This window comes from Cheilinus undulatus, linkage group 18 (genome assembly GCF_018320785.1).
Source record: "Cheilinus undulatus linkage group 18, ASM1832078v1, whole genome shotgun sequence".
Classification (NCBI taxonomy): Eukaryota; Metazoa; Chordata; class Actinopteri; order Labriformes; family Labridae; genus Cheilinus; species Cheilinus undulatus.
This window is the reverse complement of record NC_054882.1, coordinates 20,185,353-20,473,710: the sequence shown is the minus strand read 5'-3', so window position 1 is coordinate 20,473,710 and position 288,358 is coordinate 20,185,353. Positions and strand designations below refer to the sequence as shown.

Below are 288,358 nucleotides of genomic sequence, written 5' to 3'. Positions count from 1 at the left end.
TATATCATATATATATATATATATATATATATATATAAATATATATATATATATTTCAAGTTATAAAGAAAATTCATTTAAAGCATTTCTGAGATGCAAGCGAGGGATGACCATGATGACTATTGACCTTGACCTTTGCATCTGATTCCAAAAAAGTTGGGGCACTCCTAAACCCATATTTTATTCACAATAGAACTTACACGTCAGACATTGAAACAAAGACATTTTACAATTTCATGAAGAATATTAACTTAATTTAAATAAGATGGCTAACTATGCTGTGATTAATCATGATTAATCACAGCATTTCTTTAGTTTTAGTATTTTTTGATTTCTAAATGTTCTTATTTTTAAGTGTTTATTTTCATTATTTTAAATTGGTGTACAGCACTTTGAAAGCACTTTTTACTTAAAAAAATTAGTGTTATTAATATTATTTTCTATAAATTAACATTTAAAATACTACCATTTACTTGTATTTGAGATACTGTAAATGAGTACAAGTATGGTGTTTAAATTAAAAAATATTAAACAAACTAGAGTTTTTAGATTTACTTGTGGTTTGTAAATCAAAGTGTCTTAATTCACCGAGCAACTTCTGCTGTAAAGTGAATGATCAGGTGTGCTGTTACGCCGAGGTAGCTGAAGTTGCTGACTGATGTCCACTGGTCTCTCGCCAGTGTAGTAAATGTAGCTCGTGCCAGCTGCTTCACTTTAGTTGCCTTTTTAGCTTTCATACGGATCACTGATTCTTGTGACGGTAGTTCTCGTAGTTGTTCTGTGCTCGACCCATTAGTGATTGCAATAGTTAGCTTAGATGTCATTTTGGAGACAAATCTGGGTCTGCTAGACTGCGCCGGTGTAGCTTGACATTATGGCTTGATCCCATGTCGTTGTAAGCGTCTTTGCTAACATTAGCAACATTAGCTATCATGGTCTGATTCTGTATCGCTGTAAGTGTCTTTGCTAACATTAGCAACATTAGCTATCATGACTTGAACCCTTGTTGTTGTTAGCGTCTTTGCTAACATTAGCAAGACTTCCATTAGGTAGCTTTTTAAGATTAAATTTACCGTGAAGCAGACCTGGGTCTGTCTCCACACTCACTGCTGGCTGCGTTTGACCCGCCTTTAACCTTTTCACCCCAGGGATGTAAACATCCACGCAGGAGGACTACGGGAGGAAGTTGTGGTCAACCTTGGTCATATGATTAAATTGTGTTATTTTTTTAATGCGTGAAGATTTCCGGATTAATCACGAGCATTAACGCTTTAATATTAACAGGCCTAATATATATATATATATATCTCCACAGCACACCGTCTTCTCTAGGCCAAAGCGCATTTAAAATGGACTGGATCAAAATGAAAACTGTTCTGTGGTCAGATGAAGTGCCCATGGCAGTGGTTTTCAATGGAACACAACATGATTGAACAAAGAGAGCAGAAGCACATGTATGCACACACTTTATTTCATTCCTTTTTTTCTCAGGACAGCATTAAAATTTGGGATTTCCTTAAGTAATTTCCTAGTAATCTTGGGAAAACCAGCTTTGTTAGTTAGGAAAAAGGATATAGATCAGTTGAAATCTTAAGAAGAACTTGAAATGTACTTGTCATCAAAGGAAAACCTTAAAAAACTTATGAATGTGCTGTTCACTTTGGGCTTTCGTACAGCAGTGACTTTTTGCCACTTCTTTTCCTGGCAAACATTCAAGACCCACAGGAAAGGGGTTTGTGACTCACTTTTGGGTCCCGACCCAATTGATGAGAACCACTGGCCTATGGCTTACACATCTGGAAAGGCAATGTCAATGCTGAAAAGTATTTAGAGGTTTAAAAGCAACATGTGACCCCATACAGACAATGTCTCTTTCAGGGAAGGCCTTGCATGTTTTAACAATACATCAGACAAGAATGGGACACATTTCTCTCCCAAAACTTCAACTTTTTAAAATGTGTTGCTGCCGTTAAATTCAAAATTACTGACTGTCTTAAATGGTTAGAGAAGGAGATGAAACATGTTTGAGCCTTTAGGTGGCACATAAGCAAGTTTCAAGAATCCTTGATCTGAAGGTTGCTAATGCAGAGATGAGAACAACAAACCTAGAAGGAGTTTGACTTCACTCACAGTTTAGGAAGTCCTTACTCCCCAACATATTTACAGTGTTAATTTAATTTATTCCTTATTAATATTCATAATTCCACACGTTTAGCCTTTAAACTTTGATGACATTCTGTTTAACCTTTTTATGTTTGGATTTCTCTGAGTTTTGACCCACATGGCCGCTTATTCAGGCTCGAGCCCACCATATGAAACTGTCTCCACATGAGCATTAGAGATGCATGTTGAAAAGAGGCAGTAACCAATATGGCTGCTTTTCATTTATCAGACTCTCTGTAGACACACTGAGTTGCAACAGATGGGACTTTACTCCACGGTTGAAAACATTAAATGTACCCTGTGGAGTTTTCTTTTTCACAAAATAAAGAGGTATGCTTTCTTTTGGAAATGCCTCTCCTTGATCCAAAACCAAATCTGTTGTGAAGGCCTTCATTTCAAAAGACCATCTTACATTTTAAGCAATAAAATAGATTTATTACATTTGCATTTTTGCTAGTTAGTGTGTAGCTTTCTTTTTTGCCTTTAGGAGAGGAACTAAATGACGAGCCCAGCTCTCAGAGGCCCCCTCTTGCAGATTACTACTATGAGACATCACTTCTGTCAGGACAGAAATATAGTACATGCTAAAACTGTCAGAATAAAATTGGATTAAACTTCTGGAAACCTTCAGGAAGGGTTAGGATACCAAAAGTTAAAGTCAACTCAATGTTGGATGCAGCTACATAAGCATTAGCTACCTTTTCTGAAGATTATGTAGCTACATTAGCTTCCGTAGTAATGTTAACTATGTAGTTAGTGGAGCTACATTATCTTTAGTTTAAGATAATGAAGTTAAAGTGAAAGCTAACAAGGTGTGTTAGCTACATAGCTATGTTGGCTAGTATAGCTACGCTAGCTTTAGTTTAAGGTAATGAAGCTAAAGTGAGCCACTGTTCATGTTAGTACTTCTAAAATTGGTCTATACATAATTTAAGATCAACAAAACTGTTGAAACTTAGGGGAGCTGCTGTAGATGTGCTGTGTTGTTGTGCTTCAGTTGTATTTTCATTGAACTTTGTGCCTGGCAGGTTATTTCAGCCTGTAATTTTGGTACCTCTTAGCTGTTTGCTGTAAAGGTGCTGCTGCCTAATCTCCTTCTCCAGTTGTGACTCACCATGCTGTGATTGTGTTGTACTGCAGTGTGATTCAAAGCTGACATTGATGTATGCTGACAAGCATATTTTACACCCCATCTTTAATGTATCTGGGTTGTTAAAGGACAAAAGTGGCTCTGGTTAGTCCATCATGTAGATACCATCCGCTGAAATTGTTTTGTCCCCACTTCCCATTATCCCAAACACAGACACAAACACACAGATCTGTCCTGCTGTTTTTTTATTACAGCCAAATACAAACACTCATTCATGCTAATCTTCTCCATATTTTCTCAAATGTTCTCACAGTTTCTTTAGAGAGCAGCGCTATGGGAATACAAAGTCTTTCTTTGCCGTCAGACTGTCCTGCTGCTGTTTGGAGACCAGAAAGACAGAGTGACGTGCCATGCAGAGGAGGCTTTAGAGAGCCTGCTTTGCATTTGATCGACCTCTCACGCTTTCATCAGCAGTGATGAGAACTTCTCCACAGCCACGATTAGAGGGGCATGTAGAGAGATGTAAATTTAGACAAGATCATAGAGAACGCTGCAAGGCTTAGCCAGCCAGAAGTTAGACGGATAAATCAGGTCAAACAGAACAGGGGACACAAGCCGCAGGACATATCTGTGCGGAGGCTCAAGTCAAAATAAAAAATTAATCCCTCTGAAAGAACTCACACAGCCAAACAGATCTTATTTGTTGATTGCAACCTGAATCTATCATTTTTAAGAGGCAGATTTTCCAGAAATGCATCCGTTTGAAATACAAATGATCAAAACATCAGTAATAAGGTTCGTTCAGAATCTGTAGGTGAGGAGCAGGCTTTGGTCGAAAACTGTATGGGGAGCACAAGAGGTGGAACTGCCATATTATAAGACAAGACAAACACATTAGCAAACAAGTTAGCAAGTGATCTCAGAATCAATCCAATTCAGAGGAGAATTAGACGGCAAATGTCCTTTAAATTACATTCAGTTGTTTTATGTGTCCTCAGTTTTGCCTGAAAGGCAGCGGCTGTCTGAATGGCACCATTGTTTCAAACAAGCTTGCCACTTTCCAAGACAACTAGGCTCCCTTGCTTGCTTGTTAACTTCTATCTAGGGTGTAAGTTTGTAATATTAGCTACCTTAAGTCAAATCTGACTAATGTCATAAATTAAAACAGTCAAACAAAATCAACCCCCTTGAATCTCCTTAGCAAATTAAGAGAGGCTTATTTATTTGGTAGGCATTAGAGGTGGACATTTTTTCAGTATTCCCATGGGTCACAGGATTCCCGTGGGATTGGAGTCATTCCACTGTTCAATCATGTGGTTGAGATGGGACAGGAAAAAGAGTAAAACTAGGCTGATAGTGCCTTCAGGCTCTGCTCTGTGTACTTCTAACCAGGTCCAGATAAACGTCAGGACACTTGATTTGTGCCCATATATCAATATAGACTAGGACACAGTTTGCATCTCTGTCTAGTCCAAAAATCCCAGATTTGTCTGTTTTTCTCTCGTTTTTGCTGGCTCCTCACGAAGCACACTTCTGTATTTTGCAGCCTGGAGCCAAGCAGTCATGTCGCGCACTGACATGACGTCATTGCAAACCCCTACAGAAGGGTGCCAAAAATGTGAGGCAGTACAGGTTGGTTTTTTGGGACCCTTTCCAACTTTCGCTCTATTTAAATGCAAAAAAATGCATGCAGTGCTGTACCCAACTGAACCGGACCACTCAATGGAAACAACCTATATCATTGCTGACAAGTAAATAGGTTTTAGAGCAACATATGTTCCTATTAACCCAGGGGTGTCCAAACTTTCTCCACTGAGGGCCACAGACAGAAATATATAAGAATGGTGGGGCCACTTTCATATTCATTGCCTTGAGGGTATGACGAATCCAGTGTAAGTTAATACATGCTTGGCAATTGAATACACCTAAATGGCTTGTTAATGGCTGACAAGGCAAAGAGACAGTCATTTTCAGGATTTGGGGGGCCTATCAGATTTCAGGGGGCCCTGTTTGGCTCTGCCCCTAAAATGCTATTGGTGCTGCTTTTTGCTGTGATATTCTATCAAGACATTATCAATCAATATCTCTTCTTGTCAAAATGTTTGTTAACAGAATCAACATGGTAGCACTGAAACTAAAAAGTACAATACAGTTGAAGACAAGCTTTATCATCCCAATGTGGGCCTTATTTCATTTTATTTCTAGAATTTGCTGCGGCCAAGCAAAAATGGATGGCGGGCTGCATTTGGCCCCCAGGCCATAGTTTGGACACCCCTGTATTAACCTAACATGCAAGATCTGGAAAACCTCCCATAGATGGCATTTGGGAAAGGGCAGAACCTTTGAAAAAAAACTTGGAGGGTGATTGGATGAACGTCCTGTCTCTCACATCTTTACGGGTCAATCAGAGCAACAAATTACGTGACGTTGTAGGTCAAAATATTTAAGTTTAGAAGTCTTTCATGAGTTACAAAGAGATTTTCACCAGTGTGTGAGATATCATATTACACTGACGGCAGTTTTTACGTACGTCATTGATGAAAGGGACACTCAGGGAGCAGCTGTTCACAGGAACATTGGTGTATTATTTAAGCAGACAAGTAGATATCATGTTCTAGTGGTTGCTTTTCTAACAAAGGTTAATTAGTATGTGTATGATGTAGAAATACTTACAAGATCCGAGCTTTTCTGACAATTTCCTATTACCATGGAAGTCTCTCGAGGGAAAAAACACGCCTTGGCATAAAACGCAGGCAGATAAGAGGCGGTGCTCAGTTGGATCATGGTCAAATGCACATGCAAAATGGAAGAAATTTTCTACAGGCAAGCTTACAAAGGGCTGATTAATAATTAATAAACATTTATTTGGGTTAAATGGAGCACTTGTTCCAAGGAAATTCCTCTGGATATGAACAACAGATCTTAACTTAAATGTTTGTGTCAGGCCTGCATTCATTTTGCTCATAATTAGTACCAATTTGCATATTTATTATTTAGAAAATATTCAAAAATGTAAAGTGAATTTCTTTTTCATATTTGTACCTGTTTTATCATACAGAAGGCATCTGAATCAGCAGTAAGCATCTGTAGAAAAAGCTGCATATATAATTAAACACTTCATAGCTTGATACAACTAAGGGCAGAGAGAAAACATGTACTTCGTGATTTAAACCCTTTAACTTACAATCTGCCTGAACACCCACCTGCAGCGTCCAAACAAACATCATGGTGAGTGCTGCTTGCCGTGCCGTGATGGGCAGCGCTGAGATTTGCACAAGTTCAGTTTTGTTTCGAGTAAATTGCTGCTTTTACAAACATTCACACCTGGGAGGAGAACCCCTGTCTGCTACTGTCGGCTGCTGAGCGGCTCCACTGGAGCATGTGAGTGCTAACTGTCTCTCTCATTCATTTTTCTAGTGCACACTTTCCATGAGCTGACCTGAGGCGCTGAACCAGGAGAGTCAGACTAGAGCTTTTCACAGCAGGGAAAATATTTGTGGAAATGGTGACATCCTGAGTCAAATAATGCTAGGTAATAATTCACTTTAAAGGGAAAATCTGCCCGTTTTCAACCAGCTGCATACCACTTATGTATGGATGCCATAAGTAAATGAGCATGTGTCACTCCACAATGTCTATTAAGAAAAGCCAGACAAAACCAGACAAAATTTTCCATATGTTTTTAACAACATGGACTTCCATAGTATTTTCTCTGCCTGCCCAGAGAGTCAACCCTAGTGAGGGGTGGAGCTAGAATAAAAAAAATAACATTCAAGATGAGCTGTTAGAGGATGGTGGAAAGCACTGATACTGTGGATATGGAAGAAACTGATTTTCAATGGTTAAAGAGGAACCCAGGCTGACGACTTGCAGTTGAATGCCTCTTTATTTAGTTTACTTAGCATAATGTCAAAAATATAGTTGTAACTATGACAACCACAGACCCATTCAGCTGCAAGTCGCCAATTAACTGGTCACTCTCTAATCTGTAACACCTGCAGGGAGAGAGGAGAGGAGCTGTGGAGAGTTGATGGTGCTGTCATAGTAACTGACCAGGTGTTTGAAAGGGGTCTGACTGCACGGGAGAACTCAGACTCAGTCTTATTAGACCACTACTGTGAGACGCAGGGTCTGTCAGGATGAAAGTGATGTAATTTGCCACTACAATGTATTTCCCAATTTAAATATTTTGTAAAAATTCTACTTTATTTTTTTAACAAGTCTTTCAGTAAAATTCATGATGCACACATTTCAAATATTACAGACTAAGCAACACTTCAAAAATAAAACAGAATAAAGTTCAAAGGTCTGATCCAGGATTAGATTACGTATAGAACCATTTCAGAAGTGGCTCGCTTAAGCTTCATTAGCTTTAGCTAAAGCTAACACAGCTACGCTGGCTATGTAGTCAACGCTACTACATTAGCAAACGTAGCTATGTTAGCTTTAGCTAACCAAGCTAATGCTTATATAGCTACATAGCTTAAGTGTGAGCAGATTAAAGGGTTAAGTAGTTCATAATTTCTTCATATCTTTTTGGTTAGAAAACGGTAGCTTCTTCACCCTTTAAAATGTTAGCCATTATGAAAGATGACTGGATTTGGTTTCTAGTTTAGCTGATTTACAAAAAAAAAAGTATGCAAATTACTGTTAGACTCTAGAGGAGGATCTGAGCATGTGTTTGGGTGATTTAACCAAAACCAACTGACTCCAATCACGGGGGAAACAGTAAACTTGAGAATTTTCCCTGAATCTCCCAATTTACTTCATTTTAGTCAAAACTGGTGCAAAAATACATCACAATACAGGAAATAAAGCTTTTGGAACTCCAAGTTTTCTTGAGGAGGACCCCAAATCACCCTAGTAAGCTCTGTTTTTGGATCACAATATTTCTAAAACCTTGTGCTCTGAAACTGGCCGTTTCAACTCATCCAGGTACTCTGCCCAAACGATGGCAGTCCCACTCCTTATGGGGTGAAAATGTTCCTTTAAAATGAATGGAGGCAAATTGGAAATTGTGGGGCATTTGTGGTTTAAAACCTCAGTACTAAAACCGTGTGCTTTAACATTTATTCAGGGTCAGGGAAGTGACATTGCACTGTTTCTATCAAAAGGGAACTGCCTGCAAGGCATTATGCCCAGTGCATTCTGGGTGTTGAAGTATTTAAACCCTTTAAGCAGATGGGAATGACACAGCCCTTTTTCAGGTATCTCTGGCTAGGTAGCATCTTTTTTTCCACCTTTCCTCTGCACAATCAGCCTAGTTTAATGTCAAGTCTATCATCCTATAGCAGTAAATTTCCGCTTTAAGGTGAATATACAGGTAATTTAAAGACACGATAAATATTGCTTTAATGAGCCGGTGATTGTGTGTGAGGTACAGTTGTGTAAACTGGCCGCCCACTTTCTCGAACAAAACGGACAAATTGACAGATTTGGGTTTCAACTCCAGAGCTTGAATGAACTGAATGTGGTGCAGAAAAATCCGACTTTAAAAAAAACAACCAAACAAACAGGATTAGCAGCAGCCAGAGTTAATCCCATTTTATTGCAGATACCTCTGTGTGTGTGATCCCTGCGTGTGTGTGTGTGAGAATATGTGAGTCTTTGTATGAAAGCATGTGTGTTTTTTCACGGGGACGTGTGTTTTTGAACATGTGGATTGGAACGCCGCTTCTGGGTGTTCGTGTGTTTTGCATCGCTCAGGTTTGTAGGTGTTGCGTTGATAAAAGGATTCAGCTGCTATTTCCTTTTTTTAGATTGAATAAATTATTGCATTGGCAAGCATCTGTGTCTGTATGCATCTGTCTTCTGCGTGCTGTGTGTGTTAGCAGGAAGCACTCCTGCACTGTAAATCAGCTCCCTGAGGTATCGCCAACCCTCGGCTCTCTTCACATGTAGTGTAGCCTCATTTTCAGCCAGAACATGCGAGTTAAGATGCAGGGAATCGGTGGGTGTGTGCATGCATGTTAGTATAAGATGTAGGTGTATGCACAAATATGAAGAGGAGGATAAATGAATAACAATACACAGAGATAAAGAATATGTTTGATGAGGGGAAATGTGTAAGTGTATGAATGCATTGCTTCCTGTTGTTATATGTGCTAATTGCCTGGATGTTTCTGAGCCATTAGACTGCGTGTTTCCATTGGCCGAGGGGCAATTAGCTTATCAGGCAAGAGCACACCCGCAGACGCACACACATACACACAAACATAGATACTTGACAGTTTGATCAATGGACGTCTTACTGACCATAATGACTTGGTTCGGCCCCCCTCTCCATGCAGCACAGCGTGAGTCTGAATACAATAACCCTTTATCACAATCTCACATGGACACTCAGGTTAAAAAAACACTAAATAAAAGGAACATCAATCATAATCATAGCCACCTTTAAAGACAATACGGCTGAGGAGAGAAGGGAAATGGCATCGCCCTAATTACCGTCTCAGTCCTGTTTACGCCCAGATATCATAAACACACATACAGTACATAGTCCTTATTTAGACACGTATAGACACACGTGCAGTGCCTCTAAAAAATATTAGCCCCTTTGACGTTGTACCCTTTTATTGATGTTATAAATCAATCATGGTCTTTATATAATTTGGCCTCTTTGACAAAAAAAAAAAAAAAAAAATCCGAAAACAAAACAAAACAAAAAACCAAAAAAATCCCTCTTTAATGTTAACATGATAACAGATTTCTCCCAAGTCGCAGTTCTCTTGCAGGCTGAATAAGATTGTCCTCCAGGATTTTGCTGCATTCATTTTACCCCATACTGTGACAAGCCTTCCAGGGTCACCTGCCTAGAGGCATCCCCACAGCATGATGCTACCACCACCATGCTTCACAGTGAGGATGGTGTGTTTGTGCCAAATACACTAGTAGTGTTCTTTCTTGTCTCATCAGACCAAAGAACTTTCTTCCATTTGATCATGGAGTCTCCTACATGCCTCATGGCAAACTCTAGTCAAGATTTAATAGGAATTTCTGCAACATACCACTCTCCCATGAAGCTTTTCACTGGTAAAGAACCCAGGCAAAATAAATTGTATGCAGAGTCTCCCCCATCTCGTCTGCTGAAGCTTGTAACTCCTTCAGAGTAGTCATAGGTGACCTCTGTCACTCGTCTCCTTCTTGCACGGTCACTCAGTTTGTGAGGATGGCCTGATCTAGGCACATTTACACATGTGCCATATTCCTTCCATTTTTCAATGATGCATTTAACTGAACTCTGGGGATGTTCAGTCCCTTGTTTCTTGTATCCGCCCCCAATTTAAACTCTCCAATAACCTTTTCTGGTTCTCTGAAGTGCTTGGCGTGTTCTCTTGTCTTTGTGGTGTAATGGCAGCCAGGAATACTGGTGAACCAGTGACTAGACCTCACAGACACAGGTGTCTTTATACTACAATCACGACTGACATTGCTTTGTAGAAATCTGTTTTCACTGTGACATATATAGCCAAATTATGTTGACCATGACTGATTTATAAAATCAATAAAATGGTAAAACATCTAAGGGGGTTAATTCTCTGTGCTTACTTTAATACTATATGCACTGTATAAGACACATATAAACACACATGCATGACGAAGTTTCTTCAGAGAATTGGGTCTTGTGGACCCAGAAGAGCTCCTCTCTTTTCTTCCACCTCTGCATACTGTTACTTTCCTTCCACTAATGCACACAAAAACATGGTAGATTCCTGCTCTTCTCTTTTCCCTCCGAGTGTATACGATCTATCGATCTAGTAGATCTCTCCCACTGACCCCCAACTGAGTTGGAAGAGCCAGCCATCCCTAGAGACTGGAGCAGCTGAACCGTCTCCCATTGATCAAAATGAGTCATCAACGCACCTTAAGATTGTATTTATTTCTCTGTAGCCTGTCGGTGTGTAGTTTGTGTGTATGTTTCCTCAGCAGGGGGTATGGTATTGATTGTGCAGTATTATTCTTTATGTTTGTGCATTGTTCTGTTAGACTTGAGAACGCTTAATTACACATGAAACCTGCTGGTCCTCACAGCTGTAAAAAACAATCTTCCCGGTTGATTTGATGTTTTGGGAAGTATTATTCTTATTCTGTTTCTTTCAGAGATAGATGAGATGATCAATACTGCTCTTACGTCTGTGTGTTAAGTACAGAGCTAGAGCCAGGCAGTGATTAGCCTTTAGCATAAAGTCTGAGTGCAGGGTGAAGCTTAACCCGCAGATACAACTCCCAAATTCTCCAAAGCCCTCTGTTCAGCATGTTTTATCTAAATAAAATGTTAACTGAAAAAAGAAATTGTTGTTTTGGATACAGTTTAGATGTTTTATATTCTTTGGCAATAGCTTAGAGTTTTGTTTGTCCATAGTGTATTGATTGAGCAACAAACAGAAGAAATGAAACAACAATCTTCGTAGCAAAACAATGCTGTTTATAAATATATTGAGAAACAATGTTTATCAGTGAGGCAGACCAATCCAGGGTGAACAGGCTTTCATCCTCACTCTGCCTCCTTTATCCTTTTTTCTCCTTACTTTTCATCTCTCTGTCCTCTTCAGTTCACTCAAAAGAATAAGAGACTAGTGGAAGGTAATGCAATCCAACTATACCACTGGGGGCCCAAACAGACTCCTAACCCTGTACCCTTTCTTGAAGTCTTTCTATACTCTCTAAACCTCCCTTTGTTGATTGAGTGGGGAGTGGGGAGTAAAGGGAGGTGGTGCAAATGGCCTAATCTAGGTAAGGACAAGCTCCTGCCTGAATAGGCTTCTCATCCTGGCATCATTTCTGTCCCTTCCCATATTCTTCTTTAGAGAGAGCCTGTGGCCTTATCCATAGCAAATTGGGCTCCAGCCCTAACAGACTTCTCACCCTGGCACCACCTTTTTGTCCCTCCACATACTCTTACATCCAGTTGAACTGAGTCCAAACAGGCAATAACCCTGATGGGATGGGAAGTAGTGCCTTAAACGGTGATTGTGAGCTCCAGCCCAAACAGGACATACACCCTGGCATTGCCTGTTCTGTTCCTGCTCACATTATGTCTCTACTCTTTTCTCCTTTCTTTGCCTATGAGAGTCGATCTTCATATTCTCTTAACCCTCTTCACTTTTAACTCATGATGAAAGGAGGCTCCAGCCCAAACAGGCTTCTCCTATCTCCTCCCTTATGGGAGTAGGGGGCTAGGGGGAGACAGTTGTACAGCATATTCCAGTTGGACTGGAAACAGGCTTCTAACCTGCCTCTCTTGGCCCTTGTCATATTCTTTCTTTACTCTCTGTGCCTCCCTTTGCTGACAGTGTGGCGGTGAAAGGGGAGGTAGAGCAAACAGCCTTATACAGTGGTTGTCAGCTCCAGCCCAAACAGGCTCCAAACCATGGCACTGCTGATACTATTCTTGCCAACATCCTTTCTATACTCTTTTCTCCTTTCTTTGCCTATGAAATAGATCTTCATCTTTCTTTTGCCCTCTTCCCACTAACCTCATGACAGTAATGGGTTAGAGGGAGGCAGTGCAAACAGCCTTCTTCAATGAACATTGAGCTTTGGCCCAAAGAAGCTGTCTTTTTGGCACCATATTTGGGTTTAAGTTTGTCTTTTATTCTTAGCCAGGCTAATTAGTACCTTTTTCTTGTTTAAGACACATTATGGTCAGTATCAATCTTCAATCTCAGGGAAAAAAGAAAAGATATTTCTCAAAATTTTAATCTTTTATCAAAAGCCATGCATCATTTCTTTTTGTCAAAATCAACACATTTGAATATTTAAAAAATGTGATCATGTTAGCAGTTTCCTTTTCACACTGCCAATGTTTTCCCTCGAAGGAAGCTGACCCTGGATTTGAACTCAACCTGGAACCTTTTGTGTGGAGTTTGCATGTTCTTTCATCTCTGTTATGTAAGTTTTTCCAGTTGCTCCAGGTCTTTTCCTCCCACTTAAAAATAACATGTATGTAAGCTATTAAGTAATACTTTGACCACATGCTTCCTTAAGCAGTAAAAATGGGTCAAATACAGAAGAGTAGTCTCCCAGAACATGTTACTTTTTAATTATGCAAGAGAAATCTGATTCCTACATGACTAATGTATTAAAAAACAACCCATGTGACTGCTTCAAAATTGTCTCATGTGAGCATTTGCTAATCTTAAATCTGTAGATTAGGATTCTGGTTGGCAACTATTTGATGTTGGGGAAGGGGCTTGGTATAGTTGGCAAAACTGAGTATACCATGTTGACTATTAGTGCAGTAGTGCAAAGCTACTTCTGCCTTACAGCCAAGACTTTGTGAAATGATTTGCTGGGAGTTGTGGCCCAAATATGCTTTCTATATCTTGTGACCATCAACGTATAAGCCACTGGTGGCTTGTATTTGGCATACCATTCCTTGCTGTTAGGCAGTTATGTGCAAGTAATCTTTATTTACTGATTTTAACCCTCAAAAAAGGAAAATCTGTACACTGGGGTCGAGATTTTTAGCGTGTTAAGAGTTCTGGTTTCCATTTGCAGCTTATTTGTAGTTGGAGATGCATTGACCAATCACATATCAGCAGGCTTTGATGGATAACAGTAAGGACTCCATGTAGAAAACAATAAACTGGCAGAACTTAATCTGTGCAACCAGCTCCCATTCTTAGGAAGATTTATTTGTCTCTGTAAACAGATATGTGCACAGCAATGCAGCCAACAATCCAATGAGTCAAAGATTTATACCTTAGCCACAAATCTGCTTGACACTGTGTGGGGAAAGCCAATCAGCATTTAGATTCCCTCACTACCTAAATTGGATGTGAAATGATTGAACCAAACTTCTTCTATCCACAAATCTGATCACAATGTTCTTAATTTTGACACATTTTATTCCCTTAATTGTTAGTAAATCACATCGAAATGAGAGTCTTTTTTCAGTGTATACAGATGGAATCAGTGTGACTAAAACGGTTGTATAATTTATATTTCTATGTTGAATTAAGACTAAAAATGGTGAATGGAAGTCTTCTCTGAAACTCATCTAATGCAAACTTCACCTTTACTGAATTTCTGAGAAATTCACATGCAAGTCTTAGTGGCATGGACAAAAGTATTTGGCCAAACCTGTTAATTATTGAATTTGGGTGTTTCAATCAGACCTGTTGCCACAGGTGTATGAAAAAATCCATTTGAAAACATTTGTGATACAAAACGGGTCATTCTGAAGAGCTTAGTGACTTTAAATGTGGTACTGTGATGGATTCCACCTTTGCAATGAGATGGTTTGTGAAATTCCACCCTTACTGGATATTCCACTGTCAACCATAGTATTATTAGAAAGTGGAAGTTTTTAGGAGCAACAGCAACTCAGCCACAAAGTGGAAAACACATAAAATCAAGCAGGGTCTACAGCTGCTAAGGTGCATGGTGTGCACAAGTTTCCAACGCTGAACATCCACTAGCATTAATATCAGCTCAAAAACTGTGCAGCGGGAGCGTCCTGGAATGGGCCTCCATGACCAAGCAGCTGCATGTGAGCTTCACATCACCAAGTCCAATGCCAAGCATCTGATGAAGTGGTGCAAAGCACACCAATGCTGGACTGTGGAGCAGTGGAAACGTGTTCTGTGGAGTGACAAATCATGCTTCTCGGTTTGGAAGCCAGACAACATTTCTATTACTTTAAATCATACCTCTCTGTTCGCGCCCAGTTCAACTCCAATAATTTGAATCCTTTTCCAGTCTCTGCTGGTGTTCCCTATGGTTCCCCTGGCCCCCTATTATTCATTATCTATCTACTTCCCATTGGTCACATTTGCCGTAAATTCCGACCAGTCTGAGGGTCCCCAGTTGAGGAAACCAACAGAACCACATCATCTGCAAACGGCAGAGATGGAATCAGGGCCAGTTCTAGCTATTCTGGCGCCCTAGTGCCCCCCCCCAAATATAATGGAATAATGTAGATTAACAACAAATTTGAAGCTGTTATTCAATCAAATCAATATGATATTAAACTGCTCATAGTTTACATTTAAGTCCAGTATTAGTTATTAGCAGGGCTAATCTGTTTATCATCATCCAAGATATTTCTTTTTACATGCATCAGTCATAACACTCAGCAATAACAAACTTTTGCCAAACTTAAAGATTCAGGGCTTTTGAGAAAAAATCATGGGCATATGCCCTGCAAACCACCCCATGGCTCCACCTCTGACTTTTAAACGTATCCACTACACTAGATTTACACATCATAATGCCCAAACTGTTCCACAAACATAGGTTTATAAACACATTGTGACATAATTAATTACAGACATATTTCAAGAGCACCTGCAGCAGTTTTTTTTAAAACCAGAATGATCATGTGAGAGCTACTAAAAGAACCAAGTTAAGGGGCTCGTTGGGATTAGGTCTGAATGTCAGTTTTGCTCGCATTAAAACTGTTTGTTAGTAAACAAGGAACAATCTAATTCCTTAAATGGGCAGTGAAGCTTTAACGCTCCTCATAGCGCTGCAGACCTATGAGTGTCTCCACTGCACTGATGCGCCTCATGACACACAGGAAGGGCAATGGCAGAGATACTGAGCCATCACACTGTTATTTGAGGGGAAATTCCTTCTTTCCCTAAAAGTTGGCCTCTTTTCATAAAGCGTCTAATTTACAGACAAGGACAGGGACAAGAATGACTACATAAAGAGTAAAAACGAACTATCTGTGGGAGCTGACTTAAGTATGCTGGGCTCTTAAAAACAAACAATGTGTACATAAAGTCTATAAACATGAACCTGTCGTTACTCTTATCAATATAACCAGGGGCTGAATTAGTCCAGGCTGTCAGCTGTTGTAACTGATGTTTTTGGAGCATATGCCTGATGAGGAAGTGAGTGTTTTCTTTCATGCTTCATTCAGAGTGCAAACTTTGATCACAATAATAAAAACCCTTATTTGTCAAGGGCAGTGCTTAGGTGAATGCAATATTATGATTTAGTAAACTGATTGCCGGGTCTGTCATTCCGTGCTTTACGAATTGGACGTGCATGTTGCGGGTACAGGTAGGAAGGGAAGGATGACACACACTGCACAAGCAGGTGTTTACGGTCAGGTTCAAGAGGCATAGGCAGGTAGGGTGTTAGCAGTCCCACACAGAGACCTATCTCAACGTCCTGTCCGTTCAGCGCTGTGTGAACGAGGAATAAGAAAACTTTTTTTAAGTCATTGCTTGCTGGGCTCCCAGTGTGCGTTGGCTGAGGGCGCATGTGGAGAGAGAGAGAGAGAGAGAGAGAGAGAGAGAGCGGTGAGGTTAGGCTGGACGATTTCATGAACGAGGGGAGCAGAGGTTAGAGAGGAGTGCAGGAATCCTGTGGTGTCCCGAACCGGAAACCCTCCTCCAGCCAGCAGGGCCTCGAGATCCTGTCCATGAAAGTCATAAACAGAATTGGAGATAAGGTACAATGTTTGCCCACCATTGGGCAAACATTGTAAAGTGCCCCCTAAGGTGCCCTTCCATTTGACAAAACACGGACCAGCATGCACCAGGAACATCTCTTGTGCTAAGAATGTGAACACAACTCTCACTTTGGTTATACCCTTGAGTTAACTTTACCTGGGAGGCTGAGTACTCTGATAACCTGATAAATCAAGCACACCCCCTTTCTAACCCTCCATGTCCTAAACTTGTAATATCTCTAATAAATCATTTTGGTCCAGAAGGTTAGAATAAGAGTAGAGGTGTTTCATTCAGACAACATTACACACAAGAAGTTGGTTTTAGATTTAACAGAAGACTTGTTTGTTCATGCTGGTTTAATATGATTTTATACCTGCAGATTGATCTGACACAGCTGTACTTCTGCAGGTTGAGTTAAAGTTTGACTAAGATTATTTAATAGACAGACATTAGATTAGATTTTCCAGTGCACTTACTCCTTCAGAATGTGAGTACAAAGCCAATACTGTCCTCACAGCACAGGTGCAGCAGATCCAACATGTGTGGTGTGAAAATGCTCATGCAGAGTTATCCTTTCTCTGTGGCCTGTGGGGACTTCGCCTACTGCCGGTATTGATTTTCTTCGAGGAAGTCAGCAGCTGTATGTGGAAGGTTTCTATTGAATTTATTTACCGTCCTTTCTTTTTTCTCATCTTTCACCTCATCTCTTTGTTATTTTTCCATCTGTTTCTTCCATCTTCCACTGAAAGCATCCTTCCTCATTCCCCCTTCTGCTGTCTTTGTCTCTTCTCCCTCACCTCTACTCCCTCCCTCCATTTGTTCTGCTCTCTTCTTTCTGTCTGTCTCATTTCCATTCTGTTGCTGTCTCTCTCTTTCTGTTTCTCTCTTCTGTGTCTCGTGTTTTTTTGTCCTCTGCAGCCGGCACCGCTGCGCAAACAGGACAGTAAATTTGCATTGCAACAGAGTTCGTCATCACACTCTGCACTGCGAGTAGACACTGCTGAAACAGGAGCGACCTGTTCCCCCCTCTTGCGCCGACGTTTCCCGCACTGCCTCTTCCTCCTTGTTTCACTCTTCATCTCGAGAGCTGCCGTCGACAGGCTGCAGGAGGATAATTGAGAGTTCTATAGATCGCATGGGGAACATCGATTCCCTCTACTGCTCTGTTCTCTTCTTACTTTCAACTACACCTCCTCCTCTTCCCTCCATCCTCACCTGTTTTTGCTTCTCTCTGTCTCTCTCTCTCTCAGCCTGTCAGTCTCCCTCTATCTCCGCAGCTCTCTCATTCCTTCTGTGATCACAAGTTGTAACTGCTGTGATTCACTGCATAGATAATTCCACCACCTCCTGATCTATCTGTCTGCTAATCTGTCTGCGTATCTCTCCTTCTGTCTATCTGCCTGCCTTATAGCACATTGTTCGTAATTGTGGCAGAGAAGAAGAGATAAATGGCGAAATGGCCTCTCAGGGTAGGAAAAAAACAGGAATGAAAGAAGGAAGAAGAAAGCAAAGGTGCAGTTTCATAAATAGTGAGTTGTACTTAACAGCCTTTAGGATTGAGACACTTCTTACACACGCCTCCTTCACCGTATTTCATCAGCTTGTAAAAAATGTGAGGTTGTTAAGGGTTTGTTGCTTTAACCCAGTGTTTTATAAAAAAGAAAGCAGTGCTGTCTCTGTGCGTTCAACAATAGTGCAATCATCATCACTCTATCCTTTAAGTCATGATGACTTTTAACCATGAGGAGCAACTAAACATCCATCAATAAAGAATCAATAAAACAGTATTTTTATGGAGTAAAGTAAATAATTCTCCATGGGCTAATGAAATTTATTCCATTTTTGAAGAGGTGGATATGTCTTATATCTACAGGAATAATTTATGATGCAATGTTAATTCACTGAAAGAGAAGCTCAAGATAAAGTTTGAAGAAAAATGGCGTGAACATGTTCTGTCCAAACCAAAACTAAGTACATATGTGCTGATTAAAAACACATTTATGCCTGAACTGTATGTTACATTTCAACTATCTAGAAGCCAAAGATCCCTGCTAGCACAGTTGAGGTCTGGTATCCTTCCTCTGGCTATTGAGATCGGTCGATTCAAAAATATCCCCAGAGAAAACAGACTCTGTGAGCTGTGTGATTTAGGAGAAATAGAAAGTGAGTCCCATTTTATTTTGCATTGTACCAAATATGACGATTTCAGAGAAGTATTGCTTCATGAAATGACTTGTCAAAATCCTGAAATTCAGCAGTTGACTGATAAGCAAAAATTGGAATGGCTTTTTAAGTTTGATGTGTTTAAGCTTGCTAATTTTGTCTCAAAAGCCTAGAAAAAAAGACAAGATACTTTAACTAATTAATTAATTTTTAGTTTGTCTTCATCTTCCTTTCTGTTCTATAATGATGAGAGAACTACCATGCACTCTGATCCTGATTTTGTTTGAATTCTTGGTGTCATGTAAGCCCATGTGGGCTGGGCATATGATTGTATGTATGACACAATAATAAATTCAAAACTTCAAACTTCCATTTTTTACACTTAAAGTGCCTTAAGGATGATTAAACCTAATGGCAAGCTCTGGTGTTAGTACAGTACCTATAAAAAGTATTCATATCCTTGGATGTTTTGCCCTTTTTTTTAATTTTATGAGTCAATCATGATCAATATAATTCGGCTTTTTTGACAAAAAACCGCTGTAATGTCAAATTAAAAACAGATTTCTACAAAATAATGCCACTATAATGTGGATAGGTCTCAATCAGGCTGCACATCTGGACTTGGATTTCCTACATTTGACTACATACATTCTACCTTCTACCTTTACAAGCTTTCCAGGGCTGGCTGCTGAGAATTATCCCCACAGCATGATGCTGCCACCACCATGCTTCAGAGTCTGCATGGTGTGTTTGTGGCAATATTTGTAGCCGCCAAATATAGTGTCTTGTCTGATGGCCAACCAACCATGGAGTCTCCCACATGCCTCATGGCAAACTCTAGTCGAGATTTTTCTGCAGCATGTGGCTCTCCCATTAAGCTTTGACCGATGAAGAACCTGGGCAACAGTTGTTGTATGCAGAGTCCCTCCCATCTCAACTGCCGAAGCTTGTAACTCCTTCAGAGTAGTCATAGGTGCCTTGGAGGTCTCTCACTAGTCTCCTTCTTGCACAGTCACTCAGTTTATGAGGACGGCCTGATCTTGGCAGATTTACACATTAATTTCAGGGGATGATCAGAGCCTTGTGGTATTTTTTGTATCCATCCCCTGACTTAAACTTTTCAAAAACCTTTTCTCTGAATTGCTTGGAGTGTTCTCTTGTCGTCATGGTGTAATGGTTCCCAGGAATTCTGATACAGGTGTCTTTATACCAAAATCCCTTGAGACGCATTCACTGGACTCAGGTGATCCCCATTTCACTAATTGTGAGACTACTAGCACCAACTGGCTAGACTTTTGTTAAATCAGGTCAGTCATTTTTAAGGCGGTGAATTTTTATGCAATCACGTAATTTACATCACATATCACAGATTTTTTAATTGGCATTGTCTTGTATAAAATCTATTTTCACTTTGACATTAAAGTGTTGGTTTTTTTGGATTGTTTTTTTTTTGGTCCAAAAAGCAAAATTATATTGACCATAATTGATTTACAAAATCATTACAAGGGAAAAACATCCAAGAGGTTAATATCTTTTAAAGGCACTGTAAATTAAACCAATGCTGAGCAAAATAAAAAAACACAGTCCCTCAAGGATCCACTTGAGGCTGTCTCCAAAAGCCCTGAAGTCTAATAAACACTTCTATTAAAATGGCCATTCTTGTGGATGGAGCCTAGTTGGTGGCAGAAAGTTAGCTATCAGTAGCTTATGGTCAGTTTACATCAGAAAGTTAAGGACATTCTGGAAGCCTTCTCCAATTATTTTAATTGTTTGTCAACTGGAGACAAGTTGTTTTTCCGTGACAGGCTAACCCTTAACAATGGGCTGTGGTTCCTTGAGCCATAATCACTGTCAGCTCAGTGGGTCAACCATCCAACTAAAACAGCCAGTTACAGCAGACAGACATCCCTGTGTAGTTAGTGGAGAAAACCACAAGTCTAGCTAGACTTTCCTAAACTTAAGGTCAGCCAGCTTTTATTAGGTTGCCAATTTGCAAAGGAAAATGCTCAGCAATGTCTAAATCAATTTTCTTACTCAAAACAGAACTGTTTTTTTTATTACTGTGAGGAGAGCTGGCACTCTCACTTCCATTCTTCTCTTGTCTTTATGCAGCGATCATCAAAACAATAATAATAACAACTTTATTTGTACGGCACTTTGAAAAGCAGGGATTTACAGGAACTAAGCAAAGTACTTTGCTTTTGTAGCAATGTAGCTTAGTTACCTCCAGCAAAGTGAGCTTTAGCAACGCAAGCTTAAGCAAATGTAGCTAGAGCTATAATAGCTACGTAGAGAAAGGTACCTACATTGCTTTGTGAGCTTAGCTCTAGCTACGTCAGCAATGTAGCAACATAGCTAACAAAGCCATGTAGCTATGTTACCTGAAAGCTATGTTGGCTACGTAGCTTACACATAGTGTATGCTCGCTGCATTCAAATTTTTTTTTTTTAGCTTTTTTCATTTAACTTTTTGTAATAAGTGTGTATTTCCATTCTGAAAGTCACAGCATCTCAGATGAACAGTCTGTGAGAGAGATGTATGCAAACAGAGCCCTCTCTAATTTTTTGGCAATGGGGCCACGTACAAATAGAAAGTAAATTCAGACTTACAGTTGAACCTTGGAGTACACCACAGGTGAAAGAAGCCAGCCAACCCAGTTTCTGAGACGCTAAATTAAATTACTGTGATCAACAGTATAAAAAACTGCACTGAGATGTAAAAGAATTAAAATGCCTTCCTCCCCCCATTGGTTACCTTGAGGAGGACGATCTCAGTGCTGTGACCAGCTCTAAAATCAGATGGATATTTCTCAGAGATGTTGTTATATAACATAAAAGTTAAACGCTCTGTTCTAAAAGTTTGAATAAAAATGGAAGCTTTGACATTGGATTAGAATTATTCAAATCTGAGGGGTTTCTGAAAAATAGGTTGGACATCAGTGTGTTTAGAAACAGAGGGAACTACACCATCTGTCAATGAACTGATTATAGATAAAATACTGCATCCAACTGTTTTCACACTTCTTTGAGAAATCTGGAGGGAATAACATCTTGACTGCACATTCTGCTGTTCTCATCTGGGGTAAAATTTTGAAAAAGAAGACAAGGACACAAGATCGACACTAAAAAGTTAAATCAAGGTCAAACATCAATGGTTTGTAACCAGCAAACATTTTTTACCGTTAAAAAAAAAAAAGAAAACAGTAAAGCTTCTCAGATCTCCTTACTTTGTATTCAGCGTAGAATCTCAGTCTGTCAGGATGCAAAGTTATCTCACTCACTCATAAATCTGGTGGGCAGAAGACCATCATTCAAACCCTAAGGATTGTTTCTTTGCAACCCTCATACCAGACAAAACTGCTTTCTTTTCTCTGGAGTGATTTCCATGACACTGAGTACATGTATCCGGTGGTTTTTGAGTGTAAGGGCAGACAAACTGCTGAACTAGCAGCACAAAATTTAAAACACAGCAACACAAGACATGCACTATCATAAAGGACTCAAGCAAATATTGACCATGAAATGCATTTGTATGGCCAGATAAGTGTTTACTGTTGTTGATAATGTATGTTAGAGATCATGGACCACTCAAACTACTACTGCTGCTACTTATTTACATCCATGTTTTGTACCGTTGTCTTGCTGTCTCATTTAGAGCTGCTGGGGCCCTGGGGTAACCAACCATGTCAATGAAAGAAAATGTGGGTAGTCTATAGCAGAAAGTATATGGGTAGTGATAGTGGTATTGTTTTAAATGTTTATTTGTGTGCACAAGTTTGGGGCATGTAAGAAACTGCAGATTCACTGCGGTGCTGGATGTGCCACAACCTGGGGCTAGTCATGCTTATTACATACTAACACAATGGCACTAAGGTCAAGCTCAATGGCACTGAGGTCAAGCTCAATGGCACTAAGGTCAAGCTCAATGGCACTAAGGTCAAGTTCAGTGGCACTGAGGTCAAGCTCAATGGCACTAAGGTCAAGCTCAATGGCACAAAGGTCTAGTTAAGTGGCACAGGTCAAGCTCAGTGGCACTAAGGTTGAGCTCAATGGTACTAAGGTCAAGCTCAATGGCCCTAAGGTCCAGCTCAATGGCACTAAGGTCGAGTTAAGTGGCACCAAGGTCAAGCTCTGTGGCACAGGTCAAGCTCAGTGGCACTAAGGTTGAGCTCAATGGTACTAAGGTCGAGTTCAGTGGCACTAAGGTCAAGCTCTGTGGCACAGGTCAAGCTCAATGGCATTAGGGTTGAGTTAAGTGGCAGTAAATTCAAGTTAAGTGGCACTAAGAATAAGAGATTATTTTCCCATGCCCCTGCAATATTCAAAGACATCCAGAGCACAACCTGGTTTGTGTCAATCATTTTTCCCGCCTGGTGGTGCCCTCATGCGGGACTTACTCTACATGCCACAACTACACCTTACTTAAATTTTTGGCTCGAACATGCCTGCTCATTTCTGTATATATCTGTTTCATTTGGCATAAGGCATAAAAGCTACACATGATTAGAGGCATGGATGTTGCTGATGTTTTTCAGGATGCTAAAGGCCTGCCCCAGCTCCATCTCATGTTGAAGTAACCAAAAGTTATCACTAAAACATTTCAAATATGGTGGCCGCCACTGTAGGGCTTCACTACTTAACTACAGAAACCACTGGGTGACGTCACTGCGACTATGCCCATGTTTTAGACAGTCTATTAAGCTTATGAAAGCCTTAAGAACTGCTGTTAATGCCCACTACAGCAGCAGATGAAAATAAATGAAATGAGTAACACCAAACACTGGTGACCAAAGCTAATAAGACAAACAAGAGAGTCTTGTAATGCTGCATAAAGTTTAGCAAATCAAATGAGAGATGCTTTTCTCCTTCATTAAATGTCAAATGTTCTCTGCACAGCAAATCTATTTAAAAAGCAGAGCAATGATGCACCACAGTTGGAAAAAACAGTAACAGGCTGTCACAGATAACCACTTTAGCATTTCAAGGCCAAAACATATAGAAATTCAACATCCAATATTACAGTTTCATACTTATTTTCAGCCTTGACTAAAGATAAAGAGGCGAATAATAAGAAAGACTCCTCTAGCACAAGCAGACAGACGCCTTCCCTTTCTTTTTGGCTGATGCAGGGTGGGTTTGTTTGCACATTGATCTGCCTTCACCACTCCGCTTTTCTCCTGATATGGATCCTCTGGCTGGGCCTCGACAAGCTCACTTACGCTCAGCCATTTTGATCTTCTACCGAGCAGCAAAAACAAACAGCAGACCCTCAACTTGTTCCTCCAACTCTACCTGGTGTTTGAACATTGTGAGCAATTACAGCAGTGAATTGTTTTATGTTTAAGGAAGCGTGTTACATGGATTCTCACCACTCTTACAGTATAAAATCTTGAGTGTTTTCACTCTATGTGAAAGGAATCTAAATTTGGGGACTCATGCTAGGTTTTTATAAATATTTCCCTGTCACTTTCTCTCCTCAGAAAGACTCTGGATGATGTCAAACTGCACTGTCAAACGGCCAAAAGTGAAACAGTTTTCCTTAGTCTGTGAGAAGTTGACAATGTGGAGATAAAGGCTTTTCAGTCCAGGCTGGACAGGGGCCCTAGAACATGTCAACGATTATAGATATTGTGTCACAGCTGCTGTTGAGTTGTTGTCACAGGGCCCGCAGTTTTAGCTGAGGTCTCTGCCTGCTACAGCAGAAGCACGTCCCTCACTTGTACACCCAGACTGTGTTATCAGCCACAGAGCCCTCAACATCAAATAAAAAAGGAAACACTTTTTTAAAAGAGGGTTTTAGCACTTTCGCTTCAACCCAGTTTTCACCTCATGACAGCGATTTTCCTGATAACATTTTTATGTCATGTCTCTTTTTTAAATTTTCGAGTCACTTATCAGGATAGTGAGAAAATCACACATGTCTCAGCTTGCTCAGCACATGCCAGAACCATGCAGCCAGCTACATAACTAGCTTCTGTTGACAGCCGGCATCAAAACAAGATGATTTCTACCCTTTTATTCATATTCCTCTAAAGTAGTAAGCTTAGAAAGAAAATACTGACTGAGTTACCTCTGAACTTACTAGCTAACCATCACTGATAACTTTCCTTGTGTTTACCCAGGCTAGTTAGCCAGGTAGGCTAATGTGTGTAGCACTGCAAAAACAACAAAAAACTTAAAGGGTTATGTTTTTAAAATTTGCCCTCTTGGGGTAATTGTGGAAGAGTTTTAAGCACAACTCCACTTTATTCAAACTTAAGACACAGGACTACTTTTTAACAAAAACTTGCAGCAAAACATCAACGTAAAGTTCGTGACCAGCTGACAGCTAAGCACAATGAACCATTCTCCCATGGTGGCCATGTTCCTGTGGCACCCCATTCAAGAGTGTGGAAATCGAATTATGTAAACATGTAGCACTGTTATTTGATGCTTGTGACAGTGCTTCCTGCTTTAAAAGTGACTAGATTATGGCTAATGTTAGCATTCAGCCACTTCCGAATTAACATACAGTATCAGTGTGTTTATTTCTGTACTACTTAATACTAAACATTTTGAGTGTAAAAGTGTGCAAAGCATGTTCACACTGAGAAGTAAACTGAAATGCAGTACACTACTGGCATACTCTCAAGCAGCGGTACTCAACCATATTCTACACAAGAGCCACATTGTCTGAAAAATACTTCTGCGAGAGCCACAATCCAAAACCAGGGATGTGATAATCAATCTATCCATAGTTGAAATGGAAACAGTGAACTGGTGGATTATTGTGTTGTTAATGGGATGATATAGGCTACATAAAAATGTCTGTATAGTGTCAGAAGAAAGGATATTTCACTGATAATAAGCATTTTTTTTCTATTTGAATGAGTTTCACCTGGACTAAAGTCTTTTTGAAATGTCAGAATGTGCCGACTAAGAGCTATGAGAAGCTTTTCAAAGAACTGATGTATTATGGGTGTCTGTTTGGGTATTTATATTTCATATTTGCACATTTACTGTAGTTCTGTGACACTGTTAACTTAAAGGGATGATTTCTATTTTTTTTCTCTTCTTGTTTTTATGGCTTTTAGCTAAAGGGGGCGGGTCCCCATATTGGTCTTTGCCCTGGGCCTCCACACGGCTAAAGCCAGCCCTGCCTCACACCTGCAGTTCCCCCTCACAAATCCTTCTGTCCTTCCAGTTTATTCCTTTCGTTTTTCTGTTTCTGCTCTTTTGACAGTATTTATTATTAGTACATTTAAGATCAAATAAAACACCCACATTTTGCAAGTTCTATGCAATTTTACATTATTAAAAAATGTGATCTGTGTGTGTTTGGCTCGTTGATGACGATGTGCATCGCAAAATTAATCATCAAATACGAGTATGGGAAAGCATTGACAGGAAGTGACTGAAGAAATCTGTTAAAACGAGAGCATTCGAAGCATTTACTTGAACACAAGACAGCACACCTCAATGAATGATCTTACTGAAGAGACGCGCCACCAGTGGACTTCCTCTGTGCTTTTTTATGCACGTTCCTCCATCCAGCGTGCACCCGACGGTAATAATATACGAGTTTTCATTTGAATTTGGCAGTTAAAGTCTGTCCTCTTTGTGTGGAATTAGATTTATTGATATGACTTATTGCAATGAGTCTTTACTCATTGGCAGTTTTCCCCTTTATGAAAGATTTCGGGAGGATTTTTAAAAAAAAACTATGCCTTAAAAGAGCTGTAGTAACAGTCTAGGATAGAGGTAACCTGTCAGCTCAAGAGAAGTGCATGCATGCAACATCATTTTGTGTAGTTGCTGGAATTTTTCACAAGAATTTTTAAAAAAGTCTAGCCCGGAGCGCAGATGGTCGAGTGGTTTAAGGCGCTACCCATGTATGCAGGTGGCCCAGGTTCGAATCCGGCCTGTGGCCCTTTACCGCATGTCTATCCCCACTCTCTTCCCTGTTTCCGAATCTATCCACTGTCCTTCCTCTATCAAATACAGGCATGTAAAGGCCCAAAAATAAATCTTAAAAAAATAAAAAGTCCAGCCTTTCCTAATAGCTTTCTATGGGAGCTTTCCAAATGAATGTGAAATATATCCATGGAACAGGTATATGAAACAGTCTACCTGACATGTCAGATTAACAAATATCTATCCAAGAAGGTGAATTTGCCTGATCATGTCGGGTGCCTAGAAAGTGACCATCACATCGAGCACTGAGCAGTATCATTTCAAGTTTCAAGTGTTGTATATTTATCGTGATAATAAACTTGGTATTGAAGTCAAAATTCAGGTGTGGTGACAACACTAATGAAGACCTTTTAGTGCCAAGACCTTTAAGTCTTACTATGATTTTATCAATTTCCTCAGTACTGGTTAGAAATTTCATATCCTTGACTTTTTGCAAAAATACCAGACATGTTTACAATTTAAAAAATATATAATCTGCATGTTATTTTGTGTCCGTTGATTTCAAATATAGATTATATAACCACATTTAATATTCTCAGTTTCCATCTACTTGTTCTCCCTCCCTGACTCTGTGAATATTCATATATTTAATTTTAAGCGAAACCACACAGGATTTCTTTAATTCACACATCTAACTTGTTTAATTTATATCTCTGTGTAGGATTGCCTTCTGAATCTGTCTTTTTTTTTCTCACTCAGCCTGTGTTAAACTGAGATTTAAGAAGAGCAAAGAGAAACTTTCCCCCATTCCGCAGATCGATGTGGAAACAGCCTTCATGTGTCAAGCTGTGCACATAAATCATTCTGCACAGTGAAGGGCAAACATCCAGATGAGACATCAATGAGAAAAGCACATTTTTAGTAAGAGGGAGACTTAATATTGAACGCTTACATGCTCCACAGTAAAAGCACTGGCAATGACTTACATTGTATGCTTCATAATAAACCTTAATATGCTGTTTTTTCTTTTTAAATCGAGGGTATCCAAAGTTTGAGGGGGACCTGCGTTCTTAAAATATATTCCTGATTTCTTTTCATGACAGCAGGAGGTAAAAATCCTTTGTGCTCTTTAAAAAAAATAAATTTCCCCCTCATTTCAAGTCAAGGTGTTGTTTATCTTTTTGCACCATGCTGTTTCAAAGTCATCCTCACTTAGCTTCACTTTGTTGTCATACAGTCTGACCTGTTGCGGGAGCACCGCCGCAGTCTCACCATCTGTTTCAACTTGAAAGGCGCCGCAGCTGAAGGCGGTCTAGTTTTTTTGCCGTTTCCATCTACAGTTGGAATACTGAGCGAAAATTTCTCTTTGAAATCGGTCAGAATTTTAACTCTGTGTCTTCACAGGGCATGTGCTGACAAAGGGAATTTACAGTATTGAACAATGGCAATTAACAGACGGCAGTGAGGAAGTGGAGAGGGCTGAGTGGGGGATGTCTAAGCAGAGATGAGAGACCCTTTACTTCCTCCTCAGTAAATCCTCGCTGATGGGCACAGAGGACTCTCCCTCTCCTCCTCTTCTCTCTCTCTCTCTCTCCTTCTCTCCCAACATCTTTCTCCTCTCCCTCCCGGTTTTAATGAGCACACCCCCACATGCACACACACTATCTGGATTCCTCTGCCTGTGTTTGTGCCTTCCCCTCTCTCTTTTCTGACACACACATATGCGCTAAAGAGCAGAGATTGCCTCATTCTATCATCATTGGCCTTATTTTGAGTGAAGCGTGCGCAGGCATATACTGCAGAAAAGCCTACGTCAGGAGGAGAGAAGCGTCTGGTTTCCATCAACAAAGCATTACATTACAAACCAAAGCACCGCCTCTGTTTGGTGTTAATCTAATGGCCCATTACCCCACCTGTCACCATCAGAAAATATGGAGGGGAAAAAAATTCAACCTGACGCCTGTCTCCCACGCCTGAATGAGGATGAGCATCTTCCTGTCATTGATGTGTGTTAATGTGCATATATGAAGTGTGCATGCTTGGTGTGTAGCTGTTTGTGTGTGAAGGGGATTGTTGATTCTTTGGCAAGCAGAACTATCTAAACAGTCTAAACAATGCCACTTTAAAAATCCCCCTGATGCTCACAGCCTCACAAGCACACGCTGTTTGTGATCTGGCATGTGATCTGTGAGAACAAACCCCAGAGTGGACACGGTGACGAGGGGTGATAGCTTGTTTTTAGAGCTCACTGTTTACCACCGTAACACACAGGTGTGTGCGTTAATGTGCTCTGTGTGTGTTCATCTGGACCCACATGCACCTACCATCCTCTTGTGGACCAACCCAAGGCTTTTGGTTGCTTGGCAACCAAATAGAGAAAACTTGTACCTTTAAAAAAAAAGAGGGATTCTACTTTCTAGTTGACAAAACCCAAAATAACCAAACCTGTGCAAACACACCGACCTACCACTCACCCACACATACACACACTGTACAAAGCACACCCACTTATCGCAGCTATGAATAGCAGGATTAACTGCATTGTGACCTTTGTTTTGATCAGCTGTATAATGTGTGTTAGCATCCTCAGCAACATCCAAAATAAGCAAAGCTGTGCAAATACAGACACACCAACCACAAACACATACACATGATTCAAATAGTACATAGATGTGAATTAAGACACCGCAGTTAATTCCTTTAGCAGCATTGAAGCAATTTTTTCTGCTTTTTTGGTCATTTTTTTGAGGTAACTAGAGCTGAAAGCAGCACTGAGGGGCCCTTGCACCCCGGTAGTACTTCCTGTTAATAATAGGTCACAGAATGATGAAGCATACGAATATGTAGAAGTGGTCACCGAAGGACTGATATGTCTAACAGGTTAAATTCAAAGACGGTGGGAAGTTCTGGGAAGTTAGAGGTGAAACCGGAAGCTTACAGTGCATAGCGCTCCAGCTACATGGACATTTGGTTGTGTAGAAGAGCTGAACTTGATCTTACATGTGAGATCATAAGTCAATCAGATATTTCATTTGAGAGTAACACCAACTTCCTGTGTCAAATGGGGAGGTAATGGAATGGTCACCATTGCCACAAAAGCATCTTTTAATAAAACATGACAGTGGTTTGCAATATGAAAGGTACAACAAAGTAAGAGAGCTAAGTATTACATGACTTCTGCTTTCCTGTAGGGGGCGCTATGATGAGATGTTTGCATGTTCAGTGTGATACTGTTGTCTTGCCAGAATCTGTAAAAGAACACAGATTTATGTATACTAAAGTTGCAACAAAGTCATTTGGCACCATTAAAAAATGTCTTATTTTGAAATTGAGATGAAGCTGGTGGACTTCCTGTGTGGATTTGAGTCGGGGTCCAAGAGACTTTTTTGTAGGTTTGATGATGATCCATTTGCTGACTGAAAATCATACACATAGGTAGAACAATGTGTGGTGCCTGAGTGTTCCTGAGGAAAAAAAAAATCAAAATTTAGAGGAGCTGGCAGAAAGGTTCACTGAAACGAAGTAACACTGTTAATGCGTGAATGCATTCAGGATTTATGTGTGATCATCCCTGTGAGGTTTGGTGATGATAGAAATAAACAATAAAAAGTTAAATGGAATTATTGTGCAGAAAATACTGCAGAAATGTAATAAAAAAGGGCAGCTGGTCACAGCCCCACCTGATCTCTGGAAAGTTTGTGTAATAAAAACTGTAGTACATTTCCATCAGCTCTTACTGAGAGTAGGTTAATCTTTTCTCTATTTATGCCGTCCTGTTACCAACCTTGTCTATTATGCCGTGCTATTTATGCCGTGCTGTTACCAACCTTGTCATTTGATGCTTAATACAATAAGGCCAATTTGCATGGAAAGGGGTGTTTTTTCTCCAAATAACTGCACAATGGCTCTGCGTCTCTGCATGCCAGTGCAGGTTTGCAGTGTCTGCTCTCAAACGGGCATTTAAAGGGTTTTTAATTCCTACAAATGATTCAGTGTTTGATGTTTATGATCCGGCCTGATCTTGATTAGAATTTCATGTATACCACTTTTAGCATTATTTACGTATGCTTGCATTTTTGGTGATGAACACCCTCAGTGTACCAATTTCCTTTGCACAATCTGAAGGTTAAACAGAACCAAATTGTTTTCATGGATTTGTGTGGCCTTGTGCATAGACAATTGTTTCCTATTTGTGTGTCTGCATTCATGTAAGAGAGCTCCAGTGTATTCATTGTCTAACACCCCCTGGTAGCACTGCTTTGCTTCTCTGAGACCCATTAAAAAAAAAACACTCAAAAACAAAAGCAAAACATCCCCAACAAAATATGAAGCCTCATTTCTGCAGCCCTCCTCGCAATCTCCGTCCCACTTTGTCTGCTGCTTTCGCCCGCCACCTCATGATCCCCCGACTTCCATCGAGAAAATAAATGCAATCCATTATCATTATAGACAAGAAGAGATACAAGGACGGAGAGAATGAAATGCCTCGCATGGCTTCTTTTGACACATTCATCACATTTGTGATGAGCGGGATAGGCAGACAGTGCGCCTCACTTCAGCGGCAGAAAACGAGAACAGGGGGAGATTTTGGGACCAGAGAGGCTTGAAGTGACACCCACGCTAATGTTCTAATCTTATTCCTGGGCCTATATTTGGATCCCACCCATGTAAATTTAGCTTCACGGATGCCTCGACACACCCAAGGCGCGCCGGTTTCTATCTCACATTTGAATAAGTCTGTTTTTCATGAGCAAATCTATTCCACGATTACGCAGCGAATAATTACCTACAGCTGAATATGGAGGATGAAATCATTATTCACCGTCAGATTATTAATCACTACTCCAGACCTGATCTGGCTCCTCAGCTGTGAAATTATAGTTCTACTTTAGCAAACAACAATAATGGACTGGAGTGGGTTGAACAGAAAGAGGGAGGCGACTGAAAGAGAGGCTCAGACGGACTGAAGAGGAGAAGAGGAGGACAGGAGGAGAGAAATAACCAGAGAAGAAGAGTGAGAGAGTGAGAAGAAGAAGAGGGAGAAAACAGGGAAAATGAGTTTGCTGCACAGTGTCCTGGAATTCAGAGTAATAATTACAGCACCAGGTTCTTCCATTGTGTGTCTTGGGAAGCTGAATCCAGCCACAGCCAACTTCAATTCATCTTTATTGAAGCTATTGTCAGCATCCTGCTTGGCAGAGAATGAAGAGAGAGAGAGAAAGTGAAAGAGAGGGAGAGAGATTGGAAATAGGACGGTGGGAAGAGCTTGAGGAGAGGAGACAGAAAAGGACAGGAAGACATGATGCATTAAAGGATGATGACAAAAGGTGATAGCATGCTGTTTCTTGCCACCAATAGACTGTTAGCTTAGCCCGCCCCTCGAGATAACAGAGTCCAAGAAAAAATGTATGAAATGACCCTGAACTCTTAACACTGCGTTATTTGGTGACAGCACATAATGTGATTAAATTACGTGATGGTACAATGAAAGAAGAAAAGCCAGTGAAAGCACGTGGCAGAGTAAGAGCACTTTCAAAGTGGTCGACATTATTAAACTCTGGAAATGTTCACAACCAGACATGTTGAAACTCTGCAGCATTCTCAAGGCCTGCCAATCCACACCACTGCAACTGGAGGAGACAAGTGACATTGATGTTTCAAAGGCCTGGGGTCTCATTTTTTAATATTGGTGGAATCCAGACTAAGGGTGCTTTCACATTAGGCTCCTCCCCTCTCCCCCGCTGACTTGCTTTCACTAGCAACATCAATATCTGCCAGGGCGCACTTGCGTATGTACTCAGTCTGATACAGTGGGTATGCACATAACTGGTTTACAAACCTGCCAAGGAGGAGAAAGAAGAAGTTACCATAGCAACCACTCGGGTCATTACATGAGCAAAGATTGTTTTTGTTTTAACCTGGTAAAAAAAAAAAGTCCTGCTGCTAGGGCTGTTTTTAAAATCACTTTTTAGATGCCAACAACGTCACTCTTCGTATCTACACATCTACGTGCAGCTCAGAGAATTAAACAGGCTTTCACTACAAAGATACAGCAGTTTTGCAGGTGACAGTAGGGTGGCCATTTCCACAGCACCAAAAAGGAGGAAGCAAGAATAATCACAACAAATAGGACTCTAGTGTATTCCCAGCTACTATACAATTTTGTCCATGATACCAATGGTACAGTATCATGGTACGGTGATTCTGAGATACTCTATTTATTGAAGGACAATTTGATCCAGGACCGCCCCTGGCCAAAGTGAGGCTCTAAGCAGACTCTGATATGAAGGCCCCCAACACTGCCACCAGTATCGCCTCAATATGTTCACTTAACAATACTCAAAAGTATCTTAAAATAACTAAAAGTTATATTACTACCATAATAATAAATACAAAGTCTTTGCAATTTAGCCTGAGTTAATCGCATGTAAAAGACAAAGTTCTTAGTAAACTTATCATTGATTTTAATGATCATATTCTTTGTTGCAATAAAAAGGATATTTTTAATTTCTATCTCTCTAAAAAAGTGGTCACTATGGGTTCATTATTTTCATCATAACATTAATCCCACTTTATTAGCTATCTGTTTTACTGGGGTCTTCTCCTCAAAATAAAACTTAAACTAATATTAGTTTAATATAAACCAGCTGATCTTGCCCCCCTTACACCCCCCTTACTCTCACTTCTACACCCCTCCCCTTCCCTCACATACAGCAGCTTATCAGTTTTGCCACTTTCTCTTCCTTTCTATGGCTTTTTTAAAATTTCTGCTTCAGTGTTACCATCTTTTGTTAAATCACCTTAAAATATACATTGCCTTTATTTGTTTTCACCCACGATCTGATTTTAAAACAGCTGATCTGCGCAAGGAAGTTTGACAATGTCTATTAATTCCTGATCAGAACCAGCAAGGGAACTTTTTTATCATAAATTCACAACGATGGTAGAGGTTAACGTTTGCAAGAGAGGTTGCAGAAAAAGGGGTGAGTTTACAGGAGAGGGGTGGTTAAAGTTTCTGTGCAGCAAGTATCAAGAGAGAGCGGGAGAGGGAGAGCAAGAGCAAAGACTGCACACACTTCATTGATCACGGATGGCACCAATCTTCAAAAATAGTTATCTTTAGGGTTAATTTACTAATGTGTGATGACCAGGTAAAGTTTATGTTTGGTCAACGTTGTATATACATTACCTGGATCGTATTTAACATACAAACACTGAACTGCTGTGCAGAGAGAGAGCAATGGACAATATGCTGTGTTACGTTCAGGTGCGACTCCAAAAGGAGGACAAATAAGCATCCAACTTCAGACTGCACCGGACACCAGACAAGGCATTGAAATTCTGGACTGTCTGGCCAAAAGCTGGACGTATGGCCATCCTGGGTGACAGGCGTGTTTACTGCCTTTTCATTCTATTACTGACATCAATTTTGTTCACCTGTAAGGTGAGTCACAAGACTGTTTGCTGTAGTTGATACGACACTCTGTCTCGTATCTGAGCGCGGTTCCATTCACATCTCATCTGAACGTTGCGAGACTATGTGTAACCATGGTTACACAGACACTGACTGAGGTACTGACATGTATTTGAGCAAATTAAATGACATAGATATATCCTTAAATCATTGTCACCTCCTGCCTTTGGTTCACAAGTTTGTCCGCTTTTCTTTCACACATCAAACAACCTGGACCAGGGTTTGTCCGGAAGCAAACCAAGCCCCCGTTTTTAAGCGGACCAGTCAGCTTATTTGGTCTGCACCACTCCTAATGAACCGGAGTATAGACCGGAAAATGGACCAGAGTTTGTTTAAAGCGGACCAAACAGCTCTGGTGTAAATGTGACTTAAAAAGTGTAAGGAAATGGCGTACGCCAAAATTCAGATTTTTAAAACTGTGCCTGGCACATCTTTATGCATTTCTGTCTTTATAAATCCCGATTCACATGGACTTGTTCACATGTAGATCAGACTCCTGTTTTGCCTTTTTCAAGTTTATATTCATCTTTAAGCGGCTGATACAAAACTCCTTTTTGAATGAAAATGCATATGAATGAGCCGGCGGATCAGAGGTTTTCAGCAATAAACCACGATGGCAACCAGAAGGAAGTTGAAGAAAACAAACTGACTCCGAAGGAGAGGGGACTGTGAATGAAAAGAAGGTTAGACGACATTGATTGTTACAGGAACCGTCAAACCATAGGGAAAAATTAAAAGACTGACTGACACTACGTTGCTGCTGCGTGTGCTCCTCGTACCTCCAATTTCCATACAACGGCTGCACTGTGATCGTACTGCAAATTGCACCCTCTCCAGTCAGTCAGAGCTGTTCCGTTGCATGTTTTCTGGTTCGGCTGCAGCACATCTATGAAGCTCAACTTCCGCCACTTTGTTGAAGATGCACCGCAGATCTATTTTTGGTGCTAGCTGCAAAACTGCTTCAATCCACATAGAGTTCCAAATAGCCGGAAAAATGTGTCTCAAGTGTCATTACTTCTAATACTGCGGCACAAACAAAAGGTCAACGGTCGGGTAGCGTGTTACAGAGCTACAATGGCGCTTCATAATATACTGTACCCACCCATGCTAACAGTTCCCCTGTGATCGCTGCCGTCTTATCTCAGGCTGTTTAGAGCTGCACTGTGTTGCGCAGCCATAGATGTGATAAAAACAGTGGCACTGCAGAGCAGCCAGTTCATGTGGAAATTACAGGTTACAGTTAAAAAAATCTAACATGCAATAAAAAGCACGTTTCACCATCGTTTTTATTTATTTATGGGACCTAAGTGTATTTTTTCATGTCTTATGGTGATGTGGATAGTGGAATAAAGTTTAGTATTTAGTGAAATCAACTGTTTCAGATGCATTAATATATAAACCGACTTCAATTCCCCATGTCTGCTTTTTATTAACCACATACTTTGCATGGGAAATGGCGTATGCAGTGTTTTTAAATGAGACCCCAGCTAAAGTCCTGCTTACACCTCATTGGATTTGTTTCACACATCTATCTGGTAACCACTCATAGACAGCGTTTGGGAAAGGGCAGAGCCATTGAAATAAAACTGGATGAACTGAACTAACTGGATGAACATTCTGTCTGTCACATCTTTATGAGCCAATCAGAGCAACAAAACACGTGATGTAGCCGCTACCGAAGGAGTAAACTCCATAGAGAACTGCATAACGTCCGGAATCATGGCGACTGTAGACATGTCAGTACACGATTTTTGTCATTTTTGAAAAGAAAACAACTCAATGCTGTTCTCTGTTCTTCTTTTAATGAAGAAATGCCATCAAGTTCTGATAAAACTGACATATTAGCAGCATCCACGCTAATGTTCGGCCTCTTGTTGCTGCTTGCTTACGTCACAACTCTGCCGTGCCCAAAAGTACTGCCCCTCGACACTGATTGGTCCTGTCACTTTCTAACCGGGCCCAAATGGTTCAGACGGGAGCTTAGTTAAAGCTAAGTTAAAAGTCTAATGTTTTCTACGAAGGATATGTGATTACACATACAATTCAGAGGTTTTCTCGAAATTTATTTTTCCCTTTTAAATGGCACCATAGCAGCTCCTGATGAGCTGTTGTTTGTGCCACAGCTTTGTGTCATATTTTGAAGTTGACCGGATGCTTTGCATGTTTTTCCTGTTTGGATGGATCTGCTCTGCATGGATTGATGTGGTTTGACAGCAGCCAGCATTGAAAATAGACCTGGTGTATATCTCCAGCAAAACGAAGCTGAGTTGCGCTTCTTAGAGGCCCTGGAGACCCGCCAAACAGCAGGTGTATGTACACTGGAGGTAAGTCACTTGAGATTTGTTTCTCTCTTTTTTTTCTATGTGTTAACAAGTTTTGTGTTGCATTTTGCTTCCTTACTCGCTCATGTGACAATATACTAGGATGTCCAGTCCAATTGTTGAGTTGATCATGGCATACAACAGCAGTTTCTTGAGATTTGAGACATATTTCATGGGCTTTTTTTTCTCAGTTTCAGTGTCTGTGCTGAGAAAGTCACTATTGATGATACATCAGTGCTCTATAGAAACCCCATTTAACCAGCATTTAAAAGGAAAAGAGAGAAGGAACGGACTCTGCTTTGTTCGTTTAACAATCTCAGTGAAGGACAACTTCTCACTGTGTTCCTGTTGGACATGCTGCAGAGGCTGCCAGTCAGTACCTGGGTAATTCTGAATCTAGAAGTTGCATTTTAAAACAGTTTCCATAGCAATGGCTCTTAAAGTCACTGAGTTGAAAGTGATTTAATCTTAATTCACTGTGCAATTTATATTTACAAGGACTGTAGTAGGACCTGGTGGCATGAGTGAGCATGATGGGGCTCAGCCTCCTCAAATGAATCTTCTGCCCCCTCAGTTTAAGTTACAACCTGAGACAACAGATAGACTTTTTCATATACATTGCATGGATATATTTTACAGTCATCTGGGAAACCTCCCATACAAATTGTTTGCGAAGGGCTCTGGTAGTAACAAACAGGCACTGTTGTAGTCTATGAACGTTGGAACTTGAGGGTGGATAAATCTCAAACAGAGGCTGATCAGCAGAAGTGCAAAAACATCGTCTCTGCCAAGAGAAGCTTTTAGCGTGGTTCTTTGCCCTTGTTTTATAAGAGAAATGTTGTCCAGTCCTGATAAAACTGTTGTAGCTGATCGCTACACCGGCAGTAACCATCGTATGTAAAGTATTGGCTTGCAGTGTTACACAGCCCTGCACATAACTATCACAAACTTATGCATGCATCAAGGGTGTAGGGAGAAGAGCAAAAACATCTTTTCTGTCATGAAAAGCTTTCAGTGTTGCCCTCACTCTTTATTTAATAAAGAAATGTGGTGTAGTTCTGATAAAACTCTTGCTCTACTAAAGCTACTGTACATCCGAGCTAAATGCTACGCCAGTGGCAGCCATTGATATCGACTTCCAGCACAACTTAACCCTAGCCACCACCTCAATCTCCTAGGATGATGCTGATTGGTTAGGTCCATGTTCAGACTTGACCTATACAAAGTAATACCAATTACATATAAAAAATGTAGCATTAAATATGTGACTGTATAAATATTCACTCCCTTCTAGTCAGCATTTTAGCAGCTTTGGCTGCAACCACAGCACTGAGTCTGTGTGGATAGGTCTCAATCAGGCTTGCACATCTGGACACTGCAATTTCACTTTAGTCTTCTTTGCTAAACTGCTCAAGCTCTGTCAGGTTACCTGGGGATCGGGAGTGAACAGCCCTTACCAAGTTCAGCCACAAAATCTCTAGGTCTGGGCTTTGACTCTGTCACTCCAGAGCATTCATCTTATTGTCTTTAAATCATTTCAATATAGCTTTCATTGTATGCTTCAGGCCATTGTCTTGCTGGAAAATAAATCTTCACTATTACTCTTCTAGGGCCAGCTGCTGAAAAGCAAGGGGGTGGTGGTGATGTGTAGTGGTTTGTGTCCACCAAAAATGACGTCCTGTATGATGACCAAAAAGCACCATTTTGGTCTCATCAGGCCAAAGACCTTTCTTCCACTTGACCATGGAGTCTTCTACATGCTTTTTGGCAAACTCCAGTCAAGATTTCATACAAGTTTCTTCAACAGTGGCTTTCTCGTAGCTGCATTCTCCTACAGCTTTGACCGTTGAAGATCTAGTTGTATCCAACCCCTGTCTTAAACTTTCAATAACCTTTTTTCTGAGTTGCTTGGAGTGTTCTTTTGTCTTTATAGTGTGATGGTAGCCAGGAATACTAATTAACCAGTGACTGGACCCTCCAGACACAGGTGTCTGTTTTACTTAAATCACTTGAGACACATTCACTGCACTCAGGTGATCAGCATTTCACTAATTGTGAGATTAATAGCACTGATTGGACCTCTTTTTTATGCAATCACTTATTTTACATCACATATTTTTGTTTGACATCTTTTTTTTTTTTTTTTTTGACAGAAAAAGCCAAATTATACTGACCATGAGTGATAAACTTCCGAGTTACGACTGGTAAACTTCCAAGATTTGCATTACTGACGAGTATAAGAATAAATTTATATTTTGGATATTTTAAAAGGAACATGCTTCTTCCTTTATCATGGATCCGTTCACAGATCTATAGAATATATGTCTTCTTCCATGTATGCAATCTTGTTTGCTACTGCCCATTTGTTTTTGCACGCTGTACATTTCCATGCGCATCTCTATTTTTGTATCGGTATTGTTGCTGTTCTTTAATTCCAGGAGGCTTGCTGGGAGCATTGACGAGTGATGCATCCCAGAGCAATAATATTCAGGGGGTTGAATTTTACAACATCCTCTCTGTGTTGGTATTGAAGCCCTTGGAACGTTGCTCCGCTCATTTTCATACATATTGCCTCTTCTGTCTTCTTTGGATGCACCTCTACCAAGATCCATCACAGAAAGAAAGTGTTTTCTTTAAGACGTATCTTACCGCAGTCAACACTGCTGAAATGCCCCTTTGAAGCGATTTTTCACAGCAGCAGAATGTTTTCTGTTGCTTTTTTAAAACACACACACACACACCTCCAGAGGAACTCGGGAGCAGTCAACCTACAACACTGGCTGCCTTGGGAATCGGCTGAAACCACCAGCGTTCAGCCTTTCTTTTCCTTTTCTGCACTCAATATAGATTCCTGCAACAAACAGAGGAGAGAAACAAGTCTCTTTGTTAGAAATGGCCACATACTAAAGAACAAAATGTTCCTACCTGAGTTTAAATCTGCTTTTTATGTATCGCCAACATGGGAGTCGTATCTGATATTATCACAATTAAAAGTCAGATGAAACTACTTAAAAGGTTAAGGGGTTTTGGAGATGTAAGCTGATGCTTTACAAAGATCACAAAGAGCTTTCTGAAACAGACGTGAAGTGTTTTGAAAAAGCGCGCCCACCAAAGAGAAAAACGTCCCCTCAAAGCTCGCACTGAGGAGATTAAGGGCTGAAAGGTTAGCGACCCTATTTCTTAGTGTAATCCACTATAAAGCCTCAAAGTTAAGCATTGTACAAGACACCATGTAGGGATACTTGAAGGATTATAAGGTGTCATCAGATAACCAACCCACACACACCACGAGCTGAACCACGAGAGAAGACAACATCCCTAGCGCCCGCTCTCAACCCCTCAGGCTGAATCTGCAGACACAGATAACAACATCGCCTCCGTGGTCCGCACAGGGCAAGGGGGACTTACACTCGTATGAAGTTGACCTCCAGAGGTGACCTCTCAGAAAGAGATCCTTATCCTTGAAGGTTCCCTGCACTGTAGGTTGACATCCCCACACTGGCACGGCGCCCGGGGCTTCGGCTTTTACTGTGTGGAGTGGACACTGCCTGCGTGACCCGCCATGACACTGCAGTAATACTGATTCAACAGGAAATAACAGAAGGTGGGTGGAAGTCCTTGTCCAGCTAAACGCACCACCTTGCAGTCTGCTTGACACGTTGGCAGTTTCCAGTGCGTTTTTATTTCGACGCAGCAGATTGTGCAGCAGTATGGCTAAAACAGAGGAGCGGGTATCACACTGCTGGGAGAGCCCTAAAATTAGACTCAGACCAAAAGAAGTACAAGATGAAGCATCAGACCTCTCACAGCTTCAGACAGGGAAATCTAAAACAACTTCTTTGCTACTTAAAGTTGGAACAAGGTTGTCTTTGGGGCAGGATCTTAAATAAATCAGGACAGAAGCGACAGATTTGATCCTCTTTTGCATAAATGAATAAGAAAGTGCTGTTGTTCTTGTCACAGTGAAGGTAAATGCTCTCTAAGATTTCTCTTCATCAAAAGATGCTATATTGACATTTTTAGAAAAATTTGAGGGCTTTCCCAGAGGGAAAAACACTAAACTGTCTTACCATTTTATCATTTCCTTTGTGTTCAGTAAAGTCCACAACATGCAGTGACTGTGCAGCTGGGTAGCTCTTATTAGCACAGGTGTGTCCAAACTATGGCCTAGAGGCCTAATGTGGCCCGCGGCCCGATTTTGATTGGCCTGCAGCAAATTCTAAAAATAAAATGAAATATGCTCTACATGTAGCTGATGCTTGACTGCACTAGTTTCAGCACAAGACGGTGCTACCATGCTAATTCTGTAAACATCTCAAGAGTTCAATTATGTGTTTTTTTGTGACTAAACTGAGACGACACTATACATCAGGGGTCATCAGGAACATTGGCGCAAGGACCAAATTTAGGCTTGACAGAGACTCTGGGGGCCGGACTTTCAAATAAACAAAAATAAATATTTCAGTCTGCTTGACATATATAAGTATTTGTATTTCCTTCCAAAATGCAGGAATTGTTTTTGCAATTCATAATGCAGCAGGCAACAAAGTGAAAGGCCTGACCACAGAATTTGCCCCCCCCCCCCGTCGTGATTTAGCACTGATAATAACTCATATTTTACACTTTTTAACCTCTTTTCACTACTTCATTCAGCCATTTCTGCAACATTTTTTCCATTCTTAACCCATTTATGATCATTTTTTCCACTTTTAAACCAATTTTTACACTTTACGCTCATTTTGTCACTGTTTTTAACTCCTTTTTGCAACTTTCCTGCCAATCATTGCCCCTGTGTGCCACTCTTTAACACCTTTTCACTACTTTGCCAGGCTATTTTGTTATATTTGTGCCACTTTTAACCCATTTTATACTTTTTGCCCCTTTTTTCTCTTCAACCCATTTTTTTCCATTCTTTCTTTTCATTCATTCTTTAACCCCTTTTAAATCACTTTTCCTGCACATTTTATCTCCTTTGTGTCACTCTTTCATCAGTTTTTGCCACTTTTAAACCCCTTGTCATTCCTTTTTTTGCACCGTTTTTTCCACTTTTAACTCATTTTTGATACTTTTTGCCCCTTTATTCCCTGTTTTACGAAATATTGCCACATTTTAACCTCTTTACACCACTTTTCCTGCTAATTTTTGCCCCTTTGTGCCACTCCACAAGCCATGTTGACACTTATTGCCCACTTTTGCCACTCTAACCCCTTTTCGCCACTTATTCTGGCCATTGTTGCAACATTTCTGCCAGTTTAAAAAAAAAAAAAATACTAATAACAGCTGGCAAGTGAATTTCTGTAAAAACAGATCAAATGTGAAGTCATTCTAAAACTACTTCAATATTCATTGTTTTTGGGTTGGATTTAACAGATGCAGACATTTAAAGATAAGACAAGATAAGATATTTCTTAATTAGTCCCACAAGGGGAAGTTCCAAAATATACTCTTGAAACCACAAAATCTTCTTTTCCTTATCTGAATTTAATGATCTTCAGGAAGCTTTGGGGGCCTGATATGGCCCTCGGGCTGCCAGCTGATGGTCATTGCTATACATAGCAATCAAAATACTAACATCTTGTTTTACTTGTTTTCCCTGATGAGTTTCGTCAGCAAATAGCAGTACTAATAATATTCCAGGGGCTGAGCCAGAGGCAGCTAGGGCCAAACAGCGACCTTGAAATCTGATTGGCATCCCAAAAAACCTGGAAATGATTGCCTATTTGCCATGTCAGCCTAAAACCAAGCATTTAGTGTTAGTTTGGGCAGGTCACAGTCAAGCTCAGTCCCAATCAGCTGATCTAATTCAAGCCCTAATCAGCTGACAGCCAGCTGTTTTGCTCTAAGCACGCTATTGGCTAACCACTCTTCTACACTCTGTTACTCTCTCTGCAAGCTGCTCTTGCAACCCTCCTCCACCCCAGCTCCTCCTTTCCGACAGACACAGTGGACTGTTGTCATTGATTAGTGACACCATCAGCATGCGCTGGCGTCTATGGTTATGGTGAGAAGCTCTCTGAAATTATAACACTTTTTCCCACTTTTTTGGGCTCTTTTACTCCACGACTGTTCTTCATTTTTGTTGTTTATTCAATCATCTAAACTGGATGAATCACTGCCACTCATCAGACCCATATTCTACAAGTGTTAATCCAGTAAACTCTAATCACTGCGCTGTCCCACAGTTGTTTCAAGGCAGGAGGCTTGACTAACAGACGCCTTTTCCCTGGTTTTGGTTTTTATTGCGTTTATCAACTTACTGTTTTTAGGTCAAAATGACGACAAAACTAACAACCTGCTTGGCTATTGAGGTTTTAAGCCCAATCCCTAAGCGAGTTTAAGCGAGTCTGGAAAAATGATCTCTATCTCTAGTCCCATCCCCACACTCTCCTGAGGCACTGGCCGTTTCAGCAGAATCCTCTCTCCACACATGGCTTCAGTCTGCATGCACAGTCCACAGATTTGGTTTTATCCCAAACTTTGATTTATTCTGGCTTCACTCTGGCTTCACTCATCCTTCTTCAGAGCTTATGGAGTTCACCTAAACTGGCTAGGTAGCCGCATGCTAGCAGCAAACATGCATCATGCTGTGCAGACCTTTCCACGTACGTTACTGTTTACACCTCACACCCCCTCATGTCATCCCTCACCTTCCACCACATCCCTGCAGACTCGCCAACTGCTCACAATCTCCCTTTGCCCCACCCACTGACCCCAGCTCTCTTCCTCCAGCTCCGATGACACCCCCTCCCCTGCACATACCTGCTTCCCCGTACCATCATCTCCTCCCACAGACACCCTGCTCGCCCACTGTCCTCCCCCTCCTCTTCCAACCATAACAACCTGATGCACATTCCCCTCCAGCCCCCAGTCCCTTCTGCCCCCCAGTGCACTCCAGTCAACTTTGGTCCTTTAAACATCAGATCCCTTAATAACAAATCATTTTTATGTCATGATTTTATTTCTTTTAATAATTTGATAATAGTAACAGAAACATGGCACACTCAGGGAGATTTTAGCACACTCATCAAGGATACAACCCCGATTTTAGTCATCTACATCAACCTAGATTATTAGGCAGGAGAGGGGTGGTTGCCATTATCTACAAAAAAGGTTTTAAAATGCCTACCTATTTCCCATAATCCTTTCTCATCTTTCAAACACCTTGGTTTTATTGTGCACTTCAAGGTCCCCGTTTTGATTTTAATAATATACAGACCACCTAAACAAAACAGTAATTTTATCCAGGTATTCTCTGACTTCCTGTTACTTTTTATGTCCAAATTTGACAAGATTTTAATTTTGGCTGACTGTAACATTCATGTCTGCTGTCCTCATAACCTTAAAAAGCAGATGGATACTCCCATTTCCTTGTTTTTCACTGGCGAATCCATCTTGCAAAGCTCCCGTCTGAACCGTCTTGGTCCGGTTAGAAAGTGACAGGACCAATCGGTGATGAGGGGCAGTGCTTTCAGGCACGGCAGAGTCGTGACATAAACAAGCAGCAGCAAGACGCCGGTGAAGTTATGGCGGAAGAGCTTAGCGTGGATGCTGCTAAAGTGTAAGTTTTATCAGAACTTGACAACAATTCTTCATTAAAAGAAGAACAAAGAACAGCAGTGAGTTGTTTTTCAAAAACGACAAAAGTCGAGTACTTACATGTCTATAGTCACCATGTTTCACGTTATTCCCCGTAGCTGCGCATGCGCAGCTCAATAGCTGCTATGTCACGTGTTTTTTTGCTCTTATTGGCCGTTAGAGATGTGACAGACAGAACGTTCATTCAATTACTCTCCGAGTTTTTTCAAAGCCTCTGCCTTTTCTCAAATGTTTCCTATTAAAGCTTTCCCAGGTAGATGTGTGAAACACATCCATCTGGTGTGTCAGGTTACTGTTGTCAGGCTTTTAGTTCTGATTGTATTGACACCCTGGAGTCTTTTAACCTCATACAGTCTGTTCAAGTCCCTACCCATACAAAAGGTCACACCCTTGATTTGGTTTTACTCCACGGTCTCAGCCCTTTTAACTTTGCAACTAAGGATATCTGTGTGTCAGATCATAAACTGGTTTTATTTAGTGTGGTTTTAGCATTCTTACTTGTTTTTAGTAGCACACCTGTCTTTCGTTGTGTTTTTACCTCTACCTCTGCAACTAAGTTTTCTGAGCTTTTTACCGCTGCTTCTTTAACCGTTTTTAACCCAAATTTTAATACAGAGGAGCTGGTCTCCAATTTTTATGATATCTGTAAGTCTACCCTGGATTTTAGTGCTCCATACAAAACAAAAATGTCACTTAAATCACAGCAGTACTGGCTAAATGAGACCACTGCAGATTTAAAGAGGGACTGCAGACGGAAAGAGAGAAAATGGAAAAAACAGGATTACACTTATTTTATGAGATTTGGAGAGATGCCGTGAAAAATGATCAAAAAGCAATTAAAGAAGCAAGGCCATCCTTTTATTCTAACCTGAGTTTATCTAATCCCAGAGTTGACTAACCCCTCTCCTTGTCATTTTATTGATGCCTCACATGAGACTTGTGAGTCATTTTTAGCATTTTTTACAGACAAAATTGACATTATTAGAAAACAGATTCCCCCCGACTTTGTTCTACAACCACACTGATCCTTTTACCATTGTTATAGCTGTTTTAATCCTATTACTATGCCGATTTTATCAGATAATTTATCTAAGATAACTTCAACTACGTGGAGCTTTGACACCATACCCACCAAATTTCTCAAAGACGTTTCAGACACGTTGGCCCCAGTATTTTATCCATTTTTTATAGCTCACTTTTAACTGGCCATTGTCCTTCTGCTTTTAAATATGCTGTGGTCCAACCACTTTTGAAGAAACCAAACCTTAACACACCTGTTCTTATTAATTTTAGACCAATTTCTCAACTCCCATTTTTATCCAAAGTTTTAGAGAAAGTAGCTTTAACACAGATTTCAGATTTTATGAATGAAAGTGAAAAATTGATTGAAAAATTTTAGTCAGGTTTTAGAGCACAAAACCTGATTGAAGTGAGTGATTTTACTAGCCTAGTTGCTGTTTTTAACTTTCTCAAAGATATTTAATGTTGGATGGCCCAAAGTTTTTTTTTTTTTTTTTTTTTTTTTTTTTTTTACAATTAAATGACTCAAAATGCTAAGTAATTTTATTCAACCACCCAAACCCACAAATCCCTCAGATCCAAAGTTCCCTCAGTCCATTGTCCTCAAACATCACCACCACAGCTAGAAATTTACGAGTTACCTTTGATACAAACCTCACCTTCATCCACATCAGAACAATCTCAAAAATCAAACCCATCTTGTCCCCTGCTGATCCCTAATATTCTCCCGACTGGACTACTGTAACTCCCTCCTCTCTGACATCACCAAAAAATCCCTCTCCCGCCTCCAACTGGTCCAGAACACAGCAGCTAGGCTCTTAACCGGTTTTAACAGACGGCATCACATCACACCTATCCTCGCTTCCCTCAACTAGCTTCCTGTCACTTTTAGAATTGATTTTGAGATTTTACTGATCACTTTTAAAGCTCTCATGGGTTAGTCCGAGGTTATATTACCGAGATGCTGACCTCTTATGAGCCTTCACGTAGCCTTAGATCCTCGGGCAGGGGGTTCCTGGTTGTTCCAAAGTCGAGACTCAAATCTAAAGGAGACAGGGCTTTTGCTGTCAGGGCCCCTTGACTTTGCCCGAGGAGATAAGGCTAGCAGATTCAGTAACATCTTTTAAATCACTCCTTAAAACTCACTTTTACAGAATTGCTTTTATGTGACACTTCCTTTAACTTATTTTTATAATCACTCTTTTACTCATGTTGCTGTTCTTACTCCTTTTATCCTTGACCTTTCCTTAAATTGCAATCTCAGTATCCTCTATTTCAATATTTTGCGTGTTCCTTCTCTTTTATCTGCTTTTAATCGTCTTATTTTTGTTTTATTGTTAATGATGTGATGTCGTTGTCTTAAATGCGTGTATACAGTTTTACCTTCATATCATAGCATTCTGTCTTTTCCTGGATACTTTCATCTTTTAGTATTTTAACTGCCTTCAAGATCATCTATGTAATTCCCATTTCTTTCAACTGTGCTAATTTATTTTGTAGACTTTTGTGTTTCAGTTTGTTTTGATTTTCTGTTTATCAAGATTTTCTCTGTTTGGTTTGATGCTAATTTATTTTTGTTTTTTCTTAGAGTTCTTGCTATTGCTATGTCTATTAAAACACTTTTTAAACATCTGTTTTTAAAGGTGCTATATAAATTAGTTATTATTATTATTGTTATTATTATGCTTCTGACTTAATCAATGTCACATACCTCGCCTTGTGGATATTCAAGTGGCCCCAACATCCTTATATTTTATGCTTGTGGCCCTCAGTGTTAAAAGTTTGTTTTTGCATTACCAGTTTTCATCTTAATGTGGATTTATCACTCCTGCTGCTTTCTAGAGGAGCCAGGAAAAATCCATTCACTTCTGAATGTATTCAAAATTTTCAAGCAATGATAAGTTGTATATGTAAATTTACGTCATTACATCCTGAGTGTACTTTAAACTGCAGACCTGCGGCAGGTATTTTCCTCCATCTGCTGCCTTCAAACCCACTGCAAATCAGGTTTATTGTGAAAATTTGCAGACTTTAAGCTTTTTGCAATGAACAGATCAAACAAAAGGAATTAAAATAGCTCAACACAATTCATGCTTCAAGTGGTTTCCCCTAAATCCAACAGCAAATGCAACTTGCAATTACTTCTCCAGTCTCAAAATTATTTAATCCCTGAACATTATTATTTAATCCCTAGCCAATGCATATGGCTAGGGTCTTTGATACCAACAGTCTCAGAGAAGCCAGTGAAGAACTTGGGCAAGGTGTTCGACAGCAGCCTCAGGGACTCCTCTACAGTGTAGTCCACCTGCCAGGATCTGGACAACTGGTTAAGATCAGTTGACAGATCTGGCCTCCGAGGCAAGTTCAAAGCGTGGATATACCAGCATGGTATTTTGCCAAGGATACTCTGGCCACTGCTTGTCTATGAGGTTCCCATTTCCACCGTGGAGACCTTAGAGAGGAAGGTGAGCGCTTGTCTCAGGAGATGGTTGGGTTTGTCTAGAAGCCTCAGCAACATCGCCCTCTATTGGACCACCACAAAGCTCTGGTTGCCCCTGAAGTCTTTGGAAGAAGAGTTCAAGGTTACGCGGACACGAGAGGTGCCGATGTATAAGGAGTTACCCAAAGGTGGCCCAGGCAGGAGTGGAGGTGAGAACCGGCAGGAAGTTGAGTGCCCAGACAGCAGTGCTAGATGCGGAGTCATGACCGCTCCATAAAGATCTGGTGGGGGTGGTGGCCCATGGCAGAGTGGGCTTGGGATTGGTCTCAACACCACCTCGGCACAAGGAGAGCAAGGGGAAGGAGAAGTGGAGGCAGATCCAGGAAGAGGTGAGGGCTGCAGTGGAGGAAGGAAGGACAAGCAGAGTGGCTGGTCTGAGGCAGCAGGGGGCCTGGACCAGCTGGGATCAGGCCATGGACCGGAAAGTCACTTGGTCTGACCTCTGGCAAGCTGAGCCACACCACATCAACCTTCCTGATTCGGGCTGTGTATGATGTTCTGCCTAGCCCAGCAAACTTCTTCAACTGGGGAAAAGTGAAGACCCCAAACTGCCCACTGTGCTCAGCAAGGGGAACGCTGGAGCACATACTGAGCCCCTGCCCAAAAGCACTCAGAGAAGGCCAGTACACCTGGCACCACAACCAGGTGCTGAAACCCATTGCAGAAGCCATCAACAAGGGGATTAGCAGCTGTAGCCGAGTACTCAACAACACCTGCACAATGACCTTTGTCAAGGCAGGGGAACAGCCAAGGGCAGGACAGAAGAGGGAGGCAGCAGGGATCCTGGTGACAGCCTGGGACTGGCAGCTCTCAGTAGATCCGGAGAAACAGCTGAAATTCCCCCAGCACATTGTCAGCACCACCCTAATGCCAGATATCCTGGTCTCAGAGAGCACCAAGAATGTCATCATCATGGAGCTGACAGTGCCGTGGGAGGACCACTTGGGAGAAGCACATAAAAGGAGGAGGACCAAATACGACCATCTGGTCATCAGCTGTCAAGAGCAGGGCTGGAAGGTGAGATGTATGCCCACTGAAGTAGGCTGCAGAGGATTTGTGGGGCTCTCACTCCACAAAGCCCTCAGTGCACTGGGCATTATAGAAGGAGCAAGGACCAGAGGCATCAAGAACATCAAAGCTAAGAAAGCCTCGAGATGGCTCTGAATCTGGAGAGGAGATCCATGGGGACAGGCGAATGCCGCCTGAACGCAAGCGACTGGGTTGCCTGGGCAAGGGTATCTGATGTTGCGAGACCCGAAACACCCTATGACCCCAGGAAACATCACTGAGGATGTGTTCAGGTGCATCAGAAGATGTGTTAAAGAACTGAGTGTTCTTTTGTCTTTATGGTGTAATGGTAGCCAGGAATACTGATTTAACCAGGGGGTAGGGATGTAAACTTTTTATAGGCACTGTAGAATCACCAGATGCACAGAAACCTAATGCTCTTTGTCAGCTACTACTAAATCAATGTAAGAAGATCAAATATTAAACTTGGATTCACAGCATGTTTCCAGTTTACCTGAGATTCACATACAAGCTGATATAACAGGTTTAAAGCTGGAGAGTGTCCACCATGGGAAGCAGAGTTTCTGTTCTCTATAATCCTGTGTTGGCTGCAGAGATTGTTGATAGTAAAGCAGGTTGAAAAGAAACCCAGCTGCCCTCTCTGTTTTAGAAGCATAAATTTAACAAAGCCCTCTCCTCCAGACGCTCTGCTCTCACCATGATCAGCCCTCTGAATCACAGTAAGCGTGAGGACATGACTGCTGCAATTGCACAGTAATAGTTTCTGTACTCAGTGATGAGATCAGGTGAAATAGAAGTTACCTGAATGTCATTCCACTGCTGTGTGTGCTTGAGTAGCCACACTCAATACAACAAAGTAAATAAGACAGAGTGAACACAATTACCGAAGGTAATATAATTATAGCAGAACATGGCCTGATGATGTATTGTACAATATATTATAAATCAGTCTAATATTGCTGTGGTGACGTGAGTCGATAAACTTCAAATTAAAGTATGAAACCTGTGCTATAGGTGTCACTGGCAGGACTGCTGTTCTCTCCTTCTGTTAAGTAAAATTCCAGCATGGAAATTAAGAATCAGGAAAATTAATGCTATCTAACATCCGTTGTTTAAGGTCAAAAGTGCACGGACACTTGAGTATTACACCTTAAGAAGTCAGTCTGCTGGAATCTCACGCCTCCAGGCCCCAACATGCAGGAAAGATTATCACCTCCCACCCCGAACACAAACTGTTTCAGACACCCTCCCTCTGGCTGGTGGCCACGGTCGATCAGGACTGAAACCTCAGTCACGCTACAAGAACAGTGTCTTCCTATCTGCAGGTGGCCTCATCAATAAAGCCTGAAACCCACTGACACTGTCCCCTGTGCCCCCTTCTCTCCACAACACTTTCCATTAATGTTAAGCCTACACACCTGACTCAGTGTATTAAATTCACACCAAATCTCAGGGATTTTAACCTGTTCAGTAGGAAAAAGTTAATGCTGTGAAACATGCAGGGCCTTATGTCTTCACATTATTTCAGAAAAATAACATAAAAAAAAATCAGAAGCTGTATCAGACATATTTTATTGTGATATGAATTCTCCAATTTTACCTAAAATTCTATGGTCCCTTTTTCCGTATTTATGAGAACAGTAGTCATTTGCATATTTGTGTTGTGCATTGACTAATTGGGTTTCAGCAGTTTTTGGAATTAGAACTACTGCCTAGACGTAATGTGCCTCTGCAAGGTGTACAATTTCTAGACGGTGAAAGTGCACAAAAATTGGGTCAAAGAGAAGGGCTGGGGATGAACATGAGCCCTAATGTCCTTGAACTTTGACCTCCATCCTTGAGTCAGAGCAAACATTTCTGGAAAGTGTGGGAACAATTCCTTCAAGCATACTTGAGAGATCATGCTTACAAGTGAGAGCTGAATATGAGACTCAATGACGCTGACTTTTCACCGATAACCTCCAAACTCTGACCAGTTAATCTCTGAGACAGGGAAGACATCTGTGTAAATTTTACATAAAATCTTAAAGCGTCCTGGAGCTATTCCATTCGCAATCAAGGGATGAAAATGAGGCCTAGTGAGGTTTGACCTCTAACCCAATCTAACCCAATCATCTTTGAGTCAGTGTGGATGTTTTTGCAAAGTTCGAAAAAAAATCTGTCAAAATGTTCTTGAGATACTGCATTTGCTTGCATCTGATGAACATAAGTACTGAAGACCTTGACCTTTGACCTCCAAAATCTAATCATCTCATAATTTAGTAAGCAGACTTTCTGCAAAGTTTGAAGAAAAGTGTTCTTAAGATATTTTGTTCACAATCAAGTTGGGGTTTGACGAGACACTTTGCTCAAGGTAACGAGGATTTTACAGTTTTCTTTTATTTGATACAGAATATAATGTATGATTACAACTTTTTTCTTTAATATAAGTGAAAGACATAAAATGCAATGATTGCAAGCACACTAAATATGATGGTTTATGTATAGTTTGATTTGTCTAGCCATGACTTAAACATGCATTTAACAGCACATATCAAATATGCATGCAGGTGTCACATCTTCATTTATTCACTTCCTATGACTACTATTCTAGTAAGAATAAAGATAACAGAAGCAGTTTCATAATGGTGAACACATATCTCATCCTTTTAGTGGTGAGTCTGTGTGTCAGATATTAAACCACACATTTATTGGTGACTATATCTCAGTTTTTTGAGCCGACAAAGTTCTTTTTAGTTAACCACTGTAGTGTATATTGCACATGACATGGAGCCCACAGTTGACAGATAAGTTAAACGGGGTAATGTATGATAAAGTGAAAATATGACGAAAAAAATTATGAAAAAAAAAAAAATTAAAAGATGACAAGAAAAATAATGGAAAAAACATGACAACAATAACAGAAAAAAATTACAAAAATATCTTTAAAAAGGATGAAGAAAATGTAAAGAAATAAAAACAAAAATGAACAAAAAAGTAAAAAAAAAAAAAAAGACAAATAAGACAACTAAAGAGGAATAAATAACAAAAAATAGTGAAAAAAACAGAAAAAAGATGAAATAATTATGAAAAAATTACGAAGAAAACATAAAAAAAAATAATAACATAAAAATGAACAAAAAATTAAAAAAAATTAATGACAAAAATGTCAAAAAATGACATAAAAAGACAATTGAAGAAGGACCAACGAAAATCTGAAAAAAATAGTGAAAAAAAAACAGAAAAAGTGATTAAAAACTTGTGAAAAAATTATGGAAAAATTACAGAAAAATATGATAAAAAATTGTGAAAAAGAGGGGGAAAAAATAACAGAAAAATGATGAATAAAAAATGATGACCAAGTAGCAGGAAAGTAGAGGAGCTATAGTTGAGGAAGTAATGAACATCACTACTGTGCATGCACTAATTAAACACTATATGCTTTTCACTTTAACTATGCACAGGCATTTAGCAGTGGTTGATTTATTTTCCAGATGATTCTTTTTCCCCAGTTTGCCTGTAAAGTGCCGTTTGAATGAACACACGCAGAGGGGAATGTCAGTGCTGAATCAGACAGGTGAGGGAGGGTCAGCTCTTCTCCCTTTCTTTACTAAGTGCCACATAAATGATTTTAAAGTGAGAGAAGCAAGAGCAATTCTTTTCCACTTTAGATGGACTACTTCATAAACTAGACTGTAGTCCAGCCTGTCAATCATGCAAGACATTTTTCAGAGTGATTAGAAATCTTGTGATGTTTCAGTGTCATGAGATCTCATTACACCCAGAAAATCAAGGTATGAACAAGAAAACCTTTGTTTAACTTTTGATCCTCAAAATCTAATCAGTTTACCATTGTGTCAGATTTAATGCATGTGCAAAGTTTATAGAAAAACTCAAAATAATTCTTCAAATATTGCATCCACTATGAATGGTGAACATGGGTTTAACCTTTTAGAATTGACCATTCCAATTTTGAGTGAGATTTGCAAAGATTAAAGAAAATCTCTCACAGCAACTTTGAAATACCACATTGAAAAGCTTTTGATGACCGCACGGCAGGGGTGTCCAAACTTTATCCACTGAGGGCCACATATAAAAAATATGAAGGATTGTGGAGCCACTTTTAATTACTTCTCCTTTATGATATCAGAGTAAGTCAATCAAGTCCAATTTAGGTAAAGATTTTAAGTCACAAAAAGATGAAAGTCAATAAATTGTTGTGTCAAAATGTTTGTTTACAGAATTAGCACAGTAGGTAATTCATACCGTCTTCACAAACTATAATATTTTTGCGTTTTCTTATTCATAGAAGAGTATAGTTTTATGTTACCTTCCCGGATGAGCCCCCAAGGTGACTCAAAAATATTTTCATCTGTCAATAAGAAAACAGAAAAAATATACAGTCAAGCACAAGCTTCTAGTTCTAATGTGGTCCATTTTTCCTTTATGTTTAACATTTTGCTGCAGGCCAATTAAAAATGGACAAAGGGCCACAACTGGCCCCCGGCCATAGTTTGGACACCCCTGCCGTATGGTCTAATAAGCTTGATATGTGGCCAAACCCCCCCCCCCCAAATGTTCTCAGTTCATCCATGAGTCAAAGTGGATGATTTTGCAAAATTGGTAGAAAATCCCTCAGTGTAATCTTCAGGTATTGTGTTCATGAGCAAGGTTTGAATATAAGGCTTAACAAATTTACTTTTTAACCTTTGACCCTCAAAATCTATCAAGTTTACCTACAGGTCAGAGTGGATGTTAATGCAAAGATTACAGAAAGTCAGATTGGACATTTTTGCAAAGACTGAAGAAATCTCATGAAGCAGTTTCAAAATAGGATTTTCAAGCATGTTATGAACAGAAGGCCTGTCATACCTGAGCTTTGATCTATAACCTCCAAAATCTCATCAGTTCATACTTGAGTCAGAGTGAACATTTGTGCATAGTTTGAAGAAAATCCCTCGTAGAGGTCTGCAGATATTCTGTTCACAAAGATGCTCCTACAAACACTCAGGCAGATGGAACGATAGAACAATACCTACAGACTTGACTCTCACCAGTGTGGAGGTGCAAAAATGTGTTAACAATGTATAATTTATGTGATGGCCATGCATGAAGAGCTAAAACACTCCACTGAATCATTTCCATTTATTGAAGCAGTAAAGCACAAGATAAGATATAATTTAAGGTACACCAATTATATAAGAGAAATCACAGGAAGTATCTGGTTCCAGTCCCAGCTATCAATACAGTATTGACACAGAACACTTCCCAGTTCTGGATGAAGCGATGAGGCAGTGGAGAGAGAAGGATTACAAACTGTGCAGCGTAGATAAAAATGGCACTTCTAAAAACGTAGCTCCCTGTGTGAGTTTTGACTCTTGACTCCCTGCCTCCTACGCTCTCTAAAATACCTTCCTTCCAATCACATCACTTAGAAATTGACAAAAAGACAAAGGTGTATTTTCGGAGCGGCAGACGGCAAAAAAATCTTGTGACAAAGAAGGAAAAGAAGAAGCCTTGACAAGGCCTGCTTTAGGTGAACACACCAAACCCTTTGTAATGATATCTTTGAAATTCAAAGCAGTTTGAGTCAAAGGGGATCTTTTTTCTAAAGAAATGTCATTGTATTTCATTATTCTTACATATGGTGTGCAGCAGATTGAGGCAGAATTGTGAGGACGGGCAGTAAAGGTAGAGGTGGAACGGGGATAAAGGTCAGGAAACAGATTCAAACCCACAAAATTATAGGTGCACAAGGCCTGCTCCTGCTGAGCCCTTTTGATCCACCGAATTGACCTTCCATCAGCCGGGGTGCTCAGGGAGTTATTTGTAAGTTGGCAGCCATCGAAGCTGAAAAAAAAAAATGTCTCGTATAGTTCCCCGACAATCGGGGCCTGCAGAGCTCGGAGCAGACGCAGAGCGGCACGATGGGCTTGTCCGGCTGTGCTACTGCCCTCCGCCTGTCAGGCTGTTTGGTAATCAGTGGACTGTTGCAAACATTAGGTTGCTTTGTCATCTGGTCCGTGAACACAGGAGAGCACTACAATGCCGGAAATGAAGATGATTTATAATACAAGGGAGAGGCAGTGTCACTAATCCCGCCGGAGCAGGAAACACAGCGAGGACTGTCAGCAGAAACAGTAAAAGTACAGGACGAGATAATGTTGTTACTGAAAAGACAAAGACAAACAATTTCCCCCGACCTACAAACCCATTAAAACACACACAGCTTACAAAAAGGGACTTATCAAAGCTCTTATAAGCTTAAGGAAAATAAACTGGAACATTAGCAGCTTTCATGAAGTATCTGTAATTTAGCACAGCAAATAAAACCCTCGGCATCCTGGAATTTATTTCGACATTTCAAATGAAATGCAAACCAATTCATCAGAAAGGTATGAATATTACAAAATAGAGGCTGGATGTTACCAGCAGACCAATCTTTCAGCTTTATTCCTTTTGTGTGTTGTCAAAACTGCAATTATATTTTTATTATAAACCTGACAGCGCATTTGAAATTTGTTATCCTCAAGCTTACAAAGTGCTTCATTATACCGTCTCTATCGACAAATTTGGTTGATGAGGGAGTACTTACGAATGAAAAGAGATTCTTTCTCGATGTGAAATAAAAACCAATTACATCTGTGGCACAAAAGCTGAAGTTTAATTTTGTGTCAATGAATGACGCAGGCTCCACCAGCTTTTCTTTGTCCAGAATCTGAAATATTTGTCACAGATGACTTTCACAGGTACACTCTTCAAGGTCCCAGAGTCTGGAGGAGGAGTGGAGAGGTACAGAATCCATGTTGCTTGTAGTCCAGTGTGAAGTTTCCACAGTCAGTGATGATTTGGGCTGCCATGGCATCTGCTGGTGTTGGTCCAGGGTGTTTTCTGAAGTCCACAGTCAACGCAGCCATCTACCAGGACATTTTAGAGCACTTCATTCTTCCTTCTGCTGACAAGCTTTATGGAGATGCTAATTTCATTTTCCAGCAGGACTTGGCACCTGCCCACACTGCCAAAGGTACCAAAAGCTGGTTCAATGACCATGGTGTTACTGTGCTTGATTGGCCAGCAAACTGGCCTGACCTGAACCCCATAGAGAATCTATGGGGTATTGTCAAGAGGAAGATGAGAGACACCAGACCCAACAATGCAGGTGACCTGAAGGCCGCTATCAAAGCTACCTGGGCTTCCATTACACCTGAGCAGTGCCACAGGCTGACTGCCTCCATGCCACGCCGCACTGATGTAGTAATTCATGCAAAAGGAGGCCCTACCAAGTATTGAAGGCATAGAAATTAACATACTTTTCAGAAGCCTGAAATCTCTGTTTAAAATATCCTTTTTATATTGATCTTATTTAATATTCTAATTTTTTGAGACACTGAATTTTGGGTTTTCTTATCTGAAAGCCATAATCATCAACATTTCAAGAAATAAAGGCTTGAAATATTTCCCTCTATGTGTAACAGGTCTGTGTAATATATGGGTTTCACTTTCAGAGAAGAGTGACAAAAATATTGAACTTTTTCATCATTTTTCAAATTTTTTGAGATATACCTGTAGAAGTGGAAACACAGAGATCAGTCAGTGTGAACCAAGGACAAGAAGAATGTTTGCCTTAAGACTTTAAGATCTTCATCTGTAATAAAATGGTATATATGAAAACCGCGTGACTTTGCCTTATTTAAATGATCTTTAGCCTTTACTGAAACTTGTCTGTCAGATCTTTGTAGAGTGGATGGGGGGATGATGGACAATGGTAAACATGGACCGGTCCCTACTTTTTTGATGTTTTGCTGTTATCGAATTAAAAATGAGTCAGTATTTTTCACTTTCACAATCTGATGTTGTGTATGTTATATTGTGAATAAAATAATGGTCTATGACATTTGACAATCATTGCACAATCATTTTTTAGTTTTTACACTACACAGCAGCCCAGCTTTTTTGGAATTGTGGTTGTACTTCACCAAGAATTCATACAGCATTATTAACTCATTTAAATTCATGTGTATGACACTTATATGAGCTATAAAGGGTTCATTTATGGGTTTGTAAAGTATTCAGAACCCAGCCCCTAAACCTAACCCTAACCCTAGCCCTAATCCTAACCGTACCCCATACCAATGGTCCACTAATCAATAAGTCATTGATAGTTATGATTAAAGATGACCTATAAATTAGTTGATGCTTTATAAATAATTAGTTAAGTATTTACAAATGTGTTTCTAAGGCCCAACTGATGCTAATTTAATTTGAACATCAAAAATACTAGTTTAGCCCAGTTGCTTGGGCAGGCCCTATATACTGAGGCAAAAATCTTCATCACACTGGTCGAGTGATTGATTCCTGGTCCGTGTCTCTTTTCAGCTGTCCTATCAAATAAAGGAAATGATCCCATTAAATAATACAGAGGTTGCAACCTTGTCTCTACTCGTCATCGTTTGTTATTGCTTTGATTGAGAACCTCAAAGCAGTACAATTCAAATAAGTGTTTAAGCAGGCAAACCACTACAAAAGAACACAGTTGGGACACGGCTCCCAAGGCCAATCCACAGAGACAGATCCAGTTACTTTGACGTCAACTGGTATGCTGAGGGGGAAAAAAGGAATGAAAAGAACTCAGCAGAGAAAACAAGTGTTTAGGAACCTACACAGCTGAAGTGGGCACGTGTTTTATTCAATGAAAAGAAAGTGTTAACAAACTCCAACAGTGATGAGGTAGAAAAAAACCATTCAGGTGCTGCTGATTCATGCCTGTTAACCTTGGCTTACTCCACTGACAGTGGAAAGGTTCAGTTTAATATTCGTGAAAAAAATTTTGTTGGCTTACTTTAAGAGGACTGCAGACACAGCTTTTACTGTAGATTATACTGTTTTAGTGGAGGAAATACAGTATATGGACAAAAGTATGCAGCCGCCTAACCAGGACACCATCTGGGATTGTGATGGCATTGTATATAAATACATGCACTCTAAAATGGAGTTGGTCCTCTTTAGCAGCTGTAACAGCCTCTACCCTCCTTGGAAGGCTTTCCACAAGATTTTGGAGTGTTTCTTGATTTTGGAGTGGTGCTCGATGGGGTTGAGGTCAGGGCTCTGTGCAGGCTAGTCAAGTTCTTCCACATTGAAGTCATCAAACCATGCCTTTATAGTCCTTGCTTTGTGCACTGGGGCACAGTCATGTTGGAATAGAAGAAGGCTTTCCCCAAACTGTTACCACAAAGTTGGAAGCATAGCATTGTCCAAAATGACTTGGTATGCTGAAGCATTAAGATTACCTTTCAGTAGAGATAAGGGGCCTAGCCCAAACCCTGAGAAACAGCCCTATACCATTATCTCTCTTCCAACAAACTTCACAGTTGGCACAATGCAGTCAGGTAGGTTTTGTCTCCCGGCATCCACCAAACCCTGACTCACCTATCTGACTGCCAAACAGAGAAACGCATTCCACAGAACATTTTTCCACTAGAGATGTAAAGGTATTGTTAATGTCGTGGTATCTTGATGACAGAAGAGTCTCAGTGTCGTCATGGACATGTGATGGTTTCAAACAACAGGTTTTGAGAGCAAAAAGTGTCGTTTTTTAGTGGAGCAGAGCGAAGGAAAGTGAGAACTACAGTTACCATTGACCCTTGCGTACCCATCATCCTTTGCACTGGTGGATGCCATGAGTGTCGAAGGAGAACTGAGTGAAAAGTTTGACTAAGAGATTGTGGATGCTTCAGGGACTTTTAAATTGGATGTGTGGAAGCATTTCACTTTCCCAGAGTCAAGAAATGAGGAAAAAAAGGTAACTGCAATAAATATCTTGGTACCTTGAGATTTGGATACAATCCTTACTTTCCAGTCCAGTATCTGTGTGTTTTACACCACTCCATCTGATGATGGCATTGGACTTGGTGATGTGGGGCTTGCATGCAGCTGCTCGGCCATGGAAATCCATTCCATGAAGCTCCTACTGTACAGTTTCTGTGCCTACATTAACACCGGTGGAATTTCAGAACTCTTCATTTATGGAACCAGCAGAGCGTTGATGACAGCCATAGCAGTCGTTGACCCCGCTCTGTGATTTTGTGTGGTATTCCCATTTGTGGTTAAGTTGCTGTTGTTCCTAAATGCTTCCACTTTCTAATAATATCCCTTACAGTTGACTGTGGAAAATCCAGTCATCAGGGTTTATCCTCCAGTGCCATTTCTATCTAAAATTCATAGCAGTGTCGTCATATCACCAAAAAAGACCAAAAATGTATATATGTCAATAAAATTAGTATGTCAGTGATATCGTAGTCCTTGATGTACTGGGAGGTAAGATGTCATCTGAGATAATATTGTTATGTTATTTGATTTCCTAAACAGTGTCTTGCTAATGACTTTAACCACTGCATAAAGTCCCACTGCAAAGAATTTTAAGAGATCCCCTCTGAGGGCCTTGAAATGATGAGGATCAATAAAAAACATGCAGAGAGACTTAAGCATGCTGATAATTCACTCGACAAACACCGAGTGTTCATGTGGAGTGAGAAAACAAGAAGTGTAAAGCCTCCACATATCAGCAGCCTGTTTCCTCTGCTGAGCCGAGTAAACCAACTGTGTGGCTTCCATTTATTTCTGGCTGCCCAGTAGCAGCCTCTTCATTTGACTGATGGATTTATTAACCATGTTAACTGCGCTCAGTATTCATGTGAAAATAACAAAAATGCTCCTATGTATCATAGTCACACACTCCACTTTAGAAAACAGAGTTAAGATGGCAGCAAGGTCGTTTCTGGCAACCATGGAGTTAAGGTTGTTGTGTTTTACTGAAATGAAAGAATAATCACCGTTTGGATTGCCTTAAAATATGGTTCAGCGGCTCAACTTCCTCTGAGGTTGAATTGTCCTCAGATTTAAGGTCTCAATCAGATTTTAGTCTGGACTTTGACTTGGCCACTCCAAAACCTTTATTTTGTTTTGTTATTTAAGCCATTCAGAGGTGGACTTGCTGGTGTGTCTAGGATCATTGTTCTTCTGCATAACCCATGTGCACGAACTGAAGCCTGGTTGTCAAAGAAGCCCCAGACCATCACGCTACCACCATGTTTGACTGTTGGTATCATGTTCTTTTTATGAAATCTTGTCTTATTTTTGCGCCAAATGTAACAGGGAAGCACATTCCAGAAAGTTCAACTTTTTTTCGTGTAAGTCCACAGAATGTTTTCCCCAAAGTCTTGGAGATCATCCATCATCCATCAAGATGTTTTTGCAGAATTGGAGAAAAGCCTTTTGTGTTCTTTTTGGTCTCTGTCTCATTGTTGAATCATGAACACTGACCTAAACTGAGTCAAGTGAGGCCTGCAGGTCTTTAGATGTTATTGTGGGTACTTATTTGACCTCTTGGATGAGCCGCCGATGTGCTCTTGGAGTAATTTTGGTAGGCTGGCCACTCCTGGAAAGGTTTGTCAGTGTTGAAAATGTCCTCAATTTGTGGATAATGGCTCTCACTGTGATTTTCAGGAGTCCCAATGCCTTAGAAATGGCTTTATTACCCTTTCCATTTATCCGTTTTCTATCCATTTCTCTCCAAAGTACTGTCATTGGGCGAGAGGCGGGGTAAACCCTGGACTGGTCGCCAGTCAATCGCAGGGCTGACATATAGAGGCAGACAACCAGGCACACCTATGGCCAATTTGGAGTGCTCAATTAACATAATGAGCATGTTTTTTGGTGGTGGGAGGAAGCTGGAGTACCTGGAGAGAACCCATGGATGAACAGGGAGAACATGCAAACTGTACATAGAAAGGCCCTGACTGGAGAGCGAACCAGGAACCTTCTTGCTGTGAGGTAACCCCTGCACCACCGTGCAGCCCCTAGTAGCTGTCAATGATTTTTTTCTCATCTTTTTATGAATTTCCTTTGATTGAAGCATGATGTGTTGCTTTTTGAGCTCTTTTAGCCTACTTCACTTTGTTGGACTTCTTTTATGTCAGTCACAGTGAATTCATGATTTAACTTTTGGCTCTACTCTTGCATACAAAGTTAAATGCAGTTTAGTGTAAGTTCAAGCGGGAAGACTTTCATTCCATGCATCCTTTATTCATTAATAATCACTCATTCACGTCTCACTCACCTTAGCTCTGAGCCAATTTCACTCTGCCACAACCTTTATGGATCCAAATCATCCTGCTGCTGTCATATTTTTAAATCTGTCTTCTCTGCTATGCAGACAGTCTACTGTTTAAGTGTGACCACTGCAGCCTTCCTCCACCCCAGCTACCTCCATCACAGTTCATCACTGTCCGGGTCCAGCTCCTCCATACCATCCTGCATTCCTTCATCATGACCTCCAAGTCATATTACCAGTGTCAGGGTCTAGCTCCCCAGAGGTCTTCTCCTCATCTTATATTACTCCTTCCATGACTCAATACAGGGGGTTTCCTACCCTTCTGTCGGTTTTACTACCCATTCAAGTGCATAAAGACCTCATGATAGAGTCTATTCGCCAAAGACATTTACAATTTCCAAACTTGTAAAATAAATTGTTGTTAATTTGTATTAAGTCTCTCCTGATTGAGGTGTCTTAAAGGTTTTAGTCTTTGTCTTTTACTGCTCCTGCAGACTTTAGACAGAAGTTTTTAATCCATGTTTCAGTCAGGAACACTCTTGTCATACATTTAACCATTTTTTTGCAAAATGGATATACAGTTTTCCTTGGTGGAGAAGGCTTTGCTCAAAAGATGAAAAAACTAGGTCAAAAGCAATCATTCATAGCAGCATGAATCTGAATGAGGATGCAACAAGCTTTATGCTATAAAGGAGGAGGCAGAGATAAGTGATAAATACGTCATATTTAGATAAATCACTGTGTTGAGATTAAGCACTATGATTGGCTGTGGGAGCTGGGAGGTGATAATTAGGATCAGCTGGCTGTCAGCTGGGCATATGACTACTGTGTCCTGCATGTACTAACACTAGGTTTCATCTCTTTTTTCCTATTTGACCAGTTGTCACATCTAGAGTTCTTGCTGTGATAACATCTGCAAACAACCTGTAAACACAAAAATGTTTTATCCAATTAAATGTCAGTAGATTTCATGCTATGTTAGACAATGCAGCAGTATGGGATATTGTGCAGCAGGCTGTGTGTTTACCTGGAAAGAAAACCCAGACAGGGTGATTCAGGTCTCATCTCATGCTGATTAATTTGCAGAATAATAACATGATAACATCATACAATCACACTGACAAACTATAAATCTTGAAAAACTGAAGAGCTGTCAGAACTGACTATTAATATTTATTGCTATTTTTTTGTTGGATATAAAAATTGCAAACTGTCAAATCTGCCCTCAGGCTCTGAGAGAGAAAAATGATTTTAATGAGGACGTCTGACAGCTGCTGGTGTTTTTTTAATGATGTCATTTACACAGTTTTCATTTGCCTTAAATTATCAAACTCATCGGACACACAAAGAGAGAACAGCACCTGTCTGAGAAATATAAACATTTCAAGAGCATATGTAATGTATTCCCTTGCTCTCGTCTGGAAGGTATAAGCCTTTTGTTTTTCTTTTTCTGCAGCCCTCAGCGAGTATCAACAACTACCAACTTCTTTTTCCTGTTTTCTGTTTTGGTCCAGCGACGGCACACCAAGACGCCTCCTGGCAATCCAGCTGGCTGCTCAGCTATTGTGCAGGAGTAATGGCCACGAGGCTCCTGTTAGCTGACTGATATTCTCTGGGTTTCTTCCCCGATCTGTGGACTCCCTGTGCAGCCAGTGAGGCGTTTTAAATCATGACCTCTGATACTGCGGGGCTATCAGGGAATATAGACGCACACACTGACCCTCAGTCTGTTACTTTAAAACCCCACAGAGGCAAAGTGTGATTTTGGCTACACAAATAAAAATGGACTTGACTTGAGTGATGCTGAAGCAGGCAGACAGCGGCAGGGAGAGGGCTGATCGACACAGATGCCCACATATATGCTGACACACACGCAGATACACAGACTGCTGCGACAGTGAGTGAAAGCATGACTGTGACAGTTCTGCTGTGGGGTTATCAGTGACCAACAGAGCATGCCTGGGCACACACATACACAACCACACATACACAACCCTGCAGGCTCTTCAGTCACTCTTATGTACAGTCAGATGGGAGCCGACTTCACCTCTCTTTGCCTGCCATCACTCCTCTCCTGCCTCTCAGAATCACTCTTTTTTACCTTTTTCCTTCCGAATCTTAACCACCTATCACACCCCTCCTTCATCCACCACATCTGCTCCCCATTGATTCATATGATCCACTTACAAACAGTTAACCCTCTCCCATAAAGCTTGGGTTGGTGACTAGTTGTAGCAGATTCTGTCTTTGTGAGCTTCATTTTCCAGTAATAAGTGTTTTTTTAAAGCATTTGAATTCTATAATTTGCTAAAAAAAAAAAAAAAAAAAAAAAAAGTGATTTATCCCTGTATCTTATTTTGAAGCTCAGTTTTCAGACTTTTAAGACTTCTGTAGTCATGGGGTGTGTACAGGAAGTGAGGTATTTTTTCATGAAATGTCCTGTCGTAGTCAAAAAATGGTGGTGGCAGCAGAGCAACACGTTTGTTTGGCTGTGCGTCAAGGTTACTGTAGTTAACTAAAACTAATTAAATAAAACTAAAATTCAAAAATCATTTTAGTGTAACATTTAACTGTGCACACATAAAACTAACTAAAATAAAAATAGAGACAAAATATCCTTAGTTTTAGTCTTTGACACAGCCATACTGACTGTCACCTCCACCCAAGCCTGGGGCATGTAAAATGGCCTACTTTGATTGGTTAAGACTTCACACAGTGGTAGTTTTACTTCTGGAGTTTTATTCAAACATGATCTTTGAATAAATAAAATGATAAGAGAAGAGTAGCCAGTTTGAATATGTTTTTAAAAATGAACAATGTTCACTTAGCCCTGACATGTATCTGAAAAACTAACACTAAAATGAATAAATAAACTAAAACAAAGCATTTCTGCAAAATAAAAGCTAAACTAAACTAACAAACCAGCACTAAAAACTAATAAAAACTAAACTGAAATTGAACACAGGAAGTGAAAATGAAATAAAAATAAAAACTAGTGGAAAATCCAAAACCTTGCTGTGTGTAGCCTTAGTATGTTCTCAACATGTTGACTCAATGCCTAAAACATTACCATGTCATTACTCATGAGTGGTTATGAAAGAAGTAAGTTTTAGAAACATAAGAGTAAAAACGTAGTGTAAAGATGGTCACCACGCTCCCATCTCAGCTGCTGAAGCTTCAGAGTAGTCATAGGTGGCCTCTCTCACTAGTCTCTTGTCTCACACCATCTCTCAGTTTGTGAGGACTAAACTAAGTGGGATGTTCAGTGAACTGAACTTTTTTTTTAATCCATCCCCTGACTTTTATTTTTCAGTAAGCTTTTCTCTGAGTTGCTTGAAGTGTTCTTTTGTCTTCATGGTATAATTGTAGCCAGGAATACTCATTTAACAGTGACTGGACCTTTCAGATACAGGTGTCTTTATACTACAATCACCTGAGACACATTGACTGCACTCATGTGATCTCCATTTCACTAACTGTGAGAGTACTAGCACCAGTTGGCTGGACCTCTGTTGAATTAGGTCAGTCACTTTAAAGGGGGTGAATTTTTATGCAGTCACTTATTTCACATTACATATTTTTTGTTTAATTGAGATTACTTTTTAGAAATCTGTTTTCACTTTGACATTAAAAACATTTTTTTCTGTAGTTTTTTTTTTTGTCGAAAATTTTTATTGACCATGATTGATTTATAAAATCAATAAAAGGGTAAAACATCCAATAATGTATCAGAAAAGATGTTTTCACTCTTCTGCCAACCTGCTCTGGAGTCTTTCACAGGTGGATCAGATGTACTGTGAGCCGGTTTAAGCAATGACTGCCGGCAGTGTAGCGATTAGCTCTGCTGTAGCTTTATTGTAGTGTTTTATCAAAACTGGACCACATTAATTTTTTTAACCCTCTAAGGTCGGCACACGGGCAGCTAGATTTTTGCAACATATTCATTTTATTTCTCATATTTGAGATATTTTGGTGAAAATAGAAATGACAGATAATAATCATGCTTAAAAACAATATAACAGAATAATTTTCTGCACTTGCCTGATATTTTATTCATATATTTCACTACTTTTGTGAAGCTAAGACTTTGGTAAGCCTATGTCAAGCACCAAAACAATGAGTGAAGGTGTGTTTTTACAAGAGATTAAAACATTTTCCTAGATTGGATTTCAAAATTCAATATTTGGGCTAAAATAACTACACAGTCATCTTTGACGAAAAGCGGCCTCAGTACACATAAAGCTGAGACTGTCCTGAAAACTTTGATATAAAACACTCAAGTACTGTGTTATTTGCAAGTACCTTAGAAAGATGAATTTAAAAAATAATGTTAAAATTGAAGAAATGCCATTAGACCTCTGAGGGTTAATACAAGAGCAAAGAGCCACACTGTAAGCTTCACTTGGCAGAGAAGATGTTTGCGTACTTCTCCTGACCAGCCTTAGCAGTTTAATCCAATGACAAGGTCCATCAATCATGCGTATGCATATCGCCTCATTTTGTCTTGTTGCACCGATTAACCTGCAATGAATGTGACTGACAGAACGTTTGTCCAATCACCTTTCAGGAATTTTTTGTAAAGTCCTGCCCTTTCCAAATGCTTTTTATGGGATGTTTCCCAGATGAATGTGAAATATATCCATGCAATGTATGTATGAAACAGTCTATCTGGTGTGTCAGGTTAATAAGCACCTTTTAGAACCCTCCTTCATCCACCACATCCGCTCCCCCTTGATCCATATGATCCTCTTACAAATACAAAAATCCTCCCCCCATTCCTTCCATCTAGGGCTCTCCCGCTGAGGTCACTCACAGACACATGAGCACCCGTGTATGAGTGTAGGTGCCTGTGCTGATGTTAGGGAGGCAAATATGGGTGTCATCATCAGAGGGATCATACCGCATGAGCAGGAGTGTCTGTCTGGCTCCCTCCCTTAGATTTCTCTCTCTCTCTCTGCAATAACAGTTTCACACTCCCTTCCCCTCTCCACTGGGAGACAAACATTAAAGAGCTTTCTCATAATGAGGGAAACTACAGAGAAAAGACCTAAACCGCACACACTCACAAACACACACACGCACTTGTGTGCACACCCACGTGCATGGAGCACGCACACGCACGTAGAAACGTGTACACATGTCCCGCAGTTACGTAAAAGTTACGTAAAAGGCATGAATATTAAAATAAATGCTAGTGCTTGGCTGTCATTAAGAGTGTACGTGATTGTGCATGCCCGCACACATGCATGTGTTTGACCATCATTAAAAGAACGGATATTTTAGAAAAGAACTGCATGGAGGAGACCCTGGTGCTGCTAAATGAAAGCTTGTGATGCAGGGATGGGATCTCCTGTGAGGCTGTAAAGTTAGACAGGCTCGTCTTTATCCTGCAGTCAGAGCTGCACTGACACTGACTTTGCAAAAATCATGATAACAAAACATTTATGTGGATGGCACTTGGAACTGTGAAGGCCTGAGGATAAGAAAGCTCTCTATTCATGCAGGTCTTTTGAGATGGTCACTGTGGTAATCATTTACAGCTCCTTTTTCCACCAAGTGATCTCTATCTGGATACAATATTTGAGAAACAGTCAATTCACATGCTTTAGCTGTGACTGCTGGTAATTAAAAGCTCACACAAGGAGTTGTTTTTAGCTGGTTATGAACGATGTTGGGGAGGTTACTCAAAACAAGTAATGCGCTACATTACTTAGTTACTCACAGCTAAAAGTTACAAGTTACACTACTAGTTATGCATTACTCCCTGTCACCTGAGATCTTCTATAAAATATGTCAAGAACACAGCCACAGTAAGTAACATTTCCTCCATGAGATAGCTGCCACAAGCCTATTTATCTCAGCTTTTATGGTTACCTGTTGTTGGAAATCAAGCTTTGGATGCTTGGTAGATATCCTCTTAATGCAGTCATCCTTGGCTCTGGGGGTCCCTAGCTTCTAGCTTTGTGTTAGTAGTGCCTGTGCTGGTGTTTGGAAGGGTTTGAAGCAGAGTTCACAGCAGAGAGTTGTCTTAGGCCTGAATGAAAAATCTCAAATGAAATTCCTACAGTAGGGAAATATAACCTGTTCAAAACTGATTTTTCAAAGGAAAGACCACCATTTAAAAAAAAAAAATTAAATTAAAGTTATAATGGCCAGAGTGGATTTTTAGGGCCATGATGTCTTTCTAAAACAACATTATTATTATGATTTTTATTATTATTATTATTTTGTGCTACAATGCGGTAGTGGTGGGCGATACTGCAAAATTTAATATTGATCCGATACCAAGTAAATACAGGACCAGTATCACCGATACTGATACTCGGTACGATACTTTTTACTTATAAAAGCAGCAGTATACATAATCATTAAATTGATATAATTAAGGCCAATAAAAACTCAAAAAACATAATCTATCATTTATTATCAGTCTTAATAAATTTAACTAAGTCTTTTCTGAGTTATCTTTAACTATCAACTAAATATTTGGGGTAAAACATATTTCAAAGCAGGATTTTAACTTATGTTTTTTTTTTTTGTAATATGGGACTTGTTTTTATCTTTTTTGTTTCCCCACTGTACCTAATGGTTAGACTGTTGGTCTGATTGGTCGGCAAAGTCACGTGACACGGAAAACAGTGCAGCAGCGGACTTTTGGCACAACAGACAGAAGAGAATGACTGCAAACAAACAGATGGGGTGCATGGTTAGACGTTTTTTTAAAGTACTCATTTAATATCGATACTTTTAAAAAGTACTCGATACCAAATGAGTACTTTGTAAATATTGATATATCGATACTTAAGGATCAATGTGCCCACCACTACAGTGCAGGTCACCAACCTCTCCCATACAACCCTTTATATTGTTTACTGGTGTTAATAACAATTTTGGCTGGCCGCAAAGGTCAGCCCTACACATGGGTCTGTCTGTGTCTTGCTGTCTGGCTGACTGACTGATTGCCTGAGTGACTGGCGATACTTTCAGAGCTGTACATACAGGATTGCGCTATGGGCAGGGTTTAGTTGTACTGAAAACCATCATTAATGGCTGCCTCTAATGTGGTAAATACCTCAGGTATAGCTTCAGCATTGCATCCTTTTTACTAGACTTGGACCACTTTTCTGTGTGAAATAAAGAATCAAAACAACCCTGAAAGCTTTTCATGCTGTGAAAGATGTTCCCGTTTTTTCCCGACCTGCTTGGTATGAGTATGTGATAGTTACGTGGGAAAGGTTAGTTGTTGTGGGTGGTCATATACAAGGCCTCCTAGTGGAGTGAGTAACAAGTGTAGAGGGCAACACTGAAAGCTTTCCCGTGACAGAAAAGATGTTTTTCCTTTCCTAGAAGTCTTCTCTTTCTGTGGCAGCGTTACAGCCTGGCTTATATATCACGGTGTTTTGGTCGTTTTGAATGGTTTCGTGCTTACACGGACATTTCTCGAAACAATCCCGTATTTACAGAAAACTTGCGGACAAGGCCTTCATGTCAAATAGAGAATTATTTTGCCTATAGTTATGATTATAACATCCCATGGGTCATTTTTGACCCACCAAGACAATAAACACATACATTTTTATAACACGCCTGTAATTCATAGCAAATATTGATCATGAAAGGTATTTGCAAAGGGTGTGGTAGGAAGCTGTCCACGTAAATTTTAGGCAAATATATCAAAGAAATACTTTTTTTTTTTTTTATCTCCACAATCTTCATCACAAAGAGAAAGTTAAAGGGTCTAAAATCGTTTTAGTGTTCTGATTACTGAGTCTGCCTTTGCACCAGATGAAGGAGTTCAAGTACCTTGGGGTCTTGTTCACAAGTGAGGGTAGAAGGGACTGTGAGATCAACAGGCCAATCAGTGCAGCATCTGCGGTATTGCAGATGTTGTACCACACCGTCATGGTCAGTCTTTGTCCCAACCCTCACCTACAGTCATTAACTCTGGGTAATGACTGAAACAAAAGGATTGTGGGTTCAAAAGATTGAAATGTGATTCCTAAGGAGGGTGGCTGGGCTCAGGCTTAGAGACAGGGTTAGGAGCTTGGACATCTGGGGGGGATCTTGAAATAGAACCTCTGCCCCTTTGCGTTGAAAGGAACCAGCTGAGGTGGTTTGGGCATCTGATGAGGATGCCATCTGATCACCTCTCTGTGGAGGTCTTCTGGGCACGTGCAACTGGAAGGAGACCGCGGGGTAGACCCAGAACTCGCTGAGGAATTCTATATCTTTCCTGGCCAGGCAACACCTTTCGAAACCCCCAGGAGGTGCTGGAAAAGGTTGCTGATAGAGAGATATGTCTGGGTTGACTTGCTTAGCCTGCTGCCAGCACAACCCGACCCCGGATACGTGGAAGAAAATGTATGGATAGATTGATGGATGGATGGACTAAGTGCAGCCAATTGTTGGAGTGATTTTTATTCAGAATTTCAGGGATTCCAAGTTGATTCAATTCTAATTTCTTTGAAACAGATTTGATCAAACAAGGTTTTTCTTCTGTCTGTAGGTTCTCCTTGAATTTGACTCTAATGTCAAAACGCTACCATTGTTCCCCTACTTATTAGCTTCTCTGAGTAGGCGGGGATCTCTCTATTTACCCTATAGACAAACTAAAGAAAGGCCTTTGCATCAGTGTAGCTGAGAACAACAAACCCAGAGTGAGTCCAACTGCATTCTCTCAAACGCATACTCAACAGTACATATATTCAACATCAGCTATATTTATGTTTGAACATCACATTGTAGACATTGAAATAAACCAAAGTGCTGGATTCAGGCACAGAGAGTGAGCTAGCCTCAATCTGGGGAGCAATTTTTATCTCTCTCATATTGCATCCCTTGGTTTCTTCAGGCATGGAGAAGAGGGAGAAGAGCTGTCAGAGGCAAAGGTCAGAGTACTGCACATGAAAGCTAAAGCCCTAGAGCTGTGAGGCCCACACATCACAAATATAAAACGTGCCTGATGCACTTTTTTTTTTTTGTCTCTGGAGTCTCGTGTCGTCTTGATGTGCCAATATCCAACCAATACTGTGTTTTGTAATTGGCAGGCATGTTGTGACAAATGTAGAGTTACGCAACGTGGATCCTGAAGTTTCTGCAAATCGAATTAGACCATCTCCAAGCAGGAAAGACTTTAAAGTCAATTTTTTATGGAATAAATGAATGCAGAAAGTTTTACAATGAGATAAGTTACATGAAAAATAAGGTTATATTCTGTGGATTTCATTTGTTCTTTCTGATTTTTATGATAATTATGAATTTTTATTACCCACTGTAATGAGAATCTGCCTAATATATGTTGTGAGGGACTCCTGCCTTCAATAAAACATGAGCACATGGTATTCAGAAAGGTATGATAATATAATATTTACACTCATGACAATGGCGCTTCTCTTTAGGAATGCAAAGCGTCGTCGAGGGACACACTTCTCTTTGCCTTTTGGGAGCCATGCAGACTTGTAAGACATAATACAAACAGACACTTTGGCTCTAATATAAACAGACGCCTTTTTTTAGTAGGTGTTGTTCCCACAGCCTGGAGTTCTCACTCTTAGCAGACTCCTCTAACTACTGACACTGACCCAGGGAGTGTTAAAAAAAAACATGGAGGGTTAATGAGGTTCAGGTGCTGCTTCTCATCTCTCTTTCAGACGCCCCCGCCTGCTGGATCCAACTCGACGCCAGCCAAACTTGCCCTGCAACACCAGAGAGTGGAGAGAGGAGAAAATGTTTCTCCTGCCTCCGACTAAAGTATGAGAGCAGAAGACGAAGTTAGTTTAGCATTTCAGAGGCGTACGCATGGCCTCTAAAGTTCACTTGCTTCTGCTTTTAGTCTTTGTCCTTTTCTTAGCCTTTGGCCACACTTTTGTTCATCACTACACTTTTGCTGTCAAATTTAGCTCAGCACAGTCTGGCGTGAGATGGATCTGATCACAAGATGCAGTTATGGATATCATAGGCTTGAGGGTTAAAGTCTTTCCAAGGATTTCACACCACTGGAGCAAAGAAAAACCACTACGGCTCAGTATTTCAGAGCAAAGTCGTCAGATATACACTTTAGACTCCTTTAAAGACTTTATTTTCTCCAAGTCAGGCACAAAGTTCTATATTCACAAAGACTACAACAATGTACAACCCCAATTCCAAAAAAGTTGAGGCGCTGTGTACAAGTAAATTAAAAAAAGAATGCAATGATTTGCAAATCCCAATCACTATAGAATTTAAGCGGGATAGCAGATGTTGAGACATTTTACCGTTTCATGAAAATTGTAATCTCATTTTGAATTTGATGGCACCATCATGTCTCAAAAAAGTTGGGACGGGGCAACGAAGGGCTGGGAAAGAGGTGCAAATGGAAAAAAGCTGAAGGAGCATTTTGCAGCAATGTTTTCATTTCATTTCAATTTTACACAGTGCCCCAACTTTTTTTGGAACCAGGGTTGTATGAAGATGTAATCCAAAGACACAACTTTCACTTCTAACATCATGCATTGATATTTCTTTGATTAATGATCAATTTGAATCTTCTCTGTCATTCCAGTGTGTGACTATGGACTAAGAAAAACTAAAGTCATTTAAAATTATCCTATTTTTAATCTGTGATTGAAATTAATGTTTTAACACAAATACTCTGTTTTTTCTTTCTTGTCAGACATTTTTCTGAGATAATTTATTCAGTAATTTTATTTGTTCAGTGTCAGTGGTTTTCAACATTTTGGCATGGTGCTGAGATTTTGTAGGGGGAGCGGGGGGGGGGGGCAGGATTTCCATATAATCTGCATACTAAGAAGGGACCGTCACTCCTCCCAGGCTTCCTCTCCTCTTTTTCTCTCAAAAACTCCCAAACCACAAGTCTGCTTGCTTTTTTAGCAATGGTTCTTTCCTTTTCCAGTTCAGGTTTTATTTTCAATGCCAAACTTCACTTTTATGGCAGAATTTCAAAACAGCCTTGGCTTCGAATAAATTTAGAATGAAAAAAAAAAGAAGGGGAATGTCATAAAATGATTGTGTTGAGCACTGAAGACGTGTAGCACAGTAACCCGCCAGCTTACTTCAGCAGGGAAAAACAATAATCAATTCACTTTGGATTTTTTTCCTCTGCTGTGAATTCAGAAAGTATTCAGCCCTCCTTCAGTTTTTCCAGTCTTGTTTTGTTGCAGCCTGATGCTACAATCTACACTAATCTACAATCAGTGTCCAATCATGACAAAGTGAAAACAGAACACTAGCCAATTTAGCAATTTCAATGAAAACAAAAAAACTTAAATATCACATTGACATAACTATTCAGACCCTTTGCAAAAACACATATAATTCAGCTCCCTTTTCTCTGGATCGTTGCTAAGATGTTTCTACACCTTGATTGGAGTCCAACTGCGGTAAATTTGGAAAGGCCTCACTATAGAAGGCCTCACAGGTGACACTTCATAGCAGAGCAAAAACTATAGGCCATGAGGTCAAAGGAACTTCCCGCAGAGCTCAGAGACAGGATTAATGCAAGGCACAGATCTGGGGAAACCTTCATTGAAAAAAACAGATTTTTACCCTTAGTATTTGTAGTGTATAATTATTAAGTTTGTTTCACTGATTTAAATGTGCAATTCAATCCTTCTTATATTTTTTGACTAATTTCAAAATGTGCTGTCTCCATTTCAAATGAGTTGATTTTAATTGTGCAAAAGTCACATAATAAAACTGTGTTCAAATAAGTTGGTTTGAAATTTGTTAAAATAACATAAAAAGTTGTGTTACACTAGTTGATTTATTTGTGTACCAGGAACATTAAAAATTGTGTTCAAATGAGGACCACATGCTGCCCTGTCTGAGCATGCACTGAAAAAAATGTTTTGTTGATCCTTCGTAATTTTATTAATTTTAGCAGTTGCACAAAAGAAATTTGTCTAGATTCCAGATATGTTTTTTAAGTTGACTCAACTTATTATTTTTAAGTTCCTCCAAATTAATTTACTTATAGTTTTAGCTCAACAAACTGCCAACACTTGGTTACTACTCAAATTATTTGAGTTATGACAAATGTGCAGTTTTCCCAGAAAGCCTTTGGGCAGTAAACCTTTATGCACTCAGTTTGCTGCTGCTGTCTTGGCCAGGACACTCTTGAAAAAGAGATTTTTAATCTCAGTGAGGTTTTCTCCTGGTAAAATTAAGGTTAAATAAAATAAATAAATGAAATGTACCATGAGTGAAGTTGCTGTCTAAATTAAAGACGTCCCGCCTATAGAGGGCAGTGATACTGTTGTTCATGTCAACGAATGTTGAGTAGCACATTGACATTGGTGAAGTTTCAGCTACTGACTCAGTGGATCACTAACAGTCATTGCTGCAAATGAATGCACAAGTTAGTCCACCTTACTCCACCATAAGTTTTTATAACTCAAAAAGTCAAGTGCAGTTTACTTATAATTATTTTAGGCAACAAGTTTCCATATAATTTTTTTTAAGTAAGCTCAACTCATCTTGTTTTACAGTGTACTAAATTTGAGCTAATATACCTCTAATTTTTTTGAGCTAAAACTATAAGTAAATTAATTTGGAATTACTTAAAAATAATAAGTTGAGTCAACTTAGAAAACATGTGGAATCTTGGCAAATTTCTTTTGTGCAACTGCTAAAATTGATAAAATTGAGTTAATTCAACTCCATTCATTCGAGTCTGTTTAACCTAGGTTTAGTTGACTTTCTTAAGAAATTTTAGTACCTGCCACACAAAATTATTAAGTTAAACTTACCTGTATTATTCATCTGATATTACTTAAAAACATTAAGTAAACATTTAGATCTAGATAAACATATTCTGTGCAACTGTTAAAATTAATAAAATTAAGTAGGATCCAAAAAACATTTTTTTCAGCGTACAAAAAAATGTCTGCCGCACCGATGGTTTCCAAGAGCACAGTGGCCTCCATTATTATCAAACTGAGCGATCAGGGGAGGAGGGCCTTAGCAAGAGAAGTCTCACCTCAAACTGTTAGATTCTCTGGTCTGATTTGACCAAGACTGAACCAACTGGCCTAAATTCTAGGCACTGCTCATCACCTGCCCAGGACCATCCCAACAGTGAAAAATGGCAGTGGCAGCATCATGCTGTGGGGGTGTTTTTCAGCAGCAGTGACGGGGAGACAGAGAAGCATTGAGGGGAAGCTGAATGGATGAAAGTACAGAAATATCCTGAATGAAAACCTGTTCCACAACACTCAGGACCTTCCAACAAAACAATGACCCTACGAAAACAGCAAAGACAACACAGGAGTGGCTTAGGGATGACTCTGTGAGTGCCCTAGAGAAGCTCAGCTGAAGTCTGACTTGAACATCTCTGGAGATACCTGAAAATGTCAGTCCACATCCAACTTGTTGAGCTTGAGAGGATTTGCAAAGACAAATGGCAGAAAAATCCTCCAATCCAGGTGTGCAAACTTGTTGCACCATTTTCAAAAAGACTAGAGCAGTGTTACTCAACCCTGCTCAACCAAGGGCCAAAACCTAATTAGTAAAACGTGGCAAAAAAAGGGTTAAGTGGCAATAAAAATATGCTAAATATGGCAAAAAATGGTCAAAAAGCAACTAAAAAGGGGCAAAATAGGCATAAAATAGCAAAAAAATAAGTCAAAATTGACAAAACCATTGTTAAAAAAAAAAGGGCAGAAAGTGGCAAAAATGGTTGAGAAGTGTCAAGAAAAGAGTTGCAGGTAGTAAAAATGTCATACAGCAGCAGAAATGTAGCAAAAAAAATTATAAGCAGGATAAACATAGCAAATATGGGATAAAAGTGGCTAAATTATGTGTCAAAAAGTGGCTATAAGCAGCAAAAATGGATTCAAACTGGCAAAACTGGAGAAAAGTGGCAAAAAATTGCAATAAGGGCTATGGAAATATACAGACAAAAAAATAAATAAATTAAAGCCTGCTGTATAAGTGTGGGAAACAAACTGATTTATGTGACTTGCAATGGATAATTCTGAGGTCAAAGTTTTGCATTTTAAGGTTTTCTGGGGAATAATATTTCAAATTAAGACTTGAAAGAGCCACAAATCATCACAAAAGAGCCACATGTGGCTCCAGAGCCACAGGTTGAGTAACACTGGACTAGAGGCTGCATTTGCTGCCAAATGTGCTTCAGCCTAGTACTGAGTAATGGGTCTGAATACTGAATGACTGTAGCATCAGGTTGCAACATAACAAAACTGAGAATTGAAGGGATCTAAACACTTTCTGAATGCACTGCATGTTCTGTTCATTTCACATCAACAATATTTGTTTTTTTATTTAAGACATACTTTTTACTGTGAAAACTAAAGCTTTGGATTGAATAGAATATTAACTTACTGTCCGCCATGTTAGAGGAAACTTTTTTTTTTTTTTTTATAAAGGTGTTCGTCCTTGGCAGAAATGTGTGCTTTCCACAGACGAGAACTATGTGTGCATGTAGGAGTGCTTTTTTTCAACTGAATAAAATTTCTCAAATATGTTATAAAAATCTGAACCCACAGTTTTATATGAAAAGAAACTGCTTTTGCTGTGAATGCGACTTCTTTAAAATGAGATTGGTTTGACTTTAAACCAGAGGGAGGTTATTTTTTATAACCTTCTCCAGTAATGCATCACCTTGTCTGACTTCGGCCCACAAGTACCCAAGCCCAACGAACGATCTGCCGGCCGCCTAGCCGCTTCCACTGGACGGTTGAGTTATAACGTTTGCATTCAGAGACTTCAAAGACCTGAGGCACCATGGGAGAAAAATGTATTATGTGCAAAATGTGTGGAAAAAGGCTCAGGCTCTATTCACCTTTAAAAGACTTAAATAAAAAAGGAACACATTTAGATATGTGGGTGCTTTATCCTTGGGCTGATGTCTGCTGTTCTTGTTGGCATGTCACATGGGTGATTTATTAATTTGTCAGACATCTTTGCAGCGCTGCATTATTTGACATAGTCAAATGATTTATTGCTGCTTCTGTTCAACAGAGGTTGGTCTATCATTTGCTTAAGCTAAAAAATAAAGTTATAATGTGAATAAGATACTGATTATGTATGAGTGTCTGGCCCTTTTTTAAGGCCAAGAAGTCAAGTGTAACAATAGACAAAATCCATGTTAGCTGTGATTTTTATTCTACCTTAAAGATGTCCTGATCACTGACATGTTATGGATCAATAAAGTATAACTAAAACAACAAGGAGGTCAAGGTCACAGGGTGAACACAGGCCACACATCACAGGAGGTTGGAGACACACATGGATGTAGTATTTTTGTTTTGATTTTCAGTTCCACATTTATTTTTTGTTTAATGGCACAGCTCCCAAACTGTGTCATTTCAGATTAAGTTTTTCAGAATAAGCTCCAAGTAAACATGCAGAAGGAGTGCAGGTATCAAAGTGTGGCTCATCAAGAGGCCAGAGACGACACTCAAAGGTAAATCTCATTTTGCTTATCTGCTAAAATTATATTAATCAAATGTGCACTTATGCCTCATGGTAAGCAGGCCAAAAATCATTTTTGCATCATGATTTATGAATGCTTTGTCAGGCTCACTACAATCTTTTATCAATGATTCAGTGATTATTTTAGGCTGTCTTCAGTGTAGCAAGGAATTACACAAAAACACTGAGCAGATTTCCTTTCCCTAATATTTTCTGTGTTTTGCAAGAATGTAAATGGTGTTAAAATGTGGCTCAGGAGGTTGAGTTGGTATTCCTGCAGTCAGAAGGTAATAAAAGGAACAGGAGGTGGAAAATGGCAAAACTGGGATAACAGAGGCAAAATGGGCAGAAAAAGTGGTGGAAAGGGTTCAAAAAGTGACAAAATGGGCAGAAAGGTGTTTGAAATAGGATTTAAAAGGCAAAAATGATTGAAATGGATTAACAAGGACAAAATAGTCGAAAACGTGGCAAAAATGTGTTAAAAATTGGCATAGTGGGTTTAAAGTGGCAAAAATAAGTTTGAGGAAAAGGAATGAGAAGGGGTTGAAATAGGGCACAAATAGGTCAAAATAGGCAAAATAGGTAGGAAGTGTGCAAAACTGATGAAAAGGCTAATAATGGTGGCCATAGTGGGCTGAAAAGTGGTGAAAAGGGTAAAATAGTGGCACGGATGAATAACTTCATCAGACCCAATTAAAGCTTTATACACTTTTCAACTTCAAAATAAAGTAACTGTTAGCCAGGATGCTAGCACCAATGCTACTGATCTAACACACATACATTATGTTGATTTCATTAATAAATCACCACTGAGGATCCATTCACTGGGTTGTCAGCAGTGTTTGGGGTAACGCATTACAAAGTTATCCGTTAGAGTACTCAGATTACTTTTTTGGTGTAACGAGTAACGTAATGCGTTAGTTTTACAATTCAAGTAATCCCATTATTAGTTACATTTTCATACAAGTAATTCGTTACTGAATGAAAAATCCCAAATTTCCTCTCTCTTTCATTGCTTAAAAAAGAGAACAAACAAAAAGGAAGCTCCTTGAAGCATCAGCTCTCTTGTCCTTCTTTCTTCCTGTAGTAAACACTCTGTGCCATTACACGCACATTATTAGCTTGATGAACAAGCGAGATGACAGAGAGAACAGAATAACACTGTAGAATTATCCCCATTGTGATGGATTTTTGGATAAAAGGGACAAGAACAGCATCCTGGTGAAACGTAAGTTTAAAAGCTTAATCAGCTGCGCAACCGTTCCAATTATGCGCTGTTATTACGCACAGCGTTGAAGTGATTCTGTCTTCCTCTGCTCAGCTTGTTGTCAGATTGTGAGCATGTTAAAGAGCTGTGAATGTTTTCCTGTCTGTTCGTGGTGTTCTCAGGCTGCAGAGATACAGATCATGGGCTGTAAATTATGCAGTAAATTGGCATTAGAGTCTGCACATTCAAATGCTTTTCTGGTTCTAATTTTTCTTCTTTCCTTTTCTAATTAGGGAACCACCATGGGCTCTACTCATCAGGAAATGAAGAGACAGTTCCTCCATGACTCTAAGACCATCTGAATCCTACACCAGTGTACCATCTCTCCATCACACTCCTGAATCCTTCTATCAACCTTTTATCCCTCAAACCCTTCCCATCTCTAATTTTTCCATTTCATCCATTTTGAAAATAATAAAACTTTTAAAAACCTAATCCTCTTCTAAAGCGCTCTTTGTCAGTGAATGAGGCTTTAATTAAAGCTTCATAGTTGTTTCAGGGTTGCACAGTTATTTTGTATCGTGTTCCACTTGTTTTCATGCAAACAGCCATCACTGGCTAAAACTCAAGTTTCTGATATTTCTCTAATTACAAGTGAAAACCAAACGACTTCTGACATGTAATCCTGCTTTATAATGCAGAATTTGCCAATTCAGATTAGGTTTACAAGTAAAAGAGAGTAAATCAAAGGTCTGTGTTTCTCATTCTTCCTCACTGCATGTACTTTATCAGCACCCAGCTCAGTGAAAGGCTTCTACAACTATTTAAAGACTTCACTGCAATTTAATTCAAAAGCCTTAAACACTGTATGAACTTTTGACCTGACGTACATCTAGTGAAACTTCAGAAGACTTGAGTGCCTGTTTGAGCGACACAACAAAACAAAAGAGGGAACACCTACAAGGACATGAACAGCGACAGCAAATGTCAGGAGCATGAAAAGCAAACCACCCTGCCAAATGAGTGCATTGTTCAATGGAAAGTGTTGCTCAAAGTGAAATGTCACATATTTTCTAGTCTTCATTCAGGGCTTCCAAAAAGCATATTGGCATGAGCATCACTTCTCAGCGTAAGACGTGCACGCTGTGCAGAGAGAGATGATATTTAAGGCTAAGATGCTTTCTGGAAACCCAGCCAGGGACTGTGAAGGAAGAACCAGAAGTTTTTGCTTCTAAGTAGATTATCGCGCTCAGTTAAAGAAAATAAAAGTCCAGCCGGGTGCGGGTGGACTGAATTCACCTCCAAAAGAAAAAGAAAAGGCAGGTGTTCGGTGTCCATTTCAGCTTTTGTGATACACTGTGTGATCTTGAGCGAGAAGGAGCGAGCTGGCCTTAGAAAGAGAGCGAAGTAAATAGAGTGAGGCAGATGGAGAAAGAGAGTGTACGGTTCAGTGTTTCTGAGGCTGAAATGAGAGATGGAGAAACAGAGCTGGGAGGCAGTCAGGTGTAATATGGCAATAATCGAGTGGACGGAGAAATACAGGTACATCTGGGAGATCTGGGAGCGAAAGAAATCATCAAATCTCACATGATAACTGGGAAATTTTGAGTCGTTTGAATCACAAAAGACCAAGGCTTGGTCTATATGCAGCTCTGAGAGCACTGCAAAAACTCAAACCTAAGCAAGTTTACCCACCTGACTGGTGGTTAAAAATATCTTATGACATTTATCTGAGGCAAGCTTGAAAAGTCCTGATTTAAATGTTATTCAAATATCTGAAATGCTAACGATAGAGTGCATTAAGACTCCTGTCACTTTTTCAATTTTGTGACGTTGCATTCTGATGCTACAGATGAATAAAAAAATCACTCTTTCATCTACACTCAGTGCCCCATCATGATAATATGAAAATAGAATTTTAGACATGTTTGCAAATTTATTGAAGATAAGATTTTGAAATATCACACTGACAAAAGCATTTAGAACCTTCAACGTTTCTCTGGATTGTTACTGAGATGTTTCTACACCTTGACTGGAGTCCAGCTGTGGTAAACTAAGTTGATTAGACGTGTTTTGGAAAGGCACATACCTACCTATAGAAGGCCTCACAGCTGACAATGCATACCAGAACAAACACCAAGCCATGAGGTCAAAGGAACTCTCTGCAGAGGATTGTTGACAAGATTGTTGACAGGCACAGATCTGGGGAAGGCTACAAAAAAGTTTGGAATGATCAGGTTCTTCAACCTGCTGGTCGCTTGGCCAGGAATCCATTTGCCACCCTGTGGAGATGCGGCAAAGTCCCAGAGGGACAACCACCACCATACTCGTGTAAAAGAGATATTTCGCTTTTTATTTTTCATATATATATATAAATATATATATATATATATATATTTATATATATATATATATATATATATATAAATGAGTGTACATAAATTGGAATTAAAATGATTTTGTCAACTGTAGCATCATAACAAAAGTGAAAAAAGTAAAGGGGGTATGAATACTCTCTGAATGTGCTGTAAAGTTTTAATTGCTCATGATAAATTACACCAGAAAAGTTGCTAGGTAAATAATCAGTGCGGTTGTCAGACAGTGAGAGTTCTGTGGCAGGTAAAGAAGGGCTGGGGTGATTCTAGTGGTTATTTGATCGATCGGGCATTATTGCAAAGTTTGAAGAAAAATCATCAGCACCTGTACTCTTCTACTGTAAAGCCAGATGTTTAAGTTGCCCACACCATAGGCACTGATGTGACCCTATACCATCAAAGATGCAGGCTTTTGAACTGTGTGCTGATAATAAGAGGGATGCCCCCCCCACCCCCCCACAAGACACGACTTCGGTGGTTTCCAAAAGGAATTTAACATTTTCAATTTAGGTGACCACAGAACAGTTTTCCATTTTACCTCAGTCCGTTTGAGATGAGCTCGGGCCCAGAGAAGACAGTGGCATTTTTGGATCATACTTACATAAAGCTTCTTCTTTGCATTATATAACTTGCATTTATGGATGGCACAGTGAACTGTGTTGAAAGACAGTGATTTCTAGAAGTGTTCCTGAGTCCATGCAGTGACTTCCAGTGCAGAATAATGCCTGTTTTGAATGCAGTGCTACCTAAGAGCCTGAAAAACACAAGCATATGATACTGACCTCCTTGTCCCTTGCTCTCTGAGATTTCTTCACATTCTCTGAATATTTTGATGATATTTTGTGCTGTAGACTGTGGGATTTTCAAAGTCTTCACAATTTTATGTTGAGGGACATTTTTCTGAAATTGTTCCACATCTTTTAGACACACTTTTTCACTAGTTGTTGTACCTCTTAACATCTTTACATCCTCTATAAAATGCTCTTTTTATACCCAGTCATGATACCGACCTGTTGCCAAATGAGTTGCAAAATACTCCTCATCTGATTTTCATCAGCACTACTTACTTTTCCAGCCTTTTGATGCCTTGACCCTATTTTTTAGATGTGTTTCTGCCATCAAATTTAAAATGATTTTCCATGAAATGGTAAAATGTCAAGTCATTGCATTCTTTTTTCTTACTTTTTAGACAGCATCCCAACTTTTTTGAGATTTGAGAATTGCTAATTAAGGTATTTCTAGAATTGCAGGCCTTACACACACGTGTAATACACGTGCTTAGGTTTGAATCTGCTGTGCAGAGCTCAGCTGCATTTACATAGAGACGCCTAAAAAGCTCCTGGGTTGAAACAAGTCAAATTGGGCAGAACATTTTCTGCCCTGCTGAGTCCTCTCAGCTGTGCACTTCTTGTTGAAGTTTGCTGTGTTTACTCCATTCAACAGTTGGGTATCTGCACTGATCTACCCTTGTGCAAAGTTGCAGGGTAATCTTGCTTATAATCGCAAATGCTGTCACAACAAGTTTTGTCGAGTTTGAAAAAACGCAGAATAAAGATCAGGGCAGCATTTGGTTCGGATCTAGATGGCTTAATGTATTTTGAAATGATTTACCACAGCATCTTCAACCGCTGCAGTCAACATCAGCAGTAGCCTCGATCTCCCATCGTCTCTCATCATCGCGGGAATGAGTGAAATTCATTTTGCCATCAACTGTCCACATGTGGCTGAAGCATATGAGAGCTGTTTGTACAGAGGAAGGCTCAGCAGGGGGAGAAGAGGAAGAAGAGCATCCTGCCGAGTGACGGAATGAAAGAGGAAAATAAAAATGAGGGCAAACGCAGCAGACTCCAGAAAGCTTTTTCAAACAGAGGTTTTACACCTTTTGGAAACACCTACAGTGTCACACTAATCCCCGCTCTCTCATCTAAACAACACTGTAATCAAATCTCATATCATCTGACTTACACACAGTAATTAGAGCTTCAAGTGCTTGGCATTTCTGAAACAAGAAGCTGATTAAATAATTAGTCCTTCGAACATGATTTGTTTGCAATAAGGCAAATTGTTAGGAGTAAAAAACGTTGATTTTTTTTCAGGGATTGGAGCTGTTTGGGGCAAAAAGACTGGACCAGCTACAAACTATGCAACTTTTTTCAATTTAACAGACTAAACTAGCAGTTCTCAAACTGTTGGTCATGGAACAAAAGCTGAATAAATCTGATCCGTCACGTCAGTAAACAAACAAGAGAGCTTCCACTCAAGCACGGCTATCAGTATTCAGGTTAGAGTGTTGTTCAGGCAGCAAAACAACAAGTAATGGAGGCGAAGAAGAACAGGCCACGCTTATCAGGCAGAGTCATCAGAGGATGGTAATCAGTCCAAAGTCAAGAAAGTAGACTTAAGGAGCTGGGATTGAGAGCAAGTTAACTGTTCTTTTACCAAGAGAGAAGTTTTACAGAGCGAAACTTTGCTTTCGAGACATCACACGAAGAGAGATAGTGATCAAATCAACACAAATATGGATGATTTAAATGGATTAGACACACAGATGCGGTAAGCTCTGTATTTTTAACTAGCAGAGAGTGCTATCTCTATTTTGCTTCTTTTGTCTGAGAAAGAGGGGCTTACACACCAAGCAGCAACCTCCTGTTTTAAAAACTGCAGTTCCTCAAGTGTCCACTAGAGGCTTGCTGCAGAACAGTGTTAATTTCCTTAATTAAATAAATAAAAATGTTAGCCGGCTACTATTTTTCCATGAGGAAGATGCCAAGTTTGCAGCTTGCATGCCTTTTATATGCACGTAGCTTGAATATTCCCTTTGCATGTCCTCTGTGGATTAGATGCTAGTTTTTTGCCATTTGCACAGCCATAAACATGCATGCATCCTTTCGTGGATCTGCCCCTCAGTCTTTCTTATGGATAGATACATTTATGACAATGTATACTGAATACAATAAAATGAGTCCAAAAGCAATTAATCCATAGTAGCAGGAATTTGAATATGAGGCTGCAACAAGCCTCATGCTATAAAGGAGGAGGCTGGAGTGGAGGAAGTTAAGATTTGCCAGCAGCAGCAGCAGCGTGGTGCATCAGTATTATTGAGTGTTGAGAGAAAGAGCTGTGATTGGCTGGAGGAACTAGGTGCTGATGATTAGGATCAGCTGGCTGTCAGCTGATCTCATCTGGGCATATGTCTATCAAAAGCATCGTTATCCATTTAGGGTTTCTGGACATCAAAGACTTTTTGTACCCCCTTTTATTCCATACACATTCACAACATTGGAAACAGCTCCAGGACCCTCTTTTGGGTCACAACCCACTGTTGAGAACCACTGCTTTAGTGGATCTGCCTCTCAGTCTGTGATCTTCCATACTGAAACCTACCTGTTGCCAGCGGTAGTAGACATTAAAAGAATAATCCATCATTCTCCCGATGCTCCTGTTTGCTTAAGTAGCAAAAATAAAGGCATCAGTATTTCTGTTTTCTAACCAGCTAAAACTCAAAGGACCTTTAATGATGTGTTTACTGAGTACCTGAAAAGAAACACAGCCCTGCCATTCATTTAAAAGTCTGTCTCTTTTCTGTCTTTTGTATCTCCCTCTCTTCCTCTTTCTAAGCCCCTCACAGTCACAGCAGATGGCTCTCCTCCATCAGTCTGGTTCTCGAGGTTTCTGCTTGTTAAAAGTAAAACTTTTCCCTTGCACTTGCTAAATGTTGCCAAGTGTTGTGCTCATGGTGGATTAAAGTTGGATCTTTTTGAATAACATAACAGTCTATTCCTGCTCTTTTTGGAAATCATCTTGTGATAACTTTAGTTAAGGCCTGTGTCCATATCTGCTGTTAAATGCACTGGTATCACCCACATCCTCAGTTATAGAGGGCTTCTTACTAGTGTTTATTGCTGGTAGGTTACAAAAGCTTACTTCTGCATTCCAAGGTTAGTATCTATAAATCCTGTTCTGGCATTAACATCAGCTGCAAACTTGGAAACTGCACACTCAAAAAGACTGATTTCAGACTAATGAGAAGATTGTGATTGGCCAGTGATGGGGAAGTAATATTGCCCAGCCTTGTCCCAAAAGCTAACAATATTTTCAGCTGAAAAGGCCAAGACTGTCTGGCTGCAGACTGCAGCTCTCAGACGCCCCCTCTTACAGACCACTACTGTGAGATACCACCTCTGTTAGGATGTAAGACTTTCAAAATAAAATCTGATTAAACTTCCAGTTAGGTTTAGGTTAAGGGGTTAGGGAAGGATTCGAAACACATGATTACAAAACGTTTCTGCCTTTATGTCATTAATGCCTGCCGGCTTAGAGGAAAAAAGCATGACCTCCATGAAAACACTGATGCTTTTGTACAAGCAAAGCTTGAGGGGTTGTTTTTTTTAAAGAATTTAAAAGAAGTAGCTGAACATGGTCACAGAGGGTTGTGGCTTCAGTACTTAAACCTCTGTTGTCATATTTGACAAGCAGTAGTAAAGGTTACAAAAAGTTAAATAACTTTCGAACCATAAATCAAAGCCACTTACTTTATTGCCTCTGGTGACCCTCTGTTTTGCTGCTGTAATGATGCAGTCTACACCTTCGTGCCCTTATGGAGTCTTCAGTGCAAAGTTGGCATTGTTTGGTCCCTTTTTTGCTCATATGTACAGTACAACAACGCTGTAGCCAGTTCTCTTAACCTTGCATAAAGACTGGAAACAACAGGGGAGACTGGGGTAAAATCCAGAGTGCAAGGTACTGAAGATTAATTCTTGATTTGGTATGTCCAGCATTGTAATGGTGTGTATAAAAGTTGGCATACTTTTAATTTATTACATTAATGGTGACACAATTGACTGAATTGCACAACATTCATAAATGTTCTCAATGGCAGTGCCATGCCAGTGCTATGCCCCTTTAGATAAAGTGTTACAGGAAAATAAAAAAAAAGGTGACATGAGTTAAAACCTCAGGCTGTGTTTAGTTATTGCTGAGGCTTAAAATAACAACATGTAATCAAATGTCTTCTGATCAGTTAAACATGATTTCATTTTTAAACATTTCTACTGATTTCAGTTATTGTGAATGACCTTTTGCAGCCCACTGCAGAGCCTCAGAGGCCCACACTTTGGGAAGCACTGGCTCAGGGCTCAGAGGGTTAAAGAAAATAAAAATCTTTAAAGCTAAGTTTAAAGACTGGGAAACCTTTCATAGAAATTGTTTGGGAAAGGCAGGACTTTTCAAAAGACTCTCAAAAGGTGATTGGAGGAGCGTTCAGACAGAATGAGGTTCTGCTCATGCAGACAGGCTACCACTGCAACTGTTGTGAACGGCGGAGCTCTTCGGTGAATAAGTCAATGCCAAGGCCGGTTGGGAGACGTGCTTAAACATCTTCTCTGCTAAGACAAGCTTATGGTGTGACACTTAGTGTTTGTTTCAAAGGAAAATGTGATCCAGTCTCCTACAGCTACATCCAAGCTAATAGCTGCTGCGGCAGCAGCCATTGGACACACCAGCATACCCCGCCCCAGCGATAGTAAACCCATGCCAAAACAGACCAGGAGGACCATCATGAAAAGGTTTAAGTGATGTTTTACTCTTTATTTCATACAGACATGTGGTCCAGGTCTGATAAAACTGCCCCTATGATGTGGCAGCCATTGCAATTCGCTAGTACAACTAAACCCTGCTCACAACTAACGCCTCATTCTCCTCAAATGACACTGACTGGTCAAAACAGCATGCTATTCTGCACAAACAATATGGATTGAAGCTTTCCAAGATGACAGACATGGAAGCTGGCAAATTTCTCTGCTTTGCAAGGCTGTTTATCCTCTGCACATTTTCTGGCTTTAGTAATATTTTGGGTTCCGGATGGGAGGCTACAGGGGACCTGATAAGACCCCCAGGCTGCCAGTTGATGATCACTGCACTAAAGACTCCAATCAACATAACAGTCGTGGTCAGATTGCGTGTCCCTTTGACAAGCGGGGCCATATTTCGCTGGATAAACCCAGCTGTCAGTTCAGTTCAGCTGTTCAGGATTGTGACCTGATCACACGGCAGTCTGTGAACACCCAAACAAACAAATCAGATCTGTGCACATGACAGATCGAAATGCAGTCTGATGGTTTCAGACAGGATTCCCTTGTTATTCTGATGTGGTGGGAAACTTCAGTCAAGAAGCACATTTGTTACAATCGCAGTGACATTAACTCTTAAAACTTTTGAAAGATGGAGCTCATATTTTTTATGTAATTTCAGTAAAATTGTGTAAATAATATCCACATTATAAGTGGCTGATAAATCTTAGGAATGGAGCGACATGTCAGAAAACGTCTTACATCCACTGGACTGAACAATGACTCCATTAAGCAAAGAATAATTAAGAGATCGATCAATACTGGGGAAAAATGTTGCAGTACTATGCCCGATCTTTGGGAAACTAAAGAGAGGCCATTCAATATAAAGATTTCAGAATGAATCATAAATGCATCAGTTACACAGAGTATTCTGTGTGTGAACTCAGCAGAAGTGAAACATCCCACTCATGAACTGTGCTCGCTCCTGTCCTCTGGGTTGTGTTTGCTTTTGTGGCCCCCGATCCCATTGTCCCCCCCATTGTTAATGATAATGTCAGCACTAACTGGTGCGTGGGGTGTGTGTGCTTTACAGTGTTTGGAGAGCCTTTGTGTGCACTCTGTGGCTGTGACCAGAGGTGACCCAGTGGTGTCCCTGCTGGTCCCGAGCAGGGATAACACCCTCTGGTAGGCGATGCTCATTAATCATCTCATTCAAAACACACACAGCAACGCAATCCATCCTCCCATCCCGCTCCTCTCCTCCTCCTGCTCCTCCTCTTCTTCCTCCTCCTCCGCTCCGCAGCAACTGACGCTCCGTAATGGGGTCACTGCTCCCATTTAACAGAGACAGACAGACAGGGAAGGGGGGGTGAGGTGAGGGAGGGGCGCTGGTAACAACCAAGTGAGATTAAATAAGAAGTAACGAAGGGGGAAGGACAGCGAGGGAGGCAGAAATAATAAAAAGAGGGGGAGGGAGAAGGGGGAGAGAGGAAGGAAATAATTACAGAGGGAGGTGTTTGAAAGTAGGGGCGATTAAGAGGAGAGGGAGGAGTAATAGAGTTAGAGGGGGGGTAAAAAAATGTGCTGAAAAACAGTGAAAGTCCTCTGATTAATGTCGCAGAAGACACAAGAAAAACATTGTGTTCTGTGGAAATGTGGAGGAGAATCTTTAGAATATGCCGCTGTGGGGATCCTGCACTAATTATATGACTGTGTGTTTGTGTGTGATTCACTCCTGCGCTTCAGGACAAGCATGTGTACATAACCAGCACACATAGAGCTCACAAAAGCTCATAGAAACGTACACAAACGCACGACCGCAGCTAGAGAGCGATGCCAGGGGACCTCGGTAGAAGTAGGTTCCTCCTCCTGCTGCATTATTCTCTTTGGAATGTTGTTTTTATTTCCTGGTTCCAAACTGTGGTGCATCGCCTCCGGTTACCCAGCATCACTCACGCACACAAACTGCTGCGCTTCACTCATCCTCATCCCAGAACCACTTTCAAGAAAACAGCCTCTGACAGATGCCCCAAACAAAGAGGGAACGGGGGCCCAAAAAACATCTGAGCCGGAGAATAAGCGTCGTTTTCCCTCCCTGCTCGCGCGTGCCCTCGAAATAACAAGTTCATCTGTTCGCTGGAGGCTCGGGAGACATGTCCACGACCCTTGAGGCAAAACTTAGACAGTGTTGGGAATGACTGGTTTATTAGCTTTCTGCTGGAGAGTTAGATGAGATAGGAAATATAAAGCTACAGAAAATAGCTAGTTAGCTTAGCAAGACTGGAAAAATGAGGAAAAGTTAGTTTATGTCCAACAAGATCCACCACTTGTTCAAGGCATAAATGAAGCACAGCAATAGTCTTAAGTCTTAATCAGCTGACAGCTAGCTGATCCTAATTATCGCCTCCCAGCTCCCCTCACACCACTTTCTTTCCATGTATTTAAATATGACGTACTTCTCACTAATCTTTGTTTGCATTAATGCTGCTGCACCACGCTGCTGCTGCTAGCAAAGCTTAAACTCCTCCACCCCAGCCTCCTCCTTTATGGTATAAAGCTTGTTGCATCCTCATAATCAGATTCATGCTTCTATGGATATATTGCTTTTAAACTAATTTTATTGTGCTCAACATGCATTATCATAAATATATCTATCCTGTCTATAAGACTGAAGGGAAGATACACTGAAGCAGTGGTTCTCAACTTGTGGGTCGGGACCCAAAAGTGTGGTGCTGAGCTGTTTCCAGTGGGTCGTGAATGTGTGTGAAGTAAAAGGGGGCACAAAAGGTCTTGGATGTAAAGAAACCCTAAGTGGACATGGTCATTTTAATGACCTCATTTTCAAAGGGAGAGATGGAACATTTGTGAAGTTCAAAGGATGACATCATCTTTAAGACAGAGGACAGAATGTTCATGAAGCCAGAGGTGTTGTGGGTTTTTTTCTCAGTGTTTGTAAAATTGTAGGCCATAGTTGGTAACATTTGGAAAGGTGGGTGAATTTCAGTCATTTAAGACAAGAAGGGAAAAATGAAGGCGAAAACTAGCAAAAATTGAAAGTGGCAATAATTGGCAGGAATAAGCGTTGAAAACTGCTTCAAGAATGGCAGAAATGGAGTAAAAGTGGCAAAAATAGGTTAAATGGGGCAAAAAGTGGGAAAAAGCAGCAGATGTGGATTAAAAAAATGACAAAAGTTGCAAAATTGATGGTAAAAATGGTGAAAAGTGGTTAAAAAGTGGCAAAATTTAGTTATAGGTGGCAAAACGAGGAAAAATGGACGCGAAAGTTGTGAGAAGAGGTTAAAAATAGCTTAAAATTGACTAAAAGTGGCAAAAAGGTTTCAATGTTGAAATAAATGTGGAATAAACGGTTGGAAACAGTGATGGAAAGGGGTAGTTTGGACTAAGTTAATTATTTAAACATCAGAACCTGACAGCTTGACACACTTTTCGGCTTCAAAATGAAGCAAGGCTACTAACAACTAGTGAGGGCCCATTCACTGTTTTTTTTTTTTTTTCCAGGGCAAAGTCAAAGCTTTATGGGAGAGTGGTAAAGAGAAAGCCACTGTTGAAGAAAACTCATGAAATCTGGACTAGGGCTCGCCTAAAGGCATGTTGGATACTCAGTGGTCAAATGAAAGAATGTTCTTTGGTCTGATGAGACAAAAATGAAGCTTTGCACAAAGAGTCCAGTGTGAGGGAACTTGACTGGGCCGCACAAAGCCCTGACCTCGACCCCATTGCGCACATCTGGAATGAACTTGAAAGGAGACTGCTAGCCAGGCCTTCTCATCCAACATGATCTGACCTCATATATGCTGTACAGAATGAATGGGTGCAAATTTCAAAATGGCAACTCAAAAATCTTGTGGAAAGCCTTCCGAGAAGAGTGGAGGCAGTTATAGCTGCAAAAGAGGGGCAACTCCATATTAAATGCTTTGAGTACAGTGTCATTACTGTCTCTGCTGGTGTTAAGGTCTTTTGTCCTTTGCAGAGTCACAAGAAAACATGTAAAAATAAGCATTTCAGTTTTTTTGTTTATTGTGGGATATTTTAATCACTCTAAGCATGCAGAAGTATTTTATTTTTTGCTGTTAAAATTGTTAAGAAAAAAAAAACTTTCTCATACGGTTGTTGTGAATTGTTTCGTCTGACACCTTCCCCTACGGTAGGAGTTTCAGGCATTAAAATAACTTTACAGAACTAATTCATCTTCTTGCTGATGGTCTTATTTTGTTTTGTAGGTCAAACAGAGGCATTTCTATGAAATCAGGCTGTTTCATATAGTGAAAACTCCTTACAGTCTCACAGGGGCTTACAAAACAGCTTACACTTGAAATGTTCTTTCACACCATTTGTCAGCTTCTACAGGAAAAGTGAGAGGGGGGTTGCTGAGACGTTATTGTTATGATCGTTGCTGTTTGTCTCTGTTTTTCTGAATCTCCTGCTTTCCCCTCGCAGCCTCACCACAGTTTCGACAGAGCTTATGAGTCCAGTTCTGCTCGAGGTTTGAGCCTTGTAAAGGGCATTTTTCCCATTATTGCCATGGTAACTTTGCTAAATGGAGCTCAGCGAAAGCTGAAGCAGGAAGAGTGTTTCTACTAATTCATTAGTCATTCATGTCTCTCCTTTCTTCCTCTCTTTCCACTCTGGTGATCAGCTGATTATGGGCGTTCACTCTCTTAAGTGCTCAGCTAATCAAAATATCATTCTCTCTTTCACAGTCAGCCAGTCGTTCGGAGAGGATGCTGCAACCCTCCTCCACCCCAGCACCTCAGCATCTAGTCTAGATCCTCACAGGTCTCCTGCATACTTCAGCTTCTCAGAAATCTACTCCTCATCTGATCCTGCATCTCTCATCACCACCACCACCAGTGTCTAGACTCCAAAGGGGGGTATCGTATTCCTGCTGTTTGCCTCACTACCCTTTCAAGTCCATGAAGTCATCACAAAGGAGTCTAATCACCGAAGACCTTGCACATTTCTCTTTCATTAAATTTGTAAAATAAATTATTGTTAAACTCGTATTAAGTCTCTCCTGATTTAAAAAGTTGCTTAGTGCTGTGTTCATGGGGGATTCATGTTTGGTCTTATAATAAAGAGTGCAATTGAGACCTTAAGTGTCTTTAAATAACACTTGCTTAGAGTTGGTGCTGTACAAATAAAGACTGATTAAAGATCGATGAGGATATATTTAGACATCATGAATTACTTTCCTGATTTGAGTCATTTTTGTCTTCTTCAATGATTTGTTTTGACTGTAGCTGGAACTTTTTATCCTTAGCTAAGCTCATCTTTATTTAAATGCACTATTACTAAAGCTGGTGAATGCATCACTGTTTAATGCCTCACAAGGCCCAACTTTCATCGCTGACCCTGCATCACATCAGCAGTAGTAGTCTGTCAACGTGCTGCTAGTCTGGGCTGTCACATTCAGTTCAGCACAAAACCAGCCGAGTCAAAACAAGCGCTGCACATCAAGAAAGAGCCTAGCAGCACTTTTATTTAACACTGTTATCAAATTATGATTCTTTCTGCGAGCTGTCTGTTCATTTCACCGGAGTAACATGATGGATGTCCCCGGTGGGGGAGCGGAACATTTCGCTAAATGTCTTGATAAAGATTTGTGCTTGCAGGTAATGAGCACCTTAGTATAAGGCAAAGATGCTGAAAGCGTTACAAGGGAAAGGTTCATGCCAGGTATTGTTAGAACAGCAGGAGGCTGATTTTATCAACGACATCAACGGTGTGAGCTGCAGGAGCAGCTGCGACACACAGATCATGAAGGAGACTTCAAAATTCTCCCTCTGTGCCTGATTGCAGCAATTTCAGTCAAAACAAAATTCAGTCATAGCACAGTGGAATGTGAAAACACTGTATGAATACATTATCAGTGTGCCTAACTATGGAAGCCCTAAGACGACATGCATGCTCACATTTTACAACGGTTATCTTTGCTTAGCACAGAGATGGAAAGATAGGTAGATGGTTGGCTCGGCTTTGTATAAAAGTGCTCAATGCTTGCTTGTTCCTTTATTCTGAACATATAAAATAAAACCCCAAATCACAAAAAATTGGGGGGCTGTAAATTTAAACAGAATGCAGTGATTTTCAAATCATGTATTGATTTTTTTTTATCCACAGTAGAACATAAACAAAATATCAGATTTTGAAACTGACACATTTTATCATTTCATAATAGACTATTAGCTCATTCTGATGGCAGCAACACATCTCAAAACATTATGGACAGGGCCATGTCTACCATTGTGAGGCATCTCTTCTCCTTTTAAAAACAATCTGTTAATATCTGGGAAGCAAGGAGACCAGTTGCTGGGGTTTTTGGTGAGGAATGTTGTCCCATTCTTGTCTGATGTAGGATTCTATCTGCTCAACAATCCTCTGTCTTCTTTGCAGGCGTTACATTTTATGATGCTCCAAATGTTTTCTACTGGTGAAGGATCTGGACTGCAGGCAGGCCAGTTCAGCACCTGGACTCTTCTATTGTGAAGCCATGCTGTTGTGACAGATGCGGTATTTGGTTTAGCATTGTCTTTCTGAAATGTGTAAGGCTTTCCCTGGAAAAGACATCATCTGGATGGGAGCATATGTTGCTCTAAAACCTCTGTATATGTTTCAGCATTGATAGTGCCTTTCCAGATGTTTAAGCTGCTCACACCATAGGCACTAATACAACCCAATACCATCGGAGACTTTTATACTGTGTGCTGATAACAAGCTAGATGGTCCATCTCCTCTTCAGTCTACAGGACATGGTGTCCATGCTTTCTAAAAAGAATTACAAATTTTGATTCATGTGACCACAGAACAGTTTTCCATTTTGTCTCAGTCCATTTTAAATGCACTTTGCTCCAATGAAGATGGTGGCGCTCCTGAATCGTGTTCACATATGGCTTTTTCTCAGCATGATACAGCTTTAACTTGTACTTGTGGATGGTAAAATGAACTGTGTTGACAGACATTGGTTTCTGGAAGTGTTCCTGAGCCCATGTAATGATTTCCAGTACAGAATCATGCCTGTTTTAATGCAGTGCTGCCTGAGGGCCCGGAGATCACCAGCATCCAATACTGACCTTTGGCCTTAGCCCATGCTTACAGCAATTTCTCCAGATTCTCTGAATCTTTTGATATTATCTACTGTAGATGGTAGGATACCCAATGTATTTGCAATTTTACATTGAGGAACATATTTCTGAAATGGTTCCACAATTTTTACACAATTTTTTCCCAGACCGGTGAATACCTTCCCATTTTTACTTCTGATAGACTCTGCTTCTCTAAAATGATCCTTTTATACCCAGTCATGTTGCTGACCTTTGTCCCAAAATGCTCCCCCAGCTGTTTTTCATTAGTCCTGGTTACTTTTCCAGCCTGTCCCTATGTTTTTGAGATGTGTTGCGGCCATCAAATTCAAAATGAGCTAATATCTTTTATGAATAATGTTCCATTGTGAATAAAATATGGGTTTGAGATTTTAAAATCAATGCATCTGTTTACATTTTATACAGTGTTACAATCTTTTTGGAGTTAAAGTTGTATTTTGCATGTTAATAATTAAAGAGCAAGACAGCATGAAGCACCTTTACATAAAGCCAACCATCTACCTACGTTTTCCAACTATGCGCTAAGCCAACCATACATTCTCTCTTGTAAGCCTTTTAACCAAAATGTTGAACTATTCCTTTACAATCCTGCAGCCAAAGAAAAGATCAGACTGTTTCTGGTAGTTGTGGAGATTTCACACAACTCAGAGCAGAGAGGTCTGGGCATTTGGTGTCGAAGGAAGCTCTGGCTGCCAGAGACGAGGAAGCTAATTTATATAAGAATGGGATGGAGATTAAGACCTCTGAGGGTATTATGGATTTGGGGAATTAAGCATAATGGATTTCATGTAGGGCTTTCTTTTACGAGTCCCTGGCTGGAGAGAGGTACGCGGTCTAGAGAGCAGTTCTGATTCATTCTACGGAAAGGAGAACTGGCACGTGCACTTACCAACAAGCTCTCTTTCAGTGCAAACACACACACACAATCATGCACAGCTTCTCTCATGCCCACGTTTATTCAAACAGCGGCTTCCTCGGATGAGCCATGGCTCCCAAAATGGCTTTTGTCATCCCTGAGTGTATATTTATGAAAATTTTACACTTATATTTCACGCTGCTCTGGTTTGTGAAACAGGGGTTAATGGAAATCATCAAAACCGCCATCAAATAAACACACAGCATGCTTGAACACTGCACCATGATGTTTGATTTTTAAACATCTGGAACGTTCTCAGGCAGAAACTATCCTAGCTTTGGTTATAAAAAAAGAGAAGTAAAATGTTGAAACATGCCATCCACATTCCTAAGATGTCTGACAGGAGTAAAATCAGCCTGTATTTTTTTTTTTTTTGTAAACAGCCTTTAACTTGTGTCCCTGAGGCAGGCTTTGAAAAACTGTTAGAAGAACAAGAGGTGGACTCAATAATACACATAAAACATCACAAAAGCCACTTAAAAAATTAAAACAGGCATAAATTAGTTGCACTCTGCAGGTTCAGAGCGAGTCTGTGTGAATACAACTATGAAACATTAAATTTAACCATCAATTATTGCAGTAAATCTTATTAAAATATCAATGATACAGAGTGAGAAATGCATGCTGATGAGTTCACTTCATTGCACACAAAAACAAACTTCAGCTGCAAAATAACAGAAAAAGTAAGATGTTTTCACTGCTATATTTGTGCAGACTTCTCTAACACCTTTAATGTCTCAGATCATTTCATTACGATTGTTACTGGTGTTGGTTTTAATATTAACGGTTAAAAAAACAGGCAACATGACAGCTGCCAAAAAGTGAAGCCAAAAGAGTTGTTACTACATATACTGACCAGGGATGAGTATTGAAATCTGATACCAACTCATCCAAAACCTACGGTACCACCTGGCCTATTGGAGGCCAGTAGCAATGGCTGTTGCCAGTATAGTGTAAAGCTTGGATGTAGCTAAAGTATAGCAGCCGTTTTATCAGGAGTAGACTAAATTTTTATTAAAACAAGAGCAAAAAACAGCACTGAAAGCTTTTCATAATGGAAATGATGCTTACAATAGGTAAAGGCAGCACTTAGTTGTATTGTGAACTGGTATATACAATGGCTGCCACCAGTGTGGTGATTTGCTCAGATGTAGCAGTAGTATAGAGGGATTTTTATTAGAATTGGGTCACGTTTCTGTATTAAAACAAGAGCAAACACCCACATTGGGTGCTTCTTTTGGCAGAGATAATTTTGCACTTCTCCCAGCCGGAGAAGAGTTTTATCCACCAACAAACTCTACTGCTCATAAACGTTGGCAGCACCAGCCTGTTGAGCCCAGGTGAATGTGAAAGATATCCTATGCAGTTGATATATAGCAAAGTCTATTTGGTGTGCCAGGTTAACATTTTACCAATTTACTCCTCTCTGGTTTCAGCCCAAAGAAGTAAAGCTCCTCCTTTACACTTCTTCATCCTTTGAGGCTGAAAAACGAACTTAAATTATAATCTTTAAACTATTCTAGAGTTTCTTCTGGATGGTGGTTGGACTCAGCTTTAGAAATAGGTTGAGGAATTCAGATATCTGGAGGGAACTAAGACTAGAGTCGCTGCTCCTTTGCTCTGGTATCTGATCAGGATGCCTCCTGCGTGTCTCCCTGTGGAGGTCTTCTGGGCACATCTGGGAGGAGACCTCGGGGAAGAACAAGAATGTGCTGGAAGGATTATAAATCCTGTCTGGTCTGAGAATGCCTTTGGATCCTAGAGAAGGAGTTGGAAAGTGTCGCTGGGGAAAGGGCTGTCTGGGTTGACTTGTTTAGCCTGCTGTCACCTCAACCAGGCCATGAATAAGTGGATGATGATGGATGAATGGATAATGGAACACAATAGCATACAATCATGTTGCTACCACTCTTTTCTAATATACCACCATTCATTCTCAGGTCTGTTGTCACCTAAATGGAGGGGTGGTCACCCTGGTTTGCAGGAAGTTTGCAGAAATATAAGCTCCCCTATCCTAGGTCGTAGTCCTATGGGTCCATTTCCTGATCCATTGAGGTTACTTGTTGCTCCCTGGACAATTAAGTCTGCTGTCCCAGTCCATGATGTGGTTTTCCCTTTTACAGTGGTCTGATATGGCTTTGCCCTCTGCTGTCTGGCAATCAGAAACATGCCACAAAACTCAACTCGTCTGTCAATAAGAAAATGTAGACATAAATTGGTTTGTGAAGACAGTATAGACTTTTTGGATTGATCATTTTGCCAACTCACTCTGAATATCTGGCGGGAATCAACAGTACACACCAGAGAGGCATACAGCATCACTCAGTAGAATCTGTTTTGCAGCTTGTATCTTGCAGCTAGATAAATACTAAATAATGAACATTGATTCTCAAGCAAACATACAGACCCGAACAACAACAAGACAGCAATCATGCTGTTTTGATCCAAGGTCACTGACCTAGTCACACATAAATTGTTTGAAGCCTTAAGACTGTAGTACGCCTTCTTCTGGCGAAACGTGTAGTAGGTCTGCAGGACTAAGTAATTTGTGATATTGATTGCCTTCACACCAGGCAAATCATAAAGTGTAGAGATTTTCTGATGAAACCTTGTGTGTGTGGGTCCATCTGGAGCTTTACTCACTTTCCTCAATTCCAAATTGCTGTTTACTTGCTGGCCCCCGTTTGACCATCATGCCACTGAGATCTAGTGATTGCAAAAAAGCTGTAATGCTGCTCCACAAGCAGATTTCTTTTGTAAACTTGTCTCCAAATGGAATAGCCAGCACACTGTGTTGGCACCCTTTGTGGCAGTGATTTTGGTTTTAATTTTGTACAACAGGAGAGGTTGGAGTTGTTTTTTTCTCTTGTTCAATAATTTTAAATCTGTTGCAAATTGTTTCTGAACCTTGTTTTCTTGGACTGTCTGGCCACTAGGGGGCAGTGAAACATATTCAAGGACAGCATCTTCTACCGTTGACATTGTTATTGTAAACTTGCAAATTAAATATTGCTTATTTGGACAATAGACAAAGTGTAACATCGCGCTTACTGACAGACTTAAGGCCTTTACAAACCAAACGTGATTTTTTTGTGCGTTGCGACAGATATTTTTTTGAATCGTGGTAGATTTATTCAGTTTCACTCCAACAAGCTCACAACTGACCCGTCAAAACATTTGCTGGTGCTGATTTTCAAGCAGAGGAGCAAAAACACCCTCCTCACCAACACCACATGATGTGTTTGCTCTCCTCATATCTGTCTGTAGCCAGTGCCTGTGGTTTTTGCCTCACGTAGCCTGTTAGAGAGGGAGACAGGCAGCAGGCAACCCGACATGTCCATGTGAGCATAAAAGCGCTACTTGCACAGCTGGAGCTGTTTCTAAACTAATGGGACTTTAGTCTAATAAAGACATATGTCTAAAAATGCTCTGGATCAATCAGCTCACGGATATTACTCCTCTGACCAGTTTGCAGGTGAGCCAATAAGTTTGCTGTGGAGAGAGTTAACTCCTCTCACAGCGAGCCGCAGCTGTGCCCTTATTATTGTTAATAGTAATATTTAAAATAGAATGAATGTAAAATCAGTCCCTCCTCTTAGCAAACTTGGCTGGCACAGTGAATGAAACTGTGAAACTGAATGGCACTGACCTCCTGTGTGTAAAATTGAGTGGAGGAGAGAGAGGGGGAAACCTCCTTTTATCATTCGCTCCCATACATACCACTGTTCATCAAAGGGCAGGAAAAAACACACAGCACTTTTGCAGCATGAATGTCTTTTAGAATGTACGAAATTTATTTGCAAAAGTGCGTCGCTCCTGATGTGCACAGAAAGGCACGACAAAATTTGCCTCCAAATTATTTGCATTTTCGTGCCGTTTATTTGCATCGTCCTATATGTGTAAAGGCCTTTACTGTGCAAGCAGACAGTATTCAGACCCCTTCACTCTTTCAATTTTTTTATGTTGCAGCCTGATGCTACAATCATTATTTTTTTTACTCTTGTTGATCTACACTCAGTAACCCATTATGACAGCGTTAAAACAGAATTTTAAACTTTTTTGCAAATTTTTTGAAAAGGAAAAAAACTGAACTATCACATTGACATAAGTTTTCGGGCCTTTTACTCTGTACTTCAGTGAAGCACCTTTGGCAGCAATTACAGCCTTGTACATTTTTGAATATGACCTAACAAGCTTAGCACACATGGACTGGGGGGTTTTCTGCCATTCTTCTTTGCAAATCCTCATGAACTCAGTCAGGTTGGATGGGGACTATTGCTGGACAGCCATTGTCAGGTCTCCCTGGAGATGTTCGACAGAGTTCAGCTAAGGCTCTGACTGGGCCACTCTAGAACATTCACAAAGTTGTCCCTAAGCCACTCTTGTATTGTCGTGGCTGTTTATTTAGGGTCATTGGCCCAGTCCGAGGTCCTGAGTGCTACGGAACAGGTTTTCATTGAGAATATCTCTGTACTTAGCTCTATTTGGCTTTTCTTCAACCATGACCAGTCTCTCACTCCCTGCTGCAGAAAAACAACCCCACAGCATGATGCTGTCACCATCATGCTTCACTGTTGGGATATTATTTTGCAGGTGACATAACGTTGAGTATTTAGGCCAACTGGTTCAATCTCGGTCTCTTCAGACCAGAGAGACTTGTTTCGCACAGTCTGAGAGTCTGTCAGGTGTATTTACAAACATAAAGTTGGCTTTCATGTGATTTGCACTGAGGAGGGACTTCGGTCACGCCACTCTGCCATAAGCCCAGATCAGTGGTGGGCTGCAATAATGGTTGGCTTCCTGGAACTCTGTCCATCTCCACACCGGATCTCTGGAGCTCAGTCAGAGTGACAATCAGGTTCTTGGTCACCTCTCTTACTAAGACCCTTCTCCCCCAATTACTCTGTTTGGCTGGGCGTCCAGCTCTTGGAAGACTCCTGGTTATGCCCAATATTCTTCTACTTGAGAATTATGGAAGCCACTGTGCTCTTGGGAAGCTTCAGTGAAGCAGGTATTTTCTGTAGTTTTCCCCCTCTCAACAATTCTACATCTGAGCTCTGCAGGCAGTTCCTTTGACCTCATGGCTTGTTTTTTCTCCAATATACATTGTTGGCTGTGAGGCTGTCTATAGAGAGGTGTTTGCCTTTGCAAATCATGTCAAATCAATTCGATTTACTACAAGTAGATTCCAATCAAGGTGTCAAAACATCTCAGCAACACTTAATGAAATGGGAGGAATGGGAGGAAATGGGAGATACTGCAAGAGGTAAGGGTCTTAATACTTATGTCAATGTGATATTTCAGTTTTTCTTTCAATTCATTTGCAAAAATTTATAATTTCTGTTTTCACTTTGTCATGATGGGATACTGAGTGTAGACTAATGAGAAGAAATGTCAAAGCGAAAATGACCGTAGCATCAGCAGCAAAATGAAATACACTGTATCAGCTCTTCATGAGTTTTAGTCCAATTGGTCTTGTTAATTATCTTAAAACTCCTGAAAGATGCATCAATATATTCAGCTGCTAACAGCTTGTCTATGTTAATAATCTTACTGCTAACTTGACATATGTGGGTAGGTTAATGTGAGTCAGACTGCTACACACTAATGAGAAAAGTCGGCTAATCAAAGGAGTGGATTTGTTGATCATTAAACTTAAACAATGTCATGTATGATGCTAAGCAGCTCTGTGGGGCAAAGATGAACTGAACCATCGAAGGGATAAATCTGTGTTCAGCACAACCAGAAACTCCTTCCACATTACACAAAGCAAATTGCCTGGTTGTTAATATAAAAAGTATTGATCGGTGCAGCTTTAAAGATTTTGTTTGTGTGTGTGGTGGTTTGCTAACTAATGCTTGGTGAGAGCTACATAACTCTAGCTCGTGTCAATATTCTCTGTCGATTCACTTGTTACTACATTATGATGGATAGGTTCATAAAACAGCAGCGGGCGATCCAGGCTATGTTATTAGGGTGCTGTTGTACTGGATGCATTTTAAGTCCGCCACCAGATTATTCAATGTGTGTCTGTGTATCTAAGTAAGAGAATAAGACAGTTCTTGAAAAATATTGACTTTGGGGCACTGCAGTGGCTTAGTTGTGAATCACTTAACCATGACATCCTTGGTTTGCTTCTGGCTGCTGTGGGACCCTTTTAAACTTTATCTCCCTGTCTCCCTCCCTCTTTCCCTACATTTCCTGTCTGCTTCTTTAATATATGCGTGTAGGTAAAATGGAGATAAAATGCAGCAAAAAGAACCATGAAAAACTCACTTTGAGTTTGTTTTGCATATTTGGGTTCAACCTAAGAATTACATTACACTAACCATTACATTAAATTAAAAATCACAAGCGTAACAGTTGGGATGTACAAATTGGCTTACATGAATCAGTTACCAGTTTTAAGATGCTGCAACATCAGTACATGGTGCTTTTTGTTGGTATTACAAATGTACTGATGGCACAAAGCCACAACTTGGTTTAATGTGGTTTTACAGCTTTTTCCCCCAAAGCGTGCTCAGCGTCTTCAATATTGCTAGGCTTTTAAAAATAACAGGAACATTAGTTGGCTTCTTTGCTACAAGGAGAAAACCTAATGTCCGAAATTTCTGAGGACATTTACCTCAGGGATGGAGTCATATGGACTTAACAAAAACGAAGGGAAAACTTTCCAAAAGCCTGCCCATCTGTATGCTCTGTAGGAAAGTCATTAAGTACAAAGGCAAGACAAATCTCACCTGGTGAGATGGCATGATGAAACCTGTGATAGAGAGTTTTATTTTAATCTCCTTTTGTAGTTAAATTGGATTTAATGTGTCTGTTAGACAAATTGACTGCTAAGTTTTCAGCTTTAGCTGGGCTTAGAAAGCCAATAAGGATGTACAGAAAAGCTGATATTTCTGTTTTTATTAAAAATGTCTTGTTCTTCCTTCAAATCAGCTGTCAAAGTGAGACATCTGGTTGTAAGATGAAGACTTCAGTCCACATATATCATGTTAGGATAGTTCCTTAAATCCAAATCTTTGTCAAGGGGGCAACTTGAGGTTCTTGAAGACATTTCGCCTCTCCTCTGAAAGGCTTCTTCAGTTCCAAAGTGACTTGAACCAGAGCTAGAATTTATAGTGTCTGTTGACCGTCCTTTGCCATGGGACAACGGAGTTTCAAATCCTGGTCTGGACACAATCAGCATGGACCCTGAGGCAAGGTCCTTAATGCCATAAAAACCACCCACCAGTCTATCACTTTAGTGTCTGCTAAATTACATTGTAACATATACTAAAGAGCCGATTCACCTGGATCCCCTGAGAATTGTTGAGTCTGACCCAGTTGCACCTGAGGGTATGTCCTCCTGGACAGGGCTGCATGATGTAGGGTCCTGTGATCAAGCGTGACAGACTCCTTTGGATTGCTGTGTGTGTTGGGGATAAGAAGCATCTTAGTCTGCGACCTCTGTTCAAAGATTTTTTTTTTCCCAGCTTGACATAGATGGCTTCCTTAGTACCTCTCAAACCAGACAGAGGCTGGTTTAACCTGACAGCAAAATACCCAGACACAAACAAAGTAATGTGGTTTACACCATCAAATGCACTGAGGGATGCAATTCATATAAGTGTAACGAAGCAGCCCTTACACAAATGCATGGCCCAACACAGGAAAGCTAACTCATTTGGCCAGGACTCGGCTGTTCACTTGCATCTGAAGGATACAGGACATTCCTTTGAGGACAGCAAAGGACGACACATCGCTGGTTTGATGGTTTGAGAGAGGTGTTAGAGAAGCCATCTATCTCAAGCTGGAAAAACCATCTTTGAACAACGGAAGCAGACTAAGACACTTCTCATCCCCTACATAAAAATGCAATCTTGGATTCCTTTCAGCAGAAATCCTAACAATGCTTTCATGCTGGATCACAGGACCAAATATCTGGCAAACCTGAAGAGTCCCAGGAGGACAGGTCCTCAGTTGAAAGTGGGTCAGACTCTGCCATCGACTCTCAGGTGACCACCCAGATCTTTGGCATGTGGCTGGTCAATGGAGGCTATAAATTCTAGCTCTGGCCCCAGTCATTTTAGAACTGAAGAAGCCTTTGGGAAGAGAGGCGAAACATCTTCAAGAATCTCATTAAAGTCTAGTTGGCCCCATTGATGAAGATTTGATAACCATGGCCTGGATCAATAAAAACCTACACAGACATATTTGCTTAAAGGCTTTTTTGTGTCTTAGACAGGTAATGCTGGCCTTACACCAAATGACTTCACAAAATTGCAAAGTCTGAATAAAATCGGGAGAATTTTTGTTAGAGTATCTGTGCAGTCCCCTGAGCTTAGTCATTTGGTGAAAGTTGGTCATAAAACTTGATTTGAGCTGTTTCAAGGCAGTCTTTTTTCAGTCTTGCAAATTGTGTTTTTAATGACGCAGCCATCATCAACAACCAGTGGGAGCGCTCCCTGTCAGCACTAGACAGGAAGCTGCAAACTGGTATTAAGAGACAAGGCATTTTTGGATGTCTTTCTGAACAAATCAATGCACACACAAAGCCAGTTCTGGCCAAAAGTTGTTGTTTTAAATTTTGAACTGGTGCATGATGAGAAATTATCTCAAAAGGAATCATGTTAGTCTTTTTAATCAACGTCATCTAGTGTAAAGCCAGCATAAGAGACTATGGGACATGTTTTAATCTGACATGCCAGATATTATTTCACATATCCATTGCATCGGATATGTTTCATATCCATCTGGGCAACTGCCCAAACAAAGAGTTTGAGGAGGGCAGAACCTTTAAAAAAATCTCTGAAGATGATTGGACAAACCTTCTGTATGTCACCGTCTTTATGAGCCAATCAGAGCAATGAACAATAGGTCATGATAGACATACACAACAAGCAGCCACCTTTTTTTTGTTAACTGTCAGTGGAGCCGGTTAGTGAATAACACCTGCTAGGGCTGGTAAGGAAAAGAGCCAACACATCTCTTCCACCAAAAAAAAAAAAAAAAAACTTTCAGTGCAGTTCTTTGCAGTTCTTGCTAATTTGTCAGGTCCTTCTCAGACTAGGCATAAATGTTTCAGATTGAAGCTTTGCAAGATAGATCTGCCTGATGACAGATATTGAATCTGGCTGATCCATCAGCTTTGCAAGGATAATATTGTTTTGGAATGAAAAGTTATGTATGATTTTTCTAAGATGTACAGAGTAAAAGAACATTCAGTGATCAGTTTGTACTGGATTGGATTAGCTCGCATTGCATCACATCTTACTGAATCGAACAGCACCAAACTGGATAAAAGCTCATGCTTGAAGTCTCTGATTGGTTCGTCTTGTGATGTTTCATTTCCAAATGTTTGAAGTATCCATGCCTGCTCTGAATCCACTTTCCTTGTTCCCTCCAGTCAAGTCAACTGCTGTAATGCACCACTACTCTAGTATATCCAACACTAATATATGAGGAATGGCCATTGATTTTCATTTATTTATAAAGAAATACTTCATGTGATTATTATCTCAATTTAAACTAAAAATGTCCATTCTCTTTACTGGTGCCTGGCTCTAATGTGGTACTATCACCAGATGGCGGCTTTAATGCATCTGACAGTTGTTAGGCAACCATTATTAAACAACAAAAGAAGAAAGCAATAATGTGCACAAACAAAACCTGGATGCTGCCTTTTGTAACTAAAGGTATGACCTATTCAATTAAACCTATTTATGTCAATGATCACCTAAACAAGCTATTTAAGTTAGCATTGCAGAGAGAAAAAGATTGTTTAACAAATTAATGAAAGCAATGCTAAATATGTTTAATTTCCCTTTGGGGATAAATAAAGTTCTTGTATGTCAGCTCATTAATGGAAATTTCCATCATGCGTTAGCACAAAGCTATCAAATTCAGATATACAGTGCGTCAAACTTCACATATCTGGATAACCTGGCATATTAACAGGGCCATGGGAAAATTATCTGTTTGAACAAATAAAGTCCACACCTTGTATAGCGCTTTTCTAGTTCTCGAACTACTCAAAGTGCTTTTACGCCGCAGGTCATATCTACCCATTCACACCCTTTCACCGCACTGTCATTCACTGATGGCAGATGTTTCTATGCAGAATTGGCCATCAGTATTAGCTACTCCCATTCATTGCATCCTGACCCATTTACACACCAACGATGAAGCAGTATTAAGGGTTTTGCCCAAAGACACATTGACAAGTGACTGCAGGAGCTTGGGATCAAAAAACATGACCTTCTGATTGCAGGATGACAGATTCTAGCTACTGATCCACAGTCACTTCACAAATGAGGGGAGGGATGTGGCCAGTAAGCATCGCCTAAGGTACCATCCAGGTGGGGAGCAGGGTTGCCAGAAGCCCTTGAGTGTGCTGTGGTTATCCCAAGGGTCCGAAAACCACCGGCTGTCTTGGGCATATTACCAGATGTGAAAAGGCCTGGCAGAAAGTGATGCCATTGAGCTTGACCTTGGCTGACAAGCAACATACGTGTTTCTACATGTGTTGAGCATGACTCTAGCCACCTTCTGCCTCTCCAGCTTTGGGTTGTGGCATGTCGGGCCCTGCAGAGAATCCTTAGCGCCCTACATGCCAAAAACTATGCACATGACTGTATCTCACAATTTTCATACTTTCTTCCAATCACTGTGACTTTCAAAGAGTAGTTCACCTTGAAATAAACATGACTGATAATTAATTTAAGACAATGAAATGTGCCTCCATTTTATCTGCATTTACAAGGAGAACTCTCTGGTCACAGGATAAAACAAGAGGCTAAGAAAATGTTCCAAACAATCTAGGCAGAATAAATTATGAAAGAAAGAGTGGTGCTATGATGTCCACATACCTTCTAAGATATCCTTTAAGCATTAAATGCTCTGTAATGAGTTTAAATTGCAGGAAATGAAGTGGTATTGTAGAGATAAATTTTCCAATGTTCTGGTCCCCACCCTAATAGCATCCAAGTCCTGATAAAAGATCTTTCTAGAACAGCTCACTAACTCAAAGTGTGAACTTTTATGTTGTGGCTGGCTGGATTTAGATGTTTGATGCCATCGCTCCACTGATGAAAAAGTGAGTTCCCAGAATTTGCCTCAGTGCACAGCACCCATAAATCACCGTAACGCCCCTGCACCCAGACACACAAACACAATCACACTCCCAGTTTCAGAGCTGCACTTGGAGGAGAGAGAAGATATTCTGGGTTATCTCTGTGAACGGGTGCCTTCCCCTGGCTCCCACTCCACTCGTCTTTCCCCGCCAGATAAACATGTTGTTCCAAACACTGGTTCAACACACGGCGACGGGCGGAGATTAAGGCCGACTTAAGTTTATCATAAATGAAGAGCAAAGTCGACAGCTGTGTGGCCCACCGCATCTCAATACTAAAACCAGCAGCTGGGGTGTTTAAGGAGGTGATGGGAGCGGCGCTGCAGCAGCCACCAGGCATTCCAGTGCTGAGGTAGGCTCTAATCCTCTGCTCCTGGCTCGCTCCTGACAGGGGAGGAAGCAAGTCGAAACAACGGGTAGACAGGCCTCGCAAATCAGAATTTATGGTGCGATCAACAATGTCTCATAGTTGTTTCAGAGAGACACTGATCCTGAGGCTTTGTGGCTGCTGTTGTAGCTCTCAATCCGCCGAATAATCCTTGTATACTGAATAATAAAAAGGTGGAAAATTGGATGAGAAAATCAATATCCGACTGCAAGTCTGACATTTGCAGCAAAAAGCATCTGTAGTTAATCATTTATTGTTGTTTTATTGCTTTCAGGGGTGCAGGATCAGCAGGTTATCTGCATTTCCAAGCTTTTTATTCCTTGTCTTTTGAGAGCTGATAGAAACCAAACACGAACGTTGTCTCCTTGCAGCACGAATCTCAACACCTTTTGGGTGTGTGGAGACTCAAAAACCCACTGAAAATCTGCTTAAAGCAATCTACTTCTTTCTGACAATCAAAAAAGGGAAAAAAACTTTAAAAACAACTCGCTGCTTCTTTTATCCTCTCATCCATATTCTCCTTATTCTGTCTGTTTCTGATCTCCCTCATACAAACCTTAAAACGCACACAAATCTGCACAAAGATATAAAACACACACACTTTGAAAGCCACTGCACACGCTCTGCAAAGCTCAAGCGATGTTTTCACCATCAGACAGGCCCGTACCCTGCCATCTTAGTGTCTCCACACCAGCTTACTGCACCAGCAGAAAGACACACATCAGCTTACTGTAACACACCTAGGCGATTAGGTGCCATTTCTGCTTTACGATACTGTAAATAAGTATTGTCCTGTTTTTCTGAGAGGCGTAGGAGCCCTCATCTTTTGGCCAAAACGGAGTCGTAATTGAGCTGCGAGATCATGTGGGTGGCATCGCGTGCCCGAGAGCAGACACAAAGCAGAAGTGTGGTTAGACTCGCACTTATCTGCGCCCGATCCACACATCTACTGTAAGTACGTTTTCTTCCTCTCTGTTGTAACTCCTCTCACTCACAAATTAACAAGTCCTCCAGCAGCTTTAAGCCTGGAAACACCCGCTTGCTGATCTTTCTCCCCGTCTTTTCATCTCCCCCCTCAAATCTCCCTCTGTCCTCTTTACTCCCTCATTCCCTCCCTACCTTCTCATCATCCTCCTTCTTCCACCATCCTTCCTTCCCCCTCCTCTCTCTCTCTCTCTCTCTCTCTGTCTCGCTCTTTGTAGGTATTTCCCCTGCTGATGTTGTCCATTGAGAGCCAGTGATTGTCTGTGGGTGAGAGCAGAGGAGAAGAGAGGAGCCGATTACTGCAATGCAGAGCAACCAAACAACATCACACGGCTGCAGCAGCAGCAGCAGTCACACCGTGTTTGCTTGTGCGCTTGTATGTACAGTTTGTGTACATATTTATATGTTTATATTTGTATGAAGAAAAGTGCACACAGCAGCAGCGTGGATAAAATGATGCGAATGTTTATGCGTGCTTTCGTCCATGTGTGTTTGTGAGCGATGACCAGCTCCACCACAAACTATTTGTCATGCCCAAACACCAAAGCTTCTGCAGCTATGCACCATGACTTTTAAATAGATCTCTTTTCACTGACATCAAACTATGCCCAACTGTGCATTTTTAATACCCCCGCGTGTTTATGCAGGGAAGAATATGGTTTCATGCCTCCACTCAGAAAGGATCCGCCTATCTCCGCTCAGGCTAAATCTATTATGCAAAATGACAGTGTTTTAATCAGGCTAATTGTCCAGCTCCTCTCCGTGTCTCTGCCATCTCTACTTAACCGATGCCACAGCCGCACTGTTTTCCCTTTTTTTTTTTTAAAGGAATAAATGACACAGCGGTGGAGGAAGAGCGAGAGGCAATCTAAGCCACAGAGGCCCAAAGGCGTTTGAAGTCTAAAGACGCTTTCATCCTCGACTCTGGGAAATGAATGATTTTTTTCACACAGTGACAGGACAGCTCTGACAGGACCCAAACACATGAACCATGGCAAAGCTGTCAGATAGTCAAGCACACATATAGAGATGCATACAGGGAGGCTAAAACGCATGCACGCACACACATGCGCGCAGCTGGAAGGAGTCCAGAGTGGAAAATGTTGCATGGAAGTGAGAAGAAAGCGAGGACGAAAGAAAGAGAGAGAGAATAACAGGGAGAAAATGATGCTATAATTAGTCGTTTGTTGCTTTAACTGGCATTTAGTTTTAACTGGGCGTCTTTGTCTGGAGACACAATGGGGCTGATGTGGCATGAGTGAACTACACAGCTTAGAGGATTAAGGCTGGACGGAGGCTGTGGCGCCACTTTTACTCTCTCCGTCGCACAGCCACACACTTGCTGCAGCTTTCCTTAAACACACACCTACGAACAAAGGCGAACCCCTTCTCACAAACATGGTCCCAGCGCTGAACACATGTGCACCCACAGGGGGATTATCTGTGCAACGGAGTTCTGTGAGTGAGGAGGCATCGAAAGAAGTGCACTCATCACCGAAGGATGCAGGGAGCACGGCGGAAAGAAAAGACAAAAACACACGTAGGCACCCTTCAGCGCCGTGCTACCTGTGTGTCGAGCCGCATATAGAGCAGCGTCTGTCTTGTGAGGCTGAGCTGACAGCCGGAGCAAGGAGAGAGGGAATAAAGGACAAAAAGAGCAATGTAAAGGAAGCAGGAATATGGTGATTAGAAATGACACAGGGCTGGAAGATGATTGAGCAATCCTCAACCATGGCCCCGGGGCCATCAGCATTACATGTCCTCAGTTACAAATAGATTGTATTGATTTTACACCATTAATGTGGACTATTAGCTTCTATCTTCATTTTTGAGGAGCCCTGCAGGCCTCAGCTTTTCTCCAACACGCTGTGTAGATGAGCTTACAGACTTAACACACCTTGAGCTGTTCCTTTCATGCACTATTAAGGCAATGGTGCGTTTATTAGGGTCAGGGTGTGTGTATGTATATATGCATGTGTCAGATTGTCACACAACAGCTTCCAGTGCAATTTTTTTACGTAGCACCCTTTATTGTATTTCGTGGGTCGGCGGTAAGAAGTCTGAACCAGATGCAGAATCATCCTATACAGTAATATAACATGATCCCTTACAGGAGAGCTTCAACACGCAAAAACTAAGAATAAATATATTCACAACTGCCTCTACTATTGGTAGGAGATGAAAGCATAAAAAGGTACCTCCGTAAAAGATAATAATCGATAGTTGATAGAAGAGTCAGTCCTTTTTTTTTCTTTTTTTTTGGAAAAAAAGCCTAGTTTTTGTAGTCCATTTCTTTATCCTCTGCCATTCAATTTTCCTTTGAGAAATACTCAAAAATCAATACAATAACCGCAGTGCCTTTGTCCCAGGAAAGAAAAACGGGGAGCAGAGGTCCTCCTGGCCCCATTTAGTCTGACTGATTAATAAAATTCAAAATGCATCCATTGCCACAATGTCCATCCGTATGTCGGCCTTCCTTTAGTAAGTCTAAGAAAAACAAATGAATCGATTCCTCTGCGATCCACTGTCACTCCTGAATATGTCTTTCATCTAGCCCTGTAAAAGAATCAACTGGATAGGTAAAATTATGTTGAGTGAATGGGATGAAAATGAACTGAACTGCAAACAAACAACTCCAATATTGACTGTGTATATTATTATTTTTGGCTCATCCAGGGAATGCAATTATCAGGCGGCTTTGATTGCTTTCAGTCTCTGTCGTCCATCAGCGTCCCATCCGGTGGTAGTCAAACCTCTTTGTTTAGATAAATAGATCTGTATTCATAGAAAAATAAGCATTGACCACGCTGCTGGCTGTTCATTGCTAAGGCACTTGGCTTTTTCCGGTCACTTCCCTCCCCTCTTGCTTTGTTTCTCCGTCTGACGTGTCCACACTCCTGACACATTTACGGCTCTGCGTTTGATGCTGCAGAGGGGCTGCTGCATTTCCCCTCTGCGTAGGTCCTACCAGTGATAATACGGACATTAATGCCCACCGTTACCATTACCATGATGTCTCCTGCTCAATGTGGAGCTGAGTAGAAAAAAAGACAGCGCCTCAGTGCTTTTTTTATGATTGTGAGGCGTAATGGAGGGAACATTTCTATAGTAGCTGCTGCTGAAGTTTTGCCTCCAGGCAGATTTCTGGGATCAGCTAATCCTCGCCGAACACCGACCTGTTGTGGGGGAAATACAAAAAAACTGACCTCAGCTTGTTATCCAAGAATAAACATGGTGTGTGGCGTAGTCCTGCTCCCCCACAGGCTCCTCAAAGCCACGCCAGCCTCTGTACAGGAGTCATTGTTAGCAGATGATTCATCGCCAGAGAAGGAGATGATGAGGAGACAAGAGAGGAGGAGCAGCAGGAAGAGGAGGACAAGGTGGAGGAGGAGGAAGAGGATTGTTAAAACTGGTAAGAGCGGTCCAGCACTTCCATGTAGTCCGGAGTGGTCCTCAGTCTCTGCTCTCCTGCTCCCTGCTCGCTCTGGCTACTGTTTCCACCGCCTGCTGGGGAACTGGCAGTGGTGACCACAAGCGTTTGGTCGGGTCTGGCGTCTTGTTTGGAGTCTTGTGGGTGGGGGTAGCAGGGTGGCGGTCTAGCATACCTGTCTGGCAGGTCTCTAAACTCAGGGGTGGGAAGTCTGAAGAGGCAGTCCACCAGTTCCACTTTAGGGGTGGGGCCTTGACTGTCAATGACAGTAGGGCAGAGGATGCCGTTCCCGTGGAGGCCGGCGAGCGGTCCCATAGCTCCAGTGATGGTGTTGATGGGCGATGAAGACACCTCCAAGGTCCACTCCCTCTCCTTCTCTGCTGCAGAGCTGTAACCTCCCTCCCCGCTTGTCTGCGTTCGCTGCTTCACTGCTGCGTCCTGCTCCTCCTTATAGATGGGGTTGCTACACATGTGCGAGGCTGTGGTTGGCGTTTGACCTTTAAGCGCAGCCTCAGGGGGCAAGATTGTGTCATAGACGTGGTTGTGTTCAGGCGCAGGTAGAGGCGGTGTCTCTGGGAGGCCATGATGGTGATGGTGATGGTGGTGGTGCGTCTGCTCGGTGAAAATCCCACACTCCATCTGGATCCCTGCCAAGTCCACCTCTCCCTGGCGGCGGAAAGGCAGCTTGTCCCTCCTCCTGAGGGCGTAGGCGATTAGTGCCGCCGCCGCAAAGAACGCAGACACAAACAGAACCAGCAAGCTGAGCACCAGCACTGACAGAGGGATCGAATCCTTCCCAGGAGGGATTGGGCCGGGGCCTGAGCCGGGGTAGCTGACTGATACGCCCCCGTCTGGGGCAGTGGAGGTTGCCGTCTGCTGCTCGTCCTGCTCCTGGTCTTCCTGCGGCTCCAACTCGGGGCACAGCAGCTCCATGGAGAGGGAGCGCAAGTCGACGCCTTTGGTCTTTTCCGGGGAGTGACAGACCACTTCTCCCACCACCACCACGGCACTGAGCCCCTCCAGCCAACGCTTGAGTGGCGCCGCTTCACAGTTGCACTCCCATGGGTTCTGCTGCAAGTCCACCTGCAGAAACACACAGTGTTGTCATTGTGAGGTGGCACACTAATTACTGTCCTGCCATGCAATACAAAATCATGAATCACTTCCCTGAATGTAAACAAAAAAAGCTGATAATTTTGCTGACATATTTGTGAGATATATTGGTAACATGGTAAAGTTTCCTGTGCTGAAGAATAAGCCAGAAGCATGCAGAGTAATAAGATGACAACAAGAAAAATGATGTTTTTTCTCTCTCACTGCCTGCTCCCTTCACTAGCTGAAATATAAAATGAGCTTTTCAGCATTTGCATAATAGAATACAGCCGCCCTCCACCATCGCAGAGTTTGCTCTTAATATTTCATTCAGTGCAGGTGATGTTAAAGTAGTGATTAAATGTAAATAATGTCATTATAGGGTCATGGAAACACTAACGTCCCTGCATTTGCTGAATGGCTGTGGGCAGATACAGTATGTTCTCAATCACAGTGAACAATCCGAACAGTGACCAATTCAACCCATACCACCCACAAGGGCTCTCTGGAAAACCAATTCACACATTTGCTACTGCAGGATATATGGAATATTTCAGTCTACAATAAAGACCACTCACAGTTTAGAGAAGTGGTTATCGACCAAACTCACTGGCAGGTGTTCTGCGACGAGCATGTGAGAGCATCGCTGCGCTTTTTAACAACAGACAGAAGGTGATGCAGCCCTCCTGTGTGCTATAATCCAATAGGTAAGTGCGTAAATCCTGTTTCTTTTGCCAGCTAGTTTGATTTCCCCTCCTAAAACAAACTCAAACATCCACTTTGCCACACGGCTAAAGCAGATTACGAACGAAGGGGAATCACTTACATCACGTTATTGTCTGTAGAACTGATCTCTTCAGTATCTTTAGCGATGACACTGGCAATGAAAGCTGATATTCTCCCTCTGTCACACTTCCAAGTGCCTTGTGCAAATGTTGTCATGCTAATTTGGTTAGGCCATCTCCCTGGCTTGCAGATACAGATGGATGCTTTGTGAGATGATTCAGCATTGCTGTTGTGGGAGCTACGACTACTTCCCCATGCCTCGCTCTGAACAACAGGAAGCTCCTTCACTTTATTGGAGTTAGCCCACTGTGGGCTTTTGTGAGCCTGCAATAATGGCATGATTACAACCGGAGAGTGAGTAGAAACAACACTTTGTCGCAGTTTGAACACAATAAAGGTGCTCTGAAAGGTGCAGTCTACCATGTTTTGGCATAATTTTGACACGAATGCGCTGTTATTCAGCATGAATGCACATTATAAACAAGGTGACATTTAAAATAAACGGATAAATTGGCTTGTTTTTGCAGATACATGACTTTTATTATCACAAGCTTCCATCTGGTTGAAACTCCTGGAGCATTTTATTCAGGCTATCATTTGCTTTCATGCAAATCCCAGGGGATCTCTCCCTGTCTCTTTAGCAAGCATCTGTCCAACATGTCAAACACCGTTTACAATTCATACGCCTGATCACCTGGTGTGTGATTTGCTGTCGACCTGTCAATCAAAGCTCTGGAGTGAAGACAAATTACAGACCTTCACTTAGCTCCACAGGTGCTGGTAACAGAGAAAACAAAAGTGCATGAAATTATCGTCTATTTCTGAGAAGCTTTGTTAACTCAGTCCTCGCACAAAAGCATACATAGTATTCAAATCATACTGTATAATTAACTTGCAGTACATTCAGAAAACACTCAGCCAACTGTTTTTTCGCTGTTCCTGTTTTAAGTGAACATTTTTATAGAAGGATTCAATTAAAAAAACCTCCTTTGTTAAAAACCATACTCAGCTAGTTTTAAATACTGGCATCAATTTTGGATGGAAACGGCCACGCTTTGGCCGCAGCAGCAGAGTAAATTTGCTCTTGTGGGTTTTTATCATTATGACTGGGATCAAAGATCAGGCAATAATTGTCCAAGATTTATTTGGGAGCCATAAAAAAGATCCCATCAGGGGAGAAATCCAGGATGTTCAGAGCACGCCTAGTGTCTTATAATTGATCACTTTACTGGAATAGGGATATACTGTCAGTCATAAGAATTGCGGCAGTTAGTTCACAGGAATACAGTCAATAGAAGCAGATTTTTTGGAGGATCTGCTGCAGGGATTTTGCTGTAGTCTCTGGTTGCAGAGACGCCCCTGAGCTTCGGCTTGCCAAGCTTTTTCCCCATACTGATGAATGTGTTTCATTGTCTTTTGAATAATACAGAGCGAAAATGAAAAGAACGCATTTGAGGAAGAATCTGCAGTGTACGCAAATTTTTTTTTTTTTTCTGAAAAATGTGTGTATTGGAAAAGTGTCTTTTGGGCTCTAGAGATATTTTACATACAAACCCAGAGAGATGCGCCACACCATTTACTGTTGCAAAATTAAACTTCATCATTCTGAGTGCATTTCAAGAGGCTTATTTTTTTTCTCCACTCAAAGTGTTGTCATTTTCTTTCATAGTGTACTGCACTCACGCTTACAACGCCTGCCTGCCCTCTACCTCTGATAGTGATTTCCTATATTTCCCAGAGCGCCTTGAACAACCCCTCGAGAAGGGGCATGAACTTGTTCTATCCAGCGGTTTGTGTTTCATGTAGGTGGAGAGAGTGCTGTAGTAATCGCAGGGAGCAAAGAGCAGGAGTCTGCGCTCCATTGAGGCTATTGTCAGTAGAGAAATCTACTGACTCTCTGCCTGTGTGATTGCTGAACATCACTGCAACATGGTGAGTCTGGAGAGAAGCCCTTGATCTTTAATTCTAAGAGAAAACAAACACCCTCTTCTAATGCTGCTGCTCTAGATATCTGGCTTTTTCTGTGATGGTAGTATGTTGCAAAGCTCTATAAAGGTCCTGTTTCATCTTTTTGTTGCATACAAATTAAGTATGTCAAGATTAATAGCATTAATCACAATTAATTAAGGTCCACAATTAGTGCATTTATTTTTTAAAATTGATATTAATTGCATGCTTTTTCATCCCTGAAGCTACAGTGATTTACAGGTGCATCTCAAAAAAATTAGAAAATTATGTAAAAGTTCACATTTCCATTCATTCTAGATTAATCTCATACAAACTGAAAACATTTCAAGACTTTTTTTGTTTTAATCTTGATGAATACAGCTCACAGCTCATAAAAATCAAAAATCCACTATCTAAAAATATTAAAATGCTGTGTAAAATTCCAATTTGCAAAGGTTTCCTGAGCCTTCATTCTCTCCCTCTGGTTCAGTACACACAACTGCAACCATGGGGAAGACTACCGACCTCACAAATGTCCAGAGGACAGTCACTGACACCCTCCACAAGGAGGGTAATAAGACGGTCACCCTCTGCAGGGGCAGGCTTTTCTCAGAGGCTGTATTAAAAACATATTCATAGAAAAGTTGACTGGAGTAGAAAAGTGTGGTGAGAAAAGGTGCACAAGCTACAGGAATGAGCTCAGCCTTTAGGGGACTGTCACACAAAGATTCAAGGATTTAGGGGAGCTTCACAAGGAGTGGACTGAAGCTAGAGTCAGTGGATCAAGAGCGACTATACAGACGGGTCCAAGAGATGAAAGTGTTGTGTGTCGAGCCACTCCTGAACCACAGATGTCATCAGCATCTCACATGGGCTAAGGAGAAAAAAAACTAAACCACTGTTTAGTGGTTCTAAGTCCTGTTTTCAGACGAAAAATAATTTTGAATTCCATTTGGAAATCAGGGTCCCAGAGTTTGGATGAAGATCAGAGAGGCACAGTGCTTGAAGTCCAATGTTTTCAGCTTCCACCGTCAGTGTTGGTTTGAGGTGCCATGTCACCTGCTGCTGTTGGTCCACTTTATCAAGTCCAGCTGTCGGCAGTCTAACAGAGTTTAGAGCACTTCATGCTTCCATCTGCTGAGAAGCTTTATGGAGATACTGGTTTCCTTTTCCAGCTGGACTTGTCACCTGCCCACAGTGAAGCCAAAACTACCAGAAACTGGTTTGCTGACCCTGGTATTACTGTGCTTGATTGGCCAGCCAACTAGACTGACCTGAAACCCTGAAGACAATCTCTGGAGTGTGGTCAAGAGGAAGATAAGATACTCCTGTATCAACAATACAGATGAGCTGAAGGCTGCTACCAGAGCAACCTGGGCTTCAGTGCCACAGACTTTGGCTCCATGCCATGCTGTATAGATGCTGTAATTTGTGCAAAAGGAGCTCCAACCAATAACTGAAAGAAAAAATGAGAATATTTTCCAGGTGAACATTTTTGTATTCTAAATCCCTTTTGACTGACCTTTGTGATATTCTAATATTTTGAGATAGTGGATTTTCAATTTTGTGGGGTGTAAACTATAATCATCAAAATTTAAACAAAAAAAGTCTTGACATTTCTTACTTTGTAATAATGAATCAAAAATATACAGAAGTTTCACTTCTTTAATTAAATCACAGGAAAAATTGAACTCTTTTATGATATCATTTTTTTTTAGATGCACCTGTTCAAAGAGTCGATCTTTACTCCTTACTGCCTAATTTCACCTTGAAAACTAACATTATTTCCATTATTTCCTTTTCAATCCATGACAACCTCCTTTTGCCCCTGGTGTTTCCTCATGTTAAAAATCTCTGATCTACCAATAGAAGCAGACCTGTGTCCAAACAGGAAGTCAATAACCATTACAGGAGTAAAATATTCAAAAATGCAAAACAGTGGCAGTTTAAAATGTGATAAAAAGGATAATCACAATACACTCCAGAAATTTTGAGATTAATTGCGACTAAAAGTTAAGATTTTTTTGACAGCCCTAATAAAGATATAAAATAGTCCTATAACACTAATAGTGTGTATTTAAGCCCACCCTAAAAGAGCATTGCAAACATTTTTTTAAGGACAAAATTGTAAATAATCCTCTTTATAATAGAAAAATCCTCTTTCTATGTTGTAAATCAGATCTTATAATTAGGCATTAACAGCTACTGAATGAGACTGAAGTCCATCTTCTTTTTAAAAAACAGAAAATATGCTGCTATGTTTGCCTGGAGAAGGTCAAATAGATCTGCTAAAAGCCTGGCATTTCAGCAGCTTTTATCGAGTTAATGTGTTTATGTCATAAACACCTGTGGCCGTGGTGTTTTTGCAGAGCTGTGCAGTTTTAAATATTGGCTGACATTACCTTTTTTTTATTTTATTCGTTGCCAAGGCATAAACATATCCACTGGGTTGTTTTGTGTTCAGGAGATACAGTATTGACTTCTCAGTATGTACACTGTGAATTAATGCCATGAAAAGAAAAAACCTGTAATGATAGGTCACCTTTAAATAAAAAAAATAAGTAAGTGAGGGCATTATTACCTTAAGTTTCTTTTGCCTGTAAAAGGGGTCATATTTACTTTATTATGATGCTGATAATGCCTCCCTCTTGTGTCATTCAGAAACTTGAAAACCCCTGAGAAAAGTTTATGTTGGCCCAGATTTTAGAGAGTGGGAGAGTCAATGAAATTTTATTTTCATAGATGGTGAAACAGTGCTAAAACAAATTAGCTTTCTATCAGGAAAAAAAGGGGCTGAGAATTTTCTCTAGAAAGCTCCAATATTTTTAAAGGAAGGGGTTTTCCGCATTTAAACGAGCTAAATTACTCAAAACCAAATAGCCCTGTCTGTAAGGATATGTAGCCCCTTAAGCAGCCATGCTAACTGGTATCTCCTGTGGTTGGTCCACTTATTACTTACAAGGACCTCTGACAGTTTCACTTAAAAAAGGCTAAACAATAGGGGTGTAAGGGCACACAAAAGTTTCAGTTCCATGTGAACCTCATTTTTATTCATGGTTTGGTATGGTAATTGAAGCAAAAATAAAATGGTCTTCAACATATAAGGATAATGAAATAAATTATGCAAATACTAGTTTATTTTTTATATCAAATTTCCCTGTCGACCTTGAACACATCATCATACAGCTGTTAGTTAGCTTGTTAAGTGCACTAATTAACGTCTATCCTGCAGATTTAATCATGGATTTTAGCACTGGATTACTTTTTTAACCAATAGGACCTACTACAAAGCTTGAGGGCACTTTTTGCAGACCATCTGAGCAGATAAAGAGGTCAGGGTCTCAGAATACTGCAGACATGACAGATTTCCCCTCTCCTGAGGCCAACATTTAAAGGTACCACATTTATGTACAATTGGATTCACCAAACCAATGCATCAGTGTTACAAGAAAGAGATTCCAAGTCATTGGAGGTTCATAAAGGGGAGGGATTTCTTTATTTTGGCTCAGTTATCTTTAACAGGTGTTTAAATCCTGTAGTTTCAAAAATGTAAATGATTGTAGTTCTGCTTAAAAACTGTCATTTACGTCTAATCGAGTTTGTCTTCTCAGAAATTTCTAGAAAGAGGCTGCTAAACTTTCAAATGTAGCTGTGTTTGCTCCATGTTTTTCTCCTCTTTGCAGTGACGCTCATGTTTGTGAAGTGCTGTTTCGAAATGCTTTAACTGATTTGATGTAAGCGATGCACCTACTGAATAATTTCCTTGTCTTTGTCCACTGTTGTATTTCACTGAGAAACAGAGCGTTCTCAAGCAGGAGATGCTGTAGCTGGGAATATTCAGGCTATTGCTTTTGTTTGCTCTGGTTGTGTGGCTGCTAGGACAGTGTGGTTTGCACTGCTGTTTCCCCTAGCATGTATGAGCTTCGCTTCACATGAAATCACTCGGTACACGTCTGTTCCGTATCAAATCAGTAGAGTATGAATACACGTATAGTTAGACCTAGTTTTCCAGCCTGCATGTTTTGTTTTTATGAAGGTCATTTGACTGTCCAAGACTCTGGCTAGATCAACGTTAGCCTTAGAAACCTTGTTAGACCACAATAACCACAATATGGCCGATGCTAAACAGTGGCTGGAATTCAACCCCAGTGACAACATTCAGCAAAATCTCAGAGAAGGGAATTAACCATTGAACAGTTTTTTCAAATAGTTGAGGCACCAACTGCACTCTGTTGTTGGTTCCCTTCCAGACCTGGGGTCCGGGCATGGGAGGCGGACCCATTGTCTATGGTTGGGACTACTTCTTAAAATCAGTAATCTGAACCCCCTGACTTTGAGTCACAAACTTGGCACATTTATCCGTCCACCCTGAGTTATCTTAGTCAAATCCAACCCTCTTTCTCAAAAACAGAACAATTAAACCGGTGAAACTTCACACCATGTTTTTACTGCTACTCTGTAATCCAGAGGCCATCAGACAAGGGCAGGCAATCACCTGGGGACCCCCGTGAAGACATAATTAACTCTTTGTCCCGCACCAGCCAGTATTCTGGCTGTTTGGAGTTGTAAGGGCTTTATACACTCATTAAAAGTGTGAAATATGAAGTAAACTTGGTCAAATGGTCATTGTTAGTATGAGGAGAGTCTCAAGATTCTAACAAAGTCCAGCAGTAATGGCTAACACATACACAGAAACAGAAAGTATCCCTTAAACGTGAGAAAAACACAGCAAAAATACAAACTCACATTGTGTGCTGCTTGCCTTCTCTGTCATAAAGTATTTAAATATCAATATAAATCCAAGTATTCATTGTATCCAGATGAAGGAAAGGGTCCAACAAACAAAACCAACAACTTCTTTTAGTCAAAAAAAAAAAAACTGCTGGCTCAAAAATCATCAATAAAAGACACTATAAAAACACTGCTTCTCTTTGACATGAAATATTGTGCATTTGATTTTCTGTTGGTTGTGTCTGACAGGGGTGGTGTATTTAACAGGGCTGTTAACGTAAGTGTGTTAACGCTCGTGATTAATTGTGAAACCTTAACACGTAAAAAAATAAAATAAAATAACGCATTTTAATCATATGACTAAGTATGGCCACAACTTCCTCCCGTAGTCCTCCAGCACGGATGTTTACGTGCCTGGGGGTGAAGAGGCGACAGGCGGGTCAGACACAGCCAGCAGTGATGACTGAGGAGACAGACCCAGGTCTGCTTAACGGCAGTTTTCTTTTAAAACTCCAGCAAATAAAAGTTGAGGATAAAAGCAAAGCTGTGTGTACATACTGCAGTGATGAACTGTCTTTACACCGAAGCACAACGAGTCTGAAGTACCACCTTTGGGCAAAGCGCATTTTATTAGCAAAGACGCTAACAACAACACAGGATCAAGCCATGGTAGTCAAACTACACCGGCGGAGTCCAGCAGACCTGGATTTGTCCACAAAACTACGACGTCTAAACTGACTAATGCGATCGCTAATGGCTCGCCAAAGACCGCAGACCATCAACATCGAGATCACCAGATCGCCTTAGGTGACTCCTACCACAGAACACTAACAAGTAGAATTATAGTCACAAGAATCTGTGAACTGTGTGGCAGTGAAAGTGGAGCAGCTGGTCTGAGCTACATTTATTATACTGACAGGAGACCACTAGACATCAGTCAGCAACTTCAGCTACCTCAGTGTAACAGCACACCTGATCATTCACTTTACAGCAGAAGTTATTTTGTACCTGATGTGTTTGTCTGCAGATTATAAATATGATTGCTCAGAGAATTAGGACATTCAGATTTACAAACCATTACAACTAAGCTGAGATGTTAAAGTTTAACAACTATAGTTCAAACACCGTACTTTCACTTCTTTTATCTGAAACAAAAATGTAAGTAAATGATAGTATTCAATAGGTATAATTTATAAATAATATTTTTTATAAAGCTCTTTCAAAGTGCTTTACATAGAATTCAGAGAATGAAAATAAAACACTTGACAATAAGAGAGTTTAAAAATTTTTAAGTGTATGAAGAAATGCTAAAACATTTTAAAAAATGCTGTGATTAATCATGATTAATCACAGCATAGTGATGTGATTAACTTGATTAATTTTTTAAATCTTTTAACAGCACAAGTATTTAATGTCTCAGAGACTCTAAGGAAACAAAACAAGCACAGCCACATGATCCTGTGGCCTGTATTTTGGTTCTATCCGTAGACTTTCTCTAACTTTCTCAGGATGTAGGGAGAGGCTGATTTGAACAAGGGCTATCGAGACTTGACTTTGATTACATGACTGAGAGATTGTTCATTAGAGCTAGATCGATCACAGCACTGAATCAGAAACCAGCATACAGAGGACAGAATATATGGGATCACATGGTAGTTCAGAATCATTCCAAACCACAGAGAGCGCCACATTTCACTTTTTGACCGATCATTCTCGGCTTCAGTGAGCTCAGTTTAAGGTTTGCTTTTCGCCATTTCTTTGACACACATCATATCTTCACCAAAATGCAGGAAACCACGTCCAGCTCCCACCAGCTGAACAGGCCATGTCCTGTAACCTTTTCTGCAAAACAACCGTTTTAAACTCCTTTCTTAACAGATCCCAGACAACCCTGAATTAGAATCTGACTCCCTTTGCATGGATGTGTATTGTGTTGTCTTGGTGCATGTGTTCATATCTCTCCTAATCCAGCTGTCTATGTCTCCAATCTTTGCCAGCTTTCCAAACTTTCTCACACTGAGTTGCAACTCCTATGTCTATTTTGTAACTAATGGCCTTCACAGCGCAATCTGTCCACAATCATCTTTTCCTCATGTCAACCTGACCTCCTCACTAGGACCTTTCCTTCTCTCATTCTAAACTGCTATATTGCGGTGTGATAGAACTGGAATACTAACAGGATATGTGAGAGGATTACGGACTGAGTATGTATGTGCTATAAACTCTTCAAAACCGGTTTTGGCCGAGTAATGTTGGCTACTTTTTGAGTTTTAGTTGATCGAAAGGAAAAGAATATCCAAAATGGAACAAATATTTGTTTTCTCTGAGTAAATTGCCGTTTTAAAATTTGAAATAAAAATGCAAACTCAGTATTCAATAGCTCTGTCATTTTGTTACTAGATGTCCTTTTAGAGTCTCCAAATAGACATGTTCAATTCCCCCTGGATTTTTACATACAAAAACATTGCTAGACTGTCATTTTTGGTTCCTGTTGCATCAGATTTTAACTTGAATATGATTAGGCATGTATAAGCACCAAAGGTTTAACTCAGGTGCTTCCCGTTTCTTTTGATCTTTGCTGAGATGTTTCTACACCTTGACTGGAGTCCACCTGGGGTAAATTAAATTGACTGGACCTGATCTGGAAAGGCTCACACCTCTCTATAGAAGGCCTCACAGTTGACAGTGCATATCAGAGCAAAAACCAAGCCATGAGGTCAAAGGAACTGCCAGGAGAGCTCAAAGACAGGATTGCTGCAAGCCACAGATCAGGGGAAGGATACCAAAAATTCTGCTGCACTGAAGGTTCCCAATAGCACAGTCGCCTCCATAATTGAAAAATGGAAGAAGTTAAGTGAATCCAGGACTCTCCAAGAGCTGGTCGGCTGGTCAAACTGAGCAACAGGTCAGTTTGAGTCTTAGTAAAAGAGGGGACCTAGAATATGATGGTCACTCTGACTAAGCTCCAGAGATCCTGTGTGGGGATGGGGCAAAATTCAATAAGGACAACCATCACTGTAGCCCTCCATTGATCTGGGATTTATGGCAGAGTGGCTGGACAGAAACCTCATGCAATACACATAGAAACCCACTTAGAGTTTACAGAAAAGCACCCAAAGGACTCTAAGATTGTGAGAAACAAGATTCTCTCATGAAACCAAGATTGGACTGTTAGGCCTTAATTCTCAATGTTATGTCTGGAGGAAACCAGGCACGGCTCATCACCTGCTCAATACCATCCCAACAGTGAAGCATGGTGGTGGGAGCATCATACTGTTGGGGTGTTTTTCAGTAGCTGGGAGACTGGTCAGGGTTAAGGGGAAGCTGAACAGAGCAAAGTACACCTCAAAGAAAACCCGTTCCACAACACTCAGGAACTTAGACCGGCACTTAATTGCACATTTTAATGTTATTCATCACGGTATTTTGAGTTGAAAAATGACAACAAAGAATTGAGCAAAGTTTAACTTAAATTGGACATGCTGAGTGGCCCAGAATGATGGTGTTTCATTAATAGTTAAAAAAAAAAAAACATACAACTTCATTAATGCTCCTGGAGAATTGTCAACTTATATCTGTGATAAAGTGTATTTCTACTGTCATCATCTGTCAATCATGACTATTTATCTTCTAAATGGATCTAGGTTAAAAAAAAATATCTTACAATTGGCCACAGAAATTGATATCTAAAAGTTTGTTCAAAGTTTTTGAAAAAATAAATCATGGATGGATGGATGCATGGACCGACTAATGGCTGGCTGGATGGATGGATTGAAAGACGGATGGATGGATGGAGTAAAAGGGGTAAAAATAACTGAACTGTAATAATAAAACTCTATCGAACAGTGCTGAAATCTACAAGCCGCCGCTGTCATGTTGTTTCGAACCCAGTGCTAATTTCATGGACTAAAACTATGACTTAAACTATTTGTCAACAGCCTTTTTTTCCACGACAAAAACTACACTAAAACTAACACAAATAGATCTGTGATGACTAAAACTGACAAAAACTCAGTTTAGTTTTTGTCAAAATGACTAGAACTAGACTAAAATGTAATTTAGTTTTCGTCAGACATTAAACATCTGTGAAATTTCTCCACTGTGGGTAAATCTGTCAAAATGCAATGCATCTGTCTGCCTCTCGGCTGTAGAAAGCAGGGACCCCAGGTTTGGCAGGGGTGCAGAGAACACACTACTATAATTGGGACCAGATTAAGGCAAGAAAGTAAATGCTTGGACTACAAATAACGACTAAAATGTGAGGACTTTTTATGGACTAAAACTAGACTAAAATGTCATGAGTTTTCGTCAACTAAAACTAGACTAAAACTAAAACTGGTAGAAATGACTAAAACTAAAATGCATTTCATTTAAAGACTAAAACTAAGACTAAAATTAAAAATAGCTGCCAAAATTGACACTGTTTGAACCTGGTTTATTAATCAACCATGCTAAGCATTTACTCCTCACAGATGAGAGGATGTATAGTTAAACTACCACAGACTGAGGCCATTCAGAGAACTATTTGGTCTTCCATGAACTGCCGCTTTAAATCTGTTTCTGTTCCCCTGAAAGTCAGACTTTCACTGCTACACCACTGATTTCAAGTGACAAGTTTATATTTAATTCTCTAACAACTCAATGTTTCATCAGGTAACTTTCCACTAAAGGCTGATTTTTTTTGGTCTTTCACAACGGCACTATGTCAGACTATGCAACAAAAATCTTGTCCCATCTTGCCTGACAAACTGGCCACACTACAAGTGTGATCCCGATAGCCCATTCTTCACTGATGTCACCATTGTCTCTGTGACTGTGTGCAAGTCCACAGCAGGTTCACAAGTCATCAGGGGGCAGGTCAAAGAGAGTCAATCATAGCTACAACAGAAGCGCTCTATGTGATGCTAGCAGTCTTTTGCCCATAGAAGAAGAAAACAAACAAAAAACAATTATGGATTGGAAAATGGATTACAATAAAGGATGTATCAAGAGGAGGACAATATGGACGGGCTCTTCTTGAGACAGAACCTGAGGTATGCATGTGAAAACATAAATAAAAATAAAATGTACACACTGGATCCCTGGAGAGGGAAAAAGGAGGGACTCACTCTGGTAAATAATGATGCAATGATACAGTAAGGAGCAAATGCTCTCCTATGGGTTGGTATCAGGATGCACCTCCTTGACTTTAGATCAGGGTGTCAAAGTAGACCATGATGTAAGAAAAATACTGACATGCTAGTCTTGTCAAATCATAAGAGTTGCTTATGACTTGACAAGAGCTCATAATCAGACCCATGGTTTCATAATCAGACCCATGGTTTCATAATCAGACCCATGGTTTGATAATGAGCTGTGATGATGCAGTTTGGCCAATATCTGGCTGGATTCGTGTAGTCTGAGCTGGTCTCAATGTAATATGCCAGTTAATATGTACTGCCTGTGGCATTTAGTGCTGGGTTGTGATCTGCAGATGACGCATAAAGAGAGTTGTGTTGGAAACTTTAGATACAACTTTTTCAGATCAGATGTCTATTGTCTTGAGGGACTCCCTGGTCCTTTTTGGTGTACCCAAAATGTACTCCCACACTGCCAACTTCACTTGTTTTATAAAGCTCTGTTCATGGTCCCTGTACCATAGTAAAGCTAATGTTTCAGTAGCCTCTTGATAAGCACGGGACATTAAACTAGGTGTCACTTTGTTTTTGTTTTGTGCAAGTTGCTGCAAAAATATTTCACTTACTCCTTTTTGAAAGTGAGGATAGAAACACCCAGTGTGGACCGGTTTAGCTCAGTGGGGAGAGCAGGTACCCATATACAGAGGTTGTAATCCTCAACTCACAGCTCATGGGATCGGTTCCCAGTCTTGGCACTGTGTTGTATGTCTTCCCCCTGCTAGTTCTCCCCATATTTCCTGTTTATCTTCAGGTATCCTTTCCAAATACAGGCAAATAAATAGTGATTGATCAATATTGGTTTTTCAGGGCTCAGACCAACCAAATTAAGGTAATACATACTAGGGCTGCAGCAATTGATTCTTTTTGTAATCGAGTACTCTATCGATTCTTCTGACGATTAATCAAGTACTATAATAAGAAAGTCTGCATTTTTTTTTTATCAGTCCCTTTTGCTTTTTTAAGAGTAGTACTAGATAAATGAAAAAAGAAGCTGGGTCCCTTAAATTAACTACTTCTACATTAAAAATTGGTATTAACAGTTTCTCTAAAGAAAATATATTTTACAAAGTGCAATGAAGTTCTGATGACAGTTTATATTTCTTAAAGTTACAAGGAAAGGAAGTTAAATAATGACATTAGATTATGCCATATTTGGGGTTTTAGGGATCCTCTCCCAGGAAATTTTGGGTGCCAACACTTTATTTCTTCTATAATAGTTTATTTTTATTTTCCAATTTGCCATTAAAGTAAAGGGATACTTTCATCACTTTAACATCCTCTACTTTATGCATAATTGTAATATTTCACATTCGAGCAAGAACAGAGCTTCATCATTCACACAGTGGTCTGCTGTCTGAAAGGTGAACTATTAGATTTCAGGAATATGATGTATTTTTCAAAGGTTGTTTGCTTTTAATTTCTGCACATTTTTTGTTTGTGAGTTCATCCACCATAAAAAATATGACCTTTTAAGACTGCCAACTTACATGGAGAACACATTTTAAGGGATAAAGCTGCTTCTATGACCTGTATGACCTGTGTCTGTCTCAGTCACTGTCTGTGGCGTGTTTCTATTTAATTGGTATGAATTTATTTTCAATATAAGTCTTATCAAATTATTCGGGATGCTGAAACTTTTGAAATAAACACTGCAATCAAGACGTCTGTGAGCAAATAATTATAATAATTTATAATTAAATGTATAATGTGCACATGCAGAAGAGAGAGAGAGAGAGAGAGAGAGCGCACCAAAACAGGACTTGAATCATGGAGCCTGACAGTGTTCTGTGAAACTGTCGGGTTAGTCAGAGAAGTTTATGAAATCCCCTTAAGTCTGCAGACACAAACTGAGGGCTGTCTTACACCAGCGAGTCATGCAGGCGAGATCAACTTGGCGATCTGCGTAGGTTCACCGGTGCAGGCACAGTGCCATATTTGCCATAAAGCCACGACCAGTGGATGTGTAAAAACACAGGTCGCGTGCCTGTAAACATCACTGCATCAACTTCTCTTCCTTTGTGATTATCATGCCTCAAATCATGCATGTTACATTATAGTAACAGCGAAAACAAGTGCATTGTGCCACACAAATAGACCTCCGTACGAAACACAGCACGGCATGCAACACACAGCACAATGTCCAAGTTTACAGCATGGCCGTATAGGGATACATGACTCATTTAAGCGAAGCTTCAAGGCAGATAATTTGCCTCGAGGAATTTTTTTACGCGAATCACCTGAATAATTGGAGGAATCTTTCAGCCCTAATATACACCGATATTTGGAACCAATATGCATTTATTATGATGTCCAAAATGTACTTAATGTGACACAGGTAAAATTACCTGATCAAAAAAAGAAAGAAAATAAGCAATACAGCCCAAGCTCATTCAGCATGGAAAACGGCACGGAACAGAACAGAAGCAGACGGAAAACAGGAAGTGGTGGCATGTGCTCACTTTCTCAGAAGCACCAAGGCTTGTGTTCATTGGCTGGAACTCATGTGACATCTAGTCAATCAGATTGTTGTATGCAGGACATTTGTTGATACTGTGCAAAATTAACCTGGCACACCAAACCACTCCCAAAAGCACTCACAGACAGCATTTGAGAAAGGCAGAGCCATTGAAAAACAACTCGGAGGGTGACTGGATGAACATTCTGTCTGTCACGTCTTTACGGGCCAATCAGAGCAACAAAACACGTGACGTAGCTGCTAACAAGCTGTGCCTGCACCCCTACCGAAGGAATAAACTCCATACAGAACTGCATAATGTGAACCATGGAGACCGTAGACAAGTCAGTTCACGACTTTTGGTGTTTTTGAAAAGAAAACAACTCAATGCTATTCTTTGTTCTTCTTTTATCAAAGAAATGTCGCCAAGTTCTGATAAAACTGGCGCTTTGGCAGCATCCATGCTAATGTCTTCCGCCATTATTGCACCGGCCACTTGTTGCTGCTTGCTTACGTCTCGACTCCGCCGCGCCCGAAAGTACTGACCTTGGTCCTGCCACTTTCTAACCGGGCCCAAACAGTACAGACGAGAGCTTTGCAAGATGGATTCGCCAGTGAGAAACACGGAAACGGGCTTATCCATCTGCTTTGCAACGTTAGTGCAAAATGAAAATCAAGCCAGAGGGGACGACACACTATGTTGTGGATCAAAAGTAGCAAACTTTTTCATTGATTAATTTTATAGATTATCAGGGAAATAAAGTGTCAATATCGCTTATCGGCTTAATGCCAAATATTGGCATCAATAATCGGCTGATAATCCGTCTACCCCTGAAAAAAAAAACCCTCAAAAATAATCTTGTGTAGTGGGGCATTTAATATAAAAAAATTGACTTTTTAAAGCTTGGTTAATAGTGTTAACAGAAAGCTGCTGCATCCCTACTTTGAACAGGGTTAGGTTAAAAATGTCTGTTCTCCTTCCACACTTTATGCTTAGCTACACAAACCGCCCAATGGCTGTTTCCACTGAACAGAAAGACACACGTTTTTTTATTTGTTTTCTCATAGCTCAGCAAGAACATAGTGCATTAAGCAAACTGTCAAATAATTCCTAAAATTACAAGTTTATGAATATTTTTAACCTTTAAAAACCTTGAGGAAAACTTAACAGAGACTCAATTAAACAGATAATTAGTTGAGTATTAATTGGCCATTATATGCAGTGTTTTTGTCAAACCTGCCCTTGGTGAATGCTGGTTGTTTTCATCAATCTCTTCTGGAATACACATTGTGTTTTTCTATCTGACATCGACCGGGGTGAGATGTAGCTGTGGGCAAGTTTTCTTCCTCGCAGCTTGCAGTGATGAGACAGAGCCGCTCTGTTATACAACATGTTCTTTGCATTTATGGAGAAAAACATATGCATTCCTGAACTGAACACATTCCTGGCATCCGTTCAGATGATGCTGATTCGCATAACTCGATTTTATGAAGTTATTTTTAAAAGGGAAGACTCATTTTGGCTTGTGTTACTATTAACTTGCTTGTTAAATGAAATCATAGACACCATAGTAATTTTAATTTCCTCTGCTGTGTCCCTCTAATGGTTATTTTAAATAGCAGTGACATCAGGGAGGGTTTTTTTTCCCAAGAAATCAGTGCATGTAAGTGGGCGTAGCTGTATAATCCTGTTCTTGATGGTGACAATGACTCTAAGCTATACATGCTGCTGCTTTATGATTATCAAAATGGCCTGCTTTTTGACAGCAGCTGTGAGCTTCACCCTGCCTCCATCTCTGTTACCCTTTGATTTTACTGAGCAAACTCTGGCTCCAAAATTGCACGCTGGCGCCCAGAAATCCCACTGCCCGAGCTTCAAACAGGCCGGCGGTAAGTCAACAGGTGATATCATTGTCACATTATTTTCTGCGGTGCTAATGTGGCTTTGTCAGAGTAATAACAAGCCTAGTAAATGAATAAATTCAATTACAGTGTAACTGATTTTTTTTTTTAAGCACTCCAGTGGTGATACCATTGGGCTCTGTGAATGTGGCCCACAGTGTACTTCCATTTGGTGAAGGCTTTAATGCTCTTGGATATCAGAGGCACAAAAACATAATACATTTCCACATGGCTCCGTAAACCAGCATCGTCCTTCCCCTGAGCAAACATTTTGAAGCAGCTTCTGAACTGCCAGCCTCACCCACACTACCTAGAATTAGGATTTTTTTTCTCATGGAGCAAAGTCAAACTGAAATTCACAATGACATTCAGGCTAATCCACACCCACCTCACCTCATTCTACTCTGGCTGTCTAAGAAAAGCCTGCTACACTAAATATGCTGAAGTGAGAGGAGGCAGGATGAAAAATTGTAATACCTTGGGTATGGTCCTTATCGTCGCATTGTGTACGGCAAACAGTCACACACTGTAGTGCTGCAGTCAAATGTGCAAGGTAAGGTCTGACTCACACTGAATTTAACACGTACTGTACTTTTTAAAGGCTTTAAACTAAGAGGTGTGTTAATTACAAGCATGCTCAAAAACTTGAGGGGTTCAGCTTTCTCCGTTTTAGCTCCTGATTTATTAAGACCACTTATGCAAATCGAGTCAATTGCAATTTTCCAATTAGAATACCTGAGGCGCAACCACAGTCCCACATGCCACAGCAGAGCTCTGAAAACAACAGATGACAGAGAGAGCTGCAGCTGTGCCAGAGGCCAGCAGATCAGAGGGTGCCAGAAGTTCTAAAAATGGGTATGGGCTGGATGTGAAGATTTGGGCTTGTTTTGTTTGTTTCATCATGCTGCGATAATGTAATGTGTCTTGGCAATCCATTAGGTCCTTTAATCTCACAGTCTGACATTCGAAACAAATACAGTCTATAATTATGCACTCTTTCGTTTAGCAAATCAACGGGAAAGTCCAATTCAATAATTTCCATTTTTCACCCTTCCTCTGTCACTCAGAGATTCATTCTGTTTGTTGTTTGGCCTAAATTCACTAAACAGCCTCGTGCCAGGTATCTGACTCATTTAAACATGAGCAGGTTAGCAGATCAGAATGGTTGTCTTTTCAAGCATCCACCTGTATGGAACCTGGCTCATTCATTCATACAGAAAAGACGTTTGCACTACGGGTTGTCACAATTGTACCTGTGCTGATACCACAGCAACATAAATAGAAGTCTTAGACACCCAATATTAAGAAATATCTTTGTTAAAATAGGCTATTTGCAGTCACATGATTCTGATGCTGCACATATGTCCATTGGGGGTCAGGAAGTGGGGGACAGCCCTTAGGAATTAATGAGAATGTAGGAAAATTAGTCCAATATGACTCCAAATGGAACTGTGCTCTGCAATTATCATCAGAAAATTTCTAATTGCATTGAATATGATCAGTACACTTTACAAAAAAAGTGATGTTTTCCATAGTTTACCTGATTTACCTGCATGAAGGCGATCAATATCACTATTTACTCAGTCCTGTGGACCTCCTAGGCTCATTTAGCCAGATGAAGGGAGACAAGAGTCTTGAGGAGTCTGGTAGTGAGTTAAGAGGCTAGCAGAGTCCCTCCAGCATTAAAAAGTCCTCATTTTGTCAAAAATATGTTTTAATTCAAACGGTGATCAACCGAATAAACCTTGTAGGGTAAGAGAGTGAGTAATGATGTGTCGTTCACAAACTAGCATGTGCTACAAAACAGCTCCTTTATGTGAGCCACTGTAGCTAGCTCCTGTTTGAGCACCAGTTCCCATTACCTCCATCTTCTGTTGTTCTTTAATTCACATTTAAAAAGCCAAACTGTTGCCAAACACTTGGTATAGTCATGAAAAGCTAAAACATGGCCTTTAGGCAGGGTTTCTCCAGGCAAAAAGCACCTCTTGCCCCCTATGGGGAGTTCTCAACTGCTGCGTGACATCATCTGCAAAGAACCTAAGGTCAAAATTGGAGGCAAGCTCATGCATATTGTCAAAATTGCACAAAACCACAAGGCAGTCTGGCCGCAGACCTCCACTGTCAGGTCTGAATTGAAACTTTTACTGTTTTACTGCAGTTGATAGTGGTAATGGGCAAAAACTTTGCTGTTTGCCTGATTCGTCTTAGTTGATTTAAAAAAAAAAAAAAAAACTCCAAAAGTGGGTTGCAAAGCTCTTTCCAATAGGTCGTGAGTGGGTGCCAGGGAAAAAAAATGGCAAAAGTCATTAAAGGGGTGTAGACATACATCAAAACGTTTTTACGCGGTTTTCCAGTAATAATGAGTAAATTTAGGTCTTTTTTCTCAAGAATTCAACTTATGTACATTCTTACCCCCATTATGAAAACATTTTCCCCAAGATAATGAGAAAAATTCTTGAGAAATAATCAAATTTCCATGCTGTCTGAGGACAGTTAATTAAAATAAAATGTATGCATGCACATCCTTCTTTGACAATCCACTTTTCAAATGTGTTTGATTTGTCAATTTCTTTATTCATGTTTTCTGCTATTTAGTGTCCAAACTGCAACATTTTTTGTGAGAAACACTTGATTATTATGAAAAATTTCAGGAATCTGGGTTGCGATTGGTCACCCAGGAGGTTGTAGTGGGTCCTGACCCTTGACCAGTTGAGAACCACTGCTATAAATGGTTTCATTTCAGGCTTGAAGAGGGGCCTGACAGTGGAGATCTACAGCCAGGACCTCTCCAAAAACTTTGGCTAGGTCTCAGCATGAAATGCTAGAGGTTGTCTTCAATTTTAATGGATTCATTCCTTTCTTGAAAAAGATGTTGCTTGATAATTCATAGAACTAAGGTTCCTTGATTTTGTGGTATCAAAAAGGTATCAGAGCATTTAAACCTTTGACAACATTGCTTTGCACCAACCTGCACTAGTCCAGTAAGGTGTTCCAACACGCCCACTGAGGGGAGCTGCAGGAGGTGATTGTTTCTCAGATTGAGGCGAGCCAGATTAACTCCAGAGAACACGCCAAGTGGGAGGCTCCGCAGGAGGTTGGCGTTGAGGAACAGCAACTGAAGGGACGGCATGGAGTCAAAGGTTCCCGGATCGACCTCGCGGATCTCGTTGTATTCAAAATAAAGGTACCTAAAGGAAGAGAGGAAGGTGTCAAAGTGTCTCTGTGAGAAGAAACAGGAGGGTTTGAAAGGAAACAGCTCAGAGAGAAAAAGGCATAATGACATTAAAAGGACATAAGTTCATCTGTTTGTCTGTTTTCGTCTTAACTTTGTATAAATAAGTAATTCTTGATTACAGAACAATATGAATTATTTATGTTCTGTAGGTAATTTACCTCTCCTGCATCCCAGCATGATAATTACATAAATTAATATTAATGCAAATTAGTCATAACAGAAATCTGACTTAATCTGTGCCTTCACTGTTCAAAGCTGAATAACTGATCATCAGCATAAAAAGAAATCTTATAACATTGCTCTGATGACTACTTCGTTTGCCCTGGCACGCCTGATCATCATGTCAAATTAATTTAGATTTGAATTTTTAAGTTTAATTTTTTAATAATAGAATCAGTGTGAATTTCTGGGAGGATTAAGTATGACTAGAGACCTTCTCCTGCATGCTAGTAATCCAATCTACATCCATTGATCTGGTTTAAATATACTGCATGCTCACTCATCTGCTCATTGCCTAAAAAAGGCTAACGAGAGGTTAAAGGGAAGAGTTTTTAAAATGTCCTGAGAGGATCTTTATTATTGATTTATAGTCAAATGAATGGCTCTGTGGGTTTTCTGAAGCTTGAAAGATGGACAGTGGAGCTGAAAGCTGAAGCCTTATCATTCATCATATAAAGGAGGATTAAAGTTGACCCGCCGTTTTGATCAAACACAACATTGTTTAACTCCCTGCATCAATTACTGACGTTTGCTGTTTGCAATATTTGCACAGGAATTATCTTTGTGAGCTTAATCTGACAGTGATACATATGCATCATTCTGACGGCTCCTTCATATAATAACCCTTTTCCTCTAAAAAAGCAGCTTTCTGGCATTATCCAGACGTGTCAGTGCCTTATCAACACCTCTGTATGCAAATACAAAAAACATTAATTTTCAGGTTGTCACTCATTGTGAGCTGACACCTCAGCTGAAGCATGCCATCAGGCAGCGTAACTAACAAATGACACTCCTGGAAGAGAATGGGCATCTTTCATTTCCTATCAAACTCAAGCAAATGGTAATTACATAGAAATTAATTTCCACATTCTTACAAACAAAAGTCTAATTAGCTTATCTGGCATGCATTTTCTGTTTATAAATTAGTTTGAAGTGCAGTAAAAGCGTCATATGAGAGATAATACCTCAGATTCTGCAGCCCCAGGAACATGTGCGGGCTGAGCCTCTCCAGGTTGTTCCCGTTCAGGTAGAGGCTCCGCAGGCTGCTCAGGCTGGAGAAGGCCCCCTCCTGGAGGTAGGAGATCCGATTGTTCCCTAAGTGGAGCAGGTCCAGGCTGGAGAAATTCCAGAAGTCTGTGCGGTAGATCCTCTGGATTAAGTTCCCACTCAGATAGAGCTTGCGGCCATTGAGGGGCCGAGGCGTGAGCTGGGACACGTTAAGGAAGCCACTCTCCTTGCAGTTGACAGTGAGGCCTAGGTCTGTTATGTGCAGGTTGCAGGTGCAGCCCAGCGGACAAATGATGGGGATGGGGGGTCGGGTTTGATAGCCAGCCACAGGGGGATTCTGGTTGCGAGGTGTGGGGGATACTCTCGAAGGCCGAGGTCTTTTAGTCGGCCTCGGATGCCTCTCTCTGTCTTTACGCTCGGCTGAGGAGGAAGATGAGGAAGTGGAAGAGGTGTGAGTGTTCTGGCGGGAGCCGTGAACCATGGAGGACGGTTTAGTCGGCCTGACTCGCCCTGGGTGAGAGTTGGGCTTAGAGTTTGGTGGAAAATGTTGGGGCTGTGACCCCGCTGGAGAGCTGCCTCCCTCCCCTTGTAGCTCCTTATCTGGGAGGTCTGCACACAGCTCCTTTCGGGGGATTTCCCTCAGGTCCTTACCATGAAGGTGGAAGGGATACTCACATGTGACGTCCCCAACGACAGCAGTATAGGGTATCTGCCCAAGCCACTGCTGCAGCTGCACTGCCTCGCAGCCGCAGTTCCAAGGATTCTCCTCCAGCTGCAGCTCCATCAGGGAGCGGCCGATGTACTCTAGCGTCCCAGCATATGCCAGGCTCTTCAGACGGTTTCCCCGCAGGTCCAAATGAGTCAGAGACACAGATCTGGAGCGGGAAGAGGAGGAGGAGGAGGAGGGGGAGAGTTAGCTAGGTTAGATGAAAAACCTTCACACATTCTATCGCTGAGAAATCAGCTTTTTATCTGATGATTAATCCTCCTTTTATGACATGAAATAGAATGCCACAGAAATATTAATTCAAAGGAGAAGTACAGACTGGCTAATTGTGTCTGACACTGATATTTCTGTAGATCAGTCGTGGTGTAATTCAAAGATTTTGCAGTAAAATAATCAGAATCCAACCTGAACAGATGAGCTGGCAGGACTGGGATGAGGTTGTCGTTGAGGATCAGAACCCGGAGCTTGAAGAGGAACCTCAGAGCGCCGCTGTCGATTCGTTTGATTACATTGTAGTCAGCCTGCAGGTGAGAAGAGAAAACGTGATGAAGATGATTGCTGCAATTGAAATATAGAATGCGGCAGGAAAAAAATTGGGCCCCCTCCACTGGTATGTTCTCTCTCATGCCACCTGCTCACTATTTCTATCACAGCTATCTATTGTAATCTCTGGTGAATTTGTCAATAATGCCATCAATCACCAGGATTATATTCTCAGTCCTACCTGGAGGTATTCCAGAGCCTCTAAGCCGGCGAAGGTGTCATTTCTGAAGACCTCCAGCTTGTTCTCGTGCAGATACAGTCGTCTCAGTTTGGCCAGCCCGTTGAAAGCTCCCACTCGGATGTCCTGGAGTGCATTGTTGCCAAGGTTTATCGACACTGCGTTGCCAAGGTGCTGGAATCCGTTGCTATAGAGACGCCTCAGAGAGTTCCTCTGGAGGTTGAGTTTGAAAGGGCGGACCCACGAATGTGACACCTGAGTGATTAATTAGACGTCTGATTAGTTATCTCATTAATTACATGAATCTAACAGTTAGAAACAGCCATAAGCCACGTTACAGACAGGATATTAGACTTGGAGATACGCTATGCTAATAAGATAAATGTAATAAAATGCAGAGCTAGACGAGGGAGAGTGGATGACACCTACCTGGCTACCATTAGTGAAGCCCCGCCCATCGCAATGCACGTGCAGGACACCTTCTTTGACCTCGCATGTGCACGGTTCGAAGCACGGCTCATCCACTTCCTCCTCGGAGTTGTCCACCAGAGGCGTGTGTGTGGAGGTGGGGGTGGGGGTGGGGCCTTGCGACGTCCGGGACAGACGCACGCACCCCAGGGCCACTGCCAGAGCGACCCACTGCATCCTCCTGCCGCTGCTGCTTCTCCCTCTCAGCTTAGCAGCCTGGGGCTAGAGCCCGGCATCGGCCCTTCACCGCACTGCACATGCATACATATATTCACAAACAGAGACAGAGAATAGGAAAAGGGCCATCAGCCAGTGAGGCAACAGCAAAAGTCAGCTCAGGATGAATCAGATTGATGATACATCACAGGCGTAAAAAGCAGTCAGAAAATAAAAGTTAAATCACACAGACTGGAGTGCCACGGGGGATGAATTACATTGTGATGCTATAATGATATATAGGCCAACTGGAGGCCACAGTATGCAGTGATATGAGCCGAACCTTAACATATGTAAGATGCACCCAGCGTGGGGAAAACAAAGCTTTGTTTCTACAGGGTTCAGCAAAGCGGGAAATATTGATTTAAAAACAACAAGCAGAACAATCTCTCTGCTGCTACAATGAGGCTTTGAATTAAAAATTCAAACAGTGACACTGAAAATGCTAAACAAAAGTGCAAACATGTGGGCAGGCTCAGCTCACCTGTGAATCACATTTTTATCATTCTCAGAGTGGCTTTTTGGACAAGTGTTTCAGGAGGTGGGGGGCCTTGTAATGAATATATTCATCTGTACTCTCAAAAGGCCGGTGAAGCTGAAATGTCACGCATGTGTTGTTTTTTAATGTATGCAATATGAATATGGGTAAATGCAAATCAGATTCATAATGTTTTTCTGCCTAATGAACTGCTCCATTTAATAAGATGAATGGCAATCAGAGAACAGAGGGAAGAGGCACAAAAATACGCCATATTATCAATCAGCAGAGTATGTTAGGTTATCAACAGCCATCGAGTCTCATCATAATCATTATTGTGATAATGACAGTGGAGTGAAAGCATTGCTGCCAATCCAAACTCCTCAGTGTTTTCAAAAGGCCTGATGAGAAGGCGATGACAGGGAGGGACGTGAACTGATGCTGATGGTGATGATGACGACGAGACAGCATTGCAATAACAGAATGAGTTGCTGTGATTCTAGAAACAAAAAACAAGGAAAAAACAGCTGAGATGAGAGTCTTGCATGGGGGATATTTCCTCTCAAGTCTTAATGAGATCTAAATTGGATAAAGCATCTCGATCTGCTCGTACAGTGCTGAACACTGCCATGTGGAATGCAATAATGATCACCATGGTATGGTAGCTGTAATCATACAGCAATAATCTAGCATCAGCGAGTTAGACAAGGAGGCAGTGGTGAAAACATCGCCGCCCGGGAGAGGAAGAGCAATCACAGAGATGATTATGACGAAGGGAAGGTTGGAAAGGAGAAGAGGAGGAGGAAGAGGAGGAAAAATGGGAACAAGGTGGGGGAATGGGAGTGAGGAAGAAGAGACAGACAGATAAAGGAAGAGTAATGGGCAGAGAGTAAGTACAGAGGGGAGAGGAAACGGGGCGAGGTGGGAGAGAGCAACGGGGAGAGAGAGAGAGAGAGAGAGAGAGAGGAGTGGGATTGCATAAGCCCTAAGAAGTCAGTCAAGGCTGCCACTCAGGATGAGAGCTCACAGTGAAACAGCTGAAATCTGATATTGATTACATCAAAGCCCTCCTCTCGCCCTGCACACAATGTACGCCCGCCTCACAGAAAAGCAGCACTGGAGCCAAGTTATGTGTGTGCGTAAGAGTGAGAGAGAGCTGGAAACAATGCAAGAAAGGTCAAACCATATCCAAAAAAAGTGTGCTTTTATCGCCTGCCAAGTACAGGAACAGGTAGCGAGACACGTGTAGATGAGTGTGTGCTTTCGTAACAATCCGGAGTAATACTGCAATACCTGTTGGACAGTCCTAGAATAAAAAGAATTAGGAGGCATGTTTTCCCCTTATTGAAAGTGTCCATGCAAGAAACAGCACAATCTAGGCCACGTTGCTCGATAGTGTTTGACAAATTGGAAAACAATACATAATACAAGCCATTCACAGTCCCAGTAGGTCCTCGTCTTCTTCAGAGAAAATGCATTGTTTATCGCTGGGCCCAAAGCCCCCCCTCTGCACAGGGGAGATCAATACTGAGTCCAGATAGCCCACTGGGATCCCTCCTGTTAGATTCTGCTTTGGTGGACGGCCATCTCTCCTTAATCAGAAGAAACACAGTCAACACTCGAGCCTCTTTTCTCCAATCAGCCGAGTGGACGAGTCAGCATAGCTCTGCATCATTATGGTAACAAGGAAGGAAAAGGACTCAGCACAGCAGAATGTTAAACTGTCCGTCTGTCCATCTGCAAACAGGCCTGACACAGGTGTGGCTGTCTTCCTTGTCTTTCTTTAAGTCTCTCTGACTTTTTTTTTTATTTATTTTGCCTTATCCCTCCTTTCTCCTCTAGACCTGCACACTGACGCAAGCGGACCACAGATGACGGTCACTGCTTATTCTTCAGCATATTATTCATGTCACATAATTCCAGTGTCTACCTCTCCGTCCTTTCTGTCCGGAGCCTTGGCGAGCTTCACTTGGGCTTTTTACATGGGCCCCCCTGCTCCCAGCACAGAGCCGCACTATCAAGGCAAGAAAGCAGCAGCGGCATCACAGATCAAAATGTAAGGGGGGCTGTAACAGCTTGGATAGCCCACAGCCCCTTCAAGAAAATCAATTAGCCCCTGACATTAAAGCACACACATTGCGATAGTTAGCAGAATTAAAGCATGACCAATTAAACAGCCTAGTCATTAACTGAACCTATTAAGACATTTACCAGGCTATGTATGAAAATCCTTGGCAGAGTAACGCAATCCAATTGCACTCCCCATTGTCTGTCTCTCCCCACCAGCCTCTCAGATCCACACAGCGACGCTTAGCAGAGCCGAGATGCGGGTAATACTCACTCAGTCCACCGCCAAAGAATTAGGGAACGACCGAGAAAACACTTTAGAGGCTGACTGTCGACATGTCGTTCACATTCAGCCGCACTCTTCTCCCTCTCTCTCCCTCTCCTGTAGCGGCTCAGGCGGATGGGGAGGAGGGAGTTGGAAGGGGGGGCGAGAGAGAGAGAGAGAGAGAGAGGAGAAGAGGGGAGGGGGGGACGTGATAAGACTGCAATGAGGTGGAGGATAAAAACCGAGAGAGAGAGGAGAGAGAGAAAGAGTGAAAAAACCGCTTGGCTTTAGGATGCAGGTCCGCTTCTCCACAGTGCAGCCCGTGGGAGCTGCGGCACTGGACCGCTGGACAGGCGGGCAGAGCGAGGAGTTGTCGGCTGCGTGGTGGTGGAGAATCCGCTCTTCATCTCAAACACAACCGGCTAATTCATAGAGGGGAGAAAAAAAGGGGGACAGAGGCGCCGGAATTAATCATGCAATAAGGCAGCACGCAACTAGCTAGTTTGTACACGAGGCGTTGAGCGCGCGCGGGGTGGGTTCACTTCAGCTCCTCTTCATAAACAGATTACAGAAGACACAAGTCACACACAATGGGCCCCATAAACTTTCTCCTCACGTTGCCGGCGCGTGCAGACTGGTAAAAAAACACGACTCTTCAGCTATACCGACAATAATTTATAATCTCATTAGTTTATTCATCTCTCCTCTTGCCCTTAAGCGCAGACGGATTTCGTGAAACCGGTGTGTGTTACCATGGCGACTCGTGCCAGCTGGCATCCTCGCGCACATAGCCTACACGCGCGCGCACGCAGCATCAGTCAGGAAAAGTGTGGTGACTGGTCTGAAAAGGGGGTTAACGGGGAGGCCTGAACGCGCGCGACGCATACATCAAAACACCTGTCCCGCCAAATGGAGGCGGCGAGCGCAACAGATGCCTCGCGAGACTCAGAGCAGTGAAGCCCCCCCACTGAGGCTGAATTTAGCCTCCTATACTGGCTAATCACCGCCTATGGGTGGCCGCTACTCCATCAATTCTGCCTCTAAGTGGCAGGCACGGGCCCCTAGTGAGGCCTGGGGTCCCCCAGTGGAGAATGCGCAGGCTTTCCATCAAGGACACCGTGGTGCCCCAGTGCTGACAACAAGCATTCAAATATCAGTCAGCTGCTTTCATGGCTATAGGAAAAGATTTAATAACAACATGTCTTCCACATTACTGCGCTGAAAGTTCAATTTTCAGTTCAATTTCACATTGATTTCAGCGTGCATTAATGTGAATCACCTTGAGGAAAAGGAGAGGTGCATGTCTCCTTCATTCCTCTCCCTCGCCATGCATACCTCACCCTACAGCAGTGAAGGAGGAGGGGGGGGCTCTCCCTGGAGATTTCTATCTGAAACAGTAACAGAGACGGTTCCAGTAATATCAGGAAGATGTAGATGATGGTTATAGATTTCAGAGCTCTCAGGTGCATTAGTCTGTATTACAGCCTCCCCACAAGGCTACTTAACTCTGGCTCACAATGGAAACAGGCTGGCAGATGCAGGGCAAGCATGCACTGCCACATGCATTTGTGGAGATTGCTTGCAAAGACATGGGTCACCTCTAACATACAAGGCTGATGTATATAAAGAAGGGTTTTGAGATATTATTTTCCTGCTCTCTGATTGGTGATGCCAGGTCTGGCCAGGGTAATGTGATCTCATGCAGGCCTGAGGCTATATCGTCTACCTCAGAGTGGAACAATGCCCCGTGACGGAGAATCTGGGAGGAAAAACACCCACTTTTCCTCCACCGTGGTGTTGTCATTGAACCGTGGAGGCTCCCTAAATTAAGAAAACAAACGAAGAGGAACTGAGAGAAAGATGGTTATCAGGCACCATCAGATACCTGCGCGCCTGTTCTCCAGGGGCAGGAGCTGCTCTGCGTACATAAAGCACTTTTTCCAGAGCGTTGATGCAGCCTGTAAAGTAGGGGATCTATTTATACTGGCCTAGTGCTGTCTGTGGAGCTGTCCGGTGCTGAAATTGATGGGGATTCATGCTGTTTCACTCCAGCCACTTCTCCTTTCTTCCTCCTCCGCTTTTCTCCAAAGCTGCTTCCTTTCTCTCATCTGGATCATTTCTGTCAGATAATACTTAACTTCCTCTGTGATGTTCCCCCTTTTCTTGCCTTGTCTCTTTCTTTTGCCTTCCTTTGCTTCCTTATTTGATTCTCCTGTGTGCTCGTGTCAACTCAGACTTGTTTACGTGCCATTCTTTCTTCCTTTTCGTCCCCTTTTTCTTCTCCTCTCCCTGCTCACTCCTTCTTCTCTTCCGCTGTGGCAACATTGCAGGAAGTGGTCATCCCTTTTTTTGTGTGTGTTGCTCTTCAATTATGCCTTATTCTCCACAACCTTTCCACTGGGACAAGCTTGCATGCAAAAAATGCAAACAGACACAAACACACTCAAAGCTGGAGGACTATCAGAGGCACTAACAAGAGTGTGAACGTGCTTAAGTCCTCCCCCCTGCCAATGCATGGGTCAGAATATCTCCTTATGGCTACACTTTGGTCACATACTGTTGTGCTGTCCCTGAACACGTGTTGTGGGTTTCTTTGGAGGGGTGGGGGGCGCACTGCCCCTCAGTCTCTTACAGCACGGGATGAGGCAATCAGGAAGGCAGGCAAGGGCACGGTGCACTCTGTGGGAAAGAGAAGAAAGTGAGTGGAAGAGAGGGAGCAGAGATGGAGGAGAAGGGAAATAACAGGCGGGTTGTGGGGTAGAGCAAGAGGAGAAAGGGAGGGAATGAGCGGTGGGAATCTGGGGGGACTGACTGAGAAGGAAAAAAGGGATGAGGAGCAAAAAGATAGAGTGGAAGAAGGGACGGGGGGAGCCAGGGGGGCAGGTGTTTCTGTCATTAGCTCCAGATTAAAGCGGAGGGCAACTCCAGAAGACTCACCTCTGATTCACACAGTGGTACCGCAGGCAAGGACAAGCCTCCCGGGAGAGAGACATACACAAACTCACACATGCACACATGTTAGAGACACAGTAGTGATTCACAGGCTTACCCGCGGGCTCAACAACACACTCAAACACACACATACAGAGGCATATAACTCCCCCTCCTCATTTAGATACACACAAATACACCGTGACTCACAAGGAAGAACACGCCGACTCCCACACATATGCCACATACAGAGCCACATTATCACATACTCACATGGTTGAGCTAATTAATCGAATCTTCTGTTTTAATTAGGATTCAAATCAGTTGCTCTGGTAACCTTGCCCCCTCTGGAAAGTTAAGGTAGTGTTGCGGCCGCCACTCCTGCCCTCAATGACTCTTAAAGAAGGAGGACAAATTCCTCATACACACAATGATTCAGCTGGCTGCGTTCTACATTGTGTTTTTTTTTCACACGGACACATTTTTCTGGGGAGGCCTGAGGTGCTCGGTCTGCACTTCAATTTGGAGTCAGTCATAGTGAGCGGCACAAAAGTGGAAAAAAAGGGGAGGAATTATGATAGCTCGCATTGCAGCAGCTCTAACACAATATACCATGAAAAGGCCATATGTGTTGGCGTTAAGGGGGAGAATCAAGCCTGTCTAATCAATCCTTAACACAAGGCGGCCATTTCTTCTGGAGAGTTTCATACAGAAGGGCATGTAAAGGCACTTTCACACACTTTTAATAGGCTACTTATCCTCGCAGACCTTCAATTGAAGCTCAAGCTATGGCTGAGGCACAGCCTGGAGCTAGAACTTTGCCCTGAAAATATCAGTCCCAGAGTTTTCACAAAGGCTCCATTAGGGATCAATAGGGTATATTTGTGCGAAACAGCTTGGCACTTTCACTTTCTCTCTGCTGCCTCAGAGCCCTTCTGAGGAATCAATATGTTAACATTTCTGTTAATTTTAATCAGACTGAGGAAATATTTATTCAGTGACTAATAGGGGCTCTATTTTAAGCAACGTGAAGGTTTTAGTGTTTCATCTCACATGCTGATAGAGACCAGCGTTTGTCCGTTTATCTTAAAAGACAAGGATGAGACAGCTCAGACTGCAGTGAAACCATGCCACCTTCATTCATCCCCCGGTTGTCTTAATATCAGCCCAGGTAAAGGCTCCTGGACTTGATGATTTAAAGCAGCAGAGGATGCCAAGTGAGGCCATTAGGATACAGGAACTCAGGCGTGTGTCTGGCTCGCCGGTTGTCATGGCTGCGGTGTTTATCACCTCTTTTCCTGCCGACAGAAGCCCAGGGGCAAATCAGATTGGCTTCAGACGGAGGGAGAGTCGGTGAGTGAGGGGGAGGACATATTGGCACGGCGGAGGGGTGAAATGCCAACACGCTGCAGAGGGGAGGCTGAGGACAGGCATTGGACAAATGTCAATGTGGCTTATTCATGATAAGATTTTGCTTTTTAAAACGTCTGACAGGGACTGGGAGCTGATATAAGTCTCATTCAGCAAATTCCTACTTCAGATCATCTCTATTTTTACATTCGCAAACTACTTCAAATCCATCTGTTTTGTTTACCTACCTGAGTTTTATTCACTGCTAGAACGACCTTGCTCGTTTTTGTGTTCAGAGATAAACTCAAATTTACCTTTTCATCTTTTCTGCCATATTAAAACTGAAGCTCAGTGGAAATTCTTCCTTTCATAGCATTGCAAGCAGCTCAATCTCTAACTAGTGTTAAAAAAAAAAACTCAGGTGACATTTACCCATCATCCCCGTGGCCTATGCCTGCCACCTAGCGGCCCTTGACTAACCTTCCCTGTTTGTAGTCCTGCACAGGTGCACCAGGAAAAGTGTGGGGACTCCATGGAGGACAGTGGCTGTCGTGGCTAGCTGACAAAACAATTCACCGTCCTTTCAATTCTGGATGGTTACATTGACTGAGCAGATCAAATAAAACGACAAATTATGATATTTAGCACCTCTGACAAGTGGTCGGCTGAACATTCTCACTCTCATAATCATAAACAGATGGCTAGCAGCTGCCTGATACATCCAGGTGTCTGCTCGTTTCTGCCGCTGTCCCATCCTCAATGTAACTGCTCTTGACTGCACTGTGCGCACGTGCTCGCTTTACCGCTACGCCTCTCTAACTTCTAAACCAATGAGAAGGCGGCATGGTGTGGCTCATTCTACTCACAGCGAATCACAGCGCTCGTTGTTGAGAGGACCTCCGTACTCGCCTATACTCAGGCCCTTGTGCTGACAGCAGAGAGGAAGGTATGGATATACTACTATCGAGCCGGCTTTATTAACTCATGTTTAAAGTTTAGCCTTTTCTGTGCGTTGAAACAGAACATTAGCTTTACTCAGCTAAGCGCATTCTAGAGGCTATAGCAACCGTTATTTAAATATAATTTAGCAGCCATTTTTGTTGCATACTGGATAAGTTTTTGACTATTCCGTTGGTGTTTTTATGGTTCTTCTTGCTACGTTGAGTGCTGCACTTTGGATGGGAGGTTCAGGTTTTGTTTTGGGTGCTGGTATTTTAGCTGACATCTCGCTGAATAGGGCGAAACCACCAGACAGCCTGTGTGAATAGCTGTATTGTGGACGCTGGCTGGTGTGTTTGACAGCCCAGGTTTAAACCTCGGCCTCTTCCACAGAGAGGGGTTTTGGTTAAATCTGTGCTGGTGTCTGAGCTTTTATTTCGCCATACTCGTCTGTCAGACAGGCTCTTCATCATAGCTCTGTTCAGCCTGACACGGTGTGTCGCCGTGCTGAAGGCTAAATTACCGGTGGCAGCGAGCTGTCCTCTTGTTTATGGTCGCGCCTTGCTGTCAGCCCGCAGTGCCAAAGTCTCATCAACATCATCTCTGGCGAGGATGCCGCAGACAAACAAATCCAGAAACGCCCTGGCGTGTGACTCTCCAGGCCCGGGCCAGGCAGGAGCCTCAGCAGAAGAAGCTCGGGAGGAGAACCGGGCTTTAGGGGACACAGGAGGGGGAGGAAGAGGAGAGGGGGACAATGTTGGAGACACTGAGATAGCCAAGTCCCCAAGTGACCCCAAAGAGTACAGGTAAACACTACTCTAAAGATTGCCACTCTATCAGAGTCCTGAACGTTGATGTCATACTTGTAAGGATGCACAATATTGGATTTTCCCCGATATCTGATATACCGATATTTACAGGATCCTTTTAACCGATACCAATATTTAAATGAAGTTCAGAGTTTAAACCACAGTCCTGAGGAACACAATTTAAATATTTATTTGTGGGCTATTTTGCCATTACTGTAGAGATAGGACAGTGGATTGAGCAGGAAATGGAGAGGATCTGGATGAGAGAGAGGGGAATAACTTGCAGTCAAAGAGCCACAGGCCAGACTTGGACCCGGGCCACCCATGAGGTGCGAACTAACCACTAGGCCATCTGCGCCCCTTAAACAAAGAAAGTTAAAGAGGATTGACAAGTTAACAAATTTCAGTCCTTAACACCCACTCTAAAGTTTAAGGAATAATAATGAGTAAAGAAAAAGACTTCCACTAATGTAAGTCTGTTGGTCCAGCCTAAAACTTCATTAACTTATTTGTTTGGACAGTCAATATTTACAGCTGATAAAGGCAAATTTTTATAGCTAAGATGTTGGCTGTAAATTTCGGCAGAAATATTCAAAACTGCGATAACAATTGTAGCTAAACCCCGGCCAGACAATGATGAAGTCTACTGATGTTTTCTAAAGCCTTTTTAATTATGTTCAGCCTTAGCATGGTATTTGAACACAACTCCTTTCCATATGACTCTTCAGAAACACCATAAGAGCTAAAAGACAAATAAAATTACAGCTCTTTTAATAAAAGACAAAAATATACAAAAAATATACAAAAAAACCTTCAGCTGCATTAATAATCACAGCCATTACCACAAAATGCTAACATGAGTGCAACCCTTAGCATGAATGTGACAGCTAATCAAGAGAAACTAGCTAAACAGAAAATTTTTAGAGAAGTTAGTCTCAAAAGTACCTCTACCTTAACAATAGTTTAGCAAACACATTCATTAAAACACATATAAAACGTTATAAAACAAAATACCTGGTTCTCACTCCAGCCAGGTGCTCAAATGAATGAAAAAGTTGAAAACGTGAGAAAACACCTTCAGTGCTTTGTTTCTCTGCTTCCATCAATTTGCCCTCTGTTAGGTATGTTGCAGTGTTGCCAACTCATTAGTAAGGACAGTAGCTATTGGTTGTGCTAAAAGTGCCAGAAGTCGCTAAATGACATCATCACCCAATTTGCATAATTGTCCATATGGATTTAATTGTAAAGGACGCTGTAAGAGAGAGGAAAAACATAATGAGAGAGACAAAAAGTGAGTAAAAAACCCTTATTATGTGTAGAACTACAAATGAACTTGCTTCTGTCGATTCTTGTTTTTATAACATCACAATTCCAACCCTCCTTTATCTGGGTTATGCAAAATGACTCAAGAGATACTCCGGCAGAGTTACTTGAAATTTTATTTATGTTTTATCATTTATTTATTATTTTATTTTTCTTAGAAGTTTAGTTTTCTTACATTTGGTTTAGTTTTAAACCTAATGGTCCACTTAAGAGCCTACAATAAATCAATTTATTAATTTTTTGTAGTCTTCATTAACAATCTAAATGGACCAAAAAAAGGCAATAGAACGAACTATCAAGGCGCCTTCACAGCGCGATTAATCTGTAGTCTGGACATGAAGGCGTGTGAGCATCTCTTGCTCTAACTGCAGCTGAGAGGGACTGCTGCGTGAGGAGTTGGCTGCCTGTCAGTGCTTTGGGACGGGGAGGGGCCCATGGCAGCAGCCGCTGCTCACTGAGAGGCGCTACAACAATATGTGCTTTAATGTTAGAGTCTTCAAAAGTCTCCAGTAACACCAGAAAAAGTCGCTAGATTTGTCGCTAGTTGCTTTTTTAAAAAAGGGTCGCTAGAGGGTTCCGAAAACTTGTTAGATGTAGCAACAAAGTCGGTAGGTTGGCAACACTGCGTACTATGGACTAAACCGGAAGTACTTCAAAATAAAAGTTGGAAATTGTAAAGTCTGCGACACTATAAATAAAGCTTACAGAAAGTGATCAATACAATTCAATAGTAGACCCTCATAAGAGTCATTTACAACAGTATTTCACCAATAACATTGTGCATCCCTAGATACAGCAACTTTGTTACTTGGTACAGGGGGATTTATTGTTCTCAAGTACCAAAAATGCAAACAGACTAAAGATGTGCAATATTGGATTTTGACTGATATCCAATTTGCCGATATTTACAAAAGAATTTTAACTTATATTGATACTGAATTACAGATATTTAATTGCTGTTCAGACAAAAAAGCTTTAGTCCTTAAAATACACAATTTAAAGTTTGAGGATAGACAAATTAGCATCTCCATCCTTAACACTTCTAAGACTTAAGCCTGATTTATGCTTCTGTGTCAGTGCGACGCCGTTGTTGACCATTCAAAGTTCTGCATCAAGGGAACGCGTCACTCTACAATTCACCGCCATGGGGGGGGTGTGGCTGTGTGTGTGTGTGGTTTCAGAGGGGTCACATCCGAATCCTTGTTTATCTTCTGGTCACAGGAAACAATGGCGACCGAGGTGGAGCGGGTGTGTTTGGAGTTGGAGCTCATCAATGTCGACGAACAAATTCTTTTGTTGCAAATGTTGAATTGCAGGCGACAGGGAAGACGTTTGCGGAGGTGGTCTGTACGACCACTAAATGAGTTGAGGCTGAGAACGGGTGAATTTACCACACTGGTTCACCCACTGAGGGACCTGGATGACGAAATGACGTTTTAAGCTGACCAATAACAGCCCTTGCGGTCCGCAGCGCCGCGATGCATAGTTAGGATTTTTTGGAGGTGCATGTCAGGCTACGGCGTAGGGGTCCGCATCGACACAGAGGGTTACGCGTAGCTACGCCGTCAACGCAACGCATAAGCATAAATCAGGCTTTAGAAATCATGGCGAATAAAGAAGAGACTTCAGCTAAAGTAGGTCAGTTGGTCCAGCCTAAAACTCCTCTAACTATGTTCGTGTTTGTAGGTGTTAAAGGCAGATTTTTATTGCCAAAATATCCGCTGTAAATATCAGCAGAAATTTTCATATCTGCTGGTACAATACATCATGCTGATAATATTGTGCATCCCTAGATAATCAAATGATATCAATGATTTGGTACCACAGACAAAAATGGAATTTTTTGGTACCTAATATTGAGTAATGTCTTTATATTAAGACCAATAATTGCAAACAAAGGCATGCACACTGACTTCATTGCACCAAAGCATCGAAAACATTTCCACAACATTGTCAGCATTTTTGTGCAATCTGTGCATGATTGTTTCAAGATTGTTTGAAAATTTTGCTGTCTTACACACTTGTCTTCTGAAGTAGGCTACATGTAGTTTTATTGATTATTTAGTTCTTGCACTTTTCCATATAAACAGAAGTACATCTGTTCATTTTATTTTATTCTCTTTTCTCGTGGTGACAGGTAATTTCTGAGGGTGTAACATATTGGATTTTTGCCAGTATGCCCTATTTTAAATTATTTTAGCCAAACCAGTATTAAGATTTAGTTCAGACCTTAAACTTCAGTCCTTAAAACACACTTTCAAGTGTAAGGAATGATGATGAATAAAGAAAAAGACTTCAGCTGAAGTAAGTCAGTTAGTCCTAACTACAAGTCCACTAACTTCTTTGTTTGTACAGCTAATATTTACAGCTGACATAGGCAGATATTTATGGCCAAAATATTAGCTGAAAATATCAGTGGAAATTTTCATATCTGGTGATACAGTGAATTCCATTTTATTAGTTAATATCTGCTGATACCTATATCAAGGGATAAGTATTGATATCTAGTACCACCTCATCCAATATCTGCCATAGCGAATTACAAGACAAATTTGGTGCTTCATTTCAGTACCTCGTCACTCCAAAGGCATGCAATATGCTCTATTGGCATCTTATTTTTAAATCACTTACAGGTGGCATTTATTCAGGCGGTGACATTTTTCTCTTAAATGTGTCCATTCAGGCACAATTTAGGCAGCAGCACCTTTTAAAAAGTATCATCATACAGATAATAATGGTCATCTGTAGGTACTTGTAACAGTCAAATAATATCAATGTCCTGCTACCACAGAAACAAAAATGGAAGTCTTTGCTTGTTATTAAGTACCAAAAATTGCAAACAACCATTTTGTACGCTGGCTAAATTGCACCAAGACAATGAAAACATTTCCACAACATTGTCCTGTTTTTGCAATCTATGCTCCAGATTGTTGGTGAATCTTGCTTTTGTACTTGTTTCATGAAGTACATGTAGCTTTTTTTAAGTGCTTGTACTTTTCTATACAAGTCTTGGGCAGAAATATATCATTTTAATTGACTTTCTTTTCTTTTGGTAACATGTAATTTCAGGTTATTTTCTCAAGATCTCAGCCCTTTAGTGATAACATAATAATAACTAGTTTATTTCTTGAGATCTCAAAAGCAGCTGAAATAAATAGGGATACACAATATTATCCAAATTTACCAATTACCAAGTACCAATTTTACAACCAGTATCATGGTTGACCAAGATCTGTCTTTATCAGCTGTAAATAATGGCCGCATAAACAACGAATTTTATGCTGGAAGTCTTTTCTTTATTTATGATCATTCCTTACACTTAAAAATGTGTGTTAAGGACTGAAATCTGTTCATTCTTCCATCCTCAAACTAAGCTCTTAGGTCTGATCCACATTTAATTATCAGCATACAGATTTGAACATCCAATACCATGCATCACTAGAAATCAAACCAATGCAAGAAACCCAGCAGTGTAATTCCAAGGCTATGTAGCTATTAAGTCAAAATCTAATTAAAAAAGCAGCTAAACAGCTAAAGATTACTTCTCATGGGAAACTGGATTAAAATATATACTATGGTTTGTCTATGACATCGTCTTAGGGTTCGTGTAACTTTTAATACTATCGGTCGTTAAATAAACAGACGGAGTCATTGTTAAACATGTGGCATCAAAGTACTGGAAATTTTGACAACCTTACTACAAATCTTCAAGTTTTATACAACATGTGGCCTTTCTCCAAAGTGTTGAATTATGTATTATCCCAAAGCCTGGTTACAGGATTTATGTCCTTTAATTTGAGCTTTATTCTTAGTCATTGTTACTAACATGATTTTACATGCAGCAAGGATGCTATCTGGAACCAGAAGGTGCCGAGAAAATGACCCAGATCCACTAACCCAGATCTAAAAAAGATATTGAGCCTCTCTTTTCCAGCAGCATTATTGTGTTGTGATGAGACGATTTCATGCTATAAGCACACACCAGTGCCTCAGGCCTCTGCGGAGTGTACACAGAGAAATGTGCTGTGAAGAAGCGTAACACAAGAGTCTCAAAGGGTGTAAGATGTAGTCTGGTTTACTTAACAGACTGTTTTAAAATAAGAGAGAAAAACTGTAAAGCAACACTGCTTCTCAGCCGTCCCTGAGCTGTTTGACATTTGACCTTCCTCCAGGTACATCGTGCTGGACAATGGGCTGCGAGCTTTGCTCATCTCAGACTTCAGCGACCCGGCGGCATCTGAAGACGATAGCTCAGAAGGCGAAGAGGAAGAAGGTGAGGATGATGATGAGTCTGGGGATGAAACGGAGGGTGAGACTGAGGGGGAGGAAGAAGATGACGAGCAGGGCAGCGAGGGCGATGATGACGATGAGGATGAAGGCACCAAGAGGAGGCGAAATGCAGAGAAGCAGGTACAAATGGGAGGCATCTAATGTGGCATTTTATTCTCTTTTTTCAGCTTTGACATATGTTAAATGTCTCAAAGGGTGAGATGAAGAAACTGGAGTCATAATGAAAAAATAAAGTGCTGAAATCGCATATGCAGAGATTATTTATGCATGAGGGTTGTCAGCACAAACCGAGAAACTATTTATAGTTCTGTTAAATACACACACTTTCTAACCACACCTGTTCCTAAAAACAAGCAGAATCAACCTGATATGATATCCTGTGTTTGTGTGTGTATGTGTCAGTCTGCAGCCGCTCTGTGTGTGGGAGTGGGCAGCTTTAGCGACCCTAATGACCTCCCTGGCCTCGCTCACTTTCTGGAACACAGTGAGTAAAAAACAGTGAGGATGAAGTTATTAGTTAAAGGATTTTTTAAATCTTCATATTGGCTCACATGTTGGTACACTTCCATCATTTGCTATCACCTCTTAAGTCAAATAATTTCTTTTTTTCTTATCTACTCCTAAATAATGCATCAAAACTGTAGCCTCAGAGTCTGTGCAACACACAAAAACAACTTGTATCATTTTGTACTCGGACAAGGACAAACTTGGCAGCCATTTTTAATGCATTCTAGGAGTAATTTTGCTATTTTAAATAATTTAGTGTACCCTCTTTCCCTTAACCTGTTTGTCTACTTTTACTTCGGTTAATAATTTGTGACATTTCCCAGAATATCCTCCAACAAGCCACAGAGAAGGCACGAAGGAACTTGTTGCATTGAAGTTTTTTTCCAGTCCAATAAAAGCAAGAGTTCCTCTCTTCTCTCTTGAAATGCCACATATCTTGTGAATTGCACGCTGGCTGACTGATGTTACTCTCAGTGGAGAAATTGTTCTATCTGCCTCCTCTATAGATGTGGTTTTTGAACATTGTTCCTTCCTAAAGGGTCTGTTTGAAAAGAGAGCCATGCTATTCTTACAGCTGTCATCAAAACTGTCACCAAATGTTAACAGCGATATTTAGAGATATCTGTACAGCTTTGGCTGGAAAATACATGAGGGCTGTTGTGGCTTTGTGGGAAATACAATACCACATTGTCAGTGTTTGGCCCTTCCTCCACATAGTCAACAAAACCACAAATGTAAGGCACATACCCAAGTATCTATGGTTGGTTTTACCTTCAAAGTTGTGTTTTCTCCCCCTTTTTTGTTATTGTTTTGTCCCAGTGGTGTTCATGGGCAGTGAGAAGTATCCTTCAGAGAACGGCTTTGATGCTTTCCTCAAGAAGCACGGCGGGAGTGACAATGCCTCCACCGACTGCGAGAGGACGGTCTTCCAGTTTGACATCCAGAGGAAAAACTTCAAAGAGGCTCTTGACAGGTAGAGACAGATCAGAAGTTTCTTTGTTTTCAGAGCAGCAAGGAGTTGAATTGTTAATAACCAACAAATGATTTTCAGACAAATACAAAACACAGACATAATAAAAGTTAAAACCCACAGAAAACTTGTGAAAACAGTCATAATTGACAAAGCGCTATGTGATAGCTCTTTGGAGACATCATCGTAAGACTCATCCTGATATTTTCTAAGAAGACACAGAAGTAGTCCACGGAGAAAACACTCTGTCATGTCTTTGACTGTGTGCTTCATCCACCCTAAGCAGTCTGACATGTCTGCTGTTTGCTCTTTTTGTTGCTCAACAGACTCATTGTCTGAGTCTTAGTATCAAACGCGTTTTCTCTAATGCTAGCCATCTTAATGCTTTGTGCTTCAAGCATCCCATCACAGGCTGTGATGGCAGCCAGGTTTGATATTGATACTCCTTTTTGGAGAGTAATTCTGTTGTTGGAATACCACCACTTTTTGAAGGAATGAATGTATGTATGTGTTGACTTTAGTAGTAGTTAAAATGTAGGAGCGGGGTAAAACTGAATACATCCAGGCAGATGTAACTTCAAAAGTATTTTTTGTAACTTATTTATGTTAGGGGCATATCTATCAAACGCAACTTTTTTGAAATAAAGACAGGGCTTTTTATGTAAAACTAGTGTTGACTTGGTGTTCATTGGATACTGTCTGATCAAATTTATACTGCTGCTGTAGTTTGCAATTAAGCTAGGCTAATACCACGAGCAGAATTCTTTATAACTTGAATTATTTTCTTATTTTATGAGAAATATTCAGTTATGTGCATTACTTATAGGCATGCAGGGCGCTAAAGAGTCGTCACAGTGCCCAACGTGCCTAACATTGCAAAGCAGATGGAGACACCCGTTTCCGTGTTTCTCATTGGCGAATCCATCTTGCAAAGCTCCCGTCTGAACGTTTGGGTCCAGTTAGAAAGTGACAGGACCAATCAGTGACAAGGGGTAGTACTTTCAGGCGCGGCGGACTTGTGACGTTAGCAAGCAGCGACAAGAGTCCGGTGCAATTATGGCAAAAGAGATTAGCGTGGATGCAGCTTAAATGCCAGTTTTATCAGAACTTGACAACATTTCTTTGTTAAAAGAAGACCAAAGAACAGCAGTGAGTTGTTTTCTTTTCAAAAACGACAAAAGTTGTGTACTGACATGTCTACAGTCGCCATTGTTCTTGCTATTCCTGGGTAGCTGTGCACGCCCACCTCAGTTGTGGCTACATCACATGGTTTTTTGCTCTGATTGGCCCGTAAAGATGTGACAGACAGAATGTTCATCCAGTCACATTCAGAGTTTTTTTTAAAGCCTTTGCCCTTTCCCAAATGCTTAGTATTGAAGGTTTTCCAGATGGATATGTGAAACAAATCCATCTGGCGTGTCAGGTTACAATATGCCACAACCTGCGACTAAAGGGGGCGGGGGGCTTGGCCAGAGTTGAGCTCAACACATGCCGACACTCTTTTGCTGCTCAGCAGCCAAGGTCAAGCTGGAAAATCATCTCTTTAGTCCAGGTCTTTCTACCCCAGGTGATATGCCCCGAGACTGTCGGCCAGCAGATTTTGGACTCTTGGGGCACAACCAGAGGCTCATGGCAACCCTATTTCCTGGCCTAACCGTACTCTAGGCTTTGCTTACCCACAATATCCATCCCTTACTCCAGCCTAAAGGTGTGAACTTTATTTTTTCAACAGATTATTTTCCTATGCCCCTGGTAATATGCAAGGACATCCAGTGCACAACTGTGGTTGTGTCAATCCTCCTCCCAGTCCGATGGTACCCTAAGGCAGATAGTTTGCCACATCTACGCCTTTAAAACTTCTGCACAGTACTATATATTAGCACTTTCACTTTGATGTTAACAAGCTAATCAGTTGGTTCAGTAAGATAGCTACAAAGTTAGCAAAGCCACACAAGCTGCCAGTTAAGGCAAAATTTGGCCAATTTGTAACTCCCAAATTTTCCATTATATTAAAAATGTGAAAAAAAATTAACAACAATTGTGTGATATTCTGTTTCATATCAGTGCTTTAGCAGATGTTAACAAGCTATCGTTAGCATCCGTTTCTATTATTTAGCTAACTAATAAGTCAGCACTCTACCTGTTGCAATCGCCAAAAATTAATTTAAGTTTAGCCCTATTGTAACATGTAGTAAAAGCGGTTTTATCCCATAGGCTTGATCAATGTACAATATATGGAATTTTAGCACTAAATATCCTATGTTCTATTCCTTTGTTCTGTTTTTAGTTGAGGACTTAAATGACTTCAAATGCTTCCAACAGTTTCCAATGCCAGTGAAATTTTTAATTATGATTGGATTGTTTAACAGTCCATTTCTTTCACAGTAGCTGCCATGACTGACACTACTTGTTTATTTTTGCCACTGAAACACTAGAGGTTGGGTCAAGGACTGCTACAAAGGAAGAGTACACTGCTGCTGGAAGCTGCCTTTCTGTTGCTGTATCTTATTCATGTTCTTTCCTTCTTACTTGTGATTGACCACCATTATACTCTGCCACCGGCTGCAGGCTCCCCACATAACGCTTAACAACCCCCCCCCACACACACCCCCACACACACACACCCCCACACACCCACTCTGACTTCGGTATTAGGAGGAGAAAAGCTGTAAAAAGTAACCTTCCAGGTTAACACTGCAAGAGATCCTAGATTGCTTTGAGGGTAGCTTGCAGCCCAAACTAAGAAGGGCATTTTTAACAGCTTTTCTCTATCATTATGTCAAATTCATCAATGAAACAAAAATGGTGGTTTATTGTTAGGTAAATACACCTTTGGGAGTGCTGCTTTTATTAAACAGAGTCTTTGATTAATTACAAGGAGTAAGCAATGGAAATTGTCGTACCTGAGCTGCGTGTATCTGCTCGTCATCTTTTGTTATTGTTTTGATTAAGAGTAGACCACCAGTGGGATTTATATGCTATATGTCTATGATGTTGCCTTTCAGTAACTACTCAGCCTGTTCTTCTGTGAATCAAAAAACATTGCTGACTTGCTTGATACCATAGTCACTAAAGATAAAACATGAGTTTTCAAGACAGTTTAGCAGTAGACCACAGCTCTCAGATGCCCCCTCTTGCAGACCACTAATGTGAGATCCCACCTTTGTCAGGATGGAAATACAGGCTAAAACTTTCAAAATAAAATTGGGTAAAAACTAACACCTTAACCGGATAGGGTTAAGGTGTTAGGATATGAAAAGTTAAAACCTGACCTGCAAAACCTGACTCTAAAACATTTTAAAAAGCCAACTAAACCGTCTGCTTACAGGGAAAAACCCTGCACTTAGCATAGCTAAGGCTAAAGCTAGTTAAGCTACAGTAGTTAACGTCTGTATACTGTACTTGTATACTTCATGATGTTTTCACTAAAGATAAGATTTTGACAAAAACACAATTTGTCATACATTAGCTTATGCTACATTTGTTAATGCTATGGTTACCACATTAGCTGGGGCTTTAGCTACATAGCTACATTAGGATTTGTATTTTTGCTTGAGCTAACATTGCTAAAGTTAAAGCAGCTACATCGGCTTACGTAGTAACGTTAACTACATAGCTAGAATAGCTACTTTAGCTTGAACTAAAGCTAACAAAGCTAAAGCAAGCCACAGTTCGTGTAACTACTTCGAAAAGAGGTGTTTACATAATTTGATCCCAGATAAGACCTCTGGCCTTGTATCTGTTTCATTTATGAAATTTTACTTGATCTGTTATTTCACAAATGTAACAGCTTGACTTTGTTAATAATTATGGTTGAATTAAAAAAAAATCTAAAATGAGAAACATGCACTAGCAAATCTCTTCACTTCTCTCCTGACAGAAGTGGGGCCTTACAACAGTCGTCTGAGGGAGCTGCAGTCTGCAGCCAGCCTGCCTTTTCCCATGAACTGTGGAAAAACAGCTAATATTCCTTTTGTTGTCTGAGGATATGGTGTAGTTCAGACTCATGTTATGTAATAACTGCGACAGACTTCACAGGCTCAATCAGCTGCTGTCATTAAGCTTGTGGTGTTAAACTGTCTACATTTGATTGTCTCAGTCTGTCCCCTGTCTCAAGCCGGTATGTGGCCCATGATTATAACCTCTGTGTCCTGCCGACCCTCTCAGGTGGGCTCAGTTTTTCATCTGCCCCCTGATGATCCGCGACGCCATTGATAGGGAAGTGGAGGCCGTCGACAGTGGTGAGTCTTGGTGTCTTGCTCTTTTAATCTGGTTCACTTGGAGTTAAAACTTTCATCAGCTGCTTTGCTGAGTTCTCCTCACGCAGCTCTTTTGCACACCATTGATCTTCGTCTTTCTCTGTTGTCTCCAGTTTTTCTGTCTCTCTCTCCTTCTGTCTGTCAGAGTACCAGCTGGCTAAGCCGTCAGACTCCCACAGGAAGGAGATGCTGTTTGGCAGTTTGGCCAAACCTGGACACCCTATGGGCAAGTTCTGCTGGGGTGAGTTGGTGAACACAACCGCTGGGATGCTCAATACACACGGGGGCCTCCTTGGGGTGCGTTCAGCAATAACAAACAGGAGCCACTGAAACAGATGCCAAGTCTCCTTTCTTGCTTATTCTCCTGCATTTGTAAAATCATTTTCCAAGATGTTTTGTGCTTCTGCAGCTGGATTGATTGCTCTCTCATAATAATAACAACAGGTAATGCCGAGACACTGAAGCACGAGCCAAAGAAGAGAAAGATCAATGTCTATAAGCGGCTGCGTGCCTTCTGGAAGAAATACTACTCTGCCCACTACATGACTCTGGCAGTGCAGTCTAAAGGTCAGACAAATCTTTAAACATTAAGAACCAGTCTATTAGTCCACTGACAGAATGTAATTGATTTCAATTATTTCATTTTACAGATAAATTGATTAACAGAAAAAGCAATCTGTAGATTAATGGACTATTTAAACCATCATTTCTCTCTGCTTTAATGATGATTAATGTTGTCTATGCTCAGCCAGCTGTGGTTATTAAGTCCTAAATAAACTCAGATTGTAATACTTCTCCAAACAAAAAGATAATTAGGAATTTTTAACATGTTTTTCTGTGTGTTTCTCAGATAATATCACACAGCTAATTAACTACAGATTACAAATAATGACAAAAGTGTTGACGTCTGGGCTGAGAGGATCATCTTTATTAAACACAGGAATTATCTGAAGTGCTGTTTAAAGCTTGCATGGCATTTATCAACTAATAAGAAAAAATAAACACAGAAAAAGCTGAAATTAGCCTCTTAGTGTGAGATAAATTACTGTTGAGCGAATTAAGATAAAAAGGCCACTTTAAAAATCATCAATTGGTTTCACTTCCCTGGAGGTAAGCTGAAACAATGCTAACATATGTGAGGATATAAAAAACATTAATTTAGAGATTTTAGGAATAAAGCAGTAGAAAGAAATCAGTCCATTCTCACTCTACCTCTCTGCTGTCTCCTTAGGCTTTTTAGCTTTTAATACTCCACTATAATTCATTGCAGGTTAAAAGAACGCTTCCACTTTTCACATAGTTATATAGCCAAGAAATACCAAATTGAAGCTTTGAATGTTAATTTTTGAAATTCCCTGTTATTTCTGCAACAACTGCGGTTAGCAGTGAGTGTGTTTCAAGAAAGGCACAAGATTCAATCGAAATGACAAGAGTATTGATTTCTGTCGGCAGAAAAACTCGCTTTGAGGAGCAGCTTCTTCATCAGCTAAACAAAAAGAGCTGGAAGGATTCATTACGTCACATTGTTTTATGAAAGAATAAAGTCAATACTTGGCCTTTTTCCATCATGCTGTGCCGAGTAGGAGTGTCTCACTTCAAGGGAAGAAAGCTTGCTCAAAAGCAAGTGTTAATATCTCCAAAAAAAGATCCTGCCCGTATTGTAGAAGGGAACTCAGTTAAAAGGGAGGCTTTTATCAGATAAACATGCATCCATCTTTGTCTGTGAATCCTTTGTGTGTGTAATTTGAATACCACACAGGGAAGACGAGCCTGCCAGTTGTAATATAGAGTTACAGAATGATTTCAGAATGTAATGAAATACACTCAGTGATTGTTTCAGTAAAAAATTAACCCCTCATTACTTCAGTATAAGATTTTTGATAAACACTGGCTTAAATATTGTTTAAATGCCACTTTTAAGCTTTTTTGCCCATTTTAAAAGATGTCTTAAGTCCTCATTAGAAAAAATGGAAAAAAATGCAACAATAATTCTATGGCTTCCACCAAAAACTCCTTCACTTTTTTCCAATTTTCCTATGTTGCAGCCTGATGATACAGTCGCTAAAAATCATTTTTTTCTCATTAATCTACACTCAGTTCCCATAATGCCAAAGTAAAAAAGAGATTTTTAGACATTTTAGCAAATTTATTAAAAATAAAAACTGAAATATCACATTGATACAAGCATTCAGACCTTTTTTCAACAACATTTCAAATTTAGCTCAGGTTCCTTCTGTTTCTCTGGATCTTCATTGGGATGTTTCTACATCTTTACTGGAGTCCACCTGAGGTAAATAAAATTAACTAGACATGATTTAGAACGCTTTGCCTTTGCGTGGAGTGTTTTTTTTTTTTCTCGCAAACTCCAAGTAGGCTTTCATGTGTTTTGCACTGAGGAGAGGCTTCTGTGTAGCCACTCTACCACAAAGCCCAAATCGATGATTGAACTTTATCCCATCTCCAAACAGGATCTCTGGAGCTCAGTCAACGACCATCAGGTTGTTGGTCGCCTCACTTACCAAGGCAACTCTGCACCGGTTGCTAAATTCAGCTGGATGAGAAGTTCTTGGAAGAGTCCTGGTTGTGCCAAACGTCTTCCATGTAAGAATTATTGAGGATACGGGAACCTTCAGTGCAACAGAATTTTTTGTAGCCTTTCTTTTGTAGATCTGGGCCTTTTAACAGTCCTGTCTCTGAGCTTTGCAGGCAGTTCCTTTGACATCATGGCTTAGCTTTTGCTGATATGCATCGTCAGCTGTGAGGCCTTCTCTAGAAGTGTGTGCCTTTCCAAATCCTGTTCAATCAATGTGATTTACTGCAGGTGGGCTCCAATCAAAGTGTAGAAACATCTCAAGAGAAATGGGAAGCACCTGGGCTACATTTTAAGTGTTGCTGCAAAGGGTCTGTATACTTACGTCAATGTGATACATCAGTTTTTTTTTTATTTTGAACAAATTTGCAAAAATTAAAAAAATTAAGAATGACACAATAAACAGAAGTTTAAATTTTTTTTCATTGCACTTTCATGATTTTAATATGGTTATATAATTGAAGAATTTGCGCAAATACATGACCACAGTGTGGTCAAGTATGAATTTAAACATGCAGTGTTTAAGCTTAGCTACAAAATTTTAAATATTGAATGAAGTAGAACATGTTTAATATACATATGTGTATACATATATATGAGTGTGTATATATTTCTAACTTTTAAAAAAATATATATTTATGTATAAAAATCATTAAATTTAAAATATAATAATAGGAAGGGAATTGATAGCCCAGCGATGGAATAGAGTTAAAGAAAAATACAAACAATTGAAAAAAATGTGTTTTAAGGACTGAAGTTTTAGGTATAATGACATTTTTGAATCAGTATCAAGGGCATCCTCCATTGGTTAGAGCAAAACCATGGCACAGACAAACTGTGGAAATTGCGACTTAAAAGTGCACACTTGTCATAGTTTTGTTTCAGTGCTGGTTTTAGCCATTTTAGTCATGTTAACCTCTATCATACCTAAAAAGAATAGCAATGGTTAGCCTATCTGGGCTTTTATGGGTTAAAAGCGTTAAGTTTTTTCTGCAGTTAACACTCCAGTTTTCTTCAAAACAAACATTCTGTGTTAAACTGTCCTTCCTCCTATGATTTTTCAACCAGAATTACTGAGCTGCACTTGAACTCTAACTTCTCCTCCTTCACTCGCTCTGTCCTTCAGAGAGGCTGGACACTCTGGAGGAGTGGGTGAGAGAGATCTTCAGCAAGGTTCCCAACAAGTGAGTACTGGAGAGGCCTTCAGTCACTGTGATGATGAGGTGCGGGTGTGATACAGACTGAGAGTGAACATCCTCTGAGACTTGGCTCAGATGTAAATGTCAAGCATTCCTCAGTTTCCCTCTCTGCTCTTTTCATCTCTTTTCATTAGTTCTTTTCAACATCATACACCTGAAAAGGATCATTTATCCCTTTAGTCGGGCTAAATTAGTGTTTTCTTGCACATCTCTGCTTCTGTTTTTTTATGCGTCACTGCAACCCTTTATTATTATTTTTGAGAGAATCTACATGCGTAACACAATGATGTGAAAAGGCTCCCTTTTGATTAACGGATTACATGCTTTTGAATGGGTTGATGAAATTTCTGTTATGTATGAGCTCATTGAATATTCTTAAGGCTTAGCTCATTTTTTCAAGCCAACAACATTTGAAAAAAAAAAATCATTTTAGGACTTAATAATTAGAGGGAGTAATCTTCAGAGTTGTCTGCCTTTCTTGTCAGGAATATTCAGTTGTTTTTGAAGGACAGCTCTGAAGTCTTTGATTTAGAAAAAAGAAAGAAGTTTGTTTACAAAAACCATTGTTGGATTAATCCATCCTTCATGACAAGCAGAGGCATGCTACCTATGTATAACTGGTACAGAACTATCAATGTTTATTCCCAAGCTTCTTTTTTTTCTTTTCTACAGTAATCTGCCCAAGCCTGATTTCTCCGATATGCTGGATCCCTTTGACACACCAGCCTTCAACAAGCTCTACAGAGGTACCGATCAATCCCACCCTGCTCCTTTGAAAACTCAACACTTCAAGTGAACACCATCTGTGGCCAAACTTTGGATAGACCTCGGGGGTCATAGGATAGGATAGTAAAACAGAAAAAAAAATGCTTTTACATCTAATATTGACTCAAAATTTCTTCTAGTTTATGCTTTTTTTCTAAAACATTCCTTGTAAGTTTACCTCTTCGGACTTGAACCAAAAATACTTGATGATAACATGATACAATGTGATTTACTACAATATGATATGATATCATATGGAATGATGTGTTATAGTAACATACAATGGTATATGATACAATGGAATACAGTACAATACACACTGGTAAAATATGATCGGTAACAGTTTGATATGATACACGAAAGATGAAGAACGCCCCAGAAATAATGAAACATAATAGGATTCAATACCATACCAAACAAAACATTTTGATATGGTATAATATCATACAGTATGTTATGGCATATACGATACAATACAATATGTAATTCAATATGATATGATCTATGATATAACAAATAATATGATTTACCACATGATATATGAAACACATTCTGGTACACAATATTACATTTGATATACGATATGATATACCATATATGATATAAGATATACAATGTGACAGATTATATGACACATGATAAACAGTATGATAGCCGATATGATATGGTACAATAGGATATACAGTGTAATATGATACAATATAATATGATACAACATGATATATGATGCGATATACGATATGATTCAATACAATAGGAAAGGAAATTACACAGTTTGGTACATTTTGAAACTGTGTGTTACCTTACGTTTTATATGATGCAATATTATATGTGATATGATATATGATGTGATATGATACAATAAGAAATTAAATAATGCAAAATGAAATTATATGATATGGAACAATATGACACACTATGTTCCGTTATTATATGATCAATAAACTGCCATACAATACAACCTGAAATGATAGAATACCATATGATCTGACATAAAATTATGCGATACGTTAGAGGACTGGGTTTTTCCCACAGCCTCATGATTTGTTATGTATTACAGTACAGAGGCCACAATACAATACAAGTTGTAAAACATGTTAATTTGGGATGATAAACATGTCCTACACTGAAATCACTGTAGCAGCTTGTCTTTATTATAGAGAATAAAAGAAGAGGTGTAGTTTAAAGGTTCTTACACTTTTAATCACTTAGATTCAGATACTCGCAAGATCCAGAATGTTATCCGCATGATATTGTATCGGTGAATATCACATAAGCAGATATGAAAATTCCTGCAAATGTTTACAACTGAAAATTTGGCTATAAAATTTGCCTATATCAGCTGTAAATATTTCCCATATGAAAAAAATATTTAGTAGAGTTTTAGGCTAGACCAACAGACATATGTCAGCTGAAGGCCTTTCCTTTATTCATTCTCATTCCTTACTTCTTAAAGTCTGTTTTAAGGTCTTAAATTTGTTAATTAGTTCTTTCTCAAACTTTAAATATTGTGTTTGAAGGACTGAAGTTTTAGGTCTTAACAACATTTAAATATCGATATCGGCCAAAAATAGTTTGTAAAAACTGGCATATCGGATATCAGCAAAAATCCAACATCAGACAAACCTAATCAAAATAGTTTATATATACTCACTAAGGTATTAATTAGGGATGCACAAAATTGGGTTTTTGCCGATATCCAATACGCATATATTTACAGAATCATTTTAGCCAATATCGATACAGATTTTTAAATATGTTTTACATAACTAAAAACTCAGTCCTTTGAATGCAATTTAAGGTTTGAAGATGAAAAAATAAACTTTTTTCTTGAAACACACTTCAAAGTTTGAAGAATGAACATGAATAAAGAAAAAGATCTCAACTTACATCTGCCAAGACCGATAATTGCCTTTATTAGCTAATATCTGCCGATACTGATATCAGGCCGATAATATTGTGTATCCCTCATATTGATAAAAGCCAATACAGTAAAATTTGACTTTTTAAAATCTCTGGTGTTTCTTGTGCTGTTGTTTTTCATATGTTTCATTTAATATTCAGGTTTCACTTTACTGTAAGCCCACTTGCATTTCTAAGAATGACTTTTTGCTTTACTTCTGCATAAAGCCACACTGTAGTTTCTGTGATGAACAGACAAGTGAGGACTAAGCAGCATTACTCAAACTGCTTAAAGCAGCTGTCTGAAGCCTTCATTATCAGTGTCACTGTTTGGCTCATGTCTTTACAACTAAAGCATAAACTGCTGCTTATGATCTCCTGATCAGAATTTCAAGGAAATTTTGACTTGACAGCATCATTCAGTGCTGGTTGGGACAACACAGACTAGCCCAATGAGCCTAGCTGTTGTCATTAACTGCTAATTAGCCTGGTGCCATCTGTTAAAGAAAGGTTGGTGTTGCTGCAGTGTTTTACCTTTTTGTGGTATTGGTTGCATGACTCATGTCCAACTTCTGACTTTCTGGTCTTTGAAGAAACATGGAATAATCCAGTGTCTTTGCTTTTAGTTCTGCTGGCAGTAGGTATATCTATGTCTATACACATGATCCATGTCACCAATGTGATAACCAACTTGTTTTGGTGTGAGGAGTGAGGCTTGCGCTGCATCATGCAATTTTCCGACTGCTAGGTAGCTATCAGCTCAGATGTAGCTGTGGGAAAGTGACAGTTTATTTGGAAATGGACCACATTTCTTAATAAAACAAGAGAGTAGAGCCACAACAAAAGCTTGTCTTGGCAGAGAAGGTGTCTTTGCACGTCTCCTGACCAGCCTTGGCATCAATTTTATTTACAGAGAAGCTCCCCCATAACAATCTACAGCAGCAGTAGCCTGCTAGCTCAAGAGTAGTGCATGTGTATAATGTCATTTTTTCATGTTGCTCTGATTGGCCTGCCGTGAATGTGATAGACAGAATGTTCCTCCAATCACCTTCTGAGAATTTGCCCTTACCAAATGCTTTCTATTAGAGCTTTCCCACATGAATGTGAAATACATCCATGCTATGGAGATACGAAACAGTCTATCTGGCGTGGCAGGTTAACACGACACACTTTCATGCATTTTTCAACAAATGGTTGTCAAAGGGTCTTATAGCTGTGTTTGAAGTTAATACAAGCTTTAAAAATGCTTTTTCTTTAACTGTGCATTGTTGTGTTTACAGTTGTACCTGTTGGGAAGGTTCATGCTTTAAATATTACGTGGGCCCTCCCCCCTCAGGAGAAATATTACAGGTGAGCTTCACTAAGTAAATATATATATGGATTATTAGTGCAGAATTGAACAACCAATAAAAAACATGTTTTCCCCTAAAAAGAGACAAACTCCATTAAAACTGAATTTCCTCCCATGCTTCTGTTTTTTATGGTGGCGCCTCTTCATGTGAACATGAAATAAGACAAGCCAGAAGATGTCATTCTTTACCCTGATTGTAGGAGGATTGCATCAATATATTTTGTTTCTCCTTTTCATGTCCTACTCTCTTTTTTTCAGAGTGAAGCCTCTCCACTACATCTCCTGGCTGATTGGCCATGAAGGTACAGGAAGCATCCTCTCAGTGCTCAGGAAGAAGTGAGTGTTATTGCCTCTATCTTTTTGTTTTTCTGATTCGAGGGCTCTCCAAAACCCAATTAAGAGGTCTTCAATTTGCTGGATATACATGGGCTTTTGAAGCTTCCAGCAAGCACCCGGAGTGCTGAAGCCCAATCTTCAACCATACACTCTACCGGCCCACTTGATGCTGTGATTCATACGATCTCTGGATGTGGTGTTGTGCAAGAGCATTTCAGCCTCTTGTTGCTAAGTGGCAAAGTGATTCGCCAAATTCTCCATAGTCCCAGTGTACCAAGAGCCCATCCAGTGGTCCCTGTGCCATCTGTGGCACTTTGATAGAATATTCCCATTGTACTGTGTGTGCTTCTATCAATTGTTGATAAATGACAAGAGTGAAATTTTGAGTGTTCTGAGTGTCAATTCCCAGTAGGGACAAACTGCTGCGGCAGTAGTGATGGTTTTTATTGAATTCAGAAAATCACAGCATCAAGGGCGTCAAGATGCAGGTTTGAAAATGGGCCGCTCGCTGAAGCTGGGGGGGTCTGTGTCCATCACTATGAGTGCTGATATATAGTGCTGCTACTATACTACTGATCAGATGCCTTTAAATTTTAAAGTAGAACTACAGAGCAGTTGAAGATGAGTGCATATCTGCATGTGTTTTTCCTGAATTCCTCACTACATCAGTGCAGTATGGGGATTTAAACTCACTTGGTTTGATCCACTGCAGTCAACATCATTTTTTCGTGTTGATAATACAGTGCAGACTTTAAGAACCACCCTTCTCCCTTAAGTGCATCCTCATACCACTACAACATGTCGTCATGCAGATAAAAGCAGAGTAGAAAATCTCTCCCCAGCTTAAGAAAGTTTCAAATCTCTGCAAGTTGTTTTTCATTTTGAGAACGAAGGGAAGCAGCAGAGAGGCAGAACAGAGCCATAACAGAGTAATCTGTGTTATTTCTTCATTCTTGGTTTTTCAAAGCTGTGCTGACTGCCTCGGAGGGACCACTAAAGCGTGTTCAATAAAGAAACATGCAGGGACATATTTTGTACTTACTGCTCTGCACATACAAAACTATAATGCGGATTTCCAGTTTGTAGCAGTATGTGAATCTTTTTCATTAGTTTGTTGGTTAACTGATGTATGGTGTGTGTTTAGGTGCTGGGCCCTGGCTTTGTTTGGAGGGAACAGTGAAACTGGCTTCGACCAAAACACAACCTACTCGATTTTCTCAATTTCCATCACCCTCACTGATGAGGGTTACCAAAACTTCTATGAGGTAAGATACTTTATATTTCATATATTTCATGCTTGCTTGCAGTTGTTGCCCCCAAGGATGGGACAACCAGTTATTAGGTTTAGGGAGCAATTACTTTTTCACATAGCACCAGGTAGGTTTGGATAGCTTTTTTCCCTAAATAAATGAGATCATCATTTAAAAATGCTTTTTGTTTAATACTAAAATCTGTTGTGTTTTTAGGCCAAAAATCTTTGGTTCGTGAAGTTTGTTGGTTCTCAGTTGTACACTGGTCAATATGTCTCTAGAAACAGCCCGCTTGAATGAGTGGGGCCATCTCTTCTGCACTGAAAGCTTTTCTAATTGGATGATGTGCTGCTTTCCCCATGGATCAATTCTTGGTCCTGTTCCTTTTAATGTCTGCATGTTGCCACTTGCTTATGTTGTAGTATATTACAATGTCTCTTACTATGTCAGTGCAGATGGCATGCAGCTGTATATCCAAGTGTTGTCACATGACTATAGTCCATTCCAGTGACTGTGGAGAAATAAAGAAAAGTGATACTTTATTAATCCTGAGGGCAATTCAAAATATGTGAAACAGTTCCCAAAAAAGGAAACAAAATGCACTTGAGCTCAACTCAACAAAATCCAGCAATATCAGTGCTGCCCAAAAAGCACTAAATAGCAAAACACCAACAGATCGGCACTCCTCATAAAGTCCTAAAAACAAAGTTGACCGTGCTATCCAAGTTAATGCTGTATCATACAAAAGAAGCCATATGTGAACAGGATCCAGAAGTGCCACCATCTTCTTTGGGCTAAAGCTGATTTAACATGGACCGAAGTAAAATGGAAAACTGTTCTGTGGCCACATGAATCAAAATTTGAGGTTCTTGTTGGAAACTGGGATGCCTTGTCTTGTGGGACCATCCAGTTTCTTCTCAGCACACTGTTGAAAAGCCTGCATCTGTGAGGCTATCCGGTTGCATTAGTGCCTATGGCGTGGGCAGCTCACACTTCTGGAAAGCACAATCAATGCTGAGAAGTTTATAGAGATTTAGAGCAACATATGCTTCCATCCAAGCATGTCTTTCAGGGAAGGCCTTGCATATTTCAGCAAGAAAATGCTAAACTACATACTGCATCCATCACGAGTAGAAGTAGAAGAGTAGAGATAATGAACAGTTTGTTTATAAAAAGTGTCACAGCCTCAGGTGTTGTTGGAACTTGATAAAAGCCTTAGGCTAAAAAGCGTCTGTTTCTGTTTTCTTTAATAATAAAAAAGTGCAAATCTTTAAGTTGTGAAAGGTCTTGACTTGAGCAGGCTAGTTCAGCATCCAGACTCTTCTACTGTGAAGCCATGCTGTTGTGATGGATGCAGTGTGTGGTTTAGCATTGTCTTGCTGAAATATGCAACATCTTCCCTGAAAGAGATGTTGTCTGGATGGAAGCATATGTTGCTCTAGAACCTCTACATACTTCTCAGCAGTGTGAATTATAGTTTCTCATATTTCCTCTTAACAGTGGGCAGAAAGAGTGCATAGGAGGTATGATTCACACAGAGACAGAGAGAGGATAAAAGGGGACAGAAATCAGTTTACCGTTGAAGGTTTTGAAAAACAATGCTTCAACTAGGAATCACTTCCGGCACCCTGTATTCAGCAACATTTTTTCTAGACTGGAAGCATTTTGTTCAAGGATTAAATAAAACACCTGCAGAGGCATGGGCTTTGAGGGCTGTGCTTGCACATGCATGTCGACAAGTGCTTTTATTATGTGATTTTTAAACGCTAGGTGGTAAAAACATATACCTCCAAAAATGGAATTAAGAACTAACTGTATGTTTAATATATCCTGCATTGTCTTAACTGGCCTGTTTATGGTGTGTGTTTCTAATTCTGTATAATTAAATATAAGGATAGTTCAAGGACGATCTGAAATGCTTCATAGAAACTTGTTTCTGTGTATAACTGTTTATGAATGCTGCTACAGCCTTGAAACTGTTTATTAGGAGTAAGAGCTCCAACTTAATCGCCCACTTCTCTGTTCAGAGAGGAAGAACCTGCTGTTCTTTGTAGCATCAGGGTGCCATTGTACTGATTTTTTTTTAGTCAGCTTTTTGAACTAGAAGGTTGGATTCTCATGACAAGCTGGTAAATATTCAGTCAAAAATATTTCATTTTCAGTGGTAAATACAGACTTATTATTTTCTTAAAAGAAGCTTTTTAATAAATTCTCAGTGCCTAAACACAGATTAAATAACCACGGTTGATAAGATTGCAGTTTGCATCATTTAAAAAAGGAAAGGTGCATTTTACTCAAATTTAAGGAGAATGAATGAATGAATAAATGAAAATTTGTGATTATACATCAAAGCTAAATTACTTTGACATCATTAGCTAACTCTTCTGTTTTCCACAGGTGACTCACCTGGTGTTCCAGTACCTGAAGATGCTGCAGACGCTCGGACCACAGCAAAGGCACAGTCACACTTACACACAGACTAACAAAACAATATAACAAAAGTTAAATCTAGCAACAGTGAAACAAAATTCTATTTCAGGGCCGGATATTATTTATACCAAATACCAACCAGTTAAAGCTCCTGTGAGGGAATTTTGAGCTCATGTTTGAGTTCTGCTGTGAAAGCGGAGAGAGTCCGAATGAGAGGGAAGAGAGTGTGGAATGCCGCTGTCCGTGCCATATCTGCTCAAGTGTCAGATTTATTAAGAGTCCTGTATCTGTTCGTGATATCGGACAGCATGACTGGCTGTACGTTGTGATTGGTAGTATGCTGGAGAGTCTGCAGAAGCGGTTAATGTAACAGTTTTTGTGGTTGTGTCTTATTGTCTTTTCTCCGCTTGTGCATTTAGGTTTATTGTTTGTGAATTGTTTAATATGTAATGTATGTAATGAACCATAAAGAACCTTCAGTTTCAATTTCAGGCTGTTTCATAACCATCTTAAAGCTCCTTTCGGGAGCTTTAATATGCTGCATGTGTCTCTTTTTCTATCCTTCTTTTTCTATTTATACCCTTTATTATTTTAGCAGTTGTGCACTTTAATCTGTCTAAAGGAGTGTTGATGTTCTGACATCTGAGCCTCTGCCTGTGATGACCAGAGGTAATATTTCAGTCTGTTTGTTCATCCAATCAGAATATATGAAGAGATCCAGAAGATTGAAGCCAATGAGTTTCACTATCAGGAGCAAGTAAGAGTGCTGATAATAATGTTCTGTTGTATTAGATGTTTTTTTCACACAAGCTGAACTTTAATGTTTATTTTCCTTTCTTTTAGATTGATCCTATAGAGTACGTGGAGGACATTTGTGAGAACATGCAGCTGTTTCCTAAAGCAGACTTCCTAACAGGAGACCAGCTCATGTTTGAGTTTGAGCCGGAAGTAAGAATAAGAGTCCAGAATCTGGTTTTACTGACAAGTATATTTTCACATACACGGAATTTGACTTGGTGTTTGGTACAGAAAAAAACATTGCAGAAGAATAAAAATGTGAAAAGGCTAGTAGAAATGTAAAGGGGCTAGATTTAAATAGACTTGAGCCCTGTGCGGGACTCTTTTCTTAATCCCACTTCTACAGCAGGTGCCGTACATTCCTGCCTGCATCCACACAGATCCTTCAACCCATGTTAAATATTCAGAATAACAGACAGTGTATTAATTAAAGGAATAGTATTAATGTGTTCATTAAGCACCACCTTGACAAAGTTTCCTCCATAAATGAAAGAAAACTCTCAGAACAACCGCAACACTTGCGTCCTTGTAATGCATAATGGTGCCAAACATGAATTAAAAAAAAACAGCTGAGAGTCTTTGACTTATTTAACTTCCAGTTATGGCTTAGTAATAGCAACGTCAAGTAATATTTACCAGCCTTATTTACATATTTATCGACAATTATTTAAGTCACACAGAGGTTAAATTGTTTTCTGATTTCTGGAAAGTTTGTGTGTCATACAAACTGCAGCACACTTTCATCAGCTCTCACAGACAGTAGACTTATCTTTACTCATTTAACACTGGTACCAACCTCATCATTAGATGCTTAATGCAATAAGGCCAGTTTGCATGAGAAGGAGTGTTTTATCCCCAGATAACTACATAATGGCACAGCGTTTCCGTGCACCAGTGCCTCTTTGCAGTGATCATCAACTTTAGGGTGTATTTTCCTGTATAAACTGTCAGACATCATTACAACAGCAGGAGTGACTTTCTAATGCCCCCTTACCCCGCTATGATAAAGGAAATAAATGAGCAGGAAGTCTGCCTACCTACAGACCTTCAGCTGAAACGGATGGTGATGCTGTTAGTGTGTGTGGGGTTAGAGAAAGAGAGCAAGGGAGGATATGACAGGATACTACTTCAGCCTCAGTGTGTGAGACTTTTTCAAAAGAAACTCCACAGATTTGTCGCAGTCTGTCCCCACCATTTAGTGTGAGCACAAGAATTGTGCCTGTCTTAAAGGAGTATAACGTACAGTGTGCAATTGTAAAGATAAAGTCCAATAAAGTCTGTATAGGTATGCATTACTTTTGACTGCTGATTCTGGAGTTTAGTGAGGGTCTTTCAGCCTCTATGGTGTGAGGGGTCAGCTGCAATTTTACCTGCACCTCTCAGAATCCTGGAGGTGTACAGGTTGTGGAGTGATAGTAGATTGCAGCCAATCACCCTCTCTGCAGAGTGAATGATAGGCTGCAACTGGTTCCTTGCTGTGGCTGCAGCGATGATGGACATGATAAAGAGCACCATCATTGTCTTTGGCAGGTTGAATTTCTTCAGCTGCCCTAGGAAGTACTTCCTCTGCTGTCCTTTTTTGATGAGGGAGCTGATGTTTAGTACGGGCATGGGCGGTAGCATCCTTCCTGAAATCTGCAAACATCTCCACTGTCTTTAGAGTGCTGAAAAAAGTAAATCAGTTCATGGTTTTATTCTGAATTATGATATTATTCTATTTTTAAGATTAATGATGTTCATAAACTTTGAAAAAGTCTACTACTGTCTGATATGTGGGTGATTTTATAGCTAATGCATAAATGTGCCAGTAATATATTTGCTGGAGATGCAGGCGGTGTCTTTGATTGGGGGATATTATTTTGCATCAAAAGTTTCAGTGTAATTTTGGTTTTGAATATTGTTTGAAACTTTAGTTCACTTTGGCTGCCTCATACTCTAATTGGAAGCTAAAATTGCCTCATAAATGTAATCTAGAGACAAAGATGTCGAAAAAAAAGTCTCCTCTATGAAAAGTTGACTTCATTTTGTGTGTTTATGTGTTTGTGTGTAGGTTATCAGAGCAGCTCTGTCCCTCCTCACCCCAGAGAGAGCCAACTTGATGCTGCTGTCACCTGAACATGAGGGCCGGTGTCCCCTCAGGGAGAAGTGGTTTGGCACACAGTACAGCGTGGAGGGTATGTGTCAGTGTCTTTGTGTGTGTGTTTGTTTACTGCATGTGTTACAGCTCCTTCCCACAGTATAGGCATTCAGTGAATACATTGTCTTTTTCCCCTTGTGTGGTGATATTCAACCTGATATATTGCAGACAGCAGGCAGTAGAAATGCCAGCATTTATCTCTGTCTTTTATACAGCAAACAATAGTGTTGGAACATTTAAATAATAAATGTCAACATTTTTTATTTGAATAAGGTTGTTAGGTCACTCATTCAAAGCATGAATCTAAACTGCAAATGTCTTCTGTGTCTGGAAAGACATCGAACAGGAGTGGATGCAGCGGTGGACTGGAAACCTGGAGCTGAACAGCGACCTTCACCTTCCTGTTGAGAACAAGTTCATCGGTGGGTAAAGAGATTTGGGGTGTTTTTGTCGCCAAAACTGTTGAAAAGTGTCCAATAATCAACATGAACACGACTCGCTCCATCACTTTGTTCGTTTTTCCTTCACTTCATCCATCCAACAAACAGACTAATCAGATATATTGACCAAACTCTGAGGAACAGTGCATTTTGTTCAATGCATCCTGTCTTCTGTAACGCTGCCTTGCTAGTCCCTGATCTGATGGAGGGGTGATAACTCAAACTCAAATCTCTAAGCTCACTACAACCCACATTCAGCCAGGGATTATTTCTCATAAAAGGCAGGAATAATTTAAGTATTGTCTGTGCTTGTCAGTGATTTTAATCCTGGAGATACTTTGCATTTTTAGAGTTTAAGAGTTTAATTCTTTCCGAGTTTCCAGAGCTCAGTGCAAGTTTGATACAAAGGATTTTAACTTAAAACGAGTCAACTCAAACAATGACAGAAAAGTAGGTTACAGTGGATTCTGTCTTTGCTGATCCAACTGCAAACTGATTTTATGAGTAGTTGGAGATACAGTGTCTATAAAAAGTATTTACCCCCTTGGATGTTTTAACCTTTTATTGATTTTATAAATCAATCATGGTCAATATAATTAGGCTTTTTGACAAAGAATGCTTCTTTAATGTCAAAGTGAAAAGAGATTTATACAAAGTAATTTAAATTAAATAAAAATATGTAATGTAAAAATAATTTACTGAATGAATGTTAGCCCCCTTCTATTCAGCATTTATTAGTCACTTTTGGCTGCAATCACAGCACTGAGTCTGTGTTGAGGGGTCTCAATCAGCCTTACAAATCTGGACACTGCTGTTTTACTTCTTTTCTGCAAAACTGCTCAAGCTCTGTCAGGTTGCACTGGGATCGGGCGTGAACAGCCCTTTTCAAGTCCAGCCACAAATTCTCTATTGGACTGAGGTCTGGGCTTTGACTGCTACTCCAGAACATTCACCCTGCCATCTTTAACCCATTTCTATGCTTTGGGTCATTGTCTTGCTCGACTGAATAGGATTGTCCGCCAAGATTTTCCTATATTTTTCTGCATTCAGTTTATCCTCTTCCTTTGCAAGCCGTCCAGGGCCAATTGCATAGAAGCATCCCCACAGCAAGATGCTGCCACTGCCATGCTTCACAGTGGGGATGGTGTGTTTATGCCCACCAAACATAGAATCTTGTATGATGGCCTAAAAGCACGATTTTGGACTCATTAGACTAAATAACTTTCTTCCACTTGACTATGGGGTCTCCCACATGCCTTCTGGTGAACTCCAGTCAAGATTTAATGAATTTTCTTCAACAGTGGATTTCTCTTTGCCTCTCTCCCATAAACTTTTGGTGAGGAACCCAGGCAACAGATGTTTTATGCAGAGTCTCTCCTATCTCGGCTGTTGAAGCTTGTAACTCCTTCAGAGTAGTCAGAGGTGTCTTAGTAGCCTCTCTTACAAGTCTCCTTCTTGCACTGTCACTCAGTTTGTGAGGACGGTCTGATCTAGGCAGATTTACACATGTGCCATATTCCTTCCATTGCATGATGATGGATTTAACTGAACTCAGGGCATGTTCATTGTCTTGGAAATGTATATTTTTTGTATCCATCCCCTGTTGCTTGGAGTGTTCTTTTGTCTTCATGGTGCAATGGTTACCAAGAATACTGATTCCTGGACCTTATGTATCTTCACACTACAATCCCTTGAAATACATTCATTGCACTCAGGTCCCCATTTCACTAATAATGAGATTACTAGAACCAATTGGTTGGACCTCTGCTGAATTTGGCCAGTCCCTTTAAAGAGGTGAATATTTATGCATTCAGTTATTTCAAAATACATGTTTTTGTTTAACTGACATCTAGTTTCATGTTGACTTTTAAGAGTTCTTTTTTTGGGTCAAAAACACCAAATTATATTGACCATGAGTGATTTATAAAATCAGTTAAAGGGTAAAACATCCAATTGGTGATTACATTTATAGACACTGTAAGAATAATAATACTGGTGATAGCTAGGATGTATTTTGCACATTTCAAGGGATCCAAGAAAACAAAGACGAAACAGAACAAATTGATAAATAAAGAAGATGGAGATTGATAGAAATGTTTTCAGGGGTAATAGGATTTTAACGGACTCCATAGGATGAGTTAAAGGCAAGGAGTGTTTTGAAAATATCCAAGGATGTGATGTTGTAAATTTCTCCCGGCAGAGAGATCCAGCTGTGAACAATCCCTAAATTAGCACACTTACCATTTTCAGATCACTATCTGAAGTAAAAATGGTGTAGTGGTATCAAGAACAACAACAGTAGTTTGAACCCACACTTGACAAGCAAGCCCCCTCTGGTCGAGCTCCGGGGTTGGTCTTCTTCCTGCATGTTTATTCCAAACTGGACACATTCAACTGTCTGAGCTCACACATGATTTATGAGATGGTACCAAACAGAATTATCATGCTGTACTGTTTATGTGCCTTTTTTATTGTTCAGCCACTGACTTCACCCTGAAGCCCTCTGACTGCCCTGACACCGAGCTGCCTGTCCGAATAGCCGACAGCGACAGAGGCTGCCTGTGGTACAAGAAGGACAACAAGTTCAAAATCCCCAAAGGTGAAATGTGTCTGAGTTTGTTTTTGTTTGTTTGTGCCTACAGTCTGTGCATCATTTAGCATGCAAGTTGTTTCCAGGAAGGCTTTTGCTATCATTAGGGAGTACATTGACGCTGCTTGTCCTTTTTTCCTTCTGCAGCCTACATCAGATTCCACATAATCTCTCCTGTAATCCAGCAGTCTGCTAAGAAGTAAGATCAGACTCAAATATGACCTTGTACAAACAGTGTTTGTAACACTGATTTACATTGCTGTCTCTCTCATTCCTCACTCGTTTTATCTGGTCGTTCTCTCCCTGCTTCCGTGATTTCACCCTCTTTCCCTCTTTATCACTTTTTACCCTTTTTACCTTGTATCCTTCCCGACTTCTATTTCCTCTTTCACCTTATCCTCCTCCATACGCATTCCTCGCTCTTATTTATTGCCTTCTCCTTACTTTTTATCTCTCCCGTCTCTTTTACTGCCTTGCTTCTTTCACCCAATCCTCCTCTTTCCCCTGCATCTCATCCTTCCCACCCTCTCTCCTCCACCTCTCTCTAACTATCTCATGTCACCTTCCTCCTTTCCACATCTCTTCCCTCTCTCCATCCTTACCCATGTCCTTTCTTCCCTTCAGTGTGGTCTTGTTTGACTTGCTGGTCAACATCCTCGGACATAACCTGGCAGAGCCGGCATACGAGGCCGAAGTAGCTCAGCTGGAGTACAAACTGGTGGCTGGTGAGCACGGCCTCGTCATCAAGGTTAAAGGGTTTAACCACAAACTGCCTGTGAGTGAATTCGCCCTGAGAGACTATACACAAAAAATAGATACAGTGATGCATAAAACCACACATTGCTTTGTAATATCTTCGGTAGAATGGATTATTTTCCACCTGTGTATGTGGATACATGTACTTCTTACTCCGGTTTAAGCTAAAACAGTTTAATGCAACTTTCTAGATAGAAATAGTTTGCCTTTGTGCATAAATGGTAAATGACATCTTTGTAAAAGCTTACAAGTCATTTATGGTCGCTTTAGAGCTCATCATTCTTGACAGTCATAATTAGTGCTGCCCTTTTATTCTGTTGGCTGGTATTTTTATAATGAAATGAGAACTTTTTTAATAGCCTAGCTCACACTGCTATTTACATCCCTGTGACATTTTGCCTTCACTGTGAGCGTTGTGGAGACTTAATGCGGGGGACGAAATGACTCCCCCTCTGTGCTGTCTTCAGAGGTGGTAACATAGGCAGGATCTGTGGGGGGGGGTTAATGTAAGGTGTGTGCATGTCTTACTGTGTGTAGATGTAGAGCTCCCACTGTGCCAAGCCGCTCACATTCCCACAAAGCTGAAATGCGCTGTGAGCTGACGGGCGGGGGACACGAAATATGACACCGTCGCGGTATCAGTATGTAAGTTGCAAGGTGAAAGACGGCAAAGCTACGGTGGGGAAACCTCTAATGTTGGGTGTGATGAAGGATTAATGTCATCGTGTAGTTTGTCCAGCAGAGCCCATTAATGCCGGGCATACGCTGGTGGAAATTCAGCTCACACTGTGCGACTGATTTGTTTAAAATTCAAAACTAGAGCTGTGTATTTTCTCTCACGATACGATACGTATCACGATTTGTTTTGTGAAAAAAAAACTTGATCTAATAAACATTGACATCATCTATTTATAAACACTTAGCTATTAATAAACACAAACACAGTAATACATATGTTTGCTCTCTGTTCCCAAAGTCCATCTTGAAATGGGTAAAAAGATTTTCAAGTATGCTGCTCCTGCAGCCTGGAATCTAATACAGGAGACTTTGTGCCTGGGAGAGCTGGTCTCCTTTGAGTCGTTTCAAAAGCAGACTGAAAATGTTGGACGAAGATGCATCAGGTTATAGATGTTTTTGACAAATAACATTGTGCTCTGTGTCTTAGAAGTAGAGGACATACTTTATTAATCCCTGAAGGGAAATTCACAGTTTACACTGCGTTGTTGAACATATTACACACACATTGGCTGAGGATCCCCATGGACACACACTAAAGGAGAGATGTCAGAGTGATGACCTTGCTGCTCTTGCTGAAGAGCTGCCAGGAGCTCCCTTGCTCAAGGGCACTTTGACCTCTCCAGCTACTGGGCCAAGGTCCAGATATAGGCTGACTGGGTCTTGAACAAGCGACCCTCCAAATCCCAGCCTAAGTCCTTACAAACAGTGTTAAGCTGCTGCCTGAAGCCGTTTTCATCTGCGTCACTGTTGGCTCATGTCTTTACAACTAAAGCATTAAGTGCTTCTCATGGTATTCTGATCAGAAGTCAATGGAAGTTTTCAGCAACATTCAGTGCTGGTTTGGTGGACACTGGGCAGCCTAGCTGCTGTTGCTAACTGCTAATAAGCCTGGTGTGGAGTGGGGATGACAATCTGGGTTTCTTCTGTGTTTTACCTTGTTTATTGCACTAGCCTGCATGCTGATTTACAGCTGCCACCATCTGCTAACTTCACCATGGGGTATATATATTTAAAAACTGCGTCAGCATCTCAGCAAGGAATCTGTAAAATCTGTATTAATACGTGTATCAGCAAGGTGCATGTGATGATATATTGCTGTATTAATTTTTTAGCACAGACCTACTAACAACCATCACCCATGATTTATGTGCAAACGCTGTAAGAGTGAAGTCAGGAGGGACTCTGACAAATGTCACTGGAGTTTCTTTTGAAAAGTCAAACACAGAGAGGTTGAAGTCATATATATTGTCACGTTTTCATACTTCAAATAGCTACAAAACTGCTCTCGCCATCTCTCTCATTGACACATAAACAGCGTTGCCAGCAAACAAAACTAGCAGCTAAATGATAAAAAATGTTCCAGGTCAGATCACATCATATTTCCTGCTATGTTATTTAAAAAAAACATTCAAACAGACTACTTTTCACTTTTCATTTTATTTATTCAAATTTGATATCTGAATGCAACCGAAGACCTAAAATTTACTATTCTGTGAAGTACTCTTCAAATAAATCAGACCATTTTACTCTCCAGGCTTGGCTGTACATGTCAGTCAGTCTGCTGTTGTCAGAGACTAAAACTAAGGATATTTTTCTTTAATTTTATGTCATTTTATTTAGTTTTGTAAACACAAAATTACATTTTAGTTCGTTTTTGTTTGTTTTTTGTAAAGCTCAGTTTTCATTTTGTGATGATGACTTTAATTTTTGATGATGAAAATGATTTTTTTATGAGTTTTTTTTAGTTAACTATAATAACTGTGATGTTTACTAAACAGAAAAACAATATTTTGTTTTAATTCATGAATTTGTTTTGAGTCCTCAATTCAAAACAAGAAGTTAACAGCCAAGTGCTGCCAAGGTGAGCAGCACTGGTCTGCACTTGTTATACTAGTATTGTTATTGTTTTGATTGAGAGCCCCCTGGTGGTGTAATTCTACACACTGTACGTTTAAGTCTAGATAACAACAAAGCATGGTATTTGGGGCCTGTTGCTTAAGAGGTGCCAGTTTGCTTCCTGAACATTGCCAAGATGGTGCTCTTGAGCAAGGCACAGAACCCACAACTGCATGGGGCTCTACTCCCTTACTCTGGTATTCCTCTCGAGTTCCTGTTGGTGCATGTGTTGCATTTCAGACCCCTAGCATATTGGCCTATGTGTGAGTGGAGCATGTTTCACAGTAACAGAGGGAAGAGGAATTTTCCCTCGAGGGATTAATTAAGCATATACATTTTTAAAAATCTGCATTCAGAAGTTCCTTTTCCATTCCAGCTCAAAAAGTTCAGTACAACTGCAGCCATCACTGATATATGGAGATTTAGAAAAATACATATTAGGAATGGTTTCAAAAGACCAGTGCAGGTTGCCTATTATAGGGATACTGTACATTTTCAGTGGTGGAATTCACTATTACATATGCAACAACCTCTTATTGGCTGTCTTGTATTCAATAAAGAATTAAATAAACAGTATGACATTTTAGGAAATAGACTTGTAGTTCCCTTTAAGACCCAGATAAGAATATTGATTTTGTAAATGCATTTGTAGTTAATGCAGACTTCAGCAGGATGGACTGCAAATCCCTGGTGTGGGGTAAAGGGTTAATTGTTGTGTAATTACTTGTGTATGTAGCTGGTTTGCTGGGTTAACAAAATAAAAGCTGTTAACTACCCAAAATGAAACATTGAAGAAGAAAACAGCCGACCTGGTCTTGCCTTAAAGGTAATTAAACCTTCTGCTGGCCCTTAGAAGCTGAGACAATTTTCTCATGAAGTCTCAGCAAACAAAAAGCACAAGGATACCAAACTAGAAATTTGTTATGCACAACTTCTCTCGCTATTTTGCTTCTAAAACTCATTTAACAGCACATCAGTGTAAAAATGTCCAAGCTAGAGAAACTCAAATGTCACACATGCATACTTATGTAATTATTTTCAGCACACAGATGTGTTACTGTTGTTTTCATGTGTGATAATGAATGTGATTCTTCATCTTCTCTCTCTCTCTTTGTCTTTCCTTCTTCAGCTGCTGTTCCACCTCATCATTGACCACCTGGCTGATTTCTCTGCCTCCCCTGGCGTCTTCAGCATGTTTGCCGAGCAGCTCAAGAAAACCTACTTCAACATCCTCATTAAACCTGAGAAACTCGGCAAGTGAGTTGTTTACCCTCTCTACTTTTCTTTTTTTTTGTCTCTGACATTTCCTTTGTTGGCTTATCTTCAAGTCTGTGATGCCTTCTAGTGGTGAAATGTGCGACAAACCTGCCTTTTTTGTCATCTGTTTTCTCTTCCTCCTTTCTCTCTCTCTCTGTGCTCCATCGCCTCAGGGACGTGCGTTTGCTGATCCTGGAGCACTCCCGCTGGTCCATGGTGGAGAAGTATCAGGCTCTGACGGCTGGGCTGAGCAGCAGTGATCTGATGGAGTTCAGCCGGAGTTTCAGGGCTGAGCTATACGCCGAGGGTCTGGTGCAGGGCAACTTCAGCTGTGCTGTGAGTGAGCACAGACAAGAGGATTAATTAACAATAAGATAATCTGATTAGTCAACGAGTGCCTATGTGTCTGTTTGCATCAACTGAGTCTGAGTATCATGTCTGTTTGATCCCTGTGTGTGATCCCAACCTCTTCATTAACCTGTATTGTAATTTCTCCACAGGAGTCACAACAGTTCCTTCAGTATGTCACTGAGTAAGTCTGAATGAACTCTCTAATGAAACACCAGCACTGTATAATCAAAAGGATCCTTTGCCTCCATGCACAGTAATTTGCATTGGCCTCAGTTCAATCCATGATGCCCCCTTTACCCTTTTGATTTATGCTTTTATTCTTTATCCTCTCATTTCAAACTTGCCTTTTTTCACCCCCCCCCCCCCGGCAGAAAGTTGCAGTTCTCCAAGCTGCCATCAGAGGTGCCAGTGATGTTCAGAGTGGTGGAACTTCCTCCTAAGAGCCACATCTGTAAGGTCAAATCACTCAATAAAGGAGACGCCAACTCCGAGGTCACTGTGTACTACCAGGTACAAGCACATCTGCAATACATCAACTCTTCCATGCTAAAAATAGAACATATTTTATTTTAGGTGGCCTATTCAATTCAAGATGTTCTCTCTATGTTTTCTTTTTTTCTTTCCAAGTCTGGGCCAAAGTCGTTGAAGGAGCACACAATGATGGAGCTGTTGGTGGTGAGTGCTTCTTTCCTTTTTCCATCATAAATTTCCTCCTCTTATTCTGCCTATCTTTCTGTCTTGACTGAGTCATTGATGTTTTCTAGATGCACATGGAGGAACCTTGCTTTGACTTTCTAAGGACCAAAGAGACTCTGGGGTATGCTAATCCAAAAAGGCTGTTTGTTACATTTTGGCCAAAAAAGCATGAATCAGTTACTATTCATTATGAGTTTAAAGGGAAGATTCAAGATTGCCCTGGTCATTTTCCTAATGTATCTGCACATGTACAAATCCAATTCCAAGTTGGGGCTCTGTGTAAAATGTAAATTAAAAACAATGCAATGGTTTGCAAATCTCATAAACCCATGTTTTATTCACAGTTAAACATAAAGAAATTGAGACATTTAACCATTTCATGAAAATATTATCTCATTTGAATTTGACTGCAGCAACACATCTCAAAAAAGTAGGGACAGGGCCATGTTTACTATTGTGTAGCATTCGCTCTTCTTGTAACAACAGTCTGTTCACGTCTGGGAAGTGAAGAGACCAATCGCTGGAGTTATGAGAGTGGAATGTTGTCCCATTTTTGTCTGTTGTAGGATTCTATCTGCTCAACAATATTCTGTCTTCTCTGCCAGATGTTAAATTTTATGATGCTCCAAATGTTTTCTATTGGTGAAAGGTTTATCTGCAGGCAGGTCAGTTCAGCACCTGGACTCCTCTACTCTGAAGCCATGCTGTTGTGACTGATGCAGTATGTGGTTTAGCATTCTCTTGCTGAAATATGCAAGGCCTTCCCTGAAAGAGACGTCGTCTGGATGGGAGCATGTTGCCCTAGAACCTCTATCTACTTTTCAGCAATGATAGTGCCTTTCCAGATGTGTAAGCTGCCCATGCCATAGATGCTAATACACCCTCATAACATCAGAGATGCAGGCTTTTCAACTGTGCACTGAATCGAGGCTGAATGGTCCCTCTCCTCTTTAGTCCACAGGATATGGCGTCCGTGGTTTCCAAATAGAATTTCAAATTTTGATTTGTCTGACCACAGAACAGTTTTCCATTTTGCCTCAGTCCATTTTAAATGAGCTTTGGCCCAGAGAGGGTGGCAGTGTTTCTGGACTGTGCTCACATTATGGTTCTTCTTTGCATGATAGAGCTTAAATTTGCATTTATGGATGGCACGATCAACTGTGTTGACAGACAATGATTTCTGGAAGTGTTCCAGAGCCCATGCAGGGGGACCTGAAGATCACAAGCATCCAGTATTGTCCTTCCCTAATGCTAATGTTGTTACACAGTTAACTATTTAAGCCAGTGTAGCTACGTGTCCTTTAGCAATGTGAACTTTAGTAAACATAACTAATGCTAATGTAGCTATGTTAGCTACTTAGTTAATATAGCCACATAGCTGACAGAGCTTAGTTAGCTTTAGCAAATTTAGCATAAGCTAACACCGCTTCTTCAGCCTTAGCTACATAGCTATTTATGTGAATAAAGTCTGGGCTTATGAGATTTGCAAAACCTTACAAGGTGTAGAGTCTTCAGCTATGTTATCTGTGTAGCAAATGTAGCTTTGTTCGCTTTAGCCTGATTGCTGATTGCTTTTTCTGTTTGTTTTTAATCTTCTGTAAAGCACATTGAGTTTACGCCTGTATGAAATGTGCTATACAAATAAAGTTGAGTTGATTTGATTTGATTTGAATTGATTAGCCTTAGCTAAATTAGCAGTGTTAGTTTTTTTTTTTTGGAGGACAAGTTTTTTTCTTATAGGCAGACTGTTTACTCTGCTTTATTAAATTTCTTGTAATTGGGTTTTGAAGGTCAGGTAACCCTTTCCCCAACCAATTTTTATATGCTTTTATTTTGAAAGTTTTAGCCTTTGTTTCTGTCCTGACAGAGGAGGCGTCTCACAGTAGTTGCCTGAAATCTGTGGTCCGCAGCCAGTCTTGGACATTTTCCTTTTTTAACACTTGTTTATTTTTTGTTGATGATAAAGTTTCCCATGAAAAAAACTGGGAGATATTTTTTGACAAAACAAAAGTACTTTTAAAATTTTCTCAGCTTTAAATATTCAAAAACTTTCTGCAGATATGTCAAAAACAAGCACCATTGAAAATCAGCAACCAAAACCAATTTGCTGACTCAACAAACTCAAAGCTTTCCTTTTTCTTTTTTCAAATTACAGTTTTTTTTTGTAAATCACTGGATGGAAATCTCTCTGTTTCTGCCAACATCTCTCATTATCATGACTCTAATTTCCAGAACAACATGTCTGTGCTGATCTGAGGGATTTATCCAAATCTAGTCATTTTAATTCTTTGCTTGCCTTTTCCATCAACAGTGGGACTATTCACATGTATCTGCTGTAAACACATTGTCTTCTGTTATCTGCTGCACATTCAAACACAATTAAAAACATTTCCGGGCTCATTATGCATGATATTTAAAGTTAAAGACAGATTTTTTCCTCTTTGTCTCTGTTTCTGTGCCTCTCAACATCTCTCGTCCTCTCCTATGTTTTTTCACGTCGCCCTCTGCAGGTACCATGTCTACCCCACCTGCAGGAACACCTCGGGCGTACTCGGGTTCTCTGTCACTGTGGAAACACAGGCCACCAAGTTCAAGTGAGTCTGCAACATAATCTTAACCTTTCATCTTCCCCAAAAGCAAGATCCGATTTATCTTAACCGCTTTCCCAAAACCAAGGTATAATATATCTTTCTGCTCACCCAAACCAAAGCTCGATTTATCTGTGTGGCCCTGCGAAGAGAAGCGAGCGGAGCTGATAAATGACTAAAAGAATCAAATACAGCCCACAGCATATAATATATCTCTTACCTCTCCTGAACTTTTCCCTCTCAGTACCGAGCTGGTGGAGTTAAAGATTGAAGAGTTCTTGGCTTCATTTGGGGAGAAGCTCGATTCGCTGACTGAGGACGCCTTTAATACTCAGGTCTGTGTCTGTGTGTGTGTTTTAGTTTGTGTATTTGTGAGTTCTCTCAATGTTATGGGAAAAAAAAAAGTTCCAGCAAATTTTACATAACCCAAAAACTTTTGGAAATGTCAAAGTTGCTCCTCAGGTTAGTTTGACAGTTGAATAACACAGTACTTATCCACATGAGACACTCAGGTCTGCTTTGTACATGTGTGTGTTTTTGTTCATGCAGGTGACTGCTTTAGTGAAGCTGAAGGAGTGTGAGGACACACACCTGGGAGAGGAGGTGGACAGGAACTGGGCTGAAGTGTTGACCCAGCAGTATGTGTTTGATAGGCTCAACAAAGAGGTGAGAGCAACACACCAGCATTGGCACATACACAGCCAGTGAGACGGGGCATACATCCTCCTACAGTTTATTCAGAGCATCTGTTCATTTCTTGGAAATTTATTATCCTAAAATGTAAGGTTGCAGCTTGTCTTAGTAGAGTTCTGTGCAGAACTTAAAGACATTTTTGCACCAAGAATAAAGGCTGAAGTAGATGTGGCGAGTAAGCCACCTGAGGGCACCATTGGGTGGGAAGGAGGATTGACACAACCCCCAGTCATGCTCTGGATGTCCTTGTGTTTTACCAGGGGCATGGGGAAAAATCTGTTGAAAAAATAACAAAGTCCAGGGATGGATGCAGGGAGTAAGCATGGCCGACTTGCTGGCTTGATCTAACAGCGTGAAAATGGTGGATGCTCCAAGTGGCAACAACAATCAAGTTACAAAGTTTTGGAGATCGTGGAAGCTCTGGCGACTTTTAAATGTGACATGTAAAAGTATTTTGGTTTCCCAGAGAACTATTAAGCAGTTTTGAGTACCACTTGGTTAGCTTAAGCTTGTATAAATAAACTTTTATTTATCACAATTATTGTGATGATTAATGAAAAGAGACTTTATTAATTTATTTAATCAAAAAGTAATCATTCATTAAATTTATTATTAAGATGATTATTGGTTTCTTGCTTGCTCCACCGACTGAAACATTGACTTTCTGACATTAGCAGGCCTCCCAGAGTTTTGACGAGTGTTTCTGTGTTTAGATTGTTGCTCTTAGGCAGATGACCCGGGACGAGTTGGTCTTCTGGTTCAAAGAGCATCGAGGACAAAACAGCCGCAAACTCAGCGTGCATGTAAGCAGTGATTTTATGCATCTGTGACACAGAGATCAACTGTTATTTTAACTTTTTTACCTAATGCATTGCTATCCCCTTGAAGGTGGTGGGCTATGGTGCTGAGGAGAATGACGAGGAACCTGGTGGTAAAAAAGGAGACGAGGGAAAAGAGGAAGATTTAAGCAGCTCTGCATATGGTGAGGTGTCAAAGCTCACCTTCCTTCCTGCCTCACCAAAGATGGCGGGCTCTGTGGCCATCATGGACATTCAAGCTTTCATTAAAGACCTGCCACTCTTCCCGTATCATAAGATACTCGAATGACCTCCTGCTCAGACTGTGACACAGATAGATGGCTGCGCTGTGCCTCCTGCTAAGGGGACTCTGTCACATTAGAGATGCAGGCACTTAAAATGTGAAGGTGAAGGAAGGTTGAAACAGTTTTGGCTCCTCTGTGGACTTGAATTCTCTCTCAGGAGCCTCAGCTGTAGATTTTACCCAAACTGTGTGTAGAAAACTCCTAGAGGTGATAATAGAGTTTTCTTAACGTGATAATCTATTCTGCTTTCTCCTACATAATTATTTTCTATCCTCAGACACTGCAAGTGTGAAAACACTGTATTTCTCTATCCCATACTGAGTGAAGATCACTGGATCAAATTCTCATTATTTGGCTCTCTAGCCCTGATGTTATTACAAAACCAAATCCCTGTATATTCCAGGGTTTATGTTGGAGCCCACAGTGAGCCTAATACAATTTAAAAACACAAACCAACTGTGAAAACTGCAAAAAATACTAGATCCTTTGAACTCTGGAAGTGTGTATTTGAGTGATTGTGTGCTGGATTGCAAGCTCTTATGTGCACTCACTGTTGCATTAGCTGAGCTGAATTATGACATGGTAGAAAAGTGTGCAAAGAAATAAATCAAGGTGTGATGAGTGGATTGATGGTGCAATATACTGACTACAGAAAACACCTCATCACAGCTATTTTACACTTAACCTTTTCGAATGTAACTCTAAAATTGAATTTTTTGTACATTTTCTTTGCCAGGTTGTCCCAAAGGTAAAAGGCATTTACATTTAAAATACTTTGACATTTCCTTCTGCTCTAAATCACACTTCAAGTGACAAATTTGCAGTTAACAATACATTCAAAAAGGACTTTGTAGTATCCACTGTGAGGAACAGCAGGTCCTCAGTATGCCATCAGCTGTTTAATTTACACAAGTTTAATTTGTGTGTAAATTGTACATCAATCACATGCTCTCTTCCACCTCCTCCTCGGGGAAAAGGTTGTTGCGGGGGAGATATTGTGTCAGGCTTGTGGCTGGTGACACTCTGCACTATTGAGTGTAATTAAAAACTAATCCTGAGCCCAGCACAGCAGAGCATGTTAACAGAATTGACTAATATGCCCACAGGGAAGCCTCTTTCTCCGGCAAAGTCTTCACCTACAGTAGCCTCACACAAAATCATAACCCATACAGCTGGTGGTAAAACAGCTTTTCTAAACACAAAATCCAAGCTTTGCGTGTGCAGGAAGTGACCTAATGAGTGTGGACGACAAAATGTGACATCTGCTGTAAATCTGATCGCATGGGGAGGATATTTTACAAGATTTTGGTGTTTGGCTGTGAGTTGTCACTCAACTGCAAGAGTACAAAGGCGCGAGTCTGGTTTTGGAGTGCGTTCCAGTTCATCCATAAGGAATCAGTCCATATCAAGCCTCTGCAGGTACGAAAACTCTGACACATCAACCTTTTAACGGTATTCAATTAAACCAGAGGTGTACAAAATATAGCCAGGGGGTCCACTGTGGCCCGAGGTTCAGTCAAAACACAGGAAAAAGATTAAATTTATGCTTGACAGTTTATACTCCCCATTTTTTGCACCTGGCATTGTTGCTGTGTTAATTCTATAAACAAACATTTTGACCAAAGGAATTTATTGCTGTGTTTTTTTTAATGACAGCAATAATATCAAAAGTGGAGATATCTCAACTCATAACATCCTGATGTACCGGTGCACCAAAAAAATTTCAAGACATTATTTTGTTTTTTCAGGGCTGTTAAGCTTTATCATGATTAACTATGTTCCACAATTAGTGCACTAATTGTTCTTAAGCTTTATTAGCTGACAAAGCTACATTCACTATGTAAGCTACTTAGTCTAAACTTTGGGGAAAAAAAAGGGTCTATGATATCATGAGTGTTGCATCCATTTCCTGAGAGGGGTGTGGTCAGGGGCAGAGTCAGACAGGTAATTGCCACAGACACAGAAATGGCTTATTCTGAGAAGGGCTGAAACAGAGGTTTTTGGGCATGCAAAAAATCCTATACTGGAGTGTTTTTTCAGCAATAAACTTCACAGGGATGTTTTGGGGACCTCTGAGAACAATATAAACTTGTCTTAAAAGAGTAAACTATGTCCCCTTTAATGTCTCATTTCATTAAAAAAAAAAAAAACCTCAATGACAGCTCAGTGGAAAAGCAAAAATCCACCTAAATCTTGTGTTACCAAACATTTACTTTTTTCTGTTCCTTTATTTCCTGTTAAGTCCATAACAAGTTCTTTTTTTCTTCAAGTTCATGTCATAATCTTAGATCTACCTATAAAAGCATGTCTATATCCAAACAGGAATTCATTATCCTTAGTTTAAGACCGTAGGAAAAAACAAAATGATACAAAAACAATTTTGAATGCAAGAGAGTGGAATTTTTTTGGAAAAAAAGGTACAATTAATCAGGATAAACTACAGACATTCTGAGATTAATTGCTTTTAAAATGTTTAATCTTTTAACAGCCCTAATTTTATTCTTGATGATTACAGCTTGCTGGTGATCTGGGGAAGGCTACAAAAAAGTTCTGCTGCACTAAAGGTTCCCAAGAGCACAGTAATCTCCATAATTCTCAAATTCTCAAGTTTGGCACAACCAGGACGAATCCAAGAGACTGTCATCCAGCAAAACTGAGCAGTCAGGGAAGGAGAGCCTATGTAAGAGGGTTGACCAAGAACCTGATGGTCACTCTGAGCTCCAGAGATCCTGTTTATGGCAGAGTGGCTAAATGGGAGCCTCTCCTCAGTGCAAAACATATAAAGGCCTACTTGCAGTTTGCATAAAAACTCGAAATAAAAGCCAGACTGCCATATATCTCGGGGCAAAAAAATGCTTACATTTTTTAAATTTATTCATATTAAGCTTTCATTAGGGTTAAGGTAAAGGTAACAATTAGGATACCACAAATGAGAGGTTAAAAACCTGACCTACAAAACCTGATTAAAATAAGTTTAATAAAGCCATGTGAACAGTCAGTTTACATCAAAAAAGCTTATCCTCCATAAAAAAAACATTCTTACACAGCTATGTAGCTCTGTTATCTATATCGCTGCATAACCTACGTAGCTAACATAGCTATGTTGCTGAAGCTGAAATCACAAAGCAGCAACATAAGCTACGTAGATATGTAAGCTTTAGCTATATTTGCTAAAGCTCACGTTACTAAAGCTAACTTAGCTACATTGCAGTAATGCAGTAATGTTAATAACATAGCTAGCATAGCTATGTTAGCTTTAGGTAAATCTATCAAGGCTGAAACATGTCTATGCATGGGCTAGTTTTATTGTGGATTAGACCTCTGACCTTTTTCTGTGTTTTTTAATGAAATGTTATTAGACTGTTATGTTGCACTGATGTTATTTCAGGAATTTAACAGCCCGAGTTTGCTTACGAATTAAGTTGAATTAAAAACAAATCTAAAACTGGATGTACGTTGTACCGTCAAAGTATGGCACTTTCTTTCTGAAATATACAGTGTTTCAGATGATCCGTCTGTGAGAGTGGCTGTCAGAGAGTACAGTCTGCAGCCAGACCTCTCTCATTTGAACTGTGCTTTTCTTTTTCTACGTCAGACTGTCTCCTGTGAAAAAGATCGATCAAAATAAGAAACCATTCACAAAAGCTACTGAGAGTTGGCTTGCAAGTTCATCAAATATTAAAAGTGGAGAAATTGACTCTTTAAACTTAAATGTGGTACAAAAAGGAAGTCAGCTGAAGAGATGTAAAAATCTTACTGGTGGTGTTAAGGTCATTTATGATAAAAATGGCACTCTTCACAGACTCTGGTGTGTTAAACCCAAATGGGCCCCCCTACAGTCCCACAGTGCATTCTTTGCAATAACAAACATAATTATTTTGTTGTTTGTTTTGATCTGAGTTTACCTCCTTGGTCAATCAGCAACCTTAATCTCCTCTGTGGGGAGCACAGGATATTAAGGATTGGATACCAAGCCTAATATTACACTAAGCCAAAGACACAGCAGCTCTGGTGGACCAAATATATTCTGTGAATATCAAGCGGGAGAAGAGACTATGAAACCTAAGAGGAAAAACCTTGTAGTTATTAGAGGATTAAATCTATTTCAAACTCAGCATCAAAGAAAAAAACTATATCTGCATTTTAGCACTTTAAATTTCATGAGCTCCAAGGTCATAAAGGACAGGATTATTTTGAAAACACTTTAGAAGACTGCGGCTTTTGGAGGAGCTGGATTCATACAGTATTGTTAAACTCCCTGGCATCCAGCCTAATATCTACAATTTACGTACCTGAAAGTTCTGTCCTTCAATCTGATGTTACCATTACTTTAGTCCATCTTTTCTGAAGTTATATTTTACCAGAGTAACAAGATTTACGATAACTATATTCTCTGTATTGCCATACCTTACAGGATTCTAGCAGACATTCTTGACTGTCGCTGGCAATAAAAGGTTTCATAGTTCAAATGAAAATTGCAGCGAGACATTTTGACTGCCTTATCTTTTCAGATTTGATTCTTGTTTAGCTATATGGCAAAAGGTCTCCTTTTTTAAACTGTTTCTATAAATTATTGATTGTTTGCAGATGGAATTCTATGGATGATTGTGCGATTGCAAATGAAAGCTAGCAGGTATTAGAGCATTAAGTTGGCACGCTAACATACTCACAGTGACAAATTGTAGTTACTGATGTTTGGCAGTGGTTTGCTATGTTGATTACTGATGTTGATCAACCCGAAAGCACTTTATATTTGTTGAAAATTGCATTCTTCTGTATTTAAATACTTAATATTAAGAGTGCACAAGAGTGCAAAGTGTGTTTACACTTAGAAGAAGTTTGGAATCACAGATACTGCAACCTCACTAGATGCCATAATGGTGCTATCTAGTTCACTAAATTCTGTCTTTTTTAGTTAGCATTCAAGGTCGATTCAAGTAACAGCTGATTGACATTAACCACTATGTCCACTTGTTCAATTTAGCAAATTACTACATACCATGTCCAATAACTAACATTTGCTAATTGGCAAAGACCAGCATATCCACTGGTTCACATCTGCTTATTATATCACCATGTTAACGAGCAAACAGTGTCCACTTGTTTATATGATGATAAGCACTAAACACCATGCCCACCAGTTACCATTTGCTTCATAGCATTTAACAAATTTCCATCAGGAAACATTTGCTTATGAGCATTTAACGCCCAGTGTGTCCCAAAATTGCATACTTCTGTTAGTATATTTTAATACACTTAAGTGCAGTACAGAGCACTTAATCGCAGCAGCAGTATTGTCCCAAATTGTGCACTGCTATTTTGCACATACAGGGAGTGATGTCCTTTTAACCGCCTGTTTTCTTCTTGTACTTCTTTGTAACTGCAAGTTGTAAACAGATGTTAAGCGATTATAACTGAAATATGACAGCTACTTTTTAGTTTTGTACTCAAGACCACACTATTTGAGGCCAAGACCTGCCAGAGACCAAGTGCACCGAGACCAAGACAAGACCAAGACTTTTAGGGGTCGAGACTGAGACAAGACCAAGACTGTTGAGCAGTTGAAGAGCATTCTCTCTTTAATTTTAGTTTTCTTTTAAATAAATTTGACAAATAACAACAAGGTGTCTGTGTCCGTGACGGGGACAAGACCAAGTAAAAATGCTCTAGAGTCCGAGACGAGACAAAGACATTCAAAATGTGGTCTTGAGACCAGCCTCAAGACCAAGACCTTTCTTGAGTACAACAACGCTATTATTAGATTTCTGTACCTTGCATTTAATGTTAAGATTATAAAGTCAAAGAAAATTAACCTATTCTGCCTTAAATGGCTTTTTCTTGACTGAAATCTGATGCCGTTAACACATTAGCTAGCTAGCGGATGCTAACATTTGCTAGCGGATGCTACAGGCCAAAACTTTTAGAATAAAAATTTCCAATTAGGGTTAAAGTAAGGATTAGGTTAAGGGTTAAGCACCAAAAGTTAAGTCAAAAATCTGGCCTTCAGAACCTGATTACAAAATGTTTAATAAAGCCAATTAAGCAGTCTACTTACAGGGAAAAACTTTGTCCTCCATAAACTCTCTAACATAGCTAAGACTAAAGCTAATGAAGCTACATAAGCTACGTAGGTAACATATCTGAAGACTGTACAACTTTACCAATTTTGCAAATCTCGTAAACTCATATTTTATTCATGTAAGATAGCTATGTAGCTAAAGTAGCTAAATCTCACCAAGAAATGTAAGCATATGCTAAAGCTTAGCTGCAAAGTGAAAGTAGTTACATTAGCTTGAGCTATGTTTGCTAAAGCTCACATTGCTAAAGCATGAGCTAATAATTCATTGGTTCATAGCCAAATGTTAATAATGTAGCTGGTTTAGTGGCATTAGCTAAAGCTAGCGAAGATACTTTAGCTTGCACTGATATGCTATATCTTACTAAGCCAAGTTAGCTACATAGCTATGGTGCCTATGTAGCTAGATTAGCATAAGCTATGTTTTTTTAAACTCACATTGTTGAAGTGAATGTAGCTTGGCTTAATGTTTACACTGCTAGCGTAGCTTTGTTAGCTTTAGCTAGCTAAAGCGAAAGTAAGCCACTGTTTGCATGACTTCTTCTAAAACACGTCTATACATAATCAGGCATCTGAGAGCTGTGGTCTGCAGACTCCTTTCACCTTTAACTGGAGTAGATTAGGAGACTTTCCCCAGTCACCACAAAACTTGATGAAGGCTACAGATATGACTTAAAGATCATTATTGGCTTTGAATTGGACGATTTGTTTTTTAAGCTACAGTGGTGCTTAAATGGAGAAGGGAGATGTTTAAGATGTTAAATAATGCTGAAAATTTTAACACACATCTCAACCTTTCTGTAATATTTCAAAATATTTGAGTAAACAGGTTTTAAAAAGATAGGCAGCTCAGTTTATCTCCTGCTGTTGTTTGTGCTTCTGAGGATAAATGAGACATTTGCTTTTCCCCACTGTCTACTTGTGCAAAAGAGAGCAGCAGAGTCTTGCCACTCTTTTGGATCAGGAAGTCATACATCAGCCTTTGGGGTATGAAACTGTGTCACAAGTAGTATCGCCAGTAAATGAACTAGGCCTTTGCTGTCAACACTAACTGGTGGTCCTGCTAAGAAAAGCTTTGTGACTGTGTCCCGGAGAGCCGCTCTCATGCTGTGTTCTGCTGTCAGAAGCCATTCTTTCTCCGCGCTCCATCTCCATCTCTTAGACTGGGTACATACGCGAAGAGGAAATGTAGCACAAATGCATGTAGACAAGCTTGCCCATGAATCAGAGAAGATTAGGTTTGTTCAGCGCACTCACACACGCGCGCTCAGCTTCACCCTGTGTAAACTTTCCACTGCTGCACTCTGTGTCATTCCTGTTGTCATTCTAATTTCATCTGAGAAACCCTGCCAAGGCAATAATGAACTCAAGTCATGAGACCGGGGCCATGCTGAGTGGTTGTGTGAGCCGTTTTGTGTGTGTGCACAGGCCATGTGCGTTGTGTGTGTCAGATAGAAAATGAGAGGGGAAGGTAGAAGGAGGAGAAGATGGCGTTAAAGAAAAGGGCTGGCCAGTTGTAAGCGTGTTGTTTGTGTACTTGTGTGCTGTGTACAACAATGTGCTGGTTTTAAATTAAGCAGTTCAGTGGGGTGTATCATCTAAGCCGCTGTAATGTGTCGACTCCTTTATTCAATTGGAGCAGTAATCTTAGAACTCCCACTGGTCCGCCTTCATCAGCCCCCTGCTACAAAGCTAGCTTAACTTAGCCAGAGACACAGAGAGGCAGAGAAATGCTGAAGAGATGAGCCACTTTGCTGGATCAAGATTATACTTAAACAAGTGTAGCCAGGCTAAATCTCCTCATTATTGGGGTATTATGGTCCAGATGGATCTTGTTTGCAGAAGTAGTTTGAGATGGTTAGCTCCAGTTGCTTTGGGGAATTTGGAAGATGAGGATACTTGAGACAGATTTATGAAATAATCCTATACTTACCCATGTATGAGCCAATATAGACATGATTGGCTGAGTGTGTCCCTTTTCTTCAAGTGAATTTCAGCACCATGGACAGCAGACTGCCATCACCAACAGCTCTCTGAACTGTTTTATTTTGTGTTTTAACCTAAAATATCAAGTTTAACAGCAAGAAGGAGGCTTTCAACTTTTTTCTCAGTCATTCCTTTACCCTAAACTTTAATGTGAAATCTTTATTTTCCTGGTTGACAGATTTTTCATCCCCTACTTCTACAAGTGTTCCACTTTAGACTTCAAATATCAAACAGCCTCAGGATATTTGCTGTTCCTGAGGCGAGTTGTCAAAATCCCAATAATTCATTGATGAAGAGCTTTACTGTCATTCAAGTCCGGAGTTGATATAAATACCCCGCAGCCTTTCACAAAGGTCAGAAGTCAAATGATCCAGAGGGTCTTAAGAGCTAAAAAGTCAAAGCTTCATGCTGTAGGGCATCAACATCACCAAGAGGGATTCCTGAAGACCTGACGAGTCAAAGGTTTATTCTAATATGACCTAGCAGCAGTGGCAGTTACCTTATAAATATGAAAGAAGAGACTGTAAAAAAATCATTAAGTGTATTATAGCCTTTTTTATGCTTTATAGCAGTGATACTCAATGCCATATGCAGTTCTTTCTTGACTACTTTCCCCCAGAAAACCTTAAAAAAGGGAATTTTTGACCTCAGATATGACACATTGCAAGTCCAACATTCAATGTGTTCCCCACACTTATATAGCAGGCTTTAATTGTCAAATTTAATTCTCAGCCTACATTATTCCATCTGTATATTCTCATCAGATCCGTGCAAGAAAGAACATGAAGGATAAATCCCCCTGATTCTTGAGAAAAGGGACAGAACGTGTTCTAAACTTGACTTTGTGCTTTTTATTCAATAATTTGAAGTGGATTTTCTTCCCCGAACTATGACTTTTCATATCCTGATGTTTGCCAACTCAATCAGACATGAATTTCAGGTTTTCAGTTATCTAACACTGGGGTTCAGTGATGACATTTAGGAATAAATTTTTCACTTTTTTAACTTATTTCTTCACTCATCTGAAGGATCTCATCTCATAATTTTATGATTTTCTAACTTATCTTTAATTATTACATATAGATTGGCCGGTATATTAACAATTAGGCACAACAAAATCAAATACCATGATGCATTTTTGTAAGAAAACAAAAAAAAAATCTGACAGTTGACAAACATCTGACAGAGTTGAGAAACATCTGATAGAGTTGACAAACATCTGACAGAGTTGGAAAACATCTGATGGAGCTGACAAACATCTGACAGAGTTGAGAAGCCTCTGACAGAGTTGACAAACATTAGACAGAGTTGGAAAACATCTGACAGAGTTGAAAAACATCAGACAGAGTTGAAAAACATCAGTCAGAGTTGACAAACATCAGACAGAGTTGGAAAACATCTGACAGAGTTGACAAACATCTGACAGAGTTGACAAACATCAGACAGAGTTAGAAAACATCTGACAGAGTTGACAAACATCTGACAGAGTTGACAAACATCAGACAGAGTTGACAAACATCTGACAGAGTTGACAAACATCTGACAGAATTGGAAAACATCTGACAGAGTTGACAAACATCTGACAGAATTGGAAAACATCTGACAGAGTTGACAAACATTAGACAGAGTTGACAAACATCAGACAGAGTTAGAAAACATCTGACAGAGTTGACAAACATCTGACAGAGTTGGAAAACATCTGACAGAGTTGACAAACATCAGACAGAGTTGGAAAACATCTGACAGAGTTGACAAACATCAGACAGAGTTGGAAAACATCTGACAGAGTTGACAAACATCAGACAGAGTTGACAAACATCAGGCATAGTTGGAAAACATCTGACAGAGTTGACAAACATCAGACAGAGTTGACAAACATCAGACAGAGTTGGAAAACATCAGACAGAGTTGGAAAACATCTGACAGAGTTGACAAACATCTGACAGAGTTGACAAACATCAGACAGAGTTGGAAAACATCTGACAGAGTTGACAAACATCTGACAGAGTTGACAAACATCAGACAGAGTTAGAAAACATCAGACAGAGTTGACAAACATCTGACAGAGTTGACAAACATCTGACAGAGTTGGACAAACATCTGACAGAGTTGACAAACATCTGACAGAGTTGACAAACATCAGACAGAGTTGACAAACATCTGACAGAGTTGACAAACATCTGACAGAATTGGAAAACATCTGACAGAGTTGACAAACATCAGACAGAGTTGGAAAACATCTGACAGAGTTGACAAACATCTGACAGAGTTGACAAACATCAGACAGAGTTAGAAAACATCAGACAGAGTTGACAAACATCTGACAGAGTTGACAAACATCAGACAGAGTTGACAAACATCTGACAGAATTGGAAAACATCTGACAGAGTTGACAGACATTAGACAGAGTTGACAAACATCAGACAGAGTTAGAAAACATCTGACAGAGTTGACAAACATCTGACAGAGTTGGAAAACATCTGACAGAGTTGACAAACATCAGACAGAGTTGGAAAACATCTGACAGAGTTGACAAACATCAGACAGAGTTGGAAAACATCTGACAGAGTTGACAAACATCTGACAGAGTTGACAAACATCAGACAGAGTTGGAAAACATCTGACAGAGTTGACAAACATCTGACAGAGTTGACAAACATCAGACAGAGTTAGAAAACATCAGACAGAGTTGACAAACATCTGACAGAGTTGACAAACATCAGACAGAGTTGGAAAACATCTGACAGAGTTGACAAACATCTGACAGAGTTGACAAACATCAGACGGAGTTGACAAACATCTGACAGAGTTGACAAACATCTGACAGAATTGGAAAACATCTGACAGAGTTGACAAACATCAGACAAAGTTGACAAACATTAGACAGATTTGACAAACATTAGACAGAGTTGACAAACATCAGACAGAGTTGGAAAACATCTGACAGAGTTGACAAACATCTGACAGAATTGGAAAACATCTGACAGAGTTGACAAACATCAGACAGAGTTGGAAAACATCTGACAGAGTTGACAAACATCAGACAGAGTTGACAAACATCAGACAGAGTTGGAAAACATCTGACAGAGTTGACAAACATCTGACAGAGTTGACAAACATCAGACAGAGTTGGAAAACATCTGACAGAGTTGACAAACATCTGACAGAGTTGACAAACATCAGACAGAGTTAGAAAACATCAGACAGAGTTGACAAACATCTGACAGAGTTGACAAACATCAGACAGAGTTGGAAAACATCTGACAGAGTTGACAAACATCTGACAGAGTTGACAAACATCAGACAGAGTTGACAAACATCTGACAGAGTTGACAAACATCTGACAGAATTGGAAAACATCTGACAGAGTTGACAAACATCAGACAAAGTTGACAAACATTAGACAGATTTGACAAACATTAGACAGAGTTGACAAACATCAGACAGAGTTGGAAAACATCTGACAGAGTTGACAAACATCTGACAGAATTGGAAAACATCTGACAGAGTTGACAAACATCAGACAGAGTTGGAAAACATCTGACAGAGTTGACAAACATCAGACAGAGTTGGAAAACATCTGACAGAATTGGAAAACATCTGACAGAGTTGACAAACATCAGATGGGGTTGAGGTGCCTCTAACAGAATTGACAAACATCTGACAGATTTGACAAGTAGCTATCTTAGGGAGTTGGCAAAAATGTGAAGTTGACTAGTATCTGACAGAGTTGACAAATGCATTTGAGAGAATTGCATTTCTAGTGAGTGGGCGTGTCTACAGCTCGTTGAACCGACACACCCACACCATCCTAGAGCAGATTTTACCACCTTTTACTGGCCTGGTGGATCATAACACAGCGGCATGTCATTCAACAAACCTAAAATAAAGATTTTGTGAGTGCTTTTCAGGGACTTTAAAAGTTTGTAAAAAAAAATCCCCCTTGCCTTCGAAAGTGATGTGATTAAAGAATCAATGTCCACTAAGGGTTTCTAGATATTTCTATTCCAGGCGATGACCCACTGGAAACAGCTCCACGCTCCACTTATGGGTCTCCACCCACCAGTTGAGAACCACTGCATAATGCCATATTAGGCTATTTAACATTACTTTAAATTTAAATGTTTCATGTGGAGATAGCTCTAGAATTGAATTATTTTGTTGTTAACATTTTGAGGGCAGGTTGTTTCAGGCTGTGGTGTTTGATATATTTTTTCAAGTCCCAAATAAGGACTGCTGAGCTGAAACATGAGTGAGTTCAAGGTTGTCTGTGACTTATAAACTAAGGCAGTGCGAGGCGTTACGGTATTCCTCCAGTTTTACGCTCAGGGTGGTTACAGCCCTCTGTCCACTCACACCATTACCATCCCCTCCCATCCTCACACGGTGGTTAACCGACACGGTGCTTCTATTCCCACCCCGCCCCACCGGGACCGGCGGCAGCAGGGTGCCAAACCTCCCCCCCCGGGTGCCCCCGTGCCGAGGACGCAGCCATGCCGAGTTCTGTCACTCGTCAACCGGACTGCCGCCTCGTCTCCCGCGCTTCATAGAGAAGGAGTAGGATGCCATGAGATTTCCCCACAGGCCTTCCTCACTGGCACCTGGCTGTGAGTGAACCGGCGGGAAAAAGGGGATAACCGACAGCGGATAATGACGTGATGGCTCCGGTTGTAGCGCGAGCACAGGATAGCTCCGGGAGTCTTTAATGACCGGTTTTCTGGAGAAAAGTGGAATCACTGGAGAAGGACGTACGACACTGAACCGACCGCAGTAATTAAAAAGACAAACGGTCTCTCAAACAGGTTGCAGAGGTTTGCTTCAGTCTGAAAGGTAAGGCATGTTGGCTATACAACCATCCGCGCGCCACTTTACGGCTCTGCGCAGCAATTTATCCGCGTAATTGAGTGAAAATGAGGCTAATCAGTGATGTAACAGCTGCTATATTGACCTCCAGCCGCCTATTCAGTTAAAACATTAGCTATGCTTATGCTAGAAAACTGCTCATTCACGTTTTTGTCTCGTTGAACTGTCTTATATGGATTTATTTGACATGATACTGAATTATACCCTGGACTCTCATCGATTAAAGGTGGGTTTAACTCCCATTTCAAACATTTTATTAACTGTATATTCGGCAAATAAGCTGTTATCTTATTAATCTTGTAAGATACAGATACTGGTGTATTTCTTAAAAAAAATTAAATTAAAGCTAACTACAACTCGACTAAAACACGACCGAATTTTTAATCCAATAACCTGTATGAGCGTAGGCTGACAGAGAAAGTAGGACTGAGCCAGTGTATTAATGCAGGAGTGATGAATGATATGTCAATGGAGACAGAGCTCCCCCTCATTTACCAGAGCCCAGTCTCTACACATCAGTCTTATCTCTCATTCTTTGTTTTTTTTTTTTGTTTTGTTTTCCCAGGGGGCATTGCTGCACATTAAAGGATGATATCCCCCAGATGGTGACTTCTGCAGGTAAGCTGGTTGTTTCATTTTACTCACTTTATTTCTCTCTGAAACTTCGCCCTCAAGGTTTCTTCATGTTGTTATTAATATGTGCACCTCACAGATTTGTCTCCTCATGAGTCATGTTTCTGAAAGTGTTTCTTTCGCTGCCCCCCTTTTTTCAACATCAGCCAAAATTTCCAGTGTTTGCTCATCCACAAATGCTCCCAAATAAATAACACTGATGTAATTATAATGCTTAGTAACTCAAAAAAAAGGCCGGAGCAAGTGTACGCCAGGAAAAAACGCTTGACTGAATTTCGTTTAGAGTGTTTGAAAATGAAATCATCCACTTTTCCTTCCCTGCCCCCCCCCCCTTTTTTTCTTCCCCACTCTTTGCCGTCTTTGTTCCCTCCTGCTCGAGCTGTGGGTGTCTCTGTCCTAGATGTGGATGTGTTCCTCTCCTCACACGCTGAGATGAGTGCTTTCAGAGGCGGACGATACAGAAAAGTCCAGATTTTACTACCTGGCTAAATTGCCCAGTGATGGAAAAATATTGTTAAAGGAATTATACTTGAATAATTGAAGCCCCAGGGCTTTAAAATTGCAGGGGCTCGCTGTGATTTCCAGCACAAACTTAGAGGCCACCTCAACGAAATATTCATTTCATCATTTCAGAATGGATATATGAGAGAGCCGCTCAGGTATGCTACTTCCCAGCTCTCCCTCCATCCTCTCTCTCCTGGCCTGTATGTGACGAAACCTTTCAGCCTTTTGAAATGAATTAAGCTCACCCACTGTTTGACTGAAAAGTGTAAATGTAAAGTGTAAATATCGTATTTCACAAAGTAATTTATATTCTGTCTTCTAAGGTTGTCATGATGTTGGGATTTTAACCTTAGATATTATACTAGTACAAATCAAATGATGTTGATATGACAAAAAAAAGATGTTAAAGGCATCCTTTGAAGAAAATTATAACCCAAAATGCAAGAAAATTTTGACTTATTTTCTTAATTTCAGGAATATGTGAGCAACGGGAACTGTGTGAATGTCTTGGCACAATTTAAACCAGGGGTTCTCAAACTTTTCAGAGCAAGGGACCCCTTACAAGGCAGAAGATTCTCCAAGGACCCCCACATAACCCTCACGCTGATTATACAAATGTTAACTGCCATTTGTACTCCTAGATGTTGTATTTTAAACTCTTCAACCTAAATACAAGCTTTTGTCTAGTTGAATGTGGCTTCTTACTGTTTTTTTGGAATCCTTTGAGCAGCCAAATATGCATCTGTGCTTCTTTTGAGGTTGTAGTCAGGTTCATCGTTCACGTTTTCTGGCAGATGTATTTCTCGCCATTTTGTCTGAAAAATCTTTTGTTTTGTCCTTAAACTCTGCGTGCTTTGTTATCAGATGATGCTTTGGCTTGGTGGGCTCCATGGCTTCACATGAAGGCACACAAAAACATTTTGGTCTTCCGCTGCTGTTCTCAATAAAACCAAACTCGAGATAGCTGTCATCATATTTTCTCAGTTTAGCTGGTTTGGGCCTAGTATCACTTGAGTCATCGGTTTGGTATGGTTGGTTTATAGCACTGTGGTCCCTATATTTGTTTTATTTTGTATGACATGGTATTTCTTTAATAATTTATTTTAAATTATTTCGCGGCCTCCCAAGCTGTGGCTCGCAGACTGGTCCCCAGGCCCCAGTTTGAGACCCACTCACCTAGACTTTGTATCAGTATAGTAATAGACGATCACATTTTGTTAAAGGAGTTGGGACGCCACCTTCAGATAAGATGTAGAGCCAAGTCGGAGCTTCAACATTTCTCTAGTTTGTTGGGTTGCGGAAATTCTTATATTAACCAACCACCAACTAATTCCTCTTAAAAAGTGGGAATTATATTGATATTACTATCCCAGAATCAAGTTGTCAACTCTTCAGTTTGATAAATTTAAAATTCTGTTTTGAGAATTCATAATAAATTGATAATAAAAGAATCACATCCCCAAGGCATTTAGACAGTGAAGAGCAAGATTAAAACACTGTTGTTAAGGACATACAGTCTCCTCCAAAGGTATTGGAACGGTGGGCCCAATTCTTTTATTTTTGCTGTAGACTAAAAACATTTGGGTTTGACATCAAAAGATGAATATGAGACAATAGACCAACACTTCAGCTTTTATTCCCAGGTATTTACATCTAGATCTGATAGACCATTTTGAAGATAGCACTCTTTGATTGAACCCATCCATTTTTCATGTGAGCAAAAGTATTGGAACATGTGACTGAAAGGTGTGTTTTGCTGCCCAGGTGTGTCCTATTACATTGATCATTCGCGCTGAATGTCCACGCTCAGTTTCAGATTTGAGTTTTGCCTTTGAAGACTGTATTTATAGTTGGAGGTGTAACCAATGTGAAAACCAGAGAGCTGTTTACGGGTGAAAGTCAAGCAACTTTGAAGCTGAGAGAAGATGGTAAATCAATCAGAGCCATTTCACAAACATTGGCCATAGCCTGTATAATCATTTGGAATTTCCTAAAGAAGAAAGAAACCACTGGTGTACTCAGTAATAGATGTTGAATGGGTAGACCAAGGAAAACAGCATCACTTGATGACAGAAACATTGTGAGAGCTGTAAGGAAAGACCCTAAAACAACTGTTAGTGACATCAGCAACGACCTCCAGAGGACAGGAGTGAAGGTATCACCATCTACTGTTCACAGAAGACTTCATGTACAAAGTTACAGAGGCTGCACCAGAAGATGCAAACCACTCATTAGCAAGAAGAATAGGAAGGTCAGGCTGGAACTTACCAAAAAGTACAGAGACCAGCCTCAAACATTCTGGTACAATGTTTTATGGACTGATGAGACAAAGATGAACCTTTACTAAAGTGATGGAAAGACTAAAGTTTGGAGAAAGAAAGGATCTGCTCATGATCCCAATCATACAAGTTCATCTGTAAAACACAGTGGAGGTAATATCATGGTTTGGGCTTGCATGGCTTCTTCTTGGACGGGCTCATTAGTCTACATTGATGATGTAACACATGATGGTAGCAGCAAAATGAATTCAGAAGTCTACAGAAACATTTTGTCTGCCAATTCAAAGAGAGATGCAACCAAACGGATTGTGAGATCCTTCATCATGCAGCAAGATAAAGACCCAAAACACACTGCCGAAACAGAGGAGTTCATCAGGGGCAAGAAGTGGAAGGTTTTACACTGGCCAAGTCCATCTACAGATTTAAACCCTGTAGAGCATGCATGTTACCTGCTAAAGAGGAGACTGAGGGGAGTAACCCCCCGTGAACAGACAACAACTGAAAGAGGCTGCAGTGAAAGCCTGGAAAAGCATCACAAAAGAAGAACGTAAAAGTTTGGTGATGTCAGTGGGTCACAGGCTTGATGCAGTTACTGCAAGAAAAGGATTTCCAACATAATAAGTCTTACTCACTTCAATCTGCTAAAGTCTCTCTGTTCCAATACTTTTGCTTACCTTAAAATTTGGTGTTCCATTACAAATAAAGTTATCTCTTAAGTTGTTTATCCGATCCAGATGTAAATACCTGGAAATGAAATCTGAACTGTTGGTCTATTGTCTTATATCTTTTTGTGTCCAACCCAAATGTTTTAGTCTGCAACAAAAATAAAGGAATTGGGCCCACCTTTCCAATACTTTAGGAGGGGACTGTATATTTAACTTTGTCACGATGTTAGTACCAGGATCAGAGCAACATTTAGATGTTTGATTTAACCCTTTAATGTACACATTTTGATGGTACATGGTAAAAATTATTCAGTATTATTTACTGATTAATTTTAAAAAAATGTTCATATCCCTGAGAAGATATCTTTTTGTTGTCCAACAACACTACAAAAAAACAGAGAAAGTTATTATGTCATAGATCATAAGACAACTGTTAGAGAGCAATAAAAACATCAGAAAATCTTCCAAAAATGTCAACAAATTATGAAAATTATGAAAGACTTGAAAAACACTTTGAATATTTCATAAATGACTTGATACAGGCTTAGGTTTCTAATGTCCAGCACCATGTCGTATTGATTCTCATGTTGTGAGACATTGCTGTCACCTTGTGTGAAACTTCACAAAATAGTCCTTCTGTGCTGTGAAACAAACTTCATACACATCACTTTCAGTATTCCTGTGCACCCAGGAACACCACATCTTCTCTTGTTGTCACACATTGTTGGCCAGTGTGATGTATTGTCCAAGTGGACATCCTGATTTGGAATGGGAGCTGTGGGTCCCTGCCTCTTCCTCTTCTCCTCAAACTTTTGGGAAATTCCACCACTGATTTGCTCTCTCTTCTTGCTTTCTTTTTTGGATTTGCACAGACTTTGTGCAATTTGGGATTTGAATGCATACAAGCGCATGTGGTCACTTAATGTCATCCCATTCTCAATGCAATCGCCACTTTTTTAACCTGATGATGCAAAACAGTGCTGTCAGCACCTCCCATGTGCTGATTGTATGTAGATACAGCTCCTCTTCTGGCTTTTATTTTGTTAACATTGTACTTATTTATTTTACCCTTTCAATTCAGGACATAATAGGCTATTCAGTTCTGTGTTACTTTATGTTTTGCATCATCTTTTCCTCTTTTTTTGTCTCATGTTTAATTCATTACAGACTCTGCATACTCTTACATGTATTTCTAAATAACACTAGAAGAAAAAAATTACACTATTGTAAGTTAAAAGTAATAAATGAGGGAAACCTAGAATAATAAATCTGGGACTTCTTTTGGACTGCTGCACCAAAATAGGATAAGCAGACTTAGAAATGTTAAATAACCAGGATGCAAAGTAACACTTAAAAGTAAAAGGAATGATGTCCAAAATTTACAGCTGATAGGGGCAGATTTTTCTAGCCGTCATAGCAACACTACACCCCTAGATGCTACATAAGTCCCTAGGCTCTTTTTATTTGTTATTTGGATGCTTTTTTGCAGCAGGACACACAAATATTTGCAGTTAAAACCTAGAAAATAATTTGTATATTTGTCCCTCTATTTCTGTGTCTTGCTCAGTGAGCCACTTCCTGCAGCCTCAGCTGATTGCTCCTCACTTCAACATGATGACTCCAGGAAGTCACTGCTCCAGGCAAAGAAAGAAACTACTGCATCAAACAAAAATGTGCTGTCTCAACACTTTGCTCCAAGTATGCATCAAAGAAAAAGTTTTGACAGCTTCTTATTGAGCTATTGAGGAAATAGGCTGGTTTATTACCCATGTATGGGGGATTGTCTTTATGCTAAGCTATGCTAACAAACTGCCGACTGCAGCTTCACAGTTAAAAGCATGTACAAGAGTGATGTAAATCTCCCAACTCCCACCTGAAGAGTAAATAAGCATACCTTCCAAAATGCCAAGCTGTTCCCTTAACCTATAGGTTTAAGTTATGTTTTCTAATCAAATTTTCTTTCCATGGCACACCCCAGTGTCACATGGGAGAGCAAGTTCTTAATTTAAAACACAAATCATCACCACATCATCCCACACAAAAACTTTCGAGGGATGCAGTCATTTTACCTCTCCAACTTTCAATTAGGGATTTGTTTGGCACCGGTTGTGTAAGGGTAATGTATGTGTATGAGGTAGGAATACACACGTACACACACCCTCACACACTTGTGTGTTTCTGTGGGCTGGCATTTAGCTGACTGCGAGGATCGTTTCATTTCCCACAGAGAAAACAAATTAAAATATGACACCTCTCTATGCTGCCTCTCATCTCCTGCTTTTCACCATGTCAAGAGACGACAAAACTGCTAAATATAGTTCTGCAAGCGGAGGGTGAAACCTCTCCACCTCTCTTAACATTATGGAGGGCTAAACCAAATGAGGTTGTGGTAGCTCAAACAAAGGTGCAATCACCGCAACAGTCAAGTGTTTCTGGTGTGCTTTGTGTTAAAAGAAGAGGAGAAAAATACATCTTTTTCTATGTGCCAAGTTAAAGTATTGAGATTCAAATCAACATCATAACTGAAAAGATTTCTACAGTGAATATGACCATACAGTAAAATACATAAAAAACACATATTCAGTGCAATGAAGCACAACGATTGTGAAACCAAAAATTCTGGTACTCTCTCCCTCTTCATTATTATTTTAGTTTTGTTGTCCAAGAACCAGTGGACAATGCAATGATGCATTTTACGCCCCTCTTTACACAATCCTTTGACATTTTACATCTGACATTTATTTTATTTTATTTATTTAACCTTTATTTAACCAGGATTCATTCCCATTGAGATATAAAAATCTCTTTTTCAAGGGAGTCCTGGCCAAGACAGCAGCATGATAAGTTTCACATATATGACATTAAAAGAGGACATAGAACATAGGTTATATAAACCCACCCCAGCTGGACGGGTGAAGCAGCGTGCTACTCACTGGAACGCCAGTGCTACTCAAATACTCTTCTCCATGTTGTACAAGGAAAGCTTAAAATGCCAGTATTAGATATCATCAAATTATTTTTTTAAAGTGTAAACAGCATATTCAATTACAATGTCCCATTTGCAAAAGAAACACCAAATGGGCTAATGCTAAATGCCAGAGTTACAGTTTAAAAAAATGAATCTGATTACTGGTGACTCTTAACAAAATGAGATAGCAAAAACACTTCTCACAAAGGCCTCTATGTACTTCTTAATTGAATATGTCTGATGATCAAGATTTGGCAAATTTTTAATGGGTGCGACCCACATATTCAGCTCTGCTGGTCATCCCACAAATGATTGTTCCTAACAAATGTGGCACCATTTTAAAGGGGAAATAAACAGACTTTCCACTAGTATAAGATTTATTGCCAAGAAGCATTGTTACAACAAGAAATAGTCTACCAAACACAAATTTCCCTACTTTTTGCGCGAGGTTTATTTTCACCTTAGTTGGATAGCTATCAACCAGCTACCTATTGCCATTGAATCTCATGGTGCCAAAAGTCTAGTGGTCGTTAAACACTCTAAGGACAAAAGTATTTGGCCACACCTGTTAATTATTGAATTCAGGAGTTTGAATCCACAGGAATATAAAATCAAGCACCAAGTCATTAGGGGTGGGAGAAAAAATTGATACAGCATAGTGTATTATTTCAATATTTTATCACCAGATAAAATATTATTCCAATATTTTATCTGGTGATAAATCGTATTGTCTCGTCCACCAAGTATCAATTTTTTCAAATTAATGCCTAATATGAACTGAAGTCTATGATAATGGATAAATAAAATAAATTGATTGGTAAATTGTTTATCCAGTGAAGTCGGCAGAGGTGACCGTCATAGAGCAGGAGAAAGTTAGTACAACAAACATGGCAGCACCAGTGGAATGACATTAGGAATGCAAGCAGGACACAAATAAGATGGACATGACACATGAGGTTTGCAAGAAGCGCTAAATGAAAATGAAATACTGTGGAAATACGACAAACATGAGGGCAAGACTAATGCTAAATCAGCTAAATGGTTGAAAATACAGTTGCTAGAAAAAGTATGCGAACCCTTTGAGATTTCTTGGATTTCTGCATCAATTGGTCATCATATGTGCTCCGATCTTCATCTAATTCACAACAATAGACAAACACAGTCTGCTTGAACTAATACTGCACAAAAAATGATATGGTTTTATGTTTTATTGAACAAAACATGTAAACATTCACAGTGCAGGGTGGAAAAAGTATGTGAACCCCTAGGCTAATGACTTCTCCAAGAGCTATTTGGAGCCAGGAGTCAGCCAACCTGGAGTCCAATCAATGTGATGAGATTGGATGTGTTGGTTAAAGCTGTCCTGCCCTATAAAAAAACACACCAGTTTTGAATTTGCTGTTCTCAAGAAGCATTGCCTGATGTGAACCATGCCTGGCACAAAAGAGCTCTCAGAAGACCTAAGATGAAGAATTGTTGACTTGCATGAAGCTGGAAAGGGTTGCAAAAGTATCTCTAAAAGCGTTGATGTTCATGTGTCCACAGTAAGACAGACTGTCTACAAATGGAGGAGGTTCAGCACTGTTGCTACTCTCCCTAGGCGTGGTCGTCCTGTAAAGATGACTGCAAGAGCACAGCGCAGAATGCTCAATGAGGTGAAGAAGAATCCTAGAGTGTCAGCTAAAGACTTACAGAAATCTCTGGCCCATGCTAACATTTGTGTTGACAAATCTACAATAAGTAAAACATTAAACAAGAATGGAGTTCATGGGAGGACACCATGGAGGAAGCCACTGCTGTCCAAAAAACACATTGCTGCACATTTGAAGTTTACAAAAGAGCACCTGGATTTTCCACAGCACTACTGGCAAAATATTCTGTCCATAGATGAAACCAAAATTTAGTTGTTTGGAAGGAACATACAACACTATGTGTGGAGAAAAATAGGCACAGCATACCAACATCAAAACCTCATCCCAACTGTGAAATATGGTGGAGGGGCCATAATGGTTTGGGGCTGCTTTGCTGCCTCAGGGCCTGGACGGATTGCTGTCATTCACGGAAAAATTAATTCCCAATTTTATCAATACATTTTACAGGAAAACTTAAGACCATCTGTCCACCAACTGAAGCTCAACAGAGGATGGATGATGCAACAGGACAACGACCCAAAGCATAGAAGTAAATCAACAACAGAATGGCTTCTGGAGTGGCCCAGTCAGAGTCCTGACCTCAACTCAATTAAGATGCTGTGGCATGACCTCAAGAGAGCGATGCACACCAGACATCCCAATAATAATGCTGAACTGAAACAGTTTTGTAAAGAGGAATGGTCCAAAATTCCTCCTGACCATTTTGCAGGTCTGATCTGCAACTACAGGAAACATTTGGTTGAGGTTATTGCTGCCAACGGAGGGTCAACCAGTCATTAGCCTAGGGGTTCACATACTTTTTCCACCCTGCACTGTGAATGTTTACATGGTTTGTTCAATAAAAACATGAAAACATATCATTTTTTGTGCAGTATTAGTTCAAGCAGACTGTGTTTGTCTATTGTTGTGAATTAGATGAAGATCGGAGCACATATGATGACCAATTTATGCAGAAATCCAAGAAATCTCAAAGGGTTCACATACTTTTTCTAGCGACTGTATGTTATAGATCGCAATATATTGCAATATATGGTATCGCAATACTCACTGTATTGCAAAATGTTTAAAATTGCAATAATATTGAATCATGACCCAAGTATCACTATAATGTCGTATCATGGGGCCACTAGTGATTCCCACCCCTACTAGTCATGCAGTCTCCATTCAAAAACATTAGAGATACTAAATGGGCGTTCTGAAGAGCTCACTGACTTCTAGAGTGGAACTGGGATGGATGCCACCTTTGCAATAAGGCGTTGTGTGAAATTTCATCACTGCTGGATATCCCAGAGTGTAAAGGATAGGGACTCTATAGCTCTGTTGACCATTCACATGCCAGTGAGCTGGTTGGTCACCTGAGAGGCATTTGCGGATCTATTGACCTAGTTTCACCTGAGGGCGTGTCTTCCTGGGTCTCCACGGGTTTGACAGAACCTCATGATGTTAGGTCTATGTGAAAGTTCCCCTTGGACAGCAATCCTAACACAAACGACTCTCAGGTGACCACCCAGACTTTAGCATGTAAATGGTCTACAGAAGCTATAATTTCTGTCTCCGGTCCCGGTCTCTTTACCCTTTTGGAGGAGAGGCAAAACGTCGTCAAGAACCTCAATCAAGTCCAGTTGCTCTCTTGTTAAGGATTTGGGTCTCAGTATCAGTACAACCTCAGCATTCCAATCCCATGTTCTGTAGCGACACCAGCTCTCTCTGAGAGAGACTGCAGAAGCTGGGTTTTTCTAAGGCTCCCACTGCTCTCTGACTTTCTCGCTCACCCCCGCATGCACTCTCTCTCTCTGTTTTCCTCTCTATACACATGCAAACAAAGAACAAATCACTTGGCATTGTTTTTGTGCTTCATTCAAAACCCCAGCAAATCTCAGAGATAAACATTTATTTTCTACAATGTCACTGAAGCTCATTGTAACAGAGACATATTCTTTGCACAGTCACTTGGTCACTTGGGAGTTGTAGTACACTAAATGCCTCAAATGTTTGTGATAGTATGATCCTTATTTCCTGTGCTGAGACAGTCTTATCCCCGTTGATCCTCGTCTCTTGTTTATGTCAGACACTGACAGGATTTATGGCAGATCCTCTAACTCCTTGTAGGCATTGTATTGTGGACCAAGCGGTTCGTAAAATGTGTGGTTTTCCTTAGATTTGTGTTTGCGTGTGTTTCCTAGTTAAATGTGACGGCTCTAAATCCACTGAGAGTTCTTTATGAACTGTACTGGTTAAGGTACTGTGACAGCATTCGAGTTGAGTCTCCCAACCTCTGTCACTTTGAGTCTTTGTCTCTCCAGTCTCTTGGAAACTCTCGAATCTGAGCTTTTACCTCCATGCTCCCATCCTGGCATAATTTGGTTGGATGTTAGTGAAAATCTCTAGAAAGATTCGTTTACTTTGTCTGTGTTGATTTACATTAGATAAGGCTGAAATTGACACAAGAGAAACTGTAGAAATGATGCACTACTTTACTTTATCATGCCATGAGTGGAAGAGGGCTGAAGCGGTAGAGGAGATGAGGCTAAAAGAGTGAATGAGAAGCAAAAGGAGAAATGAGGAGACAGACGGCAGTGAGCTAGAGAGGGAGGAGATGAAGGGATGGAGAAATGAGGACTAAGAGAGACTTCACTTCACTTTAAACTACATTATCGTGGCCTGTGGTGTATATAATTTAGTACCATGACGCAATGGAAGATACTGCGCTCAGTGAGCTGTCTGGGAGGGAGTGCTCACTTCAATACACATACACACAGTTTTCTCTGTGATTCTGTCAGAGATGCATGTGCATTCAATTTGAAATTTTAATCCTCCTAAACAGTGCCTATTTAAAGTATTGGATGTTTTATTGATTTTTTAAATCAATCATGGTCAATATAATTTGGCTTTTTTGATGAAAACATACGAAAAAACCCTAAAGAAGATTTATGCAAAGTAATGTCAGTTCAACAAAAATGTATGATGTAAAATAAGTGACTGCATAAATATTCACTCACTTTAAAGTGACTGACCTAATTCAACAGAGATTTAGCCAGTTGGTGCTAGTAGTCTCACAGCTAGTGAAATGGGGATCACCTATTGGACTAGCCACTGGCTGATCAGTATCCCTGGCTACAATTACACCACAAAGACAAAAACAACTCAGAGAAAATTATATTGAAGGCACTGAAATCCCCCAGAGTTCAGTTAAATCCATCATCAAAAAATGAAAGGGATAAGGAACGTGTTAATCTGCCTAGATCAGGTGGTCCTCATAAACTGAGTTTTAGTGCAAGAAGGAGAATAGTGAGAGAGTGGCGCATTCTCACCAGAGCTGTTTGGTCTGCTTTAACCGATTTCTGGTCCATTTTCCCATATAGTCTAGTTTGCTTGGAGTGGTGTGAAAGCTCATATGAACTCTGGTGCAGACCAAACAAGCGGACTCTGGTCTGCTTAAAGATGGGGGTCTCAGCCCACTTCCAAACAAACCCTGGTGTGGATCATTTGGGGTTTGAAAGCACAGCGGACCATCTTGTGAAACAAACGTATAAAGTGGTATAAAGCGTAATGATTTACCAATTTTTATAGGCTAAGTGATTTAATACACTCAAATACATGTCAGTGTCTCGCTTGGCGTCTGTGTAGCCATGGCGACACGTCGTAGTCTCTTGCTCACGTTAGCTCGCCTTTTTCTTCAGTGCTGATTTCTTCATCTTATGTAAAGAACAACATGCCGGACAACTCACCACCTCACTGGCTGCTCATAACGCCCCAAGCAGAAATCCCAAGACAGCCTAAATTCAGTGTTTTTTCATTGTTTATGTGGAAAAAAGAAGACTCCATGGTCAGAAAGTTCTTTGGTCTGATGAGACCAAGATGGTTTTTTTTTTGGTCATCAGACAAGACGCTATATTTGGCGGACACCAAAAACTGCACATAACCACAAACGTACCATTCCCACAGTGAAGCACGGAGGTGGCAGCATCATGTCATGGGGATGCTTCTTGGCAGCTGGCACTGGAAGGCTTGTAAGGTAGAGGGTAAAATAACTGAGTCAAAACTAGGGCTAGGAAACTGCAATTCATAAATCACAGAAGGTACAATTTTTTCTTTGACTGGAAATCTGTGTCAAAATACCAATTAAGTACATTTTTTTAAATCTTTATTTCTTTGTAATGTTGTATATGTTTGTCCTAAATTCATCATTCTTCAGAATAATTGGAATTAGAATTTTTTTTTGGCCTAGTTTAATCTGCTAAATATTGTGTTGGTTACAATATTGAATGATTTATTGCTTGTTTGTTGAGAAATAAATAAGAGGAGGAAATTGAAAAATAATTGCATATTAAATTGCAACCGCAATATTGGGGGATTTAAAAGTCAATAAAGGGGTAAAACATCCATGGGATGAATACTTTTTATAAGCATTATTGCAGGATACATGCTGATGTTTTTTGTTTCTATTCAGTTAAAAACACAAAGGGTAAAAAATGCTTGGATCTGACTGGAGGAAGGTGGGTAGCATGTGGCTCCATTCAGTCCTATTTCGACCGTGGTGGAGATTCAGAGCTATTCAAGTAGAGAAAATGCCTTAATATTAAAAACTGGGTCATTAGACAATAAGACTTAAATTACAGCCTTGGAAGGATCACAGCTCTCAGAAAATTACATTAATACAGCAGTAATGAGAGAGAAGCTTGATATTTTTTCATCAGTTTAATTGGGATAATTAAAGGATGTTTTTCCACTAAGAAGTATCTGACTGTTTGAGCTAATCAACTTCAACAGTAGTTAGACAAAGTTGTCTGGTGTTGTAATTACTATAATGGCTGAGTTTTAAATTATAGTCTTGCTGGAGCTTAACTATATAAATTCAGTCTGAATTAATGTCAACATCATGCATTTAATATACTGATAAGGTCATTTCTCTCTCACTGAATTAATATTTACACTATGCTTGGTAGTGTAATGCGACTGCCAGCTGAAGAAAAATCATGACTGCTGCATACATATTTGAATCTCTTGCTTGCAGCTAATTTACTGCTTTCTGTCAGACGGACTTCTTTAGAGGGTCTATTTGAGGGTAGATGCTGCGTTTGCTGTGTGCAAGGGAGATAATTATGAGATGCGACTCGTAATTTCTTTTCATTTGCACCAATTTTGCTCCTGTGTGACTCCGTCAATCAACGCGGTTTGTTTAAGATTATTTCTCTGCGCTGCAGAGCAAGCGCTGGAGGAATTGATTGGATCCAACACTTAACCGTCATTTGGCAGAAAGTGTTTGTGCATATCCATATTTTTCTTGACTTCATCAAGCCACAGTATCTCTCTAAGATACCTAGGTCTCATCATGCATGCTAAGTGTTTCAAATAGAGTGACACTTTACTCCTGCAGTATGGACCGTCATCCCACCCTGCGTCATTCTATGAGATTAATATGTTTCAGCTTTTTTGTCCTGTTTTTGTTCCTTATTGAGAGAAGTCATTAGCAGTATGTTGGATAATTTCACACCTTTTTGAAATGTTTCACTCAGTATTCTATAATCATAGCAGGTGAGCTGCATGTGTGAAGGCTTATTGCTGATGATCAGCATACAGTTCTGCACAATTTGGTAATAACGTGCAAATGCGATTGTATTGGAAAATAGTGCAATTTTAATATAATACATAAATGGTATCATACTTGCTAGGCTCTCAAGGAAAATGCAGTGAATAGTGATAGTTTTAAGTTTATATATTTTTATGAGTAAAATAAAAAAATGCAAACCCTGAAGTTTTTACTAGTAATGCACCTAAGTATCAGTGGAACATCTGCCTGTTTTGTCCTTGAACGCTCATCAGCCTATCGGCAAAAAAAGTGACTTTCACTGATCACAGTTGCCGATATGTTTCAAATGTAGAAAATAGACGAATCTAAAGTGCATGTTGTGAGAGAAAATGTTAGAATATGACGAAAGCAATGCTAGACAACTGTCTGAAAAGTTTTGCTGCACATTCAAGCTGGCTGTCCAGATCAGCCGAGTTTGCAGTGCGCAGCATTCTTAGATGTGGTTGCAACTGGCTGGAAAATTGTGGGACATTCTAAACATTCTCCTGTTGTCTACTCACGCCTGCAGGTTGTGCAGGTGCTGTTGGGGCTTAAGCCAAAATGACTGCAGTAGGATGTGTCGACCTGGTGGAATAGTACGTTTAACATGATGCAAATCCTCCAGAAAAAAAAACATGCTCAACATATGCTTCCAACTATGATCTCCCTGTAACACAGCAGTTAGTTCTAAAACTTTATCACACTTCCCTTTAGGGCTGGGCCCTATTTTTTTTTAAATAGGAATCCTCTTTTTCTTGTTTTGTGTGCTTTTCTTAAAATGAGTGACATAAAAACGATAATTCCCAATTGGACCAACACAGTGGTCCATTTAAATATGAAATACTCCTCACTAATACCTGCTTGCATTAATGCAGATGCACCATGCAGCTGGCAAAGCTTCATCTCCTCCACCCCAGCCTCTTATTTTACAGCCTCAAGTTTGTTGCACTCTCATATTCAGATTCATACAACTAATTGATTACTCCTGAAATAATGTATTTATTTTTCAATTCACATTGCCATAAATGTATCTACCCTCATGGGGGTTTCCAACCATGTAGTCCATGGAAAGTCAAGGAATGCTGCTTGACTAACACAGAAGCATCTTTTGAGCAGAGCCTTCTCTGCCATGTGTTTTTGCAATTTTTCTGTGTTGCTGGTGAACAAAAGAAATATTAGACAATCTGCCAGCCAACAAAAAAGTTTATTCTTGCAAGGTCAATCAACACATACAGCGGTCAGTAAACATCGAGAGAGAGAGAGAGACCGAAGAGAGTCCAAGAGAGAAAGAGAGAGAGAGCCAGAACCTGGGAAGGTTTAAGCCTTTAATACAGAAGGAAACACCCCTAAAATATACTTCCTGCCCCCTCTGTCTGCTGAGACCTTCATCAAGACCGGGCTTTATTTTCTGGTGGTCTGGACACCACAATTTAAAAGACAAAACAACCCGTTGATTCAGTCATGGGCTCCAGGTTTCACACCTTGTCAGGAAACTGGCCAAGCCACCCTTTGTTGCTTTGTATTTACATATGCAGTAAGGTCAGCACCTTCCTAGCCCTATCGTTTCCCCATGTCTGTCAGAGGATAGGCGTCATAGAAAGGGGACAGTGGAGGTTGTTGGGGGAATACAGTGGGGGTGGGGGGGCTGTTCCAGAGTGGATGTAGGATATAATATAGACTCAATTATGGCTTGAATCTGTTGAAAAATGCATAAGATAAGAACTTTATAATAGTTGCACAGATGGATGTGTGAAACACATCCATCTAGAAAACCTTCAATACTAAGCGTTTGGGAAAGGGCAGAGGCTTTGAAAAAAACTCCGAATTTGATTGGATGTACATTCTGTCTGTCAGATCTTTACAGGCCAATCAGAGCAGCAAAACATGTGCCGCATGACCAAGGTGCGCATGCGCAGCTACGGAGGAATAATGTGAACCATGGCGACTATAGACATGTCAGTACATGACTTTTGTCGTTTTTGAAAAGAAAACAACTCACTGCTGTTCTTTGTTCTTCTTTTAATGAAGAAATGTCTTCAAGTTCTGATAAAACTGGCGCTTTAGCAGCATCCACACTAATGTCTTCCACCATAATTGCACTGGACTCTTGCTGCTTGCTTATGTAACGACTCTGCTGCACCTGAAAGTAGTGCCCCTTGTTGCTGATTGGTCCTGTCACTTTCTAACTTGGCCCAAACGGTTCGGATGGGAGCTTTTCAAGTTGGATTCGCCAGTGAGAAACATGGAAATGGGCGTATCCATCTGCTTTGCAAGGTTAGGTAGGAGACTGATTTTACCCAAAATTCTAAGTGGTTAAAACAAGACAAATACCACTGTAGTAGAGGCTGTTGGTAAAAGATTAGAACAAATAGAGTTGGGTCCACTTTTCTGTATCATTGCCTTATTAGATCCCAAGTATAAGAATGGCTATTTTGATGGAGGAAGTTAAATAAAGAGTACAACTGCAGCTTGAGCACACCCCCAGAGACCGGTTCAGCCACCAGGGCTGCTTCACATCCTGGAAAAGAGGAGAAACAGACCGAGCTGCAACAAGGCAGAGATATTAGTCTGTGTAGAGGAAAACATGCATCTAACCAAGAAGTAGACTATGAGATAGGGCTGAGTGTTATTATGGCATAGACTTGTTGTCTTAAAACTAGACAATATATATTTTTATAGTATCTCTGTATTTTAAAACGAGATATAGAGTTAAACTGAAGTGTTTTAACAATATAGAATTAACACAAAAAGTAGGGAAATTTGTGTTTGGGAGATTATTTCTTCATTGTGACGATGCTTGTTGGCAATAGCTAAACCTTACACCATTTATTTCCCTGTTAAATGGTGCTACATTTGTGAGGAACATGTATTTGTGGGATGAGCAGCTGAGCTGAGTTTGTGAGACCGGCTCATGAAAAATTAGTTAAATTTAATTTAGTTTATGTTGAGTTTGATTTGAAAAAACTAAGTGATTTATTTCAGTCTTAAGAGGCTATGGCAGTGGCAGTTATGTTTTGTTTTTTAAATAAAGCAAGCTTCTCTTTGAAATAAGCTTTAATAAAAAGTTTGATTGTGGATTTCTATGGTTAAATCTCCCCCATCTAAAGTTGTAATTCTGGGTGGTCTAGATGAGGTTACTTGGTATTGGCCAAACAGCTACCCTTAACCTGCCTGGAGTTGTGAGGAAAGGACCCTGTTGGACCACTGTGTGAAAAATGAAGCTTTTTTTTTTTTTCATTCCCTGAAAAATGGAGAATTTGGATATAGGAGGTTTTAGCCTGATGTCATTGATTTGTTTTGGGCTGTTTAGTGATTTTTTTCTGTTATGGGATAGCACAGACTCCCATTGTTGCTTTGTTGCTTATTACTGGTCTAACTTTGAGAGGTGCTCTTGAATTGGTCACAGAGAATCAACAGTGACAGGACATGCATACACAAATCTGATTTAGTATGCAGAAACTGTACAGCAAATACACACACAACTTCCTGGCCATATGGAGAGTGTGCACACCAGGTGCTACTGTGTTCAGCATGCTAATCCCTCTTCATCATAAGTGCCTGTTTGCCATCTAAAGCGATCCTGTTAGAATTCAGCAAGTGATGCTTTTAATATTCCTGTCTAATTATGATCTATCTAACCTATGCCTTCACATATGGATCTTATGAAACAGTCAGATTATATGGCATTGTGCATGATTCATTTGACATTACAGATTTTTTATGATAATCCCAAAGACAGAAAAGACTATAAACTGGTTCCAGCCTCTTGTTTGTTTGGATGTTCTTCTTTTCTCCTTCTATTTATTATTGTATGCCCCCCCACCTTGACAGTTTTGGATTACTATTTCTGAATTCAATGTCCAAATGAGTTTTGTTATCCATGGTGTGTGGACAATTTCTTTCACTTAGGGCCAGGTAGGTTTGGATGGTTTTTTTCATACAAATGACATCATTATTTAAAATCAAAATATTGTATTTACTCAGGTTATATTTGTCTCATATTAAATTAACTTGATGATCTGAAACATTTAAATGTAATAAATATGCAAAAAAAAAAAAAAAAAATCAGGAGGGGGGCAAAATACTTTTTCACAGCACTGTAGGTATACAACTTTATTTAAACATGAGATAAATACATATGAAATAAATAATTCAGAGTCAGATAAAATCCTGAATTTATAGATACAATTATTAGCCATAATGTCCTAACTTACCACAAGTGTCAAACAATGGTTCATGTAGAAAATACAAGTTTGCATTTTATCAAAAATAACTTGATTTATTTTGGGCAACAGCACTACATTATCCACAATCCCAGAGTGTCTCTGATGGAGCCGCAAATTTATAACCTAACACACTAAGTAGACAGTTTCATATATCCACGACATGTATGTATGTCTCATCTGGGGAACCTTCCATTGTTTAGGAAGGGCAGGACATTAAAAAAACAAAACCTCAGCAGGTGATTGGATGAAAATTCTGTTTATCAGTTTCATGACAGGCCAATCAGAGCAACAAGAAAAAATGAGGTAGTAGACATGCTAGGTCCCCTAACAATCTGAGCTCTACAGGCTAGCGTAGCCATAGTTGATTAACTGCGGAGCTTGTTGATGGATAAAATACATGCCAAAGCCTATCGGTATCATGCTTTAACATCTCTGCTAAGAGAAGCTTTCAGTGTGGCTCTTTGTTCTTGTTTTTTTTATAAAGAAATGTGGCCCAGTTCTGATTAAACTGTGGCTATACTACAGCTATGTCCAAGCTAATCACTACACCTGCAGCAGCCATTGTGTATACTGACTTACAACTATACCCACGTGAACGATTGCAAACGAATGGCAGAGCAGGTCAGGAGAAGAGCAAAAAACATCTTTTCCCTCACGAAAAGAAAACATGGTCCAGCTCTGATAAAACTGACACTACACTTCAGCTACATCCTAGCTAATCGCTACAATCATTGCTAACAGCTTCTAGTACGACTAAACTCTGCCCGTAGCTACCGCCTCAGACCTAGTTACAGGCCTACCACAAATGTTGGAGATCGAAACTTTGGTGAAGTTAGCAAATTTCAGCCGTTGCCTGCTACCACTGAGGTTAGAGATTAGGGGGAAAAAGTAGGTGGTAACTGTTGAGCCCTGTGATGACGACAGATGCCAACGGATATGTCTCTAAGGACCAGATCAGCCAGTAGAATTGGTTTTTATTTTATAACTCAGCTGTAGCAGATGGTTTCAGCCTGTAGAGGGCAGTATGCACATTTTAGCACAAAATGTAGACTTTAAATTCTTTGTGCTAAAATGGAAAGATTTTGACCTTAATTGATCAACAATACAACTACTTTCTCTTATGCAGTATGCAGGTCTTCATCTGAATATCCTTTTTAAGGACATTCTGGGGGCTTTTTGGCTTTTATTTAGACAGGAAACCTGGACAGAGAGAGAGCAGGGCGAGACATGCCCAACCAGTGCATCAGGGACTTCAGCCTCTTCATTTAGGCATCTTATACCCCAATACATACTTGTGAGGGTTTAGTTTTCTTTAAAGACAGCAGTCAGCTGAGAAAAAGAAAAAAATACTTACATCATTGTTTCCAAAGCACCGTCAGGTCTGTCTGTGGTTTTTTAACACAAAACAAATAAACCACACTAACTCAACAAATGCACTCGAGTTTGTTTCAGTCAAGCCAAACAGATTGGTTCTTTTATTTCAATGATGAATCATATTTTTAAAGAAATACATCTGTTTCATAAAACAGAAGTGAAAGGGAGGAATAAATCCATCTAAAATTGTGAGCTAAGTCTTGCTACTCACACTGTGGCAATGTTTTTTGTGCAGGAGCTTTCTTGCAATTTTTGTTCATTAAAGATGAGATATTGCTTAATATTGGGTGCTTGGGATTTCAGTTTTTGTTACTATGGTTACTATGGTTTCAAAACAAGAGTTAATAACATGTGGTCCTTACTTGAATGGTTCAAAGTGAAAATTCTGTTTTTATGACAGCACTTAAATTCCATATTGCAAAACGGTGTATTTGTTGCAGCTCTTCAGTGTTTAATTGAACTAGTGTTTCAAAATAACTTAATACCAAAGTTTGCATAAAACAGCATATAAGAATTTTTCAAATAAAATGGGAGCAACCCAGAATTGGACATTTTGTTGAGTAAATGTATTCAGTCCCACCTCTTTCCTGCAGCCTTGAGCTTCTCTCATTATCTCCTGACAGTTAATCCTCTTTGTTTCCCTGCAGGAGCTCCAGTGAGCGGAGGTTTTGAGGGTAAAATTCATCAGGCCCGTCATGGTTTCCTACCTTCACTCACTTCTCCCTCTTTGCATCTCCTGCTGTCTTCTAATGTAAGTGTCCATCTTCATTATTAGAGCTCAGTTGTCACTGTATTATCAATCTCAGATCCCATCGGATACCACTGTCAATGACTGGGAGATGAGATGATGCCTCTGGGAGTGAGAACCAACTTATGGCAGTTTCAGTGTCACCAGTAGTTAATAATAAGCTGCACTGTTTACAGTCCAATAAGCAGCTTGAGTAGTTTAGATGAGAAAGGAAGCCAAAACTCAGACCTATAGATTTGTCTACAAAGCAAATGCAATCATTTCTTGGATCATTACTTCCTCTGTATGAACAAACAAAAACAAAGTATTTCCTAAACCAGTCCATCTGTGCAAAGATTTCAGGGAGAATATAGTATATATAATATAATATATATATATATTACTGTGTTGTTATTATTAGGGGAAATATTCCTAAGACCTCATAAAACACTGTTAACTACATGTTGTTAACAAAGAGACAGGAGAGTGACACATCAGAAAAACAGGTTAATATTTTTAGAAAGAGGATTATTCAATGTAGTCCTAAAATAGAAGACTGAAGCCCTCTTTATGTCTCTAAAGTACAGAGTTGTAGACAGGAGCTTAATTTTCTGAGCATATGTGCACTGATACAACAAATAAGATAGATAGTTAAACATGTACGGTAGCCCAAAGAGGAAATGCATCCATGCATAGTAGGCTGTACCATTTTCCAGTGATTACAACTAATTTCCGTCTGTTTTCTTGTCCGTTGACTTAACTACTCATTATCTTATCTTGGGATAACGACGCTAGACTTTTATTCTGAGATTTTAAAGAAACAACCGTCCCCAAGACTGTCTCCAAGTCTAAATTAACAGTCACTTTATTGACGTGTTGTAAGCGCTCAATTCTGACGCTCTTTTCCCCACATACCTGTCACACCTGTTCCAATCTCAGAGCTGTTGTTAGCTGTGATGGTGACTTCTACTCAACCTAATGCCATCAGCACCCTGAAACCTTCTTCCACAAAACTGAATGTAAACATGCAATATATGGACAAAAGCCCCCTGCCCATTACACCAAAAGGGACCGTAATGACATTGTTTTCAAATACATGTATTTTAATTAGGGCTGTGTATTCACAAGGATCTGGCAATACGATATTTATCGGGATACAGGGCACTGATATCAATATATTGGGATACTATGAGAAAGGTCTTTTACGTTATGTCAGTTTTTATGTCATCACGTAATGACAAGGTTTTTTGTGGAGGGTGACTATGGGAGAAAAACTGAGCCTCATGTCCAGCTTCAAGGACTGCTTTACTGTGTGTGGGCATGACATGATGGGACACAGTGTTTTTGTCCTTTTATGGATGCCTTCATTCTTAACGACACTAAACGGCGCAGGTCCTTACAAATAAAACAAAGTATTGACTGTGTGATTATGGTTGCATGAGTAAAGACCAGTGGTAGCTTCAACAGGCTTGTTTTTTAATGTTAGCCTACAGTTGTAATGCTATCGCTATGATGTAGCTCTCAGATTGGTCGTCTTGTCTGAGTATTTAATTCTGGCGTGGCATATCTTGCAAACAACTTGACTCCTGTCTAAGTTTGTACTGCCTTTAATATTTTGGAAGCCAAAAGAAGTCGACATATCTGCATCAATGCAGCAGAAGTCGCTCTACGGGGTGGACACGAGCGACGGGCTCACTCAGACCAGGAGGCTCGTGTGATCTTGCTGTCTAAACAGGAGAGAAGAGGGCCTGCTGCCAACTAGTGGTCAGGGGGTGAAATTACACCACAAAACTACCACACCAACAAAGTAAATTAGTATTACTAAAATATCTGCAATGCATTTTAAAATATACAGTGTTGTACCATGACATATGGCAATATTTTAGTGTATGGATATTTTCTAACATCCCTAACTTTAATATGGAGTTGGTCGCCCTTTTGCAGCCATAACAGCCTCCTTGCTTCTTGGAAGGCTTTCCAGAGTTATTGTGTGAATTTGTGACAATTCATTCTGTAGAGCATTTATGAGGTCAGGCACTGATGTTGGACGAGAAGGCCTGGCTCGCAGTCCGTTCTAGTTCATCGCAAAGGTGCTCGATGGGGTTGAGGTCAGAGCTCTGTGTGGGCCAGTCAAGTTCTTCCACATCAAACTCATCAAACCCTGTCTTTATAGTTCTTGCTTTGTGCACTGGAACACAGTCATGTTGGAATAGAAAAGGACCTTCTCTAAAGTGTAGCCACAAAAAACTGTCCTATTGCAAAGGTGGCATCCATCACAGTACCATGCTTGAAGTCACTGAGCTCTTCAGAACAACTCATTTTTTAGCAAAAATATTTGTAAATGGAGACTGCATGGCTAGGTGCTTGATTTTATTCATCTGTGGCAATGGGTCTGATTGAAACAGTTGGATTCAGTAATTATATGGCCAAATACTTTTGTTCATATAGTGCATTTCAAGTCCCCAGCTTCATAACTATCAGACTAATCTCTGCTCTGGTATCATCACAAATGGTGTTTGATAACTAGTGCAAACGAGGCTAACTGTTAAAGTGCCTTTTGAGTCATGCGTCCCTTGAGAGTTACTGCAGCTGTAATAAAGCAGTTGTAGAAGTTACACTTCTTTGTAACTTTAATTTCTTTCTTGAGTACCCATCCCTACAAGTGGCTAAATGATTGTAACAAGCCATTGTGTTTGGGGGGTTAAACACCTTAAAATTAGGGGTGCACCAATCGATCGGCCAAGATCGGTATCGGCGCCGATTTCCTTAATTTTAGGAGATCAGCGATGGGCCGATCCTTGTAAATGAGATCGGTGGATGAGATCGGTTTCATATGCTTCTGTCTACTAAAATGTGAAAAATGAAAGACTACAGGAACTGATATAATTTAGTAGTTTGGACAGCAATGCTTTAAACTTTTCTTTTATATTGAAGAGAACTACCTCATGTGTAGTTAAAACAACAAGTTTGTATTGTTTCATGGGTATTGTTCGATGTTATTCAATAAAATAAGATTGAAACATTGAAGGTGTATGCTGTCAGTTATAAAAAAAAATCGGTATCGGCAAAAATCGGAATTGGCAGGTAAGGCTTTTTTAAAATCGGTGATTGGCCAGAAAATTGCAATCGGTGCACCCCTACTTAAAATATGATCCAGTATCCTTGTGTTTAAAAGCTGCTGATCGGTTATAATGAGGCAAATGGAAAATAAGAATTGAAACTAGATTATTTCTGTATTTTTTAGGGCTGGGCAATTAATTGCAAGTTAGATTAAATTGCAATGTGGCCTGCTGCAGTTTACAAATCACAGAAGTTGCAATACTCCTTTAACTTGAAATGTATCAAAGTAGCAGTTTAAGGCATTCTTTTTTTTTGCAGCAGAGATTTTATGCACATTATGGAAACATTCAAGTGTCAATTTTTAAAATGGTTTATAAAAATCCTCTTTTTCCTGTTTTATGTATGTTTTTTTAGTCAAAATGAGTCTCACAAAACACACCTACCTAATGTAGGTTATAATATAGAATGATTTATTGCTTGAATTTGTTGAAAAATGCATGTTTTGAGGAAACTAATAATATAATTGCCTATTAAATCACAATATCAGAGGAAAAAAATCGCAATTTGATTATTTTTGCTAATCATTATGCTCTGGTATTTTTTCTACTAAGCTATAACATATTATCATCGCACTATTTTCATATTCTGTAAAAGTTTTTCTAGCATCTTTGGGGAATATTTGAAACAGCATTCAGCAGTAGAAGTAAAAATGTCTGAAACTTTTATCATCTATTTGTATCTGTGAGTCCTTACACTACCCCAGCTGTCTGATAAAAGCTTCCTAATAACCGAACAAGTTACACCATATTTCATCAGTGGAGGTTACATCATAGTGTTACATGAATATACTGATTCAGCCCACATTGATTATCTTTGCAGGCATTATGGAAAACCCCGTTGGACGTAGGTATGCTGTTTATTTAGCAGATTTCTTCATCTCTAGAAAAAACAACTGAATAAAGACATTTTATGAGCTTGTTTGGTTTATTTCTCCCTCTTTCTTCTGTCTTCATATTTTTATAATTTTTTTTTTTTTTTGCTTTCCTCTCAAGGGTTTGATGGAGAGCTGGTCGAATGTCAGCGGGAACTATTGTTATATCCGGAGGAATTCTCGCCGGAGTGATACTGCTGTGCATTATAGCAGTGCTCTGTTACTGTAGACTCCAGGTATCACTGTGTGTGGGTGTGTATATGGATGTGTGCATGCTGAATTGCTAAAAAAAAAAGGGGGGTAAAAGCAGTTCAATATTATTCTTCCCAAAACACCTCCATTTCAAAGAGTGTTTGAATATCTTGAGAGAAGAAATTGCACAATTTTGACATCTACATCTGAGAAGCATTGAGGGAAGTTGGCTCAAAGGGCTGTACGTTAGTTCTCCATTGTAAAAATGAACATTACTGTTTTAAGAAAGCAGCAATATTTTAGTCAGATGTCACGCTTTGGTTTAAAGCTAACATTCTCCATTGTTGTTGCCATTTTCAAGGCTATACACAAAGATCATCAGATAAATCACTACTGAGTTGTATTTCAAGTATGAAAACAAACAATAACTCAGCTCACACAAGCAGTCAAGCACTTTCTAGCCATGATCTAGATATAATGCTCTATAACAGGGCTGATCAATCATGACAAAAATCAAGATCACCATTACTCTGGTTAATGCTGAGATCATGGTTATTATATAAACCCCTTTGAACATGCATCTGAAATGTTTACAAGGAGCCACAACTGTGTAACAAATTCTGCAAGTTTCTTTGCCTTGTTACACATCTGACTCCTCAAAACCAGAGAGGTTCCTTATGACTGAGGTCATTTACTTTTTTTGCACATGCCGTCACTCCCTCTGCTCTTCACTTAAATTAAAATGAGAGCTGTTAATGTGGGAGGGACATGCTGAGTAAAGGAAAGAAGGGTACATTCTTTCTACCGTGCATTACAAAATGAGTGCTGCCCTGCATGCTTGCGTTGTAATCAGTAATCTCAGTTATCTTTATTGATCCAGGGAAGCTCAAATCACAATTCAATCTTGCTGTCATTGATGTATTAATTTTTTACTTGATATGGGAAATTTCTTTTTTATATTTTTAGCATTGGCTATTGAGTTGCCAATCAATCAGCAGGACAACTAAGCACATCAAAAAGCTTGTTGGCTTTAAAGCCTGTTAAAATTCTGTAGGTCAATGATGTGAAATGCAATTTGATAAAATATCAGACACCTTTCCCTCAGTCTCTCTCCCCCCTGAAGTTTTCTTTGTCCATCCTCTGCAGTATTACTGCTGTAAGAAGAATGGTTCTGAGGTGGACACGGGCCCTGCAGCTGGACCGGACCCTCTGTCTCACTTTCCCTGCAATGCCTGTGACATCCTCGCCATGGACGGCGCCGCCATCACCCCCGTCTCTCTGGACCAGCTGGACTCGGGATCTCACCACAACCACTGCCCGACGTGTTCCCCGTACTCAGTTCGCTCTCTGCGCACTAATGACATGCGTAACGGAGGAGAGCGGCTCGGCTTCCACACCTACTACGAGAACCCGTCTGTTTCTCTGCCACTGTCTGTCAACCCACAGGATTCCCCTCATCTGAGCTACTATGGACACAAGGACATGTTTCCTCCCCCTCCACGACCATACAGCACACAGGTCTGACCTCGGCTGCAGCATAGATGCACACATTCAACACAGATATACATACAGACACAACAAGCACATGTCCTTTAATTTGGGACTGAATTCAGGTGATGGATTACAATACAGCACAATTGCACAGCTGCCTACACTGATGTACATCCTCATATCTGTCACAGAATACAGACTCTTTCATTCATGGGAGTGACCCTTAAACTGAGCCCACACTGACAGAACCTCAGTATGGGAACCTCAAACTACACAGCAGTAACAGCGTGCTATCCACAGTGATTGGCAACCTTAGCTTGTTTGACACAGAGCTAAATGGTGTGTAGTACTAATACATATGTGTGGTTATTAAGTTCTGAATGTAACCAAATTAAAGCCACATTTGAAATTAGTTGGACCTTGTGACTGTACATGTAGTGACAAAAAGCTGCTAAACGCCCCCAAAACAGTTTTCAAACAACTCTCATAATCTGATTTAATTGGGATTTAATGATATGTTAAGCACGCAGTGTGCTAAGTATCACAGAACTGGTTTTATGACACTATTTTTTATAGTTTTCCAATTTTTACAAGCATTAGATCATGCTTAGATTGAGCTTCCATATTTTACTTCATACACATGAGTAATACTTTTTGGGTTTTCAGGTTTAATTTTTTTTAAGTGACACTGATGAGTGTTACTGCTTCAGCTACTGATGTCTAGTAACAGAAGCCAAAAGCAGCTAGCACCCCCCCACTGCTTTAAAAGAGAATTGCAATACATATTTTTGTTTAGTTGATTTGAATTGTCCATATAAGTATTGATTTTTTACATTATATTTCAAGATATCATTACATCTATGTATTAATGGTTAATTCATTATATCAACAATATGGGGCATATTTTTAGCATCAAAGGTTGTTTGTTATCAGGAATGGATTCCTTTAAAAATAGTTTGAAACTATGGACTATTCATTCCTTGTTGCTAATTTAGTTTCCATATGTCACAGAGTATGTTCACAATATCTGAATAGTTTATTTTCCTGCATAATTAATCCAAAATATTGGAGTATTAAATTGATTTGCCTTTATAAAACCTGCTTGGTTTAACGTCAGTACTAAATTGTTTATACTAAAATTGCCTCTCCTGGCTGAGTAGACAGATAAAAATCAGTTTTAAATTGTTTTAACTCCAAAAACAGTTTTCTGCCTGTAGTCTTCAAATTCTGACTTCTTTGGTTACATGATGGAGTGTCTGAAACGCACCACCTTGTCCTCTTTAGTTTTTCTCTCTTGCTTTGTCCCCTCTCCTTCTCCTTGTGAAAATCAAATGGGGCATTTCCAGATATAGTGCCAGCTCATTTCACAGCTTGACTCTACTCAGAATTGAAACCAGCCCCTTCATTTTTCATGACAGCCCATGCTGTAATAGTTCCTCGTTAATAAAGACGAGGTCATCATAGTGTGGCTCTGCTAAACTGCTGTGACGTCCACCACAACAACAATGGAGGACATCCAGGTGATAGCATACCTGGTTCTTAGTCTGTGGCTTATAGTTGCAGCAATGGCACTGTAGCTCCTGAGGCCATGGCAAGCAATGAGACAAAATACCAGGGGTAGACAGATATGGGTACTTTAGAGTTGTTACTGATTATTAGGAGTCAGTGAAACTGCTAACCAATAGTTGGAACCAATATGCATTTAAAATGAGCCATTAGTAAGTCTGAAACTGCATAGCTGTGTGAGCATAGCCCTGAATGATCTCTCACTTCCCCTCTGCTGGGTTTTTTTGACAGATTATACCTGCAGAGGAGAAATATGGAATTTGATTGTCAAATATTTCACCATCAACATTTTAGTCTCCTTTACAGAACTTGCTTTAATCAGTTTTTACTAGCAAATATCTATTTTTAGCTAATCTTAGTCTTGTTTTCTTCATGGTAAAAAGATATGACGGACATTTAAGTGATATTTTAGTTAACAGAAATAAAACTACTTTCATATTTGTGTTCTTTTCAGGTAATTAATTTAATGTGTGGTCTGTAAAATAAAATGCAGATACAGATAACTGATGAAATGCCAAAATCTGCCCCAAGTCCAAAAAAGTTGGGGCACTGTGTAAAAAACAAACAAACAAAAAATAGTATTTTATTCAAAACAGAGCATAAACAACATATCAGATGTTGAAAATGAGAAATTTTACCATTTTAAGAAAAAAAAAGGCCAAATGTCAGTACTGGATGTTCGTGACCTTCAGGCCCTCAGGTGCCACTGATTTAAAAACCCAGGCCTGGTTCTGTACTGGAAATCACAGTTGGCCATGCAGTCCAAAATTGCAAGTTGAAGCTGTATCATGCAAAGAAGAAGCCACGTGTGAACACAATCATAAATCGCTGCTCATTTAAGATGGATTGAGGCAAAATGGAAAACTGTTCTGTGGTCAGATAGTACCAGTTGGCATGGGCAGCTTACACATCTGGAAAGACACTATTAATGCTGAAAAGTAGATTGAAGTTTTAGAGCCACATGCTCCCATCCAGGAAGCATCTCTATCAGGGAAGGCCTTGATACTTCAGCAAATATACCTCACTTATTACAACAGAATGGCTTCACAGGAGAGTCCGGGGGCTGAACTGGCCTGTCTGCAGTCCAGACCTTTCACCAATAGAAATATTTGGTGCTTCAGAAAACAGAAAATCTGGTAAAGAAAATCAAGGACTGTTGAAAAGCTAGAATTTGTAAATCATTGCCTTCTGTTTTTGTTTATATTTTACACAGTGCCCCAACTTTTTTGGAATTGGGGTTGAATCTGCACAATAATTGGCCAGGCCCATAATCTATTAAAACCTACAAAATGCAACTGAAAAGTCTAAAAGAGTTTGGGATGTTTTACAGCAGCCAGGTTTTAATTTCTGTGTTTGACACCCCACTTGTGATGCTTCTAGTGATCCTCTGACCACTTCATGGTTGGCAGCGCCTTGATGACACTTTTGCTCATCTTGGTTGAAACATCAACAGTACAATCCCTAATGGGGCGTGAGAATCAAGTAGAGACAAGCAGAGCTGGTGCTACATAGTGGAAAAGCACCCAAAGTTTCAAGAGCTAGCCCCCTCCCCTCTCCCCCCAGTTTACTGTTCATGAGGGCTAACCGTTTTTCTACTCGGTGTCATGTTCCACCTACAGAAACCAGTGATGGAGCTTCAGTGTTTTTGTCAGATGAAAGACACAAAGGAGACAGTTTAGCATTATTTGTGCATTTGAAAGAGTGGCATGTAAGCTGTTTTTGCTTTCAGTTTCACTTCTGTTAAAAAAAGAAACTAAACTGAGTGGAGGTTAACTTTGCTGTGTCTTTCATATGAGTAGATGTATTAAACTTTTTCATGTTTACAGATTAATAGAGATGAAAAGGAAACACCTTAGCGTCGTTATCAGAAATAATATACTTCTGATCATGTACTATACTTTGTTGATCTTAAAGCTTCTTTCTAAGCCATTATATCTGCTATTTATTACAGTGAGAAGATGCAGTGTTTATCCACAGTATATGCTTGAATCTATATATTTCTAAGGAGTATTGTAGTTTTTGTGAGGGCTGTCGAAGTGTATTTTACTGAGTTTATGCCGAATGTTCTCCAAACTCTCAGATTATCTATACATCATGATTTTTCTCTGCTTTTCTGAAATTTAAAAATACAACGAGAATAGAATGGAAATGAACATTTGGAACAGTAGATCCACCTTAAAATTGCCTTTAGATTTAGCTTAGTGTAACTAAAATATATGGCTATTTAAAATTTAGAGTATATTCTCACACCACATTGTTCCCACAGAGCTGTGAGCCTTTGTTTCCTCACGTCACAGAATAATGTGCAAACTGAAACCTAAATTTATTTATTTATTGGTAGATTAGAGGTCCACCCAGCGTTGGTGTTCACTGCCAAACTGTTGTATATCCTCACTTTTAAAAATGTGGTCCACATAGTATGGTGAATGGAGTTTCGTCTTTGTGTTCACCAGATCTGTGAGCACCATGTCTGTATCAGAACTGACATGTTGAATCAGCTTCTTTTTCAATGTTCTGATTGTTGAAAAATGTATTTTTCAGATTGTGTGAAACTTCAGTAAGTTTTGGAATCCTGATACATTGAGAAAATCCACCAAGTTTCACATGAATGTCATGTTTTTATGAGGAGGAGGAGAAATAAATGTTTCTGTCAGCCTGGACATTTTAGTCTCTTACTATGACTCAGATGGCGGTAACACAAAATGTTGAAATCACAGTTTATGGTAAAAAAAAAAAAAAAAAAGAAAAGAAAAAAAGGCCAATCATGAATGGAGAAGTGCAGAGAGATGGGAATTGAAAGTGAAACAAAAAAAAAAATACAGTAAATGTCAGAGCGAAGCTTTAAGAACAGGAAATGAAACCTCTGTTACCACGGAACAAAAAAAACAGAAAGCAGATGTAAGGGCAGAGAGAACTGGACTTAACAGTTTGAGAATTTTTTTTGTTTTACAGTAAATGTGACTCATTTCAATCTTGTGAGGACATCATTTTAAGTTAAAAAGTCTGTGTGTATGAAGAGAACTCGAGTTAATGCTTATCAGGTTTAACTTATCTCAAATGCATAAGATGTACTGTGCCTTTAAGAAGTATTCACCCCCTTGAATGTTTCATCCTTTGACTGATTTTATAAATCAATCATGGTCAACATAATTTGGCTTTTCTGACAAAATAAATGTCAGAAAACACTTCAATGTCAGAATAATTGTAGATTAATTGATGTAATGTAAATCAAATAAAAATATGCAAAATAAGCAATTACATAAATATTCTCCACTTTCAAGTCAGTGTTTCGTAGATGCACCTTTGGCTCTAATCACAGCACTCAGTCTGTGTGGATATGTCTCAGCCAGGCTTGCACATCTGGCCACTACAATTTTACTTCATTCTTTTCAAAACTGCTCAAGCTCTGTCGGGTTTCACAGGGATCAGACATGAGCAGCCGTTTTCAAGTCTAGCCACAAATTCTCTATCTGATTGAGGTCTGGGGTCTTTAAACCATTTTTGTGTAGCCTTTGCTGTATGCTTCAGGTCAGTGTCTTGCTGGAAAACAAATCTTCTTCCAAGTAGTAGTTCTCTTGCAGACTGAATAAGATTGTGCTCCTAGATTTTCCTGTATTTTGCCGCATTCATTTAACCCTCTACCTTCACAAGCCTTCCAGGGCCAGCTGCCAAGGAGCATCCCCACAGTATGATGCTGCCACCACCATGCTTCACGTAGGGACGGTGTGTTTGTAGTGACGTATAGTGTTTGGCTTGTCTGAGGGCCAAAAAGCACCATTTTGGTCTCATCTGATGGAGTCTCTCTCACGCCTTTTTGTGAATTCTAGTTGAGATTTAATCTGAGTTTTCTTCAACACTGACTTTCTCTTTGCCACTCTCCCATACAGCTTTGACTGATGAAGAACCTGGGCAACACTTGTGGTATGCAAAATCTCTCTCATCTCAACTGTTGAAGCTTGTAACCTATTCAGAGTAGTCATAGGTGTCTTGGTTGCTACTCTCATTACTAAAGGCCATGTTGTTTTACCAGAATGCTTTATAAAGGGGCTGTCAACCAGTGGCAGGCTGCTCCATCATTGCATCATGCTGTGTCAAACCATGCATATCTCAACACTTTGGAGACAGCCTGAATGGCTGATAGTAGAGAGAATGACAGAGAGCCTGTGACAGGAACGGCTTTGAATTGTGGCACAAAAAGATCCAACACACGAAGCATGGGGAGTTTTTGGAAATGTGCCAATATTTTGAAGACTGTTTTCACAGAATGATTATTTTCATTTTTTGGTCCCCAAGAGTTGGGAGAGTCCTGGCCGTTATCGTTTGTGCCACTCATAAAAATCATTGACTTTCAAATTCCATTCAACTTTTTCTTTTGTCTTTATAGTCCTATGAATTTTTAAAATTTCAAGTGACAATGCTGCAGCCCATATATTCTTAAAGCCCAGGGTGTCCTTAATAAATGGATGTTCACATTTTCACTGTGCACCACAGGGTTGATGTTTTATAAGCTTTTTAGGACAGCAAGTCCATGCGAGACAAAATGGTTCAAAATAGCTCAGGGCTTGAAGGGGTTAATTTAGGGGTTGATTAATGCAAATGTTCTAGTGCAAAAATCCTGCATATTGTACCTTTAAATGTCAAGGAGAAAAAACAAGATTCAAACAAAAAAAGATGAATTTAAATCATTTTTTCCACCTGATTTTGCTGAGTATAAGACAGACCAGAGAATGCTCTCCCTCTGATTAAAATAAGTGAATAAATGGTGCTCATGGTGTGAAAGTGCTGACTGAGAATAGTGTGGGAAATTTGTGTTATCCACAGGTGGAGCTGCTGAATCCTTTTTGTTGTTATTCATGCGTCGGTATTTTACCGCTTTGCCTGCTTGACCCGTTTGCTCTCCCGTCAGGCAACAATAGACTTACAGACCTGTATCATGCAAACACCCTGAGGCAAAATATCACAAATACCACCTTAGCTTCTGCAGCATCTGTGCCAGAGACGAAGATTAAAACAGACAAAACTGTAGATCAAGCAATAGAGCAGATAAATCAGTCACTAAGATGGTGTGATTTCTTTAAGAGGTGTGGATCATAATCAAGGTGTTGTTTATATGAGAGTGACAGAGATAGGGAGTGAAGTAAGGTGAGCACTGCAGTGGGTGTGTCTTCCTTCACTCCGGTCTCATTTAAACCCTGTTGAACCTGTTACTGCCCCTTCATCTGAGACACTCCTTCACCTCACACTGGGACTCCAGCCACCTGTTGGGAGTATCTCTCCAGTTTTCACCTTTGGACCATTAGCAGAGTTTCCTTGTGTTGGAGGATGTGGACTTTGTTCAGAAATATTCTGTTTGTTTAGCACATGTGCTGGATTGCTGTCCTAGCTGCCTATCCGCGAGTAAAATCAAGACGACAACATCTTTACAAACTCCTCTCTGATCCTCTGCAGATACACTGTTGTCACTCCAAGTGGCAGCGTGTCAAACCCTCCTGGATTCTTGAGATTTCTCCGAACTGAGGTTAGATAAGAGGTGTCACCTGCAGAAGACAGTTCTTTTTTTGTCGTGGTGTTTTGTTTTTGTTTTTTTGCATGTTCCAGTAGTTCCCGGAGCTGTGTTTTTTTGAGTCGAGATGATGGAGGAGGTGTCTGTCATGATGGCATATGATGCCCAAGTTATGGAGCAGATGAGCGAGGAGGAGATCCTGGCCTGCCTGGTGGATGAAACAGGACCTAAATTTACAGTAAGTGCAATAAAATTACACTCACTTGCAGAGCAAGAACACTAGAATGTGTTAAAACATCACAGAAAACTTACAGTAATTTGCATCAGAATAAAAAGGTTTCAATGCAGTCCTTTTAGATTGTTTATTTCCAGGTACAGAATACTTTTTTTCTGAAAAATTAAAAAAGAAATGACAGCCATAAAACTCTCCACTGACACTTTACTGGTTTGTTATTGCTGATCTTTTAAGGGAGCTAACAAAGAAATGCATCAATTGACTGCAAAGACTTTCTTTTTAGCCACCATCAATATCCTATTTAAGGCTGTATTGGAAGCCAATGTTAATACTAGTAATGATATTGGACTAACTTTTAAAACTATTTCATGAATCTGGGACAGTGGTTCTTGGCTAGTCTAGCCTCACAGCTATAGTAGCCTGGAAGTGCAATACAAAATTACAAAGTCTGAAACACTTAAACGAAGCTTGAACCAAATTTACCTAGACCAAAACAGTTGCTCATTTCATAAGCCAAATTTACACAAAAACCCTTTTACAAATGACAAAACTAATTTACAAAGAGTCCAATAAAAAATATGAAGTCTGAAACATTTCACAAAGTCCAATAAAAATTTACAAAGTCTGAAACACTTTTCTAAAGCTTTAACAAATGTACATTAACCAAAACACACTTACAAATGACAAGACAAATCCTATATTACAAGGTCTAAAACACTTGTGACAAAACTTGCAACAAACTGACATTAGTCTAGGAAATTTACAAAGCACACACGTTTAGAAAGCCTGACAGAAAATTGCAAAGCCTGATACACTTTTACAAAATTTAGAATTAGACTTTTCAATGTGTTTTGAGTTTTGTAAGTGTTTCATACATGATTTTATTCTAAATTTGTTTTGTAATTTTTTTTGTCATTTGTAAAAGTGTTTTTAAAATGGCCATTTGTTTTATGAAATGTCAAAATCTTTTGGTTTGTGTGAATTTATTTCAAGATTTATAAAAGTGTTTCAGACTTTGTTTTTTTGTTGTTGTTGTTGTTGTATTGCCACCTTACAGAACCCACCACCACCTTTATAATGAGAAATTGTTGTCCAAATTTTAAAATATTTTTTTACTATTGATATTGAGGGTCATTTTGGTAGGCCGGCCACTCCTGGGAGGGTTTAGCACCGTTCAAAGTTTTCTCCATTTGTGGATAATGGCTCTCAGCTTGGTTGAATAAGTTGGGTAGTTACTTAGGGGTAGTTAAACCAGGTAGGTTTGGGTGCCATTTTACCTTAATATATGAAATCATAATTTAATAACTGCATTTTATATTTACTCTGGTTATCGTTGTCTAATGTTCAAATTAAATGTGACAAATATGAAAAAAAGAAAACAGGAAGGGATCGAAAACTTAAACACAGTTCCTTAAATTGATGCTGAAGTTCCAATTTTTTTTACTTCAAAACAAATGCTTTAAAACATTTGATCACCTCCTATGATTGCTTTTAAGTAAATGGAGAAGGGCCTAATGTTGGTCTCTGTCTGGGGCCCTTCAAATTACTCAAACTGCCCATTTTTTAGTCATCTTTTAGCTTAAGTCACGATGAGAGTTAGACTGATCAAAAAAAAAAAAAAAAAAACAAATAATGTAGAACCTCTTGCACTTACTGCAGACAACAAGGCTGTAACAGACAGCACACATTCCTCTATGTGACAAATACTTGAATCCAGATAGAGGGAAATTAATTTAGACTGCTCATTTAACATATCTGAGATATGGGAATTGGCATTTCAGGCTTTAAAAGAACCCTCCCCTTCTCTTTTATTCCCTTGTGTATCTCAAATTATCACTCCCCCATGTATTCAGCTCTATCTTATCTCATCCTTGCTTTCCATCTTGGACTCTTTTTCTGGGCCTGTTCTCGATTTGTCACGCTCATGCAGCATCCTGTGCCAGATCTGTTTGGAGGAGATTGCTTTCTTCTGCTCAGTCATATGTGGCATTACTGTGTTTTTTCAAACCCTTGAGTTTTCCCCTCAGGTCCCTACAAAGAAAGCAAAACTTGGGGAGAGTCTGCTACAGATCATGGAGGATGAAGAAGACCCCTTGGAGAAATACCTGGTCAGAAATAATTCACTTCCTTCAAGTTCGAGTGAATAAATTAAGTGTGAAACAGCTTAATTTAAAATCACCCGAATCCCCAAATTTGTATTCTGCTGTGAGCTACAGATCCTGATTGACTTGTTCGTGTTTCACAGAGGGAGAACCGTCAGCTTCTGCAGGCCAGCCTCCGTCTGGAGCAGGAGAACGACAACCTTGCCCACAGACTCATCAGCAGCAAGGTGGCCCTGAGGAATGCTCTGGACAAGGTACGATGAGCTGCCGTCCTTCTCCAAGAGGGTAAAAGAGTTCACTCACCTGCTGAAGGTTTTTACTCAGAAAGCTCTGAGGGAAGCCTCTCAGGAGATGGCTGAATTTGAACTGTAATTAAATTTTTACATTTCCAGCATTAATAGCAACTCAGTCTGCAGTCCTGCATGAGCCCAGAATGTCAACTAGTCTTTGCTTGAATTTTTAAAAACAGCTCCAATAACCAGGCGAGCAGCACTGAGCGTGCTGTCATTCCAATTATTACAGAGCCCCTTAAACACAGGATAACAGGATTGTTTAGGAAGCATTTTGTTCTATTTATTAAAACGTTTTGGATAAAAAATTATATTAAAAGTACATCATATATGCTGGATTGTATGGTATGCCAGACAAATGAAAGAGAATTTAATTCATATTTCATCATTTCAGGCAGAGGACAGAGTGGACGAACTTTCCAAAGACCTTCTGCGGACCAGACATCAACTGCAAGCAACAGAAGAGGAGAAGAAAGGGAAGGAGGAGGAAACTGCCATGGTAAGATTGATGAGACACAACTGACAAGCTCTAACACCTTACAATGATTTAAGGTTTTACAGAGATATTTAAGGTTTCCTCTCTTCTCAAAGCTGAAGGAAGTGTTTCGTCGAGAGCTGGAGAAAGCTGAGCAGGAAGTCAGAAGGTCATCTGGTATCATTGCCGACTACAAACAGGTAGAGTTCATAATTTAGATCAGGAAATGATTTATGATTTATAACGGATTCATAAATGTAGAATACAGTGATTATTAATGATGTCGCTTCATGCTCAGATCTGCTCTCAGCTGACAAATCGTTTGGAGAGGCAACAGGCCGCCCACAAAGAAGAGTTGGATTCACTCAAGGTGAGAATATTTCTCTTTATGTGGAGTTTTATGGTCAGCTTCCTGCATTTATCTCACCATAAGCTCCGACTTGAGCTTATGGTCTAGTGTTTTGTCAAGACCACTAAAAGTCAAGACCAGGGGGAATGTATCTGAACTGAGACAAAACAAAGACTTTAAGAACAAAGCTGGCATTACCAAGTCCACCAAAACCAAAGTAGGATGGACAAAGAGCAAAGCATGGCAAGACAGATTCAAGACTGCTCAGACAATGGCACAGCTAAGTCATGACAGCCAAGGGATGGTAAGATCAAGTCAAAACCAAGACCAGAGTATGGCAACATCATGTCAAGACCAAGACTAAAGAGACAAGACTAAAGAATGGCAAGATTGAGTCAAGATAGATACAAAGGCAGGGCAAGATGAATATTGGTACAACCAAGTCCACCAAAAGCAAAATAGGATGAAGGAAGAGCAAGGCATGGCAAGACAAATTCAAGACTATGTTTAGGGCATGACTAAGTCATGACAATGGCTAAGGCATGGCAAGATTAAGTCAAAACAAAACCAAAGCATGGTAAGATTGTGTCATAACTGACACAAAGGCATGGCAAGATCAAGTCAAAAAGACAAATGCATGGCAAGACTGAAACAAAACGAAAGATCACTTCAAGACCAAAACCAAGGTACAATTCATCAAAAATTAAGGCATGATAAAACAGAATCAAGACCATGACCAAGGCACAGTGCAACCAAGTCAAAACCAAAACAAGAAATGGCACTGCCATATCAAGCCTGAGACCTAAACATGACTGGATTGAGTCAAGACTATCATCAATTAACAACACTTTATTTGGATGGCTTTAAAACACAACTAGTGTCTTGTGACCCTTCAAAACAAGAGCATCTTTGGACTATCCTGCGTATTATATTGTTTACAGTGACCCAACATTGATCCACAATGAACAAAGCAGTTTGTTATATTTAGCAAAGGGATAGTAGCAGCAAAGAAATCCCTTTAAACAACTGACACGAGCAGAGCAACAACAATAAAGCAACAGAGAAAGCAGGTTTATGGCCACAATGCCTGTGGTAATGGCAGAAGTATGTGTGGCATTGGCAGTAACAACAAAGTATCACAATAGATAGTATTCATAAGCTAATATTTATAGCTTTTTGTCACGTTACTGGTGCAGAGGCCTGGAGGAAAAAGGTTGAGGATAGTTGCAGCTACTGTCCAACACTATGTGGTACTGCAGAACCAGGCTTTTTATTCTCCATGTCTTCAAAATGATGCGTGTTTACAGTGCTGAGTTCAACTGTACTAGCCACACCCAGGCCTGATTACTGCCAGAATTGTTGATTCAAGAAATCCCCTAAATAGAACCCATCTGACAAAGTGAAGTAGGCCAAAAGATCTCAAAAAGTAACACATTATGGTGCCGTCTAAAGAAATTCAAAAACAAACAAAGTCATTGACATCTGTCAGTCTGGAGTGGCTTACAAAGCCGTTTCCAAGGCTTTGGGACTCCTGTGACAACAGTGAGAGCCATTATCCACAAATGAAGAAAACTTGGTGTAAAGCTAACAGCACTTCATGAAAAGAACATTATACCAACAGTCAAACATGGCTGTGGTAGTGTGATGGTCTGGGTCTTCTTTGCTGCTTCAGGACTTAGAATTGCTGTAATTGATGGAACCATGAATTCTGCTTTCTACCAGAATATCTTGATGGAAAATGTCTTGCCATCAGTTTGTGACTTTAAGCCCGAGAATGCTTGGGTTATGCTGCAGGAACACACAAATAAGTCCCCTCTGCATGGGTTAAAACTCAGAATGAAGGTTTTGGAGTGGCCTAGTCAAAGACTGGACTTAAATTCAACTGAGATGCTGTGGCATGATATTAAACAGGCCATTCGTGCTCAAAACCCCTCCAATGTGGCTGAATTAAAACAATTCTGCAACAATGTTAAAGACTCATTCCCAGTTGTCACAAACGCTTGCTTGCAGTTGTTTCCGCCATCTGCAGCACAACCAGTTATTAGGTCTGAAGGGTATACTTTTTCACAACACTGTGTGTATAACCACAGAACGGAAGAATCCTTCCCTTTCAACTGCTGCCAGGTTAAAAGTGTACCAAAATATGCAGTTTTATCTATTTTCAATGTGCTTGAGCTAGCAGTAAGATTTTCAAGTGGTCTTGGCCTGGTTGTTTGGCCTGCACCAGCTTTCACACCAGCACAAAGGAACCAAATTAACTTAGCAAGCAAACTCAAGTTTGTTTCAGCCAAACTAGATATTAGGTGCAAAAGCACCCAAAGGCACATGGTACAGTCTGAGTAATACCGAGTAGTTAACCAAAAGCTGGGCATGCACAGACTCAAAACCTGGGTCAAAACTAAGACTAAAGCATGGCACAATGGAGTTAGGACCAAGACTTAGGCATGACATAATCAAACATGTCATGACCAAGGTAAAGCCAAGACCATGACATGGCAAGACACAATCAAGTACAGGACCAGAACACTTTGGATCTCACTTAATCCTAAACTTACCAAAAAGTGTGGATCATGCTAACCCAAAGCTAAAACTAATATGTAGACCCACATGAAGATGGAAATAAACAAGATTTCTATTCTATCCATGATGATTTATTGATGATCATGCATCTGAAGTCTAGAGAAAGCTTAAATTAAAATGCAGTGCATGCTTGGGTAGACAGAGACCCTCAAGTGGTCTTGGGACTATCGAGGACTACAACACTTTCATAGAGTCTGAAAACCATTTAACTGTCATTTTCCCTTATATTAAGTACACTTAGTAGCTCAGTGGTTTAAAGTTTAAATATGGTTGATTTTTAACAGGAGTTCTCACTGGGGTTTTGTAATGTTTGGGGAATTAAAGTCTTAATTCCAAATGTTTGTTTTGCCTGTTACAGACTGCAATAAAAGCTTGCTCCCGCTGTCAACACCTCATAGAGGAATCAGAGGAAACCACCACAGCAGAAAACTCAGCTAGAGCAGAAGGCCACCAAACAAGTGAATCTGATCAGGACGAGGACAGCAGGGAGCCTAAAAAGGCCGACCAGAGAGGAGACGACCAGGAGAATGAGTCCCTCAAAGCCCAGATCAGGGAGCTGGAAAAGGAGTTAGCGCAGACCAAACTCCAGATGGTGGAGGCCAAGTGCAAGATTCAGGTAAACAAGACCAACAGCAAATTTTAAAAATCACTTTGATGTGAACAGAAGTACAAACACATACAGAGAGTAAAATATTTTTCACTTTTGGTACTCTTCCTGGGAATGTATTCATTGCCTGAAAATTATTCCAACTAGCTGCTCGATTTTTTTTCAATACAAAGAGATCAACATGCAGAGGAATATTCATTGAGGTTAGCAACAAAGAAAAACTTTGGCTCCGAGACCTCGTAAATTTGAAGCATCCTCATTAAATGTGGGCCCATGTGAGGCTGGGAAATAGGACAGGATTCCCCAGAGTTCAGACGTGGGTGGTGAAAGAACAGCATCCAAGGACTGACTTGCTTGAAGCTGCTTTAATACTTTTGTTGCTAAATTTAAGTGATGGAAAAATATGTTAAATCTGTGTTTCTCTGCTTTAAAATGTGTTATATTTAGTCGTAGTGTTTTCAGAATGAGTATATTCATAAATGTCCCTGTTTCAATGGCACACTATTCTCTTCTGTGACACACTGAAAATCAAAACATGAAAGATTATGAGTAGTACATAGTGAAAAAGTCTGCCTTAGTCAGTTAAACTTCAGCACTATTACTCTGTTTATTCTTTAGAAAGATTCTCACAACATGGATTATTATTTACATGTGCATTTATTATTCACACTCTGTTTATAAATTGAGCCTGATGGGATTTTTGGGACTTGTTCTAATAAAACACATGAAACGCTTTGGTGGATTTTCATCAAACTTTGCAGAAATGTCTACTATGACTCAAGGATGAACTGATTCAATTTTGGAAGTCAAGGTCACTGGGTCTCATATTCATCCCTTGCTTGTAAGGTGAATCAAGAAACCCAGGATCCTTCCCTGCCTTCTTTCTTGAACCACCTCTATGCCTTTAATGTCTGGTGATTGTATTCCTTGTAGAGACATATATCCACCTGGCAATCGTTCTAGTTTGAAGTTGCTGGAGTTTTGTGAGACAAATTTTGTCCCATTCTTCTCTGAAGTAGCATTCTAGCTGCTCAATAGTACTGGGTGTTCTTTTATGATGCTCCAAATAATTTCTATTGGTGAAAGGTCTAGACTGCAGGCAAGCCAGTTCAGCACCTGGACTCCTCTACTGTGAAGCCATGCTGTTGTGATGGATGTAGTATGTAAGTTAATATTGTCTTGCTGAAATGTGCAAGGCCTTCCCTGAAAGACACATTTTCTGAATGGGAGCATATGTTACTCTAAAACTTTTCAGCATTGATAGTTCCTTTCCAGATGTAAAAGCTGCCAATGCCAAAAGCGCAAATGCAACCCTATACCACCAGAGATGCAGGCTTTTGAACTGTGGGTTGATAACAAGCTGGATGGTTCCTCTCCTCTTTAGTCTGTAGGACACAGTGTCTGTGGTTTTTAGGAGGAATTACAAATTTGGATTCATCTGACCACAAAGCAGTTTTCCATTTCGCCTAATTGCATTTTAACTGAGCTCTTGCCCAGAGAGGATGGCAGCATTTCTGGCTTATGCTCACATATGGGTTCATCTTTGTGTGGTACAGATTCAACTTGCATTTGTGGATGGCCCAGCCAACTGTGTTGACAGTGATTTCTAGAAGTGTTCCTGAGCTCGTGCTGTGATTTCCAGTTCAGAATCATATCTGTTTTTAATGCAGTGCCACCTGAGGGCCTGACAATCATGAGCATCCAATTTTGACCTTTGACCTTGTCCCTTGCTCACAGAGATTTCTCCAGATTCTCTGAATCTTTTGATGATATTATGAACTGTAGATGGTGGGATATTCAACATCTTCGCAGTCTGAAGTTGCGGGACATTTTTCTAAAATTGTTCCACAATTGTTCAATTTAGATTTTCACAGTATAGTGAAGCTTAGTCCATCTTTATTTCTGACTCTGCCTCTCTTAAATGCTGCTTTTATACCCAGTCATGTTACTGACATGTTGCCAATTCATTTAATTAGTTGCAAAATGCTCCTCCAGCTGTTTATCATTAGTCCTCCTTACTTTTACAGCCTTTAGTTTCCTTTTCCCTACTTTTTTGAGATGCCATCAAATAAAAAAAGGTAATATTTTTCATGAAATGGTAAAATGTCTGAGTTTCAACATCTGTTGTAAAAAAATTGGTTAATGAGATTTGAAAATCACTGCATTCTGTTTTTATTTATATTTTACACAGCACCCCAGCTTTTTTGGAATTGGGGTTGTATTTTAAAACTTTTACAATACAAATGCAAAATACTAGAGATGCACAATATTGGATTTTTGCTTATATCTGATTATTATTATTATTATTTTTAGCTAATACCGATATATAAAAGTATTTCAGACTTAAAACTTTAGTTCTTATAATATACTTTAAAATTTACCATTGAACCAACGTGTTTTACAAAGAGGATGAAAAGACTTTAGCTGCTGTAGGTCTATAGGTTTGGCCAAAAATTCCACAAAGGTATTCATAAATAAAGCCAATATTTACAGATGGAATGTTGGTGTAAATTTTCACAGAAATTTTCATTTCAGTGACAAAGCTACATTTTTTTTTATATTAACTTCATATTAGGTTCATTAAAAAAGGATCTATGCTTGGATTAGTAAGTACTGGGGTATATTTTTATTTTCCTTAGTAATAGTGGCAGTCTACTCTTTACACTGTCTTAAGGAAGTAATTTTTTTAAGATGTTAAATCAGCTGAAACACAGATCACAAGAATGAAAATGGCATGGTTGAATAAAATACTAACTGTTATGAATAATTTGATTTGTTAACAAGTAAAGTCTCATTTTTCCCTCTCTTTTATCCTCTTACAGGACCTGGAGCACCAGAGAGGAATCCTAGCCAATGATCTTCAAGAGGCAAAGAACAACTGGATCAGCAAGGCCTTCACCTCCCTGCGGACCTCCAGTGGAGGGGGACTTAACTCTGTGAGCGTGCCCAGAGACGGATCAGCCACGACGGGCTGGAACATCCACAGAAGTTCCCTGTCTGGATGGAGCACCAAGAAGCTGTCATGGCCTCACAGAGACAGTCGAGAAAAGGTCTGAGAGCACAGATCCCACAAAACTGGACTCAATAGACTGATCAAGACTGTGTATATACTGTACTGCAGATATTTCTTGCATTGTGCACTAGAAAGTGATTTAGAGAAGAAAACTCTGAGGAGAGTACCTAAGAGCACATACAGGTGCAGCAGACATGTATTTACTTGCCTGCTCATCTCTTTGCAGCTCATTTGTACTCTGGAAAGTTCTTTTTTATCCTTGAAAGGGGAATGTATGTGCCATGAAGGTTTTTTTGTAAATATATGAGGTAAAATAAAAGAAAGTAACACATCAGATTCTTTTTGTGACATAAGGAAACTTGACTCATAATGTGGAGCGGTTCTTTCTCAAGAAAGTTTTCCTGTGATACACCACACTTGCTGTTCCTCTTTCAATCTGACCACGCCAGCTATTAAAGTGTTGATCAGCTGCTTTTCCAGCACAGAGACAGAGAGAGGAGTCGTCGGCAGACTGTAACTCAGCTTGTTATCTCTGAACTTTGACATGCAGAGAGGAGCAGACAGCTGCAGAACAAAGACAGAGCAAAGAACAACAAAAGAATAGAGAATATCTTGCATTAGTGACTGCGACATTTTTCAGAAGACAACCCTAGGTAACTTTTTTCCCTGCTTGAATATCTGATGGCTGCGATGGTTGGTGGTGCGTGCTTTGCTGTGACTCTCCTCATGTGTGTTCTCGGAGGCCAAGCAGTGGATCTGCTGAGAGTGACTGCAACATCAGGGAGTAAGTATCAATCTGAGGGACAGGGACAAATCTGCTGACACTGTTTCTAAATCTTTTTTTGTACCAAAAACAGCAAAAAACGTTATTCTCACATTAATTAGGAGGCCAAATGGTTAAAATCCTTTAATCCCAATCAGTCACTGAATTTTGGTTGTCAGTCTTGATAGATTGTTCTTTTAATCAAAGTGCTACAAGTTTAAGTGCTTAAACTTGTCAATAGTAGAGGCATTAGCCTGCAGTGATTCTAGTGTCTTTTGCCCTTTTAAGCATGACGTGCTTGAGAAAGCCTGGCTATACAGATGGGTACAGTTGCTCCGTATGATTTAGTGATTTCAGAGGTAAAAATGGGCATGGAAAAATATTGGCTCAATTATACACTCTGTCAAAATTTTGTGTTATTTTTCACCCAGAAAGCCTTTGTGTTTGGCATTATACAAGCTTCAGTTTAAAGCTATGTGATTTTCTGCATTAGTGTATCATTTACGGCCATGTTGATTCTGTAACATCTGTATTGAGACATGTATCTGTAAGGTGCATGCATTGATATATTGCTGTGTCTTCGATCAGCCTTAGATATACTTTCTTCCTGCATAATGCCATTAGAGCCGTTCTTTTATATTTAACTGATTTTACATTTAAAATGACATTCAAATTAGCAAGAATCAATTATGCAAACACAAAACATACAAACATGTCTGTTATTTGCTCTGCTTATGTTGCACATATATGACCAAGAACAATCTCTCCCTTCAGACCCTCCCTCCACTCCCAAGGTGCATTGCTGGTGTGCCAGTTATCCAAATGTGACTTTCTGCTCCTGGCCTGAACCCTCTCTTTCCCCTCCAATGCACTACATCGCCACCTACAGGTAAAACTGGGGATGAATCCTCTAACAGTCACACTATCTAGTAAGAAAGAGTTGCCATGGCTTTGCATGTGTATTTATACTCACGGGCGTGTATGTATAATGTTTTCTAGTGAGAGGCACAGGCAGGCGGTCACCAAAGAGTGCCATGTCTTTGCACCTGGCTCTTCGCTCTCTTCTCTGACAGCGGCCTCATCTCAACGGGTAAAAGATTAATTCCCCATCACAAACTGACTCACATAATCTTTTAAGCCTAATTATTGTAGTGAAATTTATAGTAATAACTTGCTTTATACGACTACAATGATCCAAAAACTCATTTCCAATATGGTTTGAGTTACATGGCGTATTTTTGGGAAACCCCTCTCACATGCGCTTGTCTTGTGACTTGTGATTAAATATCTCTGCCATTAAAAAGGAAACATATGTAGTATTGTCTTTGAATATTCATTGATTTAAGTTTTTCCTCCTCAGCTTTTCCCTATTTTTTGTATAACTTCATGGCTTTACATATATAGTACTAATTGTGTTTAAAACTCCCAATTGTAAACAATATTGAGTGTAACTTATTATTGTGTGTCTGTTTTTAGTTCTGGCACTGCTACCTGCCAAACCTGAAGCTTCTCACTGACTACATCATCAACGTCACAGCAGTTTATTCAGGCGCCAGCAGCTCCCATTTGGCCAGTTTCATGTTGGAGGACATAGGTGAGAGTTGAGACTATAAATAGCACAATCCTAAAAAGGAAGATAATGTTGCTGATAAACTGTGGTATTAAAATTATGCTTATAATTCAAATGAAGAAGGACATGTGCAGTGACATAAAAAAAACATTCACTCCCATCCTGATTTCTTATTTTTTTACATATTTTCACACTGAAATTTTTCAGATCATCAAACATATGTAAATATCAGACAAAGATAACCTGAGTAAGTACAAAATGCCATTTTTGAATAATAATTTCATTTATAAACCGACCTGGCCCAATGTGAAAAAGGAATTTCTCCCATAACCAAATAACTGGTTGTGCCACCTTTGGCAGCAAAGAGTCGTTCACATTACTGTAAAGGAATTTTTTCCCACTCATCTACACAAAAATGTTTTAGGTCATGAACTGATGGCCACACATTCAAGGTTCACCACTGTTCCAAGTTTTCTCCATTTGTGCATAATGGCTGTCACTGGCCTTTTCTGAGTCAAATGAGGCCTTAAAGTCTTAAGAAGTTACTCTGGTTTTTTGTGACCTCCTGGATGAGTCCTTGATACCCTTTTGGAGTAATTTGGTAGACCAGCCTCTTCTGTGAAAGCTTACCATTGTTCCAAGTTTTCTCTATCTGTGGATAATGGCTCTCACTAACTCTAATTAAGTCAAGTGAGGCCTGCAAGTTTTAAGATATTGCTTTGGGTTCTTTTGTGACCTACTGGACAAGTCATCAATGCCTCCTTGAAGTAATTTTAGTTGCCAGCCCACTTCATAAAGGTTCACCGCTGTTCCAAGTTTTCTCCATTTGTGGATAATGGCTCTCACTGACCTTAATTAAGTCACATGGGTTCTGCAAGACTCAGATATTTTTCTGGGTTATTTGTGACTTCTTGGATGAATCTACAATGTGCTCTTGAGGTAATTTTAGTTGGCTGTCCACTCCTGGGAGGATTCACCACTGTTCCAAGATTTCTCCTTTTGTGGATAATGGCTCTCAGACCTTAGTTGGGTCAAATGAGGCCTGAACATCTTAAGACGTAGTTCTTGGTTCTTTTTTGACCTGCTGGATGAGTTATCAGTGTGTTCCTGGAGTAATTTTGGTAGGCTGGCTGCTCCTGAGAATGTTCACCTCTGTTACAAGTTTTCTCAGTTTGTGGATAATGGCTCTTACTGTGGTTTGCTGGAGTCCACAAGCCCCAGAAAAGGTCTGGCAATCAGGCCTGGGTGCAGCTAGTGGAATTGAACTCAGCTTTCCAAAAAATTTGGTAGTAACTTTACACATAGGGCCAGGTCGTTATGGATGGCTTTCATTACCCCCTAAATAGATGAAATCATTATATTAAAACTGCATTTTGTATTTACTCAGGTAATTTTTGTCTAATATTAATTGTTTGATGATCTAAAACATTTAAGTGACATCTTTGCGAAAGAAAAAACAAAGAAAGAAATCAGGAAGGGGGTAAGTATTTTCTCACAGCACTGTATGATTGTACTCAAATAAACTTGTCTTTCTTTGCTTGCTCTTTGTAGTGAAACCCGATCCTCCTGTAGATGTGCGGGTTTCCCCTCACAATAACAGAAACCTGCTGGTGCAGTGGTCACCTCCCCCCACTTGGGCTAACATGGATATCTTCCCCCTAAAATACCACCTGAAGTACCAGTGGGGAAACAGCGGCACGCCAGGCTTTGTCAATGTAAGTGTTATTATCATCAGAACACACAGAGAGACACGTGGCTGGAAAGGTGCAGAAACCACTGTGTTATGAAAGCTCTGTTTTTATAGATACCACATGTGGAAGTTCAAGATTACCCAAATCCTCGAGACAATATTTCCTTTAAAGTTTTTGAAGTTCCTACATTTGAGAACAATCTTCTTCTTTCTTTTTTGAATTATTATTTCTATTCAAGTTATTTGGTTACATACAGTATATGAAAGTGACCTTTAATCTACTTTAACTTTAATTGACAGAAACACAGCACAGGTTTACTCATATAAATTTTACACTTCTTCCTGTGAATGTCAAAAATGGTCAGTACTTTGGTACTTTTTGATACCATGTGTTTTAAAGCAAAACATTGTCTGTTATTTTAATGGTTGATGAAATTTAAAAAATACCAGTAAGAGAGGAATAATTGCCAGTAATAAATGCATGAAATAATGGATAAATGGAATCAATCCATTAAAAATCCTTCACACTGTCCAAATGTACCAGTGCAATGGTAGTTTCAATGTGCACGAGCTTGCAGTTTTGTTTTTTTGTTTGTTTGTTTGTTTGTTTGTTTTTGCTGTGACTGTTCAGAAACAACAACAATTTAGAGAACCTTTAGGATTTTTTTCAGTGATTTTGGGAAGTTTTGGGAAGTCTCCCTAGGATTTTTCAGGAAAGTTTCAGGAACTTTTGCAGATCTTTTTTAACAGGAGATTTCTGAAACAAATGTTCACCAAAAAATCCAGAAAATTAGTCATTTTCATGCTTCTTTTCACTTTAAATTTTTAATTGGCAGTTTTAAGATATCACTGGAAGTTTTTATTAGAAATTTTTACCTGATTTTTTTATTTATTTATTTATTTTTACAATGAAACTGATTTTAATTTTCTGCCTTTTTTTGGGATGGTGGGGGTGGAATGATATTTTAAAATAAATATCCGTACATTTCTGTCTTTAAACAAGAGGTTTAACAAGGGATTTTCCAGAAACTAAGCTAATTTTCAGGAATTTTTTTAGTATATTTTATTCTACTTCTTTTATTAATTTTTACAGAATTTTACATCTAAATATTTTAATTGAATTTTTGGAATTTTCTCATCCAAGAAATTTTATATATACAAAAAAATGTATTTTTTATAAGGATTTTTATTAAACTGGGAATTTTTGCCAGATACATTGTTGACTTCATGTATTGGGGAGTTTGCTTTTAATTTCTGATAGTTCAGATCAAGAAATAACCCAATATTAGGGGCCCAGGACACCCATTTTTGGTATTAATATATACTGTTTAATTTTAACTACTATCATATCGAAGTTTAAATCTTTGGTATTATGACAACCCTACCAAACTCATCTGCTAAAAATTAGTTTTGTATTTCTATTTAATTCTATTTAAGCTTTAATTAATTTAAGCTTAAATTATAACACTTAATGTTTTGATGGGGAGATTATTTTCTGTAATAAAACGAAGCAGCGAAAGTTAGCCAATTTGGAAAAGCAAAACCCTGCAGTTCCTCAAGTGTCCACTAGAGGCTGGCTGCATATACCCATGGTAAAATGCAGACATTAACAGCAGAAATAAACATGTTCACAGCCTGTATAAAACAGTTTTGAAAAGAGTAGGTCATGTTTTTTTGGTTTTTGGTTTTCAGAAGGATAGTTCTGCCCCATGTAAACACAAAGCTGAGAAGAACAAACCCACTCTCTTTTTAGAAAATCATCGCTCATTGATTTATTTAGTTGAGAACTATTGCTATAATAATGTTAAAATATTGTTTATTTTCTACTCCAGGTGGGTCCACTTGAGAGCACCAAGGTTGAAGTGAAGGGGCTGATACCAGGAAGGCTTTACCTGGTCCAGGTGTGTGCCAAAGAGCTGCTGGATCTGGGGGAGTGCAGTGACTGGAGCTCACCTGTAAACATCACCATACCAAGAGGGAGGCTGTAGAGACTCCATCTTCCTTCCTGTTTTGTTTACAACTCTTTTTTAAGCTAACAGTTAAGAAAACTGAAGATCAGGATGAATCATTGCTGTTTGAACTACATGAGCAAGACAAGCTATAGCTATTTATTTTCTGATTTATTTATGAAAAGGACATATTTTGATATTGAAATATTTATTAGAAAAGCTGCCACTTTGTATTGAGTTGCATGTCTTTGGAACAGCTATATTGTAAAGTTGTCACATTTAACTTAATTTTCCTATATTTGTGTGAAAAGATGAACAAAAATAAAGCATTTGCACTGAACCAGTTTGTCCCTTCAGTCCATAACATGCACCACAAGTGGGGTGACAAACTCTGAGTGTCTGATGCCCATAGTACAGGACGGAGGTTTGGGGAGGTGTGTGTAAAACTTCTCTGGGCTGTAAGTGCCCGGTCCGGGAATGGCAGAGGAATAATTCGGCTTCTTTGTCCGGCCCTGCATGGAGAATGAAGGCTGACGCTGGCGGTAGATGTCTGGATTGATGCTGTTGTACTTTGCAGGTCCAGGGCTCATGGAGAGGTCCTCTGATGGAGCTCCAACCTTCCTGCGGCCTGAGAAGCTAAAGCTGGCAGTGGAGGGTTTGTTGGGGATCTGACAGCCCAGCAGGTTAGGAAGACTGTAGCTGGAGAAAAGATAGTAATACATGTTATGTTTAAGGTTCATAGAATACAAAGTAGATGTAGCTGCTGTGGGTTTGAGGCTTTGATTGTACACCATTTCTGAGTTTTAAATAAAGTTAAATTAAGTGACTGGGATCAGCTGGAGGTGATGCCAAGCTAGTCCCACCTTTTACTCAAAGTCGTAACACTGTTTGTGTATCAATTGTGTATAAAAGCCCAAACAATTTTTTGGTATAAACATGTTCAGTTACACTATTTATTCAGGTAATTTCACCTAGGCTCCCATATTTTATGTGACTAATATGATATCCTATAGTGGTCATTTGTGGTGCTGCAGGTTTTGAAATTTCAGCATTGGCTTGTTGCTGATAGCAAATCTTTCAATACTTCCCAGAATCCCAGACAGTCTGCAGTTCTCAGATGCTCCCTATTGCAGACCACTACTGTGAGATGCCACCTCAGTCAGAAACATAAGTGACATAATTTGCTGGTACATTATTTAGAACGTTTTTTTTTAATTATTCAACTTTATTTATTACATATAGGTACGCAAACAGTAACTAATTTTAGCTTTGTTAGCTTTTGCTAAAGCTAATGTAGCTACACTAGATGTGTAGGTAACTAAACTATGAAAGCCAATGTTAGCTTTAGCTGTAGCTTACGCAATGTGACCTTGGCAAACATAGCTAAAGCTAACATAACTATGTAAGCTACATGTAGTATCATCAACTATGTAGCTAGCATAGTTACGTAGTTTACTTTACTACATAAGCCAATGTAGCTAAGTTAGCTTTAGCTAAAGCTAATGGAGCTAAAACCATCCAACATTCCCTTTACAACTTCTAGAACAGTTCAAGCTCTAGCAAACATAGCATAATGTAGCTTCATTAGCTTTAGCCTCAGCCATGTTAACTGCCATAGACTGCTTTCATGAAGGACAAGGTTTCTTCCCATAAGAAAACTGTTTAGTCAGCTTTTCTTAACTTTTTGTAATCAGGTTTTGCAAGTCAGGTTTTTGACTTTTAACTTCTGTTGTCCTAACCCTTACTTTAACACTCACCCTAACCCTAACCAGAAGTTTAATTAGATTATATTTTGAAAGTTTCACCATGTATTTTCAATCTGACAGAGTTGGAAACTCACAGTAGTGGTCTGCAAGAGGGGGCGTCTGAGATCTGTGGTGTGCAGCAAGACCCCTCTCCATCTTGATACATCCATCTTGTACATTAGTAAAATGCCCCCCCATCCCACTTATGCGACAGAAAGAGAAACTTAATGTTGCCCCCTTAAATATTTGCAGTCTTCACCTGTTTGGTGCCGGCACAGTGTCCACTGAGCGGTATCTGGTACGGCTGCCCATGGTGTAGGATGGTGGTCTCTGGTGAGCATTGAGAGGAGGAGCTTTTTCAGGGCTGTAGGCCCCCGGTCCAGGGGTCTGCAACACTTCACCTATCAATAGAAGTTGATTTGAAGAGTTCTTTTATATCTTAACTTGATTTTTAAAAAATATCTGCTTCTTTACTTCAACGTCAACTATATTTTCCACTAGGGGAAATTTGGTTAGATGAGTTTTTTTTATACTTGCCAACAATTTGACAATGCCGGTTTAACAAAACAACTAACAAGCTCACTGTAAACAAGACAGTTTTGGAAGCTTAATCACCTTTTCTCCCTGTGCGCCTTCCTCTGCCCAGAATGGAGTATGACGGGGTTTCCATTCGCCCAAAGCGGGTGACCTTGGCATCAATGTGGTACCTAGGTCCTGGACTAGAGTCCACTGAGACCACTGAAGGAAACAATGCACAAATAATCATCAAAACAAGACTTTTGATCTCCTCAATAGCATTAAATAGAGCTTAAGTTAATGAGGCTACGTTAGCTCCAAACTATATAGGTAACGTACATAACATAGCTGAAGACTATACATCTTTTACAGTTCTGCAAATCTAATAAACCCCTTTATTCATTAATTTATGTAGCTAGCATGGCTAAAGCCTAAGAAGCTATATTGCATTAGATACATTTGCTAAGTCTCATGTTACAAAAGCTAATGTAGCTACATTGGCTTACATATGTAGTAACACTAACTACCTAACTAGTGTACCTTCGTTAGTTTTAGCCAAAGCTAATGACGCAAAATCTAAAAAAAATGTGCATAACTACTTCACAAACAGGTCATTGCATAATTTCATCATGCAACAGGCCTCTAACCTTTTTATGTTTTATACATGCTTAGTCTGTAAGGTTTGAAATTTGGTTATTTCATGAATGTAACTGCCAGACTTTATGAATAAAGCTGAATTTTAAAAAAATCTCCTATAGCTTTAACCCTCTGGTACCCTCTGTGCCAAAAATGCACACTTAGTTGATATTTACAAAAAAAAAAAAAAAACTTTGTCCTCTTTCACAATTAATATTATCATGTATCGTATTTTTTGTTCATTTTTGCACAATTTTCAAAATTCTGTCCCAGCCACAACAATCAGCCCAACATAAATAAAGTAAACCTTTTTTACAGCGTTTATATCCCTGGTGTGCAAAAAAATGCACATTAAACCCATTCAAACCACTTCCTTTGATCCATACGCCATGAAGGCATGAATCATGCATTTTCTGGTATCTGGGCTTCATTTGAGAGTTGGGGCTTTACATTTGCACCTGGACCATTTTTTTTACCCTGTGACGTCACTTTTACCATATATGGACGAGGGCAGGAAATACATGTTTTTCCACCAGACTTCAGTGTCATACTGCCCTTTGCTCCCTTTCTCACTAACTCTCTGAGGTTTTGTTCATGTGCAGATCACTGTGAGTCTGTGAGTGTGTCTCTGCAATAATAAAAAAATAAGTTATCTAATTTTCATGTAGTAACCTGCAAAAAAGTCATTTTTTTGTGTATTTTGCATCTAAAAATGCAGTGACGTCATCAATTAAACATGGCATCTAAAGGGTTAAAAAAATTAAAATGAATGAGTATTTGACATTTATGGTTAGGGCTTACTTTAAATGAGAAAAATATAATTCAATAACAGTAAAACAATTTTGAAATGAATGACATTTATAACATGATTAAAAGGTGTGCATTTTTTGCACAGAAGGGTGAAAAATGTGAGTATTTTAGAATAATTGACCTCACCAAAAAAACTAATAATGCATTTTAACCAATGTTGCTACTAATCAATGACATAAGCAAGGCTGCAATCATCCATAAATAAGTTATTCACTTTCACTTTTTTGCACACTAGGACGAAAAGGAGGCAGCAATTTGTAGGGATACCAGAGGGTTTAAAGGACTCCATGTGTTTGATTCTACTATTAAAGGCAAAAGGATAAGTAGGCACAATTACAAACCGTTAATAAACAAACAAAAGATTTGCAGCTGAGAACAATAAAACTCACTGGCACTGCTCATGCGGCTGTGAAATGAGTAAGCTGGGCTGCTGGGCTTGGTGAAGTCATGGTTGATGTATCCCACTGTAGGGGGCAAAGCGTAGCGTCCAGGGCCTGGGCCTGACAACAAGAGGAGGGGGAGGAGGAACATTGTGATGGACATGATGCAACAAATCCAGCTTCATGCTGCAGTATATATAGCACACTCCCCGCTCTCTGGCTTAGGGGGAGCGCATTGTCTCTGATGATTTCCATATGGAGCTCTTTGACTAATTTTCTATGGTCATGCATTTTAACGTCCTTCCTCTGCTTGTTTGGGAACAGATTCTAAACAAAGTGAAAATCTCAAACAAGTGTGGAGCAATGGCTGTATAATACTGTGAAAGAATTCATAAGAAGAAATAGTTAAGCTTTAATACAGTCCATGTGGATGCACACACAAACACAGACTTCCAAAACTGACCTCTTTCCCTTGCAGAGATTATTGGCCGTTTCTTCACCACCTCCTGCATTCTCTGCCAGCCGTTCTTCTTCTGTCCTCTTCTCTTCCTCTTTGAAACCTCTTTGACTTCACACACTTCCTTTTAGTATGTATGACTCTCTCCAGGTGATCCTCGGCCTCCAGGGCTGAATAATACATGACTGCTAGGTGAAGAAACCCTATCTTGACCAAGGCCATGGGTACGCCCAAACCTGTGCTCCACCTTCTTTTTCTAAGGTCCCCTCAGGACAAAAGATCAAGTCTTTCAAGGCCTAAAGGAGGACGGCCACTGGTTGTTTCCCTCTGATGTAGTGACAATTGATGTCCATTCAAAGTTAATTGAACGCATAGATTCAGCTTTGTTGAAGTCTTAATGCAGGGCAACTATAATCACATAATGTAATTCATTAGTCATCCAATTCCAAGCTATTGTGTTACTACAATTGAACTACAGTATGTGTGCTGTAACTAATAGCATCCCCGTACGAAAGCCATTAAAAATGAAAGGACTTACATGGCTCTTATGTTGCAAGTAGTTATTTGACAAGCTCAGGATAGCTGTAATGAAACCGTGGGCTGCTGAGAATTAAAATTTGGCCTGCTTTTTGTTGGTCTGGAAAACATATTTCCAGATCAGTCCAAGATCTCTAAATGATTGGATTGGCCGGCCAAAGTAGTGTTTAGTAAATTTAGAACAACAACATGTTTACCTCCAAAAGCAAATGAACAATCCAAGCTTGAATGGACTGGAAATTGCTACATTTTCCGCTGTTTCTTTTCTGCTGGCTGGTAGAGTGATCTTGGATGGTCTGTGGATTCTGGAGCTTCAACTCCAAATGTTCTTTTCTAAACTCAAATCCATGACATTTCAAGGCCTTCAATCAGACTTCCTCTGATTTTCATTTGGATGGTCCAGCTTTTCACACCTAACTAAATAGATAGGCTATTTTGGGATTACAAGGCAAAAAATCATGATTCAACATTAAAATTCTCTTTAATTCCACATTAACAAAATAATTAAATCATTAAGGCTGACAATCAGTGAAGAAAAATCCTAAAAAGTAGCACATCACGCTGAGATTTAAAGAAATTAAAAGTCATCTATCAGTCTTGAAAGGATTACAAGGCCCTTTCTAAGGCTTTGGGACTCCAGTGAACCATGGTGAGAGCCATTATCCACATATGTAGAAAAACCTGGAACAGTGGTGAGCCTTCTAGGAGTATCCGGACTACCAAATGATTCCCAGAGTGTATTGACTCATACAGATCACAAATGAGCCCAGAGCAATATCTTCAGACTTGCAGACCTCACTTGACTCAGTTAAGGGTAGTGAGAGCCATTATCCACAAATGGAGAAAACTTGGAAAAATAGCGACCTTTCCCAGGAGCGGCCGGCCTACCAACACTAATCAAGGAGCACAGCAAGGATGCATTCAGGAGGTCACAAAAGAACCCAGAACAACATATAAAGACCTGTAGGCCTCATTTAAGGTCTGTGAGAGCAATTATCCACAAATGAAGAAAACTAGGAACACTGGTGACCCTTTCCCAGACTGGCTGGCCTACCAAAATTACAGGAAGTCACAAAAGAACCCAGAACAACATCTTAAGATCTGCAGGCCTCACTTGACTAAATTAAGGTCAGTGTTCATGATTCAAAAATAAGAAAGGGACTGGGCAAAAATTGCTTCCATGGGAGAGTTCCAAAACCACTGCTGGCCAAAAAGAACACAGAGGCTCATTTCTTCGTGATCCCCAAATCATTTGGAAAACATTCTATGGACTAAGAGGATGGCGTCCCATTACATCTTGTGTAAAACTAACACAGCATTTCATGATGGTTTGGAGCTGCTTTTCTGCTTCAGGAGCTGGACCACTTGCTGTGATTAACTGAACCATGATTTTTGCTCTCTACCAAAAAATCCTGAAGGAGAAAGTCCAGCCATCAGTTCATCACCTCATGCTCAAGGGCACTTGGGTTATGCAGCAGGACAACAATCCCAAATACACCAGCAAGTCCACCTCTAAGTGCCTTTTTTTAAAGTGATGGTTTTGGAGTGCCCAAGACAAATTCCGGACTTGAGATGCTGTTTCCATGCTGGCCTCCAATGTGGCTGAATTAAAACAATTCTGCAAAAAAGAGTGGGCAAAAATTCCTCAACAGCGATGTTTATTACACATTGCAAGTTGTCACAAATGCTTGCTTACAGTTGTTGCAATCAAAGGTAGCACAACCAGTTATGAGGTTTTGGGGGAAATTACAATGCCTGACTGTGTTGTGCCAGCTGTGAAGTTCAGTGGGGGGATAATGGTGGGGCTGCTTTCAGGGTTTGGACCAGGCATCTTATCTCCAGTGAAGGCCAATCTTAATGCTTCAGCATACCAAGGCATTTGGACAATGCTGTCCTTCAGCTTGTGGCAACACCTTGGGGGAAGGCCTTCTTCTCTTCCAACATGACTGTGCCTCAGTGCACAAAGCAAGGGCTATAAAGACATCGTTTGATGAGTTTGATGCGGAAGATCTTGATTGGCCCACAGTGCCCTGACCTCTACCCAACAGAGCACCTTTAGGATGAATTGTAATGGAGATTGTGAGCCAGGCTTTCTCGTCCAACAATAGGTCTCATAAATCCTCCACTGAATGAATGCGCACAAATTCACACACATGGAGGCTGTTAAAGCTGCAAAAGAGGGGGCAACTCCATATTAGAGTACATGTATTTGAATACAATGTCATTACAGTCCCTGCTGTTGTAATCGTCAGGCAGGTGAATACTTTTGTCCAGATTGAAAGATGGATAGATAGCTACAGCTCCATGACCATGTCAGGTAAAACCACGCAGGTTAAATATTAAGCATCAGTGACTCAGCATGGTCACTCACTCAGAAATAAGACTCTGCTGTGTCACTAGGAGGAGGAAGCTTCTACACGGGAAGTATGGAGAGGAAATGTAACCATTATCCGGAGCTCCCCTCATAAATCTAAAAGACTAAGTGCTATGATCTCTGTGGGACTGAGATGAGGTACAGCCTCAGAGTCATTTTTCAACTCTGGCTGTCTGTGTTTCAGGAGTTCTCCCTTTCAACAGAATTGCTGAAAGTTAGGCCATGGACTCAAAAGCTATTTTCAACCACAGCCGTGCCGTTGTTGGTGAACTGTGAGCTGTTACAAAATAATTATACTTTTTGTTGTTGATGTTGTAACACAATATTATCTTTTGAGTATTAGTATTACAGAGAATTCTGAAATATTTTTTATGCCTCCATGTGGTCAATTGCCATGGCCAGTCTGATGGCTGAATACTGTCCTTCAGGATTTTCTGGTACAGAGCAGAATCCATGCTTCCATCAGTTACAGCAAGTGGTCCAGGTCCCGAAGCAGCAAAGCAGCCCCAGACCACACCACTACCTCTATGTTTGACTGTTATGATGTTCTTTTGATGAAATGCTTTTAGTTTTTACACCACCTTCCAAAAAGTTCAACTTTTGTCTCATCAGTCCGCAGAGTATTTCCCAGAAGTCTGGGGTTCATCAAGAGGTTTTTGGCGAGGTAAGATGAGCTATCTTGTTCTTTTTGGTCAGCAGTGGGCTTGGCCTTGGATCTCTCCCATGGATGCCAGTTTTGACCAGTCTTTTTCTTATTATTGAATCATGAACTCTGACCTTAAGTGAGTCAAGAGAGGGCTGCAGGTCTTTGGATGTTGTTCTGGGTCCAGGCCCAAAAGCCTTAGAAATGGCTTTGTCACCCTTTCCAGACTGATGGATGTCAATGACTTTGTTTCTCATCTGTTCTTGAATTTCTTGAGGTTGCAGCATGATGTTTTGCTTTTGGTTATCTTTCAGCCTTTTCACTTTGTCAGACAGGTTCTATTTCAGGGATTTCTTGATTCAACAGGTCTGGCAGTATCAGGCCTGGGTGTTTGGTGGTTGGTTTATTCACAGAAGCACCATTTGCACCTGTCGTTGAGCCTTACTTACCTCTCTAGTGTGTCTTTCAGGGTTAGCACTAGGTCAGTCTTTACACTCTCAGCCTATGAGGTCTCAGGTTCATGGTTGCTGGTTTAGTTCCCCCTTTACAAGGAGTTAGTAAAGGATAATAGTTTTAGTCCTCCATGGTTTCATTCTGTTACCTCTCCTTCTCATATTGATTGCTTAAAATTCTGAGGATATTTGTCTGTGATGATTGTATACCCCTGCAGCTGTGTCCACTACCAGTTCTTCTGCAATGTCTGCTTTAAGATGGCATGTGCAAGATCAGTTTGGATTAATCTGACTTGCTTAGAAGTTTTTTCAGTGTGTGTGATGCTTGAGGTTTGGTATTTGTTAAGTCTAGAAATTCTGACAAGTAAACCATGTAGTCTGAACTCGGCTTAAGGCAGCAGGTCTAGATAAGTGGTTCTCAAATGGTGTGCCATGGCACACCGGTGTGCCTTGAGACAAATCTAGGTGTGCCTTGAAAATTCGTCTGACTTTACATAAGTACTACAACTATGCAACAACTAAAGAGACTATAACCAATGTCCTTGCTGCATGCAAGCATTACATGCTGCATTGCATCATATAGTATTGCATGCTTACTGCCCATCTGTTATCTGTTAAATATGCAAATGTAAATTTACATGTAAAAATATGACATCTCATGCTATTACTTAGAAAATCAGAGGTATGGTGCCTCTAACAGCTGTGAGCCACATAGTTTTGTCTCTACGTTAGCACAAGTCAGACCATAAAAATTCAAAAACGGGTATGAAGAATATCCATGCAACGCACTCCTCTTTGTAAAACAAGCTAAGAAGTTTTGGGAGTGAGAAAAGTGGAAGAAAATTAAGAATATCCTCTGGTGGAACACTACTGGTGTCTTGTCATCCTTTGTGCAACTTCTTCCCTTGTTACTTGTCCATCTTAACAGGAGCAACAGAGAGAAAATAGGAACAGGGTGACGGGATAAACCTGGGGAGCTGCAGTGCATCACTTACAGAGTGTCAGGATGCTATAAAAGGAAACTCTGTAATCAAACTGATATAGCTGGCACTTGCTCACATTGCATGCAGTTGGGACTGGGACATGTTACTGCGTGCTACACATGCTAAAGAGGCTATTTTGCAAGGACATTAATATGGTGTGCCTTGAGACGTCAGCTTGCTTTTTGGTGTGCCTTGGGCAAAAAAAGTTTGAAACCATTGGTCTAGATCATGTAAGATGAAGTTTTGGTGTCAGATCCAGAAATGTAAGATCCACATAAAAGGAAGTGGGTTTTTGTGTATTTGTATGTGAAAATACGCTGCTGTTTTTAAAGTTTCTGTCCAGAAAATGCCCACACCCATTCAGATGGTGTAACAGCATGTAAGTTTACCTAAATGGGTCAACAGGATGCTGAGGTTGTTAAATCTTTATCAACCATTTTTTGGTTTTCTTTTTTTTTTTTTATCATTTTGACCGTGTTAATGCACATAACATCACTTTGGTAAGTTTTTTTTCCAGACAGAATTTCGATATTTTAATACCAGAACCTGTAACGGCTCAATGAGTCCTTAACATTTTTTTTTGTGAACAAATTTTTTGTGAGGGTCTTTGTGACCAAAAATGCCCCATTGAAACCCAATAAACCACAATTTTTGATCGCCCAGCAATCACCATAAAAAACATGCATTTTATGATGTAAGGCTTTCATTCTGGAGTCATTGCTTTAAATTTGCAGTGTTTCCGGTTTGTTACCAAATGTCAGTCTTTTTTTATATAATTGGCATGGGGTGAAATTGCAGTTTTTTTCCTGATTTCCATTTTTTTAAAAGATTTATTAAAATATTAAAAAGTAAGAACATATTTAAGCATCAAAATCAGACTTGTAGCTCTTTATTTACATACCCAAGGATGTGATTATCCCCTTCAAAAAAATCTAATTTTATAGTATAACATGAAAATATTTCTTTTTTTATATTATATTTACATTACAAGGGCGTTTTTTGCACTTAAACTGGCATTGAAAGGGTTAATTCCTAACAATATCTAATATTTATGAGCTGATCTTGATTAAAAATTAATGCAAAAGAAGTTGGAAACCAAATTGATGTGTATTTTTCATTGCTATTTATGTATGACATCTGCTGTTGGCCACTTACCCTCAGTGTAAGAATGAATCAAAATCTTAAAATTTTAAAAATAATAATGCATAAAAGTAATTTTTTTCCCCTCATTATTAACATTCTCAAAGAAGTGATTATCCGCTTAAAAGAAATCAAATTTGTACATTAAAAAAATCATTTGTTGTGCTTTTTACATTAAAACATAAAGGTTTTGCACCTAAACTGACATTGGAAGGATTAATATCTCAAAAATTAATCAGTATCAGATATTTATTATCAGGTCTGATCCTGATTAAAAATTAATGCAAATTAAGTTGGAAAGAATATGAATGTGTACTAGTTTTATTGTTATATGTGTATGCTGCCTTTTTCGTCCACTTGACCCCTGAGTGTAATCATTTCTTTTACACCATCTGAAGGTTAACGAGAGGAGCAGAGTCATCCTGAATGTGACTTTCACATAACCAAACCCCAACCCCAGTAAAAATTGATAACTTCAGTCTTTAGTATTTCTTTACTAACTAAACATAACTTAGGAAATAAAACATAACTTTATACAGTTTTAAATATGCTGGTACAATTCAGTACAAAAATAAAGGCAGTGAAATGTCAACACTCACCCACTTACACTCACATACTGTCAGACACACATGAATGCTGGCAGAACCAGTTTGGCACCTTATCCACTCTTATAACAAAGCATGAAGTAGAAATACTGAGTGATATTTGTCATCTTTTCTCTTTACATCAGGACCACAGTGAAAGCTTTGGACATGGAGACTCCACAGATGCTTAACGGCCACTAGATGGTGCTTTGGATCCACAGGACGAAGTAAAAAAAGGTGAACGAACACTCTCAGGGGTTTCCAAGTGTGTTAGAATCCTTTTTTGAGCACATTTGGAGCAAACATCTTTAATCTTGCCACAGCGTCTTTGGGAAAGCTGAGTGGTCTCTTTGACACCAGGATGTCCGGTGCGAGTCCATCCTTCTTGGTTGCACCTTTTCAGACAGAAACCGGTGGACCAGAAGAGATGTGTAAAAGAAGAAAAATCCCCCAGTTCCTCCTTGGATGACCTCTCGTATCCACAGCTGGTATTTGCACAAAATGTCCAGAGCAGAATGTCATATAATTCCCATATAAGAAAACAAGCTCTCTTCACATGTATATACACACACACAGATAAAAACGCACTCACACAGTCTTTTTTGTCATCTTCTGTTCTGCTAGTAAAGTCAGCCTGTGCTAGGATTTATCCCCTTGGAGAACCTAAATAAAAATACAAACAAAATCTGTTACAAATAAGCATTTATAAATATGTTTTTGATTCTTTCAGTATGTCTATTTTTTAGCCTGATGTCTGCTTCAGTGATGCTTACCTACCTGGTTGCGAGCTTTGTGGGACTTCTGCATCAGCACTCTCCACTGGTCGTACAGCTTCATGGACATGCTGCTGCAGCCGTAAGCGTGTTTCCGCACCCAGCCGAAGAACTGCTTCAGCTCCCTGCGCAGGGTGGAGTTGGAGTCCCCGCTCGACTTTGAGTCACACGAGCCCGACATAAGCCGCTCTGCATGAGGCAAAGAGGAGGAGAGGGAGGGAATTAGACACGAGTTAGACTGGCTCTGCTGTTCTTTAACCAAAAATCTCACTCATGCCATCAGTTATAAAGTTATGTTGAATCCTGGCTGAGGAAAGAAAGCAGAAGATTCCAGAAGCTGATGTCTGTTCTTTGTTTATGCCAGTGTTAGATGAACCCTTAAAGTCATGAGAAGTTCAGGCAATTCTGCCTCCAACTTTCAGTCTGATCTGTTGAGAACACCTCCAGAAATTCCTGGCATTCATGGAAACTTCTGGAAAAACATTCAAGGATGAAAAATACTTTTTAAACCTAACTTTGGTTTCCAAGTTGTGTCTGTCACTCCTGTATTTAGCAGCCTGATAAAGCCCCCATAAAACACAAAGACAAGCACAGAGAACCGTGTTGACTAACAATGATTTCTGGAAGTGTTCCTGAGCCCATGCAGTGATTTCTAGTACAGAATCATGCCTGTTTTTAATGCAGTGCCGCCTGAGGGCCTGAAGATCACAAGCATTCAATACTGACCATCGGCACAGAGATTTCTCACGATATTACGTACTATATTCAAAGTTTTTGCAATTTTATGTTGAGAAACATTTTTCTGAAATTGTTTCACAATTTCCAGACAGCGATTGGTGAACCTCTACCCATCTTTACTTTATAGATACTCTGCCTCTATCTAATGCTTGGCCTTGGTGATGCGAGCCTTGCATGCAGCTGTGCATGAAGCTCCCACTGCACAGCTTTTGCACTTCCATTAATGCTAGTGGAAGTTCAGAACAGCTGAAGATATGGAATCAGCAGAGCATTGGTGACTTTTACACACCATGCACCTTAGCAGCTGTTGACCCCTCTATGTGGTTTTACATGGTCTTTCACTTTGTAGCTGAGTTGCTGTTGTTCCTAAATGCTTCCACTTTCTAATAATATCACTTACAGTTGAACGTGGAATATCCAGCAGGGATGAAATTTCATCAACAGTCTTATCGCAAAGGTGGCATCCATCACAGTACCACACTTGAAGTCAATGGACTCTTCAGAACGACAAATTTATATCATAAATGTTTACAAATATTCACCTGTAGTAACAGGTCTGACTGAAACTCCTGAATTAAATAATAAACAGGTGTGGCTGGATACTTCAGTCCACATAGTTTACGTGGAAATTGAGAAAGCTTCCAGTTTTTGGATTATTAAATGCTCAGTCTGAATTGGATTCCCACAACATTTTGTATTCGTGCTATTTTCAATCAAACATGAGGTTCTAATGCTTTACAAACACATTCTGTTTTTATTAAAATTTTACAAACTGTCCCAACTTGATTAAATTTGCAGTTTTAAAATTAATCACTGTAGCTTACAGCTAAAAAAAATAAATCCACAAAGAGTGAAAGGAAGTAGCAGAGTATGGTGCTTGTCTTCTACATATCTACTACTTTGATGCAGTGGGCCAAAGTCTGTAACAAATTTTGGAGGTACAACTGCTTCCTTTTAATTGGCCAAAGTGCCCTAAAAGAAAAACAATCATTCTCAGTAGATTACGTGTTCTTACCGCTGTGTGGTGTGGAAGCAGCAGTAGGATGGCTCCACTCGCTCCAGATCCCAGCTTTACGAGAGCCGTAAATTCCCACAGGGTTACATCGAACCTGAATAAAATAGAAAAGATGTGAAGACAGAGCAGATAAAAAATGTGCTAACTTTAACTTTCTATAACGTGTACCATACCTGGACAAAGTATACGGTTCCAGGTCTGAGTCCAGCCAGTCTACAGGATGTTTGATTCCCCACGTCATCCATCACCTAGGTGGAAAAAAGAGACACAAACATGGAGGACTTGAACGCTGGAGGTCTGACCGCAGTATTAAATACCAATGGGCAAAAACTTAAACACAGGGCAGGATCAACAGGACCGCAAACCATGTACAGACCTAAACATTGCATGCACACCACATTGTTTAGTGGCTCCTGATCAGCATGTTTATAAAAATATTTTCATGAAATGGTGCCTGCTGGGTAAAATCTGCTCCGTATTACTTATTACAGAGCTGAGAAAACACACAGGAGCGTGCACAGGTACTCAAACATAAGGACAGAGTAAAGACAGGAAAATAGAGGAAGGAACTTAATAATGTAGTCTAATAGTCTCCACTTTCTCTCTGGCATTCAGTCTGTAAACACTTGTTAAGAAGGACTACAACAGAAAACAGAACATGGAAATTACAGGCATCAGAGGGCTAATGATGTGACATGAGGAAGCCAAATCTCCGAGTGTCTTTTTTTGCAGCCATATTGAAGACATTAACAGCAGAGATGTATCCCTCCATTCCTCAGCATGACCTCATGATTAGGGCCGCTTCAGAGGGAAACAGCATTTTTTGTTTTCACCACCAAACCCTTAAAGCCACTCGGATTTAAGTCTCATCCGTCCGCCACCTCTCTCCACTCCCTGTCTTTTCTTTCCTTCCACATTGCGAGCAAAGACTTGCTTATATTACATCTGTGTAATTCCCCCTTAATTACTGGAGAATCTTCACCCATACCCAGAGGACTTGCATGAATTCTGGGAAGCGCCATCTGCACGGCTAAAGGTTTTACACTGTGTTTTTCATTCATTAAAAGTTCGAGCAGAGGTATATACAGTGGCTCTGGCCTGTGTTTTTCTCCTGATCAAAACCTGACTGGTAGATTTATGGCTGATGAAAGTTTTTGAACGGCCCAGCTATTAACTCATCTGGCAGAGGAGGCCTCAATCAGAGTAGATTAGAGGAGATTACAGCATTAAGATGAGAAACAGCTGGGACAGTGCTGGAGCTGCGTGTGTGAGAGAGACAAAGAGGAGAGATTTATGTCCTTATAACTACGTGGAGTCCTTGTCCTTTACCTTCCAATCTTGGCTGTCCTCCAGCCTGTAGCGGATCTGGTATTTGGCCTGGAACAGGAAGTCTTTGAGAGCAGGCGGGGCCTCCCAGCGAACACTCAGCTGGTCTTCTAACAGGCCAACGCGACTGACTGTGACACCTGATGGAGGGTCCGTGGTCACTAGAGAAGGAGCAGATGAAGGTGCTATTTGTTAACAATCATAAACAGTGAAAAATAAATACCTCCCAAATTCGGACTAAGGGAGAATCTTTTGAGCAGAGCCTTCTCCAAGTAAAACTGCTTATCAATTTTGCAATAAAATGGTTAAATGTATGATGAGAGTGTTTCTGACTGAACTGAATTCTTGTTTTCTTGATGTCGCATGTGAAAACATCATGACATTTCATTTAGGCTTTATTTGCATAATCATTTTTTCTTATTGTCCTTGAACTCATAATAATACTGTCAGCCAGTTTGTTAGTACACTAAAGAACTTCTATTCTAGGGATTTCAATATTTGGTTATTTTTTAACTAATGTCACTTGCGCCAGAGTTCAGGAGTGCTTTCATGGACTTTTTGAGCAAATGAAGAGCAACTGAAGGTGCACACTGCTCTCACAGTGTGAGTTTTTTCTTCATCAAGCCAACAGTCTGAGGTAGGCTACAATGTTTTGGTTTAATTTGATTCATGAAGTTGGTATGGTATGAGCTGTCTATGTGTCTCTGCTCTCTGACAGTCAGTCACAGTTAGTGGTGCAGAACAGAGCAGGAGATGCAGAGCAATGCCTCCTCCTCCCTGACACGTTTTACATCTTTGGTTGACCTGTGGATGCTTTTTCCCCATTCACCTCGGTAGACAAACCTATGTAGCACGCTGTCTGGACATTATTTCCCGTGATATTAAAGCGTCTCAGTTGCTCTTTTAAGAGAAGGGAATGAGAACATGTCAGCTGTTGCCAGTGTTGACAGACTGATGGTTATTGTCCACGGACATGTGAGTAAAGTTGAAAATGTCTTTACATATATATATATCTTTTTATTTATTCATTAATTGGTTTAAGCTGGTAATCATTTATTTATTTTGCATTTAATGAGTGCATTTGGATTAAGTGCCTGTCAGACTTTGTTGCAGGGTCATTTCTGTTCTGAGATTTTTGCATGTCACTGTCAGTAACTTGTTGTTGTGTTGCAACACCTTACTGTTGTCTTTCACTTGTTTGCATTGATGTTGCAGTTACTTGAATTTCAGTCAAAGCTGTTTGCATTTGTGTTTTCGTTTTTGGACATTTACGGGACTGTAGAAGATTAATTAAAACGGTAAATTATGCAAAAAAAAAATTCCAGACTTACTGGACAAACAAACTTGATATTAAGGGTTTAATGTGATTTGGCGCACTGTGGACTGCAGCGTGAGGGTGAACCTTAAGATACAGTGTTGATCCACTAGAGGGCAGCAAATCAACACTAAACAAAATATCTTTGTGGGAGCTTTAACCAGCTGTTTTGCCCTTAACCCTTTATGACCTACCACAGAGCAAAGAGCATATCTTTACATTTTTACATGTTGTAGTGCCATTTTTTGGAGTATTTGAATTGGCTATACATCAATACAACCTTTAGTACCCAAATTTTAATGACATGTATGTGATAAGTCCGTAGTAACAAATTAAATTTCTCAAAAGTGCAAAAAACAACAAGAAAAATGAAAAGCGTTTTTTTTTTACACATTTTCTTAAATACAGAGAAGTCATAGCTGTATCCCTCAAAACTGTGATTGTAACAAAGTTGCACAAGATCATTTCAAACCACAAAAAATATTTTAAGTATGTCCATAATTTCATTTTTGAAATACACTCATTTTCATAAGCTGTGGCAAAAACGAAAATAAAATGAGATTGTGTTCAATTTGCAAAAAAAACAAAAACAAAAAACAAACAAAACAGTATTTTTAGATGAAATAAACTATTTACAGTAGTGAAATCAAATCTCTATGTTTACCAGATATTTTTGAGCATACATGTGTTTGCAGAAGACCATGCTGAAACAATAACAAGTGCAACTCGTAACCTGCAAAAAAAAATGGTAATGGTAATGGTTAATGGTAGTAAAACAAATGTCTTTTGCTTTTCAGTACTGTTTTTTTTCCTTTAAAATGTGAAAATAGTTTTAATAGAACTAAGGATTTATCAATTTTTTTAAAAATTCTTTTAAAGTTGGATGTGGCCCTTAACCAGTTAAATTAATCTCTGACAAATTGGTCCCAAATGGATCCAAACAGACACAAAATAATATCTGACATCATTGCAAAAATACTCTCTGTTGTGTGAGAAAACTGAGAGCTGATAAGTAAACAAATATGCTGTTGATTATTTTGCTTTTTTAAACCATTTAGCTGAGGGTTCATGGAAAACTAATAAAAATAATAAAGTGTTCTAAGCCCAGTTAGTGCCTTGTATTTGAGGCACTTTGATGACGGTTGTAAAGCTTCTAACATGCAAGAGTAATGGGAATATGTCATTGCTTAAGCACACTTGGATTTTTAAATTTATTCTAATATTAAAGTTGTATTTCTGTGATGAAAGATATCTAAAACAAAAGCATACATAAAAAACTGAATGAGTGTTTTATTGTCAGTTAAATGTTAAGGAGTTTGGCTATTTTGCATTGAAATGCTTTGTTTTGTCCAATTTGATTTTTTTTTTTTTTGCACACAGGGTTTCATTATCATACATCTGAAGTCTCTCTATCCAATATCTATCTTCCATCCCATGAGGGAAACATCTGTTTCTCAAGCTGTTAAATACTTCACCATGTTCACCAGCCACTCGCTAACTCATACTATCTGCTGTTGTGTGTTGACGTTTTTAATCATGGCTGTTTCATATAAAACAGCTTCCCATTGTTGTTAAAAGTGAGGTTAATTTGAGCTGAGAGGTTATATGAAACCAATAATAGTAATGGTACATTTCCACCAAGCACTCCAGTGCAGTTCCGTTTAATATGGCTCTGATTTATTCACATTACCACTATTAGACAGGAAGGTACAACAATACCCAATCTGTATTGTCCTGATTTTTTCTTCCCTTCTGTTGGTGAAAAGTATTCGCCCCCTTCCTGATTTCTTGTATTTACCTCCGCCAAGGAGGTTATGTGATCGGCAGGGTTTGTTAGTTTGTTAGTTAGTTTGTTTGTTAGCAACATAACTCAAAAGTGCTGAACAGATTTTCATTAAATTTTCAGGAAATATCAGAAATGGCATAAGTAAGAACTGATTAGATTTTGGGAGTGATCCGGATCACCGTCTGGATCCAGAAATTTTTTAAAGGATTCTTCACTATTGGGAGATAGGGCTAATGGCGGAGGTCTGCGCTTTTCTAGTTTGTATGTGTCACGCTTACATGTTTCACATCATCAATAAAATTTAAATATCAGACAGAGATAACTGGAATAAATACAAAATGCAATTTATAAATAACGATTTAATTTATTAAGACATCCAAACCTGTTTGGCCTTATGTGAAATAGTAATAGCCTCCTTACCCTAATAACTGGTTTTGCCACTATTGGCAGCAACATCTGCAAGCACACATTTGCAGTAACTGGCAAGGAGTCTTTCACAATGCTGTGGAGGAATTTTCACCCACTCTTCATGCTGGAAAACGCAACATAGGAGCCTTTCCAACATGAATGGCCTGTTTAAGGCCAAGCCTCAGCATCACAAATAGATTTAAGTCTGGACCGCAGCTCCAAAACCTTCCTTTCATTCTTTCTTTCTCTCTCTCTCTTTTTTTTTAAGCCATTCAGACACACTTGGTGTGTTTCGGATCATTGTCCTGCTGCAAGCCAAGTTTTTCTGAGGTCATGAACTGATGACCGGATATTCTCCTTCAGGATTTTCTGGTAGAGAACAGAATTCATGGTCTATCATTTACGACAAATTGTCCAAGCAGGCCAAGGCTGTCACACTACCACAATGTTTGACCTTAGGTAAGATGATACTTTTATGAAAAGTTGGGTTAGTTTTACAGCAGATGTATGATGTATGAATATTTTCCCAAACGTCTTAGGGATCATCAAGAGGTTTTTTGGCAAATGTGGCCAAGTCTCTTTCCAGTTGTTGACTACATCTAGTAAGGTTTACCACTGTTCTTAGTTTTCTCCATTTTTATGGATATCAGCTCTCACTGACCTTAACTGAGTCAAGTGAGGCCTGCAGGTTTTTAGATGTCATTCTGGGTTCTTTTGTGACCTCCTGGATGAGTCGTTGATGTCTTCTTGGAGAAATTCTGATAGGCCAGCTACTCCTGGTAAGGTTTACCACTGTTCCGAGATTTCTCTATTGTGGATAATGGCTCTCACTGACCTTAACTGAGTCAAGTGAGGCCTGCAGGTTTTTAGATGTCATTCTGGGTTCTTTTGTGACCTCCTGGATGAGTCGTTGATGTCTTCTTGGAGAAATTCTGATAGGCCAGCTACTCCTGGTAAGGTTTACCACTGTTCCGAGATTTCTCTATTGTGGATAATGGCTCTCACTGACCTTAACTGAGTCAAGTGAGGCCTGCAGGTTTTTAGATGTCATTCTGGGTTCTTTTGTGAGCGACTGGATGAGTCGTCGATGCGCTGTTGGAGTCATTTTGGTAGTCTTGCCACTCCTGGGAAGATTCACCACTGTTCCAAGTTTTCTCCACTTGTGGATAACAGCTCTCATTGTGGTTCGCTGGAGTACCAAAGCCTTAGAAACGGCCTCATAACCCTTTCCAGACTGACAGATGTCAGTGTCTGTTTTTCTCATCTGCTCTTGGATTTCTTTAGATGGCGCCATGATATGTTGCTTTTTGAGAACTTTTAGCCCACTTCACTTTGTCAGACCAGTTCTATTTAAATAATTTGTGATTCAGCAGGTCTGGCAGTAATCAGGCCTGGGTGTGGTTAGAGAAATTTAACTCAGCTTTCCAAAAAATGTGGTGGATCACATATTATTCATGATTTAACAAAGTGGCAATTTTTCACATACGGCCAGGTAGGTTTGGATGGCTTTTCCCATATCAAATGAAATCAACATTTAAAAACGGCAAACCATTTTTGATATAAAATAAGGAAAAGAGCAGCTTTATATATTCGAAAAGTCTTTGACATGACTGGGAGGTGATTTTATGATAAAAACAAGTAGTTCAAGCTTGTTTTGAGGAGGTAAAGCTTTAAAAGTTATGGTGGTGTTAAAACCACTACTATAAATGTGCAACTGAGAATTCATGAGGGGAACACCTGGTTATTTTTTAAAATTTATTATATTCATTAACAAGTTTATTTCTATCCTCAGACCTCAATGATAGTCTTCTGGCCGACAGATGGCCTTGATTATCATTTTCATCCAAAAATCCATAGCTCAGGGGCTTCTTCCCTCATTCAGAGTTATGTTTGCAGGGTCAAGATATCCATTCAATTCCAATTTAAAGTAGTAGGAGTGATGTCTTTATGTATAAGAGCACACTGACGGATTGTTTTGTGTTGGTGGAGGGTTTTTGGTCCCTGAGAGCTTCCTAAAGTCGACTCGTGGAAGTCTGAAGAGACTTCCTCATCTGACAATGATTATGTTTTCAACAAACAAACAACTGCTGACAGACCATTACTTTAACTTTCTTTTCTTTCTTCTGTGTTTCTTAAATCATTTAGAATCAGCTTGAGTTGATTTTCATAATGTCATCCTTAACCAATAAATAAACAAGAAAACCCAGGGGAAAGACATAAATTGAAAAGAGTCAGTAAAGGGGAAAGGATGATGGCTGTGGCACGCACTATCATCTATCCAAGAATATATTCATCTACAACATGAAAGTCAGAGAAAATATTGAGAAAATTGTATTTAAAATCTTTCTTAAATCATATAATAACAAGATGACAATAAGCTGCCAAAACCAAAGACAAAGTTGGCTGGTGAAGTCTACAAACGCAGGATCTGCTGTGAAGTTTGGCTGTGATAGCTGTATTTCACTTGAAATGCAAACACCTTTTCTTAAATCAGACTCTTTTTAAATGTATTTCTGGGGATGGGCTCATTTACCAAACCAAAGCTACAAATGCCAGACTTCACAGCTGAGCCATGACTTTTACAAAAGTCAGAATTCTACAAGAGAAAGGAGAAATAACTGAGGCAAATTTCTTGCTAACATTTGAACCTAAAAAATAACTGGCTGAGATACTTCTCAGCTCTAAAAAGAGGTAAAAGTTAGGCAGGAGGCTAATGACCCAACACAAATGCATTCATATTAAGAAATCCCATTGGGAAGGGTTCATTCAGGGGTCCAGCTATCTCTGTGGGCAGGCCTGCTTACAACTTACATAATAAGCCAAGTCTTACGTCATGTATTTCATCATGTATTTGTTTCTTTCCAGTCATCTTAAAGACGGTTCCAAAGCTCTTAGACTGGTCAGAGGACTGAGATCTGAGAATTCATGAGCAGGAACGAGCAAAATTAAGATTTTTTTTAACCTTTATTCTTTTGTGACCTCCTGGATCAGTCGTCGATGTGCTCTTGGAGTAATTTTGGAAGGCTGGCTTCTCCTGAGGAGGTTCACCACTGTTCCATGTTTTCTCCATTTGTGGATAATAGCTCTTATTAACCTTAACTGAGTCAAGTTGAGAAGATTTATACCACTTTTTGTGTGGCAAACAGTCAAAACTAAAGGCATGTGAGAGTTCTCAGTACTCTGGATCAGGGATTAATTTTCTGATTTAATGTATTTTTTATGAAATGTCAAATAGTTTAGAGTGAAGGTAATTTTTGGCCATAAACACCCAAATTTCATGATTTCTGACAGGGGTGTAAAGTAACTAGTTGCATTTACTCAAGTTACTGTAACTGAGTTGCTTTTATGTCTATTTGTACTTTTTAAATTCCCTACTTTTACTTTTACTTAAGTATATTTTTGTGGAAGTATTGTACTTCGTTACATTTTAAGAAGCACAAAGTACTGAGTAAACAAGACTAGGTTAAAACCAAGTTATGGCTGACAGCAGCTTTAAGCTTATGATATTAATAGGCCCAGGCAAAATTAAATGGACCAATCCAAAGTTGTAATCCTGGTGCCGTGCTTGCTGTTAGTTTTAAAGAATAGACTTTTTTGTCCGGTGATAGCACTAAGCGTGTTTTCCTTTTACAGTCTACACAATAAAAGTCAGTGAAACATGACGAATGACAGATGAATCATGCTTAACATATGTTGTGTCATTCTTCATCACATCATCATCGCACAGTCAGACACTTATACAAGTTGCCTCTAGTCTCCTGGTTCAGAGGGTTCCCCCTGTGACTGAGGAATGCAGAGAAACTCTGTAGGTGTTTCCGCCTCGCCTTCATAACTGATTAGACATGACCGTAGATGTGACTCACGGCAGCCCGACGCGAGGTGTGGTTGCTGTGTTTTACGACCCGCCACTGTTGTGGAAACTGCTCAAGAATGGCCGGGGCAACCTGAGCGAAACAAAACGAACACTCACACACAGAGGCAAGTCCAGAAACCACCTCCACTATGTCTGCCTGTGTGTTTCTATACTGTTTAGCAGGCCCAGCCCTGCCCTCAGGGTGTGTAAACAGGTGTGAGGATGAGCGTGTGCGTGCATACATTAGGGAAGGGAGAAGGATTACAGCTTGATGGACGCTTGTTTCCTCGCCTGTGACGTGTTGGCCTCTAAAACTCTACATGGTTTCCTCTTGGTACATTTCCCAAACGCTGTTTGGAGCAAAGCGTGTCAGAAGTCAACCAGGTGAAGAGCTTTAAGCTAATCATGTTGTTTTATTTCAGGTCCAAGTTTTAAAGCCTCAAAGCCCAAACTCCTCTGGCCCCCGGGGGTCTGCAGCCGGCTCAGAGACAGGATTAGGTTTGGGGATAAAGCCTGGAATTCCAGCGCTACATAAAAGGAGCTAGCCAGTGCTGTCTGTGTTTCTGTGTCCAGTGAGCATGAGTAAAGAGAAAATGAGCTCATCAAAAGGGAGGGCGTTTCCATTTGTCACACACCTACGTCCGTCCAGGTGTGTGAATGCATTTGTGTGTGATTGAGAGAGCGTTTTTAAGGGGATAATGAGAGAAAGAGGAGACTTTGACTTGGTGCATGCTTCATTTGCTTGAACTGCTCTAAGCTAGGCAGGAGGGACTTCCATAACAAAGCTTTAAAAGGAAACATAGCTCAATAAGCTGCAGGAGGACCTGCATGAGGAATGATAATCTTAGCCAACTTTTAAAGGAGGCTTAAGTTGGAGATAGTCATGGTTTTCAACCTGCTGGGTACAGGATACATCTGCAAGTTTGTGATATTATAACTGGGGGTTTGGATGTTCTCTTGTTGTTTTGCATTTAAACTGTATGTTTTCAATAAAAATATAGGAGGGATATCAAAACACTACAAATAGTTTAATACAAATCACACCAAGTTGCAGCTTTAATACAGCGTATTTGCCTTTTATTAGAAATGACAATGTAATAACATGTTTTAAGGGAGATTTTTAAACTCAGAACAGAGGCAGGATAACAGCTAGCCTGCTTACATTCACTGATGCTATGCTGCATGAAAATTTTTGGCACAAAACCCCCGGTAAAACCACAAATTGTTGCTATTAAGGTTCTGGTTTTATAATGGTTTAATAAAACAAGCAAAAACATGCTTATTAAGAACTTATGACATGCTGGAAGGCACACTTTTAAGTTTTGGGTGTGCGTTATTTCCTGCTTCCAGTTTAAATGCTAAGCTAATGCTAAACACAAGGTTTTCCTAGTTCAGTCAGGAACACTCTCATCATAGATTTAAACCATTTATTGCCAAATGGAATACAGTTAGAGTTGGTGTTATAGCTCTGCTTTTCAGAGTACTCCGTGGGTTAGCCAAGCAGCATGCTTAGGCTTTCCAGGGAGTGCATGCAAAATCCCTCACATGGGTAAATACATACATAGAGATTTGATAGGGTACAACATGCAGACTTAATAGGAGGAGGTTGGGGTGGAGGAGGCAATATTTCAGACAGCAGCGACGGGGTAGCATAGGAGTAGCAGGGATAAGTGAGAGTGAAGACGTAATTTAAATACACCGCCTAATTGCTAAACACGCGCTGTGATTGGTTGAGTGGGGTTGGGAATAGTGATTCGAGCATCAGCCTGTCAGCTGATAACGGCTGGGCGTATGACTTCCGTGTCCTGCATGAACTTACGTAAACTTCATTTATACAATTAGAAAATAAACTCCAAAGCTATTGCAGAGCCATGAATGGCATTATAAATGTCCAAGTCTTAAAAAAGGAAAATGAGTATATTCCCTAAAATGTCAATTTTTTCCCTACTAATTAGCTAATAGAAGAAAAATATCAGTTCAACCTCATGTAGCTGGATGATTAATTTATTTAAAAGTGATAGGTTTAATGTACCTGAATGGTATTTCATTTTACTGTATATATGGGACTTAATCACCATTTATCTGTAGCATTTTGGTGTGTTCATCTTATTTAAAGCTCATTTGAAGAGTTTTAAACCATTACTGAAGTTTTTTTAGAATATTTTAGACATTTTACCTCTGAAGTGTTACGAACCTTTAATGAGGAATTACAGTACATTCATAAAGTTTTCTTTTTTTTCTATTTTGTTATTTAGCAGCCTGATACAACAGTCATTTATATTCTATTTTAAGCTACTTCAGAATCCCATAATGACAAAGTGAAAACAGAATTGTAGAAGTTACTCAAATGTACTAAAATAGGAAAAAACTGAGATATCACACTGGCAAAAGTATTTAGACCCTTTAGTCAGTACTTAGTTGGAGCACCTTTGGCAACAATTACAGCCTTGGGTCTTTTTCACAACAATCTTTGCACACCTGGATTGGGGGATTTTCTGCCATTTTCTTTGAAAATCATCTCAAGCTCAGTCAGACCACCAGTGGTCAGCCATTTTCATGCTTCCAGAGATGTTCAAGAAGGTTCCAGTCAGGGCTCTGGCTTGGCAACTCTAGGAAATTCTGCTTTCCTGTTGGGGTGGTATTGGGCAGGTGATGAGGGCTGCCTGGTTTCCTCCAAAAGTAACATTTAGAATTGAGGCCAAAAGGTTCAATCTTGGTTTCATCAGACCAGAGAATCTTGTTTCTCTGAGTCTGAAAGTCCTTCAAGCCCTTTTTTTTGCAAAAGCAAAGCAGGCGTTCATGTGTTTTGCACTGAGGAGTCTTCTGTCTAACCACTCTGCCATAACCCAAGATAAGCGGAGGGCTGTAATGATGTTTGCTCTTCGTGAACTTTGTCCCACCTCCACACAGGACCTCTGAAGCTCAGTCAGCATGACCATCACGTTCTTGGTCACCTCTCTTACTAAAGCCCCTCTCCCCCAAATGCTCAGTCTGGCTTGGTGACCAGCTCTTTGAAGAGTTCTGGTTGTGCCAAACTTCTTCCATTTGAGAATCACGGAGGCTGCTGTGCTCTTTGGAATCTTCAGAGCAGCTGCATTTTTCTGTAGCCTTCCTCAGATCTGTGCCTCGCAACAGTCCTGTCTCTGAGCTCTGCAGGCAGTTCCTTTGACCTCATGGCTTGGTTTTTGCTCTGATATGCATCGTCAGCTGTGAGGCCTTCTATAGAGAGATTTGTACCTTTCCAAATTATGTCCAATCAGTTTAATTTACACCGGGGACTCCAATCAATATATAGAAACATCGGAGCAATGATCAAGAGAAATGGGAAGAACCTGAGCTAAATTTCAAGTGTTTTGCAAAGGGTCTGAATATTTGTGTCAATGTGATATTTCAGTTTCTTCACTCCGAATAAATTTACAAAACTGCCTAAATTTCTGTTTTCACTTTTTAGGATGGGGTACAGATTGTAGATTTATGGGAACAGAATGAATTTAAATGTTTTAAGCATCAGGCTGCAACATATCAAAATAAAAAAAGTGAAGGGGTTGGAAATACTTTCTTAATGCACTGTAAATTAAAGTTTAAAGTCTTAAAAATTCAAAGGGGGGATTTCCAAATCTGTCTCTGACTGAACTTTTTCCAAGTCTTCGACATGTGTCTCCTCTTTGTTTTTCAATGGCTTTAAGAGTCTAAAAGGCTCGTATCCATTGTCCGAGATTATAGCCTAAAGCTTCATTGACACAGGGATCTAAGCTTAACAAACAGTAGCTTGCTTCAAAAAGAGTGTCAAAGTTCACTTTTTCTCACACTCACCCACATCTAGGATGTCAAGAGTGATGACATCAGAGGTAGCTTGCCCAAGCTGGTTGGAGGCCTCCACCCAGATCTCGTAGGGCGTGAAGAGGTGCAGGTCCCGGGTGATGCTGCAGGAGTACGGCTGCGTGTGAGTGTAATCCTCACACTCCTTCTCCTTACCGTACCATCTGGTGGGAAACAGAGGATACTCACATAACCCTGGCCTGCATTAACCCTTGAATAATTCATGTGATGTGGACTTTATTGAATTATGTTTCTAGTTAGGACTTTATCTGGCACAAGCTGTTTTATTTACTTCTTATTTACACCGAGGTGACTGTTGTAAGAAATTTCCTTGCAGTTGCCAACCCTATAGTGTTCCATGTCAAGTCATTTCCCTATTGGTATTTTTCAACTGATGATTAAATTATTACAAAATATGAACAGCACTGACAGCCCATCTGAAACTCATTTCCAAAATGTAACGTTCCCAGACAAAAAAAAAGATGTTTTTGTAATTCTAATAAGATTGGCTCTTTAATAAATAAAGCTCTTTCGCCCTCAAGCGACTGCTGGGCTTATTTTTTCACAGTGAAGGTCTGCCAAAGAGATCGAATATTTCATCCACTTTCCAGCTCAGATTTAGCTTGCATCGTATTTCTCTGAGGCATGAAAGTACCATGAAACATGTCGTGAAGTATGCTGATTTCAAGCTGGCAATGAAGACAACAAGTTGGACATTTAACCTATTACAACCCCAGGATTGGATTTACCTAGTGGTTGTAATTCTTATTCTAATGGAATAACCACCAAATGTCTCTGCTGTTATCTAATAATAAGTGAGGGTACCAACAAATTTGATCAATTGACCTATGGTTGAACCCCTCCAAACTGAATTGTTACATCACAGTTCAGCATGGCCGACTTCATCTAATTAGTTTTTTCTTTATTCTGAGCTCAAGCCACTAAAGAGTGATTCTGTAGTTCATACAAAGACTTTATGATGTGGTTCCTTTATGCCATTCTCTACCCCAGGGGTTCCCAAACTTTATTCGGCCCATAACCCTCAAATTACAGCATCAAAGGCTGGGGACCCCTACCATCCTTCGAGGTGGTTGAAGCATACTTGCACTCAGCAAGAACAGACTTGATTTTTAAAGATTTTCTAAACTTTACTTTGATTCCAGCACATATTTCACCTAATGACTGTGTTCTTATTCTAAATTGGACTACTTTTATGTAAATATTTTTAGATATGCATACAATTACTCAATCAGGGGGCTCTACCCAAAACTATGGGAATTTGTTCATTAGATATCACACCTACTTTACTCTGTGGGGTTACCTAGCATTTCCCCTCCGTGCTAAACTGTCTGTTGGATGTTACTATATGGAAAGTTGGCCAAATGTTGGACTCCATCTTATTAGATTTGGGTAAGTTCACACAGTGGCAACCACAGACAAATGTGAGCAGCAGAACAACATGTGGTGTGACATATGCCAAACATACTGGTTTAGCCCTCATCCAACTTGCTTTAATAAGCAGTACAGAATGCTTTAATAGAAGACTGGTGAGATCTCCTTTTTCTGCCACACTGCTGCATACCTCTGGCCAATAGTGGAAGACGATTGCTGTTTCATTCTCAAGTTTTCTACAAAAAGCAGCTGTGAGGAAAAATGTGCTGTTTTGAAATGAAAATAGTTGACTTTTCATTCTTAATCAAACCCTGAAACCAACAGTAGAGTTTGCTTGATGTCTACAAGGTTCTCATTTTAGCTTGCTTGTTTCAGCTGATAACACTGATAAAGCATTAAAAACTGTTACCTCTATCTTCCCCTACAAAAAAACCTAACTCTATCAGCATATCTGCTTGATATTTAGCCATTAAGTGTATTTAAAGGCTCTTGTTCTGTAACAAATCCCAGGTATGTCAACATTGTGTCGGCTTGGGCTGGTGGATTAAATAAGGCTGGAGACACATGCATTCAGAAAGTACTCAGACCCCTACAGGCTACAAAACTCTCTGCAGCTCTGAGGATTCTGTAGAGCACAGTGGCCTCCATAATTCTCATATGGAAGAAGTTTGGCACATCCAAGACTCTTCAAAGAGCTGGTCGCCGGGTTAAACTCAGCAATCAGGGGAGAAGGGTCTTCGTAAGAGAGGTGACCAAGAACCTGATAGTCACTCTGACTGAGCTCCAGACATCCTGCGTGGAGATGGGACAAAGTTCCAGGAGCACAACTACACACTACAGCCCTTCACTAATCTGGCCTTTATGGCACATAGGCAGGACGGAAGACTCTCCTCAGTGAAAAGCACATGAAAGCTTGGAGTTTGCAAAAAGCACCTGAAGGACTCTCAGACTCTGAGAAGCAAGATTCTCTGGTCTGATGAAACCAAGGTTGAAATGTTCAGCCATAGTTCTTAATGTTATGTCTGGAGGAAATCAAACATTGCTTATCAACTTCCCAGCATGGTGGTGGCAGCATCATGCTGTGGGGGTGTTCCTCAGCATTCGGGGCCAGGAGACTGTTCAGGGTTGCTGAATGGAGCAAAGTACAGAGATTTCCTCAATAAAACCTGTCCCACAGTGCTCAGGACCTCAGACTGGGCCAAAGGTTCACCTTCCAACATGACAATGACCCTTAGGACACAGCCAAGACAATGCAGGAGTGGCTTAGGTACAACTGTGAGTGGGTTAGAGTTGCCCAGCCAGAGCCCTCACTTGAACCCTATCGAAGATCTCTGATGAGATCTGAAAATGGCTGTCCATCAGTGATCCCAGCCTGACTGAGATTGAGAGGATTTGCAAAGAAGAATGGCAGAAACACCCAATCAAGGTGTGCAAGGCTTGTTGCATCATATTCTAAAAGACCCAAGGTTGTAAACACTGCCAAAGATACTTCGACTTAGTACTGAGTACAGGGTCTGAATACTTATGCTAATGTGATATTTCAGTCTTTTCTTTAAAATAAATGATTTAAGGGTTTTTGAAGTGGCAAGTTAATGTCATTTACAGATGTTCTATGCCAGTGTGCTCTGACTCTTGACAGTGACAGAAAGGGGTCTATTTTGACTTTGTAAATGGCTTTAATCGTGATCAAAAAGTTGCCTCAGTGACTCCAAAACAAAGCCAGTTATTATTTTGTTGTGAAGTGAATGACCGAATTCAATGTATCTGTGGTGTGTGTAAATACCTGAGTTTGTACTTGAGTCTGTACTGTGTGCTAATGTTGGTCTCTCCTTTTCCTCCCGGAGCCCAGCTGCAAGTCAGGTCTTTGGTGTTCCTGGACCAGCAGGTCAGATTGACCGGCTTTTCTGGAGGCACTGGGACAGAAAAAAGGGTAGATGGTGAGATAGGGAATACAGAGGGGTATGAAAATACTGAGAGAGGGGTAGAGATAAGTAAAAATAGAAAGTAAATGAAACAACAATAAAAGCCAGTGAAAAGATAAAACAAAGAAGAACAGATGAAGGGAAGAAGTAGGGTTAGAGAGGGTTACAGCCCTGTCCTCCTGTGTTACTCACCCACTGGTGATGTTCCCCTGAAAATGGCCTATTTTTTGTCTTAATTGGTGTGTGTGCTCTCTGATTTGGTCAGACTCAGGATCCCTGCCAACATTCCTCGTCTCTAAGAACACAAGGTGCTCAACGCCAGTGTCGCACAAAGATTAGGGTCCAGACTATCTCTCTTTGTGTCTGAGCTCGTGAGTCTTTGTGTGCATGAAATAAAGAAAGCACACATTTCTTTATATGGTTACACTTCTTGAACTCCTTGAAAGTTTTAACTTGACACCTGTTGCATTCTTACAGTGAAGAATTATTTCCAATCTTTCCAGATCACTTAAATTTTAGCTTCAGGTCAAAGTGGTTCCTTTAATCTGGCTTGTTTATAACTTCTGTAAACATGGCGTTGATTGAAATTAACTTGGACTAAATGTGTGAAAACCAGAATTATCCCTTGAGGCTTGGGTTCAAATGTGCAGGATATATTGTGTTTATGGTGTGTCATTTTGAGGAATTACTGTACCATAAAGTTTTGCCAAAAGCCAGCTGCCATGGTAAAGCTAGCTTAGCACAAAGTCTGCAAACAGAGGCTAACACCTAAACTTGTAGAAATTTAAATCTACAAACCAAGTTGACAACACCACCCTAGACTATAATACTGCTTTACAGTCTCAGTCAAGTTGCGCCTTCGCTCTGGTGTAATGAAGCCCAACAATGGTGGTCAAACATTCAAGAAAGAGACAAGTGGAGCTGGTGAAGGCTTTATATATAATTCCTAAGTCCGACTTTAAGTTCAGGTTCATGCAGTACTGAACAAAGATGCATAAAGGCCTACACATGGAGCTGTGTTAGACCTAATTAGGTTAACTGGCAACAGGTCAGTGACTTAACTGGGTATAAACGGAGCATTTTAGAGAGGCGGAGTCTGTAAGAAGTAACCAATCACAAATCTGTGAAAACTGTGTCTAAAAATTGTTGAACAATGTCAGGAAAATGTTCAACTTTAAATTGCAAAGACTTTGAGGAACCCACCATCTACAGTACATAATATCATAAAAGATTCAGACCATCTGGAGAAATCTATGTGTGCAAGAGACAAGGCTGAAGATCAGTACTGAGTGCTCATGATCTTTGGGAACTTAGGTGGCACTGAAATAAAAACAGGCACGATTCTGGAAATGACTATAGAGACTCAGGAACACTTCCAGAAATCATTGTCTGTCAACACAGTTGGCTGTATCATCCACAAATGTAAGTTAAAGATGTATCATGCGAAGAAGAAGCCACATGTGAACATAAACCAGAAACGCTGCTGTTATCTCTGGGCCAAAGCTCTTGAAAATGGACTGAGGCAAAATGGAAAACTGTTCTGTAATCAGATGAGTCTAGGGTTGGGTATCGTTTGGGTTTTAACTGATATCGGTGCAAAATTGACACTTTTTATATGGTTCTGGTTCCTAATCAGTGCCTGAACTGATGCTTTGGAGAGAAGAAAAGTGTATTGAAAGTCAGCGGAAAAATTTAAGTTGTCTGGGTATCTTAAATGATTTGCAGAAATATCTAGAAAAGATCCTGGTAGAACATGGGATAGTGTGCATTTCATTTTTGATGATAGTGAGTTGCATTGGGGTGGCAGGTATAAAAACAAAGTATTGATATCTGTGTTGTAATTCATTCCAGTAGGTATTTATTGTGTTGGTACCGGTAACCATGTCAGTACTGGATTTCAATACTCATTCCTAGTATCAAAATTCACGTTGGAAACCTAAGATGTCATGTCCTGCTGACTAAAGATGAGAGGGACCAGCCGTCAGTACACAGTTCAAAAGCCTGCATCTCTGATGGTATGGGGTTGCATTAGTGCCTATGTTGTGGGTAGCCCACACATCTGGAAAGGCACTATCAATGCTCTCATCCAGAAAACATTTCCTTCAGGGAAGGCCTTGCATATTTCAGCAAGACAATGCTAAACCATACACCACATCCATCACAACAGCATGGCTTCACAGTATAAGAGTCTGGGTGCTGAATTGGCCTGCCTGCAGTCCAGACCTTTCACCAATAGCAAACATTAGGAGCATCATAACATGAAAAATAGGGCAAAATAGACCCAGGACTGTTGAGCAGCTCCTATCTAAGGCAAGTATGGGACAACATTCCTCCCCCAAAACTCTAGCAACTGGTCCCCTCATTTCCCAGATGTTTACAGACTGTTGTTAAAAGAAGAGAGGATGCTACACAATGGGAACCATGGTTCTGTCCCTCCTTTTTTGAGATGTATTGCTGCCCTCAAATTCAAAATGAGCTAATAATTTCATGAAATGGTAAATGTCTCAGTTTCAACATTGGATATTTTGTTTATGTTCTGTTGTGGATAAAATATGGCTTTCTACTCATGCAAATGTTTATACTCAGTTTTTATCTATAATTAACATAATGTCCCAACTTTTTTGGAATTGGGGTTGTGATAGTGACAACAGGAAAAGTCAAGAAAAGAAAGACTCATTCATAATGCCATGCAAAGCTTTTTGCTGTGATTTAAAACATGAGAATGTTATCAGTATTCAACAGGAGAGCAGTAAATTTCCCAGAGTCTTTAACTAAATTTGGCTGTCACTGAAAAAACACTGTCACATGTAATTACTGTGGTTCTCCTAAGTATGTTCACATAAAAGTCTAAAAATAAAAACTTGGTGGTTAGAAATTAATCATGTAAATGCTGATCCTCATAAGTACAGAAGTAGAAACACGTGTCTGTCTAATGTGACCCATGCCCTATGAGTGATAGTGCGAGTAATGGACCACACAGGAGGCCTCTAACTTGCCTGAAGGCAGGAATACCAAACATAAAATACAACCTGACTGTGTTGGGACACTAAAAATCTGCCCTTTACTTACTTGTTGTTTTCCCATGCTCCCTCCCTTAACTTCTCAGTGTGGGACACCCCTTCTCCTTTTCTAACTGTTTATTTCCCCAATCCAATCACACAAACCTCTAGAAATGAAACAAAGCCCAGTAATCATACACCTATGAAGAACTTACTGCCAACATAAAGGCAGGATCCAGCCAGGATGTGTCCCTTGTGGTTATGACAGACCAGGTTGTCTCCGGATGTCTGCCTGGAGGCGTTGAGTCCTGCCAGTGTAACGCTGAGGTTGGTCGGGCTCAGAACTCTGTACAGGGAGCTGGGCAGCTGCTGACCATTGAGCGTCCAGAACAGAGAGCTGGCGTGGATGCCGAGGTCAGGGTGGACCCAGCAGCTGGCCGTCAGGTTGGACCCCATGCGGAGGACGGGGTCCTGGGGGTAGATTAGTGCTACATCTGAAAGAGGGCAGGAGGAGACGGTGAATGACTTCAAATAAAAAGGCCTGTTTATGCATTCAATATACTTAATATGTGGGCAAAAAATAACTGCCCTCCTGATGGACTGTAGGATCCAGGGTTTTGGGGTCTTGGCCTATAGAATATCTTGGCCTTTGCTGCTTTTATTTTGACCATTTTAACCCATTTTATGCCTTCTAATAATATGCTTGCATCATACTAAATCACTTTAGCCCTGTAGTATCTCTAAAGCTTTTCCCCTTCTTTATCTCCCTTACTTTGCTTCCAGTTTTTCCATGCTGCTGGTTGTTTTTGCCAACAATTTTTGGGTTCCTTTTCCAGAAGACCCTTACAGGAAAGTCATAAAATAAATCAATGATTTACTTTTAGCCATTTTTATCACATATTCTTGGAGAATTTTAAATATGTAGAATTTTTTGTACTGAAATATCTACATCAGTGCTTCCTAATGTGTGAGCTGGGGTCCACTAAGGGGGCCCCAGAGGAACTCCCCAGTGGGCACCAGAAGATTATCAGGTCTTAAACTGGGCTGCAGCATACTTAACTTTGGGGAAAGGCTGATGCACATTAATTAAAGAATGATAACTTCCATGTAGAAATAGTGATTGATTTACAATATATCTCAATTAGGGGGGAATCAATAGGGCCCACACACTGACCTAGGGTTGGCGAGGACCCTACTGTATCTGAATGTGTTTTTCTGGCAGAAGAATCTCTAATCTGGGGGCTTGCACATGCTCAATAACTTACCAAACTTCACAGAAAATTGTCTCCCACTGGAAGTTTTTGTATTTTGGTGGAATTGAGCAGGTCCATCAAGCAGGGGCCTCACAGGGGCCCCAAATGTGAGATAGCGGACTGGGTAAGAGCTAAAGGCATGGAAATCAGTACACATATGTATCATGATTACGTGAGGAAAAAAGTCTCTTGGAGTCATTCTCTAAAATGTTCAGGAAGAGCACTGCAAACAGCTTAAGGTCAAATTTTGGCCTTTTTGAGCGATTCACAAGTTTCACATTTTGACAAACTAGTCTGGGGGATTTCATCTGATCGGCTTCAGATTTATTTTGCTTGATATTTTCCGATATAACAAAATCTACCACGATACGATTCTGATTCGATTTGATATAAGGGCGATCAATACCAGAAAATTTTATGCACAAATTTCATACAGTTACAGGAAAAAAACCTTTTCTGCAATTAAATTATTTAGGGGTCTTTGTATTTCATAAAGACATCTCTGACAACAAGACCTGCATTTCACTACAATAACGATTTTTACTCCCATTTCTTTAAACCATGTCCACACAGCCGAGAAAGCAGAGGATACCATCTGTCCCTCAGCCGCAGAAGTTTAAGCCACTGCCACTAGTTGGCTAGCTTGAAGCTAGCTTGTTGAGGACACTGACTGGGGTGGAAACTGTCAACAGGTGTGTGGGGATGAATTTCAAAATAAAAGCATAGCTTGAAGCATCAATTTAGATCAATGTTTTAACTTTCCATCGATCTCATTGGATCATCAATCAACCAATCCATGTGTTGATGTACATCGATGAGTTGTGACACCTCTAGTTTTCATAAAGAAATGTGGTCCAATTCTGATAAAGCAGATGCTATACTATATCAATATCTGAACTTGCTGATACAAGGATGGCAGCCATTGCCATCAGCTTCCAGTACAACTAAACCCCGCCCTTAGCTACCGCCTCATTCTCCTCAAGGATACAGATTGGTCAGATCTGTTTCCAGAGTAATCACAATTGATTAAAAGTCACATATTATGCTAAAGACACTTTTTCAGGCTTTTCGAGCAAAAATACGTGCCCCTGGCCTGTCGACAATTCCCCAAGTATCAGCCATGATGTCACGTGGGGTGTTAGCACTGCCCAGAGGTTGGGTTGGCTCTCCCCACTTGGAAGAAAGTCCCGCCCTCCTCTCCTGATCCTCCTCTCAGCTGTAAGTTTAGAGGAGGATCAGGAGAGCCACATCCATTTCCTGAGAGGGGTGTAGTCAGGGGCGGAGTCAGACAACTCAGCAACATTTAAGGACAGACACAGGAACAGCTTGTTCTGAGCGAAAAAAAAAAACAAAACATTTTTTTAATGTGAAATACTTTTAAACATATCCAGTGACCAATAAGAGCCTTGAGGGGAAAAGTGTGATTTTTTTTAAAGAAGGGCCTGAGGGTTAAGGTGAAGGAGGTCTGTAACACCTGAATATGCATTTAAATGTGTTACCTATTTTAATTTTGTTATACCGCGAAAGCAAACCATAAAGGAGAAGAAAAATACTCTGATATGATATTTAGGAAATTGTCCAGGCCGTAGTTGAGCAAGTTTCTGCTCGTTATATTTCAATATTATTTTGATTAAGAGCCCTGGCGAGGGAATTACCCAGATGTGGGTTTAAATGGGCAAAACAATTGTTTCTCTGAAGAAAACTAAATTTCTATGGTAAATTTGAATAAAAAATGTTTGTGAATGTTTTTAATATAAGTTTCAGGGTAGCATGATTGCTGTGGGTAATTGAGTTATTTTGTTCTGATGTGTTGCTCTCCTGGAAAAAAATGGTCTCAATCTTCTTAAGTAAAAACAAGCAACCAGCGGAAGACTGTTTTCTCTCATGCCATGTCAATACAGCACGAGAATGGGAAAATATTAACACGGCAATGCAATGAACAGAGATTTGGAGAGAGTTTATTTCCTCAGACTGAAAAATTCTTAAAAATGTTGCCCACCTAAGAAGCCCCACCATGGAAAACATGATGCCTCTGCAACGCACAGGACGCCAACACTTTCACCATTACAAATCCTTGCCTGGGGGCCACATCTTTTCAGCTGCCAGCCTTTCTTACGATGACAGACACTGTGTGTTCTCCTTTATGAAGAAGCCGCCTTTGAAGAAGTTAATTCAGCCGTTTCTCCACATTGATTTCACATCATAACCCTGACACAACACTTCCTCACACAAACAAACACATACAATTAGCACAAAAAAAGGGGTTTTCTTTGTTACCGGATCCTGTGAGCTCAAAGGCGGCTGTGATTGGCCAATAATATGCCGATCCAGCTGAATAACAAGCAGTGTTTATGTATTTGGAGCAAAGAGGAGGTGAAGAGTAGCCCCTTAACTTCCCAAATTTTACAGTTCAAACACTTTACTGAAAGACATGATTACAGCGGTGTTTTGTCTCTACTTGACACATTCACTGCAGGAAATGGCGTGTAAATGTTATTTGTTTGAAGAGGCTGCTTGGAGCTTAGTTCCACTACTAGAGGCTGAAGCTGTGTGGAGAAAAGCGGAGGTTTCCAATGACATTTTAACGGTCTGAAAACACTTTTCTGAATGTTGTAAGTCCTCAAAAGTTACACGACATGCCTTCCTGTTTCTAAAGGACTTATCACGCTCCAATCGTCCATGCAGGACCTCAAAGAGAGTGATACTTTCCTCTAGTGCTCTGTCATAGACCTACATGTGGAACGTTTTGAGGGGCCAGCGAGGACGAGCCAAGTGGAAGAAGTCACGCAACATTTAGTGACAATGAGCCGTGCAACGGAGACTTAAAAGAGATGGAGGGGATTTTTGATTGCTTTTTAATTCAAGTTTACATTTGATGTATTTAACTAAGAAGAGGGGAGAGATTACCTGAGAATTTCAAATAAATCAGAGCAAGCAGGAGAAACTTGAAAGGTGTGAAGTTCTACTGCTGTCTTCTGTCAGGGGTTTGTGTGTTTAAGGGTGAAACACTTAGTACAAAATTATCACATCCAACATAAATACTTCTTTATGCACTAATAGGACAAATAAACTAAAAATTATGAGCTGCACTAAAAGCTAATTGCATGTTAGCAGGAAAGTTCCACATTCAAACTGTTATAATTCAGTCTCATCTGCAAACCACAAAACACAGTGAGAGCAAGGGAAGCACCCTCCATTATTACAGTGAATAAAATAGTAACGACCAATTAGGCCGTGTAATAAACAGCAGGGTAGCTTTGGATCACAGCCCATTGTCTCCTCCAATCCCCTGAAACTACACTTTCATTTATTAGAGCCTTTCAAACAGGATGAATAACAGAGGATCCTTTCAGACGAGCTGCTCTGTGCCAGTGAGCTCACCATAAAAACTAATCCAGCCACTTAAACTGGGAAGCGGACATAACTTTGATTTATTTATGTTACTGTGCATTAAGCTGCCAGTTAACATTCTCCAAAATCCCGAGCAAGTGATGTCACTGTTTTGTTGCGGTCCGTAAAGCCCCCCCTCTCCTCGCCCTCCATGTGTTAAACGAATTATGGGCTGACTTGTTGAAATTCGGCCTCCTGGGAGTTGAGTTTTCTCTGCAGGGATACAACAGCTATACTTCAGCAGGAGAGCATCAATAACACAAGGTGTCAGGTGGACAAAGTGGAGTTTGTCGTGGGTTTTTTTTTAGCCTTCAGCATCTAACAGGCAAGTGAGGCCTTATTACGTAAGGCAAAGTAGAAAATAATCTTTCTAATAGAGTTTGTCCAAGTGTGAATCTTCCTATTGGACTGATTTTTACCCTCATTTACAGGTTTTTCCTGGCTTAGAGTGAGGCAGTGATTGTACCATGCACACTCTGAACTTTCTAATGGGGTGAAGTTGTACATTTTAAAGTTAAATACATCAACAAGTGTAGAGCACTTTCAGAGCAAATTAAGAGGAATCTTTTGAAGACTGTGCTCTTGTAGTACCCTAACCAGAGATACATCGATTCCAATTTGATTAGCCTATTCTAATTTCCAACTATTTCCTGGTCTGACCTCCTGATAAAGATTTTGGATGACATTAAAAGTTTTTAAGGACAAAAACTGATATCATCAAAAAGTACATTATTACATTATCAGTATATCGTGTCAGCAGATATGACCATTTCTGCCAATATTTACAACCAATATTTGGGCTATAAAAATCTGCTTATCAGGAGTAAATACTGACTGTAAATGAGTCATCAGATGTAAATATTGGCCTTGCAAAGAAATAAGTAAGTGGACTTATAGTCTGGACCAACAGACCTACGTCAGCTGAAGTCTACTTCTTCATTCATCATCATTACTTACACTTTAAAGTGAGTTTTAAGTACTGAAATTTGTTAATTGATCCGCCCTAAGTCTTTAAAAAAATCTGTTTAAAGGACTTAAATTGTAGGTCTGAATCACATTTAGATGTCAGTATCAGCAGAAATAAATCTGTGAATATACGCATATCAGAAATCAGCAAAAATCCAATACTGTACATCCCTATCAAAAGCTTTTTTTTAATCCTTTCTTTGATGGATCTTCAGTCTTATGTCCATAATAAACACTGACGGGCAAAGCTTTATTCAAAAAAAATCTTAAAAACTGGCCATGTAGGTCAGTGGTTCTCAGCGTGGGTGTCGGGACCCCCTTGGGAATTGCAAGGCACTGAGAAGGGTCACCAGATGTCTTCCAAAAAAAAACAAAAAACAAAAACAAAAATTTTAAAAAACAGTTTCAAATTGCCCGTTTTTATAAAAAATACATGCATAGAATTAGTAAAACATGGTCATTTGGTTGAGATTTATACTAAAATCAAAACAATGTTTAAAAAATCTTTTAAATGTAAGTCTGTTCATGACTTTTCTTGAAATCTGCATGGCTGTGTTCTACTATACTTTAACCACCTTCAGGTACAGTGATGATACCTGGTCTCTGGCACCTTCTTCTTGGGGGCTGAAAAGTTTGAGAACCGCTGATGTAGGTCATATCTGAATTTAACAAAGACTAATTTCCACAAGAAAACTGTCACACCCTTAATTTCATATCACCTTTATTCCCTCATTTATGCCTGAATTGTTTTTATGTTTGTTATTAAATTATCTATTGATTATCTTTTGTATTGAATTATCGATTTGAATAATATGGAATTTAATGTCTGGGTTGAGTTCAGATACTACTAGGATTAACACTCTGTCTAACCCTGGTTAGTATAACTAGTTTTGATCATGTTTTAAAACTGCTAAATCATAAACACTGGTCTATATTTCCTGCAACAAGTGTTACGTCTGATAGACGCTCAGGCTTTGTTATCACACTCCATCCTAATCAGGGATGCCCATAATATATGCCAATATTTAATTTTGGCCAATACCAGTACCTAAATTTCTGCCCTTAAACTCACTTTAAAGTGTAATGAATGTGGACGAATACAGAAAAAGATGTCAGCTGATGTAGGTCTATTGGTCCTCTCTCAAAGTTCATAAATTTTAGTACAGCCAATATAGACTGATACTACAATGTTCACATCTTCTAATTACCTTTACCATGCTGATAACACTGTGCACCCCTGGTTTTAAAAGCTATTTTTTACCCCGTATTAACATCACTTTAATATGTTTCTAGTGACCCAACATCCTGTTTAAATTTCCAGTTTGTCAAAGGTTAAGATTAAGGTTTCTTATCCCTGAGGGGCAATTCATTAAAAGCTAGCAAAGAAGAAATTAAAACATACAGCAATACATACAGAAAATCCGTGACAAAGCCAGGTTACCAAACATGCAGATGTAGGTCTCTATAAGGACTGATAAGTTTTACTGAGGGCAGTGGAAGCTGGAATAAATGAACTCTTACATCATCTTGGTCTACTGGTAGAAGCAGTGTTTATTCACAAGACAGAGACTGACTCTGATCAACAAGAATGGCTTTGGCCTTCCTTCTGACTCTAATCTATAAAGGAGGGAGAGCTCATCAAAGTTTGTCCCTGTAGTTTTACAGTGCTGTTAAGTCTGTTCTTGTTTTTATGAGTGAGACTAGAACAAGCAGATAAAAGAAAAAGTTGAAGTGGATTTGGTAAAACAAGACTAAACTTTTTTAATAAGAGGTGCATCGATATTAAAAGTTCTCAGTATACAATAAAAATATAGTTGTTGGGCCTTGTGTTGTCATCAAAGGTTGAGAAATTGTGCTGCTGTACGACTTCCACAACCTGGCCATGAAAAAAGAGGTGTGGGGGCTTTTTTCTCAAGTTTTTGAAACACTTACGAGGTATATTAAATAATGAGACTGTGCTTTTGAGGATAACACCATGTGGCTCAAAGCCACACTGAGCGTTATATATTAAAGGTTGGATTAGCTTAAAAGTTGAGCATGCACGTCAAAAAATTCATCGAGAAAATCCACTGATAAAGGGACAGTTCGGGAAATTGTGCATTAAAATTTGAACACAGCAAAGTGTGTGCCAAAGTTGTCCTGAAACTTCTGACGCAAGAGACGTACGATGAAACTTCCAATACGATCCTGACACAAAACAGCAGTCAATGCATTGGAAAACACCATTGCCCCTAATCCTGAAAAAAGCACGATGAAGCAAGTCAAAATTCAAGGCCATGTTGATTGTTTTCTTTGACATTAAGGGTATCATTTTGGAGGACTGTGCTCCAGAGAGGTCAACGGTGAAATTGCAAGATAAAGTCCAAAGAAAGACCACGACTGTGGAAAAATAGTTTCACACCAGCTCTCGGTGAAGCAATTTCTGGCCTAAAACATAAATCACAGTGCTTGATCACCCTCCATATTCACCTGATCTGGCGTGGTGTGACTTTTTCCTTTTTCCTAACAACAAATCTGTGCTCAAAGGAAGACGTTTAGCGTTTGTCAGAAGTTAAGAAGAGAACGGTTCTGAGACGACTGTCTGAAGAAGACATGCTGCACTGATTTGGTTAGAGGAAGACCTGAATGCAGTGGTGGCGGATATTAAAGGAAGAAGACATTTAAAAATGTTTATGTACAATAAAACTGTATGAGCCCTCACATTTATCGACAAAATTATTCAGCACAGATCATTGTTTTTAACTTACATCTTACTCCTTTTTTCAGTCTGATATGATAGCACTCTGTTCTGTTATGAGTGCATTGACTTAAAGCCTTATAAATAGTATTTATATCCCACAATGAACCACAAATATTCATGTAAAAGCCCTATTAAGGCTTGGACTTCATCTGCACTGACTATAAGCCTTCTGAACCAGTAAAACAACACACTAAGTAGTCTTATTATGGTTGTATTCTATAAACTTCTCAAGCAGTGCTCCTATCATGTATTTATGTTACTGTACATTAGACTACTGACAAACGCGCTCAAACGTGCTGTTCTGTTGTCAAAGTCTGTATCATTTTAGACACACGCCTGAAGTGACACATAAAGTTGTTTACAGTGAGATTATCTGATGACATAAACTGACTTAAGTGGACCAAACAGACACCCCCTACTCTGAGCCATAGCTCCCCACAGTGAGACCCAGACTTTGCGCATCGATGGACATCTGTGTGGAACTTACGTGTGGACAAGGACAGCACGCCGGGGCTGCTGAGCATGAGGAAAACCAGGCAGATATTCAGCACGGTTTTCATGTTTCCCAGATTTGTTCAGTGCCTCTCTGAATCCTCGTCCTCGTGTTGTTGTGGTGTCGCCTTCTTGTCGATCCAGGAGAGAAATTACGCACAGTGGGAAGAGGAAAAACAGCCCGGGTTCAAGCTGAGTGCTTCGGATTTTTATGAACGAGACAACTTTGAGGAGTCAAGGGGCGCGCGACGAAACGTGTGACCCGCGGGAAAAAGTCCCTCCTGAGGACCCATAAGGCCACTCGTCCTGTGTAAAAGCTGAAAGAGAGAGTGTAAAGCGTCCAGTCTTTTCCTCTCTTAATGCTTCCTGCAGCCCAATCACACAGAAGTACATACTTTTTAGGCCCCTCCCCTCTCTCTCTCTATCTCTCCCTTTCTCTCTCTCTTCCCACACAGTCGCCAGTCATTTCCCCTTCTTTCCGTCCTTTCGCTGCTTCTTTTTCTTTTTTTCTGTCTCTCCCTCCCTTAGTGATGGGTTGGTAGGAGACTCAGGGCCATTCACTTTTACTGAATCACTCTGTCTCTGGTTCTTTCCATGCCTCAGGTCCATGCTGTACAGTTTTTCACCATAGGAGGCTGTTGAGTCACCGAGATTTACAGGAAAGATTTCCAAATCCTTAACATTCTTTTTCTTTCTTTTCACCCTCTCTTTTAAGTTATCTCTTTGAGCCAGACCGGTTTTACACACAAATAAAGCTCTCTGTGCCCACTTGCACTATTTTATCTATGAGTGCAGTTTTGATTCAGAATTGATTGACAGGTCTGCATTATGATTAGATGAATGAAGCTGAACGTTAAAAGGCAGCACAATGAGGCTCTAACTCCCATTACTCTTAGGGAAAAGGATAAGGGCCAGAGGGAAGGAGGAAATAATGATGTCGAAACTATGAGAAAAAAATTAATTCAAGAAGAGTCTTCATTTAGAGAACATTTGACATTTTCAGAATACAGCTGGAATACAGTTTCAAGATAAAAGTTGAAATAAAGTAGAAAAATCAAGATTAAGGTTTTTATTTTTATAATACAAATGAAATTACAGAAGAGGATTATTGCCACTGAAAAAAATACATTTTGAGACGAATTATTTTTCTTTACTTGCAAAAAAAAAAGTCTGAATTCTGACTTTAAACTCAGAATGCTGAATTTTTTTCTCACAAGTAAAAAAAATGCTCTTTTTTCAGTGGCCCTCGTCCTCTTCCACATGACATACAGTTACATGATAAAAATTAAAAATGTCAAGAATAAAGCAGACATTTTGCAAAATGTCAGCTTTATTCTTGACATTTTTTCCTCAACAATTCAACTTTTATCTTGAAACTTTATTTCTACTTTACTCTTAATTTTAATGCTGAAATTACACTTGTAATTTTTTTCCTAGACATTTGACTTTTTGTCCTTGAAATTGTATTTCATCTTTATATTTGAAAATGTGACTTTATTTTTTGAAATTTCACCTTTTTTTCTCTGTTCATTTTGAATATATTTTTAATTGCCAAGCATTATTTTTTCCTTCACTCCTGGCCCTAATTCTCCTCCATATACACTTGATTTGCCCCATATGTAAAATATTTAGGTTTTATTATTAGACAGATGGTTATCAGTAATATTAAAGCTAGCGGCTACAGCACATTGTCTCTTCTGGACTTTATCTTTCACCTGTGTGTATAGCAGTCTTTTTACTCTGCATGGCAGATGGGCTGGCCAGATTCCATGTCTATAATCAAGCAGACTGATCTTGCAAAGCTCCAGTCTACAACAGCACTGAAAACTTCACATGCGTATGGGGGGCAGTAACATGACTGGGTATAAAAGGAGCATTTTAGAGAGGCAGAGTCGATCAGAAGCAAAGATGGGCAGAGGTTCACCAGTCTGCAAAACACTGTCTGAAAATGTCAAACAATTTAAGAAAAATGTTCCTCAATGCAAGGTTATAATAGTTTTTATTTTTATTTCGTTTTTACTTTGTTCAGTGTCAGTTTAGTTTTAATCAGTTTTTACTGCTGGTTTGTCAGTTAAAGGTGCAGTGTGTAAAACTGAATACCAACATCTAGAAGTGGGTTCTAGATTGCATTTCTCTGCTGGAAACTATGGCAACCAGTTGAATTTAATGTGTATCTGTAATGTGAATACATTACAATACAACACAATAACTTTATTTATCCTTTTTTCCTTTTTTAATGTTACCATGGAAACATGTAAAAATCCAAGATGGTGGCATCCATGGAGGGGACCCTCCCTATGTATGAATTAAAGGTTTATTCTGAGTTGTTGTTTTTTTTTTAAATTGGTATTTTTTAATTTAGATGACTAAACACTTATTTAGATAGACCATCTTAGAAATGTTTTGCTTTATTTTACCAGCTAAATGCTACTAGGCTAAATATTACACACTGCACCTTTAAAGTTTTTATTTTGCAAAAAAGATTCATTTTAGTTTAGTTTTTATGAGTTTTAGTGTCAGTTTTATTTTTTTCTGATACAGGTTAGAGCTGAGTGACACTGAATGATTTATTTAAAGATGATGTTTGCATACAACTCAAGACATAAAACCACCAGTGTTTTAAGTCTTAACCAATCAATTCAGGCCATTTTACTCTCTCTATACTTGTGTGTAGGTGCCAGTCAGTATGGTTGTGTCAAAGACCCAAACTAAGGATATTTTGTCTCTATTTTTATTTCATTTTAGTTAGTTTTGAAAGCTCACTATACAGTCTTAGTTTTCATTTTTGTTTTTTGTTTTTCACAAAGCTTAGTTCTTATTTAGTTTTAGTTAACTAAAATGATTTTTTGAATTTAGTTTTAGCTATCTAGTAAGTTTAAGTCGACTATAATTAACCTTGCCTCAAAATAAAATTGTGAACACTTCAGGAAACTATTGTCTGTCAACACAGCCATCCACAAATGTAAGTTAAAGCTGTATCATACAAAGAAGAAGCTGTATGTGAACAC

At 40.0% G+C, this 288,358-nt stretch overlaps 7 protein-coding genes and 1 pseudogene across 13 annotated transcripts; 5 read left to right on the top strand and 3 right to left on the bottom strand.

Annotated features, from left to right (window-relative positions):
- Positions 1-46,060: 46,060 nt before the first annotated feature.
- LOC121526565 lies at positions 46,061-48,792 on the top strand (annotated as a pseudogene).
- Positions 48,793-107,901: 59,109 nt separating this feature from the next.
- On the bottom strand, positions 107,902-141,794 carry LOC121525879 (SLIT and NTRK-like protein 3). Of its 4 annotated transcripts, none has more exons than XM_041812070.1 (7): positions 141,537-141,794; positions 133,711-134,000; positions 133,285-133,536; positions 132,966-133,081; positions 131,791-132,708; positions 130,340-130,559; positions 107,902-110,364 (listed from the first exon to the last, which is right to left on the bottom strand). In XM_041812070.1, the coding sequence occupies exons 2-7, from the start codon at positions 133,924-133,926 to the stop codon at positions 109,255-109,257; spliced, it is 2,832 nt and encodes a 943-aa protein (XP_041668004.1). In that variant the 5' UTR covers positions 133,927-134,000; positions 141,537-141,794; the 3' UTR covers positions 107,902-109,254. The 4 variants fall into 4 exon arrangements, with proteins under 4 accessions (XP_041668004.1, XP_041668007.1, XP_041668005.1 ...); XM_041812073.1 differs by lacking the exon at positions 141,537-141,794 and adding an exon at positions 140,997-141,055; XM_041812071.1 differs by lacking the exon at positions 141,537-141,794 and adding an exon at positions 136,785-136,888.
- A 174-nt stretch (positions 141,795-141,968) lies between these two features.
- LOC121526494 (nardilysin-like) lies at positions 141,969-182,644 on the top strand. Of its 2 annotated transcripts, XM_041813137.1 has the most exons (32): positions 141,969-142,002; positions 142,567-142,801; positions 148,300-148,537; positions 148,820-148,901; positions 149,744-149,897; positions 154,062-154,135; positions 154,299-154,394; positions 154,598-154,720; positions 157,870-157,927; positions 158,615-158,688; positions 161,890-161,959; positions 162,219-162,296; positions 163,441-163,561; positions 165,944-166,002; positions 166,679-166,733; positions 166,820-166,924; positions 168,825-168,948; positions 169,247-169,333; positions 171,831-171,950; positions 172,089-172,140; positions 172,566-172,716; positions 176,461-176,588; positions 176,762-176,924; positions 177,089-177,120; positions 177,311-177,449; positions 177,567-177,614; positions 177,704-177,756; positions 180,146-180,229; positions 180,468-180,558; positions 180,773-180,889; positions 181,630-181,719; positions 181,805-182,644. In XM_041813137.1, exons 2-32 carry the CDS (start codon positions 142,608-142,610, stop codon positions 182,021-182,023), a joined length of 3,279 nt encoding a protein of 1,092 aa, XP_041669071.1. In that variant the 5' UTR covers positions 141,969-142,002; positions 142,567-142,607; the 3' UTR covers positions 182,024-182,644. The 2 variants fall into 2 exon arrangements, with proteins under 2 accessions (XP_041669071.1, XP_041669072.1); XM_041813138.1 differs by lacking the exons at positions 141,969-142,002; positions 181,630-181,719; positions 181,805-182,644 and adding an exon at positions 181,177-181,443 and having other exon boundaries at positions 142,475-142,801.
- Positions 182,645-194,649: 12,005 nt separating this feature from the next.
- LOC121526504 (protein FAM163A-like) lies at positions 194,650-221,488 on the top strand. The gene is made up of 5 exons (XM_041813150.1): positions 194,650-194,910; positions 195,509-195,561; positions 215,461-215,564; positions 219,653-219,767; positions 220,870-221,488. Exons 4-5 carry the CDS (start codon positions 219,675-219,677, stop codon positions 221,245-221,247), a joined length of 471 nt encoding a protein of 156 aa, XP_041669084.1. The 5' UTR covers positions 194,650-194,910; positions 195,509-195,561; positions 215,461-215,564; positions 219,653-219,674; the 3' UTR covers positions 221,248-221,488.
- A 6,674-nt stretch (positions 221,489-228,162) lies between these two features.
- rabgap1l2 (RAB GTPase activating protein 1-like 2) lies at positions 228,163-238,194 on the top strand. 2 transcript variants are annotated; one of them, XM_041813314.1, is made up of 8 exons: positions 228,163-228,521; positions 230,546-230,626; positions 230,764-230,874; positions 231,305-231,409; positions 231,502-231,585; positions 231,684-231,755; positions 234,673-234,930; positions 237,744-238,194. In XM_041813314.1, exons 1-8 carry the CDS (start codon positions 228,411-228,413, stop codon positions 237,975-237,977), a joined length of 1,056 nt encoding a protein of 351 aa, XP_041669248.1. In that variant the 5' UTR covers positions 228,163-228,410; the 3' UTR covers positions 237,978-238,194. The 2 variants fall into 2 exon arrangements, with proteins under 2 accessions (XP_041669248.1, XP_041669249.1); XM_041813315.1 differs by lacking the exon at positions 234,673-234,930.
- Positions 238,195-238,432: 238 nt separating this feature from the next.
- On the top strand, positions 238,433-244,120 carry ebi3 (Epstein-Barr virus induced 3). Its single transcript, XM_041813374.1, has 6 exons — positions 238,433-238,718; positions 239,472-239,586; positions 239,697-239,787; positions 240,174-240,291; positions 241,819-241,982; positions 243,790-244,120. The coding sequence occupies exons 1-6, from the start codon at positions 238,616-238,618 to the stop codon at positions 243,943-243,945; spliced, it is 747 nt and encodes a 248-aa protein (XP_041669308.1). The 5' UTR covers positions 238,433-238,615; the 3' UTR covers positions 243,946-244,120.
- Positions 244,121-244,259: 139 nt separating this feature from the next.
- odf3l2a (outer dense fiber of sperm tails 3-like 2a) lies at positions 244,260-248,505 on the bottom strand. The gene is made up of 5 exons (XM_041813487.1): positions 248,457-248,505; positions 248,003-248,113; positions 246,267-246,389; positions 245,911-246,046; positions 244,260-244,605 (listed from the first exon to the last, which is right to left on the bottom strand). The coding sequence occupies exons 1-5, from the start codon at positions 248,503-248,505 to the stop codon at positions 244,260-244,262; spliced, it is 765 nt and encodes a 254-aa protein (XP_041669421.1).
- Positions 248,506-255,053: 6,548 nt separating this feature from the next.
- crlf1a (cytokine receptor-like factor 1a) lies at positions 255,054-285,693 on the bottom strand. 2 transcript variants are annotated; one of them, XM_041812135.1, is made up of 9 exons: positions 285,346-285,693; positions 276,725-277,003; positions 273,372-273,501; positions 270,191-270,360; positions 259,019-259,176; positions 257,863-257,937; positions 257,690-257,783; positions 255,937-256,125; positions 255,054-255,826 (listed from the first exon to the last, which is right to left on the bottom strand). In XM_041812135.1, exons 1-9 carry the CDS (start codon positions 285,416-285,418, stop codon positions 255,810-255,812), a joined length of 1,185 nt encoding a protein of 394 aa, XP_041668069.1. In that variant the 5' UTR covers positions 285,419-285,693; the 3' UTR covers positions 255,054-255,809. The 2 variants fall into 2 exon arrangements, with proteins under 2 accessions (XP_041668069.1, XP_041668068.1); XM_041812134.1 differs by having other exon boundaries at positions 255,941-256,125.
- Positions 285,694-288,358: the final 2,665 nt, after the last annotated feature.

What these genes read in the sequence shown, in the direction of transcription:
- LOC121525879 (XM_041812070.1), bottom strand. Translation starts at nt 133,926, where the DNA reads ATGCAGTGGGTCGCTCTGGCAGTGGCCCTGGGGTGCGTGCGTCTGTCC. An exon ending in GCTTCACTAATGGTAGCCAG is followed by an intron (nt 133,537 to 133,710) that starts GTAGGTGTCATC and finishes TTAATCACTCAG; the next exon opens with GTGTCACATTCGTGGGTCCG. An exon ending in CTGCCAGCTCATCTGTTCAG is followed by an intron (nt 132,709 to 132,965) that starts GTTGGATTCTGA and finishes TTCCCGCTCCAG; the next exon opens with ATCTGTGTCTCTGACTCATT.
- LOC121526494 (XM_041813137.1), top strand. Translation starts at nt 142,608, where the DNA reads ATGCCGCAGACAAACAAATCCAGAAACGCCCTGGCGTGTGACTCTCCA. An exon ending in ACGCTCGGACCACAGCAAAG is followed by an intron (nt 166,003 to 166,678) that starts GCACAGTCACAC and finishes TCATCCAATCAG; the next exon opens with AATATATGAAGAGATCCAGA. An exon ending in AGGACCAAAGAGACTCTGGG is followed by an intron (nt 177,757 to 180,145) that starts GTATGCTAATCC and finishes CGCCCTCTGCAG; the next exon opens with GTACCATGTCTACCCCACCT.
- LOC121526504 (XM_041813150.1), top strand. Translation starts at nt 219,675, where the DNA reads ATGTCAGCGGGAACTATTGTTATATCCGGAGGAATTCTCGCCGGAGTG. An exon ending in TCTGTTACTGTAGACTCCAG is followed by an intron (nt 219,768 to 220,869) that starts GTATCACTGTGT and finishes CATCCTCTGCAG; the next exon opens with TATTACTGCTGTAAGAAGAA.
- rabgap1l2 (XM_041813314.1), top strand. Translation starts at nt 228,411, where the DNA reads ATGATGGAGGAGGTGTCTGTCATGATGGCATATGATGCCCAAGTTATG. An exon ending in TCATTGCCGACTACAAACAG is followed by an intron (nt 231,586 to 231,683) that starts GTAGAGTTCATA and finishes CTTCATGCTCAG; the next exon opens with ATCTGCTCTCAGCTGACAAA. An exon ending in AAGAGTTGGATTCACTCAAG is followed by an intron (nt 231,756 to 234,672) that starts GTGAGAATATTT and finishes TGCCTGTTACAG; the next exon opens with ACTGCAATAAAAGCTTGCTC.
- ebi3 (XM_041813374.1), top strand. Translation starts at nt 238,616, where the DNA reads ATGGCTGCGATGGTTGGTGGTGCGTGCTTTGCTGTGACTCTCCTCATG. An exon ending in CAGCGGCCTCATCTCAACGG is followed by an intron (nt 239,788 to 240,173) that starts GTAAAAGATTAA and finishes GTCTGTTTTTAG; the next exon opens with TTCTGGCACTGCTACCTGCC. An exon ending in GCACGCCAGGCTTTGTCAAT is followed by an intron (nt 241,983 to 243,789) that starts GTAAGTGTTATT and finishes TTTCTACTCCAG; the next exon opens with GTGGGTCCACTTGAGAGCAC.
- odf3l2a (XM_041813487.1), bottom strand. Translation starts at nt 248,505, where the DNA reads ATGCAGGAGGTGGTGAAGAAACGGCCAATAATCTCTGCAAGGGAAAGA. An exon ending in CAGCCGCATGAGCAGTGCCA is followed by an intron (nt 246,390 to 248,002) that starts GTGAGTTTTATT and finishes TGTTTCCTTCAG; the next exon opens with TGGTCTCAGTGGACTCTAGT. An exon ending in AAGGCGCACAGGGAGAAAAG is followed by an intron (nt 246,047 to 246,266) that starts GTGATTAAGCTT and finishes TGATAGGTGAAG; the next exon opens with TGTTGCAGACCCCTGGACCG.
- crlf1a (XM_041812134.1), bottom strand. Translation starts at nt 285,418, where the DNA reads ATGAAAACCGTGCTGAATATCTGCCTGGTTTTCCTCATGCTCAGCAGC. An exon ending in AGACTCAAGTACAAACTCAG is followed by an intron (nt 270,361 to 273,371) that starts GTATTTACACAC and finishes GTTTCCCACCAG; the next exon opens with ATGGTACGGTAAGGAGAAGG. An exon ending in TCTTGACATCCTAGATGTGG is followed by an intron (nt 259,177 to 270,190) that starts GTGAGTGTGAGA and finishes CTCCTTCTCTAG; the next exon opens with TGACCACGGACCCTCCATCA.